Genomic DNA, 280225 nt, shown 5'->3' on the forward strand with positions numbered 1-280225 from the left:
AGTAAGCACACAAGTGCAGGTATCTTTTAGGTGGAATGATTCCTTCTCCTTTGGGTAGGTGCCCAGTGATGGGATTGTTGGAATGAATGGTAGTTATATAAGAAATCTCCAGGCCGGGCGCGGTGGCTCAAGCCTGTAATCCCAGCACTTTGGGAGGCCGAGGCGGGTGGATCATGAGGTTGAGAGATCGAGACCATCCTGGTCAACATGGTGAAACCCCGTCTCTACTAAAAATATAAAAAATTAGCTGGGCATGGTGGCACATGCCTGTAATCCCAGCTACTCGGGAGGCTGAGGCAGGAGAATTGCCTGAACCCAGGAGGCGGAGGTTGCGGTGAGCCGAGATCGCGCCATTGCACTCCAGCCTGGGTAACGAGCAAAACTCCGTCTCAAAAAAAAAAAAAAAAAAGAAATCTCCAAACTGCTTTCCACAGATGCCCAACTAATTTACATTCCCACCAATAGTGCATAAGCACTCCCTCTCACCTGCAACTTCACCAGCATCTGTTATTTTTTGACTTTTTAGTAACAGCCATTCTGACTGGTGTGAGATGGTAACTCATGGTGGTTTTTATTTGCATTTCTCTGATGATTAGTGATGTTGAGCATGTTTTCATATATTGTCCACTTGTATGTCTTTTGAGAAGTGTCTGTTCACGTCCTTGGGTCCAAGCACTTAGAAGGAGCATCTTCTGGGGATGGGGGAGTGTGTGGAGGGGCAAGACAGATAAAAGGAAGACATCACAGAAAACAAGACGTGTTGCTCTGACTTCCATCCTAGAGTCATCTGTGCTTTGCTCCCCAGCTCTCACCCTCTCCCAAAGCCATCCACCCAACTCCAACCAAAGACAAGCAGAGCCAGAAGCCTTTGCTTTCACATTTAATCCAAGGAAAAGAAAGAAAACCAGTCAGTAAGAAAACTCAAGAATTGGATGGCTGAGGGAGGGGACAGAGGAAGGGCATTGGGGCTGGGACTAAATGTGGACAGTGGGTGGTAGGGTCCTCACTCTCCCAACGTCCCTCAAATACAAGAGTCCACAATGAGGGGCAAGGGAGAACAGAGTCACAGAGCTGATGTGGTGGGTACACACACTTGTTCCAACCCAGCTCTGGCCCTGGCCCAGGTGAGCCAAGGACTGACAGCTTCTGCTCCCACCCAGTAGGTGCCTGGGAGGGGTATGGAGTGGAGCTCAGGCAGGGGAGATAGGAGGCTGTTCAGAGAGGAAGGACTGAGAAGAGACAGGAGGGAAGGGGCCCAGGCCTGTCCCTTGGGCATCACTAGCAGTGAAGGTGCCATGAGGGTAAGTACCCACCCCATCCCCATCCCCATCGCCATCCCCATCGCCATCCCCATCGCCATCGCCATCAGAGATAATAGTCATTTGGACCAAGGGGGCAGAGGCAGCTGCAACAGCAGACTCTCCCCTGCCCTTATCCTCAAGTCCCCCAGGGGAGGTAGGAAGTGTCAAGTGACCCCATGGCCTCAGGTCAGCAGGAAAACACCCCATTTCCTTCCCACTCCCTTAGGCTGAGGGTGATGCCAGGGACAGCTGAATCAGGATGAAAGGACACTAAGGGAGCAGAGGAGCAGGAGGATGAGTGCGTAGCGCACAAGGAGCCACACCAGCGAGATGGGGGCAGGCCTGGCCTTTCCACCCATGCGTATACCCTATGCAAATGCAAATGAGATTCCTAATATAAGAAATATATTCTAACATTTGTAATAAATATTCTGTTTATTCTCCCTCCCCTTCCCTAGGAAATGGGCACACAGTGGTTCAGGGGCCAGCTTTGGCTGACGCTGCAGCGAAGACTAAGTAGACACTCAGAGGAACTGGGAGGCACAGGGGTTTGGACTCGGGTGTCCCAGGTTGTCCCTTCTGAGGACAGGCTCACCCTGGGAAGGACTGCAGAGAACAATGAAGGATGAGATGCTCAGGTACGTCTAGGACAGCATTCTTCCTTAAAAGGGAGTCTCCAATTTTACAAAACTGCGTCCACAAGGACAGTAGGGAGGCATTTAGGGCAGGGGGACAATCGGACAGTGGAGGAGACATCAGGAGAGGACCGGATCAGGGTCTTGTAAGAAATGAGGGCTGATGGGGAAACCCCCCCAGAAGGGGGCCCCAAAGAGTGACCTCCAAAACAAAACAACCCTTTGCTTCCTCCCCAAACTAAACCTGACAGACAGACAGACAGACAGACAGACACACACACACACACACACAGACACAGACACACCAGTGCCAGAGGCACAGACAGGCGCCGAGCACACACGCAGAGCCACAGGCTGTGCAGACTACAGTGTGAATGGCGCCCCCTGGAGTCGTGTATGAGGAACCTGCCGGAGGGTAACTGTCCTTCAAAAGCCCAGGCTCCCAAGGTCCCCTCCGCACTCCTCAGCCCCTCCAACCCCGCAGCCCTGGCGCAAGTGGGCTACCTGGACCTGGCTAGAAAGAAAACCAAAATGGACCAAGGTCAAGGACACAGAGCCCAGACCTGTGCCTGCTGTGGGCCATGGAGAGCTTGGGGCTCTTCAGCCAGTAGCAGCAGGTTCCTTGTCACAGGGCTCGGCCGTCCATCCCACCCCTACCTGGGCTGAGCCCACTGGCTCCTGCCAGCCTGGCCCTGTGGGGAGCAGAGCTGATCTGTCAGGACACATCAGAGAAGTCTGGAGAAATTTCGGCAGTGAGAAGCTGTGGATGAGGGAGGGACCGAGCAGCGTCCGCCCCACCACCCTGCCCCTTTCCGAGGGAGCTGGGAGCTGCACTGCTCTGCAGCTGTGGCCACTGGCTCTCACTGTGACTCCTCCAGCCTTCAAGATGGCACCAGGCTGGCACCACCACCTCGGCCTGCCTGGCGGCCAGTGGACCACACATTCCCCTGGCCACATGGAAACAGACCAAGGCCTGCTCCTGCGACACAGGGGTGAGAGGTGGGAGGAGTCCAGGAATGGGGTAGGTGTGGCCAGTCCAGAGGAGAACTGGTGACTGGGGAGAGGTGGCGGGGGCGGTGTACCTACGAACCGTGTGGTCCCAAAGCAGCTTTTAGCTCCTCTGGACTAACCATTATGGAGATGACTCTGACACATTCCTGCGAATGGCTTGGCCCTCAGAGAGAGCTCTCTGGTGGCTAATGAGCATTGGGAGTGGGCAGCACCTGGGCAAAGGATACCCCATGAATGCCCACCTCCCTGGCAGTGCACATCTCTGTGCTGAAGCCACACTTAGGGGCTGCTGGGAGCTGTTACCCAAGGAGAATCAGATATGGGGGTTAAGGATTGTGGCAGGGCTCATAGGTCAGGAAGGGGATGGATTCAGGTTCTGGGTCTCAACCCAGAGAGGGCAGAGGACCAGGTGAACAGGCTCAGTACACCCAGCTGACAGGCACCCATTGGGGCTCTGTCCGTAGCTTCTCCATGGCCGCCTGGAGCTCACGGAAGGTCCTCTCCAGGTTGCTATTGACCAGGCAGAGGTCAAAGTAGTGACCGTAGCCCCTCTGGATGCGGCTGCTCTCCTCCACTGTCCGCCTCAGGTCTGCCTCCTGCCCGGGCACAAGGGGACTCCCTACAGTCAGTGCCCACAACTCACCCCCACTGTCAGAAGGAGCTACAGCTGTCCCCGCTCCCCCTCCCCAAAGGCCAACCCTGGAGTGGACTCCCTGGCTAGGGAGGCAGGGGCCCCTCTCTTCGTGCCTCAAAGTGGCTCACCATCAACCACAAACAGATGGTGGGTGAAAGGATAAGCTTTAGCAAGTGCCAATCACACCCCTAAATGCTTTGTAACCCACATAATCTTCACTGCAGCTCTGCAAAGTAGGATTAATTCTTCCCCATTTATAACAGAAAATTAAGGTACAAAAAGGTCACACAGCCAGTCACACAAAAAAGGCTGAACAGGGTCTGCCTGACTCCCAAGCCAGTGCTCTCTCCTGACCAGGCTGCCACACCTATGCAGCATGACAGGCTGGTACCAGGGCAATCCATAAGTGCCCAGGGCAACTCCTACCCTCGATCCTGTGGAAGGTGGCTGGGCAGGGGTGAGGAAGGGTACTTAACAACTGACTTAAGCTGAAGCCAGCCGCATCCCAGCAGCTCCAGTTGGCCACACCTGTTGCCAAGGAGGAGGTGCCCAGAGTAGGGATCAAGCAAGGGTCCATCAGCAGAAGGGTGCCAGCCTAGACAGCCTCTCCCGGGCCCCAGCCACACTTTGACCTGGGGCCTGAGTGCTGCAGCACCAGGCATGGCCAGCAGAGGGACCCCTGAGCTCAGAGCTCTGCAAACCCTCCACCTCCTGGGGAGGCACAGCAAGACCTAGGGAGGAAGGAGGCTGGAGTCCTGCAATGCGGGCTTGAGACCTCTCCTCCAGGCGCTGCCAGCTCCCTGATGCTGACCCACCCCTCCAGCCAGCCTTCCCGCCTCTGGCTTTCTCCTGCCCTTCCACTTTCCCCCAGCTGTAAGCAACCCAAGCTCCCCTGGCCCACCTCCTGCCCACCTCTTCCACTGGCCCTCTGAACCCCCTCTGGCCAGCACTCTGTCCCTGCAGAGTGGGCAGAGCATGGACTGGAGTCAGAAGCACATGTGCCCCAGGCTAGCTGTGTCCCTGGTTCACTCTGAGACTCTGGACTTCCTCTCTTAGACCTCCCCTTCCACATCTATGCAGGGGGGACCACATCCTGCCTCACTGATAACTGGAGCAGGCCCCTGTCCCTCCACAACACCGCCTCCTTTTCTCTGTCAGCTCAGGCCTGTCCCCCACCACCCTAGGCAGCCATCGGACCCCTCCCCTGCACCTCAGAGCCCTCACCGTGAGCTGCTTGGTGGACACCCCACTCTCCAGTGCAGCCCTGTTCATGGCCCGCAGGGTCTCGAAGTCTGGGGCCTCGATGAACACCACATAAGGGACAAACTCGGCGGTTCGTAGCACCTTCACTGCCTGCAGGAGGAGAAGGCAAGGAAGGGAGTATATCCCCATGTCTGTCCTGGGAATCAGAGGAAGGCTGTGAGGGTGACCGAGGTTGGGTGGGCACCTAGGAGTGGATGAGAAAGCGGTGCCTGGGAGTCTGGGACATGAGTACCGGGATGAATGACAGGCAGCTGGCAGGTGGCTGGGGTGACTGGAGGAGACTAGAGGAGTGGGGGGTCTGGGAGGCTGAGGAAGGTTCCAGGTGGGCTGGGTTCCTAGCAGTGGTTGAGGGCAGAGGGGGTGCATGGGTGTGCTCAGGTGACAGGTGCCTGGAACTATATGGGGGAGCACTGAGGCAGCAGAGAGGACATTGGGCAGGCTGGGAAGGAGCGGAATGGCCATACCTGGGGGTTGACATCCAGCACACACACTTTCCCAGCAGCGACCACGCCCCGGATGGAGTCGATGCGTGTGCCATACAGGTTGCCCTCGTATTCGCCATGTTCCAGGTAGCGCCCAGCACGGATGTCAGCCTCCATCTCCCCACGGGACACAAAGCTGTAACCCTGACCTTCCCGCTCTGAGTCTTTGGGCCGCCGGGAGGTGTCTAGGGGGATGGAGGTAGGTGGGGCTGAATGGGCACAGGCAGGTCACAGCGCCTCAGGCACATACACACACCTTTACCGGGGCTCCGGGTTCCCAGCCTTGGGGGTGCAGTCCGCTCCCCATCTTGCAAGCACTGTTGCCTTTGCACACTCCTGCCCCCACACTCCCCACTGGCACTCACAGAGACATGAGGTGGTATCCATGGTCCAACCCAGAGCCCACAGGTGAGAGGCTGAGGTCTAGAAAGGGCAATGTATAGCCCAGAGCCACATAGCAAGAGCCAAGCAGACCAAGGCAGCACTCTCAGTTCTGCCTCTGGCAGCCAAGAGCTTCCACCACCCACGCTGGCTCCGCCACTAAGAAGCCCTGTCTTCCACAAGGCTACACACGCGCAGCTCATAGCCGTTTCACCCGGATGCACAGCTGGGCACTCACTTTCTTCATGGCTTTCAGCAAGTGAAACAGAAAAGGAAAGGGGACACCAGGCCAGCCCACTAGGCCACCTGTTGGCAGGACACCTCCCTCACCTTTCCTGAGCCTGCAGTTCCTCTCCCTGCCCACAGAGGGCGTGCAGCCCAACCTGTGCACCCAAAGGTACCACCTGGCCTGGCGCCCATGAAGATGCCCATTCGGTGGACCCAGCCCTGGTCCCCAGGGGAGTCCCTGCTCCCTGTACCCCACTCAGCAGGACCCAGCCCCCACTCACAGGGCACCGTGGTGCCATAGCGATCTGGATCCCACATGATGAGCTTGTTCTTCAGGCTGCGCCGTCCCACGCCCTGAGCGCCAATCAGCACCAGGGTTTTCCGGCGGAATGGGGGCATGCGGGCCACCTCCTCATAAATGAGCAGTTCATGGCGGTCAAACTCTGGACACAGGGAGATGGCACTGCTCACCAGGCTACATGGTGAGGGAGGGGCGGAGTTCTCAGGGAGGCTGAGGGCAAGAGGGCTTGGAACAGGGGAGCAGGGAGGAGCCGGGCAGGGCCTAGGAACACGGCTGGCAGCATCTGAGCCAGGTGAAGGGTGAGCATCGTCACAGGTGAAGGGTGGGGACAGGGAGGGTCATGCCATGTTAGAGGAAAACAAGGGAGGGGATGCTCTGATACCCACCTGCATTCTTGGTGGTCAAATACATCATTCGCTTCTTTTTCTTTCCTGAAAGGCTGCCGCATAGAGTCCCTGGCCGTAGGGAGATGGGTGAGTAAGGCAGGCAGGGCCCTGTAGGATCCCAGATTGGGGATGTGGGGTTGAGGAGGGGGGGCTCCTACCTGAGTTTGGTGTCAGCTCCAGGTCCCTCTTGACAAATGCTTTCCGCTTCTCCTCCAGCAGCTGGCTGGGGATGAGGCCGGCACTACCCCCTTCCACATGACATGCCTGAAACAGACATGAGACCAAGATTGGCCTGAGCAAGAGGACCTCTCCTTGAGCCTCACCCTCCCATGCACCACACCTGGAGAGATGCAGGGGGGCCCACAGCTCACCTGCCACCAGTTGGCATCGTCCTGGTTTACGATCTGGAGCAAGTCCCCAGCACTGAAGCGCAGGCCTGCTTCCTTGCAGGGGATGAGGCTGTCTCGGGCCGGGTCATAGTCAAAGTGGCATTTCACAAATACCTGGGCCCGGGAATCGGCAAAAAGTCAGGGGAAGGTTCAGTGGAAGGCTGCAGGTGGAGGTCTACCCCATGTCCCCTCCCTTCACAAAGATGCAAGGGGCAACGGAGCCACCCCTGCAGGAGTGATGCCTCCAGGCCTGCCCCACATGCCTCCCTGGTGCCAGCCTCCCTTTGCATCTAGTACCACAGGATTCAGATCTCAGGACCAAGGAAGTGGGAACAGCAAGTGGGAACAGGACTCTGGCACCTAATCCTGGATCCCTCCCTCCACTCACCCTCTCCCCTTGGAGAAGGGTTCTTGGGGAGGGTGAGAAAGCCAATAGGAGAGGTAGACAAAGCAGCCAGACCCCCAGAATCCACCAACCAGGAGATAGCTGTCCAGGACATATGACAACCCCACCCTGCACATGCGCACAAACATGTGAAGAACGCTGACCATGATGCAGGTGCTCTCTCATACACTCTGGTACCCCAGGCTGTGGCTGTGTGCATAATTCGAACCAATGCGGAAGCACATGCAGGGGCAGCAGAGGCAGAGGCCCGTCCATGGCTGCGGTCAGCTGCCCCCTGGCTGCAGGTCCCGCCCCCTATCTCCCCTGGAGGAAACCAGTAGGAGAGGAGGTCCTCAGTGAGACCTGCAACCCTGACAGGCAGGAGGCTCAGTCATCCCTTGGGCCTTGTGCTGGGTGGGGGGCTGGTGGAGGGGCTCACCTGGCGGGGCAGATGGGGCTCCTGGTAGCTGGGCAGGATCTTGAGGATGACACTACCACTGGCATTGCGCAGGAGCTCCTGCAGCGCTCGGGGCTCACTGCCCACCAGCTGCCCGTTCACCTCCTTGATGATGTCACCCACGTGCAGCAGCCCTTGCTGAGCCACCATGCCCCCGTGCAGAATGCGAGCAATCACCAGCTCGCCGCCCTCCACTCGGAACGTTACACCCTGCAGGTCAGGGGAGTGTAAGATGAGGCCCCAATTGTTCCAAGTCAGAATCTTCAAACAGTCTCCTAATAGCTCCTCCATTCCTGTCCCCATCCACTCACCTCCGCCCTCACAAAGTCCGCTTCCGTCCTTCTGCCTAAAGTCTTCACTTATATCAGGCACTAACGGGGGCAAGTGGGCAGACTGCAGAGGCGTGGACACGTACGTATGCAGTGTCTATGGTCTCCCCGATCTGCATGGGCCCTTTCCTACACAAAGCTGGCCCCATCTTTATCTTCAGCCCTTGCTTGACTTTTCTTGGCCCCTCATTGGTTATTCTCAATTGTGACCCTCACCAGCCCCACCTCTGGCCCTGCCCAGCGTCCTCACCAGATGTTCTCCAGCTGTCTTGCGGATGCCCACCATGCGCACGGCGTCAGGAGGTACGGGCTGGTTGCTGAATGTTGGGTCCAGGCCAGGGCTGGGGGGTGGTGTCTCATAGGTCTTTGAGGCCACAGAGTCATGCGTCTCCAGGAGGGACTGGTGGGTGGTGGGAAGAGAAGGGCCAACGGGGCATTGCCCAGAGGTCTCTTCCCATCCCAGGTCCAACTTCCTGCCAGCCCCTCCAACAGCAGCACACCCCAGTCCACCCGCCTCCTGCTCCCTCACCCTAGCCCCAGCAGCCAGGAACCTGGAAATGGGGCTCCTGGAGGATGCGGGCCAGCTCTGCGGCCGTGCTGCTCTGCTCGGCGAGCTGGGCCAGGTCTCGCAGGATCTCCTGCACCAGCTCCAGGTTGTTGTCTCTCACGGCCTCCAGCTTCGTCTCCTCTAGTCTCTCGTGGGCCTGGGGGTGGAAGCAGAACAGGTGGGGCTAGGAGCTTCCCCAGGAGCCCTGGAACACCAAACAGGGTCCTCCCTCAGTCCTAGGCATTTTTCTCACGCCACCCCCAGCCCCCACCCTCAGCTCCTCACTCACTCATGCACAATCATACCCACACGTGTGTACACACACAATCATACCCACACATGTGTATGCATTCCTTGCTGTCTCCTTTCTTCCCCTAAATGACTAGAACCTAGTTTAGGGAAGGAAGAAACAAAAGGACAAACTTTCCTTTCCATCCCCTTGCCACAAAGGGTCATTAAAAGTTACCAAATTGTCCCCAGCTCCCAGGACCCTATATGCATTGGAGTTCAAGTGCAGCTTCTTCCATCGGACATCATGATTGGGTGGCGACTTGAAGACCCTGAAGCCCAGGATGAGGAAGTTAGGAAGGTGGAATAACATTCCCAGGGTCACTGGAACTTGAACTTGCGTATCCAGGCCCTCAACTCAGTGATCCCAGTGAATGAGGGGACAAGAAATCAGCAAATGGTACCAGGAGCAGGCCCTGTACCTGTCTGTTGCTCTGCTGGCTCCAGGTTCCAGCCCAGTTAGGAGTATTACGTTAAGTGGGTCAGGAAAAAAGGAATTCCATTTCTTTTTTTTTTTTTTCTTTTTTTTTGAGATGGCGTTTCATTCTTGCGCAGGCTGGAGTGCAATGTCATGATCTTAGCTCACCGCAACCTCCACTTCCTGGGTTCAAGCGATTCTCCTGCCTCAGCCTCCCGAGTAGCTGGGATTACAGGCATGCGCCACCATACCCGGCTAATTTTGTATTTTTAGTAGAGACAAGGTTTCTCCATGTTGGTCAGGATGGTCTCAAACTCCCAAACTCGGGTGGTCCACCCGCCATGGCCTCCCAAAGTGCTGGGAATACAGGCGTGAGCCACCGCACCCAACCCTCCAGGAATTCCATTTCAGGAATACAGATGAAGACCTTTTTTCCCCTCTGAATCTTTGAAAGATCACTGCAGACAACACAAGCCGCTTTATCCCAAAGTATTTCAGCATGTATTTCAGAGGAACAAAGCCATCCTGCTGTATAAACCACAATACCATTATCACCAGCAAGAAATTTAACATTGATACGTTAATATATTAAGTAAGACAGTCCATATTCAAATGTTCACTCTTGTCCCAAAAGTATCCTTTATCATTCCATTTTTTCAGGATCTAATTGATCATATGTTGTATTTGGTCGGCACATCTCTTTATTCTCCTCTAATCTAGCACAAATCCCAATAACTTTTAGACTTTCAGGACATTTGTTTTTTGTTTCTCTTTTTATTTTACAGGGACAGGGTCTCACTACATTGCCTAGGCTGGTCTCAAACTCTTGGTTTCAAGCAATCCTCTCACGTCAGGCTCCCAAAGCCTGGGATTACAGGCGTGAGCCACCGCACCCAACCTAGACATTTTTAGACTCCAGGCCAGTAGTTTTTAGGATGCTCCACCACTAGATTTATGTGATTGTTTCCTCATTATTAGACTTGAGTGAGTCCTTTTGACAAGAGTCCTATGTAGGTGATCTTGTGTCTTTGTCTTTCCCATATTTTGAGACTATGTGACCACTCTGTTGCCCCAAAATCCTTCACCAGTGGATTTAGCATCAATTTATGACCCTTGCCTAAATGAATTATTTTACTGGAGGTTGCAAAATAGTGACTACATAACTCCCATCATTCCCTCTACATTCACTGGCATTCTACCATAAGAATGAGCTTTTCAGCCAAGCGTGGAAGCTCATGCCCATAATCCCTGCACTTAGGGAAACCAAGACACCTGAGGTCAGGAGTTTAAGAAGCAGCCTGGATAACATGGTGAAACCCCGTCTCTACTAAAAATACAAAAAATTAGCTGGGTGTGGTGGTGAGCGCCTATAATCCCAGCTACTCTGGAGGCTGAGGCAGAAGAATTGCTTGAACCTGGGAGGCAGAGGTTGCACTCAGCCGAGATCGTGCCATTGCACTCCAGCTTGGGCAACAAGAGCGAAACTGTCATAAAGAAAAAAAGAATGAGCTTTTCTTTTCTCCCTCCCACCCCACTCCTCTTTCTCTTCTCTCATATCACTATGAACTTTTATTCCGTGTGTTTGAATCCATTACGATCGCTATCTTCATTAACCCCGTTGATCCCCAATGTGTCCAGTGGGGGCCCCTTTCACACCTCTGTCCTGTTCACATGTTCCCATCTTCTTCCCTTCCCGCACAGGCTCGTCTGATACTTTCCCTACCCCAGGTCTGAAATCAGCAATTTCTCAAAGGAACCCTGACTCCTTTTGGCAGGGAACAGTATTTAGAAATCAAGATGTAGGCACTCAGCACCCATTGTTTCTGGGGCATCATTTCTTTTGTAACATTAGTAGATAGTGATGGCTCCAAATAAAATCAAACTCTACAGGATTTTTCTCCTCTTCTCCCATTCCATATTTGTGTCTCCCTTCTCCTTCAGTGTGAACTTAGTTCCCAATAACATCAATATATTTACTTACTTGTTCTGTCCTTCAATATTCAAAGCAGTTTCAGAATTGCTGTACAACCGCTACTACCTATCACAAATCTATTAAGTAAAAATCAGGAGGGAAGGGCCGTAGGGGTGTAAGAGATGAAAGACTACACAGTATAGTGTATGCTGCTCAGGTGATGGGTGCATCAAAATTTCAGAAATCACTGCTAAAGGTCAGGTGCAGTGGCTCACATCTGTAATCCCAACACTTTGGGAGGCCAAGGCAGGTGGATCACCTGAGGTCAAGAGTTCAAGACCAGCCTGACCAACATGGTGAAACTCCATCTCTATTAAAAATACAAAATTAGCTGGGTGTGGTGGTGCACACCTGTAATCCCAGCTACTCAGGAGGCTGAGGCATGAGAATTGCTTTGACCCAGGAGGCAGAGGTTGCAGGGAACTGAGATCGTACCACTCCACTCCAGCCTGGGCAACAGACCAAGACTCTGTCTCAAAAAAATAAAATAAATTGCCTTTATTTTAATAAAATAAATAAATAAAAGCTTTTAATAAATAAAAGCTTTCTTTCTTACATAAAATTGTACACATTCTTTGATACCCTGGGGCTTTTGTTTAACTGGTTTGTTTTCTGGCTTTTTACTGAAAAATAGCCATGGAAATCAGCCCATGAAACTGCATGGAGATCTTCCTCTATTATTATTATTGTTGTTGTTTGTTTAAGACAGAGTCTTGCTCTGTCGCCAAGGATGGAGTGCAGTGGCACAATCTCCGCTCACTGTAACCTCTGCCTCCTGGGTTGGGATTACAGGCATGAGCCACCGAGCCTGTCCTATTATCTTAAATACTGCATTTGACTCTACTGCATGACTGGATTCCTGTAATTTATTCAACCAGTCTCCATGGGTATTTAGTTTGTTTCTAATACTTTGCTATTGCAAATAATGTTGCAGTAAACGACTCTGGCATAGTATTCTATATCTGTGGAGATCTTCCACGTAAATTCCTAGAAGTCTTGCTGGGTCAAGCAGTAAATGCATACATAATTTTCTTAGATATTGACAAATTCCCCTCTCTGGGACTGGGGCCAATTTGCCATCCTGCTAGCACTGTATGAGGGATTTTCTTGAAGCTCACCACCAGAGTGTTGATCAAATATTTGCATGTCTGCCCATCACATGGAGGAGAAATGATCTCTCAGTGGGGCTTGCTTTGCATTTTGCTTACTATGAATGAAGTCGAGCATCTCTTCACATGTCTAAGGGCCATGTGTATATCTTTTTCTGTGAACTGTCTACTCATGTCTTCCCCAGTTTTTCCGTCAGGTCTTGGGTTTTATTATTTTCCCCATTTTTAAAAGTGTTTTCTATTGGGAAAATTAGCCCTTTGTGATATCTCTTGGCAAATCATCTCCCCCAGTTTGCCACTTGTCTTTTCACTCTGCTTCCAGTGTTTTTGCATGCAAAAAAAATTTAGGTCAGGTGCAGTGGCTCACACCTGTAATCCCAGCACTTTGGGAGGTCAAGGAAGGAAGACTACTTGAGCCCAGGAATTTAAGACCAGCCTGGGCAACACAGCAAGCCCCTGTTGCTACAAAATATTTTTTAAATTACCAGAGCATGGTGGTATGCACTTGAGATCCCTGCTACTCTTACTTGGCGGGGCTGAGGTGGAAGGATCACTTGAACCCAGGAGGCTGAGGCTGCAATGAGCACTGTTTGCACCATTGCACTCCAGCCTGAGTGACAGAGCAAGACCCTGGCTCCAAAAAAAAAAAAAATTTAATGTGAGTGAATTTATTAATCTTTCGCACATCTGAATTTTGAAGGCTAGGTGTTTTTTTTTTTTTTTAAAGGGAGGGCTATTCCCATATACAGAGCCTTGTTTTCCTCTAGGACATGTATGATTTATATTTTCACAAAGAGATCTCTGATCCACTTGGAGTTTATTCTGATATATAATGTGAGGTCTGGATCCACTTTGATATCTTTCAGTATGACTATCCAGACATCCCAATATCATTTATTAAAAACTCACGACTGGGCACAATGGCTCACATCTGTAATCCCAGCACTTTCGGAGGCCAAGGCAGGAAGATCACTCAAGCCCAGGAGTTCGAGACAGCAAAACCCCATCTCCATTTTTATTTTTTTTTCTTCCTTTTTTTCTTTGTTTTTCCCCCCTCTGACTTTCTTTTAACAGCACCCCATCTCCATTAAAAAAAATTTTTTTAATTAAAAAAATTCACAAGATAACTATTGTTTGTTTTTTTTTTTTAGGAGATGTGAGAATAGTAGTGTAACTTTTTTTAAAGAATCCTTTTCGGTTGATAGACATAATCAAACACAGATACAATCTATTATGGCTGAGATCTATTCCAAACAATGAAGGAGAGAGGGAAGGGGGTGAAGGTATGGAGGAAACAAGATAACAAGACTTGTTAAATGCTGAAGTGGGGTGCTGGGTGATGGAGGTTTGGAATATATTTTTAAATTTTTTCATAATAGAAAGCTTGTTTAGCCATGAGATAGTAAAATTTGAGTAACACCTCATAGGACTGCTGTGAGGAATTGGTGAGATGGACACAATGCCTGGCACATAGCAGGTGCTCAATCAAGGTTAGATACTTTCTGCCTTTTCTTTTCCCAAACAGGCCAGGGAACAGCACCCCACATGGCCCCACCGCCTCCTAAAGCATCCTCTGCCAGGTGGGCAGCATTTTAGACTGACACCCACAGCCTACTGGGGAAACAGACAACTAATGGGGCAAAGGAACAGCACTAGGGACAGGAACAAGACCCAGAGGGTTGGTCTTCCACAGAGCCCTGTGTGATGTTCAGTCATTTAGCTCAGCCCAGCCCACGGAGCCCCAGAGTGAGGGAGGCGTCCTGGCTCTATTACCCCTGTGCCGGACAATGCTGGGAATCGAAGCCCCAACAACTGAGTTTCAAGAATAAACAAAGGCACTCAGACAGCAACAATCTCACCATGGCAACCCCTGCATGGCTCTTTTGGGTTAACAGGAACCAGCTCTGGCCCAGGTGTCCTGATGTGAGCATTAGAGGGGTCGCTCATTTTGACTTTAGCACCATCTGCTCCATGGATGGAGGACAAGTGTTTGATCAGGGGGAAGCCAGGGTGCCTCCTAAGCTGCTTACCTCCCATCTTTGACTCAGTGACATTCCCACCAGGGGCTAATCCATTCCTCCTCCTGTGGCCACCCTGGACGTTTTATACCCACAGATATGAAAACACAGCTCTCCAAGCTCAACCTCACAGCCCAGAGAAAACTTGAAACATTTAATCGTTCAAATACAAAACCATCACCTCAGTGGGCTGAACTAAACAGTTGGTTGACCAGCACCAAGAACACTCAGCATCTAGCACAATTTGCCACACACTTTTTCGGACTTTCAGAATTGGATGAATCACAATCCTTGGTTCATAAAATGTTCTCAACATTGGTTTGTGCATGGCCTGTGTTAGTTAGTATTAAAATAGTTTTTTTTTTTTTTTTTTTTTTGAAATGGAGTCTCACTCTGTAGCCCAAGCTGGAGTGCAATGGCACAATCTCGGCTCACTGAAACCCGCCTCCCAGGCTCAGGCAATTTTCATGTCTCAGCCTCACAAGTAGCTGGGACTACAGGCACGCGCCATCACGCCCAACCAATTTTTTGTATTTTAGTAGAGACAGGGTTTCACCATGTTGCCCAGGATGGTCACAAACTCCTGAGCTCAGGAGATCCACCTGCCTTGGCCTCCCAAAGGGCTGGGATCATAGGCGTGAGCCACCACACCCAGCCTAAATTAGATTTTTTAAAATTATATAATGAGGATCTAAGAGAACCCAGCATCCAAACTAAAAAACAAAGCTCTTGACAATATCCAACACCTAAGCACGTGCCCCACTTACCCTCCTGCCTGCAGAAAGCACCATCTTGATTTAGGGTGCTTGTCATTGCCTGGCTTCCCTGTTAAAGAGTTTTAATGTGTCTGTATATATTCCACATACTTCTGAAATGAATACAGTTATTTTTCCCTTTATAAAAAGGGAATCATATCTGTCCAAATGCATTTTCTATGACATTAAAAAAAGGGAATCACGATTTTATCCATCCCTAGGGCCAGACTTTTTTCACTTAATATTAAGTGAACAATTATTTCACTTAATTTTTTTTTATTCACTATTTTGCTAAGACTTAACCTTTTTTATGTTAAGTGACACATGGCCCAGAACTTGAAGAGTGATTTTAATTTCTGTGGTAGCCATTCATTTCATTCTGCTCTGAAAATCATCCTCAGGAAAGCAGGGCTAAAGCTCATCAGAAGCTTGGTGGGAGACACAGCTAGGCTCGTGGCGGAGCCAGCCTGCATCCTGCTGCCTGCCCCCAATCCAGAGCCATAGCAGACTGCAAATACAAACACCACCCAGTTATTTCATTGAAAAGTTTTCCTTCCGACCTCCACTTCAACCCCTCTGATCATCACAAAAGACAGGGAATTCCCATCTGAAGCCCTGGTTCATAATTAAATAGTAAAATTAAAAGCCGAAAGATGTTCCAGAGAGTAGTGTGTCAGAAAGTAAAGGAACTCTTTCATCCGAGTTTGACAGAAGTGACTTGCTTTAGACAATGGGCCATTAGCAAATGTGAGCAGAGGCTTAGAAAGTGCTTGTGACTGGGATCTTGACCTTCCTTGCTGGTGAGACCACCATGTGAAGGCGGCTGAGGAGGAGAGACCACATAGAAAGGGGTCGAAGTCATCCCAGACATTGCAGTTTTCCCAGCTAAGACACTGGCTATGTGAGTGAGGCCATCCTGGACCACCCAGCGCCAGCTAAGCAAGTCCAGGCCAGAAGAACCACCCAACCAACCCACAAAATCGGGGAAATTAAATCACAGTTGTTTTAAGCCACTACACAGCAGGATAGTTTGTTACACAGCAAAAGCTAACTGATGCACTGGCCTCCTCAGCACTACACCCTCCGTTTGTCATGTCCCCTTGTCAGAGCCCCTATCTTAGTTACCTCCCTTGACCTTTATTCTTCTAGGGCCCTGTCTTGCTTTCCCAGCTCTTCCACCCCAGCCTCCCCAGAGAATGAGAGTCCTCCCTGTGAACTCCAGTCTGAAGCTAAGATTATAACAACTCTTTCTGAGTCAAAAAGCACGTCCACTTCCATAACCTCCACCTAGCCCCACCAGGACTCTGAGGGATAGATATCATTCTCCCCACTTCTCAAAAGAAATAACTGGGTTGGGGATGGTGGCTCACGCCTGTAATCCTAGCACTTCAGGAAGCCAAGGTAGGAAGATCACTTGAGCTCAGGAGTCCAGCCTGGGCAACATAGTGAGACCTCATCTTTCTTTTAAAATATATAAATATTATTATTTTTTTAAATCCTCCATAGTGTACCACATAAAGAAAATTTTTTAAATTAAAAAAAAAGTAACTGAAGCTCAGAGAGGTTGACAGATACACAAAACTCACAAAGCCAGTAAGTGGAATCTTCTGATTCCAAACCCTGTGTTCTTTCTTCATTTCATGTGAATTAGTTCACACGCTGCCTTCACATGCCTCTCAGCTGGCAGATGTCCCCATTAGTAATAATTTTTCTGAATTTCTGAATGTCCCCTGACTTGGAGTCCTACCTTGGCCTTGCCTGTGGCTGGAACACCTGCTGCTGAACCTATGTCACCCCTCCCAGATGCCAGCCACCTGCCAGGGCCGCCACCTGCTGTCTGCAGCCAACCGCCTGGATTTATAATCTCTCTGCTAGACTTGAATTTCCTTAGGGCCTTTAACCCTCTGGTTTTGTCCCTTTTGGCCCTGCCCCTCCCAGGTCCCAGGTCTGCCAAGCCTGGCCCCTCCCACACTGCCTGCCACATCCCCAGAGAGAGTCAAACCCAGTTCCATGGGGTAAGGGATGGAGGCCAACAGCTACTACATGCCGCTTCAATCTGATTCCATTCCTGTGGGTTTGGGGGCCACTTTGCCAAGTCTTTGCAGCTGGATTTGATTAAAGTGCTTTGTCTATTAGGTTAGAAATTTGTCTGTGTACACATAATCATTAAAATCGGTGAGAAGGAAGCAGGTCCCATTGTCCAATGCAGGAAGCTCTGAGATGCTATCTTTAGTGAGTGGCAAATTTACATTGCAAAGAATCGCCCATACAGGGACAAGGAAGAAATGTATGGGGGTTTTTTTGTTTGTTTCAATGAGCTCAGGTAGGCTCCTTCAAGGAGATTCACTTCCTGTTTGTTTCATAACCAGAGAGAGAGAGAAGTCACTGGATTGCCTGAGCCCATTAGCCTCATATTGGGGGTCACAGAGGGGAAGAAACGTCCATACTCTCTTCTACTGTGCTCTATGAATCTGGAACCATACCAGGAATTTCTTGGGAAAATCCTGACCAGCTTCTCACCAAAAACGTTTCTAGAGAAGGGAGTTTACTTACAATGTGACACAGCACATTGATTCATTCTCAATTAGGCTTTACTCTGAGGTCCCAGGACTGGGGCATGGTGGGGCCCAGTGAAAGGAAGACAGACTTGGGCTTCATCAGGAAAACAAACTATCTGGCAGTCCACTGCCATAATCCTAGCACTGTACCTGGTATGTGATGAGTGTGAAATGGGTATTTGTTGAATAGATGGATGGATGGATAGATGGATGAACGAATGAGTGAATGACAGAGCCAGCCAGCAGACCCATCCTTAAGAGAGCTGACGAGTGGACTGTCAGGTGGACTGGACCAGAGAGGAATGCTATCAAGGGGGATTCTGCTTTGAGGGGCATTGGCGAGAGGGCCGTCTCACTCTGAGACTCTGCCATCCCAAAGCAGAGTCTCACTGTCTCATTGCGGAGACAACAGCTAACGTACCCAGAGGTGATGTGGTCTCCTAAACCCAACTCTAAAATCAACTTTGGAAAGTTGCAGATGTTGAGTTTCAAGACTGCACATATTCATCAATTTCATTACCAAGTGTCCATTCTAGAGAAACCCTCACATACGTGCAGGAGCAGATGGATATGAGGATATTCGCTGCAGCACTGTTTTTAAGAGCAATAGCAGTAGTAACATACAAATCTCTTAGGAGGGGAACCAAAAAACAAACAGCCCTATTCATATATTAGAACAGGGGTTCTCAACCCCTGGGCCATGAACCCGTACTGATCCCTGGCCTGTCAGGAACCAGGCAAACAGCAGGAGGTGAGCGAGCATTACTGCCTAAGCTCCACCTCCTGTCAGATCAGCAGCAGCATTAGATTCTCACAGGATTGTGAACTCTACTGAGAACCAAGCATGCTGGGGGATCTAGGCAGTGTGCTCCTTATGAGAGTCTAACGAATGCCTGACGATCTGAGTGGAACAGCTGCATCCCAAAACCACTCCTCCTCACCCTGATCCTTGGAAAAATGGTCATCCACAAAACTGGTTCCTGGCAAGCGACCCTAGAACGACATCTACACAAAATGCTTAAAGGTAGGACAAGCAAGATGAATTCTAGAGAGTCCCCAACATGTGCATGCTGGCCCCCACCGATCACACACTCTGCAAGCTGGCAGTCCCCAAACATCAGCTCATGCACTCCCCAGACAGGTGCGGGGGGCAGCTCTCTACGGCAGCCACTCAGGTTCTCACCTGGGCATGATTTTCTCCCACAACCCCCTTCAGGGGGGCCTCTTTGCCACATGCCCCATTCCCAGGGCCCTCTGTAGCTAACACCCCACCCACTACTGTGCCTCCCCAGGCACAGTGCCCTTGTGCCCACCTCCCTGGAGCACTGTACCTTGGCCAGGGATCTTACTATGGGACTTTCCATAATGCCTCGAAGGAAGATCAGGTCCAGCTCTGCAGCCCCCGTGGCATTGGGGAGGGATCCCAAGTTGTCCAGAACTTGCTGCATGGCTGGGGGAAGGTATGGGCAGTGAGACACACAGGTACCAGCTGGGCACAGAATACCAAAACACACCACAATACCTGCCACTCCCCCACCCCTATGTCCCACAGAAGACAGCCCCTCCCCAGCAACACTTCCCTCCCTTCCCAGCACAGGCACCCCAAGACCTTGAATGCCTGGGACAGGGGTCCTGGGGGAAGGGAACAGTTTCCTTGGCCTGTTCTCTCTACCCTAGGTATTGCCAGTCTGGGTAGCTGGGAGGCTCCAGGCAGCTGGAAGGGACTGTGAGGTGGAGGGAGGGGAGAAAGGGAAGTGGTGTCAGGTTCTAGGTCCTGCCCTGCTTCAGAAAACAACAAACTGCTGGGCGGATCAAGACCCTCCTCTCACAGCCAGGAGTTCAAGACCAGCCTGGGCAACATGGCAAAACCCTGTCTCTACTAAAAGTACAAAAATTAGCTAATTATGATGCTGTAGGTCTGTAATCCTAGCTTCTCAGGAGGCTGAGGCAGGAGAATTGCTTGAACCTGTGAGGTAGAGATTGCAGTGAGCTGAGATCATGCTACTGCACTCCAGCCTGGGCCACAGAGCAAGACTGCCTCAAAAAAAAAAAAAAAAAAAAAAAAAAAAAAAAACAGAAAGAAAGAAAACCACAAGCTCCTAACCCAACCTCTAGATGGGCTAAAGCCCAGGACTCAGCCACCTGCACCTGGCAGGCTCAAGGATGAGACAGACAGTACTTGGAGCAAGTCCCTGAGTACAGGCTCAGAGTCAAGCAGGCAGCCTCACCGGAGGCTGGGCCTGCACAGCATCCAGTGTAAGCACCACCAATTCCCTGTGACACTGCCCAAGTCCTTGTCCCTCACTGGCCTCAGTCTTTCCCGCCTGTAAAATGGATGGGTTGGGCTAGATGATGCCTACAGGCCCTTCAGCTGAGTGACAACGATCTATAATCACTGAGAAATTAACATGATGACAGGAAGCCAAAACTGAGGCCCGGAACACTGGTAGGAGCTAGGGAAACAGGCACTGGGGTCCTGGAACGGCTGTGGGCACCCAAAGGCCGAGGTCACACCAAGCCGTCACTGGGATAAGCAAACTCTCAGCCCAGTATGGGACAGAACCAATGACATGGTAACACCTGTAGCTAGGCCTCAACAACGGCCCCGAGATCTGAGGTGGGGGCTGCCTTCACTCACTGGCAGAAGTGGGAGTTCCAGGCTGTGGCAAGTCCCCGGGAAAGGAATCGAGAAGCAGAATGTGCCCAGCTGGGGGCAGAGATGGGCAAGGGGTATCATTACTCTGCCACCCTGCCACCCATGCCTACATCTGCGTAACAGCACCCAAGCCATGGAGGATGGGGGAAGACGCACCCCCTGCCACCTCTCAACGCTATTGTCAGTGTTCCCTTCCTCCAGGAAGAACAGGAGTGGGGAGGAGGGGGCACTGGAGCTGGCAGCAGAGATGGTTCAGGGACTCCTGGACTCCCATCTCCTTCTTCCTACTGTTCCCTGCCTTCTCTAGAAAAAAAAAAAAGTCCAAGCTTGCCCTCCAGACCCACCCCTCTTGCCCAGGCCAGGGCTTGGCATGGGTCAGAGGCCTGCAAGGCCCTCAGTGGGCTCTGAAAGAGGCCAGGGTAGGGACCCTTCCCTCCCTGCCAGGGTATGCCGGATTCCCTCGTCAATCATCCAGGGGAGGACTGAGCCAAGGAAGTCGGTGCCCTCTGCCCAGGACAGCTCTCCAGAAGGTGCCCTCAGATGATGGCTCCCAGGCCACCCTCCCCAGATGCCCCGACTCTGCTGGAGGAGGGTAGGCTAAGGGGCCAGCTGCCCCGCCCCCATCCGGCGCTCCCTTCCCTACCTTCCCTCTGGAGCTCCGCTTCCTCAGAAGAGCCCAGGGATATGCCCTCCAAGGAGGCCCCGCTGCCTGGGCTGCCTGCCATAGCGGCCCCCAGCCCCAGGGACTCCCGGAGTGGCCTCCACGCCGCCTTCTGCTGCCTCCCCAGCCAGAGGCTGGCCGCGCTGGAGAAGGCGGGACTCGGCGGGAGAGCCCTCTGAGGAACCAGCCAATGGCAAGGCTCAGCAGCCGTGACCACCTTGCTGATTGGCTGAAGCCCCGGCTGGCGCAGCAGGGTGCAGAGCAGGCGGTAACACCGGTGGGAGAAGGGTGGTGGGAGGAAGCCCTAGTCCCAACGATGGCCCGATCCCCAGCGTATCAGTGTCGGTGACGATGAGGAGGAGGTGGCTAACAGGAGGTTTGGGGGAGGGGGGGTAGGCATGGCATGCTGCCCCTTCAAGACTGGCGCGGCATCCCGAGACCCTCCCCTCACAGCTAGCTTCAGAAACCCGAGGAATAAAAGTCTTGACCTATCTTGTTCCTGCCCCCTCTTTTCTGGAAGTCCCTTCTCTAATACACCCCGGAGTATCAGAGGGCATGCCACCTCCTCCCCATGCCCTCTGACCTCTGCTCTGTCCCCTCCCCAGGCCCTGTTTCCTCTACAGAGATCGCTCAGTCGAAGAAGTCCCCAAGAAAGACTCAGCCTTCCACCGGGAGGCAGCCTCACTGGTGTGCCAGGCAAATACCTCAAGCCCCAAATGCCTCCCTGCACTCGCCCAAGGTCAGCCACTGGAAGGCAGGGTACGTGGGGGAGGTGGCATCGCTGTGGGTAGGGGCAGTGCCCCAGCCTTGCTGACCCCTCGCCTCACAGCAGCTTTTCCCCCTCCCCAATCTCCCATGAGCTTTTCCCCTTGACAAAGGGGGTGATGCCCAGGAAGCAAGTCAGGCATCTTGGAACTCAGTTCCCCAGAAAGGAAATGTGAGGGCACATTTGCACACAGGAAAATGTGTGGGCAGAAGGGAAGCACAGCTCCAGCCAGGTGCCCCCATTCCTCTGAGATCTTGTGCCCGTGAGGCCACCACCAGGGTACTGCAGCCTCCACTCAGCCATTCCCTGAGGAGTGGCACCAGTTTGCATTGCACCCCTGGTTGCCATGGCAGCAGGATTATACACCAGGACAGTAACCCAGGGATGGAGGAGAGATTTAAAGGGACAGCTCCATCTGAAAGCAGCCCCATAACCCAACCTTGATCCAAAGAAGAAAGGGAGTCTGTTGACAGGGGAAGAGGGAGCAAGGCTGCAGGTCAGGAGATGCCTGGGACAGGATCTCTAAGCTCTCAGCCCAGTGCCATTGCCCATTCATCTCGCAACCCTCAGGAAAAGGGCCCCTGACTTTACCCAAAGTAGATATGGGGTCTCCCTGCAAGAGGAATACACCCATACCCTTTCCCGCCCTTCAAACAGCCATATTGACCCATGAGGAAGGGCAGAAAAAGGGCCTTGCCCTTTGCAGAGTCCAAGGCAGGGGACTCCCGGGGAAGGAGGAGGGAAGGGAAGTCCGAACTCAGAGACAAGGACACAGCTGTCTTTCTGTCCTGTGAGAAATATAATGACTACCAGATAATAAGGGGCAGAACCCACCGTTAGATTTTTGAGGCTGGGAGCTACTATAGCTCAGGATAGGACATAGGCTGCCCAAAGGAAGAGAAACATGTTGTACTTCTTCCTTTGATTATGAGATGCCAGAAGCAGAACAGCATGAAGGGGAGGAGGAGCCCCAGGAGTCCTTTGAGGAAACAGACCCCACCGCCACACCCCAAGGCTCCACTCCCTGTCCCCGATTCTCCCCCACAACCCCTAAACCTCCACTGAGTGGCCTGCAACAAGGAAGCCAAATTGCTGGGCCTGCTCCTCCCTCTACAACCCAGCCAGGCACTATTAATGGGTTTACTGGGCAGCCCCGGATGGAGAGGCCATTAAGCACAGGCTCAGGGGTGGGTTTAATTAACTCCTAAGCAGCTTACAGTGGGGTGAGGCAGGCTGAAAGAGGGGGAGATCCCAGGGGGCCCAGCAGGCTGGACAGGAGATGGAGGACTGAGCCCTCCAACACTGCAGAAGCTGGGGACATTGGTACCATCCCTCCACTGCAAGGAGAAGAGGCCTTTCCTGGACAAGTGCAGCAGTTTAGGCTCCGGCTCACTCACTTCACTGTCTCAGAGTAGAGGGACAGGGGAGTCATTCTAACCAAAGTGGCAGCTCTGAAACCTCTTGCAGAGGCATTAGCAGGGCCTAGAGCAAGGGAAGGAGCTGCATGGGAGAGGGGCATCCAGGCAGGGGGAAGTTCAGACAACTCTGAGAAAAACCAAAGCAATTTCCAGCTGCCCAGGCCTCAGAGGACCTCTAGCACAGAGAACTTAACCTTGTGGGGTCCTGCGTACACTACCAGAGTCCATGAGCCCCTGGAGTGGAATGCAGCTTTTGTGAATGGACGCATATGTCTATGATGAGGGCTGACTGCTGTCAACAGATTCTCAGTGGCTCAGGACCAATAAAAGTAAAGAAAAGGCCGGGCATGGTGGCTGACGCCTGTCATCCCAGCCCTTTGGGAGGCCAAGTTAGGTGGATCACCTGAGGTCAGGAGTTCATGACAGCCTGGCCAACATGGCAAAACCCATCTCTACAAAAATACAAAAATTATCCAGGCATGATGGCAGGCATCTATAATCCCAACTACTCAGGAGGCTGTGGCAGGAGAATTGCTTGAACCTAGGAGGCGGAGGTTGCAGTGAGCGGAGATTGAGCCACTGCACTCCAGCCTGGGTGACAGGAGTAAGACTTCATCTAAAAAAAAAAAAAAAAAAAGTTCAGAACACTGACCTTGTTCCATCATCTCATCTTAGGGAAATCTCAGGTCCTCAAAGGGAGGTGACACAGGGTTAATGCCAAAATAACTCAGGCCAGGCACAGTGGCTCACACCTGTAATCCCAGTACTTTGGGAGGTCAAGGCAGGTGGACGGCTTGAGTTCAGGAGTTTGAGACCAGCCTAGACAACATTTTTGTCTTTACAAAAAGTACAAAAATTAGCTGGGTATGATGGTACACACCTGCAGTCCCAGCAACTTGGGAGGCTGAAATGGGAGAATGGCTCGAGGCCAGCAGGCAGAGGTTGCAGTGAGCCAAGCTTGCGCCACTGCACTCCAGCCTGAGCTAAAGAGCCAGGCCCTGTCTCAAAAACAACTCGGTGTCAGCAGCAGCAATGGTAGCATAATAATTAGGACTATTCTTTTTTCGCTCTTGTTACCCAGGCTGGAGTGCAATGGCGCGATCTCGGCTCACCACAACCTCCGCCTCCTGGGTTCAGGCAATTCTCCTGCCTCAGCCTCCTGAGTAGCTGGGATTACAGGCATGTGCCACCATGCCCAGCTAATTTTTTGTATTTTTAGTAGAGACGGGGTTTCACTATGTTGACCGGGATGGTCTCCATCTTTTGACCTCGTGATCCACCCGTTTCGGCCTCCCAAAGTGCTAGGATTACAGGCTTGAGCCACCGCGCCCGGCAATTATGACTATTCTTAAAAGTAACGTGCTCTCCCCTGTTATAGCCTTTGCATCTCACCAACAGGTTAAGCAGTTTGCTCCTGAGGCTTCGCTAGTTTGTCTGGGTGGCCCACTCCCTTGTCCTAATGCCTCCTACAGAGCCATGCCCAGGTATCCCGACCTGGTATTCTCATTCCTTCACTCACAGCTTCCTGAGCCCCAGCATCCCCTGTCCACCTCTGGCACATGCTGGTCTAGGGGGCAGCGACTAGGAATTTCTCAGCCCCAGGCTATGCTGCTGTAATCCCTCCACCTCCAAGACATTCACCAAGGCCCAGCTCCCAGGCCACCTCCTAAAGGCCTGGTCCCATGCCACTGCCCTCCAGCAAAAGTGCAGGTCATCTCTGGAGCATGCATCCCCTGCCCTCCAGGGAGGTGGGTTGTGCTGCATCTCCAGCCCTACACTGGAGCAGGTACGGGTCTTATTCCTCCTCTTCTCCGGTCCAGCACAGGAACCCACACAGAGGAGATGGCCACATCAGCTGCCAGAAGGAATGGCTGAGTGATAGGGTAGAACAGCGGTGGAGCTGGCTGGTTCTTACCTGGAGCTGTGCAAGCGCCCGGCTGCTGCTCCCCAACCCCTAAGTCCTCACCTTGCATCCTCTGAAGCTCCAAAATAAGCTAACATCCTCACCCCCTTCTTACCAGACTCAGAGTTGGTGGCGGCGACCGGCATGGTGAAGGAGGCGAGGGCTCTGAAACGTCTCTCCTGGAGAGGGGAGAGAGGAGGATGAGCGGGTACAAGGGCAAAGCAATGGGGAAGGGAATATGAAGGACCTCCCCTTCAGAACCAGTCAGCAAGGGAGGGGAGAGGGTGCTGCCCAGAAGGTGGGGATTGGAGAACAACAATGATTCCAACAGTCCTGGGAAGCAGGAAGAGCAGGTATTACATGCCTATTTCCCTGAGGAGGAGGAGACCAGGGAGGATCAGAGAGGTTAACTGATTTGCCCAAGGTCATGAAGCTAATAAGGAGAGCTAAAATGAAAATCCAGGTTTTATGACTCAAAAATAAGTATATAAATAAAGTGTTTCTGGCTGCTATCTTTTTTTTTTTTTTTAAGAGGGAATGAGAATTTCTAGAGGGTAAGAACAGAATTTGGCCGAGCAAGGTGGCTCACACCTATAATCCCAGTACTTTAGGAGGCTGAGGTAGAAAAATCACTTGAGCCCAGGAGTTTCAGACCCACCTGGGCAACAAGGCAAGACTCCCATCTCTACAAAAAAAGTTAAAAATTATCCGGGTGTGGTGGTGTGCACCTATGATCCCAGCTACTTGGGAGGCTGAGGCAGGGAATCTCTTGAACCCAGGAGGTCGAGGCTGTGGTGAGCAATGATGGCACCACTGCATTCCAGCCTGGGCAATAAAGCGAGAACGTGTCTCAAAAAAAAGTCATTTAAAAAATAATGAAAGAGTCTAGAATTTAAGCCAAAGTAGAAAAGATGAGTACTCCCAGGCTGCAGGTTTCATGACAGCCAGAACCATATTGATTTTATTTGCTTCTGGAACCCGAGCCTACCAAAGCATAGATGTTCCACAGACATGTATCTGGGGGCTGACAGAAGTGATACGTACCTCTCCATAGCCCCTCTGGCTTGCTCTCTCTCCCCTCTCCCCTTCTCGGCTCAGAGCTGGCACAAGGAGAGCAAGTGCTCTGGGCAGAGCCAGGAATGGTGTCTACGGCCCTAGTTTCCACTCCAGGGCCTCCCCAGGCTAGGAGTGGCTCCCTCATTTTCCCAGGAAAGAGCAGGGGGTTAACCCCCCACCCTTCTTCCCTTTGCTTTCCTGGGCATGTGCTGCTGGATAAAACCCTAATTCCCAGTTGCCATGACAACAGGAGGCAGTGGCTCACAGCAGGGGTGGGGAGTTGGGGGAAGCATCTGGCAGTGCCCACTTTAGGACTGAATGCCTGCTGAGTTCTGGGGGTGGGGGAACCACAGCAACTCCACCTCCCATCAAAAAAGATTCTTTCCAGAGGACTAGTACCTGGTTTCAATAAAACAGTCCCTTGCTTCCATTCCCCTCTCAGGCCTGAGCTGGTCACCTGAGCTCAGGTGACAGAAATTACAAAAGTGAAGGGGATGGCTCCCCTTCCTCCTAGCTCTGCCCCTGAGGACAAGGAAGAAAGGTTGTTAGGGAGAGGAAGGGCACCCCTATTCAAGCTACACCCAGCCTGGAAGAAATGCCCAGATCCACTGTGCTGGCCCATGGCCCCGGTGCCAATCCCTACTGTCCCTGTTCCTAGAGAGCAGGCCTCCATCTCCCAGGCCTCGAAGACCCGGTGCCTTCTTCTGGCTGGTGCAGCGCTCCTTCATAGGGTCAGAGAAGAGACTCCAGAGGTCCTTCTTCCCTAGAGTGTGGAGGGCGGGAAGCGGCAGGAAGAATCCTGTATGAAACCCCTGCCCTCAGAAGTCTTGCTCAGCCTGCCTGGGTTTTCTTCCTGGGGAGTCGGTTCCTAGGGCATCGGCTAGCTCTGCTCCCCTACGTCAGCCCAAGCCTCTGAGAGGGCGGGGCCTGGCTGTGCCCACAGGAGAACGGCAGTGCCAGGCAAGCTAGCTTGGCTCCGTGCCAAGGTCCTGCACCCAGGCAGGCATCTGGGAACCTGCACCTCAGCTTCCAACAGCCTGGGCCCAGATGACCGCTCAGCTCTGCCTCCGAGATACCCACATCGCCCAAAGTGTCGGTAGGCGGTGCGGGCCAGCAGTGAAAGGGAGAGGTTTCCTCCAACCTCCCACCCATCCCTCCATCCACACACATACAAAGAGGTGTGGAGGAGAAAGGTTGACAAAGGCGCTTTGGAGAGCGAGAGGTCGTGGGGAGGGCTGGACAGAACTGAGAGCCAGAAGATGGGGTCGAAAGGCCGGGCATACGTGCTCGCTGGGCAATCAGATCACCCCTGCCTCAACGGACCCAGTGCTAACACTCCGGGCGCTAGGACCTGGGGGAGGGGGGCGTGTTGTGAGCTATCAAAGAAGGCTCTCTGCCTGCGCGCCCGCGGGAGACCAGGGATGAGGTCACTAAATTACTGCCCCCCACCAGCCCCGCGTCCTCATCCCCCCCCCCCTTAATTGACCTAACTTTCTAACCCTGGCACCAGTCCCCTCCCAAGTCTCCAGATCCTAACCTTGCCTTCCGACCCGACCCGCTACAGCCTGGGAAGCGGGAGAAGCAGTGCACCCCCTTCTGCGGACCCCTCCCAGGGAAGATTGCGGTGCTGGCCGCCAAGGGGGACCGGGGAGCCACCGGAACCCAGCGCAACCTCTGTCTCGCTCCCCAACCCCCGGAAGCGCTAACAGCAAGGTTCTTACGTAATGCTGGGCTTCCAAGTCCCCCCAACCCGCACAGCCCCCGGGGAGGCCGCACGGATACCCGGGCCCCGCACAGCTCACCACCTCGGTGCCCGAAGCCACTTTGGCACCCCTACCGCAGGGGCGGGGGCCAGCGTCAATGGGCAGCGGGGCTTAGTTCTCCCAACCTGCACCCCAGAGAGAGGGCCCGGGGGCGGGGGCGGGTGGAGAGGGAAGGGAGGGGCTAGGTGAAAGGAGCCTATGGAGTTTAAACCCAAGAATAGGGTCCTAAGTGCCCCGCCAGGACGAAAAGGAGGTGGAGGTCTTGGGGTGGGTGCTGGCCCGCGGGCCGGGGGACGCCTACCTGCGCCCCAGGGAGCCCCTAGCTCCTGGCGGCTCGAGCGCAGCCGGGCGCTCCGCGTTTATTGCTTGTCAATCGCTAGCCCGGCTCTTAAAGCGGCGAAGCCTCTCCGCGAGGGGGCGGAGGCCCACAGGAGAGGAGAGGGAAGGGGAGGGGAGGAGGACGCGGAGGCTGGCACAACTCGGAGTTAGTAGTCTTTCCCAGCAGCTGGTAGGCGGGCAGTCAGGTTTGGGAAACACCGCACAGACCACGACCCCCTGCTGGCTTCCCACTCGGGGAGACAGGGCTGGTATTGGTACCCGCCGGTGTCCCTCGGCTCCCAAGGATCCCTTAAAAGGGCGATGGTGATACTGCCGAAGAAGACCGGCTTGATTACTCCGCCCACCCCTCTTGGCTCAGACCCGCGTTCTATTTCCAGGCGTGTCTCACCTTTCCTCGTTAGCCTGCTTCCATATTGAGAAAAGGAACAGGAGGACTTTAGAGAGACTCCCAGAAAGCAGGATACCAGCCCCAGAAGGCCTCGGAGTCAGGGGCAGCTTTTAAGGACTCGGAGGGTGGATATCTGGATTCCAGACTTTCTAGAAATTTTGCAAAAAAAGAGGAAATGTATTTGTGAAAGGATTCGGACCCTATTTTAGGCCTGGGTGAGGGAGGCCTGGTCCATTTCCCTGTCTAAGGAATAAAGAAGTAACTGGCTAGCCTTCCTCAGAGTCCCATCCCAAGAAGCAAATAAAGGGTTAAACCCACTGGCCCGCCTTCGCCCAGCCTCTGGCTCCACCCAAGACCTGCTAGTAAAAGATACTGAGCCTCCAAATACCGGAGGCTCTGGGCAGTGCGCCGAGCTTTTGGGGACAGCTACACTTCTTCCCCGACCTCGGCGTTCCGCCACCCCGTCCAGCTGCCCCCAACAAATTGCGGAGATCACTCCCTTCCTTACTAATTGGATTCCTAAGATCATAAATGAACTGCATCTTTGTCCCAGCGTGGTGGCTCACTTCTGTAATCCCAACACTTGGGGAATCCGAGGCGGGGGCATCGATTGAGCCTAGGAGTTCGAGACTAGTGTGAGCAACAAAAAATAAAATAAAATAAAATTAGCTGGGCGTGGTAGCGCGCCTGTAGTCCCAGCTCCTTGGGAAGCTAAGGTAGAAGGATCCCTTAAACCCAGGAGGTCGAGGCTGCAGTAAGCCAAGATTGCAACACTGCACTCCATCCTGGGCAAGAGAGTGAGACCGTGTCTCAAAAGAAACAAAAAGAGAATAAATGAATTACATCCTGGAAACTGGCTTGGATATCTCAGAAATGAGAATCTATCCCGGAAGCAGGGGACTGGTCCCTGATTCCAAAATTCAGCTCTCCCCTGAGCTCCGAAGGTATAAGCTTGGATATAGGGAAAAGCCACAGAGGCAGCCAAACTGCTGAAAACCACATTGTTTAGGTGCCGCGGGCTTTTACTGAGAGGAGAAAGTCAGCGACCCCAGATAGCTTTGACAGGAATTGCAAGCTTTGGTCTCTAACCAAAGAGGGTTCCTGCAGCTCTCTTCTCTGCCTGAAAGCTAGAAAATCCTCTAACTGAATTCAGGAAAAGAGTTCCCCTTTCCATTATAAAGGCTACCCTCCACTCTCACCTGTCTGCCTCTGGGCTGGGAATCACTCAGCTATTTGTATTTGGGAAGAGGAGGGATTTTGAATCTCTACAAAATATTACTTCTCAATCAGGCAATTATTAGCTCTATAGCGACCCACAGCAACCTTCCATTCCATTTAGGATCCTCAGGACAGGCTGGGATCTCAGATTCTAGCCCACCGGGGGAGGTGGAGCCCAACTCATTATTCTTAGCCGCTGCCCCGCTGCATTAGTCAGTCGACAAGTATCTCTCTGATAAAGGCCTTGCAGAACGCCAGCGTCTCACATCTGTTCAGAACCTTACAATTGACAAATTGTTTCATTTTCACAACAGCCCTGTGCAGTTACACAATGAGAAGAAACATTTCTTCATGTAGAATAGGATGCTCCCGTTCCGTGCCAGGCAAGGTACCACTTTCTGTGATACTGAGATAGATAAGGGCCCTGACTTCCTAGAGTTCACAGTCTGGGGCTGAAGTCAGGAAGGGGTGTGTTATATAGACACAAACAGCGCTTACCGGTATCACAGTTGCCATAATAAAGATGCAGTGTGTCCTAAGCTGTTTCCCCAAAAGAATGGGGGTGCTAATGGTTGGGAATGGAGCAGCTGGGAAGGGAAGCAGGTTTGAGGGTCTGCAATGCATCTCTTAGCAGTTAAGGGCTGCCCTCCCGCCCCAAGAGAGGAATACGTCCTTCTCTGGGGTCTGTAGTTAGCTCCGCCTTCCCTCCTGCCTCAGCCTCAGAGGTCATAAGGGTGCAGGTGGTATCTTTCCTTCCCTCTAAATCAAGATTTTCCTGTGGTAGTGTTCAGCCCAGAGCTTTGGGAGTCAAGGCGCAGAGAGAAATAAAAAGAGTGTTGTAAATGCCCAGCAGTTAACGGGTTTGCACTGAGTGATGTTGCACTTCCTATAATGACCAGCAGGGGCCACCAACAGCCAATCCCAGTCCATCTACACCCACCCTCTGGGGTGTTTCCCCTCCACACCTGCAACTCGTCAGAGCCTAGCTCTGGAAATCTTTTCTAGGGACTACTCAGTTTAAAAAAAAAAAAAAAAAAAGATGGCCCAGGTGCCATGGCTCACGCCTGCAATCCCAACACTTTGGGAGGCTGAGGCAGGCAGATCACTTGAGACCAGGAGTTCGAGACCAGCTTGGCCAACATGATGAAACCCCATCTCTATTAAAAATACAAAAATTAGCCGGGTGTAGTGGCACATGCCTGTAATCCCAGCTATTCGGGAGGCTGAGGCAGGAGAATCACTTGAACCCAGGAGTCAGAGGTTGCAGTAAGCCGAGATTGGGCCACTGCACTCTAACCTGGGCAACAGAGTGAGACTCTATCTCAAAAAAAAAAAAAAAAAAAAAAAGTAGAGCCCTCAATGGACTATACAAAATTATATAAACCTTTGCCTATAAACTATATTTGTGTTATTCAATTTATTAGTATGTGTATTAGAAATCACACATATATAGGGATTAATTTTTAAATTTATTTATAAATAAATATATTTTGAGACAGGGTCTTACTCTGTTGCCCAAGCTGGAGTACAATAGCGCAATCATGGCTCACTACAGCCTGGACCTCCCAGGCTCAAGGGATCCTCCTGCCTCAGCCTCCGGAGTAGCTGGGACCATAGGTGCATGCCACCACACCTGGCTAATTTTTATAAATTTTTTGGTAGGGATAGGGTCTTGCCATGGTACCCAAGCTGGTCTTGAGCTCTTGGGCTCAACTGATCCACTTGCCTCAGCCTCCCAAAGTGCTGGGATTACAGGTGTGAGCCATTGCACCAGGCCAGGATTGATTTTTTTTTTTTTTTTTTTAAAGATGGAGTCTCACTCTGTCACCAGGCTGGAGTGCAGTGGTATGATCTCGGCTCACTGCAACCTCCGCCTCCCCAGTTCAGGTGATTCTCCTGCCTCAGTCTACCGAGGAGCTGGAACTACAGGCGCATGCTACCATGCCCGACTAATTTTTTTGCATTTTTATTAGAGATGGGGTTTCACCATGTTAGCCAGGTCTTGATCTCCTGACTTCATGATCCACCCGCCTTAGCCTCCCAAAGTGCTGGGATTACAGGTGAGAGCCACTGTGCCCAGCCCAGGATTAATTTTTTTTTTCCTCAGCACTTATGTACAAGGTAATTTTTTAAACTATAAATAGAAATTCCAATTTTGTCTTCCTATACTCAAAAGAACCATCTTGCACACCCCTAGGTACACTCCCACTTTGGAAACCACTGTTCTAAGGGAAAGGCTGTGCTGCCTCCCTAGTCTGCACCTTAAGAGGGCATCCAGACAGGAATGGATCCAGACAGCTTTGCCTTCCCACCAGGACCAAACCAAGGCCTCTGTGCCTCTTGCTTGCCACACAACCTCCAGACAGAGATTGAAGCCCCCTCCGCCACTCCCACCACCACCAGCCAGCCACACACCAGCCTGGCCTGCACTCATGTCAGATTGCCTTTCTGGAGGGCAGAGACCCAAAACCTCTCTTGGGAGCACCATCTGTTCCACCGCCTGCCCTCACAATCGCACTTTGCCTTGCCTCCTGATTCTACTCTGCCCACCTCCCCATTGGGGTGGGAAATTCTGAGAACCATACAATTTTGTGTTGAAATCCTGGCTCAGCCACTCCATGTGTATGTCTTAGGCCAGTTAAATAACCTTGCCAAGCCCCAGTTGCCTTATCTGTACAACGGGGATAACAACTTTGGGAGAGGATGGAGGTAGAGTGACTGCCACTTGCCAGGCACATGGAAGGTGTTCCATAAACGCAGTTCCCTTCTGGGAGTAGGTCTAGGCAGGCTCTAGCTAGGTGCCAGCGGCTGTGGGTGGTTGGTCCTTATCTCTGGCTGTCTGATGTGTCCTGGCTGACCTCAGGTTCTGCTGGGGAAGGCAGGGTCCACCCCAGGGCTTCTGGAGCCACAGGTATCTGTTACAGCTAGCATGTCCTCTTCTCGCTGCCCACACACTCTTCACTGGCACCTTGCCCACATCCATCTGTGCCACCCACTTATCCTCCTCTCTCTCCACTGCCTCCACTGAAGTGCCAAGGGCTTTGATAGGGGCACCATGTAAGGGGCCAGGAACAAGTGGCCCATCGCCAAAGTGGGGAAGAGCTTGCAAAAGTCGGTGCATGGGGCTGTAGGGTGTGTGCCTGTAGTCCCAGCTACTCAGGAGACTGAGGCAGGAGGATCCCTTAAGCCCAGGAATTCAAGACCAGCTTGGGCAACATAGTGATATCCCAGTCTCTCACAACAGTAATAATAATAATTTTTTTTTTAAGACAGAGTTTTGCTCTTGTTGCCCAGGCTGGAGTGCAATGGCATGATCTTGGCTCACTGCAACCTCCACCTCCTAGTTTCAAGCAATTCTCCTGCCTCAGCCTCCCGAGTAGCTGGGATTACAGGCACATGCCACCATGCCTGGTTAATTTTGTATTTTTAGTGGAGACAGGGTTTCTCCATGTTGGTCAGACTGGGCCGGAACTCCTGTCCTCAGGTGATCCACCCGCCTCAGCCTCCCAGTGTTGGGATTACAGGCGTGAGCCACTGCACCTGGCCAACAATAATAATTTTTAAAAGCCAGTGCAGAGCCTGGGAGTAGGGGGAGTGCTGCTACCCACCCCAATAACCCAATGTCTGTTGCCCCGCAAGCCAACCGTAATATGAAGTGTCGCTATAGTCCCTGGACAGGGCAGAGATTGAAGGCGGGTAGGTGTGGGAGTACAGGAAGCCTCTGGACAGTAGGAGCGGGGAGGGAACCAAAGCAGGAAGCAGACCCAGTTAGATGCCCTGGGGACCACGTGAGGCACTGAGCTGCTCTTTGAAGACAGAAAGAAAGGTCAGAGGAGTGTCTCCACTTAAACTGGTGACCTGGAGGAGAGCTGCACATACACATACATATACCATGCATGCGTGCACACACTCACATATACAGACACACACACATACACACTCTCACACTCACATATACACACATATACACCTACACACATACACTCACATGCACACACATGCACCTGCACACACACACACTCACATATACACACATACACACGTACACCTACACACAGTCACATACACACAGATACACTCAGACACACACACTCAAATACACACACATATACTCACATTTACCCACTCATGTATACACACACTCAGATACACACTCACACTTACATGTATACACACATGCATACATGCATACACTCACATACTCACACATACACATAGACACACTGACACACATTCTTGGACACAAATACACAAACACAGACACACACTCGAATACACACACATACATTGTATACACACTCACACATACACTCATGTACACAACACACACTTATAGACATACACACTCACAGACACACATACACACATCCTATGCTGCTCCCCTCCCTGCTTGTCCTGGGCCAAGGCAGTGCTTACAGAGTAGACTGGGGCCAAGACAGAAGAGAGAGGGAGCCGGGCTGTGGAGAACACTGGGTGGCCTCAGGCAAGCCCCTTGTCCTGGGCTTTCCCTGCTGTCAAATGGGCAGGTTCATATCAAGCTCGCAGGCTCAGTGACAACTGCATGGCCTCATAGAAATGCCTTGTGAGCCACAATGGGGGAGCCCTGGGCACCCAGACCATGCCCTGGCCATACCCCTTCTCGGAAATGCAGGACAACCCCAGTCCCAGAGCTACTCGCTGCTCCTCCCCTGCCTTGACCACCCAGCGACTCTGCCCCCAGCCCTGCTTGGCACCAACTGCCCAGGTCCAGCCTCCCCATTCCTCACAGGGATCTTGTTGCTCTCCTCATTGGGGTTCAGCCACCCTGGGCTCACTCTGTGCACCACTCCTCTCTGAGGTGCCTGGGGACAGAGCTGGGGACCTCCTGCCCATTCCCTGCTGTCCCATAGGCACCTCCACTTCCAGCTCCCTGCCCTGAGGTATGGGTGTGGGGAGATGTGGAACCCTGGGAAAGGGAAAAGCCACCATCCACCCCTCCACCAAAATTGCCTTTTTCCAGGCCAGGGCCATTGGCAGGGGGCTGTCGCCACTCTCACCCGCCATCACCCAAGACAGACTGGGAATCTGCAGGTTCTTGGCAGCAGACCTCAGATAAAGAAACAGGAAGAGAGGTCCAGTGATTTGTCCGAAGCCATCACACGGGTCAGTGCGGAGCTGGGACTTGACCCCAGGCGATTGGCCTCAGACTCCGTCGCAGATGCTGCCCCTCGCTTTGCAGGTACTATCATTACCTTTGTTTTGTTTTGTTTTCGAGGCGGAGTTTCACTCTTGTTACCCAGGCTGGAGTGCAATGGCGCCATCTCGGCTCACCGCAACCTCCACCTCCTGGGTTCAGGCAATTCTCCTGCCTCAGCCTCCTGAGTAGCTGGGATTACAGGCATGCGCCACCATGCCCAGGTAATGTGTTGTATTTTTAGTAGAGACGAGGTTTCACCATGTTGACCAGGATGGTCTCGATCTCTTGACCTTGTGATCCACCCGCCTCGGCCTCCCAAAGTGCTGGGATTACAGGCTTGAGCCACCGCGCCCGGCCTGTTACCTTTATTTTATAGATGAAGAAGCTGAAGCTCAGAAGAGTTAAATGACTTGCCCAGGACCACACAGCAAGCGGGTGGTGGGGCCACGCTTAGCGGGTAAGCTTAGTAAAGAGATTGGCTTAGTTTTGCATCAATTGTTTTTCAATTTACAAAACTGTGATAACTTACAAAAACAGCTGAACATAAACAACGTTTTGACTTAAGACTGTACACATAATCATCAGTGTTTGAAGAAATAAATTCCCGGAAACAATTTGTAATCTTTCTTGCCAATCCTTAGCTGTTCATCATGGCTGAATCTAATCTCAAAGGCAACTAGACTTGATTAAGATACCTTTACTAAGGTACCCTAAATCTTTTATTACCTTGACATCAGACACAGGATTTGAGGACAGCTGAGCAGCTCTTGACAGCAGCTGGCAGGAATGCCATAATGTGAGAGTCTTCTGGCTTTCAGAGACCACTTTCCTCCTCCAGGGCAGAAAACTCAGCTGTTTGGCCGTGGTTTTCACACCTGTAAAATGGGAGGTTGGGGTTAAATTACTAAATTCCCTTCCAAATCCATCAATCTAAAGAGACAACTTCCCACTCTGCTCCTAAGGGAAATAAAAATCTTTCCAACAGGGATTTCCAAGAATTGGCCTCTCGGTAGACATTTCTTTAAATATTATTCCGCTCAATAAATACCTATTCCCACCTGACTGGAGTTCTTTGAAGACAAAGATTATATCTTAGTGACCTCCGTAACTCCAGCACCGAGTTCAGTGCTGGCCATCAAGTAGGTGCTCAGTATTTTTTAATTAATTAATTTTGAGATGGGGTCTCAGTAGGTTCCCTAGGCTCATCTCGAATTTTTGGGCTCAAGTGATCCCCCCACCTCAGCTTCCTGAGCAGCTGGGACTACAGGTGTGTCACCATACCTGCCTGTAGGTGCTCAGTTAATACAAGGTGCAGCATCTCTGGGGGGCAGGGTGACATAACAGTGGTTTGTAACATTCCCCAGGCGATTCCCATGTATAGCCAGGCCAGGCCTGCCAGGCAACTACACGCAGAGGATCCCTGAGGCTTCTTCCTCAGAAGGGAGCTGTGGTCGTGGAGAGCACTCAGGGTGGGAAAGCCTGCTCTTGAAAGAGCTGAGAAAACCCAGAGGAGAAGAGGAAGAGGAAGGGAAGAGGCGGCCGCCAAGGGACGGTCCCAACAGGGCTTCCCAGGGTCCACCCTGCAAAAGGGGCTTCTTTTTTTTTTGAGACAGAGTTTCACTCTTGTTACCCAGGCTGGAGTGCAATGGCGCGATCTCGGCTCACCGCAACCTCCGCCTCCCGGGTTCAGGCAATTCTCCTGCCTCAGCCTCCTGAGTAGCTGGGATTACAGACACGTGCCACCATGCCCAGCTAATGTTTTGTATTTTAGTAGAGACGAGGTCTCGCCATGTTGGCCAGGATGGTCTCGATCTCTTGACCTTGTGATCCACCAGCCTCGGCCTCCCAGAGTGCTGGGATTACAGGCTTGAGCCACCGCGCTTGGCCCAGGGGCTTCTTTTTGATACTAAGGACATAGATAACTGGACCCTGACCACACCCGGCCAGCAGTTCCAGGATCTCTGGTCCTCACAGTCCCTGGCATTGCATCTGAGAGTAGGAGCAGAGCTAATGCTATCCATAGGAGTCACTCTGTCCCCTAACTTAGGGGAAACTGTCCTGTCCTTACAAAGGAATATGTAAGAACAGCTGATCAACATCTGCATAAAGAAAGATGTTTCTTTATGCATTTCTGGCTCCACCCAGACTCATAACTCAACAAGTCCTGTGGCCTCCACCCAGAAATGGACTCAGCACTCAAGGACCATTTTCCATACCCCTATGACTGCATGCTCAACCAATCAGCAGCACCCATCCCCTAGACCCTGCCCACCAAACTGTTTTGAAAAACTCCTAATCTTCAAGCTTTGTGGAAGACTGATTTGAATAATAACTGTTTCCTTCGTGGCCGGCCTTGTGTCAATCACTCTTTCTTTACTGCAGTGCCATGGCCTCAGTGGATTGGTTTTGTCTGTGCAGCAGGCAGGAAGAATCCATCAGGTGATTACAGTACCTGACCCCCAACCTGCTTTGGGAAGAATCCAGCCAAAAAGCTTGAGGCCTGCAGCTTCGGGGTGAGAGTGAGACAAAGGGGGATGGAGGGAGATTGACTTGCTGTGTCCCAGCTCCAGAAGAGCCCCTCCAGGCTCCAAAGGGTTTAACACAAATCATTAAAGGATTTCCTTGAGGCAAAAGTTTTCAGTAGCTCTGAGATTCCAAGGATGTGAGGAGAGACCCAGGCTTATCTCTTTTGGGAGGGGACCCAAGCTTGGGAGAAGGAATACTGGATGCCAGCTGAAACCAAAAACTGAAATTCTAAGCTCTCCCAACCATCTGAATAGAATCTTCCTCTCCTCTCAGCAAAGGGCATTCCAAAGTTAACTAGTTCAGGCCATGATGAGAAGGGGAGCCCAGCCATGCCTCATTGTACTCTCCCTCCGTTTGGAATTACTGATAGAACAGACTTTTTAAGTCTGATGAGAAATATTTACAATCTATTCTCTGTGAAGCCTGCCACCTGGAGGCTTCATCTGCATAATAAAATCTTGGTCTCTGGCCAGACGTGGTGGCTCACACCTGTAATCCCAGCACTTTGGGAGGCCAAGGCAGGCTAATCACCTGAGGCTGGGAGTTCGAGACCAGCCTGACCAACATGGAAAAACCCGTCTCTCCTAAAAATACAAAATTAGCCGGGCATGGTGGCGCATGCCTGTAATCTCAGGTCCTCCAGAGGGTGAGGCAGGATAATCGCTTAAGCCCAGGAGCCGAGATCATGCCATCTCACTCCAGCCTGGGCAACAAGAGCAAAACTCTGGCTTGGAAAAAAAAATTTTTTTGGTCCCCACAATCCCTTATGTTAACCCAAACATTCCTTTCTGTTGATTTTAAGTCTTTAGACAATAACTTAATTTTTTCCACCTACTGCCAATCAGAAAATCTTTGGATCTACTTATGACCTGGAAGTCCCTGCTTCCTCAACCCAATTCCAGTTGTCCAGCCCTTCCAGACCAAACCACTGTACATCTCGCAAATATTGACTGATGTCTTAAGTCTCCCTGAAACGCATAAAACTAACCACCTTGGGCACATGTTCTCAGGCTCTCCTGAAGGCTGTCATGTGTCACTGGTCACACATATTTGGCTCAAATAAATCCCTTCAAATATTTTACAGAGTTTGACGCTGGGTGTGTGTGTCAGGAGTGGGAGTGTGCGGCCCGTGGGGAGACTCCCAGGCCCACGGGTTACTGCGGGGCCTCGGCCGAGGGGCCCGCTCCACCCTCGTGGCGGGCTGTCTAGAAGCCTCCTCCACACCCATCATGCCCGGCTCACTCTTGCCCGTTTCACTGATGAAGGTGGCATAGGCATCATCCTCAGCCTTGAGCACCCTGACCTTGGGCTGACCTTGGGTATCCAGCTCTTGCCCACCATGCGGCGGGCATTGGTGCACATGTCGGCCGCGACGACATTCATCTCACTCTTCTTGAAGTTGGGGGTGAAGCTCTGGCAGTAATACTTGACGGAGGCGTGCAGCTGGCGCTGTCCCGGGACTTCCGGCGGAAATCGTTGGGAGAAGAGCGGTGACTTGGTCCGCACCAGCCGTTGGTCCGCACCAGCCGTTGGCCCGCGTGTTCCGGTCAAAGAAGGAAGCCAAGCGGCGCTGCAGCAGGACATTGTGCCGCGTGCCCACGCTGACGTGGCAGATCATGAGCTGCGCCCTTGTGATGTACACGTTGATAATTTTCACCAATATCTGGGGCCTTGAAAATAATCCCATGCAGGTGGGACTTTCAGAAGCTCTCCATGTCCGTCCAGAAGGACCCCACAAAATAGCGGGGTCGTGTGGGGGGACTTTGTGTGTGGTCCAGCATGGAGCACGGGCAGGATGGTCGGTCCCACTCACCCCCTTGGCCAAGCGCCCTCGTGCAGCAAAAAACCGCACAACCATGCTAGGTAGAAGCATTTTACATCAGCCCCCTTCAGACTTAGTCTCATAGGCATCATTTGATGGGGGTCGGAGGATGAAGTGGTTCTTTTTTTTTTCTAGATGCTTTATTCTGTAAGTTGAATCACCTCAAGCAAATGCCTGAGTGCAACTAGCCAAGTTATCCGTCTCACAGATCTTCATACGGGGGGCTGTCACCGGTGAGTGAGCGAGCTCTGACATCAGCTTAAAGGACAACATATTCTTTTTGAATGTGAATAAAATAGAAAAAGCCAGAGTGCATTGTGCGGCCATGGGGCAAGACACTCTCCCTTTCTCTTTCTCGGGTTTCCTATCATAAAGGACAAAATACTGACTAAGATCTCTCCTAGTTAAAATTCTTGTTTTGTTTTGTTTGTTTTTAGACAGAGTTTCACTCTTGTTGCCCAGGCTGGAGTGCAATGGTGTGATCTTAGCTCACTGCAACCTGCCTCCTGGGTTCAAGCAATTCTCCTGCCTCAGCCTCCCAGGTAGCTGGGATTACAGGTGTACACCACCACACCCATCTAATAGAGATGAGGTTTCACCATGTTTGTCAGGCTGCTCTCGAACCCCAAACCTCAAGTGATCCACCCACCTCGGCCTCCCAAAGTTCTAGGATTACAGGCATGAGCCACCCCTCCTGGCTTCTTTCCTAGTTAAAATTTTTCTGTGAAGTTTGTATAGAAGGAATAGAATGGGGGCCCAAAAACCAGTAAGATGACAAAATAGTGATCCCCAATGCCTCGCTTCCAACTCACACACCCGCTCCCCTACATCAATCTCCCAGAAACCTGTTTCTACCAGAAAAAAAAAAAAAAAAAAAAAAAAAAATATATATATATATATATATATATATATATAAAGATTAGCTGGGCATGGGGGTGGGTGCCTGTAATCCCAGTGACTTAAGAGGCTGAGGCAGGAGAATCACTTGAATCCGGAAGGTAGAAGTTGCAGTGAGCTGAAAGCATGCCACTGCACTCCAGCCTGGGCGACAGAGTGAGACTGTCCAAAAAACAAAACAAACGTGTCCCAGAATTTCCTTGTGGACACTTTTTTTTCTTTTTCTTTCTTTTTTTTTTTTTTTTTTTTTTTTTACCCAGGCTAGAATGCAGTCTAAATATGGGTATGCCTATAATTGTGCTTAATAATGGAGACATGAAAAAAAATGAGGGAAGAAAATAACAAACAAGGACCAACATTTCATTTAAACTTATAAGTTGATATGATGTAGTACTGATAAGAGTGTATATTTTCTGTATTTAAAGTGGAGAGTTCCATAAATGTTAATTAAGTTTGCTTGTTCCAGATCTGAGTTCAAGTCCTGGATATCGTTGTTAATTTTCTATCTCATTGATCTGTCTAATATTAATGTTGAAGTCTCCCACTAGTATTATGTGGGAGTCCAAGTCTCTTTATAAGTCTTGTATATCTGGGTATTCCTGTATTGGGTGCGTATATATTTAGGATCTTTAGCCCTTCTTGTTGTTGCATTGATCCTTTTATCATGATATAATGTCCTTTTTTGCTTCTTTTGATCTTTGTTGCTTTAAAGACTATTTTATCAGAGGCAAAATTTGTAACTTCTGCTTTTTGTTTATTTATTTATTTTTGCTCTCTGTTTGGTTGGTAAATCTTTCTCCATCCCTTTGTTTCGAGTTTTTGTGTATCCTTGCATGTGAGATGGGTCTGGATGCAGCATACCGATGGGTTTTAGGCCCGTTAGTTGATGTAAATTCTTCATTATATTGATGCTCTTTACTTTTTGGTATTTTTTAGAAAGGCTGATACTATTTGTTCCTTTCTATGTGTATTGGTTCTTTCAGAAGCTCTTGTAAAGCAGGCCTGGTGGTGATGAAATCTGAGTGCTTGCTTGTTCACAAAAAAATTTTATTTTTCCTTCGCTTATGAAGCTTAGTTTGGCTGGATGTGAAATTCTGGGTTGAAAGTTCTTTTCTTTAAGGATGTTGAATATTGGCCCCCACTGTCTTCTGGCTTGTAGGGTTTCTGCTGAGAGATCTGCTGTAAGTCTGATAGGCTTCCCTTTGTGGGTAACCTGACCTTTCTCTCTGGCTGCCCTTAGTATTTTCTCCTTCATTTCAACCCTGGTGAATCTGATGATTATGTGCCTTGGGGTTGGTCTTCTTGAGGAATATCTTTGTGGTGTTCTCTGTATTACCTGGAGTTGAATATTGTCCTGCCTTGCTAGGTTGGGAAAGTTTTCCTGAATAATATCCTGAAGTGTATTTTCCAGCTTGGATTCATTCTCTTCGTCACATTCAGGTACACCTATCAAACGTAGATTAGGTCTTTTCACATAGTCCCATATTTCTTGGAGACTTTGCTCGTTCCTTTTTATCCTTTTTTCTCTAATCTTGTCTTCTTGTTTTATTTCATTGAGTTGGTCTTTGACCTCTGATATCCTTTCTTCTGCTTGATCAATTCGGCTGTTAAAACTTGTGCATACTTCATGAAGTTCTCGTATTGTGTTTTTCAGCTCCATCAATTCACTTATATTCCTCTCTAAATTGTGTATTATTGTTAACATTTCATCAAACCTTTTTTTCAAAATTCTTACTTATTTTCTTTGGATTGGGTTAGAACAAGTTCTTTTAATTCACAGAAGTTTCTTATTATCCACCTTTTGAAGCCTGCTTCTGTAACTGGAACACACTCATGCTCCATCAAGCCTTGTTCCTTGTTGCTGATGAGGAACTGTGATCCCCTGCTGAGGGAGAGGTGTTCTGATCTTGGGTATTCTCAGCCTTTTTTGACTGTTTTCTTCCCTTCATTGTAGATTTATCCATCTGTAGTCTTTTTGTTTGTTTTGTTTTTTTGTTTTTTTGAGACGGAGTTTCGCTCTTGTTACCCAGGCTGGAGTGCAATGGCGCGATCTCGGCTCACTGCAACCTCCACCTCCTGGGTTCAGGCAATTCTCCTGTCTCAGCCTCCTGAGTAGCTGGGATTACAGGCACGCACCACCGTGCCCAGCTAACTTTTTGTATTTTTAGTAGAGACGGGGTTTCACCATGTTGACCAGGATGGTCTCGATCTGTTGACCTCGTGATCCACCCGCCTCTGCCTCCCAAAGTGCTGGGATTACAGGCTTGAGCCACCGCGCCCGGCTCATCTGTAGTCTTTATAATTACCGTCTTTGTAATTGGGTTTCTGAGTGGACGTCCAACTTATTGATTCTCAGCGCCAAAATCTGAGCAACCCACTGCTCCGACTGAAACAGCGGCGTTAAGATTGATGGTGCTTTTCTGACTCTGCACCAAGAACCGACGCTCCAAGGCGCCGGCAAAACCGCCTCGCCGGTCACAAGAGTCGCGCTGGCAACCCGTGGGGCTCCTCCGCTGGGAATCTCCTGGTGCATGAGCAACAAGAATTCATCTGAAAGTGTGGCATCCTCTCATTCTCTGCGCTTTCACTGGGAGCTACAATCCCAAGCTGCTAGTGATTAGCCATCTTGGATCTCTCCCCAACACTTGTTTTTTCTGGCAGTCTTTTTCATTGAGGGCTATGTTTTCTCCAACAGTGTATGGCCTACAAACTGCTGTTTTCATTCCAGTGAGAACATTCCAGAACAAATTCTGGGTCAATCCCAGGTGTTTGTTCCACTCAAAGAAGGAAGATGACTGTGTGTCACTTGCTGCCCTCTAGAATGACACCTCTGCAGGCCTCTGTCTCCACCATGTGTCTCCGCCATAAACTCCCCACCTTCTTTTGCAAATCCTCAGACCCCCAAACACCTACCAAAAAGTGGGTAGGGTGTCAGGACACCTCCAAGTATAGGTGGGGCTGCCCCCCACACCTGGATGTGGAGCTGTGCTGCAGAGTGCTGGCTGCTCGTGACACTCATTTCACGCCTTTCTGTGCAGGTGCCGGAAGCTAAGGAACCACACATCAAGGCTTCCTTGCCAGCGGGGTGCTGCCAATCAAATGCAGTCATGTGAAATGTGGAATGTGGAAAGGAGGTAGAGTCATCCTTTCCTCCCCCAGTAGCAGCAGGTGTGCTGGCTCAGGTGACCAGCTGGACTCCATATCCCCCACCAGTCACCAGCCTGGGGACTATGGGGCTGCAAGGACCCCAGCAGCAGTGCCCCACGTTTCCTGACTTCTTCCAGCCTCTGGAAATCAGCTGAGTAAATTAGCCTGAAAGCCAGTGGTGCAACCCCCTCCTCCCCAACCTTCGCCACCTCTAGCCACTCCAATGAACTCCAATGATAAGCACTAATTGCCCGTACGAACCCCCTTTTTGTGAAATATCTAGAGTAATTTCTGTTTTCCTATCTGGGGTATGTGATATAAGAAGAAATAGATATTTGGTATCTGCTCCCAGTTCCTAACACAGAGCTCCTAAAACTCTTGGAGATTCCTGAATGATGGGGGCACTAGGAGCATTGTCTTCTTTTTTTTTAAGTTAACATTTTTCTTTTCTTCCAGGTGTTTTTTTCCTTTTTCTAAAAAAAAAAAAAAAAAAAAAAAAAAAAGCTTTTATTTTAGGTTAGGGGATACATGTGCACATTTGTTTTATAGGTAAACTTGTATCACAGGGGTTTGTTGTACAGATTATTTCATCATCCAGGTACTAAGCCTAGTACCCCGTAGTTTTTCCGGCTCCTCTCCCTCCTCCCACCCTCCAGCCTCGGGCAGGCTCCAGTGTCTGTTGTTCCCTTCTTTGTGTTCATGCTGGACATCAAGAGGACTTCGAGGGGAGCACCCCGGGCAGGCCACCAACCGGTGGGCTGAGGCAGAGTTTGGTTGGGGCAGTGGGAGGACAGCCCGGGTGACTCCAGGGGAAAATCTTCCCACTCCATCCCATCTGGCTTTCCCCATCTGCTGAGAGCGACCTTCACTTGGTAAAACCTACATCCATTTTCCAGCCCAGGTGTGATCTGATTTTTCCAGCACACCACGGCAAGAACCTGGGATACAGAAAGCCCTCTGTCCTTTCAACAAGGTAGAGGGTCTAACTGAGCTGGTTAACACAAGCTGCCTAAAAAGGCAAAACTAAAAGAGCACACGGTAGCACACACCCACTGGGGCTTCAGGAGCTGCAATTCACCCTTAGACACTGCTGTGGGGTCGGAGCCCCACAACCTGCCTGCCTGTCTACTCCCCTTGAGGTTTGAGCAGCAGGGCACTGAAGAAGCGAGTCACCCCCACTGTCCCATGCCCTGCAAGGGGGACAAGGGAACTTTTCCTGTTTCAATATGGTGTCCAAGAAACCATGACACATCTCACAGAGGGCCTAGGCTCTGGAGGGCTGGAGTATGAGACATTCCCCCTGTAAAGTTTATTCTAGGAAGGTTTATCGCCGAGTTAAAAAATGAGGAAACTGAGGCCAGCACAAGAAAATTAGATGCCAACTCTGATTTATTTTAGCTCCCAGGTGAGGCTCTGTGGTCCTGGGGAGAGGGGCCAGGTAAGTCGCGCTGCTTCCTCTCAGGAGAGGGGTTTTATAGGGAGTGAAGGTGTTTGATTGGATTTGGGGAGACAGGATGTGGACAGCGGGAGCTGCTATTGGTAGGGAGGTGGGACTTCCTGTGAGCAGGCTAAGTGCTGAGTGCAGAGCGGATTTCCAAGGCGGGCTAGGTGCAAAGGGGATTCCCAAGGCAGAGCTAGATGATTGGCATCCTAGTGCAGAGAGGATTTCCGAGGTAGGGCTAGATGATTGACATATTCCAATTTTCAATCGGGGAGGGAGATGGGCGTGTTTGAACTCCCAGTGAGGTAACCAGCCTTACATTCTGACCTTTTTGATGATATATAGGACGCCTCGTCTTTCTGGCTACTTCCTGCTGAATAGGGGTGAAGTGGGGGGAAGGAGTCAGTTAGCTGGTGCCTCGATTGGGAGTTGGATATAGGGGTGAAGCATCATCTGGTTAACGGCCACCCTGGAAATTTATCTTACACGGGCCTGTAAAAACTTGAGAAAAAAAGGGGCTAGTATTAGTAGAAGACACACAATAATAACGGGGGTAATAATGGGAGTTAGCCAGTTAGCATGGGGGATTGCCACCAGTTCAGAGACGAGGCTGGTGCGCTGTGCTTCCTGCAGAGGTTCTCTTGGAAGCGATAAGAGTGTTGACATTTTCTTCCACAAGGCCTGTTTCATTGATGTAGTAGCAGCACTGCTTCTGGAGAAACAGACAGGTACCTCCTTTTTCTGCCATTAATAAGTCTAGAGCCCGTCAGTTCTGGAGAGTTACCTGAGCCAGCGACGTGATTTGTCGCTGGAGGGAGGCTAGAGAGGCGGCTGATGCTTCAATAGCCATGTGGAGCTTGTCTTCCAGTTGGGTGGCTGAAGTGACACTGTAGCCCATGGCACCACTCCCTGTTCCAGCTGCTACTAGAGAGGATGCTAAAGAGAGGCCAACTACTATTGGGAGGAAGACAGCTCGTTTGCTTCGGTGATTAGGGGACAGTGTGATGAGGGATAGGAACTCAGCTTGTCCATACACTTCTAACTGAGGGACTAGTGTGACGGGCACACAAGGGAAAGGGAGGGATGGATCAGTAACTTTGGTTAGGGTTCCATTACACCAAAAGTATCCTCCTGGAGGCACGTAAAGGGAGGATTTTACTTCTACCGTGATGTTGCACCTGAGGCTGGGGCTGCTGGCTGACCCATAGCAGAGAGAGAGACTTTGAGAATGTACATTGAACAAGGGGATACCCGTCAAGGTGGTGTCAGGCCCCATGGGAGATTTTGCCAGGTTGAACCCGGTCTGGAGGGGAACTGCAGCTAAGGGGGGTTTGTTAAGGAAGGCACATAAAACGCAGTTGGTGAAATCTGTGGCCCCGGTTAAGTTTAATATGTAAGTCCCTTGCTGTACTAGAGTTAGCCAGGAGAAAGGCTGGGGAGCGTAGTTTGAGGGCCTAGGTTGAATTGAGAGCTTAAGTTGGTTAGTTAAAGTAGCCACATTTTGTAAGATGGAATTTCTTAACGAATTGAGTTGTTCTACTTCCAGAGGTACAATCCGTGTATAAGACCGGAATATTAGCCAGGTACCACTGGGGCAGCTCTTTGTAAACCTAGTGTATATTTTACCTGCAGTACCCTTTTTCCAGTGGGTGTCCCAAGGATCACGGATGATAAGGGACACTTTACCTTGGCTGAGGAAAAGCATTTTACTTACTGGGGAGGTGCCTGTTCTGAAGGCTCTGTGTATAACACAAGAAGCATATGGGTATCCACCATAGGTATCACTCCTCCAACGACAGAAGTTTTTGGTTTGGTCATACAGAAGGCAGAGGCCAAAGTTGTTCCAGGCGTTTTTGATAATATTGGACTTGGATTTAGAGAATTCAAATCTTACGGCTGATTGGCAGCCTGCGGGCTGGCAATCTGCTTGGGCAAGGTATTGGGTTTTAGTGGTTCAGCCTCGGGGATTGCCACTGCGCCTACTGGCATTTGATTGTTTGTGAGATGTACCTGATCAGCGTGAGCTTGGGCCGCTGTAAGAATGCAGTCAAGCTCATCAGGAGTAAGAGTGGAAGACAGGATCACATAGGTGTCATGCCAGGTTAGGTCGTACGCCTGGGTGAGGTAACGAAATTCTTTGGTGTATGTGGTAGGATTGGTTGAGAATGACCCTAGGTGTTTTTCAATGGCTGACAGATCAGAGAGAAAGGAACGTGCACTCGGACAATGCCTTCTGCTACCTCACGTAAAGGGCAGAGGAGTGGGGTGTTGTGAGAGCGGGTACGAGCACTGACAGGGGAAGTTATATTAGGGTTTTGGGGAGGAGGAGGAGAAGAGGGAGGAGGGAGTTGAGGCCTCGAATAAGGAGGGGGGTTGGTAAAGCCGGAGGGGCAGGACATATCTTCCAGGTCTTTGGAGAGTGCGGAGCCGGGCAGGGCTGAGGGCAAAGGCGGGGTTTTGGCTAACAGAACCTAGGAGATGGTACCAGAGGAGCAGAGGGCAGGCTGGGAGCGAAGGTACAAGAAAGCCTGCATATAGGGAACCTCTGACCATTTACTGTTCTTTTGGCAAAAGTTGTCTAGGTCTGTCAGGACCTTAAAGTTGAGCGTGCCCTCCGGAGGCCACTTAAACTGGTTGTCTAGGGGATATTGTGGCCAGGCCATGGTGGAGAGGAAAAGCAGCCTTTTCTTTTTAATGGAGAGGTCTAGCTTGGGTAGATTTTGGACTAGGCATCCTAATGGTGATTTAGGATCTGGGCGGGACTTCTGATTGCCCATGGTTCACTCTTGTGGGGTAGTTAGGGGTTAGAACCGAATATGGGAAGGTCTTATACTCAACACAGGCAGAAGTACTCCTTTCCTGGGGGGAGGGGTGGCTGAGAGAGCCTACAGGCTGTAACAATGTACCAATTGTAACAAAGAGAGAGAGAGAGACCTCAATAGAGGAAGAGGAGGAAAAAAAAGAAAACAGAGTTACTTAATTAAGGAGAGCTTATATGCCAAAAGGGACAATCTGAGAATTTGAGATCGATGTTTTAGTACCTTAAGCCGGAGATTGGGTCCTGCTGTTAGGCAGGGCTTGGGTTTATAAACAGGGCTTCTGAATACCCAAACCTCGGCCCTGCTGCAGAGATGTTTGGAAGGCATCCCGGACTGCCCTACTGAACACTGCAGAGGGTTCAGAAAGATGGGGACGTCTCCCTCAAATTCCTGACCCCCAGAATCCCCTCACAGGGAGAAGACAAGAGAGTAGAGACGTCTCCTCTATGCTCAGGTCCTGGAGACGAGACAGGGGCCCTGGGCCCACAGTGAGACGAGGAGTCCCTGATGCAGCCACGATAGCGAGCAGGGAGTCCGCGAGACAGACAGAGGGAGAGGTTGTGGGTAACAGAAGTCTTACCTTACGATGGAGCAGTTCCCTGTTACCTTGTGATGGAGAGGTTCCCTGGTCCGGCAGGTGGAGGAGTCAGTTTCCCCAAGAGGGGTCGTACAATTCCCTCCCGGGTTTTGGCACCACTTGTGAAGTTTATTCTCCAAAGGTTTATCACTGAATTAAAAAACGAGGACGCTGAGGCCAGCCCAAGAAAATTAGATGCCAATTCCGATTTATTTTAGCTCCCGACGTTCTGCGGTACTAGGGAGAGAGGCCGGGGAAGTCGCCCTGCTTCCTCTCAGGAGAGGGGTTTTATAGGAGTGACAGCATTTGATTGGATTTGGGGAGACAGGATGTGGACAGAGGGAGCTGCTATTGGTAGGGAGGTGGGACTTCCTGTGAGCGGGCTAAGTGCTGAGTGCAGAGCGGATTTCCAAGGGAGGGGGTTAGGTGCCGAGAGCAGAGGGGATTTCCAAGGTGGAGCTAGATGATTGGCATCCTAGTGCAGAGGGGATTTCCAAGGTGGGGCTAAACGATTGACATCTTCTAATTTTCAAGCGGGGAGGGAGATGGGCGTGTCTGAACTCCCAGTGAGGCAACCAGCCTTACACACCCTCCTCTGTGAACTTTAAAATGTGGCCAACAATTTTTTTAAAAGATGGCTACCCTGTAGTCCTTTAACTGGACCTATTTAGACAATGCCTTACACGCTGGAGAAGAAAGACGCTATGTGAGTCTAGTAAGTCTGAAGACGAGTCTTCTCTCTTCTGCCTTGTCCTTCCTCTCCAGCTCCGTGCGGGTGGACCTTATATGTCTCTCATCATTTCAGCAACAAGGAAACAAATTAGTGTTCCCAGAAGCCCCCAGTGTGCCCCTATCTAATCATAAATCTCTATCTAACCCTTGTAGGTAACCACTATCCTGTCTTTTGTAATAATTTTCTTGCTTTTAAAATGTAGTTCTGACCTGGTACCGTGGCTCATGCCTGTAATCCCAGCAATTTGGGTGGCTGAGGCAGGTGGATCACCTGAGGTCAGGAGTTCAAGACTAGCCTGGCCAACATGGTGAAACCCTGTCTCTACTAAAAATACGAAAATTAACCAGGTGGTAGTGGTGTGTGCCTATAATCCCAGATACAAGAGAGGCCAAGGCAGGAGAATCGGTTGAACCTGGGAGGCAGAGATTGCAGTGAGCCAAGATAGCACCAATGCACTCCAGCCTGGGCGACAGAGTGAGACTTCATCTCAAAAAAAAAAAAAAATGGCCGGGCACGGTGGCTAAAGCCTGTAATCCCAGCACTTTGGGAGGCCGAGGCGGGTGGATCACAAGGTCGAGAGATCGAGACCAACCTGGTCAACATGGTGAAACCCCGTCTCTACTAAAAATACAAAAAATTAGCTGGGCATGGTGGCACGTGCCTATAATCCCAGCTACTCAGGAGGCTGAGGCAGGAGTATTGCCTGAACCCAGGAGGCGGAGGTTGCGGTGAGCCGAGATTGCGCCATTGCACTCCAGCCTGGGTAACAAGAGCGAAACTCCATCTCAAAAAAAATAAAAAAAATAAAAAAATAAAAATAAAAAATTAATTAATTAAAATGATAAAATAAAAAATTATGTAAAATAAAATAAATAGTTCTGGCTGGGTGCTGTGGCTCACACCTATAACCAGCACTTTGGGAAGCCAAGGCAGGAGGATTGCTTGAGCCCAGGAGTTCAAGACCAGTCTGAGCAATACAGCAGGACCTTGTCTCTAGAAAATTTTAGAAATTAGCTAGGCATGTTGGCCTGCACCTGTAGTCCCAGCTACTGGAGAGGCTGAGATTGGAGGATCACTTGAGTATGGGAGGTCTAGGCTGCACTAAGCCATGTTTGCACACCACAGACACTTCCTCAAAAAAATAAAATAAAATAGGCTGGGCGCAGTGGCCTGTTATCACATTTTGGGAGGCTGAGGCAGGTGGATCACAAGGTCAGGAGTTCGAGACCAGCCTAGCTAACATAGTGAAACCCTGTCTCTACTAAAAACACAAAAGTTAGCCAGGCATGGTGGTGCACACCTGTAATCCCAGCTGCTCAGGAGGCTGAGGCAGGAGAATAACTTGAACCCAGGAAGCAGAGGTTGCAGTGAGCCAAGATCATGCCACGACACTCTAGCCTGGGCAACAGAGTAAGACTCTGTCTCAAAAAAAAAAAAAAAAATACAAAAATTAGCTGGGCATTGTGGCGGGTGCCTGTAATCCCAGCTACTTGGGAGGCTGAAGCAGAGACTTGCTTGAACCCAGGAGGCAGAGGTTGCAGTGAGCCAAGATCACGCCACTGCACTACAGCCTGGCGACAGAGTGAGACTCCGTCTCAAAATAAATAAATGAATAAAATAAAATATAGTTTTAACTATTATAGGTCATTCATAAACAACATAGTTTAGTTTTGCCTTCTTGAACATTATATAACATTATATAAATGAAATCATATTGCACATATTATTTTCTGTATCATTTCTCTTAATAATTTGTTTGTACATTTAATATGTATGTTGCTGAGCAATCACAAGCAAAAGACTGGAGAAGGGGCCTAACGTAAAGGAGAATGAGGAGAAGGAAGAGTGGACAAGCAAAGGTGAAAGCAGAAAGTCAGCTGTCAGTATGGCTTGGGGAGATAAAGAAGGCCCAGGAAGGCCTCCAGGAAAAGGCTGCCATGTCAGGCAGGACACAGGACAATGGAGGAAAGGTGATTCTTACAAGACAGTGAAGGTGCCGTTGTAGGTGTTTGGCTCTGGCACAGGCACATGACAGAGCCTCTGCTTTGGGCTGAGATCACGGCAGCGTCTCATCTCTGCAGGTACAGAGGTCACACATGTTGGTGCCTGCAGAGGCCTGTTCCTCTGATGTAGTTAAAGCCTTATTTTGGGTGTAACTTTCAGACTGCACCAGTGAATCCTGAGTAGGTTCTAGATCAGTAGGTGGACCTGCGACTTCAGTCAGGTTTTGACGCTGAGTCTGAACCTGATCTGGACGAGGAGCTGTAGTCTTCTCCAGGGCTGCAGAATGTCCAGTCTCTGTCGTGGATTCTAGAGTTATGGCAAGCCTCAGATCTGGAGGCTGAATTGAGGTCTCCTCTGTGGCTGGAGACGGTTTAACCTGTAGGTTCTGTAGTTATGGTAAACTCCAGGTCCAGAGACTGAACTATGACTTGAGTCAGGTTTGCATGCTGAGTCTGACCCTTGTCTGAAGGTGGAAGTGTCACCTCAGGGTGTTTTGGAGGAGGAGCAGTAGTCGTCAGGCCTGTGGAAGGTTCAACCTCTGTAATGGATTCAGGAGTGATGGTAAGCCCCGGATCCAAAGGTTGAACTGTGGCTTGAGTCAGGTTTGAATGCTGAGTCTGAACCTCGTCTGGATGTGGAAGTGTCACCTTAGGGTGCTTTGGAGTCACTACAGTCTTCTTCAGGGGTGTAGACTATTCAACCTCCGTAGTGGGTTCTGGAGGTATGGTAAGTCCCAGGTCCAAAGGTAGTACTGTAATGCTGGGTGACACTGGGTGCTGAGCTTGATCCTGACCTGGTGTTGGAACTGTTACCTCTTGATATACTGGAAGTTGGGGTACAACTTTCTTAGGAGACAGAGGTGGGATCTCCTGCATGGTTGGAGAAAGTCCAACCTCTGTCATGGATTCTGGAGTGACGGTAAGCCCCAGGTCCAAAGGTTGAACTGTGACACTAGGCAATGTTGAATGCTGACCTTGATCCTGACCTGGTGTTAGAATTGTCAACTCATAATGAGCTGGAGGTTGAGCTGCAACCTCCTTAGGGGGCTCTAGAGCCTGAACTATGGCATCCTGCTGGGTGGAGAAGGTTCTGCCTCCATAGGGGGCTCTGGAATCTGAGCTGGAACATCCTGCTGAGTTAGAGATGGTCCCACCTTCTGAGGGAACTCTGGAGGCAAAGATGGGGCCATCTGCTGAGTCAGAGAGGGTTCTATCACCATAGGGAGCTCTGAAGACTGAGCTTGCTGGACTGGAGAGGATCCTACCTCTTTAGGTGGCTCCAAAAGCTGAGTTGGGGCCTGCTGTAGGACAGGAGATGGTTCGACCTTCCCAGGTGGCTCTGATGGCTGAGCTGGTATCTCCTGCTGTGGAGAAGGACTGATCTCTTCCGTGGACTTCGGAGGATAACCTGAGGCTTCCTGCTGGGTTACAGATGGTTCAACCTCCTTAAGGGGCAATGGTGGCTCAGCTGGGAACTCTTGCCAGACTGGAGAAGGTTCTACCTCCTTAGGGGAATCTGGAGTCTGAGCTGTGGCCTCTTGCTGGACTGGAGATTCAGTCTTTTCAGAAGAATGCAGAGGTGGGGAACAGAGATCAGGCTGGACCAGAGAAAAGTGTGCCTGCTCAGTGGGAACAGGAAGGCTGTCCTGCTGGACTGGAATTGGTTTGACCTCTATATCTACAGTGACTGCTGTAGGTATGGTAAGCTCCAGATCCACATTTTTATCTGTGGTATTAGGCAAAGGTGAATTACTTCTGAATACTGGAGACAGATCTAGAGGTGAAAATGCCATCTCATTCTCAATGGACTGAGCTGAGTTGGAAGCTGAGTTGTGGGCTCTTGATGGACTGGAGGAAGTTCATCATTTTCAGGGGTATTTAGCTGCTGAATTATAACCTCTTGCTGATCTTTCAAATGTTGAAACTCCTCAGGGGACATTAAGGGCTGAGCTGGTGTCCCCTGTTGAGTTAAAATTTCAACCTGATTAGTGAGATCTGGAGTCACTGTAACCATGTGATGCACAGGTTTAACAGTGACATTGTACAATGTTGGAGGCTGAACTTGGTCATGACTTAGAGAAACTGGTACCTCGTGATGCTCAGGAAGTTGAGCTACAATTTCATTAGGGAGCTGTGGAGTCTGAGCTGGGGCCTCTTGCTGGATTAGAGGAGACTCAACCTCCTCAGGGGTCTGTGGATGCTCAGCTGCAGCCTCCTCCTGGGTTGGAAAGGGGTTCTCATCCTTAATAGATTCTGGAGACTGAACTGAGGTCTCCTGTTGAATTGGTAAAGGTCCAACCTCTTCCAATGACTCAGGAGGCAGAGGTGGGCCCCATGCTGGGTGGCAGAAGGTTCTACATCCCTAATGAGTCCTGAGAGCTGAGCTGTAGCCTCCTGGTGGATTACGAAAGTTCCCGTCTCTGCAGTAGGATCTGTTGCCATGGTGAGCTGCACCACTGGAGGCATTACAGTGACATATGGCAAATCAGAATGATGAGCTTGATGGTGACCTTGCAGTAAAACTATTACTTTACTTCTGGAGGCTGGGATGGGGGCTCCTGTTGGGCTGGAGAAGATTCAACCTTCCCAGAAGACTCAGAAGGCTTGGCTGGCTGCTCCTGCTCATTGGGGGAAAGTTCAGGCTCCACAGGTAGACCTGGATGTTCAGTTAGGGCCTCCTGTTGGGATGCAGAAGGTTCCACCTCCTCTAGAGGCTGAGTCGAGGCCTCCTGCTGGGCTTGGGAAGATTCTGTCTCCTTGGTAGGCTCTGAAGTTCTGGTAATCTCCACATCTGTAGGTTTAATTGTAATTTTGGGCAAGTTATAATGAGCTTCATCCTCATCTGGAGGTTGAACTCTCAGCTCATGATTCGGTGGAGCTCAAGCTACACTTTCCACAGAGGACCCTGGAGGCTGAGCTAGGGCCTCCTGCTGGGTCAGAGAAGATTCAGCCCCCGAAGGAAACTTGGAAGGCTGAGCTGGCTGCCCTGCTCACTGGGGGAAAGTTCAGGCTCCATAGGAGGACCTTGAGGCTCAGTTGGGGTCCCTCTTGAATCACAGAAGGTTCCATCTCTTTGGGAGACTGAGCTGGGGTCTCCTCCTGGGTCTGAGAAGGTTCAAGCTCCCCAGAAGATTTAGAAGGCTTAGCTAGTTGCTCCTGCTCACTGGGGGAAAGTTCAGGCTCCATAGGTAGACCTGGATGTTCAATTGGGGCCTCCTGATGAGATGCAGAAGGTTCCACCTACTCTAGATGCTGAGTCGGGGCCTCCTGCTGGGCTTGGGAAGATTCTATCTCCTTGGTAGGCTCTGAAGTTATGGCAATCTCCACATCTGTAGGTTTAATTGTAATGGGCAAGTTATAATGAGTTTGATCCTCATCTGGAGGTTAAACTGTCAGCTCATGATTCGGTGAAGATTGAGCTAGACTTCCATAGAGGACTCTGGAGGCTGAGCTGGGGCCTCCTGCTGGGTCAGAGAAGGTTCAGCCCCTGCAGGAAACTCAGAAGGCTGAGCTGGCTGCTCCTGCTCACTGGGGGAATCTTCAGCCTCCACTGGAGGACCTGGAGGCTGATTTGCAGTCTCCTCTTGGATTGCAGAGGGTTCCATCTCTTTGGGAGGCTGAGCTGGGGTCTTCTCCTGGGTCTGAGAAGGTTAAAGCTTCCCCAAATACTCAAAAGGCTGAGCTGGCTGCTCCTGCTCACTGGGGGAACGTTCAGCCTCCACAGAGGACCCAGAGGCTCAGCTGAGGTCTCTTGCTGGGATGGAGAAGGTTTCCTCTCCTCAGGGTGCTCTGGAGGCTGAGCTGTGGCCTGTTCCTGGCTTGATGTAAGTTCCTTACCTGACTCTGGAGTTCGTGTAAGCTCCACATCCACAGGTTTGACTGTGACATTGGGCAAGTGTGAGTGCTGAGCTTCCCATTAACTTTTTTTTTTTTTTTTTTGAGACGGAATTTTGCTCTTGTTACCCAGGCTGGAGTGCAATGGCGTGATCTCGGCTCACCACAACCTCCGCCTCCTGGGTTCAGGCAATTCTCCTGCCTCAGCCTCCTGAGTAACCGGGATTACAGGCACGCGCCACCATGCCCAGGTAATTTTTTGTATTTTTAGTAGAGACGGGGTTTCACCATGTTGACCAGGATGGTCTCGATCTCTTGACCTCGTGATCCACCCGCCTCGGCCTCCCAAAGTGCTGGGATTACAGGCGTGAGCCACTGCACCCAGCCTCCCATTAACTTTTAAAGGGAACATCTACCTCATGCTGTATCGATGGGTGAGCTACGATCGCTTCAGAGGCAGGTAACTGCTGCACAGGGGCCTCCTGCTCTGTTGAAGAAGAGTGGAGCCCCTCAAGGGACTGTGAGGGCAGAGCTGGAGCCTTCTGCTGGGTTGAAGAAGGTTCTACCTCCTCAGGGAGCTGTGAAAAATGCGCTGGGGCTTCTTGCTGTAGGGAAGAGGACTGGAGCTCTTCAAGGGTCTCTGGATTTTGAGTTTTAGTCTCTAGATGGAATTTAGAAAGTGGAATCGACGTGGAATTCCCACAACCTTAGCAAGCCTCCAGTGCTGAGCTAGATCTTTCTTCAGGTTCTTGGGAGAAAGTATAGAGTAGGTTGCTTTTGAATCCTTACTCTCTAGAGGTGGAACAAGTATTTCATCTGCCTGATGATCTGCAGCCTGATCTACATCTGTAGTCTGAATCCTCCTTTTGAGGCGAGGAGGCTGAACTAGGGTCTGGTTCTGATCCCAGTCCAGCATTGGACCCACCTCTGGGAACCTTTCTTGCGGAGTCAGCTTGTCATTCAGATCTGGGTGTGCAGACAAGAAGGGCTCTGGCCCTGGGGACAGCTCTCCAGCTGAATCCGTGTCCAGGAATGGAACCAAATTCTCAGTCGATTCCTGGGGCAGGGCTGACCTCTGGGAGGAAGCAGAGGACCCCAGCTAATCAAAGCCCCCGGGGCCTGCTGGGAAAGTAAGCATATGGGGAGATTCCCATGGGAGACTGGAGCGGGAAGACCAGGGCTCAGTCGGCCCCAGAGGGTCAGAGGTCAGCTAGAGTGGGTCCTTGACCCACTCCAGAGGCTGAGCCTCCTGGACTAGTAGCCACAATAGTTGCCACGTGAGGAGGGGCCATGGGGCCCAGAGACGCAGCTGGGACATGATAAGCACTGGCGCTGCGCATTGAGCGGGAGCCATTCTGGCAGTCCCTAGAGGCTGGCGTCCCTGACAAGCACACGCCCCGCCCCGTCCTTTATGACACTTTTATTTACGCTACCTTTATTAGGCTAAATAAATTATGTCACCATGGTGATCTTATGTCACAATCCCGCCCAAGCCCCCCTCCTCTCCCCTTAGCTAGGAAGGATTTGGGCCACAGACCCGGGTGGTCCCAGGACTCCAGCAGCCTGGTCGGGTGGGGTGGGGTGGAGTGGGGTGGGGGCGCGGCAGAGCTTCCAAAGGAAGTCATGGGACCTTGCCTCAGGATATTCAGAAGCCCTAGCCGAGTTCTGGCAGCCTGAACCTTTCCTCCTCCAAGGTGAAATCTGAGAAAACTCTTCCTTCCAGGGAGAGCAAACTGACCTGCAAAATGTGTGTCAGTTAGGGTGGCAGGCAGAACGCACATTACAGTCATTTATTCCAAAATGTTGCCATTTTCGCTAAACTTTCTATATCTTTTGTTGCATGTTTGATCATTGATTCACGACCCTATTGGGTAGGGGCCTCCAGGGAATAAGCGAGGACTCCAGATTTTCTGTAGGAGGGCTGTTGGGGTGGGGAATTCAGTCTGGGAGAGAAGGCTTCAATCTGAGTGAAGAGCCCTTTGCACTAGCCTGGGAGGAGGCTGAATGTCATCCTGCCTTGACTTACCACATTACCCTAGAAGTTACAGTGCCACCCTTCAGAGGTCTACCCTGTGTGCACACATGGAGAAGAGGCTTAGGTTGTTAAGTCAGCATGCTAAATAAGTTCCTGAAATGCGACTATAAACTAGAATCCAGCTGACTTCCCCCACAGCCATTCTTACCTATCTTATTACTGACTGACTGGCATAATTACCAGTGTGTAAACTCCCAAGAAGGTGCTTCATCTTATTCCAGTGCCTAGCATAGGCATATAGTGCATAGTGATGGTTTTAAAATGAAGGGATTACAAGATTCACCTCATTTAAGGATGGACCTATCATTATAATCAGATTTCTGAAATCAGTGGTAACTTCCTCTCAGATTTCATAGGAAGATAGACTTCTTAAGCTTGAGGTTTCTTTGGTGGTTTTTATTTAAATTGAATTAAAATATTTGTTTTACAGGGAAAAACTTCAAAACAAAACACTTTACAACTTTGGGGTGAAAGGTAAATAAAACACTCTAGCCCCAAATTAAGTTCCCACTGAAATGAGACTTTTGCTCCTTTAAAAAAAAAAATTCCATATATAGTAAATAATGACTATTTTAGAGATTAATTTAGAAACTTAATCCCTACTTAACAGCTTTCATGTACATTCATGGGTTGCTTGACATGTGAGGAGGAGCTTGAGAAATGTGTCATTAGGTTATTTCACCATTATGCTAACATCATAATGTGTACTTCCACAAACCTAGGTGATATAGCCAACAGCACACCTAGGCTATACGGTATGGCCTATGGCTCCTAGGCTACAAACCTGTAACACATGCTGTTAGAAGTAAAATTTTCAGTGCCACAAAGGAAGTAGCACTTGACTATGAATTTTCTCAGCAAGGCAATTTTACTTTCTGCAGAAAGGGTGCTTCTTGGAAGTATGATTGTCACAAGAACACATTAAACAAATAAAAGCAGAAGTTTTGGTCCCTGACGCACTGGGTCCTTACTGCTGTATCCTGTCTCCATTGGCTGGAGCTGGACTCTACCATCTAGACTGATCTCAATTGGCTAAAAACTTAAAACTTTCCTAAATAGGTAAATGCACGATGGAGAACAAAGAAAGGAAGGGGGTTATTTATGGGAAACTAGGAGAACAATAACATTTCCAAATAAGGAAGAGGCGTAGCTGTAAGCTGGGAGACACCCAGGCATGTTCGGACATGTCTGAGCAGCTATAGGCCAAAACAAATAACTTTGTTAAAGTACAAGGACATAGAATATATTTATTCCTTTACTATATTTAGTAGCTACACAGGGCATAACAAAGAGTTATAAGCAAAAAGCAAGGAAGCTTGAAGGAAGTTAGTTTTTAAAACCGCACAAGAGTGGTTTACTGAAAACTTCCCAGAAACTAAACCTCAAAAAGACGACCCAGGGACCACACCTTGGGTAAAAGAGACTTTAGAGTAAAGGTTAATCATAGAAGAAAACGCTAGCTTTTTTAAAAAGAGAGTTTGGAAACTCTTATTTTTTCTTCCCAAAAGAATCAGCAGCATGGGTGAACTGGGTCACAGTTTACCTCTTCCTGATTCAGAAATGTGTAATAAAGTATGGTTTGCAGCTTTTTAAAACTATTTTTTTTAAACTAGCAAATAGTGACTGAATCAATTTATGCAGTAAGTAGACTAAAGTTCACAGGGCACGGATGAGTTTATCAAACTTCATTATTTTATCTTGTCATTTACAACATCCATATAAAGCAACTAGCTAAGCAAAATTCATATAACTAATGACTTAAATGTACATCTGTTTTTGTCTTTATATATTCATGTAAGATGCACAACAAAAGAAACATCAAAAGTTTATAAAAATAAATCTGACTAGGCTGGGTGAGGTGGCTCATGCCTGTAATCCTAGCACTTTGGGAGGCTGAGGTGGGTGGATCACCTGAGGTCAGGAGTTCAAGACCAGCCTGGCCATCATGGTGAAACCCCATCCTATTAAAAATAAATAAATAAATAAATAAATCTGACTATATGCATCATTATCTGTGCCCTTTAAAACCTAGATTTAAAAAATGATGAGAAGGCCGGGTGCAGTGGCTCAAGCCTGTAATCCCAGCACTTTGGGAGGCCGAGGTGGGTGGATCACAAGGTCAAGAGATCGAGACCATCTTGGTCAACAAGGTGAAACCCCGTCTCTACTAAAAATACAAAAAAAAAAAAAAAAATCAGCTGGGCATGGTGGCACGTGCCTGTAATCCCAGCTACTCAGGAAGCTGAGACAGGAGAATTGCCTGAACCCAGGAGGCGGAGGTTGCAGTGAGCCGTGATCGTGCCATTGCACTCCAGCCTGGGTAACAAGAGCGAAACTCCGTCTCAAAAAAAAAAAAAAAAAAAAAAAAAGATGCGAAAACATGGGTAGTGGCACATACATTTTGTTACCCTTGAAATAGCCTAAGTAATATTATTGAAGAACTAATGAACAGGCAACATGTTGTAGAAAATTAATCTTTCATTGTTTTCTTCTGTGAAGAATCTGTTGATTTGTACTATATATTCAGTATTTATATTTGGTTTGTTTCATACTAATGAGATATTTAGATATGAACTGAATACATATTGAAATAGTGTGCTGGCATTTATAGTTTTGATAAATACCATTGCAGGCAATGGAGTTGTGCCAGAGAAATCTGATTTCTAGTACAAAAGGAATACTTAGCCAGGGCCTAAAGCTCAAGATATTTATTGAAAACATCCTCAGTTGCAATATAAACATTATAACATTTAAAAGAGTGATTTGTTGAACCAGTGATTTAAATACATTGATCTGCTTTGAACTTACAACCAGCCAGAAATTGCTAGTTAAAATTGGCAGAGTTATAACAAAGGAAAGCCTCAAAGATTAGACACTTGCAGTGCAGCTTTCTGGGTGCAGGTGTCACTGCTATGCCAGCTATCATTATTCTGTTCAGTTTTTCTCTCAGGTGTTTGCTGGGAAATTAACACTGGAACTGACCGTTTTCTGGCAGTGAATGTGAACTCTAGCCTCCCTATCTACTATAAAGAAATGTCTTCAAGATGTAGAAATAAGAACTATTCTGAAAAAAATTATACAGTAGTAAAGATAATTCAGAAAGGAAAAGCTACCTGTTAGAGTTTCCAGTCTTAATAGCACAAGGTAGTTAGGGAGAAAAGGGGACGGAGAAAGAGAAACTATGACAAAAAATGAGAGGTATGTCCCTTAAGCTGGGACAATCAGGCCCTAAACTCCAAATTTGGATAAAATATTTCTTTGATCCCAGCTACTCAGGAGGCTGAGGCAGGAGAATTGCCTGAACCCAGGAGGCAGAGGTTGCGGTGAGCCGAGATCGCGCCATTGCACTCCAGCCTGGGTAACAAGAGTGAAACTCGGTCTCAAAAAATATATATATATTTCTTTGAATTCCTCTTGGCCCCCTGCATAGTCTGACACATACATATGTACAATTAGGCTTGCAGGCTGCAGGCATGCCCTGCATTGTTTTCTTTTCATTAGAAATAAAAAGTATTAGTATAAATGTGGTTCTGGTGCTGGTGCCCTGTATATATGTAACAATATAGGACCCCCCCCCCCCAGATAGATTTTGCTTCTGGTGAATCTTATGCATTGGGTTAGTATATGACTGTGTAATATTTACCATTTGTGTTATTATATTGAGGAAAACTTTTTAAAATAATTTTCTATTGTTAAGAAAATGGAAAACTTAAGTATGGTGTTAAAAATTGAACTATATGTGATATTTGCATTATTAAACCCCTTGGCAAATCTAAAGTCTCAGGGTTCCACTATTAGTGGTTAAAGTACTGAATAATGTCTGGGTTTATTTCCATTTGTAAAATAAGAATAATAGTTATCTCACATGTCTGTCTCAAATAGCAAATGAGAAAATGTACATAAAAGCACTTTGTAAATTGTAAAAGTAGTACAGATGTGAGCTTCTATTTGTTTAGAAGAATAAATGTGAATTATGTACAGTTTGAATTATGCATAAATTTTTTGTGTCAAAAAAAGGGGGATTATTATTGAAGAGGGAGACCCAGGCATCTCAGATCAACTTCCCCTTTTCATTCCTAAGACTGTAAACTGGAACCTTTTCATATGTAATTCCTAAGACTGTAAACCGAAAGCCCTTTCAAACGTAATTCCTAAGACTGTAAACCAAGACCCTTTTCATATGTAATTCCCGAAACTGTAAGCTGAAACCCTTTTCATATATAATTCCTAAGACTGTAAACCAAAACCCCTTTCGTATGTAATTCCTAAGACTGTAAACCAAGACCCTTTTCATATGTAATTCTGAAGACTGTAAACTGAAACCCTTTTCATATATAATTCTGAAGACTGTAAACTGAAACCCTGTAATTCCTGAGACTGTAAACCGAAACTCTTTTCATATGTTAAGCTATAAACCTAAAATTATTCCACGTGTAACATCTAAAGTATAAGCCTATATAAAGACAGAACCTTCCTTTGTTAGGGGAGCTTGGCTGTTAGGCAACTATGCCACCTTGCTCCCAGCCGAATAAACCCTCCTTCCTCCTGTATTTGGTGTCTGAGAGATCCGTTTCCCATGGCCGATCCTGCTACGTTTTCGTACATTGGCCGGGTAGCGAGTCTCGGATATCAGACGATGGGAAAAAGTCTCAGGTGGTTTGCCTAGCCCTGTGGAGCATCCCTGCAGGGGGACTCCTGCTCACTGGGGTGATGCATCCTGAGAGCGCTCATGGGCAGGTATTTGCCTGGTGGAAAAGCCTCACCAGAGTGCAGCAGGGAGGCCCTGCAGTGCAGATCCACCCAGTGGCTGAACACTGAGGAAGAACGAGTATTTGGGGAAGTCCAGACCACTGAATTTGGTAAGATTGAACCTGGGAACGTAGCCCACCCCATTTTGGGTGGAAGCATGGCCTGATCACCCATGGGTGCCAGACCAGCACTTTTGAAGGTAGCTCTCTCTGTAACTAACCTTGGAAGCTTTTGCTTATGGTTTTGAATTGGAAGGAGAGCAATCGGGTGTGTGTGTGTGTGTGTGTGTAGATGTGTCCAACTGGACTCATCAGTCATAAAAGGCATCAGGCCCATTAGGAAGGGCCTCATGCTTCAAGCAATTTGTAAGAATTAGAGACAGCCACATAAGGCTGAGTGAAGAAGCCTCTGGGCATTGTGAAAGGATTGAAGTGAATGTAAATCGGAGAGTGCTCTGTGCTGCAGTTAGGCAGTTAGGCAGGAACTGCTGTGAGTGAACTAACACTCTCCTAACTGTGGGAATTGTTTCTTTGAAGTGTTAATATGGGTCACTCCCATAGCAAGCCCACCCCTTTAGAAACCATGCTGAAAAATTTCAAGAAGGGATTTAGTGGGAATTATAAAGCAACTGTGACACCAGAGAAATTAAGGGTTTTATGTAGGGAAGATTGGCCAGCATTTAGGATAGGTTGGCCCCCAGAGGGGACCCTAGATAGGCCCCTTGTCTCCAAAGTAAGGCATGAGGTTATATACAGCGAGCTAGAACACCTGGATCAATTTCCATACACAGACTCGTGGTTGCAGTTAGTGTTAAACCCTCTGAAGTGGCTAAGAGAGCAGGCAGTGACTGTTTTAGTAGCCAAGGGACAGACTGCTAGAAACCACCATTCCCCTCACCACTGAGAACCACCATTCCCCTCACCACCGAGAAACACGGACTCCCAAGTCCAGGCAAATTCAGTGGCAGAAACAGGCAGGATTTGCATGCATGAATACTTCAGTTATTGGAAGTAGCTAACCAGGCGTTTGTAAACCAAAAGGCAGTAAACCAGAGGTAAAGTCATAGGGAAAGGGAACATCAGGCTCAATGGAAGGCTGACTTGATAGCTGCTGCTATGAGAGGAATGCCCCCAAGAATGTGGAAAAAGGGGGATTCCTGGAAAGCCTCACAGTCTGCCTGCCCGTGCCTGCAATGCGATCAGTGTGCATTTTGTCAAGAAATAGGACATTTGAGGAAAAAAATGCCCACAGTTAATGGGAGAACAGGGTGATCCTAAGCACGAGGATCCAGATAAAAAGTGAAGGGGCTCTGTTCAATCTAATGCAAGGGCCACTGGACTAAAAGAGAGGGGGGCTGGACTCATATGCCCCCAAAGAGCCCACAGTCTGGACGACAGCCCTGTAACCTCCCCCCCCTGGAAAAAAAAACAGAACCAATATTATTACAGCTATTAAGGTGTTAAGAGAACAGACTTTCTTGTATTTAATGGACTACCCCTGCCCCGTTTCTCCGGCAAAGCAAAACCTGTTGTGCAAATCGAGGGCCACTATGGCATTCAACAAAAGAGACTCCCTGCAGCTAAAAATGCCTCAGGCAGGGGTCATCCAGGCTCTCATTGTCCCTTGGGAAGGGGAGGGTGGGGAGACTTCCTAGCCAGAAGCAGAAGACTGATATTATCACCCTGGCCCATGCAGGGCTTGCGTGGCTTTGCACCCAACTCATACACGCAGTTGGGATTATTGCCAGCAAAGGATAGTTGGTTCACTTAATTGGACTTAAAGAATTCCTCCTTAGCATTGGACTGGCCTCGGAGGGTCAAAAACTATTTGCATTTCAATGAGAGAAACCCAGAAGCAGATGTAACCACTCAATACACCTGGACCCAGCTTCCCAGAGGCTCAGAAACTCTCTCATCATTCTCTGGGAGGCATCAGCCCGTGACCGTCCCCTAGAAGTTTCTTGCTTGCATGCTGCCCCTGTAAACTGATAACCTTCTGTTGGGACACCCCACGGCAGTCGGATGTGCAAACAAATGCCTTACTTCAGCACCTGGAGGACTGTAGGTATAAAGTGTCTAAAAGGAAAGCCCAGATTTGCCAAAAAGCAAATGCAATATCTGAGGCTCACCATCCAGAAGGTGGAAACGCAGCCTAGAAGCAGAGAGGAAGCAAGCCACTTGCAAAGTGATAGAAGCTGAGACTAAAGGTCAGGTGAGAGAGCTCCTGGGAGCAGTGGGTTTTGTAAATTGTGGATTTCCAAACTTTGCAGTACTAGCCAAACCCTTCTATGATGTGACAAAGAGGGGAGACAAGGAGCCCTTTGAATGGGGATCCCAGCAGCATCAGGCCTGTCAGGAACTGGAAACAAAACTAATGTCAGCTCCAACTTTGGGGCTACCTGATTTAACAAAGCCCTTCACATTAGATGTGGCAGAAAGAGAAAAAGTGGCAGTTGGGGTCCTAGTCCAAACAGTAGGACCTTGGCCCAGGCCTGTAGCTTACCTCTCCAAGCAGCAGGATGGAGTTTCCAAAGGATGGCCCCCGTGCTTCAGGGCCCTGGCAGCAACCACCCTGCTAGCACAAGAAGCAGATAAGCTAACTCTGGGACAGAACCTAAATATCAAGGCACCTCACTCAGTAGTGACTCTAATGAATACCAGAGGGCACCTCTGATTATCAAATATTAGGCTGACCAAATACCAAGGCCTGCTATGTGAAAATCCCTGCATCACCATTGAAGTCTGCAACACCTTAAACCCCGCCAGTTTGCTCCCAATGTCAGAGGGTCCGGTTGAACACAACTGTGTTGAAGTCCTGGACACAGTCTATTCCAGCAGGCCTGATCTTTGGGATCAGCCATGGACAGTAGTAGACTGGAAGTTGTATGTGGATGGGAGCAGCTTTGTCAATCCACGAGGGGACAGATGTGCAGGCTACGCCGTGGTAACTCTGGACACTGTAATCGAGGCCAAATCCTTACCTCCGAGCACCTCAGCTCAGAAGGCTGAACTCATTGCTTTAACTCAAGCCTTAGAGCTGAGTAAAGATAAGGTTGCAAACATTTACACTGACTCTTTTTTTTTTTTTTTTTTTTTAAGACGGAGATTCGCTCTTGTTACCCAGGCTGGAGTGCAAAGGTGCGATCTCGGCTCACCGCAACCTCTGCCTCCTGGGTTCAGGCAATTCTCCTGCCTCAGCCTCCTGAGTAGCTGGGATTACAGGCACGTGCCACCATGCCCAGCTAATTTTTTGTATTTTTAGTAGAGACGGGGTTTCACCATGTTGACCAAGATGGTCTTGATCTCTTGACCTCGTGATCCACCCGCCTCGGCCTCCCAAAGTGCTGGGATTACAAGCTTGAACCACCGCGCCCGGCCTACACTGACTCTTGATATGCCCTCCTGACTCTCCAAGTACATGGAGCACTGTACAAAGAGAGAGGCCTGTTAACTTCAGGGGGAAAAGAAATAAAGTATCAGCATGAAATTTTGCAGCGCTAGAAGCAATCTGGATGCCCCAGAAGGTAGCTGTCATGCATTGCCGAGGACATCATCGGGCCCACACCTCCGTGGCCCTGGGAAATTCCCGAGCAGATTCAGCAGCTCGTAAGGCAGCATCTGCCCCCTACCAAATAGCAGTTACAGCCCTGCTGATTCCCCAGATCCGTGATCTACTACCTACTTACTCTAAGGAAGAAAGAGACTTTCTCCAGACAGAAGGGGGCAACTGATTAAAGAAAGATGGATCCAACTGCCAGATGGAAGAATAGCTGCACCCCAGCTGCTGGGGGCCGCAGTTGTACAAGCCGTACATGAGGCCACTCATTTACATCAAGAGTTGCTTGAAAAGATACTGGGCCTGTACTTTTACATCTCACACTTAGCGGCCTTGACCAAAACTGGCACAGCGATGCATTACATGTCGGCAACACAACGCGAGGCAGGGTCCAACTATTCCCCCTGGAATTCAAGCTTATGGAGCAGCTCCATTTGAAGATCTCCAGGTAGACTTTATTGAAATGTCCAAGTGTGGGGTCATAAGTATTTGTTGGTCCTGCTGTGCACATACTCTGGATGGGACTGAAAGAGCCCATGAAGTAACCCGTGTGCTGCTTCAAGATCTTGTCCCTAGGTTTGGACTGCCACTGCACATCGGATCAGACAACAGACCAGCAATTGTGGCAGATTTAGTCTGGAAAACAGCAATGGCCTTGGGTATCACCTGGAAACTGCACACTGCCTACTGATCTCAGAGTTCCAGAAAAGTGAAAAAAATGAACCAGACCATCAAAAACAGCTTAGGGAAAGTGTGTCAGGAAACAAGGTTAAAGTGGGTGCAGGAACTTCCCTTGGAAAGGGAACTCCCTTTAGGAAAACAGGATATTCCCCTATGAAGTCTTATACCATAGGCCCCCTCCCCTACTCTGGGCACTCTTAGGAACTCCTTGGGAGTGGGGAGAGATTGAGTTAGGATGCTAGTTACTAGCCCTAGGGAGAATCACTTAGGATACTTCAACCTAAGTAAATAACAAATGTCCTATAGGCTTATTCTCCCCAGTTCACCCTTTCTCACCAGTTCACCAGGTGACCGCATGTGAATAAAAGACTGGAGTGCAGCCCCTCTAAAACCATGGTGGAAAGGACCCCCAGATCGTGATCCTGACCACCACCACATGAAGGTAGAGGGAATCCCAGCCTGGACCCACCACAGCCGTGTGAAACCAGCAACAGCTGAGACTTAGACCAAGGCAAGGACTGCAGAATCACCTTAAAAAGGACAAAAAGCCTTGCTCCAGCCACATCTGGGAAACTGGCTGTTCCATGCATGGCTGAAGCATGAGGAGATGCATCGTGGGACTTGTTCTTCTTAATATTTGGACTTGCACAGTAGGAACATTAACTAATTTTGAAGAATGCCCTCAGTATGTACACCAGGTAGGACGTAAAAGTTACTGTCATTCTTCTGTCCTGCAGTTCTTATAAATGTACAGGGACACAGAAGGGAACCTGTTTATATAATGTTACTCAATATAAGGTGTGTAATCCATGAGGTGGACAGCGAGCTGTGTCATAGGCATCATTAAGCCCTCTTTCTTCCTATTATCTGTTAAGACAGGTGAGCTGTTAAGGTATCCAGTCTACTCTGCTAGGGAGGAGAGAGACCTAAAAATAGGGGATTGGACAGATGATAAGTGGCCACTGGAGACAATTATTGAGTATTATGGGCCAGCCACATGGGCTGAGAATGGCTCATGGGGAAACCGGACCCCTATTTACATGCTCAACCGGATCATCCGGTTGCAGGCTGTTTTGGAAATACTCACTAACAAAACAGGCAAAGCTCTGTCCATCTTGGCCCTACAAGAAACTCAGATGAGAAATGTGATTTATCAGAACCGACTCACACTAAATTATTTGCTAGCAGCCGAAGGGGGAGTCTGTGGAAAATTCAATCTAACCAACTGCTGTCTGCACATAGATGACCAGGAGCAAGCAGTGGAGGATATTGTGCGAGACATGACCAAACTGGCACACGTGCCTGTACAGGTGTGGCATGGATTTAACCCTGAGTCCTTATTTGGAGGTTAGTTCTCATCCTTGGGAGGATTCAAAACCCTCATCATAAGTGTTGTAATAACAGGTGTTTGTTTACTGCTCCCTTGTCTACTCTCCCTGTTCCTTCAGATGACTAGGGGATTCATCACTACTGTAGTTAGCCACAAAATGACATCACAAGTATATTATATAAAACATTATCAGTTGGTTTCTTCAGAAAATCTGGAAAGTGAGAATGAAAGTGGGACCTCCCACTAATATTCTAAAGTGGTGAGGGTCTCAAAGCGGGGAGTGAAGAAGGAGACCCAGGCATCTCAGATCAACTTCCCCTTTTCATTCCTAAGACTGTAAACTGGAACCTTTTCACATGTAATTCCTGAGACTGTAAACTGAGACCCTTTTCATATGTAATTCCTGAGACTGTAAACTGAGACCCTTTTCATATGTAATTCCTGAGACTGTAAACTGAAACCCTTTTCATATGTTAAGCTATAAACCTAAGATTCTTCCATGTGTAACATCTAAAGTATAAGCCTATATAAAGATGGAACCCTCCTTTGTTTGGGGAGCTTGGCTGTTAGGCAACTATGCCACCTTGCTCCCAGCCGAATAAACCCTCCTTCCTCCTGTATTCGGTGTCTGAGAGATCCGTTTCCCACGGCCAATCCTGCTACATTATTTCTAACACTTATTGTTTATTATTTAACAAAAAGGGAAACTTTGAAGAGGAACTTTTTACTTTTTACAGGAGGTAGAAAATTCGGTGTCCTAAGAAAGGGCCAACTGGCTATCCTGGTGCCAAGTGTAGCAGAGATGTTTAGTCCTGCTAACAGGAAAATGAAGTGTACAGCCTGCTTGGTGTGTGGTGGGGAGAAAGAAATAGGGATTCCTAAAGGAACCTGATCCTGAATGTTTGCTCGTTAAGCAAAATGTTAACGTTTGGAGATTGAAACACCAGGGTGCACATTCCTGACCAATTGGCTGGTAGGCAGAGATAAGAGTTTGCACCGCAAAGGAAGAAGATCACAGGTGCACACCACCACACTCAGCTAATTTTTATATTTTTTCATAGAGGCAAGATTCCCTAGGCCCCCACATGTAGCCTAGGGAATTCTGGCACTCTCCAGATGTCAGAGGTCATAATCAAGGATGACCCCTTTAGTTAGACAAACCAACTTTGAGCCTCCACTCCACACTATAGGGGAGTCCCAGACAAGAACACAGGTTGGGCTGGGCACAGTGGCTCTTGCCTGTAATCCTAACAGTCTGGGAGGCTGAGGTGGGCAGAACACCTGAGGTCAGGAGTTCAAGAACAGCCTGGCCAGTATGGTGAAACCCCTTCTCTACTAAAAATACAGAAATTAGCTGGATGTGGTGGCACGTACCTATAGTCCCAACTACTCAGAAGGCTGAGGCAGGAGAACTGCTTGAACCTGGGAGGTGGAGGTTACAGTGAGCAGAGATCGTGCCACTGCACTCCAGCCTGGACCACACAGTAAGAGTCTGTCTCAAAAAACAATAGTAGTAATAATGTGTTACATATCACATCATATAACATATAATGTAGCATATAACGATATAATAATAAAGGCTATTATTTTTTTTTTTTTTTTTTTGAGACGGAGTTTCGCTCGTTACCCAGGCTGGAGTGCAATGGCACGATCTCGGCTCACCGCAACCTCCGCCTCCTGGGCTCAGGCAATTCTCCTGCCTCAGCCTCCTAAGTAGCTGGGATTACAGGCACGCGCCACCACGCCCAGCTAGTTTTTTTGTATTTTTAGTAGAGACGGGGTTTCACATGTTGACCAGGATGGTCTCGATCTCTTGACCTCATGATCCACCCGCCTCGGCCTCCCAAAGTGCTGGGATTACAGGCTTGAGCCACCGCGCCCGGCCGGCTATTATTCTTAAAATGGCATTTGAAGCAGGTCTTGAAGGATATGCAGCCCCATTGGCCAAAATTGCCATCACTCTCTGCTTGTTCCCTCTGTCAATCAATCAGCTGCTACCAGGAAGGTACAGTTTCTAAAACACAGGAATTGTAAGCCCCCAGGGTGAGGAGGAGGACATTGGAGGGCAAGGTAGCGGCAGCCCCCAAGCCGCCCTCCACACTGGAAGCCAGTCAAGACATGGCCTCCTCAGCTGGAGCTGACATCCAGTCCTGCTCTGGACCTGCCAGGGGTCAAGCTCTGAGGGTTTCCTGCCAGGCTGCAGGGAGGGGGTTGGGTTAGACCTGATGGACTGGAAAATTACCCATTTGCCCTCAGATTAATGATTAACAGGTCCCTGCCCTCACCCTGTCTGGGTGAGGAGCCCAGGGCCAGGCTGGGCCAGGGGAAGCCTGATGGCATCTGTCTGTGCTCGGAGGTTTCAGAGATATGCTCCATGATGGGTTGACTGCACCTGATGGGTGTGGAATCCGAGGGTGATTTCTGAGGGCACCTGGGTGATTTCTGAGGGCTTGGCCAGGCCGCATACCCTCCGGCTTCTGGGCACACAGAGAGGGCGTGGCATCCAGCCAGACATCCTGGCTAAGGCAGGTGGCTCCAAACAGGAGAGCTGTGTCCTTGGCTCAGAGGAATGTGGGCCTCTCTGACCACTCCTGGCTTGACCACAGGCCTTGCCGTGGCCAGTGGCACATGAGCAACACCGCAAGTGCCACATCCAAGCAGGAGCTCTAGGAGCCACTCACTGCCTGCTTCCTCCTTTGCTTTTTTTTTTTTTTTTTTTTTTTTTTTTAAAGACCAGGTCTTGCTCTGTTGTCCAAGCTATAGTGCAGTGATGCAATCTCAGCTCACTGCAGCCTCCGCCTCCTGGGCTCAATTTATCCTCTCACCTCAGCCTCCCAAGTAGCTGGGACTACAGGCTTGTGCCACCACACCCAGCTAATTTTTCTATTTTTAATAGAGACAGGGTTTTGCTGTGTCACCCAGGCTGGTCTCAAACTCCAGGACTCAGGTGATCCACCTGCTTGGCCACCCAAATGCTGGGATTACAGATGTGAGCCACCAAACCTAGCCCACCTTTGCTCTTTTACCCTAGCTATGAGGCCAGAATGTCCCACAATGGGGTTACTTCTTTTGGGCTGGGTCCTGGAATGGTGTATGTTCCACCCACACTGGGGGCACCAGGGTACAGGACAGCAAACGTTTTGAAGCAGCAGAGCCATCTCACAGAGGGCTTCTGGGAAGAGGGAAGGAAGACGAGCTCTCACTCCAGTTCCCACCCTGCTGCTGGTCTGTTGTATGGCCGGGCCAGTCACTGGCTCATCATCAATCCTTCATTTCCTCCTCTGGACAAAGGGGAGACCCTGCTTAGTTGGAGAGTAAAGCGTCTTGCAAAACAAGAGAAGTTTGGAAAGCCCCAGCCAGCAGGAAGGCAGGCCTGCGTGTCCCAGGCACTGGGGTTAGTCCATTTCACATGATCCTCCCAGCGACCCTAGGAGGTAGAGAAGATCACTCTCCCCAGTTTCCAGAAGGGAAAAACCAAGGTGTCAAGGCTGCGCAGCTGGAAAGTCAGCCTTAGAATTTGGCAGCTGGGCTCCAGAATCAATGAACTTCGGATCTAGGAGAACGAGAAGTCTGGGATTGATGGCCTGATGGGAACTCAGCTCCTTCGCCTGCATCTAACCATCGAAGTCCTTCCTTCCTTTCCTTCCTTCCTTCCATCCCCTCCCCTCCCCAGGCATCTATCTGTACCAGGTACCAAGTGGTCAGATGGTTGAAGAGCTATCTGGGGTTTATGGAAACATGTCAGATCGGAACGGGGTTACTTGGGCAGCCGCATAGTGTAAGGGGGAGGGGGTTGTCAGGGGACCGTGGCTGGGTGTCCGCTCAATGTCCACATCCCCTCGCTGTCCCCTCTTAGGAATGTGGCTTTCCTGGCCAGGCAGCCACCAATACTCCATGTGTTATTTCCCTGAATTCCCAGATCACAAAAGCTGCCCAGGGAATGTGGTAAATATACAGATTCCCAGGCCCAATTCCAAACCAAGAGACTCAGAATTGCCCAGCATGGATCCTGGGAAAGCGTATTTTTAATAAGCACCCCAGATGATTTTTCTAACTGAGCAAGTTTGAGAAATAGGTGGATAAGAATAGCAGAGACCAGAATCTGGAAAACAGGTTTAAGATCCCGCAGCAACCCTGGTTACGTGAGCCTTAGTTTCCTCATCTGTAAAAGGGGGACGGGACCTCCAGGGGGTAATGAAGGGTAATGAAGCCCCCGAGGAGGCCCCTTCCCTTCGCCTGCCCCTCACCCCCATCCCCACCTGTCTGCCTCCTCTCGCCCTCTCCAGCCTGACTGGGCGGGAGGTCCTGACGCCCTTCCCAGGACTGGGCACTGCGGCGGCGCCGGCACAGGACGGGGCCCACCTGAAGCAGTGCGACCTGCTGAAGCTGTCCCGGCGGCAGAAGCAGCTGTGCCGGAGGGAGCCCGGCCTGGCTGAGACCCTGCGGGACGCTGCGCACCTCGGCCTGCTCGAGTGCCAGTTCCAGTTCCGGGACGAGCGCTGGAACTGCAGCCTGGAGGGCAGGACGGGCCTGCTCAAGAGAGGTGTGGGGGGCCGGGGTGGGAGGAGGGCTGGGGAAGAAGGCTTCGGGCAGGAGGAAGCTGGGAGAAGCTGCCCTTTCCTCTCCCCTGGCCCCCGTGCCCAAGCCACGCTGCCCTTCCTGCCCAAGCGTGGTCCCAAATACAGAGTCCCTGGCGTTAGTGAGGGCGGTTGAAGGCCAGGTGTGGCCCAGCCTCAGGTTTGGGGGAGCAGAGGAGCAGGGAAGATCCGAGAGAGGAGGAGACACAAGCCCGTTCCTGGAGGAGCCCACAGATGAGATAGGGTCCCCCATTACCACCCTCTACCTCTTCACACACACGAAACAAGGCTCATGAAGACGTGAGGACGGGTGGCCGCTGGTTCCAGGTCCGATGACATGAGCCAGGCCATGCATTTGTCCACGCCTTCATCTGTCCCTTTGTTCATCACATCCATCCATCCATCAGTCCCTCCCTCCCTTCCACTCCCATTCTACCTCCCTCCCATCTTCCCGCCTCCCTCCCGCCTCCACCCACCCCCTAAGCATCCATGGAGGCCCACGGTGAGGCAGGCACTGTGCTAGATGCTAAAGGGTCAGAGCTGAACAAGACCCCAGCTGCCCTCGGGAAGCATGCAGTCTAGAAGGGAGAACACAGGTCACCATGTGACTCCCTCGCCAAGGGGAAAGGGCTTTGATGGGACATTTGAAAAAAAAAAAAAAAAAAGCAGCGATGCTATACAGGGCATCCAGGCCCCTTCTAGGCCAGCTGCTCTCCACGGTCTGCCGCCAAGCTAAAGGCCTCACTCTGTGTCTCTCTCGGGATGCCACCAGCACCCCAGATGCACTGGAGGGCAGGTAGGAAGTAGTGAGCCTGCGGGAGGCCAGCTTTGGGCCACACCCAGCAGAGAGGAGTAGCGGTGGTCCCTGAGTGGGTGGGATGGTCAGTCTGGGGCAAGCCAGCCAGGAGACTCAAGGTCACTCTATAATTGGGTGTATTCCACAGTGGGTGGCAGAGAATGACATCTGAGAACCATCATGCATCATGAGAAGCCCATGGGGCTTATCTCAGCGGCCTCAGAAATGGGCTGGTCCGAATGGTCACACACCGACGTGGAGTCAAAATAGCAGGTTTAGCCACAGCTGTGCCTGCACCAGGTGTCTGAGTAGCTTCTCTTTGCATCTCAGTGTCTTCTCTGAGAGGCGGGGGCAGTAGACCATGGCCTTCTGCCCTCTGGGAACCTGGGCATGTGTTCCAGAGAGAATCTGGAAGTTCCATTTAAGTGGCAATTTGCAGTCAGAGTTTAAGGGGCAGTTGACAGGGAGACCCACCCAGAGCTGTGTCCTCAAGCCACATTCCCTCATCCTGCCCATCACAGGGCTGCCACCATCACCTCCTCCCCTCAGAGGGCGGCAGGCAGCCTCTGAGCTTCTTCCTTTCCTCTCGTCCCTCTTTCTTCCCTCCCCACACCCCTGGAATAAGTAAGGGAGTCCAGAAGGTGAGGGGCTGAGAGCCCTCAGTGCCTGCAGAAGAACCTGGGTTTGTAAGGGCCTCCAGGGCTGCAAAGGGACACATGGTTTGAGCTCTTGTGTGGGGCGGGGGTTGGGGGTATGTTCAGCACTGGACTGTGACCAATGAGGATAAGGAATAGCCTGTTTGCTGGTATTTAGGGTACACCAATCCCCAGATAGCTCCTCCCACCTGTACTACGGAAATTTATCACGGAATCTCATTTCTTTTTCTAGAGATTCCTGGCTCCATAGAAATGCTGTCCTGGTCTCACTTGGCTACTAAGCCAACCCATAAACGTCACTGGCATTGACATTGAACTTCTCACCCCCACTGAGAGCAGGGTTTGTTTGTTTGTTTGTTGTTGTTTTGAGACAGGGTCTTGCTCTGTCACCCAGGCTGGAGTACAGTGGGCGATCCTGGCTCATTTCAGCCTTGATTTCCCAGACTCAAGCAATCCTCCCACCTCAGTCTCCCCAGTACGTGGGACCACAGGCACATGCCATCACACCTGGCTTTTAAAAAATTTTTGGTAGAGACAAGGACTCAATATTTTGCCTAGGCCAGTCTCAAACTCCTGGGTTCAAGTGATCCTCCCACCTCAGCCTCCCAAGCTGCTGGGATTACAGGCATGAGCCACCATGCCTGGCCAAGAGCAGGTTTTAATAAGGAGAAGAGGCCAGAAGACGAGACACTTCAGGAGAAGTGGAGATGGGAAAAAGGGGTTTTTTTAGGGTCAGGCATGGTGGCTCACGCCTGTAATCCCAGGACTTCGAGAGGCTGAGGCAGGTGGATCACGAGGTCAGGAGTTCAAGACCAGCTTGACCAAGATGGTGAAACTCCATCTCTACTAAAAATACAAAAATTAGCCGGGCACAGTGGCAGGCACCTGTAATCCCAGCTACTCAGGAGGCTGAGGCAGGAGAATCACTTGAACACAGGCAGCAGATTACACCACTGCACTCCAGCCTGAGTGATAGAGTAAGACTCTGTCTCAAAAAAAAAAAAAAAAAGAAGGGGGTTTCTTCTGTGAGTGGAGGGGCTCATGCCTCGTAATCACCTAGCACGTGCCAGGAGCTGCCAGAGGCTGAGCTACATCACCCAATTCCATCTTCACAACAGTCCTATGCCAGGGTATAACCAGCTCCATTTCACAGATGAGGATGTGGAGGCTCAGGGGAGATAATGTCCCTTAATCAAGGTCACATAGCCAGGAGGTAGTGAAGTCAGGATTCCTACCCAGAAGCCCCTGCTCTTCCCACTGTGCCCCTTCTGGGGTTGGCTGGGCACAAAGAATTGCTGCACATTTCACAACCTTGCCCGAGAAAAGCACCAATATTGAGCAGATAGAGGGAACCTGACAGGCCACACAGCTGAGGCTCTGTTGCCAGAGGCAGCCAAGGCCTAAGCTCATCATCCAAGCAGCCAAGACCCACAGCCCTCCAGAAGGCTCAGCAGGTCAGGCCTCAGGGGCTCCAAAATGGCCAGCAGGCTGAGAAAATCTCCAGGCTGTGCAGTGGGGCCTGCCATTCTGAAACCAGAAACTGCAACTCCACCCCCTCCCCATGGCAGCGGGCCTAGGGGAGGGGAATAGGGGTGCTGGGACCCCACAGCAGCCCTGCAGGAAAAGGAGGCACCTTGGATCCAACCAGATGGGGAGGAGCATCTGGTCTCAGCATAACCCCCTTCCAAACCTTGACAGTAGCCCCTGGGAAAAGCACAGCCCCCTCTCAACCCCAGAGACAGTTTCGCCCTAGGATATGTGTACTCAGAGCAGAAAGTTACCCTACACCCCAGGCCTCCCTGCCTCTGCCACCCACACTTCTGGGCCCCCGGCGGGGACTGTGCCCTGGTCGGAACAGTTGGTAGCCCGTGTGCTTCCACCCCCACCTTCTCTCTGTTCTGGACTTTCAGGTCATGACACACGGGGAGAAAAACAAGGCTGTGGTGGGAGTGGAGCCTTAGCGGAAAAGGGGGCATGGAGCCTTAGGAATATAAAGGGCCTCAGAGGCCCTGGCCAGAGATGCTTTGCTGTGCTCCTGTGTATCTGCCCAGCACCATGGTAATGTCTGGTGTCCGAGTCTGGGCCCCCTGTCAGCTGCATTCTCTAGGAGCTTGGGGGTGGGGGCTGGCAGTAAGGGCCCCTCCTCAGGCCCACTAAGAGCATGAAGGAGTTAGGCCAGGGCAGCCTCGTCTGCCACTCTGATGGCCAGGACAGCTACTAGTGCTTCTTATCCCTGTGTCGGGTGGCGGAAATGAGGGGAGTTCCTGGTTAAAAGAGGGTTGAGGGGCTTAGGAGCTCTGGGGGGGGGGGGTGTGGTGCTTACAAGCATCATAGTCTGTGAATCATTGCATGTTGCAGGCACACAAAATTCTCTGTGCATTGGGTGTGTGAATCCTCAGGCTGGCTTTCCTCTGTGTGACTGTTAGTCATTCATTTCATATGTATTATTGAATATCTACTAAGTGTCAGGCCCTGTTCTAGGTGCTGGTGATACATCAATAGACAAAATCGGCGAAGAGCCCAGTTGTAATTAATGATACATTGAGGGAGGAGCTGCTGCTGGGAAGAGACTCAGACAACAAATATAATAAATCTAAAATATAGTAAGTTAGAAAGTACAGGCGGGGTGTGGCAGGTCATACCTGTAACCCCAGCACTTTGGGAGGCGAGGAGGGAGGATCACTTGAGGCCAGAAGTTGAGACTAGTCTGGGCCATGTAGCAAGACTCCATCTCTACAAAAAATTACAATTTAGTTGGGCATGGTTGTATGCACCTGTAGACCTGGCTATTTGGGAGGCTGAAGCAAGAGGAGGGCCTGAGCCCAGGAGTTTGAGGCTGTGGTGAGCTACGATCCCAACACCACACTACAGCCTGGGAATTAAAACAAGACCTGTCTTTAAAAGAAAGAAAGAAAGAAAGAAAAGAAAAGAAGTACAAAAATGGAGCCAAGAAAAAGATAGAGCAAGATGAGGGGTTGGGTTGAAATATTATTTTATTTATTTATTTTTTAAATTGTAGAGACAGGGCTCTGTCTATCTTTTGCCCAGGGCAAAAGATTCTTTTTCGAACTCATGGGCTCAAGCAGTCCTCCCACCTCAGCCTCCCAAAGCACTGGGATTACAGGTGTGATCCATCATGCCCTGCCAGGTTGCAATTTTAAATAGGGGTGTCACGGTAGGACCCATTTCAAAGGTGGGTTTTGAGCTAATGCTTACAGGGGGCAACAGAGCTGGCCATGAGGATGTCTGAAGGAAGAGTCTTCCAAGCAGAGAAAGCGAGAACAGCAGGGAGAAAGGAGGGGGATACGCAAGGAGTTTGTGGGAGAGAGGCTAGTGAGGTTAGGGAGCTTTATGCCATCCTCGTGCGACCACCTCAGGATGTGTCTCCCGTTCCCTTTTTTTTTTTTTTTTTTTTTTGAGACGGAATCTGGCTCTGTCCAGCAGGCTGGAGTACAGTGGCGCTATCTCGGCTCACTGCAACCTCCACCTCCCGGGTTCCAGCAATTCTCCTGCCTCAGCCTCCTGAATAGCTAGGATTACAGGCGCCTACTACCACGCCCAGCTAATGTTGATATTTTCCGTAGAGACGGGGGTTTCGCCATGTTGGTCCGGCTGGTCTTTTAACTCCTGACCTCAGGTGATCCTCCCACCTCGGCCTCTCAAAGTGCCTGGATTACAGGCGTGAGCCACCGCGCCCGGCCTCCACGTTCATTTTTACCTGGATGCTCTGCTTGCATCACTGCGCATGTCCAGGTGTGCACCATTCCCCCGGGCACCAGGATGTCCCTTACGGCGTCCGTGCACTGGTGTGTCTCAGAAACAGACGCGTCCCTCGGTCTGAGCGCCCCTGCACCCACCGCGCGGAACACCTGCAAGCTCCGGTCCCGGAGCCGCGTAACCCCAGCTCCGGCGTCACGTGACCTCTCGCGTCTCTGTCTGCCCCGCCCCCTCCAGACACCGTCTCTACGCTGCGCATGCGCTTTGTCCGTAGCGGGCCTCTTGTCGCTGCTCCTGCCGCCGGAGGGCGTCCTGGGCGAGGAGTTGCCAATGCCGCAGCCCAGGGCCGCCAGCTGGCTGAACTTAGACTCCATCAAGAAGTACGTGGGGAAGCTCTTCAACAACAGGTGGGCAGGCGGAGGGCGCGAGGGAGGAAAACGGGGGCTGCGGGGGGAGCACGGACCCCCCTCGCCGCCCTCACGCGTGTCGGGGCCGGAGCTGCGCTCGCGGGGCGGCCTCATGACCGCTGCAAAGACGTGTTCCCAGCCCGAAGAAATCTAAAAACCACAAGAAAACTGCGAACGCCACGAGCACCTCCCTACCAAAAGCGACTAAACCCCCTCCACGGATCGCCACGAACCCCCAGTGGCTGAACACCGCGGAACCCCGACCACCGACCTCCTCCCGGGGCCCCAGGTAGGACAGCCTGGACGCTTGGCACCGAGCCCGGGTCTCGGGGCAGCTTGGGTGGTAGCGAGAGGAAGCTCCCGGGGGCTCCTCCAGACGCCTCTTCGCCCACCAACCCCTTTCTATTGAGAGGGGCATCAACCCCTCCCCATCTCCTCAGTGAAAACAATAAAGACAAATTTCTGTTGCTTCAGTGACTTCTGTGGGCCGAGGGGCAGGGAGTGACCGGTCCATCAAGGGGGAAGGGGAACCCCGGAATTCCTGCTCTGAGAGAAAAAGACCTCACCTGCGGGGGGCTGGGAGGGGTGCTCCCCTGCCTCCCCCAGCAACCCACCCACCTTCCCCCACCTCATCCCACACACCACCACCGGCATGGGGAGTTCTAACCCAGAGGTAGACAAGAGGTGAGAGCAGCAGGACCCTCAAAGGAGGGGCTTCAGCTAGACACACTCCCACTCCCACCTGGCTCGAGTTTCTACCCAACGGCCCAGCTTGGGCCATCAGAATTGGCACAGGAACAAGAAGAAGGGCCTTTGCCCCTCAGCGTGCAGAGCCTAGGGGGCCGCCTTTGCCTCCTGGACTTCTAAGCCCTTCTAGGGTGAGCAAAGCAGGGGAAGGGGTGAAACCTGGCCAGGGCCTGTCCCTGAGAAGCTGGGCGTGAGGGTGGCTCTCTCTTCTGGGGGCTCCCATGGCCATCAGGGAGACCTGGTGGGGGCAGAGCCCTGTCCTGATCCTACTGTCACATCCAGGTTCATCTGTGTCTCCAGGGTGCCAACTCCTGGGGATAGGAAATATCTCAGATGGCTGCTGCACGCCGCTGCCTCTCCCTGCTGCTCCTGTCCAGGAGGACTTGAGGAGGGGTCCTCCCCATTTATAGCCCATCCCCTTAAACTGCCAGAGAAAATGCTGGAACTTCAGGCTCCTTTACCCAGACTCAAACCAGTCTCTTGCAAAACCCTCCCTCCTTCCAGACACCCTTGGATTTCAGAATCAACCTGAGGTCAGACATGGTGGCTCACACCTGTACTCCCAGAACTTTGGGAGGCCGAGGTGAACAGATCACTTGAGCCCAGGAGTTTGAGACCACACTGGGCAACATAGCAAGACACTGTCTCTACAAAATTTTTAAAAAATAGCTGGACGTGGTGGCATGTGCCCGTAGTTCCAGCTACTTGGGAGGCTGAGGCAGGAGGATTGCTTGAGCCCAGGAGGTCAAGGCTACAGTGAGCTGCGATCATGCTGCTGTACTCCAGCCTGGGTGTTGGAGCAAGATCCCTGTCTCCAAAAACAAACAAAAAATCAGCCTGAGCCAAGCAGCTGCATCCTCTAGAAGTTCTTTGCCTTTTAGGACCTAGGGCTGAGCTCCCTAGGAGGACAGGGCAGAAGACGGCAGTGCAGGGGGCAGGCCTCATGCCCTCAGGAGGCCTCAGGCTGGCCCTGGGCTCCTGTTCTCCCTCTTCCAGGTCATTTGCACACACCAGATGGAGTCAGGACTTGAGGGGAAACACAATTGTGGTGTCATTGCCATTTCTGTGCAAGGTACAGATCCCAGGAAAGTGGATCCCTCATCCTCCAAACCTATCACCTCGTCCCTTCAGGCCAAGCATGTGGGGGAGGCAGGAGAAGCCATTCTAGGACCCAGAAACATTCTAGTTCCCTCACTTCTCCCCATTACACAACCGCATGCACACACATGCACGTGGAAGTGTCCCCGCCTATTCAGGGTGCCTGAGAAGGGTCAGCAAGAGACAGGTGCTCTGGGACTCTGGGCAGTCCTCCCTGGGGCAGGAGCCAGATCCTCGCCCTCCCAGAGCTGGAGTGTGGAATCCACAGATTCAACTCATGGTGGTGGCTGGAACTCAGCTAATCTAGCCTCCTCCCCTTCCACAGCAGCTTGAATACCTCCTGTGCCCAGGACTTCACTACCTCTCCAGGCAACCCATTCTCTCCAAATTTCTGGACAGCAGCTCAGGCCCTGGAGGCAGCCATGACTGCTGTAGCACCAGAATCATTCCCCATCCATGCCAAGAATGCTTTAATATAAATTTGGGTGCTTCTGCTGCCTGGGCTGCAGGAAGGCACTGGTGAGGGGTGCACTTGGGGCAGGGTTGTCATCGGGCCATGTCGGGGAGGGGGCGGCTACAGCTGCTGAACTGGGAAGATTCAAACTCAAGACTGCTGCTTCACAGACTTGCTGAAAAACCATGGAGGATTCCCTGCCTTCCTCTGACCACAACTTGTCCCTGTGTGAAGTGGAGAGAATGAGCTGAGTGACTCTGATGACCCCCCCAACCTTCTGGATGATCCCCTCTGCCTCCACCCTGCCCTCCCCTTTCTCTCCCTTACAATTGGTACTTCCTGCTGCCCCCCACCAGGGATCCACAGAGACACAGGACAGGCTGTGGCTTTGACTTGCTTTATTGAGCCTGTGTGGGAGCAGGGAGCAAGCTTTGGCCAGAGCCAAGGGTGCGGAGGGGAGAGCTGGGCTGGCACTGCCCATGGAGTCATCAGAGGCAGGAGGTGGCATTACAAGTTCATCGGGCTGAGCTCCCTGGGAGGACAGGGCAGAAGACAGCAGTATAGGGGGCAGGCCTCGTGCCCTCAGGAGGCCTCAGGCTGGCCCTGGGCTCCTGTTCTCCCTCTTCTGCCCCCACCACACCTTTTCAAGCCCTGATTCAGTCCCACCACCCCTACTTCAGCCCCAGGGAGCTAGACAGACAGGACAGGGAGTCAAACTCACCAGGGACCAGCAGCATGGGGGGAGCCCCACTCTGAGAAGGCCAGCGTGTCCTCTTTCTGTCTTTTCCCATACCTGGGAGGGAAGAGGCAGCTGCAGTAAGCGCTGTGCCCAGGTGCCAGCCCCCCGTTTTATAACTGCCTGTAGGCACCATCTTGCCCAGGGCACACAGGCCCAGGTCTGTTCAGCACAGATGCCCTGTTTTCCCAAGGGCAGGCCTGGAAGGGGCTGGGACTGGGGATAGGGCATGGCCAGGAATGTTGGGTGGGCCCAGGGTCCCAGGGGCTAGGATCTCTCTCCCTGACCACAGCACACACCTAGGCCTGGTCAGCATGTTGATGTATCTACGGAGATCAGCTGCATACTGGGCCATCTGCTCTGGCGTGGCATTGTCCCCTGGGTACACAGGCTCCAGCGGAGCTCCCTGGGCACCCAGCAGTGGCTCCAGTAACAGAGCCACACAGGTGGACAGGAGCAGCAGGGAGAGGCAGCGGCGTGCAGCAGCCATCTGAGGAGCAAGCAGAGGTGGAGGCGGAAGAGCGCCGGGGCCCAGGAAACAGGGCCCATCTATCCAGCCCCTTGGCCCATCGTCCCTTTCTCTAAGCCCGGAGACAAGGAGGCAGAGCAAAGGGCCAGTCTGAGCTGACTACTCCACCTCCCAGACACTGCCCTAGAGGCATGGACAGCCTGTCCTGTGAGAGCCCCGCAGCTGGGACCTCGCAAGTTAGAAAAGTGTAGCAGAGAAAATGAGGAGATGAGTCCTGGAGAGACAGGACTCGTGACATCCAGGACCTCATGGCTCCGAGACCGCAGCAGCTAGTGGGAAATAAGGGCATGCCAGGTCACCCACAGGGTAGGGGACACAGAATGAACCCGGGAAGCAAAGGACAGAAATCCATGGCCTTGTGGGTCTGGCCCTCTTCCCCAAGGCAGAGGAACAGATATGGGTCCTGGAGAGGACACAGACCAGCGCAGGCACTCACACAGGGACCCCAGTCACTCACAAGGTCACAGTCACACATTCCAGTTCACAGCCACGCACATGAGTGTGCACACACACTTGCAGTCAGCAGACGGCTCTTCTAGCATGACAGGTCTGTCCAGATGCAGCGCAAGACCCAGGCAGGACCTTAGGCTTCCCGAAGCCCCTGGCCCTGCAAAGCACCAGCTTCTTCTCTCCATCCCAGGCCCAGCCTGGGGGAGGCCCCCAGAGCCCCAGGCAGGCTGAGCCCACTTACCCGGAGTCCGGAGTAGATGGGCACTGGACCAAGCAGGCACCTGCCTCAGGCCTGATGGGCCCCAGGACTCGGCTGGCCTCTTTATAGTCCTCAGCCCCCCAGAGTCCCCGCCTCCTGTCAGCTTCCCTTGCTCCGCAGCCCTCACCCCCTCCTCCCGCTCTCTCTCCGTACTGGCAACTCCGGTACTGAGGCCAGAGATAGGAGGGGGACCAGGCAGTGCTGTGGGTGCCAGACCAGCAGCGTCACAGGTAAAACTGGACCACAGGAGAAGTCTCCTGCAGGCCCCCATTGCTGACACCCCTTCTCTTTGGGCACCAGAGCTGGCTTGGTTCAAGAAAGACAGGGCTCTGGAACTTGAGGGTGACCGAAAGGTTTTGGTCACAGGCCTTAGAGCTGGCCCTCCCGCCTCCTAAGGATCAACCTAAATCATCCAACTGATTCCCTCGGGGCAGAAGATTGAGGCTGCAGCTGGAGCCTCCAAAATGAAGAATGGAAACTCAGGCCATCCTCTGCAGTTTGCAACTGATCAAGGTGTGAACAGGGAAGGGGCCTCAGGCCCTCAGGCAAGGTGGAAAGGAGGAGGGTACCAGGCTTGGAGAAACCCATTTGGTGGGTGCCTAGGATGCAGAAAGAGAATGAATGTGCCTGGGTTGAGGGGGCGCCAGTTTCCGGTCGCCATTTCCCCTCCCATCCCAGAGCCCCAACCTCAAGGGAGTGCTAAAAAAAAAACCAGCGTCATTTGGAAAGCCACACATTTGCCAAAGTGCTCCCAGCTCAGTCACCTCGCTAAATCCCCACCACAACCCACTTTACAGATTCAGGATCTGAAATCTGCTCAGAGATGTCAAATAACTGGCCCAGACCACATAGCTAGTCAGTGGGAGATCCAGGGTTTCAAATAAAATCTAACTCCAAAGTCTAACTCCAAACCTGGACTGTTTTTTCCCTAAGTGGGGCTGTCAAAGTGTTGGTATAATTTCCCACTTTTTGGCTAAGAAAGCTGAGGCTCACAGAGATAAAGATGCTTGCTCAAGATCTCATTGCTACCTAGGTCTTGAATTCTGGTGTAGACCCTCAGCCTCACTAATCCATCCCCACCAGAAGCCCCGAGTCTCCCTGTCCAGCGTCTCTTCCCAACCCCCAGTCTCCCTCCCCAGCTTAGGCCAAGGAGTAGTAACTGGCTGTGTCTGAATGACACAGTGTCACCAAGTAGGGAGCTAAGGACTTATCACTGGTGACGTTCTGCTGTCCCAGATCAGCACACCAAGAAGTTGGGAGGTGGGGGTGCTGCTGGGAAAGAGGAGACCGGAGGTGAAACTCCAGGATCTGGCAGGGTGGGTTTAGAGTCAGACAGACCTGGGTCCAGATTTTGGCTCTGCCATTGGCTGCCTGTGTGAGCCTGGGAAAGTAATTTCTTTAGCCTCTCTGAGCTTCACTTTTCGTCTCTGTAAAATGGGCTCATCACACCCATCTCAAGACAGAATATAGGAAGCCTCAGCAAACAGCAGTGTTCTGCCTTGATCCTTTCAATTTTGATTTCTAGTAACAAGAACAGCAATAATGCTTCACCAGACAGTTCACATTCCACAAGGCAGAGATGAAAGTCATTCTGTCTCAGCAAGCCCGGGCCTTTCTCTGGACTGAAGTTTTCCACTTGCAAAACAAGGGTGTGAACTGGTGGCTGGTCTCAGGCTGGCCTTGGGTTTGGTAGGTAGAGGTTGCAGCTCGCCACCAGGGGGCGCCAGGCTCCAGCCCTAGTTAAACGGTCCTGCGCTCCCACAGGACCCTGGCCTGGAGGGACCTGTTCTGGCTGTTACTCTTTTGAGGACCCAGCCCTACCCGACAGAGAGTGGATCTAAGGATTGACTCAGATGCCAGGGCGACTTACAGTTCTATCCTGTTGCAGAGGTAAACCTAACTGCCTAAGAAATAGGTACTCTGCAAATGCCAACCAAACTGTAGCTTTCATTTTTCTCCTTTGCAAACAACAGATTCGTCTTCCGTGTCCTCTCAGGGATGTGGTGACAATCCAGGAGGAAGTGGTAGTAGATGTGCTTTCGACGCTGCATGACCACGTGTATTAGCTCATTTTCATACTGCTATGAAAATAACTGCCCAAGGCCGGGCATGCTGGCTCACACCTGTAATCCCAGCACTTTGGGAGGCTGAGGCAGGTGGATCACCAAAGATCAGGAGTTCAACACCAGCCTGGCCAACATGGTGAAACCCCATCTCTACTAAAAATACAAAAATTAACCGGGCATGGTGGTGCACAACTGTAATCCCAGCTACTTGGGAGGCTGAGACAGAACTCGGGAGGCGGAGTTTGCAGTGAACCAAGATCGCACCCCTACACTCCACCTGGGCAACAGAGTGAGACTCCATCTCCAAAAACACACACACACACACAATAACAAAAAGACCTCCCCGAGATTGGGTAATTTATAAAGGAAAGAGGTTTAATTGACTCACAGTTTAGCATGGCTGTGGAGGCCTCAGGAAACTTATCATGGCATAAGGCATAGAGGAAGCAGGCACCTTTCTCACAAGGCAGCAGGAAGGAGAAGTGCAGACCAAAGCAGAGAAGAGCAACTTACAAAATCATCAGCTCTCGTGAGAACTCACTCACCATCACGAGAACAGCATGCAGAAGGCTGCCCGAATGATTCAATGACCTCCACCTGGTCTCTCCCTTGACACACAGGGACTATGGGGATTATAATTCAAGATGAGATTTGGGTTGAGACAAAAGCCTAATCACGTCCCCATGTCTAGAACACAGAGATGATTCTCACTCATCTTCATGTGTCCCTGTCAGAGGCGTTTGAACCAGAGTGACTCCATCTTGAACAGGAGCTGGATAAAATGAGGCTGTGACCTGCTGGGCTGCATTCCCAGGAGGTCAGTCATTTTTAGTCACAGGATGAGATAGGAGGCCAACACAAGCTACAGGTCACAAGATCCTGCTGATAAAACAGAATGAGGTAAAGAAGCCGATAAGAACATGGGAAAACCAAGCGGGCAATGAAAGTGACCGCTGATCATCCTCACTGATCTTTTCTTTTTTTTTCTTTTTCAGCAGAGACGGGGTTTCACCATGTTGGCCATGCTGGTCTCGAACTCCTAATCTCAAGTTATCTGCCACCTCAGCCTCCCAAAGTGCTGGGATTACAGGCGTGAGCCACCGTGCCTGGCCTTACTGATGGTTATACACTAATTATAATACATTAGCATGCTAAGAGATGCTTGCACCAGTGCCAATTTACAAATGCCATGGCGACATCTGGAAGTTACCTTCCGTGGTCTAAAATGAAGCAGAACCCTCACTTCTGGGAAATCCTCACCCCTTTCCTGGAAAACTCATGAATAATCCACCCCTTGTTTATTAGTATATGATCAAGACGCAACCATAAAAATAGCCCCACAGCAGCCCTGGGGGCTGCTCTGCCTGTGGAGTAGCTGTTCCTTTGTTTCTTTACTTCTCTTTTATTTATGTATTTTATAGAGATGGGGGCTCACTTTTTTGCCCAGGCTCAAATGATCCTCCTGCCTCGGCATCCCAAAGTGCAGGGATTACAGGTGTGAGCCATCGCACCTGGCCCTTATTTTCTTACTTCTCTAATAATCTTACTTTCACTCTACTCTGCGGACTCATTCTGAATTCTTTCTTGCCTGAGTTCCAAGAACCCTTTTTTGGGGTCTGGGTCAGAAACCTTTTTCAGTAACATTCCCATTGCCACAGAACTCTGCTTAAAGAAAGCACCAATTCCCGGCCTGCAGCTTCACTAAAAGATGATAGTGGTGCCTCTTCCCCTGCCCAACACCATGCCCTCTGGCATAAGGCGGATGGCCACTGGCAGTGATGGGATGGAGTAAGCACTCTGAGACTAGGAGAGGAACACCCCAGAAACACCTGAGGTCACAGAGCAAATGAAGGCAGCTAAAGGAGCCAAGGGAATGGGGGTCCCCACATACGTGACCCCAGGGCAACAGTTTGCCCCGCACCGTGTCCTCCATCACACCCTGACTCCTCCACCCCCCACTCCCTCCCCACCCCCCGCTCAGAAGCTCATGAGTTCTGGGCCTCATGGGGGCAGCGGGAGGAGATGAAGAAGCAGGGGTTCTGCAAGGAGGTCAAAGCTGCACGAGGAGCCAGGTGACGGCTTGCGGTTTTTTTTTGTTTTTGTTTGTTTATTTGTTTTTGAGACAAGCTCTCACTCTGTCACCCAGGCTGGAGTAAAGTGGCATGATCATGACTCACTAGAGCCTCTGTCTCCTGGGCCCAAGGGATCCTCCCATCTCAGCTTCCCAACTAGCTGGGACCACAAGTGCATGCCACCATGGCCAGCTGATTTTTTTTTTTTTTTTTTTTTTTTTTTTTTTGAGATGGAGTTTCACTCTTTGTTTCCCAAGCTGGAGTGCAGTGGCTCGATGCAAACTCCCCCTCCCAGATTCAAGCAATTCGCCTGTCTCAGCCTCCTGAGTAGCTGGGATTACAGCTGCCCGCCACCACGCCCAGCTAATTTTTGTATTTTTAGTAGAGACAAGGTTTCACCATGTTGGCCAGACTGGTCTTAAACTCCTGACCTCAGATGATTCACCCGCCTCTGCCTCCCAAAATGCTGGGATTACAGGCATGAGCCACTGAGCCAGGCCTAATTTTTTTTTAAATATTTTGTAGAGATGGGCTCAAGTGATCTACCCACCTCACTCAGCCTCCCAAAGTGCTGGGATTACAAGAGTGAGCCACTGCACATGCCCAAGATGTTTTCTGCATTTTTTTGGTTTTTGGTGTTGCTTTTGTGTGTGTGTGATGAAGTCTTGCTCTGTTGCCCAGGCTGGAGTGCAGTGGCAATGATCTCAGCTCACTGCAGCCTCCACCTCTTGAGTTCCAGCGATTCTCCTACCTCAGCCTTCTGAGTAGCTGGGGTAACAGGCGCACACGACCCCGCCCAGCTAATTTTTGTATTTTTAGTAGAGACGGGGTTTTGCTACGTTGGCCAGGCTGGTCTCAAACTCCTGACCTCAGGTTATCTGCCCACCTCAGCCTCCCAAAGTGCTGGGATTACAGCCACGAGCCATGGTACCTGGCCAGGATGGCTTTTTTGAAAGTCAGGACATGGAAGTTCAGAAAGGGGAAGAAGCTGGCTGTGGCCCTCCAGCAAGCTGGCAGCTGTCCCTTACCTGGCCCTGCACTTCAGAAGCTTCCTCTCAGGGCATCTTACAAGCACCTCTTTGCCTCCTTGTGAGGGAGGCAGGAATTACTCTTCACTCTTATCAGATGAGAAAACCCAGATCCAGCAAGGTAGCTGAGGCTGTCTAAGGTCACATGGGAGTCAGGAAGGGTCAAGACTAAACCCAGGGCCACATGGTTCCAGCCTGGCTTTATTCCTGTTTGCAGACCCCCTGACCCCCACCCACCACTGGCCAGAGCCTGGCCCAGCTCTTAGGCCAATGTCTTATTCCAAAACTGAGTGGCAGCAGCAGAGGTAGGTGGTACATTGGGGGAGGGGTAGCTGCCCCCAGATGCCAGGACCTATGCCCTGGAGAAACTCTTTGGCTAGGGATAGCTGTGACACACACACACATACCTTCAGCCCCTTGTCTCACCCACTATGAACCAACACAGGGCCCAGTGGGGGCTCACTCCACTAATTTGGAGCCTGGGTCCCGCCTCCACACTTCACTGCCAGCCACTGCAGCCCTGGGCGCTAGTAATACAGCTCCTGGGGAAGCGCCCCGGTGTGTTGCCCGACCCGCTCCCCAGCCGTCTTTGGCTTCAAGGGGTTGGGGAGGGACAGCCCTGTCCCGATCTATTCTCCTAGGCTGCCAGCAGGCTCCTATCCACGCTCCCCACCCCTTCTTCCCGAGCTCCATCCATCCCTGCCCCCACTCGACCAGAATTCCTTCCACAGCAGTCCCTGGTCTGGGCGCTGTCCAGCTCCAGGCTGGGTGATCGAGTCTTCCCTGGGTTCCGAGCAGAGGGAACCCCGCTGCCCGCCCCAGCCTTGTCCTGGAGCGCCTCTGTCCGGGTGGGTTTTCTCTTCCCGGATCCCCACCCCTCCACCCTCCACTTCCAGCGGACGCCACCTCCACTAAGGAGAAAGGAAAAGAAATACAAAGGCACGCATTCCGTTTCTGTGGAGTTTGCGCTTTATTTTTGGACCAGGGAAGGGCCACATACAGCCCTCCAGCCCAGGGGACGGGGGCAACGAGACGCAGGCGAAGGGCCGCACCCGAACCCCGTCCAGACGCCGCCGTCGGGAGGCGGAATCCGGGTTTCTGGGGTCCGGAGTGCGTATGCAAATAAGGTGGGCGTGGCTGGCAGAACTCCCAGGAGGCCTCGGGGGTCCTCACCACTGGTCTGCGCCCTCTGACCTGGGGGAGCAAAGGGAAAGGAATTGGATCGGGGGAGGCGAGCCTGGGAGACTTCGTAAACGAAGTTACCAGGGTAGGGCAGGGCCGCGCTCTCGGAAGCAGGATGTGTGGTGAAGGGGGCGCTTTTACCGCGGCCTGACGTGGCGGTCCTCGCCGTCGGGGAAGAACGTTTTGGCGAGGAGCGCTTCCGGGCTGTCTCGTTTCCCATACCTGGGGGCGGGTGCAGGAAGGGCGTGGTCAGACCTGGCCACGCCCCCAGGTGGAGCGGGCCGCAGGTGCGAATCCCAGGGGTCCCGCTGCGCCCGCCCCGCGCCTGCGCTCACCGCTGCCGGGTGACCAGGTTGAGGTAGTGGCGCAGGGAGGCGTAGTAGCGACTCAGCTCCTCCGGGGAGGCGTCTTCGCCGGGAGCCTCCGGTTTGATGGGGTAGGCATCGACCAGCGCCCCCAGGCAGACAAGCAGGGCCAGAAGCACTGTGACCAAGGCGAGCCACGGCCTGCGCACCAACACCATCTGGGAAGGCGACACTGGGGCGTGGGTCATTCCGAGCCTCGACGCTCCACAGCAAGTGGCTGCGGCTGCCGTCTGGGCAGCGCTCCAGCGCTCTCCCTGTGGCTGGTGCCTGACCAGCGCTCAGCCACCGGCTTGCTGTGTGTTCTCAGGCACTGCACCGTCTCCTGACTCAGTTTCCTCATCTGTCAGAGGGGCGTTAAGCTCTGCCTGCCTCCCCACCCCACCCCCGCTGCTGCCCAGAGAGGTAGATGGAAGAAGAGGGCTGTGCTAGCAAGGGGACTCCTGGGCTTCCTTCCCGTCTCCGATGGCCCCCTCCAATCCAGTTTCCCACCAGTCACCCCCGGCTGCCACCATTCCAGCCTCAGTTTCCCCACAAAACAGCCTGGGTTTCCCGGTACCAGACCATGCTTGAGCCCCCAGCCACTTACAGCGATAGCTCGTGAAGCAGATGAGCAAGAGATGGAAGGCGAGGGAAGTCCCAAGGGCTGCACTCCTGCAGGTCAAGCCGAGGTCTCCTCTGCTCGGCGCTTTCCTAGCGGGGCTTATATCCCCGCCTGGAAAGGGAGGGGGAGTACCAGGAGGAGGGGGAGCCAGCAGGGCGTGGGCCCTTCTTCCTCCCTCCTTCCATCCCCCGCCAGATCACTGAGCTTATACTCAGCTAGTACGTGAGCTTATACCCAGCCAGCACCCTGCAGGAGCTCTGGGGGCAGCTGCCATGCTCAGATTCGGGGTCCCATTGGATGGGTTACCCAACCTGAACCCCATGTTCACCCCACAGCTCCCCAGTGGCAGGTCTAGCCTCCCGAGGCAGTGAAGCGGTTGGAGCTAGACTCCTGGGCGGGCCCTAGGACCAAGATTGAGATTCTATCTTCCCTAGCCTGTCGGTGAGTAGAAGTAGGGAGTGGGAGAATTGACACATTTCCTCCAGCCTGTGGGTCCTATGTCCTCTCTTTCCAAACGACGACCTTTTCAGCATCCGCTCAATAATACCTTGAAGAAGGGCTGAGGACTGACAGGACCTCTGAGGGAAAGTCTTTCTCCTGGAGGCAGGGGTGGGAGCACATGACCTTGGCTCCTGACATGCAGTTTATGTGTCTTGGGGGAGCGGCCCTTCTGAACACTCCATTATGTCCTCTCTCTACTAAAGAGTTGGAAAAGAGGCAGGAGGAGGCAGAACAGAAGCCAGTCCCCCCCACCAGAGGCAGCTGAGTCGGCCACCTGTATATCCAGCCTGGCACACACAGACCCCGGTCCAGCCATGTGTGGCATACAGCCCCCTCCCAAGGCAGAGTCTCTTCACCCCTATGCAGGTGTCATTCAAGGCACAGGTGTCTTCTGGACCTGAGTGATGCCAAGGCTTCCCAGGCACATGCCACTGTCCCCAGCCCATGCCAGTCTCCACTGGGCTCTGAAGCCCAGATCCTTTGAAGGAAAGGACTCATGTTTATTAAGCACCTATCTGCACCGGGTGGTATATAATTTCAGGCATCACAAGACAGTGAGGTGAGTTTAGCTCCATTTTCCAGATGAGCAAACGGAAGCCTTGAGAAGTGATAGAGTAGCCAAGCTCGCCCACGATTCAAACAGGAAAAGGAGGGTGAGGCAGATCCCAGGAAGAGAACCTCTCAGTCATGAGGGCAGAAAGACTCAGCACCTGGAGTAGCCATGGGGCGCCAGAGGCAGGCCTGGGAGCAGGGACCCAAAGGCTGAGTCTGGGGCCTACCACCCACTCTGAGAGGCTGGGGCAGGGGAAGGGCCTCCAGACTGCCAACCACCTCAAATCCACCTGCCCAGGAGGAGAGAAGGCTGTGGGAAGGTCTCCCCATAAAGTCCATCCAGCTTCCTCTCCCTTGGCCTGGCCAGACCTCCAGTACTTCTAGATGTCCCATCAGCATCCCCTTGGTTCTGAGCCAGCTCCTCCAACCCCAGGACAGATGGCTGTGGGTGCTATTTTTAGAGCTCTCCTGAGATGGGAAGTTCAGGGCTCCCGCAGTCACCCTTTTATGAGTTCAATCACCTGCATTCTCCGGAAATGGCTCCTTATCAGCCAGTCAGGCCCCATGGGACTGTACATCCTAGGAAGCACCAGGGTGCCCTGCTGAGCATGGAGGTGGAAGAGGACACCAGGACAAGGGGACATAGATCCTGCCCTTGGAGGGAGGAGAAAAATCATTCTTCTTAGGGAGCGCTCATCCAAGAAGCAAGGCACAGCCCTGTCCTTCAAGAACCCCGGTCTCAAAGGAGAGATGTGGCCATGTCATAGGGAAGCCCCAGTCTGAGGGGTTCCCAGAACATAGATACAGAGAGACAAACAGAGATAGCCTTTGTCCTTTTGGGAAGGGAGACAGCAGAAATCCAAGAATTTCACTCCTGTGGGAAGACAAAAGACAGGTGCTCACCCTAGGATGGAGGGGACAGTGGGGGTTGGTTAGGACATCTGTGATCCCAGGGGTCAGGGCCCAGAGAAGGACCCTGAAGGCTAACAGGGCAAGGATACCAGAGAGTAGGGGGCTGTTTGCTCTTCCAACCCTGTGGCACTAACTATGGAGGTGATGGGTTTCGAGAGTGCTGATTTGGGGCAGAGAGATGGAGACTGTGAGATGTCCAGGGAATCTGACATCTGGAACCCATCACGTCCTGGAACCCCGTCATGTCCTGGAAACCCATCATGTCTTGGGGTATGTCGGGTCCAAGGACAGATGGGAAGAGAGGGGAGACATTGTAGAAGCTAGAGGGCGTGGAGTGGCCTGAATTCGGGCTACAACCTCTGAAAAAGTCACTTCCTCATTTATAGCCAAAGTAAATGGGCCCCTAGGTGGTCTCAGTGTGGACCAGGAGCCGGCCTCACACATCCCTGCAAACCCTCTCTATCCATCATACTCCCACCCTCTAATCCCAGTGTCCAATTACAGAGCAAGCTGATTGTTTCATTAATCACTGCCTCCTCATCGAAGAGCTTACTAACTTGTTGATTAGCGAGGAGGATGCCTCAGCCTTCGATCAGTGGGCTCAGCCACCCCCCTCATCCATACACCCACACCCATCATTGATGCATGACTCAGGGCTAGGAGACTTGTCTGGGGTGTGGGGGACTGACAACTATGGGTGGGGGGAAACTTCAGAAACAATTGTTTTTGTAGATGTGAGACCAGGACCTGCCTCCAATTTGTCCTTGAAGGATAGGGGACAGAATCAAAGGGCTCCCTTGGTCCCCATTCTCAGAGCACATTTCAAGGCCACCCGAAGTCAGGGAGACCATGGACTTGGACCCCAGCTGCCAAGCATTCCCCTTTTCCAGTGGGCTCAACGGCCACTCATCAAGACGGTGTGGCCTCTTCGACATCACCGCATCACCCACCCAGCTGTACCCACTCCCCACGAAAACGACCTCTCTTCGATTACCATGCACAGTGCAGCACTGGTCCACTGCCTTCCACCCTCAGGCATTTTCTCACACTAAGGTTCCTGTAGACAGCAGGTTGTTATACACCAAGAGTAATTCAATCCTCATTCAATAAGCACTTATTAAGTCTCTGCTGTGAGCCAGCCACTGATCTAGACACTGGGATAGAACAACAGACAAACAGGCAAAATCCCTGCCCACACCAATCTCACATTGTAGTGACAGGAAATAGAAAATAAATAAATAAATGTGGAGGCCAGGCGCGGTGGCTCCCAGCACTTTGGGAGGCAGAGGCAGGTAGATCATCTGAGGTCACGAGTTCGAGACCAGCCTGGTCAACATGGTGAAACCCCCTCTCTACTAAAAATACAAAAATTAGCCAGGCACAGTGGCACACACCTGTAATCCAGCTACTCGGGAAACTGAGGCAGTAGAATGGTGCCACTGAACTCCAGCCTGGGTCACAGAATGAGACTCTGTCTCGAATGAATGAATGAATGAATGAGCATGGAATATGTCTGATAAGCACTATAGAAAAAAAATCAGAGCCAGGTGTAGTGGCTCACCTCTGTAATCCCAGTGCACTGGGAGACCAAGGTAGGAGGATCACTTGAGCCCAGGAAGGAAGTGAGGAAGCAAACCATGAAGCTACATTGGGAAGGATGGGGGCAGGTGTATGAAACAGCGATGCCAAGAAGGAAATTATTTTCACGTTTTATGGTAGGAGTTCTCCTAGGAGCCCTCCCTCTTACCTGAAGCTTCTGCAAAACCCAGTAACAGACACTTGTGGCCTGGTGCACATGCCAAGGCTCAGGCTTCACTCTAGAACAGAGGTAGGTAAATTCTTTCTGTAAAGGACCCGAGAGTAGATATTTCGGCTTGTGGTCCCTACAATCTCTGTTGACACTGTTAGGCTCAGCCAATGTAGCTTGAAAGTAGCCACTGAATATATCAAAAAAAGAATGGGCATGTTGGTGCTTCAGTAAATCTTTAGCATCTTTACAGATGTTAGTTTGAATTTCATATAATTGTCATGTTGCAACATTTGGGGGGGTTTATTTCAACTGCTTACAAATTCAACCACTTTAAAATTATTATTATTATTATTATTATTATTATTTGAGACGGAGTTTCACTCTTGTTACCCAGGCTGGAGTGCAATGGCGCGATCTCGGCTCACCACAACCTCCACCTCCGGGGTTCAGGCAATTCTCCTGCCTCAGCCTCCTGAGTAGCTGGGATTACAGGCACGCGCCACCATGCCCAGCTAATTTTTTTATTTTTAGTAGAGATGGAGTTTTGCCATATTGACCAGGATGGTCTCGATCTCTTGACCTTGTGATCCACCCGCCTCAGCCTCCCAAAGTGCTGGGATTACTGGCTTGAGCCACCGCGCCCGGCTAAAATTACTTTTATTATTATTGAGCTCAAGGAATCCTCTGGCCTCAGTCACCCAAAATGCTGAGGTTATAGGCATGAGCCACTGTGCCTGGCCTAAAAGGCTTTTTTTTTTTTTTTGAGACAGAGTCTTGCTGTGTCACCCAGGCTGGAGTGCAGGCTGGAGTGCAGCAACGTGATCTCAGCTCATTACAACCTCTGCCTCCCGGGTTCAAAAGATTCTTCTGCCTCAACCTCCTGAGTAGCTGGGGTTACCGGCATGCACCACCACACCCAGCTAATTTTTGAATCTTTAGTAGAGAGGGGGTTTTACCATGTTAGCCAGGCTGGTCTCAAACTCCCGACCTCAAGTGATCCGCTTGCCTTGGCCTCCCAAAGTGCTGGGATTATGGGTGTGAGCTGCCACACCCAGTCCCTAAAAGGCATTTTAACCCACAGAATGTACAAAAGCAGGCCCACAAGGCCAGAGTTTGCTGACCTCTGGTCTAGAAAAGCAAGAACTCACCTACTTCTGGGTTGAGTTGTCTGTTTACCAAGAGTCTGTTGGATGTGTCCCTAGTTTGCTTATGCCAGGTGTATTTGTCATTGTAATCCCATAATTGAATTAAATATTATATAAATTGATGAAATATGAGTGCATAAAAAATTGTTTCCTTGCAAGCTACGTGAAATCCTTTGAAAGCAATACACAAAGAGATTTGCTGACATGTTGAATTAGATGTGAAAGATAAACTATTCAGGGAAAAACCCTAAAAATCTAGAAGTATGCTACATCACATTGCTTCACAGGGGTCTTTAAGTTTAAAGAAATTGGAAATAATAGGTGATGAATTATAGGATTGTGGATGTGATTTATGCAAGAAAGTCAAAGGGGGATTTGAGTCAAGATCCGCAAAGAAAAATTAGTGCCTGAAAGTGAATTTTTATGTTTGAAGTCAAAGCAAAGTGACTAAGACCTGCATGTGTCTGCTTTTATGACTGCCCACTTAAACTGACTTTTTCAAGACTGGTCAATAACTCAGACCTGCTTAGGGCTTCTCCAGTACTTTATATATTTCCAATATAGTTTGAATGTTTTACAGGATATTTCTATTTAATGGCTTAAATAACAACCAAAAAATCTTTAAAAACCAATAAAAATAGGCTGGGCGCGGTGGCTGATTCTTGTTATCCCCGTACTTTGGGAGACCAAGGCGGACGGATCACCTGAGGCCAGGAGTTCGAGACCAGCCTGGCCAACATGTTGAAACCCTGTCTCTACTAAAAATACAAAAATTAGTTGGGTGTGGTGGTGCATGTCTGTAATCCCAGCTGCTTGGGAGTCTGAGGCAGGAGAATCGCTTGAATCAGGGAAGCGGAGGTTGAAGTGAGCCAAGATCACACCACTGCACTCCAGTCTGGTTGACAGAGGGAGACTCCATCTCAAAAAATAAACGAATTTAAAAAATAAAATGGTAGTGTGTATTGTGAAGCCTGAAATTAGCTAGTGTGAGGGTCCCTGGGCTCCAGCCCCTGGAAGCTCTGTGCATATCCCCTCCACGTGAGTGCTCCTGTTCTCAGGATGAGCTCCTGTTTGAATCCAAAACTTTTTCAAGGGTCCAACAGTCTCAAAAGGCTACTGATGCAGAAACTCAAGTCCTGAAAGAAGTATGGATTCAGGGAGAAACACTTCTGACCTGGTTCGGACACAGTCAGCTCCGATTCACTAGGCCCTCATGGACTTGTATCTTTCTGGCTCCTGGTATCTGATGCAGTGATGGCACGTGGTCGGCTCCTAGGTTATTGAATCAATCATCAACAAAAGATCATGTTAGCTAAGATACTGGTGCACGTGCCTTCATAGAGACCAAATAGCAGTAGCTTACATACCATAGATGTTTATTTCTCTCTCATGTAAGGGTCCAAGCTGGCAGCCAGCAGGTGGGGTGCCTCTGATCTACAAGGAGCCCAAGCACCATCTATGTTCTTACTCCAAGAATGTGCACCCATCCACATGGTTTAAGAATGTTTAGGCCGGGTGCAGTGGCTCACGCCTATAATCCCAGCAGTTTGGGAGGCCGAGGCAGGTGGATCACGAGGTCAAGAGATCAAGACCATCCTGGTCAACATGTTGAAACCCCGTCTCTACTAAAAATACAAAAATTAGCTGGGCGCGGTGGCTCAAGCCTGTAATCCCAGCACGTTGGGAGGCTGAGGCGGGTGGATCACGAGGTCAAGCGATCGAGACCATCCTGGTCAACATGGTGAAACCTCGTCTCTACTAAAGATACAAAAAAATTAGCTGGGCATGGTGGCACGTGCCTGTAATCCCAGCTACTCAGGAGGCTGAGGCAGGAGAATTGCTTGAACCCAGGAGGCGGAGGTTGCGGTGAGCCGAGATCGTGCCATTGCACTCCAGCCTGGGTAACAAGAGCGAAACTCTGTCTCAAAAAAAAAAAAAAAATACAAAAATTAGCTGGGCATGGTGGCACGTGCCTGTAGTCCCAGCTACTCAGGAGGCTGAGGCAGGAGAATTGCCTGAACCCAGGACGCGGAGGTTGCGGTTAGCCAAGACCATTCCACTGCACTCCAGCCTGGGTAACAAGAGCAAAACTCCATCTCAAAAAAAAAAAAAACGAATGTTTGTTAGGCTGGGCGCAGTGGCTCATTCCTATAATCCCAGCACTTTGGGAGGCCAAGGCAGGTGGATTACCTGAGGTCAGGAGTTGGAGACCAGCCTGGCCAACATGGTGAAACCCTGTCTCTATTAAAAATACAAAAAAAATTAACCGGGTGTGGTGGCAGGTGCCTGTAATCCCAGCTACTCAGAAGCCTGAGGCAGGAAAATTGCTTGAACCTGGGAGGTGGAAGTTGCAGGGAGCTGATATCAGGCCACTGCACTCCAGTCTGTGCAACAGAGCAAGAATCTGTCTCAAAAAAAAAAAAGAGTGTTCATGATCCCACATTCACACTCCAGGCCACAGGGATGAGAAACAAGGAAGCAGAGGGCAAGCGTTTTGCCCTTTAGGAGTGTGGTGTGGTAGAGATCCAGCTCCGGCTCACACCTGTAATCCCAGCACTTTGGGAGGCTGAGGCAGGAGGACCACTTGAGCCCAGGAATTTGAGACCAGCCTGGGCAACACAGCAGAATCCTGTCTCAACCAAAACAATGAAAAATAAAATAGCCTGGTTTGGTGATAACATGCCTGTAGTCACAGCTACTTGGGAGGCTGAGGTGAGGGGATTGCTTGAGCCTGGGAAGTCAGGGCTGCAGTGAGTTGCAATTGTTCCACAGCCTGGGCGACAGAGCAAAACCCCTTCTCAAAACAAAAAAACAAACAAACCAAAAAAAAAAAAAAAAAAAAAGAAGTGAGGGAGGAGGGAGAGTATCAGGAAGAACAGCTAATGGATGCTGGGTTTAATACCCAGGTGCTGGGATGATCTGTGCCACAAACCACCATGGCTCATATTTACCTGTGTAACAAACCTGCACATCCAGTGCACGTACCCCTGAACTTCAAAGTTGGAAAGAAAGAAAAAGAGTATGATAAGCAAGCAGCATTGCTGCTTGTGCTCCTATCCCATTGGCCAGAACTTAGTCACGTGGCCATGCCTAAGCAGACGGCTTTTGCTCCATTTTCTTTTTCCTTTTTTGGGGGGTGGGGTGGGGTGGGGTGGGGTGGGGTGGGGTGGGGAGGGGGGCCGGCGCGGGTGGGAAGAGTCTCGCTCTGTTGCCCAGGCTGGAGTGCAGTGCCGCAATCTCAGCTCATTGCAACCTCTGCCTTTCGGGTTCAAGTGATTCTTGTGCCTTAGCCTTCCAAGTAGCTGGGATTACAGGCGCCCGCCACCATGCCTGACTTAAGTTTTGTATTTTTAGTAGAGACAGGGTTTCATCATGTTGGCCAGGCTGGTGTTGAACTCCTAACCTCGGGTGATCTGCCCACCTCAGCCTCCCAAAGTGCTGGGATTATAAGCGTGAGCCACCCCACCAGCCTGTTTTGCTCCATTTTCCCCAACCTTCATGTCAGCCCAGTTTCTGTCTTCTCTGCCTCCAAACTCACCTGTCTCTTACCACAATGAAAGTGGCTTTCACCACAGCATACAGCATCCTTCTCCCTCAACCCCCTGCCTGGAAGTGGGAGCCTTTCACCCTACCTCGCACGTCTTTTCCTTTCACTCTTTCCCATCGCTCTTAGTGAAAGAGGCTGTGAGTTGTTCCCCAGTATCTATTTCCCCCTTCTTCCCTTATAATAGAGTTTAGCTGAGCATGTGGCTTACCAGCTAAAAACTACATTTCCCAGTCTCCCTTGCAGCCAAGTGGCTTCTCGTGACTAAGTTCTGGCCAATGGATGTGAGCAATAGTGCATTAGAAGGAATGGGGGTATCCTCTCACTCCTCTGTTTTCCCACTTCCATGACCCTCAATGCAATGCCAAACGGAAATGTAAAAATGAGCCATTTTTCAGCTTTAGTGAGGTATCATTAACCCATAAAATTGTATATACTTAAAGTGTACAACGTGATGATTTGATATATGTATACATCGTCAAATGATTACTATAATCAAACTAACATGTCCATCACCTCACTTCGGTACTTTTTCTTATGTGAAAATGTTTAAGATCGACACTCTAAGCAGATTTCAAGTATACAATACGGTATTATTAACTATTAACTATAATCACCATGCTGTACAAAAAATGAGCCATTCTTGACCATGCAAATGAAGGAATCTTTTAGTCACAGGAGCACCCTCAGACTGCCAGGACCAATTTGTCTGCATCACATTGGAGGTGCCTGGGACTTCCCCATTCCCCAGCGACAGCTTTAACCAATGACTGATGAATGCAGGGGTATAAACACTTCAGTTTGCCTCTGATTTGTATGACTTGAGATGCAGCCAACAGATGTTCCCTGGAAAGTGTGATGGGCATTTTTTTGGGGGGGTGGCAGCACACAGTTGCTGAAACAGCCGTTGCAATAGCAGGTGAGGACAACGGCACCAGTGCCCTTGTTCAAGTCTAAAGGGCCTGGAGAAGTTCTTGTCCCCTGAGCTCTCAGCACTGAACTGCCAGGGCTCCCTTATGGTACTGAACCCACAGTGGGGATAAGCCACCAAGAAGAGCAGGATCAAAATTAAGCAGCACAGAGACAAGAAAAGGGGGAGAGAGAGAGATCCAGATAAAAAGGGGGAGAGAGGAACACAGCCAGAAAAAGCTCAGACCAAAGCCACTGTCATTTTCACACTGCATGAAAACAATAAAAGGAAGAGATCTGTGAAGTTAGAAAAATTCTGGCTGGGCATGGTGGCTCATGCCTGTAACCCCAGCAATTTGGGAGGCCAATACAGGTGGATCATGAGGTCAGGAGTTCAAGACCAGCCTGGCCAACATAGTGAAACTCCGTCTCTACTAAAAATACAGAACAAAATTAGCCGGGCATGGTGGCAGGTGTCTGTAATCCCAGCTACTCAGGAGGCTGAGGCAGGAGAATGGCTTGAACCTGGGAGGCGGAGGTTGCAGTGAGTGGAGATCTCGGCACCACTGCACTCCAGCCTGGGCAACAGTGCGAGACTCCATCTCAGAAAAGAGAAAAACTGTGGTGAAGTCTCCTTCTGAAAATTCGGGAAAATTAGTTTCACATAAAAATTAGCAATGGAAAAGTACTAAGATAAAATCCAATACAGACTATTATTAGAAAAATACAGGCTTGTTCCTGTAATCCAGGCACTTTGGGAGGCTGAGACAGGTGGATCACTTGAGGTCAGAAGTTCTAGGCTACTCTGGCCAACATAGTGAAATCCCGTCTCTACTAAAAATACAAAAATTAGCCAGCATGGAACCACGCACCTATAATCCCAGCTACTCGGGAGACTGAGGCAGAAGAATCGCTTGAACCCAGGAGGCAGAGGTTTCAGTAAGCCAAGATCTCACCACTACACTCCAGCCTGGGCGATAGAGTGAGACTCTGTCTCAAAAAAAAAAAATAATAATAATAATATTGATTTGATAAAGAAAAATCATTTGACAAAAATTCAAAGTCCACTCACAATTAAAGAAACAACACTCTTAGGCCAGGCTGAGTGGCTCACGCGTATAATTCCAGCACTTTGGGAGGCTAAGGCAAGAGGTATTGCCTGAAGCCAGGAGTTCAAGACCAGCCTGGGCAACATAGTAAGACCCTGTCTCCACAAAAAAAAAAAAAAAAAAAAAAAAAATATTTAATTATTGGGCGTGGTGGTGCCTGTAGTCTCTGCTACTTCGGAGGGTGAGGTGGGGAAATTGCTTAAGCCCAGAAGTGTGAGGCTACTGTGAGCCTTGATCACACCACTGTAGTCTGCTTGGATGACAAAGCGAGCCCCTGTCTCTAAAAAAAAAGCCCAGGCAAGGTGGCTCATGCCTGTAATACCAACACTTTGGGAGGCTGAAGCTGGAGGATCACTTGAGGCCAGGAGTTCAAGATCAGCCTGGGCAACATGGCAAAACCCCGTCTCTACTAAAAATACAAAAATTAGCTAGGCATGGTGGCGCATGCCTGTAATCTCAGCTACTCAAGAATTGCTTGAACCCTGGAGGCAGAGGTTGCAGTGAGCTGAGATGGCATCACTGTACTCCAGCCTGGGTGACAGAGGGAGACTTCTCTCAAAATAAATAAATAAATAAATAAATAAATAAATAAATAAAGACAATGAGTATGGTACAGTTGAAGTGACAGACAGCTAGGAGGTCAATGGAACAGAATAGAAAGTACAGAAATAGACCCATGCAAATATGAAAAATTGTTTTGTTTATTTGTTTGTTTGTTGAGGTGGAGTTTGCACCCACTATCATCACTATGGTTCTATGTTTTAGAGAATGTTGTACACCTGGAATAATACAGTATGTAACTTTTTGAGACAGGCTTTCTCCACCGCTTATGTCTTGGAGATTACTCATTTGTTCTGTGTATCAGTAGTCCATTCCTTTTTTTTTTTTTTTTTTTGAGACAGAGTTTCCCTCTTGTTACCCAGGCTGGAGTGCAATGGCACGATCTCAGCTCACCGCAACCTCCGCCTCCTGGGTTCAGGCAGTTCTCCTGCCTCAGCCTCCTGAGTAGCTGGGATTACAGGCACGCGCCACCATGCCCAGCTAATTTTTTGTATTTTTAGTAGAGACGGGGTTTCACCATGTTGACCAGGATGGTCTCGATCTCTTGACCTCGTGATCCACCCGCCTCGGCCTCCCAAAGTGCTGGGATTACAGGCTTGAGCCACCGCGCCCGGCTAGTCCATTCCTTTCTATTGCTGAGTAGTAAATATCCCAATATATTAATGTGGTTTGTTTATTCAGTTACCCATTGAAAGACATTAGAGCTGTTTCTAGTTTGAATCAACTATGAATAAAGCTGCTATAAACATTCATGTGGGCATATTCATCTCTCTAGGATAGACACCCTGGAGAGAGTTTTCTGAGTCATATGCAATTGTGTGCTTAACTTTAGAAAAAAGTGCCAAGGTGTTTTCTAAGACGGCTGTACCATTTTGATTCCCACCATCCGTGGACAAGAGTTCTGACTGCTCCGCACCCTCTCAGCACTTCAGATTGTCAATATTTTTTTATTACTCATTCTAATGTGTGGATAGTGGCACCTCATCACAGTTTTAATTTGCATTTTCCGATGGGAGAGGTGGCTCATGCCTGTAATCCTAACACTTTGGGAGGCCAAGACAGGTGATCACTTGATATGAGGAGTTCAAGACCAGCCTGGCCAACATGGTAAAACCCCGTCTCTACTAAAAGTACAAAAATTAGCCAGGCGTGGTGGTGCACGTCTGTAATCCCAGCTACTCAGGAGGCTGAGGCAAGAGAATCACTTGAACCCCAGAGGTGGAGGTTGCAATGAGCCATGGTCGGGGAAAAAAAAAGGCATTTTCTATTGTCTAATGATATTGAACATCTATTCATGTGCTTATTTGCCATCTTTATGTCCTCCTTGGTACAGTGTCTGTTCATGTTTTGTTGTTGTTGTTGCGTTTTGTTTTATTTTGTTTTTCTGAGACAGTTTTGCTCTTGTTGCCCAGGCTGGAGTGCAATGGCATGATCTCGGCTCACTGCAACCTTCGTCTCCTGGGTTCGAGCGATTCTCCTTCCTTAGCCTCCTGAATAGCTGGGACTACAGGTGTGTGCCACCATATCCAGCTAATTTTTTTTTTTTTTTTTTTTTTTTTGTAGAGATGGGATTTCACCATCCATGTTGGGCCAGGCTGGTCTCAAACTCCTGACCTCAGATGATCTGCCTGCCTCAGCTTCCCAAATCACTGGGATTACAGGTGTGAGTCACCGCACTCTGCCAACTTTATATTACTTTTAAAAAACCTTTTTTTTTTTTTTTTGAGATGGAATCTCAATCACCCAGGCTGGAATGCAGTGGCACAGTCATAGCTCACTGTAACCTTGAATTCCTGAGCTCAGACAATCACCCCACCACAGCCTTCCTAGTTGCTAGGAAAACAGGCATGCACCACTATACCTGGCTAATTTTTATTAGCATTTATTTTTGTTGAGACAGGATCTCACTATGTTGCCCAGGCTGGTCTCAAACTCCTGACTTCAAGTGATCCTCCTGCTTCAGCCTCCTAAAGTGCTGGGATTACAGGCATGGGCCACAGCACTCTGCCAAAAAAAAAGTCATTTTAAAAAAAAGTTATTTCTAAAGTGCTTAGAGCAGAACCTGAAAAATAGTTTTCAAAAAGTGTTTGTTACTTAAAGATAAATTCCTGGCTTCCTAGGCAAGCCACCCTCCTTCAGTAAAATAAGCACCCATGGGTGGCTGCTGACAGATCAGGAGTGTCTCTGGGGTTTGTGCCTAGTGTGGGATCACATCCTGGGTCGTTGTGGGAAAAGTTAAATATGAAATTTGAACTCAATTGAATGTGGACACAAACAACGGTCACCAAGTCTCAGAACGAGCTGTGTCAGCCCCTTGAGGCGATCATCCAACGCTGTTTCAGAGAAATCTCTATTTCAATCTATTCCTATACATTAGTTATTGAAAATCAATAGACAATTGCAGAAACAAGTTGACCTTTTTGTGTTCCTTGAGCCCATTCATGAAGGGCCCTCGTGACTGGGCTTCATGCTAAACAACTCATTACAAAAAGAGCCAGGGTCCCAGACTGAGTGCAGGCTTCATGAGCCCTCTCCTGCCTGTGCACGGACCAGCGGCCGACTCTGGAGCCCAGGCTGCTGCTTCCCGGTCTCGTGGAGAATCCTCCAGTTTGGTGAATGTAAATATCTTTTTCCTTCTCCCCTTCCCATTGCAATGTGTTTATTATATCAATCTGCTTATTATTATATCATTTGCTTATTATATCAGCATTGCCATTTACATGGGATAAAGGTTGTTTACCCTTAAAGGTAACGTGTGTGTGTCTTTTCATCTTCCCTCACACGTTTCCCGCACAGAACAGTCATGTCCCCAGATGCTACTGTGCAAGCAGAAGAGAAGCAACAGGGCGACTCGGACCGTCCTGCACGACAGCTCCCTTTACTCGTAGAGGGCAGGGTGGAAGGGAAGGATCCAGGTGAACGTACCAGCACCTTTGGAGGGAAGGGTCCCATAGTCGCGCAAAGCCCCACTCCAGAATCAGAAAAACCTGTTTCAAACCCTGCCTCAGTTGTTCACCCAGTCTGTAGCCTGAACAAATCATTTTATCTCTGAGCTTTGGTTTTGTCATCTGTGAAAAACAGGTCATAGAAGTGCCCGTAAAGGATTAGGAGAATTGAATGAACTGATAATGCCCATCAGAAGCTCAGGACTGTTGCCAACTCATTGTAAGCGCCCCATAACACGCTACCTTTTCTTGCTATTGTTTGCAATAAAGAGACTGGCGGGCTGCGCCCTCAGTGAGAACAATGGGTTCTCTTTTGTTGTGGGATTTCGGGTCCCAACATTGTATTCCAAAAATGTTCAAAGTTACAGCAAATTGAAAAACGCAGTTAGGCAAGTGGACTGGTGAGAATTAGGATGCGTTTTCCTTCTTTTGGCTTAGTTATCTTTTTTTTTTTTTTTTTTTTTTTTTTGGCAGACATGCATTACTTCGATAATTAGAAATAAATGGGAGAGGATAACGGGAAAAAAGTTCAACAGAGCAGGACCAAGGACAAAGCCCCATGGCGCAAAGCCTCCACACACACACACCCCCCCCCCACCCCCCGACCCCGCCGCTTTCAGCCACGGACTGCCTTTAGAAGCAGCCTCTCATCTAATTAGAAATTCTTCCAGCCGTTGAGCCATTTCGCCCACATATCATCACATGTCTGCAGGACGTCAGGAGAGATTTTGCTGTGTGCCTTGCTGAAGTCCAGACACGAGGAGCTTTCGACACCCCATTCCCGACTAAATAATTCCATCAACGGGGAAAATCAGATCAACCCAGAACGATCTATTCGCAGTTGTTTCTGATCATGTCTTTCCTTTCCAAGTACTTACAAACCTCAGGGTGGTGGAAAGGGTATGGATTCTAGGGTCAGAGGTTCCGGGTTTGAATCCAACTCTCATTTCTCAGCTGTGTGGCTTTGGGAGAGTTGCTTGGCCTCTCTGAGCCTCACTGTAAAAAGAGAATAGTAAAGCTTGTGTCACAGGCTTCTTCTGACAACGTAAACAGTGGGTAGGCTGGGAGCAGTGGCTCACACCTGTAATCCTAGCACTTTGGGAGACCAAGGTGGGCAGATTGCTTGAGCCCAGGAGTTTGAGATCAGCCTGGACAACGTATCGAAACCTTATCTTTACTAAAAAAAAGTTTTTTAATTAGCTGGGTGTTGTGGCATGTGCCTACCTGGGAGCAGCTACTTGGGAGGCTGAGATGGGAGGATCACCTGAGCCCAGAAAGTCGAGGCTGTAGCAAGCCGAGATCAAACCACTGCACTCCAGCCTGGGTGACGGGAGTAAGAACCTGTAAAAAAAAAAAAAAAAACGGCCGAGCATGGTGGCTCACATCTATAATCCCAGCACTTTGGCAAGCTGAGGCAGGAGAATCACCTGAGGTCAGGAGTTCAAGACCAGCCTGGTCAACATGGTGGAAGTCCATCTCCACTAAAAATACCAAAATTAGGTGGACCTGGTGGCGCATACCTGTAGTCCCAGCTACCCAGGAGGCTGAGGCAGGAGAATTGCTTGAACCTGGAAGGCGGAGGTTGCAGTGAGCCGAGACGGCGCCACTACACTTCATCCTGGGTAACAGAGCAAGACTCCATCTGAAACCAACCAGTGACTATATCTGCAGGCTTCTCTCTCCCCTACCAAACTGTGGTTTCCTCAGGGATAAGGCAGGGTGTGCACCAGTGCCAGGCACAAAAGGGGACCATCACCCCACCCCACCCCACCCCACCCGGTACATATCCCTTCTCCTCCTTGCTCACGTCTCTGCCACTGGCTTCTCCCCACATTTCTCCACAATTCTCACCAGCTCCCTCTCCACATACGCTTCTCCCCAGTGCTTACCTCCACCCTCCCGGGTCCCCCTACGCTGCCTTCCTGGCCTAGAGTGACGGGCCCCATCTTTCAATCCCCATTCTGTGTCTCTAGTGTCCAGGAGCTTCTGTGCTGCTGCTGGTGGCCTCCTCCATGGCCTTCAGCGGGGGAGAAGGAGGGAGGGGGAGAGTGAGGCAGAGACAGTAATTCATTCACCCAGGTACTTGTTAGCAACTTCATTAGTTCCAGGCTCCGTGAAAAGCCATTAGCTGCGACTCAGTCTGTGCTATCCATCAGAGAGAGGGGTGGAAGGTGACAGCAGAGAGAGAAGAAAACAAGAAAAGGACCACTCCCACCTTTCTGCCGCCTCCCAGGGAGAACGAGGCCCAAGCCAGTGACCTGGAGACTAGCGTTCCAGGGCCCTCTCCTGGAAGCCCCTCGAACAGGACCTCATGCAAGGATGCCACCCCAGCTGGGAACACGTTGCAGGTGTCCCAGTGCCTGCCTGCCTGACACGGGCGCTGCTGACATGCAGCTCCTTGGCATGTGCATTTCTGACCCCTCCTGCTGCATGCCCCTTTGTCCCTCTGTCCACTTTCTCCTCCTTACCTTCACCCTATCCTGTGTCTTCAGGCCAGCTCTGGGGTCCCTTGAAAGTGCAGCGCCATCTCAGCCACCTATGCCACTGCCACAGGGGTCTTCCCACTTAGAACCCTCACTTCGGAGTTGGTGCTATTCAGGAAAACCTCCTGAAATTGCTATCCCAGGGCCTGAGGCTCCTAAAACCACCGCTGAAATGGAGATTTCCTCTACAACAAGGATTTTTAAATGGGGTTCCCTAGTAAATCTCAGGGGTCTGTGAGCCTCTTGAGGTTGCATAGTAAAATGTGTACCAAAGTGAATCTTGGTCAGGCACAGTGGCTTACACCTGTAATCCCAGCATTCTGGGAGGCCAAGGTGGGTGGATTGCCTGAGCCCAGGAGTTCAAGATCAGCCTGGGAAACGGGGAGACCCCATCTCTACCAAAAAATAAATTAGCCACGCATGATGGCACACACCTGTAATCTGCACTACGTTGGAGGCAGAGGTGGGAGGATCGCTTGAGCCCAGGAGTTCAAGACTGCAGTGAGCCATGATTGTGCCACCATACATAAGGGTGACAGAGCAAGACCCTGTAAGAAAGAAAAAAAGGAGAGAAAGAGAGAGAGAGAGAGAGAGAGAAAGGAAGGAGGGAGGCAGGGAGGGAGGGAGGGAGGGAGGAAGGGCCCCACAATCTGAGTCTTGCCAAGCCCTCTAAGTGATTTCTGATGCACACTTAAATTTGAGAATCCCTGATTTCAGCCACTGGCACTTTGCAATTTCTCTTCACTCACAGCTGAACCTAATTTCAAACTGATAAAACATCAGGGAAAGCAGGGCTTCCAGACGACGGCTACACCCGCCTATAGAGCAGTTTGTGGGGAAAAAATTTAAAGGACTTCCATCCCTAACAAAAATACATGTTGATGAATGACATAGTGAGACCTCTTCTCTAATAAAGATTAAAAAAAAAAAAAAAAGGCCGGGCGCGGTGGCTCAAGCTTGTAATCCCAGCACTTTGGGAGGCCAAGGCGGGTGGATCACGAGGTCAAGAGATCAAGACCATCCTGGTCAACATGGTGAAACCCCGTCTCTACTAAAAATACAAAAAATTAGCTGGGCATGGTGGCACGTGCCTGTAATCCCAGCTACTCAGGAGGCTGAGGCAGGAGAATTGCCTGAACCCAGGAGGCGGAGGTTGCGGTGAGCCGAGATCGCGCCATTGCACTCCAGCCTGGGTAACAAGAGCGAAACTCCGTCTCGAAAAAAAAAAAAAAAAAAAAAAAAAAAAAAGCTGTAGTCCCAGCTACTCAGGAGACTCAGATGGGGGTATCACTTGATGCCGGGAGATGAAGGCTACGGTGAGCTATGATTGCACCGCTGCACTCCAGCTTGGGTGAGGGCGACACTCTGTCTAAAATGTATATATATATATATATATATATATATATATATATATATATATATATATATATATATATAATTGCATATCCTGTGCAATCAGAAGCAGACCAGCACGGTGTGTGGGGAGCTAGATGAGGCCAGGAATAGGAGAGGGGGAGGCATAGGGGAGGGAACATCAGGGCCAAGAGAGTTTAATCAGTGACACATGGCTTCAATTTACCCTAACGGTAGCTCCATAAATGTCAAAACACAGTTTCAACTTTTTATGGAAGACCAGCACACCTACAGTAAAGTGCACAGATTGTAAATGCTCAGTTCAATGGGTTTTCACAAATGAAATGCATCAGCACAACCAGCACCCAGCCTAAGAAACAGAACATTACAAACCCCCGGGAAGTCCTCCCAGTATCCCCGCCCTTCCCATCCCTTCCCTGCTGAGGAGAACCATTTTTCCTGATTTCTAACATATAAGTGGAATCACATAAGTATTCTTTTTTTTTGAGATAGAGTCTCACTCTGTCACCCGGGCTGGAGCGCAGTGGCACGATCTCAGCTCACTGCAGCCTCCTTTTCCCTTGGTTCAAGCAGTTTTCTGCCTCAGCCTACCAAATAGCTGGGATTATAGGCACCCACAACCACGCACCACTAATTTTTGTATTTTTAGTAGAGACAGAGTTTCACCATGTTGGCCAGGCTGTTCTTAAACTCCTGACCTCAGGTGATCCGCCCACCTCGGCCTCCCAAAGTGCTAGGATTATAGGCGTGAGCCACCACGCCTGGCCTAATTTTTTGTATTTTTAGTAGAGATGGGTTTTCACCATGTTGGCCAGGCTGGTCTTGAACTCCCGACTTCATGATCTGCCCACCTTGGCCTCCCAAAGTGCTGGGATTACAGATGTGAGCCTCCACATCTGGCCACATAATATTCTTTTAGGTTCCGTTTCTTCTCCTCAATATTATGTTTGTGATAATTCAAGGAGATGTGAAAAAAATATTGTGTTTGTGAAATAAATTCATCCATGTTATTTTGTGTACAGTTTGTTCATTCTTATCTCTATGTAATATTCTGTTGTGTGAACATAACACTATTTATTTGTTGTACTATTTACAGGCATTTGGATAGTTTCGGGTTTGGAAATATTATTACTGTGGTTATAAACATTTATTTTCAAGCATGCCCATCCGAGACAGCAGAACTTTTTTTTTTTTAGTAGAGATAAGGTCTTGCTATTGCTATGTTGCCCAGGCTGGTCTCAAACTCCTGGCCTCAAGCAATCCTCCTGCCTCGGCCTCCAAAAGTGCTGGGATTACAAGCATAAGCCACCGAACCTGGCCAAACGGAGCATTCTTGGAAGCGTCTTTTGATGAACATGTATACACACTTCTGTTGGGTATATACACCTAGGTGTTGAATTGCTGGGTTATAGGGTTGGGGGGTGTGCTGCATTTTAGCAGATATGGCCAGTTTCCTGAAGTGGTTGTACCAATGTACACTCCCATTGGCACAGTATGAGACTTCTGGTTGCACCACATTCTCACCAATACTTGGCATCATCTGTTTGCCTTTTCTTTTTTTTTTTTTTTTTTGAGATAGAGTCTCACTCTATTGCCAGGCTGCAGTGCAGTGGCAGGATCCCAGCTCACTGCAACTTGCGTTTTCCGGTTTCAAGCAATTCTCCTGCCTCAGCCTCCCGAGTAGCTGGGACTACAGGCACCAACCACCACGTCCAGCTAATTTTTTTGTATTTTTTAGTAGAGATGTGTTTCACCATGTGGGCCAGGATGGTCTCGATCTCTTGACTTTGTGATCAGCCCACCTCGGCCTCCCAAAACGCTGGGATTACAGACGTGAGCCACCGTGCCCGACCTGTCTTTTCATTTTAGTCATTCTGGTGGATGTGTAGTGGTAGCTCGCTGTGGCTTTAATTTGCATTTTCCTGATGATTGCTTAAAAGAACATCTTGCCGGGCGCGGTGGCTCAAGCCTGTAATCCCAGCACTTTGGGAGGCCGAGGCGGGTGGATCACGAGGTCGAGAGATCGAGACCATCCTGGTCAACATGGTGAAACCCCGTCTCTACTAAAAGTGCAAAAAATTAGCTGGGCATGGTGGCACGTGCCTGTAATCCCAGCTACTCAGGAGGCTGAGGCAGGAGAATTGCCTGAGCCCAGGAGGCGGAGGTTGCGGTGAGCCGAGATCGCGCCATTGCACTCCAGCCTGGGTAACAAGGGCGAAACTCCGTCTCAAAAAAAAAAAAAAAAAAAAAAAAAGAACATCTTTTCTTTCTTTCTTTTTTTTTTAGACAGAGTCTTGCTTTGTCACCCAGGCTGGGGCGTAATGGCACAATCTGAGCTCACTGCAATCTCTGCCTCCTGGATTCAAGCAATTCTGCCTCAGCCTCCTGAGTAGCTGGGATTACAGGCACAAGCCACCACACCCAGCTGATTTTTGCATTTTTAGTAGAGACAGGGTTTCACCGTGTTGGCCAGGCTGGTCTTGAACTCCTGACCTCATGACCTACCCACCTCAACCTCCCAAAGTTCTGGGATTACAGGTGGGAGCCACCGAACCTGGCCCTTTTCATATGTTTATTAGCCATTTGGTTATCCTCTGTTGTGAGTTGCCTGATCAAGACTTTGCCCATTTTTCTTTTGAATTGTCCATCTTTTCTTATTGATTCGTAAATGTTCTATATATTCTCTGGAAATGAGTCCCTCACAAGTATCTTCTCCCACTCTGTGGCTCGCCTTTCCATTCTCTTAATGGTATGATCAACATAGACCAATGTACCACTTTCCACATTTTCTATCAGCGGCCAGAACACCTGCATCCTCCTAGCAATTAGATCAAATTGCCTCTTCACAGACCACTTCTTAGCTCTGCCCAGCTCTGTCCAGGGGAGCTCCCTAGAGCCCTGCCAACTCTGAATGACAGGTCAGTGCCAGCTAGTAAGCACCGCCACTTCAGAGCGGATGGGTTGGGACTCCCATCGCAGAGAGTGTCAGGCCAGCAGGAGAATCCACCTCAGAAGTCTGGAGCGAGGCTAGGCTGGGGCAAGACCACACTTACACATGTGAGTCAGTGAGTATGTTTCCTCATGGCCCTGAATGCCTGTGTGCATTTTTGTAAGAGGAGTCTCCCCTACTGATTCAGGAAGGACAGTGCACACTCACGTACATCACTTACCTACAGTGTGAACCATGCCCCGAGGTGTGATACTCTTGTGCAGTGCACAACCTGAACGCTTGTACCTGGCAGGCTTGCTTTCAGGCAGAGTCAGGCAAAAGCCAGAGAAAGAGTTTAGTCAAGGTTGTGGTAGAAGCAGGGAGATTAGGCGGGAAATAAAAGTAGGTTTAGGCACGTGGCAGGAACAGGCATGACTGGACAGGACCCAACGGGACTGCACAAAGTCTTTCGAGCTCATGAAATGTCATCAAAGCTTGTGCCTGAAGATGGGCCAGGCTGGACTCTGGGCTCAATTGGGCGCCTGAGCCTCATGCCTGGGGTCAGTCCATGTTCAACAGGCTACTCTTGGCTGGAGGCAGCTGCTCATTTTGTCCTGGGTAAGAGGGTTTCTTCTTCAGATGACCTTTCGTAAGGAGTGTTCTAAGGAGAAGGAGGAGAGTGGTGGCCCCAAATCTGTAGCTTTCAGCAGCCAGTTGGGGTGCTAGAGGCAGCTGGATGCTGGGTGAAGTGGCTCACACCTGTAATCGCAACACTTCGGGAGGCTAAGGCAGAAGGATCATCTGAGGTTCGGAGTTCGAGACCTGCCTGGCCAATGTGGTGAAACCCTGTCTCTACTAAAAATACAAAAATTAGCTGGGTGTCGTGTTGCATGCCTGTAACCCCAGCTACTCGGGAGGCTGGGGCAGGACAATCCCTTGAACCCAGGAGGCGGAGGTTGCAGTGAGCGGAGATCACCTCATTGCACTCCAGCCTGGGTGACAGGGAGATTCTGTCTTAAAAAAAAAAAAAAAAAAAAAAAAACGCAGCTGGAGTAGGAGACAGGGGCCAAGGAGGGTTTTAGGGTTGATACCCCGAGATAAGAGAGGCAGTAAAGAGGTGCTGGGTGGCCCTCCAGTGGCTCTCCAACCCCGGCCCCTGCCTGACGGAGCCCCAGTCAGTGTCCCACAGACCCGGTCCTGCTGAGATGCTGAGAACCAGAAGCTTGAGCCTTTTCTGGGATCTGGGTGTCTGCCCACAAGGGGAGGAGAATGGGGACTGATGGGGAGCAGCCCGGCTACAGGGGACGCTGAAGGGATGAGGACCACCCCTGGGGGCTCTCTCAAGGGCCCCCAGGCACACGCATCATGGGAACAGCCCCTCAGATACCACTAGTTCACCCACCGCCCTCATTGCACAAGCTCAGGCACCAACGCTCCCCGCCGCCGGGCCTTAGGCGCACAGCGGCTCGCCAGTGCACGTCCACTCTCCCGCAGACTCGTGCCCGGGGCTGTCACAGCCCCAGGCCCCCACGTCGATCCCGCGCGGGTCTGGCGGGTGACGCCGCTGTCACACCCCACCGGCCTCCCGGGGTCCTCCCCCGGCGCGCGCAGAGGCCGCATGTCCGGTGCCGGCGCGGCTGATGTCCCAAGGCGAGTGGCTGCTGTTTGCGCAGCTAAGTGGTGACTGTGTACCCAGCGCGACGCAGCGGCCGCGCGCTTATCTCCCGCAAACACCATCCCCGGATCCGCCGGAACCGCCGCCGCGCCGCCCCATTTGCGCGTCCCGGCCACCGGAGGCCCTTATCGCCCGCGCTTATCCGGGCGTCGCTGATAAGGGCCAGAGGGAGCGGAGGGGCAGCCCCTCCCCCCGGATCGGAAGACCTATGGGGCCGGTGTTTAGGGGGTCGCCAGCTCCGGGGATGCCGGGAGCCTTCGCAGCCTCCGGGTCAGCCCTGCTCCCTTCCCCTCCGCGCGGCTCGGATGTGGCCTCAGCTGGCCGACCCGGTGCCTGGTCGGTCCTGGCCTCCTTCGCCTTGTGGCCGTCTACACAGCCAGAGCCCCACCTCTTGATCTGGATTCACAGCAGGTGGGAGCAGGAGGCTCGTTGGGAATTCCTAAACACAGCTACCATCAACACCACCAATAATACGCAATAACTATAACAATATCTAACTGAACTGGGGCACCGGCCTGCCTGAGAAGCATGACTGCCATCTGAGTTCATTTTCCCAACTATTCGCTGAGGGAGGCACTGTTACCCCCATTTTGCAGAGGCAAAAACTGCTTACTTAGAGAGGGTGGCAACCTTAGGGCTTGCAGCTGGCCACCGACCCGTCAGGGATTTGAACCAGGGTCTGCACCTGCCTCCTAAGACACCAGCGCGTTAGTCCAACCTCCTCCTTTACAGGTGAAGAAAGGGGCACAGCCTAGAAGGCCCACACCAGGCAGTCCTCTGCACTGCTACAACCACGCCCTGCCCACGGCACCGGGCCCAGTCAGCTCTGAGGTTATTGAAATTGATCATCTAAATCTACACCAGACCTTGACCGGCTGATTAAATCTCGATTTTGCTCTTAATTAAATCCTGGCTGGCTGCAGGAGATGATGGAACTGGGCATGACTTTGTTTGTCTATCTTCTGAAGTTGTAGAAAAGTTGCTATATGACTTATAATAAAAAAGGAAAGGCTCTTCCCAAAAATACAAATGAAGGCAATATAAAGGAAAAGTTTATAAATTTGACCACATTAAAATGCAATGCTTCTCTGTATAATAAAAAACTAAATTAAAAGGCAACTCTCAAAATTAATAAAACATTCACAACATATAAAACCAAAGAAGCACTAAGATCTGGAATATATGAAGAGTACCAACAAATAATAAGAAAACGACAGAGACCCCCATTTACTTTCATTTTTCTTTTATTATTTTTAAATAAGTGAAACACGGTCGTGCTCTGTCACCAAGCTGAAGTGCAGTGGCAGGATCACAGCTTATTGCAACCTCAATTTCCTAAGCTAAAGTGATCCTCCCACCTCAGCCTCCCAAGTAGCTGGGACTACAGGTTCGTACCACCACACCCAGCTATTTTTTAATTTTTGCTGATATGAGGTCTCACTATACTCATAGACCAAGCTGGTCTGGAGCTCCAGTCCTAAAGAGATCCTCTGCCTCAGCCTCCCAAAGTGCTAGGATTACAGCCACAAAGATGTTTTTAAATGACAATGCCCAGGCTGGAATGCAGTGGGGCAATCTTGGCTCACTGCAACCTCCGCGTAACAGGTTTCTTACCCATTAGGGTAAATGTACCTATCCTTCTATCCAGGGCATCTATGTTTGTGAATGTAACCAGTGAATATATCCAGAGATAGCACAAGGATATTCATCAATGTGGTTAGCAGTAGCACACACACAAAACAGGAAACAGAACAAATTTCCAAATGTCCATCAACAAATTATAGTATAAATGAGGTGTAATATTCCAATGGAATCATTAAAAATCATGTTTTAGAAAAATGTTAGATGATATGGAAATATTTATGACATGGTTTTATGGGAGAAAGCAGAATACAAAAAATACCTGTACACAATAATTCCAATTTTATAAAAAATATGTCTACATACAGGAATAAAAGTCCTGTAGGGGTATTCCATATAAGAAAAAGTTAGCCAGGCATGGTGGCTCATGCCTGTAATTCCAGCACTTTGAGAGGCTGAGGTGGGCAGATCACCTGAGGTCAGGAGTTCGAGACTAGCCTGACCAACATAGTGAAACCCCATCTCTACTAAAATTACAAATTTAGCTAGGCATAGTGGTGCATGCCTATAATCCCAGCTACTCGGGGCCTCAGGCAGGAGAATTACTTAATTCTGGGAGGCAGAGGTTGCAGTGAGCTGAGATCGCGCCATTGCACTCCAGCCTGGGCAACAAGAGCAAAACTCCGTCTCAAAAAAAGAGAAAGAAAGAAAGAAAGAAAACATTGAGTGGCTATCTCTCAGGGTGAGAGCCAGGTGATGTTTTCTTTATATCTTTCTGTAGCTTTTATGCAGTTTATAATGAACATTCATTACTTCTATAATCAAAAAACTTTTCATTGAGAAAAAGAAAATCAAACAGAAGAAATGAGAACTGGACTGGCTGTGGTGGCTCACACCTGTAATCCCAGCACTTTGGGAGATGAGGTGAGTGGATCGCTTGAGGTCAGGAGTTCAAGACCAGCCTGGCCAACACAGTGAAGCCCTTTCTCTACCCAAAAATACAAAAATTAGTCGGATGTGGTGGTGGGCGCCTGTAGTCCCAGCTACTTAGGAGGCTGAGGCATGAGAATCACTTGAACCTGGGAGGTGGAGGTTGCAGTGAGCTAAGATCACACCACTGCACTCCAGCCTGGGTGACAGAGTAAAACTGTCTAAAAAAAAAGAGTGTGAACATCTAGGTCTTTCTTTCCTGAAGACATGTGTCCATATGCATGTCCAAGACAGGTGGCATGCGGTGTGCCTGAGAGGTCAGTGCTCGTTGTTCTCCATGGTTCACCCCAAGACCGGGTCATGTGGCTTCCTGTGCACCCCAAGTTTCTGTAGCCTTGCAGCTTAAACGAAAGGATACTTTGAGTATTGTGGCGCTAGACAGGCCTAAACTGAAATTCTAGCTCTACAGCCCAGTGATTGTCAGCAAGCCACTTTGCCCGCCCCCCGAGCCCTGGTTTCCTCATCTGTAAATGGAAAGAACAGTAACAGCCTTGCAAGGTCGTGTAAGGACAACAGATATTGGAGGAAAAACACAGACTAGGGTTCATTATACCGTTCACGGGGCTGCTGTCTGCCTCAGGACTCAGAAACCAGGGCCCACCGCCAGGGCAGCTTCGTGTTCCTGCCCTCTGCCCACACACCTGCTGACACACGGATTCTCAGGCCCAGCTGTCACAAACTGTTTTTGGGATCTCAGCTCTATCATCCCAGGTTTGTTGCATGACAAACACACTGCTAAGCATTTTACATTTAATCCCACAGCAATCCTATGAGGTCCATGTTATTAGCCCCATGTTACTCACAGGGAAACTGAGGCTCAGAGACGTTATTTGACCTGCCCAAGTTCCTCCAGCAAGTCAATGGCAACACCAGGGCTCACCTCAGACCGGTCTGGCCCTGGCCTCATGAAGCCAGATGCTAACACATTCCTTGGGCCCCTGTGTCCACCCCTCCTCTAGTGCTCAGCACAGATGTGGCGACCGTGGCCCCGAAGCCATGTCTCTATACCAATATTCCCAAACTGGGCAGAGATCTCCCCTCCCTTGCCCTTATTAATTGCACCTGGAGCCTCCTGAGAAAATGAGGCCTCCCTCCCCTCCTCCCTCCCCGCTGCTGCTGTCTGACTTAATTACTTCTCCTCCTGTAATGAACGTCTCTGAGCCCCTGAGACTGAGCTTCATCAGGAGCAGCCGTCTCCAGGACTCCAGCCCTGTCTCCACAGCTCTATTTCCTCCGGGCCCAGCCCATAAGCCTCTGCCCCGGGACTTCAGCTACAAAAGGCATCTGGGCGAGAGAGACTCCCAGCCTCTCAGCCTCCCTGCCACTGATGGAATTCAGGCCAAAGACCAGACCTTGAGAGGTCGACCCAAGCTGGGGGTTCTGGATCCTCAGTCCCCCATCCAGCAATCCATCTGCAGCCCCTGGAGCAGGCAGCTCAGAATGACCAGTCTTCCCAGCTTCGCACATGCCACACCTCTGTGGGGCTGGTACGAAGAGGCCATTTCTTCCCTTTTTTCATCCAACCAACATTCACTGGTCCCCTCCTCTGTGCCAGTCCTTGCTCCAGACACTGAGAGGAGGCCAGTGCCCATTGCTCTGAGCAAAACAGACATGGCATGTGCCCTCCAAGAGCTTAAGGTCCATCAGGAAACACAGCCCAAAATAGATGGCTGGGCACAGTGGCTCATGTCTGTAATTCCAGCACTTTGGGAAGCCAAGGCGGCCAGATCACCTGAGGTTGGGAGTTCGAGACTAGCCTGAACAACATGGAGAAACTCTGTCTCTACTAAAAATACAAAATTAGCCAGGTGTGGTGGCGCATGCCTGTAATCCCAGCTAGTCAGGAGGCTGAGGCAGGAGAATCGCTTGAACCTGGAAGGCGGAGATTGCAGTGAGCCGAGATTGTACCACCGCACTCAAGCCTGGGCAACAAGAGCAAAACTACATCTAAAAAAAAAAACAAACTAAAATTATCAATAGGGAGGAAGGAAGAGGGCAAAGATGGAGAGGGAGCACGTGGGCAGCAGGGATGGACAGGTGAGGTGGGACACATGCCTCCATCCGTCCCGTCCAGTCTCTATGCCGGGAGTCCTCACAGCAGTCTGCTCTGATCCCTCCCACTTCAGACCAACGTGGTCTACTGGACCATCCCTTCCAGTCACCCAGGGCTGCAGCCACTCACCCTCCCACTCACCCATCATTGAAACAACCACAGGGAGGGGAGAAGGTGACTGGTGGGAGCCCTAGAGCCACCAAGTCAGGAAGAAGGGCAGCAAAATGAAGACATTTCCTCCTGTTTCTGCCTCTTCATCCTTCCACTATGGGCTCGTCCCACTGCCAATCATCAAAATAACTTCCAGGTAAATTAAAGAGTTAAATGTAAAAATAAATCAAACTGTGGAAAAACAGGAAGAAATGGACTCATCAGACCTCTTGCAGAAAGGGAGTTTTACGAGCTCAAAAGCTCTGGAAGAAATCATAAAGAGAAAGGTCAACAGCCTTTTGCCTGTCCAAGCGTTAAACGGGTGTGCACGTCATAAAAGTGTAACTAAAATCACAGATCGGACCACCTCACTTTGCCAGGCTAACTTTCATTTATCTTCCATTCAGCTCCCCGGGGAAGCATCCCTGACCACTTCACCTGCCCTGGGTTGACTGTCACCCCTGAGTACTCCAGGACACTCAATCCTCTCTTCCTCTCTCAGAGCAGAGTTGAAACCATGTTGTGAAGATTTCTTTATATTTCCATCGCCATGGACCATGGGCACCTTGACATTTTATTGTTTTAATCATCTCCATGGCCAGCAAGAGATATTTAACACAAAGTAGAACTCAATAACATTTTTTTTCTTTTTAGTGGATGTTATATTTTCTGGTTTTCTATCTTTTTTTTTTTTTTTTTTTTCACAGAGTCTCACTCAGGCTGGAGTGCAAAGGCACAATCTCGGCTCATCACAACCTCCACCTCCTGGGTTCAAGCAATTCTCCCACCTCAGCCTCCTGAGTAGCTGGGACTACAGGCACACACCACCACGCCAGGCTAACATTTGTATTTTTAGCAGAGATGGGGTTTCGCCATGTTGGCCAGGCTGGTCTTGAACTTCTGACCTCAAGTGTTCTGCCTACCTTAGCCTCCTAAAGTGCTGGGATTACAAGTGTGAGCCACTGCGCCCAGCCCTAGTATTTTTTTTAATTGTAAAAAAAACACATAACGTAAAATTTGCCATCTTAATTTTTGGAGGAACTGCTATACTGCTTCCATAGCGGCTACACCATGCCATATTCCCAGCCACAGTGCACTAGGATTCCAGTTTCTCCACATGCTCACCAACACTGGTTATTAGCTGTCCTGATGGGTGTGGGGCAGTGTTGATTTGCATTTCTCAATAACTGGTTTGTTTTTTTTGTTTGTTTTTTTTTTTTGTTTGTTTGTTTGTTTGTTTTTGAGACGGAGTTTCGCTCTTGTTACCCAGGCTGGAGTGCAATGGCGCGATCTCGGCTCACCGCAACCTCCGCCTCCTGGGTTCAGGCAATTCTCCTGCCTCAGCCTCCTGAGTAGCTGGGATTACAGACACGCGCCACCATGCCCAGCTAATTTTTTGTATTTTTTTAGTAGAGACGGGGTTTCACCATGTTGACCAGGTTGGTCTCGATCTCTCGACCTTGTGATCCACCCGCCTCGGCCTCCCAAAGTGCTGGGATTACAGGCTTGAGCCACCGCGCCCGGCCAATAACTGGTTTTTTTTTTAAATAAAGGAGTCAATAGACTAAGAAAGATTCAGATGGCAGATGTGACAAAGGGTTAATACAGGGCCAACACGGTAGCTCCAGACCTATAATCTCAGAACTTTGGGACGCTGAGGTGAGAGGATCCTTTGAGCTCAGGAGTTTGAGACTGCAGTGAGCTATGATCACAACACTGCACTCCAATCTGGGAGACAGACCAAGAGGCTTTCTCTTAAAAAAAAAAGAAAAAAAGAAAAAAGAAAAAAAAAAGAATATACAAATCTATAAGTAAGACATTAGGATCCCCCAAAGATAAATGGACATGAACAGATAGGTCCACTTGCAAGGAACCATAGCATCACTGGCAACCAAAAAAGGCAAAACAGGATGCCATGTTTGACTTGGTAAGATTTCCAAAATAAATACATCAAGCTCACAGCTGGCAAGAGTACGGGAAAATAGGCACACTGGCTGGCTCATGGCTGGTGAGAGTGTACACTGGTCCAACCCTTTGAAAAGCTCAAGAGGCAGAGGCAGGAGGATCACTTGAACCCGAGATGCGGAGCGGAGCTTGCAGTGAGCCAAGATCGTGCCTCTGCACTCCAGCCTGGGTGACAGAGTGAGACGCCACCTCAAACAAAACAAAACAAAAAAGCAACTTCTCGACCAGGCACGGTAGCTCACTCCTGTAATCCTAGAATTTTTGGAGGCCCAAGTGGGTGGATCACCTGAGGTCAGGAGTTCGAGGCCAGCCTGGCCAACATGGTGAAACCCAGCCTCTATTAAAAAATACCTCCTCTCCAGGAGCGGTGGCTCACACCTGTAATCCCAGCACTTTGGGAGGCCGAAATGGGTGGATCACGAGGTCAGGAGTTCAAGACCAGCCTGGCCAACATGGTGAAACCCCATCTCTATAAAAAATAAAAATTAAAAATTAAAAGCCGGGAGGCGTGGCTCACATCTGTAATCCTAGCACTTTGGGAGGCTGAGGTGGGTGGATCACCTGAGGTCAGGAGTTCAAGACCAGCCTGGCCAACATGGTGAAACCCCCATCTTTTAAAACAAAAACAAAAACAAAAAAAAAACCTCCTCTGAACGCCTTTGCCCCTGACTGCCCCGTTAGGCCGCACCCTCACTTCCACCCACGAGCTCCGTTCTCCCGGAAGAGAGCTGAGGTCCTGGGATGCGAGACAGCGCCCTGTCTGGGGCTGGCGAACGGGAAGGCGCTGTCTGGGGCCGGGGGTGGCCAGGGCCGCAGGAGAAAGGCTCAGCCTGAGCACCAGGGGTCCAGGAGTTGCCCCAGCCCCGACACCCTGGCCGGTTCCCACTAGACCCGCGGGAGGATCCCTTCACTCCGCGGGTCCCCGTACGGCCGGCGGACCCCACGCGGCCGGTCCGGGACTACCCGGGACTTCGCATCGCGTGGCCGGGCCGGCATCGCCCCTTGGTGGCAACTGTTTGTCATTACAACCTGGGGAGCAAAGTGGAATCCGTGTCCTCCATGCACTGAAGGAGCCCGGGGGTATTTTGGCAGCTAGACCTGCGCACCGTAAGTTCTGAGTCCAAGGGGCTTAATATTCATCCTTAGGAGATTTTCCTGAACCCCGATACCCCACAATCTCCTACCCACACGTTAACCTTACCTTGGGACATGCAAATATTAAGTAGAACCATATGAAATTTACATTAACTGTTTTGTTGTTTCGTTTGTTTTTTGTTTTGTTTTGTTTGAGATGGCGTCTCACTCTGTCACCCAGGCTGGAGTGCACAGGCACGATCTCGGTTCACTGCAAGCTCCACATCCCGGGTTCAGTTGATCCTCCTGCCTCAGCCTCCTGAGTAGCTGGGACTACAGGCGCACCCGGGTAATTTTTAAATATATTTTGTAGAGCCATGTTGGCCACGCTGGTCTCCAACTCCTGACCTCAAGTGATCCGCCCGCCTCCGCCTCCCAAAGCAATGGGATTACAGACGTGAGCCACTGAGGCTGGACTGTTTTATTTTTTGGGACAGGATCTTGCTTCCTAGCCCAGGCCTGGAGTGCAGTGGCCCCATCCCTGCTCACTGCAGCCTTCATTTCCTGGGCTCAGGCCATCCTCCCGCCTCAGCCTTCTGAGAAGCTCAAGCTACAGGCAAGCATCACCAAGCCCAGCTAATTTTTAACTTTTTTGTAGAGATGAGGTTTCGCTATGTTACCCAGTCTCAAACTCTTGGACTCAAGAGATCCTCCCCCCTCTGCCTCCCCAAATGCTGGGATTACAGGTGTAAGCCAACACACCCAGCCAAGTTGACCATTTTTAACACACACACAAAAAAATACCAAAGACACACATGAACCCTACCCCACACCTCACTCACACATGCACAGACACGAAACACCTCTACACACTCCTCTCTCCTCCAAGGAACACACAGGCAGAAAGCCCTCCAGGAGACTTCAGCCATGGGACATCGAAACAACCACCTGCCACTACACTACGCACATGACACCCCAGCCCCGAACAGCCCTAAGCATTCACACACAACACCCCACAATTTTTTTTTTTTTTTTTTTTTTGAGACGGAGTGTCGCTCTTGTTACCCAGGCTGGAGTGCAATGGCGCGATCTCGGCTCACCGCAACCTCCCCCTCCTGGGTTCAGGCAATTCTCCTGCCTCAGCCTCCTGAGTAGCTGGGATTACAGGCACGCGCCACCATGCCCGGCTAATTTTTTTGTATTTTTAGTAGAGACGGGGTTTCACCGTGTTGACCGGGATGGCCTCGATCTCTTGACCTCGTGATCCACCCGCCTCGGCCTCCCACAGTGCTGGGATTACAGGCGTGAGCCACCGCGCCTGGCCCTACACCCCACAATTTAACAGCTCCGCCCCAGAACCTCCAGTGCCCCTTTCCCCTGCTCCCTCTGCCTCCAGCTTGTCAGGTGAGCATTCCCATATGGAAAGCCCACCTCTCCCATCTCTAGAAACCAGCCCCTCTCTCTGTCCCACCACTTCTCAGACTGTAATGCATAAACCCTGGGGATCTCATTAAAATGTGGATTCTGACTCAGTAGGCTTAGCGTGGGCCCCAGAGCCTGCATTTCTAACCAGCTCCCGCATAATGTTATGGCCCACACTTTCCTTCTTCACCAGCCACAATTTCTCCAGGAGTTCCCTGCCATGGTCTCATCCAAGGCCCCTCCCCTCCCCCTGCCATCTGGTCCCCGCCACCCTCCCTCTACCACCCCACCCAGATGGAGAAGTCACTGATGAGTGAAGCAAGTCCAGCCGGCCTTCTCTGTCTCTGAGGCATTTACATGGGTGGGGGTGGGGGCTGCCCCGCCCTCTTGAACCACCTCCACTCATGGATTCTGAGTGTCTCCTGGTGGGACTCCCACCTCCTACTTCTACCTCTCTGGGCTCTTTTTTTTTTATTTTTTTTTTTTTTTAAGGCAGTGTCTCACTCCTATCACCCTGGCTGGAGTACAGTGGCGTGATCTCAGCCCACTGCAATCTCTGCCTCCCAGTCTCAAGAGATCTTCTCACCTCAGCCTTCCGAGTAGCTGGGACCACAGGTGTGCATCACCATGCCTGACTAATTTTTTTGCATTTTTGGTAGTGACAGGATTTCTCTGTGTTGGCTGGTCTAGAACGTCCCTCTTAAGCAGCTGAAAATCTCTTCCTTTTAACCAACCCCCAGGGAGCCCAGAGAGAAAGAGGCAAGCGAATAGAAAGCCCCCTGCTGGGCAAGAAGCTCATGGACTACTTGGAACTGAAATTCTTTTTTTTTTTGAAACAGGGTCTTGCTCTGTCCCCCAGGCTGGAGTTCAGTGGTGCAATCATGGCTCATTGCACCCCACAATCTCCTACCCACATATTAACCTTACCTTGGGACTTGCAAATACTAAGTAGAACCATATGAAATTTACATTACTTAATCGTTTTATTGTTTCATTTATTTTGTTTTGTTTTGCTTTGCTTTGCTTTGCTTTGTTTTGTTTGAGAAGGCGTCTCACTCTGTCACCCAGGCTGGATTGCAGTGGCACGATCTCAGCTTACTGCAACCTCCACATCCCAGGTTCAAGCGATTCTCTCACCTCAGCCTCCCAAGTAGCTAGGACTACAGGCGCACATCACTATGCCCACTTTTTTTTGTTTGTTTGTTTTTTTGGTAGAGATAGGGTCTCCCTTTGTTAACCAGGCTGGTCTCCAACTTCTGGGCTCAAGCTGTCCTCCTGCCTCAGCCTCCCAGTGCTGGAATTACAGGCATGAGCTACTGCACCCAGACTTCTGTTCTCTCTTTATTCATTCAATTTTTTGTTGTTGTTGTTTTGTTTTGTTTTTTTTGTTTTTTTGTGTTTTTTTTTGAGATGGAGTTTCACTCTTGTTGCCCAGGCTGGAGTGCAATGGCGGGATCTCAGCTCAACACAACCTCCACCTCCCAGGTTTAAGCAATTCTCCTGCCTCAGCCTCCCGAGTAGCTGGGATTACATGCGTGCGCCACCACGCCTGGCTAATTTTGTACTTTAATAGAGATGGGGTTTCTCCATGTTGGTCAGGCTGGTCTCAAACTCCTGACCTCAGGTGATCCGCCCGCCTCAGCCTCCCAAAGTGCCGGGACTACAGGCGTGAGCCACCGTGCCCAGCTGTACGTCTTTCTCTAGCCATCACGCATGTTCAGCTGTGTGGTACAGGCATAGAACAGACAGAAGGTGGATCCGATCAGGGTTTCTGTCACATGAGCATGACGGCCGCACGTCTACCTTTGGTTGGGCCTGGGTGTATCTGTGTGCTTTTGTAGATGGGGCAGATGGCACTGTCAGGAGGTCTGTGCTACTCTGGGTGTGTCGAAGTATCCTGTAGTTGTCAATGGCCACAGCTGGGTGTGTTTTTGTGTGTTCTAGGTGTCTTTCCACGTCTATGTCCATGTGTTCCTATGTGACATAGTCACTGAGAATGCCTCTGTAAGGGTGCACTTTTTTTTTTTTTTTTTTTTTTTGAGGCAGAGTCTCACTCTGTCACCGAGGCTGGAGTGCAGCGGCGCAATCTTGGCTCACCGAAACCTCCGCCTCCCATGTTCAGCCTTCCTAGTAGCTGAGAGGCACCAGCCACCACACCCAGCTGATTTTTGTATTTTTTTTTAAACAGAGACGGGGTTTCGCTATGTTGGCCAAGCTGGTGTCAAACTCCTGACCTCAAGTGATCCACCCACCTTGGCTTCCCAAAGGGCTGGGACTACAGGTGTGAGCCACAGCGCCCAGCCTGTGTGAATGCACAGTTCCATGGGCAAACGTGTTTGAGTGGATCTGTGTACCTCTGTACACCTGTATGTATACACATGGGCATCCCTCTATATGCAGATGTGTCTGTGCGACTATGGTAGTGTGGGTCTCCAAGCTTGTGTCTGTGTCTCTCTGTACACCCATGTGTCTACATATTGTGTATCTGTTTGCATTTGAAGGCTATGGGGCTCTATATTTGTGTACTGTGCATATGTGTGTGCCTCCCTTCAGGAGCTGTGACATGGTACTGTCAGTGTCAATCACAGCTCCTCATTCTGGCCGATTCTGGTCACATTCATGCCCTGCTGGGCTGAGTTGCAGCCAAGAAGGGCTGTATGGGAAGGAAAGCCTTGAGCTTAAACCTGGCTCCTTCGCTGACCCTTCTGGGTGGAAGCTGTGTCTCTGATCCCAGGATCTCCAAGACCCAAGCCTGGTGAGACAGGCAGGCTCTGCTCTAACAATCTATCAGCCAGTTTTGTTTTGTTTTGTTTTGTTTTGTTTTGTTTGTTTGTTTGTTTTTGAGACAGAGTTTCGCTCTTGTTACCCAGGCTGGAGTGCAATGGCACGATCTCGGCTCACCGCAACCTCCGCCTCCTGGGTTCAGGCAATTCTCCTGCCTCAGCCTGCTGAGTAGCTGGGATTACAGGCACGCACCACCATGCCCAGCTAATTTTCTGTATTTTTAGTAGAGACGGGGTTTCACCATGTTGACCAGGATGGTCTCGATCTCTTGACCTTGTGATCCACCCGCCTCGGCCTCCCAAAGTGCTGGGATTACAGGCGTGAGCCACCGTGCCCGGCTTCTATCAGCCAGTTTTAGAGGAAGAAAAAATGTGAGCGGGACCCACACAGCAACAATGATCCTGCAGGCCTTCAACTCAGAGGGGCGGGGCTGCGTAGGAGTGCTGACCCCAGACACCCACACTTCTCCTCTAGAAAGCAGGGCCAATTCCCCAACCAGAGGGGAGGTAGAGGGGACACAGTGGCCCCAGGGTCAATAGGCCTGGAGTTAATCATCTACTCTGCTATCCCTGGGCTCCATTGGCTGCCTGGGGACACGGCCCTCTGGGATGAGGCCCAAAGGAATCTGAAGCAGCTTCCCAGCCCGAGTCTGCCTCACAGGCTTAGGGCAATGGAGCTGATTCAGTCCACAGGGACCAAAGTGGGTGGGCTCCCAGGAAGCCCCCAGTCAGAGGGAGATACCAGCCTTGCCCTCAGGGAGCCCTAGTCTGAGTCAAAGAGGACAGAGGCAAGAAGGAGGAATTCTGAGTGGAGAGGGGTCAGCGGGGGTGGCCTGCAGCCTATGAAAGGGAAAGCACGTCTGGGTTGCGGGAGTTTGGAGAGGAAAACTATGACGCTTTTAGGGGCTAAGACCTCCTCCTCTGCTGGATCCTGAGAAGTGTGTGTGTGATGGGGCCTGAGAGTAAAGAGGGAAGAGAAAGAAGGGCCTGGAGCTGGCCCCACATGGTAGGGGGTGCAGCCCCTCCATGCCCTTCTTCACTCTTTGCCTTGGAACCCAAGATTTCTAAGTGGGAAAAGATACAAGTCAATCAGGAGGTCATATGTCAGCCCCTCCTTCCACTAGGGAGTCTTCCACCTGGGACAGTGTGTTGGAAGGGTGGGGGACTGTGGGGAAGATCCCAGAAATGGGTCAGCGCGCTCACTCAGCTTCCCATGGAGAATCCTCAGGAGGGAAGCAGCCCAAGCCCTGCTCCCCAATAAAGCAGAGCCCCAGGAGTCAGGACTCCGGCATGGGAGCACAAAACCACATGCAAGGAAGGGAGGAGCGGCGCTGGGAACTCAGGGTGCTTAGGGTCTGGCTGTGCCACGGACGACTGTGTGACCTTGGCCAGGTCACCTCCCCTCTACAGCAACAGAGGGTCAGTCCTCTTTCCCCCTCTATAACCACAGAGGGTCCCACTGGATCAGAGTGTCCCCAAGGGCAGGATGCGTGCAGCAGACAGTGCCCAGCACACGGACACAGTATGAAGTAACATTGAATCATATCCCGTAAATGTTTTCAAGCCTTTCAAGTTCTTTCCAAAACTTGCTTAAGAGTGTGGAGCTGGAGCAGAACTGCTATGCTTCCGAGACCAGCTCCATGGCTTGTGAGCTGAGTGACCTTGACCCTCACATATTTCTCTACTTTCATTTTCTCATCTGTAAAATGGGAATAATAATCTATCCTGACTCTATCCTGGAGTCACTGGATTAAATGAGTTACTATTTGTGAAGTGCTTGCATAGTGCCGGGCATTCCACATGTGTTAGCTATTTCTCTACCACAAAGAAGGCCTTGCTTGGTGCTAGAGTATCTTTAACACATGGCACCTGCTAACCTTCTATGTTACCAAGAAACGTAATAACATTGTTTTCTTCTCACTTGATTCTTTTTTTAACCCACCCGCCCGCCTTTTTTTTTTTTTTTTTTTTTTGAGACAGGGTCTCACACTGTCACCCAGACTGGAGTGCAGTGGCTCAATCTCAGTTCACTGCAACCTCCTCCTCCCAAGCTCAAGTGATTCTCTGGCCTCAGCCTCCTGAGTAGCTGGGATTACAAGCACGTGCCACTACTGCCTGGCTAATTTTTGTATTTTTAGTAGAGACGGGGTTTCACCGTGTTAGCCAGGCTGGTCATGAACTTCTGACCTCAAATGATCCACCCACCTCCTCACTTGATTCTTAAGGCCTTCTCCTATGGCAAATGAAACTGGCCTAGTTACAGACCTAATATGGATAAATTTTAAGCTTAAAAAGTTTAAAGAAGTCAAGTGAGGTAGTTCACACCTGTAATTCCAGCACCTTGGGAGACAGAAGTGGGAGGACTGCTTGAGCTCAGGAGTTTGAGAACAGCCTGAGCAACATGGTGAAAACCCATTTCTACAAAAAAAAAAAAATTTTTTTTTAATTAGCTGGGCATAGTGGTGTGCATTTGTGGTCCCAGCTGCTCAGGAGGCTGAGGCAAGAGGATCACTTGAACCTGGGAGGTGGAGGCTGCAGTGATCTATGATTGCACCACTGTACACCAGCCTGAGCAACAGAGTGACCCCCATCTCAAAAAATAAAATGAAAAACTCTATTTTATTTTAACCAGAGGTGATATTTGATAAAGAAAAACCTTAACACTAAAGTATTAGAAATTTTGGGGGGTGTTTTGAGGATATAACAGAATTTCTCAAGCTGGTACCCAGTGACTGGAGTTTCAAATTCTGGTAACCTCACGGTCATTCATTAGGATCCTCTTTGAGCTCAAGCAACAGGGCAGAGGCATCCATGCCCTCCAGTAAGCCGGCACACCACCCTCCCCCTTCTACTCTTTCCAGCTCCATCCATCCAACCCCCTGCCCAGCCCTGTGCTCAAAGCCACCTGCGTTCCCTTCTACCCTCGTCAGAATGCCAATCACCCAATCCCCTGCAGACTCCCAAAGCTGCCCCTGGAACCTACCTTGGCAGGAGATCAAAGACGACCCGCCACATTTAATATCGGCCCCTGACCCTCGATAGTGGATTCAGTTCCTCCAGGGGCGGGTAAGCCTGGTGGCCCCGCCCCCTGACTCATGGTCTGACCCTCCTCAAACGCAGCCAGAGGTGACTCCTGGTCCCTCGTCAGGACCCCGCCCCGGCCGGGTCCAGCCCCGCCCAACGGTAAGTTAAGAGCCCCCCCAGTGCCAGACGCTCCAGACAGACTGCCACTCTTGGGGGTCAAGAAGTGGTTGTCGTCATGGCTACGGCGCTGACGACCGCGGTTCTGCGGGCAGCTGCTGTGGCCCCGAGGCTGCGCAGCCCAGGAGGCACTGGGGGCGCCCGGAGGCTGAGCTGCGGCGCGCGGCGGCGGGCATCGAGGGGCACCAGCCCGGAGCGCCAGCTCAGCACCGCCTGGGCGCAGGCCCAGCCCCCGCCAGAGGAGTCCGCGGGCGCGGAAGACGTCTCCCAGACGCCGGCCGCCGAGGAGCCGTCGTGGGTGCCGACTCCCACGGCCCTGGTGCCCCACGAGCCCCCTGAAGCTCCCCGGGGCCGCTCGCTGGTGCAGCGAGACATCCAGGCCTTCCTCAACCAGTGCGGGGCCAGCCCGGGGGAAGCGCGCCACTGGCTCACGCAGTTCCAGACCTACCACCACTCCGCGGACAAGCCCTTCGCCGTCATCGAGGTGAGCGGAGCCCGGCGTGGGCCGTGACACAGCGAGGGGTTGGGGCTGTGTGGCCACCTGTCCTCAGGCATGGCAGGAAGAGGCTGCGGGCTCTGCGCAGCGGAAGCTGGAAGGAGCCCGGCAGAGCCCAGACCAGCGCTGCCGGGAATGGGCGAGCCCGTAAGCTCCTCCGGAAGCCTCACTCCAAACGGAGTGAGGAGCCTGGGGGCCCCACCTGCCAGATGTGATGCCCTGAAGAAGGCCCCCAACACTGGCGCCGTTAGGGGTTCAGAAGGGCCAGGACAGGAGCCGCCTGCTTTGCCCCTCCCCCAAAGGTGTCCTAGAGTCCAAGGTCGCAGGGAGCAGGGCGGGAGGTACCCCAGAGTGAGATAAGGGAGTGGCAAGGCCCAATGGGACAAAGGGCGGAGCAGGTGGGCACCGGTGGCCAGAAGTGGGTCCTGAGAGCTCCTCGAAGAGTAGGGTCACCGAGACGGCCCTGCACGGGAGCCAGCGGTTCAGGGCCGTGTCACGTTCCTTGAACGCCCACTCCTCCACAGGTGGACGAGGAGGTGCTCAAGTGCCGGCGGGCCGTATCCAGTCTGGCCTTCGCCCTGGCCTTCTTGCAGCGCATGGACATGAAGCCGCTGGTGGTCCTGGGGCTGCCCGCCCCCACAGCGCCCTCGGGCTGTCTTTCCTTCTGGGAGGCCAAGGCGCAGCTGGCCGAGAGCTGCAAGGTGCTGGTGGACGCGCTTCGGCACAACGCAGCCACTGCCGTGCCTTTTTTTGGCGGCGGGTCTGTGCTAGGCGCTGCGGAGCCGGCTCCCCATGCCAGGTTAGGACCCCCCTCCCGCCCCGCCCGCCCAGGCGTCCTCAGAGCGCGCTACTCTGCCCACCCTGCCCCGCCCGGCAGGCCTGGACGGGGCCCTCTCGAGCACTACGTCTGGCCCACAGCTACGGCGGCATCGTCTCGGTGGAGACGGACCTGCTGCAGTGGTGCCTGGAGTCGGGCAGCATCCCCATCCTGTGCCCCATTGGGGAGACGGCCGCGCGCCGCTCCGTGCTTCTCGACTCCCTGGAGGTGACCGCGTCGCTGGCCAAGGCGCTGCGGCCCACCAAGATCATCTTCCTCAATAACACAGGAGGCCTGCGCGACAGCAGTCACAAGGTGCGGCCCTTTCTTTCCCCGGCGATCCCGGCCTTCCCTTGCGCCCCTCGCACCTTTCCCCGATGGGCCGCAGATTGACTAGCAAGCCAGGTGGGTAGAAAAGCCTAAGGGAGTATAGGGGAGGGGGTCAGCCCCGGGTGCCCAGATCTGCGCCCTCCCCGGCCAAGGACTCCGGGCAGAAGAAAGGATAAAGGGGTCAGAAAGAAGAGAGGTCCGTGGGGCAGGGGCGCAGTCCGTGCCGGCCGTGGGCCGCGGGTTCAGCTGCGGGCTCCGGACACAGGTCCTGAGTAACGTGAACCTGCCCACCGACCTGGACCTGGTGAGCAACGCCGAGTGGGTGAGCACAAAAGAGCGGCAGCAGATGCGGCTCATCGTGGACGTGCTCAGCCGCCTGCCCCACCACTCCTCGGCCGTCATCACCGCCGCCAGCACGCTGCTCACCGAGCTCTTCAGCAACAAGGGTGAGGGCGGCGGGCTGGCGGGGGGCTGGGTCCCGGGAGTGAGCAATGGCCCGGCCTGCGTGTCTGAGGGCAGGAGGAGCGGCTTCTCCTCCTGTCCAGGAGCCGTAGAGGGCGATCACAGCAACGGCTCCAGCTGCTGCCGAAACCCGGGAAAGGTGAGAGAGGAGACTCCAGCAGACTGGAGGGAATTCAGAAGTTATTACAGGAATGGGCGGGACGAGAGGAAGAGGGAGGTGCCCGGTGGGCGGGGCCACGAGGGGCTCCACCACGAGAGATGGGTGGGGCTTAGGTTGCGGGGATGGGTCAGCGGCGGGAGGCCGACTTCCAGGGGACAGGCGGGACTAAAGGCTCCCGGCGGCCGGAGGAGCTAGGGGCACATGCTCTGCCTGGGAAATGCATCTCCTTGAATTAAAATCACATATATACAACAAAGCCACAGCTCATAGGAAGAAAAAAAAAAAGAAAAGAGAAAAAATAAAATCACAGATAAATCTATGCAGACCACTGAAATCATTTCACTGCGTAGGTCTCCCAAAGACGGAAATTGCTCCACCAGCCCCTGCCCTACCTGCAGCCCCCACCAGGCTGGCAGACGGCTCTCCTGCCCGACTAGCCCCTCCTCGTCCTCCTCCAGGGTCTGGGACCTTGTTCAAGAACGCCGAGCGGATGCTACGGGTGCGCAGCCTGGACAACCTGGACCAGGGCCGTCTAGTGAACCTGGTCAACGCCAGCTTCGGCAAGAAGCTCAGGGACGACTACCTGGCCTCGCTGCGCCCGCGGCTGCACTCCATCTACGTCTCCGAGGGGTGAGCCTGCGAACCCCAGAGGGCGGGGTCTCGGGGGGCAGCCGGCCAACTTCGGACCAGGGAGAGGTCCCAGCCTGCCGCTCTCCCGCTCGGTCAGGTACAACGCCGCCGCCATTCTGACTATGGAGCCCGTCCTCGGGGGCACCCCGTACCTGGACAAATTTGTGGTGAGCTCCAGCCGCCAGGGCCAAGGCTCCGGTCAGATGTTGTGGGAGTGCCTGCTGCGGGACCTGCAGACGCTTTTCTGGCGCTCCCGGGTCACCAATCCCATCAATCCCTGGTAGGTCCCACCACTCCCAGCTCCGGGCTGGGCTCCGACTTCCCTCTTCTCTCCAGCCCTTGCCAAGCGTGCCAAGGAGGCTGAGCTTCCTCTTCTTCCACTGGTCTCCCTTTCACTACCTCCCAGGGGCAGAACACACAGAAAGCCAAAGTTAGAGCACATATCACACTCCTTTCCTGGAAGCAAGTGACACCACCTAACCCCCACGGAGCCCACCTCTCCCAGGGCCCTGAGGAATCCTAACCCTCAGGCTCTATTGGAGGCCCGCGGCACCTCCAATGGAACACCCGTCCTCTCTCTGCTTCAGTAACTGCCCCCTCACCCCTATACCCTGCTCTGTGGGCACTAGGAAGTGAGCAAGAACCCTCCGCTTTGCTGCACAGCTGAGGCAGTGTGGAGAGCAAGGCACCGCTCCCTTCCTAACCGTGCACCTGGCAAGGTACCTAACTTCTCTCAGCCTTAGCTGCTTCCCCGTGAGCTGAGCATCACAGTGCCAGGCTCAGGCCTCTACTGCAAGGAGAAAATGAGATAACACACAGCAGGACCTAGCTGGGTGCCCAGCATGCAGTAGGTCCTCAATGTTCTCTGAATACAGAACCAGTGAGTCATGAGCACTGGCCTTGCCCTCAAAACGGTTTGCTGCATCACCTCCCCCCACCCAGGTACTTCAAACACAGTGATGGCAGCTTCTCCAACAAGCAGTGGATCTTCTTCTGGTTTGGCCTGGCTGATATCCGGGACTCCTATGAGTTGGTCAACCACGCCAAGGGGCTGCCAGACTCCTTTTGCAAGCCAGCTTCTGACCCCGGCAGCTGACCCTCACCATGAACTCTACAGGCCCTGGAACAGCCAGGGTGGACCAAAAGCCATGCCTGCTGGGGATGAGTGACCCCAGGCAGCCAGCCACAGGCTGGATGGGGCTTGATGGCTGAGTGATCTACACAGGAGAAAGTAGCCCCAGCTCCTCTGCCCAGAGGAGGCGCTGAAGTGGGACAAGCACAGGAAAGAGAAGGGCCAGTCTAGGATCCCAGCTCGACTCACTCCAAAGCCACAACCAAATTGCCTTTGATTTTCAACCTGGGGATTAGAGGAGGGGAGGGTGCCTTCCAGGGATCTACTCAGGACTAACCCTAAGGGTGAGCTAGTTTCTGTGCCTCTGTGCTGTTTTGAGGCGCCCTTACCCAAGATATTACCCCACCTGCCTGATATTCTACCATTCATTTAAATTCCTTTGGGTTTTGCAGTTTTTCAGGAGAACTTCATTAAAATCCAAATACTTCTCTGAGAGTCAGCTCACACTTGAAAGAAAATTAGAACTGACCCCGTGGGAGCAAGATTCTTTTTTTTAAAGACCTGGTCTCGCTGTGTTACCAAGGCTGGAGTAGTGGTGCCATCACAGCTCACTGCAGCCCCAACCTCAGGCTCAAGCAAACCTCCCACGTCAGCCTCCTTAGTAGCTGGTACCACAGGCACACACCACCACATCTGGCTTTTTTTTTTTTTTTTTTTGGTAGAGATGAGGTCTCACTATGTTACCAAGTCTGGTCTCAAACTCCTGGGCTCAAGCAGTCCTCCCTCTTCGGCCTCCCAAAGTACTAGGATCACATGCTGGGAGAAAGATCTTGAGGGCTGGAGAACCAGGGGACTCCTAGAAGGAGTAGAGGACTCCTAGGATGAACACTGCCACTGTCTCCCTCCCAGAGGTTAGGAAGCATCCTGCCTTCCACAGACCAGGCCACAGCAGCCCCAGCTCCCCTTCCCTGTGGGTGCGCCACCCACAGCTCCCAGTCTGGGCTGAGCCAGGCCCAGACATTAGTGGCACACCTTTTACCTACAAGAGCCCAGAGACGCTACAAGATGGCTTTTGCTTAAAAGCTCAAACTTGGACGTTTTCCCCTCAGCCCTACTAGAGGTTGTGTCCAGTCTCTACAGGACCAGCTAGACAGAAATCCAAAACCCAGGGGTTTCGTTGACATTTTTTGAAGCTCCGTGATGTGCCAGGCACCGTGCTGACTGCTGCTGGGGCGACTTTCTGGCAGACGCACATAGACTAGAAAGGAGGTCAACAGAGAGACCATCATGGCACAGGAGGGGCTGGGATAGAGCAGCCTCTGTCTCCCCTCAGGAGATGGGTCACATTGAGTACATATCTGGGCTTGGCCATTCAACAGACTCGACCTGAAATCCAGCTCTATGGGCTGGATTTGCTCTGTAGCTTGAGGCAAACTGCTTACCCTCTCTGAGCCTCCATTTCCTTCATGTGTAAAATGTAAAATATTCCAATTCACAGTGGATACAACAGTTTTCTCCCTCCGCCGGGTGCAGTGGCTCATGCCTGTAATCCCAGCACTTTGGGAGGCTGAGGCAGAGAGATCACCTGAGGTCAGGAGTTCGAGACCAGCCCGACCAACATGAAGAAACCCTATCTCTACTAAAAATACAAAATTAGCCAGGCATGGTGACGCATGCCTGTAATCCCAGCTGCTCAGGAGGGTGAGGCAGGAGAAATGCTTGAACCTGGGAGGCAGAGGTTGCGGTGAGCCAAGATCTTGCCATTGCACTCCAGCCTGGGTGACAAGAGCAAAACTCCGTCTCAAAAAAAAAAAAAGTTATTTCCCTCTAGCTGCTCTCACCAAGGATGTCTTCACAAGAACCAGATCCAAATGGGGAGAAAAAGACAAGCTACAACAAGAGGAATTGAGTTGAGAGATCAAAAGCACACAGTACAGTGAGGATTTTGAAGTTCTTGAAAAAGAGAGCCATTGGGCATGGTGGCTTATTCCTGTAGTCCCAGCACTTTGGGAGGCTGAGGCTGGAGAATCGCTTGAGCCAAGGAGTCTGAAACCAGCCTGGGCAACAAAGTGAGACCTCGTCTCTAAAAAATAAAGAAGTAAAAAATTAAAAAAAAAAAAAAGACCCAAAGAACTGTGGGAAATCTTAGAATAGGGGAAAGATCACAGGAGGGCCAAGGTGGGGCTTAACCAGATGTGGTCTTTTGAGAAACCCAAGATCAGTCCCAGCCAATGGCAAAGTGCCCTGTTGGGGAGCACAGAGAAGCAAAGCAAAACCAAATGTCTATATAAAATGTTTATTTTTGGAAGGCTGTGTGGTCTGGTGTTTGGGCGGGAACTCCAACCCCACCAGGCCAACCACGGAGCTGGAAACAGAGGCAACAGGAGGGCAAGGCTGGCGCTGCCTGCTCCACCCCTGCACAGCTCCGAGCAGACCAGGGTCTGCGCTGCTCTCGAGGTGAGCAATAGCTGGTACTGCTTCTGCCCCTGGCATACCCTGAGAACCCATGTGACTTCTGTAGTGCTCAGCCCCTTTGCCCCTCCTGGGCCTGAACCACTGTGTCGGCACACACTCACTCTCAGTCTCGGAACAGCACTGCAGAGCCCAGCTGCATCTGCCAGGTTCAAAGAGGAAGTGTTCACACTCGCTCACTTCTGATCTCCATCTTCCTTCTGTCTCCCACTTTCAGGACCCGCATCCCAGCCCTGCCATACTCCCTTCTCAGGGACAGGGTACCCAGGAGGCAGCTGGCCTCGGCTCTAACAAACAGGAAAAAAGCCTGTGAGGCAATGATGCCAGGGCTCCCACCCTCCCAAGCACTGAGCCCAGAAATGTGGATGAACCAGCTGCCTCTTAATGCAAAAAAGAAAAAAACAATTTTAAAAAGGCAAAAGATCAAACAGACCAAAAAGCATAAATAAACAGCAACTGGGCCAGCAAGGAAGAAGGCAGGGTCACCTCAGTGGCTCCCTGTGCCCATCTCAGCCTCTTGCCATAAAACTCAGCCATCAGTGGCCAGGATGACAGCAGTTCCGAAGATGCCCACGCTCTCTCCAAGGAGCTTCATCTGGTTCCAGAACTCAACTCGCCGCGTGTTGTGCCAGTAAGCAACATTGCCATCAATGAGCAGCATGACTGGGGGCAGCAGTACAGCCAGGATCTGGGCAGCGAGGGTCACGTAGTAGCCTGACAGGAAGGCCAGGGCCAGGACGCCATACAGCAGGAAGAACAGCTGGATCATGAGCTCCCCTCCTGGGAGATGGTTCAGATACGCCAGCCGGTCCTCTTTGCTGTGCTGCAGTGAGTAGGCCTGGAGACATATCATCCTCTGAGACTCTCCAACAGGCTCGGAAGCCTGTCTGGGGAGACCCACCTTGGAGACGGAACCTGCAGATGAGCCCCTGCAGAAGGGCTTCTGAATCCCTTCTCAGACTGGAGACCCTCTGAAAGTAGGGCCTTTGTCTCTCTCTCAGACCATGGGGTCCCAGAAGACTAGGGCCTGTGTCTCCCCTCACCCTGGGGACTATGAAGGAAGTATATTTCCACAGTCAGACTGGAGCTCCTGCCTCTGAATATGGGAGCCCACACAGAGAGCTATACTTGAGACATACCTGGTAACTAAGATGAGAGACCAAGTGGCCTGGGGCCTGTCCATGTCCCCATCCACACTGGCCTCCCCTAGCACCAGGGAGAATCGTAAGTGGTTACCCTAGAGCTACCATCAGGGAGAATCATTACATGGCTAACCTAGAGCTACCCTAGAGCTACCCAGTCCCAGCTGGGGCCTGACCCCACCAAATCTCCTTTATCCCCTTCCAGTCCTTTGGGGGCTGAAGCCATGAGAGTATCACCCCATCTTGTTCTCCTGGCTCTCAAGGTTGGGATTTAATGACAAATCTACCTGAGGGCAACACTGTTGGAAGAAGGGCCTCTCAACAGGCACTTGGAGGCCCCTGAGGCCCAGAAGCTGGCCAGGGCAATTCCCAGGAGCCAAGGCCACCAAGAACTGCACACAGGCCTCATTCTCTGTCCACCTTCCTGGGGTTCTGCCAGGCCCGGACTCACATTTCGCTCCCAGCCAGCATCTCCAACCAGCAGTCCCCCAACATACCACACAGATGAGATAGATGCCCAGGAACACCTGGCCGGTGGACTGCAGGGAGCGGCTGCGAGGTTTCCGGCGGTATAGCTCCCCAGCACCGCTGGCCAACACGAGAAAGCCACCGACGATGGCAACTGTGCGCGAGTACATACGGACCTAGGCCGGGGCAAGGGGATCCCAGTCAAGAACGCTGCAGCCGCCACATCTCTCCTAGCTTCCCAGAGTGTAAAACTGCCCATCTCTACACATCCCATTCCATCTGGTGAATCTTCTTACATTTCCGAGCTTGGTGGGCAGGTGTAACAGAGACAGATCACTCTTTTTCGTTTTCAATAGAAGTAGAAACTGAGGCCCAGAGGGTTAAGAAAACTGTCACATCTTGCTGGGCATGGTGGCTCATGGCTGTAATCCCAACACTTTGGAAGGCTGAGGTAGATAGATTACCCTGAGGTCAGGAGTTCAAGACCAGCCTGGCCAATATGAGGAAACCCTGTCCCTACTAAAAATACAAAAATTAGCCGGGTGTGGTGGCGCATGCCTGTAATCCCAGCTACTGGGGAGACTGAGGCAGGAGAATCGGTTGAACCCAGGAGGTGGAAGTTGCAGTGAGCCGAGATCATACCATTGCACTCCAGCCTGAGGGACAGAGAGAGACTCTGTCTCAAAAAAACAAAACAAAACAAGGCTCAAGCCTGTAATCCTAGCACTTTGGGAGACTGAGGCGGGTGGATCACGAGATCAAGAGATCGAGATCATCCTGGTCAACACGGTGAAACCCCGTCTCTACTAAAAATACAAAAAATTAGCTGGGCATGGTGGCGCACGCCTGTAATCCCAGCTACTCAGGAGGCTGAGGCAGGAGAATTGCTTGAACCCAGGAGGCGGAGGTTACAGTGAGCCGAGATCGCACCATTGCACTCCAGCCTGGGTAACAAGAGTGAAACTCCGTCTCGAAAAAAGCAACAACAACAACAACAAAAGAAAACTACCAGGTCCTACAGAAAGTAAGTGGCAGAACCCAGACGCAATGTGTTTCTCCCTTCCCCGCTCTCAGATCTGTAGACTCTAATCTTGGTGTCCTTTATTCTACACAGTATGGGATCTGTCCCACAAAAACAAAACCATTGATCTTGTTGTCCTGTAGCTGTTCACACATCTGCCTCTTCTAAGGGTCTGACAGTCTCTTCCTCGAGGACAGTGCCTTTGTCCAACCTTATCTCCAAGCCTACTGTGCCTGGCACAGGGTCTGGCTTAAATGCTACACCAAGACTAATTACATTGTCATAAAATGACTTTATGAAAACTAGGTACTCTCTCCAGGGTCCCTTTTACCCCTTGAGTCTGAAATTATTAAACTAACAGTTTAAAAGTTTCTGGGAACCAGGTGACTGGGGTTCTGGTCCCACCAGTATCCTAACTGTGGTTGGGAAAGTCTGTTTCCCATCTCTGGACCTCGGTTTCCACACTGTGAAAGGGAAGTCTGTGTAGTCTCTAAGATCCATTTCTGCGCTCTGTAATCTCCGTAAGCCTAGGGTTTCGAACCTCCCAGGCGTCGCACTGTGCACCTGGCCAGCACCATTTACCGCCCACCAACAGCCCTGTGCCCTGGCCTCTGATTCCCCATCACCCAGAGGGAAGCCGAGGAGCTCACCTTCAGCCAGTCCCCGTAGTGGACGTAGCCCCCGATGTAGGCGGCGTAGGTGCTAATGGCCAATTGGAGTGCGGCCCCCAGCGCGAACCAGCGCCGCTTCACGCCAAAGGACATGAAACTAGCGCACAGCACGGCCGCCCCCATGTCGAAATACAGGTAAGGCACTGGGATGTCGGGCTTCCTGCGAGCCAGGAGTAGGGAAGCAACGAGGACAGAATGAAAGGGTGGGGGAAGAACCTTGACACCCCCTGAGTTCCCGCAGGCTCCACTGCTCCCCCAAACCGGGGTCCCCTCTCATGGCCAGGACCGCCCTACCAGATTTGGCCCGACACCCGGACCAGAACCCCTCCCAAAGAGGTCCCAATTCCACCCAGTCCAAGGGTCCCGACTTCTAGCCCCCAATTTCTTGCCCACATCGCCGCCCCCCGCCGCGTTTAGCAGCTGCGTAGGCCTGCTCACCGGCGTGCCTCAGCCCTCTCAGCGTACAGCATGAGCTGGCTGAAGCAGCCCCAAAAGGGGCAGCGTGTGAGCAGCACCGAACCCAACTGCATAATCAGCTGCAACAGCCACCGTCTCGAACATATCTTTGACGCCATCTTGGGAAAGGGCAGTCCTCTGCGGCCTCACCCGTCAGGGAGGCCGGCGCGTGGGGGACACGCAACTTCCGGGTTAAGCGCTTTTTCTTCTTTTTCCTCCCAGAAACAATGGCGTCGCTCTCTGGTTCCGGACCTAAGGTGTTCTAGTTGCGAAGTCCAGCCTTCTTGTCTGCTCACGGAGACTTCAGGGCCCATCTTTGTCCCTGCAAAACTGAAAACTAGACTAGAAGAAGGAACCGTGGGCTCAGGATAGCAGAAGTCTTGGACCGTAGTGCAAACTGATCTTTGAATGCAGCCCGATCAGGGGCCTAATCCTAATTCCAACCCTGTGTGATTTTGGGCACATCACCCAAACTTTGTGAGATTCATCATGAAATGGGGATAATGACACCTGCCTCAGAGTTGTGAACTTTAAATGTGACAGGTTGGTCCTAGTACATAGTAGCGGTTCAATAAATGGTACATACACGCACCAGAGGAAATCCCTGTTTTTAAGTTCAACGCAAGGGGCCTCCTGGCTCAAGTCACCTCTTTGGGCTTTGCCTTTTGCCTGGCCCCTGAGAGAAAAGGGAGATCTGAACATCTGGGACATCTCAAGTCAGTCCATTTTCTCCGGCTGCCATGCTCCCACTGTAGCCCAGATTGTCATCTTTTGTCAGTTTAATTGCAGCAGACATCCAAGGGGTCTCCACATTCCCCTCCAGTGTGTTCTCAGCCCCTTCTCCCACCCCCACCCAGTTATATGTTCTCATAACATCAGCTAGCTACCTTCCTTTGAATCACTTAGCATGGTGGCAAGTATGTATTTGTGACTTTTTTCTAAGACAGGGTCTCACTCTGTCACCCAGGCTGGAGTACAGTAGTGCGATCTTGGCTCACTACAGCATCCACCTCCAGGGTTCAAGCAATTCTCCTGCTTCAGCCTCCCAAGTAGCTGGGATTACAGGCACCCACCACCACACCCCACCAATTTTTATTTTTAGTGGACATGGGGTTTCACCATGTTGGCCAGGCTGGTCTGGAACTCCTGACCTCAATTGATCCAGCTGCCTCAGCCTCCCCAAGTGCCAGGATTACAGGCATGAGTCACCACACCCAGCCAATGTATCTGTGATTCTTGTATTGACAGTCTCCCCCCACTAGATTGTGAGCTCCATGAGGACAAACATGGTGCCTGGGTTTCTGCTTGCTGTTTACAGATGTTCCTGTAATCCCAGCTACTCAGGAGGCTGAGGCAGGAGAAACACTTGAACCAGGGAGACGGAGGTTGTAGTGAGCCAAGATTGTGCCACTGCATTCCAGCCTGGGAGACAGAGTGAGACTCCCTCTCAAAAAAAAAAAAAAAAGTAATTTTGTCTACCTCTGCGCACTAGTGACAACCAAACAAAACAAATTTCCTTTACCACGATACAGGCACATAGTACAGAATCAACTTTCCAATTGATTTTCTTTTTCCAGTCTCTTCACCTCTCCGTTTCAAATGGCATGGTGTACAGACCTAAAGTGTTGAGGAAGACCAGAACCAGGACTGTGTACAACAGTCCATAAAATAGTCCTAGGAGTCTGCCCGGGCTGCCCCTACAGGCACAACGCCCCACCCTCCCATCATAACCTTAGCAAGCTGTTTCCAACCAGTCTTCAGCAGCAGAGGCCAGGGACTTGTGTGAAGAGAAGGAGGAAGATTAGGATTGCGGCAGCTTGCTTTGGTACCCACTGTGCCCAATTTCTCTGGGCTGAAGTCCCTCTCTATCTTTTCCTGCTCTTTCCTCTTTCCCAGAGGGATACTGAGAAGGGAAGAACTTCGGGCAAAATCCTCATTTCTAGGGTTGGGACAGATACTGGCATTCTATCAGGTCAGAAGAGGGAGATGGGTGGGTGGCCTGGGCCCTGAGACATGAACACAGCCCTTTGTCTCTGTGGCCCCCACCCCCACCCCCAGTTCCTCCCACCCCTGCCTGGTGTTCTGTGCAGAAGATGCATGAGGGGAGAAGAAAAGGCACACACACAATACCTTTAAGGGAAAATAAGCTTTATCCCACGTAAATGGCAATGCAGATATAATAAGCAAATGATATGATAAGCAAATTAATATAATAAACAAATTGCAATGGGAAGGGGAGAAGGAAAAAGATATTTACATTCACCAGACTGTGGAGGATTCACCACGAGACCGGGAAGCAGCAGCCTGGGCTCCAGAGTTGGCCACTCGTCCGCGCACAGGCAGGAGAGGGCTCATGAAGCCCAGCCATGAGGGCCCTTCGTGACCAAAAAGGTCAACTTGTTTCTGTGATTGTCTATTGTTTTTCAATAACTAATATATAGGAATAGATTGAAATAGATTTCTCCGAAACAGCACTGATGAACGCCTCAAGGGGCTCACACAGCCCGTTCCGGGACTTGGTGACCATTGTTTGTGTCCACATTCAGCTGAGTTCAAATTTCATATTTAATTTTTCCTCCATACCTGGGAGGACTGAGCTCCAACTGAGCTCCACAGACTTCTGAGGAACTTCCCTTTTCCTCTCTCACACCTGCCTCTGTTCTCCCTCCTCTAGCTGCCTTGACCTTGCTCTGCAGCACCCCTCACCTCTCCAGAGAGCTCCCCAGCTCCCCGGCTTCTTCCGGGCCCTGCCTGCGCTTGCGCTCTGCCATCAGCACAGCCACAGCCACAGTTAGCAGCACGCTGCCTGTGATGCCCAGCACAGAGGCAGTCTCCGCCAGGCAAAGCTGGGCCTCCACACCGCTCAGCATCGCCCCAGACAGCCTTTCGGGCCCAGCGCAAGTCAGGTTGCCCAAGTCTGCCACACGCAGGTGCTGCAGGTGACCCAGTTTTCCGAAGGCTCGATGCAGGTCACAGTCACATGTCCAGGGGTTGCTGGCCAACAGCAGCCACGTGCCTGCCGTCCGGATGCCTGCCACTGCCTTGAACTCCAGGGGCTGCAGTCGGTTGCCCACGAGAGAGAGAAGGCCCAGTGCCCCTAAGGTTGCAAGCGCCTTGGCCTCCAGCTCACTGATGTCATTCCCAGCCAGAGAGAGGACTTCCAAGCCTGGCATAGTGGCCAGTGCAGCCCCCTCTACCCGCTTCAGCTGGTTCCCAGCCAGCGAGAGCCAGCGTAGGCGGAAGAGGCCCCCAAAGACCCCTGCGGCCAGTTCAGCCAGCTGGTTGTAGCTCAGGTCAAGCTGCTCCAGGCTCCCCAGGCACCACAGGCTGTTGGGGTCCAGGGAAGTGAGCAGGTTGTGAGAGAGGTCCAGGCGGAGCAGAGAGCCCAGGGTAGCTGAGAAGTCTGGGGGTAGACGGGCCAGCTGGTTGTGGCTGAGGTCCAGCTGCTCCAGGAACCTCAGGCCCCCCAGGGCCCCACCAGACAGATCCCGCAGGACATTGTGAGAAAGCAGCAACACCCGCAGTCCCCAGAGGCCCTGGAAGGCGCCAACCGGCAGATGGCTGAGATGATTGTGGCTCAGCTCCAGAAGCCAGACTCCATCGGGCAGCCTGGAAGGGAGACGGAGCAGGTGGAGGCCCCCCACAGTCCACCACACTGCCTGAGGTCGGGCAGGTGCATGGTGCTGGGCACGCTGCCACCAGACTCCTGAGAAAGACCAATGCCACCACTATGACTATAAGCCATTGTGAGGGAGAAGTGGCCACACCCACCCTGTCCTTGCTCCATGAAGGGCTGGGGTCAGGATGGCATCAGGCCCTCATGGCTGCTTCAGGCCTCACTCCTCCTCCTGGGACCCTGGCAAGCACGGTGATGCTAGGGGAGAAAGACACAAGTAGACACCATTCAGGGGTCTCACCATGTGCTGGGTGCCCAAACATTGTCTCAAAGATACCCTGCCTGCATGCCCCATGATTTTAAGTATTACCTAAGCTTCTGGCAAGAGCCCTCTTTAACCGGAGATCCCAGCATTCGGCTCCCCCTCCCCTAACCACTTCTTGTTCCGTTCTTCCTGCTGGGATGAAGAACCATCAGGGAAGATGGCCTGTAATCCTCCACACCTCCTTACTCCCACCCACACAGCAGCTCACTGATTTCACCCCCACTCTCTGTTCTCTCCCTCTTACTTTCCCAAAGCAAGAGGAGCAAGATCACCAATGGCACACGGCAGCTGCAGCAAAGCCACACCAACAGCCAGTCACGCTCAGGAGACTGCGCCTCTTCATAGTTACCAGTGCTCTGCATGTGCAGAGATGCTTATCTTGTAACTACAGCAAGGATCCCTGAGAATACAGGCTTCTCACTGACTTTCTAGAGGGTCCCAGGAAAAACTCTGCCTTCGGCTGCCCCCAAACATGCACGCAACTGCTTTCATGCAGCCAACATTTGTGGAGCTCCAGAGATCACAGCAGCAGCTAGATCCCGGCCCAGTCTGGCCACTGAAGACAGGGCCTCAGGCCGCGAAAGTCCAATGCACTCACCTGTGTTCCTGGCAACACCTGCACCTGAGTGCAGTCCCAGCCCAGGAATGGCAGTGGAAAGAATCCAGGCTGTAGTTCTGGCCTGCCTGGCCTCCTGCCAGAGCTCCACCCTCGAGAGCAGCAAGACTAGCTCTCAGGGAAGCCACAGCCCCAAGGGTAAGCAAGTGCGACAGGCTTAGGAAAATCCTCAGCCTTATGGCCTTGCATCCAGGGGTGCAGAGCTGGCCCCATCCTCTTTCCTCACTTCCTTCTGGAAACCCACAACCTGCTCTCTACTGTCAGAATGGCAGCTTGAGGCCCCCTGGGGCCCTCCCTCAGTTTGGGAAGGAGTCAGGTGTCTTCTCCTTCATTCTATACTGCCTAAGAAATCTGCCATCATCTATAATTCACCCAGGTGTTGTATGGGCACAAAGGAAGGGAATGCTCTTTCTTTTCACTAGGCCAAAGGTCAAAACGCTTCATGCTGGCGTTTGCGGGAAGCTCGGCTTCTCCTCGAACACAGTATTTGTGCGTAGTACCTCTGCCTTGCCCTAGGAGCCAAGACCTTCTGTCTAGGATTCTCAGTGTGCTCACCAGCCCTGCCCAGTGAATGCTTAAGAGAATAGTAACGGCCACACGGAAGGGCCAGGCATCTCATTAAAAGCTTCATTTCATCCTCAACTGAGGAAAGGAACTATTTTTTTTGAGATAGGCTCTCACTCTGTCGCCTGCACTGAAATACAGTGGTGCGGTCACGGGCCACCGCAGCCTCAACTTCCCAGGCTCAGGTGATCCTCCCACCTCAGCCTCCTGAATAGCTGGGACTACAAGTATGTGCCACCAAGCCCAGCTAGTTTTTGTGTTTTTTTAGAGACGGCTTCACTGTGTTGCCCTGGCTGGTCTTGAACTCCTGGACTCATGCGATCCTCCTGCTTCAGCCTCCCAAAGCGCTGGGATTTACAGGCATGAACCACTGCACCCAGCCAAGCACTGTGATTTTACACACGAGGAAACCAATGCTTGACAAAGTTAAGTTTCCAAGTCATGCTGCTAGTTAGGGGCAGAGGTAAAATCTGATAGAACTCAGGCCTGACAGAAACCAGTCATGCTTGGCCAACCGTGGTGGCTCACACCTATAATCCCAGCACTCTGGGAGGCCAAGGTGGACAGATCACCTGAGGTCAGGAGTTCAAGACCAGCCTGGCCAACGTGATGAAACACTGTCTCTAAAAATACAAAAAAATAGCTGGCATTGTGGTGCATGCCTGTAGTCCCAGCTACTTGGGAGGCTGAGGAGGATTGTTTGAACCTGGGAAGTGGAGGTTGCAGTGAGCTGAGATGGTGTCACGACACTCCAGCCTGGGTGACAGAGCAAGATTCTGTCTCAAAACCGGTAATAGTAAATGTTTTGTAGAAATGAGGTCTCACTATGTCTCCCAGGCTGGTCTTGAACTTCTGAGCAACATGGTGAAACCTGCCCTCCACAAAAAATACCAAAAATTAGCTGGGCGTGGTGGCACATCCCTGTAGTCCCAGCTACTAGGGAAGCTGAGGCGGAAGGACTGCTTGAGCCCAGGAGGTTGAGGCTGTGGTAAGCTGTGATCACACCACAGCACTCCAGCCTGGGTGACAAAGGGAGACCTTGTCTTAAAAAAAAAAAAAGAAAGTTAAGGTCTACTAGACGAGAGCAAAGGGATGAATAACACAGATTATCCCCACAAGGGGAAGAGTAGCAGAACTATCACCAACCTAGGGCGGGAGTCTGAGCCTCTGGTTAATCTCAAGCCCCTCAGAATTAGTTCAAGTGAGCTGGTTCAAGCAAATTATACTGGAAAAAACTTGAGGAATCACTGTCAATAATCTTTAAGAAAACATTACCAACAGAAGGTTGCTAGAGCCTCAAGCTCAGCAAAATTTCAAATTTTCAAGTCACATAAGTACAACAGTTCACAAAACTCAAAATGGGCTTATTGAACATGTCATGTCTGAGCAATTTCCTAAAACATGGGGACCACTAGGTGCCCACGAGTTGACTAAAAATAAGATTTACTAGGGGCCGGGCGCGGTGGCTCAAGCCTGTAATCCCAGCACTTTGGGAGGCCGAAGTGGGTGGATCACGAGGTCAAGAGATCAAGACCATCCTGGTCAACATGGTGAAACCCCGTCTCTACTAAAAATACAAAAAATTAGCTGGGCATGGTGGCGCGTGCCTGTAATCCCAGCTACTCAGGAGGCTGAGGCAGGAGAATTGCCTGAACCCAGGAGGCGGAGGTTGCGGTGAGCCGAGATCGCGCCATTGCACTCCAGCCTGGGTAACAAGAGCGAAACTCCGTCTCAAAAAAAAAAAAAAAAAAAAAAAAAAGATTTACTCAAACAACTTTATTTTCTTGTTTTTTGAGAAGAAGTTTCGCTTCAAGAGCAAAACTCCGTCTCAAAAAAAAAAAAAAAAAAAAAAAAATTAAAAGTAACACAACATTGGGATGGACAGCTAGTATACTGGGTTATGGAATCAAGATTTTTTAAAGCTCTTAATAGGCTAAAATTGTTGGCTAAAAATAGTTAATAGCAGGTCAGGTGCAGTGGCTCACACCTGTAATCCTAGCACTTTGGGAGGCCAAGGAGGGCAGATTGCCTTAAGTCAGGGGTTCAAGACCAGCTTGGAAAACATGGCAAAACCCCATCTCTACTAAAAAATACAAAAATTAACGCCGGGTGCAGTGGCTCAAGCCTGTAATCCCAGCACTTTGGGAGGCCGAGGCGGGTGGATCACGAGGTCAAGAGATCAAGACCATCCTGGTCAACATGGTGAAACTCCGTCTCTACTAAAAATACAAAAAAAAATTAGCTGGGCATGGTGGCACATGCCTGTAACCCCAGCTACTCAGGAGGCTGAGGCAGGAGAATTGCCTGAGCCCAGGAGGCAGAGGTTGCGGTGAGCCGAGATCACGCCATTGCACTCCAGCCTGGGTAACAAGAGCGAAACTCCCATCTCAAAAAAAATAATAAAAAAATTAGCCAGGCATGGTGGTGCATGCCTATAATCTCAGCTACCTGGGAGGCTGAGGCAGGAGAATCACTTGAACTCAGGAGGTGGCAGTGAGCCAAGAAATAACACCACTGTGCTCCAGCCTGGGCGACAGAGTGAGACTCCATCTCAAAAAAAAAAAAATTTAATAGCAATAAATGTCAAATTCCGTATTTAGGAATTTAAAATCTACTTACATGAGCTAGAGAAGACTTGGCATAATGGCTACTTCTGTGAAGAAGTCTGGGCAGATTTTGCTGATCACATCAAACTGAGTCAACAGTGTGATGTACCTGCCAGAAGAAATGAGTCGCTGTACTGTCCGGCATCACAGTAAATTAAATGGCTGCAGGGAAGGTCCCAGTGTGCTACCAGACAATGTCCAGTGCTGAGGCCACACTTAAGAACTAGGAAAGCATCCTTCAAAAGCCATCTGAATGGAGAAGATAGCTCTCAGTCACATCTGCCGAGTTAGGGGCTGCCAGCAAAAACAAACAACAAACAAAGCCTGAAAGAGCAGGGACTACCCTGTTGGACACCTGAGCATTATTAGCCTTGGCTCTCATGGTGAGCCGCCACTGGAGGACAAGCAGGGCACAGACAGCTGCCACATGTTGCCTCCTTGAGTAACAAGCACCCCATCAATCAAAGTTCAAATAGAGACAATCTGCTGAGGACGCTCTAGAGCAGGCGTCCCCAAACTGCGGCCCCCTGAGGCCATTTATCTGGCCTCCCGCCTCACTTCAGGAAGGGGCACCTCTTTCATTGGTGGTCAGTGAGAGGAGCACAGTATGTGGCGGCCCTCCAATGGTCTGAGGGACAGTGAACTGGCCCCCTGTGTAAAAAGTTTGGGGACGCCTGCTCTAGAGGGAATATATAAAGTGGAGGCTTGACTATACGGGATGAACGCTAAGATCCCTGGCATTATCGAGTGTCAGGAAATCTGTTCTAAGCTTCCGATACCAGCCCCAGCACAGGAAGCATCCTGTTTGCACTGTCGACACACTGACCGCTGAGTTACATGGCTACATGTCCTGCCTGGAGCCACTACGTAAAGGCAACAGCAGGACACTTTCAGAAAAGGCTCATTTGAACAAAACTGAAGTGTATGTGATGACAGCACACATTTGCAGGAGTGAAGGGTCTCACTCTGTCACCCAGGCTGGAGTGCAGTGGCGCGATCTCGGCTCACTGCAATCTCTGCCTCCCGTGTTCAAGCAATTCTCCTGCCTCAGCCTCCTGAGTAGCCGGGACTACAGGCACCCACCACCCCTGCTAATTTCTGTGCATATATATATATATTTTTTATTTTTATTTATTTTTTTTTTTTTTGAGACAGAGTCTCATTCTGTCACCCAGGCTGGAGTACAGTGGCACGATCTTGGCTCACTGCAGCCTCCACTTTCCAGGTTCAAGCAATTCTCCTGCCTCAGCTTCCAGAGTAGCTGGGACTACAGGCACACACCACCACATCTGGCTTTTTGTATTTTTAGTAGAGACAGGGTTTCACCGTATTAGCCAGAATGGTCTCGATCTCCTGCCCTTGTGATCTACCCGCCTTGGCCTCCCAAAGTGCTTGGATTACAGGCGTAAGCCACTGCGCCCGGCCTAATTTTCGTATTTTTAGTAGAGACAGGGTTTCCCCACATTGGCCAGGATGATCTCGATCTCTTGGCCGCATTATCCACCCATCTCAGCCTCCCAAAGTGCTGAGATTACAGGCGTGACCCACTATGCCCAGCCAAATCATTATTATACTCCATCCCTTTCATAAATATCCTCAGCTCAACTCCCCTCTCCCTCCACAGTACAGACCTGACACATCTCTCACCCTTGCTGTACCCACTATTCACCTCCTCTGTGTCTGCACTAAGGTCACTCGACATGATTGGCAGAGGAACACAATGGGTACCTGGTTACCCCCAAAATTCATGAGCATGCATCTCTAAAGGGCAGTCAACAGTCTTACCTTATTCCCCTTTCAGGTTAACTGGGCCACCAGAAAGGAAGTCACTTACCCTCACCTCCCTGACAAATCTACAGACTCACCTCCAACTGTCATGTCAGGGAAGAAGAAGGGCCCCTCCTATCTGAAGCAAATCTACCCACTGTGGTCAGGGATCCCAACCTCTTGTCTTCTCAGAGTTCACAGATGACAGTCACTGAATGTCTAGCTCCATCCCATGCTTCTCTAAGCCCAGGCTTGTTATCCAGCTGCCCATTTGCCATCTGCTCTTCAGTGTTTCCTGGGCAACACAAAATGGCAATACAAAAATTCCAAATTCTTCCACAAACTTCTTCCTCCCCTACTGTTTGCCATCTATCTAGAAGGCATCCTTGGTTCCTCTCCGCCCCTCACATCCTTCCCCTCACATTCGGTGCATCAAGGCCTGTCGGCTCTCAAACAAATTCTCTGCCACCACTGTCTCCCACCTAGACTGCTGCACCGACCCCTAACCCAGCAGCCTCCTTGCTTCTGCTGCCACCATCTGAAACCAAACCAAGCCCCATGACTGCCCACGGTGCCAAAGAACCCAACCTCTAGGATAACTGTAGGGTCCTGTACTGCCTGGCCCCACCCACTTCTCTACAGTCCTGCTCAGCAGGCTCCAGCCTCCTGTCTTCTATCACTTCCTGAACATCCCAAGCTCTGGTCAACCTGACTTTACACTTGCTGTTCCATCTAAACATTCTTGGTTGGCACCTTGTTCTTCAGATTTCAGCTGAAACCACATCTCAGTGGCCATCTATAAATATTCTCTCTAGAGAGAGATACGCGCCTTTCCTCCAGTAAGCATAAGCAACAACTTTTTTTTTTTTTTTTTTTGAGACTGAGTTTCGCTATTGCCCAGGCTGGAGTGCAATGGCACGATCTCAACTCACCGCAACCTCCACTTCCTGGGTTAAAGCGATTCTCCTGCCTCAGCCTCCTGAGTAGCTGGGATTACAGGCATGCGCCACCACACCCAGCTAATTTTGTATTTTTAGCAGAGAAGGGGTTTCTAGATGTTGGTCAGGCTGGTCTTGAACTCCTGACCTCAGGTGATCCGCCCACCTTGGCCTCCCAAAGTGTTGGGATTATAGGCATGAGCCACCGCGCCTAGGCAGCAGCACCTTTAAGTTAGGAGACAGACCATAATAAAAGGGGCCACATTACAAAAAGAAGCCACCACTTGCTGGTCCCTTAATGAAGGACCTGTAAGAAATTCTTGTCTAATACTGCAGGAGTCCACACCAGAGGACCAAAGAAAAAGGAAAGGTGAGTTGGTAAGTCATTGAAAATATGCCTTAGCCTCACCTTACCCTGCCAATTAAGAAACTTAGTTCCGCCGGGCGCGGTGGCTCAAGCTTGTAATCCCAGCACTTTGGGAGGCCGAGGCGGGTGGATCACGAGGTCAAGAGATCGAGACCATCCTGGTCAACATGGTGAAACCCCGTCTCTACTAAAAATACAAAAAATTAGCTGGGCGTGGTGGCGCATGCCTGTAATCCCAGCTACTCAGGAGGCTGAGACAGGAGAATTGCCTGAACCCAGGAGGCGGAGGTTGCGGTGAGCTGAGATCGCGCCGTTGCACTCCAGCCTGGGTAACAAGAGCGAAACTCCGTCTCAAAAAAAAAAAAAAAAGAAACTTAGTTCCAATTTACACTTTTCAACAAAATTGGAAATTATAGGAAAATGGGAGACAGGCCAGATAGGAGGGTGACTGCAATCTGACCAGTCTTGGTCCCAGCTGCCAGAGTCTGCTCTAGAGAAACCTGAGGTAGATTGCTGCTGCTTCCCAGTCTAGAACCAGGTACATCCCTCTTTCTTCCCCTGTACCCCAGTATCCTTTACTGGTCCTTTGTCCTCTTTCCAAACTTGAACTCCAAGTTTTCCTCAAAACCTACTGCTGGATCACTTTTCTTTTTTGTTGTTGTTGAGACGGAGTGTCGTCCTACCCCCCAGGCTGGAGTGCAATGGCCCTATCTGGGCCCACTGCAATCTCTACCTCCCGGGTTCAGGTGATTCTCCTGCCTCAGACTCCTGAGTAGCTGGGATTATAGGCACATGCCACCATGCCCAGCTAATTTTTTTGTATTTTTAGTAGAGATGGGGTTTCACCATGTTGCCCAGGCTGGTCTCAAACTCCTGAACTCATGAACTGCCCACCTTGGCCTCCCAAAGTGCTGGGATTACAGGCGTGAGACACCATGCTTGGCTGTGTCAGGTTTTGATAACATAAAAGAACAAATTCATTTTGAATCTATTACAGTAGCACAGAGTATCACCAGTGGATGGCAGCCCAGATGCATCTTTTTCAGGTACTTCATACTGTTATCTGATAATGTTAAACTCCAAAAACTTAGACAATACATGCAGATGATTCCAAGTTTCTTAAAGGGGAATTCTCTGGCACTGATGGCCTCCAGCAGTGATAGGAAAGCAAACCTACCATGTAAATCTAACATCCTCCAACCAGACAACCAGCTCCCTCCCACACTCCCACTGTCCTCACCACTCACCCTGTACATTTCAGCTTCCAGCCCTATACATTCTCACCACAGTGGCCTCCAGGTTGTAGCCACCGTACCAAGCAGGACGGCAAACTCGATCTGTATATGACTGAAATGCCTCTATTTCCTTTACCAGTATGTCTCACAGGAGAACAGATTTTAAGACACATATTCTTAGCTTCAAGTAAGTCAAGGAGTCTTTACCCTCCTCAAGCAGTGGCTCATAAGCTAGAGCCACTCATATTGAAGTGCTTGAGCAATTTTCAGATTTTCAAAACATCAAACAGAAATCAGCAATGAGCTGCTCAGACTTCAATGGCATAATTCAATATCAACTCACTGTGGTAAGGCTGTTTATACCACAATAATTGGATGGTCTAAATAGCAGTAACTCCAGGCCAGGCACAGTGGCTCACACCTGTAATCCCAACACTTTCTCGGAGGCCGAGGTGGGCGGATCACGAGGTCAGCTCAAGACCATCCTAGCCGGCCAACATGGTGAAACCCCGCCTCTTAAAAAAAAAAAAAAAAAAAAAAGGCAGTAACTCCAAAGGCGTGTGCATGGTGGTGGTGAGATAATCAGGTGCTGGTGTAGAGGTCTATGTGTGTATATTTGGGGAGGAAGGAGAACACCCCAAAATAAAGCCAAGGAGACACTGCATCACAGATGTAAGCTCTCTGCACCACGCTCCTCCACAGTTCAATGTCCTTTCAATCTAAGTGGCAATTTCTGCCATTTTCACTAGTCTCCTGTGTGTCAGCCTAATTCTGACAAATGAAAGTGAGCGGTACACATGCCATCAGTTTGGGAAGTCCCACTGCATCAGGAGCCCGTGAGTGGACAAAGCCTAGGGCTGTGTTCCAGACAAGTCACCTGGCCTCAGTGGAACTCATTCTTTTTCTGAAAAATAAGTAGTTTTCTTTCTTTGAGTCTTGCTCTGTTGCCAGGCTGGAGTGCAGTGGCACGATCTCAGCACACTTCAACCTCTGCCTCCTGAGTTCCAGCGATCCTCCTGCCTCAGTCTCCCGAGTAGCTGGGACTACATGTGCATGCCACCACACCCAGCTAATTTTTCCATTTTTTTAGTAGAGACGGGGTTTCATCATATTGGCCAGGCTGATCTTGAACTCCTGACCTCATGATCCACCTGCCTTGGCCTCCCAAAAGTGCTAGGATTACAGGTGTGAGCCACGGCGCCTGACCTAAAATGAGTAGTTTTCAAAAGCATTCCTCGGGCACTCCAAGGAAGGGTAAGGGGTGAGATCTATGAGACGGAGGGCAGAGCTCTGAGACCCCTACCTGAGATCTGCCCAGGTGTTTTACATATTAACCTCCTTAAAATGCCGTCTAAACAAAGCTTTTTTTTTTTTTTTTTTTAAGGAGACTGAATCTTGCTGACACCAGGCTGGAGTGCAGTGGTTCAATCACAGCTCACTGCAGCCTCAACCTCCCTGGCTCAAGTGATACTCCCACCTCAGTATCACAAGTAATTGGGACTACAGGCATGTACCATCGCACCTGGCTAATTTTTCTATTTTCCATTTTTTGTAGAGACATGAGCCTCACATTATTGCCCAGAATGGTCTTGAACTCCTGCCTGGGCCTTGCAAAGTGCTGGGACTACGGGCGTGAGTCACTGCACCTGGCCTAAACAAAGGCTTCTAAAACAAACATTGAACTTCTGGAAATCATCTACTCCAATCTCACCTCCAGATTTAACCATCCAAGGATCAAGCTAAGATTTATACTAACATTTACAGAGCACTTTCAAAGTATTAGGCTTTTTTTTTTTTTTTTTTTGAGACAGTCTTGCTCTGTCACCCAGGCTGGAGTACAGTGGCACAATCGGCTCACTGCAACCTCTGCCTCTTGGGTTTAAGAAATTCTCTGCCTCAGCCTCCCAAGTAGCTGAGATTACAGGCACCTGTCACTTTGGCTGGCTAATTTTCTTTATTTCTAGTAGAGACAAAGTTTCACCATCTTGGCCAGATTGGTCTTGGAACTCCTGACCTTGTGATCCACTCGCCTTGGACTCCCAAAGTCCTGGGATTACAGGTATGAGCCACCGCACCCAGCCTAGTATTAGGCTTTTAAAATATCTTATTAACCCAAGTATCTTATTAACCCTTCAAATCAATCCTAGGAGAGGGATATTATTTCCACATTTACAGTTGGGAAATTTAAGGCTCAGAAAGGTGAAGTGACTTACCCGGTAACAACATGAGGAATTAAGGTATCAGTCTTTAGTTATTTCGCCTATACCTCACTGCCTGCCTTTCCAACCATACTAATTCCACCTGTTGACCTGCTTGAAGTTCCCCCACGTCATTTTAGCAACTATAAGGAGTCAAAAGTGTTTCCTGCCAAATGCAGTTGGTACTCACTTCCCCCCATTTACAGAATTCAGACTAATCTGTGGGACACATGACGAAGAGCTTCCTGCCAGGTTTGCTGTTCCCCACTAATTAATCACCTCCAAGCTTTTCATTGCACCTCTTAGGCTTTCTAGATCTTGCAAGGTCTTTTCTCTTCTCCCACTCACATCTTCTCTAAGTCTACATTCCCATGCAGGCTAAATCAAAGACTCAGTTCTTTAAATCAAGTTCTGACCAATGACAGGTGGATCTGAAGGTTTCTCAGCTCTCTGACCATCTGTACTTCCAAACAGCCCTATAACAAATGCTTCTATGTATGTGACTAAGCCTTCTCCCCATACTCCACCTACACACCACTCCAAACCCTGGACCCCCATCTTAAATTACACCCTACATTGTATTTTTGCACGAATCCTTGGAGGATGCAAAGAGAGGGTAAATAGTAGGAAGAAACTCTAAAGGAAAAGGTCAAACCAGACAGACATACCCTCTTCAGGTACCTTGGATCCTCTCCCCAGGGTCTCTAAAGGACGCACAAACCCGAGACAAGTGATGGTTAAAAAAATTTGGGTTTTATTGTTTTTGCTAAGTAATACTTTAAAAAAAAAAATTTCATTTTGAAGGCAGGGCTTGAATTATTTAATTTTGATCCATTTATTTAATTAAAAAAAAAAGGAAGGGGAAAGAGATCATGGCCAAAAAAATAGTAGTTAACCCCCACCCCACCCCCAAAGCTCTCGCCAGTCATGTGAGCATCACCCACATCCCACTCAGTGCCTGATATTCGGATGGTGGCATACTCTGCCCCATGAGACTGCCTGAAGGCACAGGGCAATGGATGCCAATTTTAGCTCTCAGCAGGTTAGTCAACCAGACAAACTGGTGGGCTAAAGTCCAGAAATTCTTTCCAGGTTTTCTGCTCATTGGCTGAGCACATACAAACTGTCATAAGCTTGTAAAATTTAAGGGGAGCTGGGGTGGGGCATAAGAGCAAGAGGACAGCAGGAGAAGAGAAACTACAGGTCACCCAAGCTTTTTCTTGGGCTAGTGGCTCTGGATACAGATTTAAAGAGAGGTCAGAGTAGATGGACTCCAGGTTTCTTATGAAAGAAAACTATCCCTCAAATAAGACGAGCTGAGATGTGCCATGCAAAGAGTTCTTCCTGCAGAGGCACAGGAGAAAGGGCAGCTGACTCTCTCATGTGGAGAGAGTGGCGAGGAAGTTCTAGTACCATGAAGTAAGACAGGCAGAGGGAGAATCCTGAGGTTTGGGCCAAATGTGAGACTGGTACACACACAGACTAAAAAGCCATCAGGAACCCTCAAAGCCAAATTCTGCTGCACACACTGGCTCTACAAAGTTCACAGCAAGAATCTCTTGCACCAAGTCAAGTTAGTGGCCTCGCTATGGATGGTGGGGAGGGCAATATATTTTTATTTTCAGAGGGATGAGGTGGGAAGAATAGCCATGATCTAGTAAAAAGAGACCTGCAAGAAGCAGAAAATATTTAGAGAACATTTTAATATATATTTTCATATATATATTTAAAGTTAAGAAAAATAAAACTAATTCAAGCCATGCCCTGTGCAAAAAAAAAAAAAAAAAAAAGAAAGAAAAAAAAAAGAAAAAGAAAAATTTAAAGTGAGACCTTTGCTGCTCTGGTCTCAACTTAAGAATCACAGTCAGCTTGTTATTTTTATTTTGGAAGATGTAAAAGTTTCTTTCAATCATTCAGAAGGCAAGAGTAGCCACTTATAAAAACAGAATGGCAGGAACAGACCAGGAAAGGAAAGTCAGAAGGGCAGAGTGGGAAAGGAATTTTCAAAAATAAAATTAACAAGGTGACTGTTCCAGAAGGGGGCTGTGAAAAGGACATGGCGGACCGAAGTCTGTTAGTCAAGTAATGATTCAACTTTTAAATTATTCTCTTGTTCTTTTTTGTTGGGTGTTTTGTTTGTTCAAGTCTAAGATTTGGAAATGCTGACCCTTTGTTAACAAGAGCCAACAGGACATACAGGATCCCTTCCCTCCCCCGGCCTGCCTCCACTGAAGCCACCACCAGCGCCTCCTTGGCTGGATGCTGGAAGAGTCCTCCATGTGTACGGACTCAGGATGACAGGGCAGCCTCCTTCTGTGGTTGCTGGGCTTGTGAACGTTGCAGTATCTTTTGGCTTTCCACGTCTCTAAAATGTTTTTCAACCTGAAAAACACCAGGCAACCAAGGTCAGTAAAGGAGATGAACAAGAAAGGTCCAAACAGGTCCCAAACAATCCAGTCGAGGTTTCAACAGCCCCGCCCTGGCTGTCCAGCCTATGCACTAGCCAGGCACCTCTGTCCTTGCTGTCTACTGACCTTTCCAGCCACAAGGTAGGCCAGGGTGTCCTGCTTCAGCCACACTTTTTGCAGTTTCCACTAAGATTGGCTAGAAGAGGGTGAATATACAAACTAAACGACAAAATGAGAGGAGATTATCATAACCTAAACTCCTCCTCTCTTCTACACACAAGTGCAGAATGAAAAGTTGGTGGGGGAATTACAGTCTTACCATACTTCCTACATCTACAATGTTGGTCTCTCAATGTTCCTCAGAGGAAAAAAAAAAAAGCAGGAGTGTTTTGGAAGTGTTTTGGAGTGTTTTGACAAATGGTATAACTCAATCTAAAGTCCAGTGATATATGTAGGGTCAGAGACACCAATGGCAACTGATTTATACGAACAAGATCTTTCTAGAAGGATGCCCACAGCTAACAAAACCCAATATGGACCAGGCACAGTGGGTCACACCTGCAATCCCAGCCCTTTGGGAGGCCAAGGTGGCGGATCATTTCAGGACAGGAGTTAGAGACCAGCCTGGTCAACATGGTGAAACCCCATCTCTACTAAAAATACAATAATTAGCTGGGTGTGGTGGTGCACGCCTGTAGTCCCAGGTACTCGGAAGGCTGAGGCAAGAGAATCGCCTGAACCCTGGAGGCGGAGGTTGCAGTGAGCTAAGATCGCACCACTGCACTCCGGCCTGGGTTAACAGAGCGACTCTGTCTCTAAAAAAGAAAAACTCCATATGGGAAGAGAGAAACTGCTCAGGCCCAATACCATGGAATGGCGTTGCTAATTCTAAAAAGCCAGCAAAGGACATTGGGTCAACCACTCACTTCATTCCACACCACCCCGTGGTTCCTTTCCCACAGGAATGTCCAAGCCACAGCTGCAGAGCCCCACAGTACAGGAAAGTCAGGGAGACCAGAACAGGGCTGCAAGGGGAGGCAGAGACTGTAGCACAGTGCTCTGCTCTGGTGCTGAAGACGGAAGGCACGAAGAACCATCCTCTCTCCCCTAAAGTTTAAAGGCTCCTTTACTTACTATTTTGCGTACATGGCTCAGTGCACTTCCCTCTTTGCCTTTACAGTTTTCCACTTGATATGGGGGTGTAATAACAACTTCTTCCATGACTACGATGTTTTTTTCTTGCCATTTACAGTCTTTAATGCTGGAAGGAGAAGACAGCAGGCCAAATGTAACCTCCTCTTGGGGGCATCCCACATCTCCTGTCTCATGAATAAATAACTCCAGAAGGCTGATCCCAAGTTCTCAGCTCACCATTAAGCCAACAACTAGACGCCAGCAGCCCACAGAGTAGCCAAGAAACATTCCTTGGGTGCCACTGGCTAGAAAACCAATGAAACTCATGCATATTTATTCTTCGGAGAGCCCAGAAATTGTTACTCTGAAGCATCAGAGACCTGAAAAGTCATAAAAATGTGATGGAAGCCTCAAGAAACCAAACTAAGATAGCAGCCTAGGGCAGAGGTTTGCAAACTTTTTCTCTCAACGGTCTCTTAGCAAATATTTCAGGCTTCGCCAGCCATATCGTCTTTGTTACAACTAGGACTGAACTCTGCCATAGTTGTGCAAAAGTAGCCATGGACAATAAGTAAACAGATGAGCAGATCTGCCTGCTGGTATAGTTTGCTAACAATTGGCCTAGGGAGAAATAACCACCTTTAGAAAGATAGGAAAACAGACTGGGTGCGGTGGCTCACACCTGTAATCCCAGCACTTTGGGAGGCCGGCAGGTAAACTGCTTGAGTCCAGCCTGGGCAACATGGCGAAAACCCGTCTCTACTAAAAATACATACAAAAAATTAGCCAGTAGCAGTGGCATGTGCCTGTACTCCCAGTTACTCCAGAGGCTAACGTGGGAGAATCACTGGAGCCCAGGGAGATCAAGGCTACATTAAGCTAAAATTGTGCCACTGCACTCCAACCTGGGCGATTAAAATGAGACCCTGTCTCAAAAAAAAAAAAAAAATAGAGGCCAGGCATGGTGGCTCAGGCCTGTAATCCCAGCACTCTGGGAGGCCAACAGGGGGCAGATCACACGGTCAAGAGATCAAGACAACCATCCTGGCCAACATAGTAAAACCCCATCTCTGCTAAAAATGCAAAAATTAGCTGGGTGTGGTGGTGCATGCCTGTAGTCCTAGGTACTTGGGAGACTTAGGCAGGAGAATCGCTTGAACCCAGAAGGCAGAGGCTGCAGTGAGCCGGTATCGCACCTCTGCACTCCAGCCTGGCGACAGAGCAAGAGGCCATCTCAAAAAGAAAAAAAAAAAAAGAAAACAAACTCCCCATCTTACTATTATCTATACTCTGACCCTTATCATCCACAATGGGAGAAGCTTCTCAGACTGGCTCCTCTCAATAATCAGACAGTTGGGCACTTGCCAGACTGGGAAAACCCATTCCAGTTCACACCTGGGGAGCCCCAGGGCAGCTGATGCGACTGAGAGTTCCTTCACATACCTGTAAATGTTCAGATTCTCACACTATGGCCTCAAACAGCTCTGATGCCAGCTGTCATCTGTGCACCAGACCCAGGGTGGTTAAATAGGGTAACAGAAGGCAGTTGGGGGGGATGGAGGGGGGTGTCAAATGTTCCAGTTTTTCAGCAGTTAGGGAAGCTAGTGGAGAGTCAAATGACTTCTGCTGTGACAAAATGTCTTTTAAGAGGTGATAAGAAGGTGGCCTACTCTAACTCCCTGTGTTCATCCCAATCTACGTTGGGAAAACTGATTAGATAACTTATCCTTAATAAAAACTGCATCAGCTTTTAGAGAAAGACACAAAACAACAAAATCAAAGAGAAAGAAATTCACTAGTTCTAAATTATGGACTACTAGGTCTAAAAGGGATTCTTAGGGATGATCTAATCCAAAATTAAGTTTCACAGACAAGAAATGGAAGACTAGAGAAGACAACTTGTCCATGATTACACTATTCTTCTGTGTGGAAAGCAGGCAACAGCACCTGCATCTCTGGATGCTGGCGTATTGCCAATACCCTACCCAGCTTCCCCAACAGACTTTTAGGAAGACAACCACCCAAAAGCCTGCCACCAGACAGCACAACCAGGTAGCATTACCCCACGACAAAGGACCTCTCCAATCCCCCAACTCACGTCTTGTGAATGGTCTGGAAGAGCTGCTGGCCCTCTAGAGAGACACCAGCACTGATTGCATAGGCCTGGCTCAGCTTCTCCTCCTTCTCCGTCCGTGCTTTGCTGGCAAGCTAGGGTGGAAGAGAGGAAAGAGACTCAGAATGGGATTCATCTTCATTCTTCCGAACAGTCAGGACCTAAGCTGAGGAAAGGAGGCCAGGAAAGACTGATCTGGACAGATTTTGTTTTCTCAGAAATGAAAAGTGAAACCAATTTTAAAAATCCACAACATACCTGAACAGTTACTGCTATTCCAAGAAAACGTTCCTTCCTTCCTTCTAATACATGCTGCATACCTACCATGTGCCAGATATTCACTGTGCTAGGCTAGATACAGCCTGAGTGGGTGGGGGAGACAGACTATAAACAACTGAAAACAAGGTAATTTCAGATGGTGATAAGCGCTAGGAAGAAAACAGAGCACTTTAACATACACCGTGTGGCTGGGGGACTATGTGACGGCAAATGACGGTCAGAGATGTAAAAACATATACATTTCCAGCTGGGCTCAGTGGCTCAGGCCTGTAATCCCAGCACTTTGGGAGGCTAAGGCGGGTGAATCACAAGGTCAGGAGTTTAAGACCACTCTGGCCAAGAGGGTGAAACCCTGTCTCTACCATAAATACAAAAAAAAAAAAAATTAGCTGGGCATGGTGGTGGGCGCCTTTAATCCCAGCTACTCAGGAGGCTAAAGCAGCAGAATCACTTGAACCCGGCAGGCAGACATTGCAATGAGCCAAGATCATGCTACTGTACTTTAGCCTAGGCAAAGAAGCCAGACTCTGTCTTGAAAAAAAAAAAAAAAATACACCCACACTCTCTTTCAGTTTCAAGGAGAAAATTAAGAATTTTTATCAGCTGCTGTGCTAGAGCCCCCAGTTTAAAAATTAATACATACCACACCTTCACAGACCACAATTTGAGGCTTGAAAGACTCTTTCCAGCACCATTATCTGTGCTCACAAGGGGAGCCAGGACTCAAGTACATCTAACCATAGACATTGTCCACCTTTACTTCAGCTAAAGGCAACCCTGTCATACTTTTGAGAAAAAGAAATGATCTGAATTCTATGTCATGTCTGTTCCTTCACTGCCCTCTGGTGGAACAATTCACAAACTGATCAAAAGAAAATCTAGTAAAATCTGGTAGTCTACTAGAATGTACTAAATTCTACCCTGTCAGTCCCTATCACCTCTCCAGCACATTTCTGATTCCTGTCCCACACTACTGGTTGCTAGAGACTCCAGAGGTACAAATTTGTTTGAGTGTAAGACAAAACAAATGTGCTAGACAAGGTTTGTTAAAACAAATTAAAGGCAGGCAGTGCATGTGAAAAAGTCCAACAAATAATCCAGAGACTTTTCAGACCCATGAACATAAACAGCTGAATGTAACAAAGCTGCAGCACATGCGCAAACACACACGAGAACACATTTTGTCCCCAAACACCAATTCCTTAAATAAAAGGAGGGACTGGCCGGGCGCGGTGGCTCACACCTTTAACCCCAGCACTTTGGGAAGCTGAGGTGGACAGATCACTTGAGGTCAGGAGTTCAACACCACCCTGGCCAACAAGGTGAAACCCTGTCTCTACTAAAAATACAAAAATTAGCTGGGTGTGGTGGCACACGCCTGTAATGCCAGCTACTCAGGAGGCTGAGACAGGAGAATGGCTTGAACCCAGGAGGTGGAGGTTGCAGTGAGCTGAGATCGCACTAACTGAGATTGCACTCCACCTAGGGCAACAGAGTGAGACTGTCTCAAAAAAAAGGAGGGGGGGAACTATACCTACAGCATGTTCCAAAAGTACCTTGATGCTTGGAATCTTAAAACATTTATATTCTGCTTTTACACTGATCCATCAAACCATAAATCAAGCATAGTTTTATAGCAGGAGAAGTAAACCAAGTGTCTAATTCTTTGTTGATAAAGGTAAGCACTTTGTTAAGGCTTAGGTTTGACTATGAAGAAAAGGAGGCCTTCAATTGCCATGTGGCACTGGGTATTCTTGTCCTTGCCTGCGTTTCAAAGACTGTCTCAGAAAGGAGGAGCGGGTGTGAGCACAGAAGGCCAGCTCATGCTGTCATTTCAGCCTCCCTGGGTAAGAGAGGGAAGAATGGCAAAACTCTGCAGTGATCTTAAGCCAGAGCTCCATTTCACAGGATCTCTAGGACATGGAAAGAGACAAATACAGCAGCAATATATAAATAATCTTTCAGGCCTGGCTGCCATTCTGGCCCCACCAGGCTATAACTGTACAGACAAATAAACGCACAGGCTGACAGCATTCCAAGCAGTGGCAATCCCAACTGTATCAAGAAAGGCTTGTAGCTTTTATGTAGTTTCTATGGTAAGAGAGCTGCTGCTGATGTATTTTAAGCAGCAACAAGCAACGCTTACTCAAGCACCAAAAAAACCATGGTAACAAGGAGGAGTTTCCTTTTTTTGAGACAGAGTCTCACTCTGAGGCCCAGGCTGCAGTGCAGTGGTGAGATCTCGGCTCACTGCAACCTAAGGAGGAGTTTCCTTGAATCTTGCTTTCCAAACAATACCTTAAGAAAATCTGGCCGGGCGCGGTGGCTCAAGCCTGTAATCCCAGCACTTTGGGAGGCCGAGGCGGGTGGATCACGGGGTCGAGAGATCGAGACCATCCTGGTCAACATAGTGAAACCCCGTCTCTACTAAAAATACAAAAAACTAGCTGGGCGTGGTGGCGCATGCCTGTAATCCCAGCTACTTAGGAGGCTGAGGCAGGAGAATTGCCTGAGCCCAGGAGGCGGAGGTTGCGGTGAGCCGAGATCGCGCTATTGCACTCCAGCCTGGGTAACAAGAGCGAAACTCCGTCTCAAAAAAAAAAAAAAAAAAGAAAAAGAAAATCTGAAGTGGGCCAGCACTGTGGCTCACGTCTGTAATCCCAGCATTTTGGGAGGCTGAAGTGGGAGGATCACTTGAGCCCAGGAGTTAGAGATGAGCCTGGGCAACACAGTGGGACTCTGTTTCTATTTAAAAAAAAAAAAAAATCTGAAGTCTTCAAGGGAAGAAGGAAAAACTGGAGGGTGGCAGAGCTCCTGGGAAGCATCTAGTGGTCAGGCATGCATTTACCTTATAAGCAGGCTGGAGGATCTCATTTTGAAACCTCAATCCCTTTTAAAAATGTTTATTCCTGAAAATCAAAATCATCTCCAAATGCTGGGTCAGAGAAAGCTGCTTCTATAAAGCTTGTGTTGACTAGATAGTCTGAACACTCAAAGAGTAAAATGTCTTTGTCACCTACATAGTAGCTTAAAAACATAATATCACCCCATTTAGTAAGAGAGAAGAGTTGGCTCAGGAAACCAGGCATCTATGCAGAATGTTTAAGAATGGAACTGACAAATTAAGCTAGAGGAGGGGAGGAAAAAAAAGCTGGAAGAAGAGCCACTTTTGAATTTTTGCCAGAGAGAAAATAAAATGGATATAAATCTCAGCCAGAAGTGATTCTTTACTGAGTAACAATGACACACTGGTTATAGAACAATGATTTCAAAATATACCAGTTCCCCTCCATCCCGGGCCAAAATACCAGTTATGCAAGTGTAATCTCCTCTAAAGGCTCCTAAAGGCTCCAAAAGCAAAGGAGATTGGACAATTCTCCATTTCAATTCTAAGGCAAACAGATCCCAAATGCTAAATGACGTAAGGGGACACTAAGAAAAGTCAGCAGAAATGACTGTAAGCTGACCATGTATTTCCAGTTCACTCCCAATATCCTCAACCTACAGTAATGCTTTAGGGATCTAGACTCAACTACAGGGATCTACTTTTACCAGGAAGCTGTACAAATGGGATAAAATCTCCTAGAGAGGACCCCATCAATTAGGGGTCCCTATCAATGGGGAAGATTGCTCACAATAAAAGAATCTAGAAGTGTTTCCTTTCCTCAGAATTGGGGATGGGGAGACAGGAAGATTACCTTGCCCTTTTTTTGGTCATAAAAATTCATGCAGAACATGGATATGCCTTATTTTGTAAAGCAAACGATTATCATTCTAACCTCAATTTAGCTGCTGTACAAATCTAAATTTTCCCACATATTTTTGCAAATGACTATATACCTATAAGTGGCCCAATTATTCCAAGTTAGTAAGTTTCTGGTTTTTGCCAAAGCACTAAAGAGAACCAATAAAATCTGCCCTCAGCAGAAAAAGTATAAAATGTGCCTTTTAGGCTTGGGAGGATCACCAAGATTACTTTTTTTTTTTTTTTTTTGAGACTGAGTTTCGCTCTTGTTACCCAGGCTGGAGTGCAATGGCGCAATCTCGGCTCACCGCAACCTCCGCCTCCTGGGTTCAGGCAATTCTCCTGCCTCAGCCTGCTGAGTAGCTGGGATTACAGGCACGCACCACCATGCCCAGTTGATTTTTTTGTATTTTTAGTAGAGACGGGGTTTCACCATGTTGACCAGGATGGTCTCGATCTCTTGACCTTGTGATCCACCCGCCTCGGCCTCCCAAAGTGCTAGGATTACAGGCTTGAGCCACCACACCCGGCCAAGATTACTTTTTAAAATTTTAAAATTTATAGTTTTTCCTTTACTAGAAATTTCATATCAATGGAACAATACAGTATGTTGACTTATGTCTCTGACTTTCACTTAGCATATTTTTTAGGTTTATCCATTTTGTTTTATGTATCAATAGATTTTTATTTTTTTTGAGATGGAGTTTCACTCTTGCTGCCCAGGCTAGAGTGCAATGGCACGGTATCAGCTCACCTCAACCTTTGCCTCCTGGGTTCAAGTGATTCGCCTGTCTCAGTCTCCTGAGTGGCTGGAATTATAGGCATCTGCCACCACGTCCGGCTAATTTTTGTATTTTTTACTAGAGACGGGGTTTCTCCATGTTGGCCAGGCTGGTCTCAGGTGATCCACCCACCTCGGCCTCCCAAAGTGCTGGGATTACAGGTATAAAGTTTTAAACTGCTAGGTAGCATTCCACTGTGGGGATATAGCTCTACCTTTTATACATTCATTCACCAGCTGATGGACAGTTGATCAAAATCTGAATTGTTTCCAGTTTTGTTTTTTGGGTTTTTTTTTTTTTTTTTTTTTTTTTTTGAGATGGAATTTCGCTCTTGTTACCCAGGCTGGAGTGCAATGGCGCGATCTCGGCTCACCGCAACCTCCGCCTCCTGGGTTCAGGCAATTCTCCTGCCTCAGCCTCCTGAGTAGCTGGGATTACAGGCACGCACCACCATGCCCAGCTAATTTTTTGTATTTTTTAGTAGAGACAAGGTTTCATCATGTTGACCAGGTTGGTCTCAATCTCTTGACCTCGTGATCCACCTGCCTCGGCCTCCCAAAGTGCTGGGATTACAAGCTTGAGCCACTGCGCCTGGCCTTGTTTTTTGGGTTTTTTTTGGAAACAGAGTGTCACTCTATCACGCAGACCGAAACACAATGGCACAATCTCAGCTTACTGCAACCTCCACCCTCTGGGCTCAAGTAATCCTCCCACCTCAGTTTTCCGAAGTAGCTGGGACCACAGACGCACACCATCATCCCCAAGCTGGTCTTGAACTCCTGAGCTCAAACAATCCACCCACTTCAGCTGCCTACAGCGCTGGCATTACAGGCGTGAGCCACTGCACCTGGCTGTTTCCAGTTTTTGGCAGCAGTCACACGCAAGTCATTGTGTGTATAAAAGTAAAAACATTTTACTTTTTTTTAAAATTTCATTTATTTATTTTTTAATAAAGACGGGGTTTCACCATGTTGGTCAGGCTGGTCATGAACTCCCGTCCTCAGGTGAGCCACCCGCCTTGGCCTCCAAAGTGCTTGAATTACAGGCGTGAGCCACCGCGCCCGGCCTCATTTTACTGCTTAAAAGTAAAAAATCTTTTTTTATGGACATGTTTTTACTTTTGTTGGGTAGACAACTAAGAACAGAATTTCTGGGTTATATTTTTGGTAAGTGTATGTTTAACTTTTAAAGTAACTGTCTTCCTGCTAGGGAAGTTTCCTTTAAAAAAAAAAAAAAAGGAAATGTCAAATTGTTTCCCAAAATGCTTGTAATAATCTACATTCTCACCAGTAATAGTTGTAATTCTGCCATATACTCACCAACACTGGGTACTGTTAGCCTTTCTGATCTTAGCCATTTTAGCAGAAGCGTAGTAGTTTCACACTGTGGTTTTCACTTGCACTTCCTTTATGTCAAATGGTATCAAGTATCTTATATGCTTATTGTAATTACTGTGTCTTCTCTGATACAGTATTCAAAGCTTCTGTTCATTTTTTAACTGGACTTTTTTTTTTTTTTTTTTTTTTGAGACAGAATCTCGCTCTATCACCCAGACTGGAGTGCAGTGGTGCAATCTCAGCTCACCGCAACCTCCTCCTCCCAGGTTCAAGCAATTCTCCTATCTCGACCTCCCAAGTAGCTGGGATTACAGGCCCCCCACCACCATGCACAGCTAATTTTTAGTAGAGTTGGGGTTTTACCACATGGCCAGGCTGGTCTCAATCTCCTGACCTCAGATGATCCACCTGCCTCGGCCTCCCAAAGTGCTGGGGTCTGGAATGTCTTATTATCATCATTTTCTTTTTTTAGATAGGTCTTGCTGTATTGCCCAGGCTGGAGTATACTGGTACAATCATGGCTCACTGCAGTCTTGACCTCCTTGGGTAAAGCAATCCTCCCACCTCAGCCTTCTGAGTAGCAGAGACCACAGGCAAGCACTATGCGTGGCCATTTTTTTTTTTTTTTTTTTTTTTTTTTTGATGAAGTCTCGCTCTGTTGCCCACCTCACTGCAAGCTCGGCCTCCTGGGTTCAAGCAATTCTCCTGCCTCTGCCTCCCGAATACCTGGGATTATGGGTATGCGCCACCACGGCCAGCTAATTTTTGTATTTTTTTTTTTTTAGTAAAGACACAGTTTCACCATATTGGCCAAGTTCGTCTCGAACTTTTGATCTTGTTATCTGCTCACCTTGGCCTCCGAAAGTGCTGGGATTACAGTCATAAGCCACCTTGCCCAGCTTTTTTTTTTTTTTTTTTTTTTTAATTTTATCTAGCAATGGAGTCTCCCTATGTGGCCCAGGCTGGCCTCAAACTCCTGATCTCAAGTGATCCTCCCACCTCGGCCTCCCAAAGTGCTGGAATTATAGGCGTAAACGACAGTGCCTGGCCTGCCTTATTGAGTTTTAAGAGTTCTTGGCTGGGCGTGGTCACTCACACCTGTAATCCTAGCATTTTGGGAGGCTGAGGAAGGCAGAACACTTGAGCCAGGGGTTTGAAACCAATGTGGACAACATAGTGAGATGGTATCTGTATTTTAAAAATACAGATTTTTTTACTCTGGTGTGTATACACACACACACAAACACACACAAATTTTAAAAGCTCTTTATATATTCTGGACACAAGTCCTCTATAACATGTATGTTTTGCAAATGATTTCTCCCAGTCTATGGCTCGTCTTTTCATTTTCTTTATGGAGCAAAACAACAAAATTTTTCCAAGCCAAGTGCAATGGCTCATGCCTGTAATTCCAGCACTTTGGGAGGCCAAGGCAGGCAGATCACTTGAGCCCAGGAGTTTGAGACCAGCCTAGGCAACACGGTGAAACCCCATCTCTACAAAAACTAGCTGGGCATGGTGACAGGCGCCTGTAGTCCCAACTACATGGGAGGCTAAGGCAGGGGAACTGCTTGAACCCGGGAGGCGGAGGTTTCAGTGAGCTGAGTTTGCACCACTGCACTCTAGCCTGGGCGACAGAGAGCGACTCCATCTCAAAAAAAAGTAACCATAACAATTCAACGACTATCTCTCAAACTACACCCATTTTCAATGCAAACATGCTAGCTGCTGGCCTCAGTACCAGTCAGTTAGAAGAACTAATTGGTTATCATCTTAAAGAATAAAAAGCACCATATTTAAGAACACACTGGGTTCAGGGAAACCAAGAGGCATAAACTTATAAATATTTGTTACTAACGTGCATATGGCTTACTTGAAATCACAGCACAAGACAACCTGTGCTTACCTGGCTCTCCTTTCATTCCACATGATTCCCAGTAAAAACAGTCAGTCCTTGTGTACTAACCAATGTTTCCTCCTGTGCCCATTTTATATGCAGCACCTTGATGTGGGCAAAGGAGAAAAGTACATGCATTCGATACCAAAGCACATCAATATTAAAAGGCTTCTAGGCTGGGTGTGGTGGCTCATGCCTGTAACCCCAGCACTTTGGGAGGCCAAGGCAGGAGGATCACTTGAGGCCAGTTCAGAAAAGCCTGGCCAACACTGTGAAACTCCTTCTCTACTAAAAATACAAAAATTAGCGAGGTATGGTGGTGCACACCCAGCTATTCAGGAGGCTGAGGCAGGAAAATCGCTTGAACCCGGGAGACGAAGGCTGCAGTGAGCTCAGCTCATGACACTGCACTCTAACCTGTGTGACAGAAACTCTGCCTTTAAAATTAAAAAAAGGTTTCTAATCGTGCCTGATGCTGGGTAATAATCCTTTTGATTGGTTTTTGTTTTAAGAGACAGGGTCTCACTCTTTTGCCAGGGCTGGAGTGCAGTGGCATGATCCTAACTCACTGCAACCTCAAACTCCTGGGCTCAAGCCATTTTTTCCACCTCAGTCTGAGTAGCTGAGACTAGAGGCATGCACCACCACACCCAGCTTATTTTTTTAATTTCTGTAGACACAGGGTCTTGCTATGTTGCCCAGGTTGGTCTTGAACTCCTGGCTTTCAGCAATCCTCCCTCTTCAGCCTTCCAAAGTGCTGGGATTACAGGCAGGAGCCACTGCGTCCAGCAAGTGAGTGATTTTATGAACACCAAGGGCACACATCACCTCTGCACGCAGTGACATGGAAGGAAGAGGGAGGAGCCAGAAGAACAAAATCTAAGCAATATGCACTTCATCTTGTTCCGCAGTCACCAGCTGGCCATCATTTCCACATGCCCAGACAAGGAAGGCACAGGTGCCATGGGGAATCCAGAGGGATTCCTACTACAAGTATTTAACAGGTTGAGACAGCTGATACAAAGGAAACAGAGAAGCCAGAGAGGAACCTGCTGGGTGTGACCTACTGACTCCAATGAGCCACTATCAGTTTGTCTTCTCTGTGTATTTGGGTCTTCCAACCAGCTGCCCTCACAGAGGGCTTAGGAAACACTGCAGCTGCTGCCCAGAATTGCTTGTGACGCCTGCAAGCCTGGTGAGGGTCAAGGGATGGCAGACCAGAGTGGCTAAGAGCAATTGTCACTGTAAGAGCCTTTGCATGTTTCATACGTTTCAAATCGGGGGTAGGCTCTTGGAAAGCCTTCATTCTTCGTTAGCAACCAACAGGCTCTCAAAAATCTATCTCCCGAATATCAGCACCCCCAGGTCAACTGTTCCCTAGCTGAATGCCTGTGAATGAACTTTTTTTTTCCTTTTTTTTTTTTCTGAGACGGAGGCTCAATCTGTTTCCCAGGCTGGAGTGCAGTGGTGTGATCTTGGTTCACTGTAACCTCCACCTCTTGGGTTCAAGTGATTCTCCCACCTCAGTCTTCGGAATAGCTGGGATCACAGGCACGCACCACCACACCCAGCTAGTTTTATATTCTGAGTAGAGACAGGGTTTCACCATGTTGGCCAAGCTGATGGTCTCTTAACTCCTGACCTCAAGTGATCCACCTGCCTCAGCCTCCCAAAGTGCTGGGATTATAGGCGTGAGCCACCACGCCTAGTGTGCCTGAACATAAATGTTCAGCCACTCTCAGTTTGTCTTCTCTGTGTATTTGTTATGCGGTCACCAGCTGGGCCATCTTATTTCCACATGCCCACTATGTTCAGGCACACTAGGCATAGTGGCTCATGCCTTTTCCTGGCCAGGTGCAGTGGCTCACACCTGTAATTCCAGCACTTTGAGAGACAGAGGCGGGTGGATACCTTCAGCTCAGAGGTCTGAGACCAGCCTGGGCTACATGGCGAAATCCTGTCTCTACAAAAATTTTTTTAAAAATTAGCTGAATGTGGTAGCACACTCCTGTGGTCCCAGCTACTCAGGAGGCTGAGGTGGGAGGGTAGCTTGTGCCTGGTAGGAAAAGGTGGCAGTGAGGTGAGATTGCACCACCATACTCCAACCTGGGTAACAGAGTAAGACCCTGTCTCAGGGGAAAGAAAAAAAAAAAAACCAAAAACACTGTTCCCTACAAATCAACAGTTAGAACTAAAAAAGTACAGTTACCCCACTTGAAGTTGTGTCTTAGAATAAATAATAAATAACAAACAATGAATCAAAATATTGAATCAGGTGAGGGGCAGTGGCTCACACCTATAATCCCAGCATTTTGGGAAACTGAGGCAGGTGGCTCACGAGGTCAGGAGTTCAAGACCAGCCTAGCCAAGATGGTGAAACTCTGCCTCTACTAATAAACTACAAAAATTAGCCAGGCATGGTGGCAGGTGCCTGTAATTCCCACTGCTTGGGAGGCTGAGGTAGAGAATTGCTTGAACCTGGGCGGCAGAGGTTACAGTGAGCCAAGAACACGCCACTGCACTCCAGCCTGGGCAACAGAGACTCTCTCAAAAAAATAAATAAAATATTGAATCAGGCCAGGATTGGTGGCTCATACCTGTAATCCTAACTCTTTAGGAGGACAAGGCAGGAGGATGGCTTGAGTCTGTGATAACCTGTTTTTTGTCAGCTAAAACTGACTCATTCTTTCTCAGATTGAGAGCTGTTCAGGCTTCATGTAAGCTTCTTGGGCAAGACAGACTCCATCTTAGCTTCTTCATTTTAGTTATTTTCCCACCATTAAGTATGTAACTGTGGTATGTAGCTGGGGCAGGATGACACTGCCAGGCACAGTGGCTCATGCTTATAACACCAGCACTTTGAGAGACAGGTGGATCACTTGAGGTCAGGAGTTCAAGACCAGCCTGGCCAACATGCTGAAACCCTATCTCTACTAAAAATACAAAAATTACCTAGGTGTGGTGGCAGTGCCTATAATTCCAGCTACTTGGGAGGCTGAGGCAGGAGAACTGTTTGAACTGGGGAGGCGGAGGCTGTGGTGAGCCCAGATTATGCCACTGCACTCCAGCCTGGTGACAGACCAAGACTCCGTCTCAAAAAAAAAAACAAAAACAAAAAAAAAAAAAACAAAAAAAAAAAAACAGCAGCAAAATCAGCCAGGTGTAGCAGCATACACCTGTAGTTTCAGCTACTTGAAAGGCTGAAGTGGGAGGACTGCCTGAGCCCAGTATGTCAAGGCTGCTGCAAGCTGTGTCTGAACCACTGCACACTAGCCTGGACAACAGTGAGACCTTGTCTTTAAAAAAACAAACAGAGCCGGGCGCGGTGGCTCAAGCCTGTAATCCCAGCACTTTGGGAGGCCGAGGCGGGTGGATCACGAGGTCGAGAGATCGAGACCATCCTGGTCAACATGGTGAAACCCCGTCTCTACTAAAAATACAAAAAAAAATTAGCTGGGCATGGTGGCGCGTGCCTGTAATCCCAGCTACTCAGGAGGCTGAGGCAGGAGAATTGCCTGAGCCCAGGAGGCGGAGGTTGCAGTGAGCCGAGATCGCGCCATTGCACTCCAGCCTGGGTAACAAGAGCTAAACTCCATCTCAAAAAAAACAAACAAACAAACAAACAGAAACACTGAATCGGACACTAAAATTCTTTTATTTTTTTTAGAGCAGAAGAACTTGACTTATTTGTTTTTCGTTTATTGAGACAGGGTCTCGCACTGCTGCCCAGGCTGGAATGCAGTGGTGCAAACATAGCTCACTGCAGCCTCAACCTCCCGGGCTTAAGCAATATTCCCAACCCAGCCCCCCAAGTGTTGGGATTACAAGCATAAGCCACCTTGCCTGGCTTTTTTTTTTTTGAGACGGAGTTTCGCTGTTGCTACCCAGGCTGGAGTGCAATGGCAGGATCTCGGCTCACCGCAACCTCCACCTCCCGGGTTCAGGCAATTCTCCTGCCTCAGCCTGCTGAGTAGCTGGGATTACAGGCACGCTCCACCATGCCCAGCTAATTTTTTGTATTTTTAGTAGAGACGGAGTTTCACCATGTTGACCAGGATGGTCTCGATCTCTTGACCTCGTGATCCACCTGCCTTGGCCTCCCAAAGTGCTGGGATTACAGGCTTGAGCCACCACGCCCAGCCTGCCTGGCTTTTTAACCAGTACATTTTGGCATTTCTACCAAACAATGCCCCCAGAACAGAACTTTCTTGTTGTTGTTGTTTGTTTGTTTTTTTCAGATGGAACCTTGCAGTGGCGCAATCTCCCCTCACTGCAACCTCTGCCTCCCAGGTTCAAGCAATTTTCCTGCCTCAGCCTTCCGAGTAGCTGGGATTACCAGTGTACATCACCATGCCGGGCTAATTTTTTTGTATTTTTAGTAGAGACGGGGTTTCACCATGTTGGCCAGTCTGGTCTTGAACTCCTGACCTCAAGTGATACACCCCCCTAGGCCTCGCAAAGTGCTGGGATTCTAGGCATGAGCCACTGTGCCTGGCCACAACTGTCTTTTGTGAAGTGCCTCTTTTCCAACAAGGGCTCCATTCTCACCCTACACCTCAAGAACATGCTTTTTTGTTAAAGGTAATTAACAGTGATGCTTCAAAGAGAATAGATCATGTGTGAGAAAGCACAACCAATAAGGATAACTATATTTACCTGGATCCATCATTTTCTGATGCTCCAAGACTAGATAAAGTAAATCAGGCAAGTCTGCACTTTAAACTTAAGGTATGCTAAGTGCTTAGTTATGAAGAACACCCTGCAAATTCAGGGGGCCACATGATCGCCTCAGTCTCCAGGTTTCTACAGGATCCTTGTAGAAACCATCGTAATCTTACCATATAATAGAGAATCACTGTCAATACACACTGTAAGTGAAGCTTTACTTTCAATCTAGTTTAAAATAAAAAACTGTCACCAATGTCGACAGTTTTTGTTATTTGTAATAATGTCACAAAACATTGAGAGCTACAACAGACAACTAAATCTCCTGGACACTAACAGAATAATTTTCTAGTCCTGAGACCGAAACGAAGTACTGTTGTGAAAACTACCACATGGTTCTGCCAAAGAGAAAACTGGCTGGAATGTAAGCTGAAATTTGACCATAACGGCCTATCTCTAAGATTGCACACTCAAATTAGTCTCAAATTAGCCATCTCACAGCATGGCTCTGAGGATTAGGAAAAACAAAAAAAGTACTAGGTGAGCTGTAAAGCACTGTACAAATGTTAGCTGTCATTATTGTTTTATTATTATTATTGGCACAGAGGTGGTGGTTTGTCAGTCATTTAAGAAAAATCCATATACAGTAATCCAACCTTCCTTTAGCCAATGGGCTCATATTTGTTCACTTTTTATTTTTTTGAGACGGAGTTCTGCTTTTGTTGCCCAGGCTGGGGTGCAATGGCACAATCTCAGCTCATTGCAACCTGCGTCTCCTGGGTTCAAGTGATTCTCCTACCTCAGCCTCCTGAGTAGTTAGATTACAGGTGTGCGCCACCATGCCCGGCTATTTTTGAGAAGGAGTCTTGCTCTGTCACCCAGGCTAGAGTGCCATGGCACCATCTCGGCTCACTGCAACCTCCGGCTCCCACGTTCAAGTGATTCTCCTGCCTCAGCCTCCAGAGTAGCTGGGATTACAGGCATGCACCCCTGTGCCTGGCTAATTTTTGTATTTTTTAGTAGAGATGGGGTTTTACCATGTTGGTCAGGATGATCTCAAACTCCTGATCTCAAGTGATCCACCCAGCCTTGGTCTCCCCTCCCAAAGTGCTGGGATTACAGGCATGAACCACCATGTCCAGCTCACTTTTTAAAGTGCTACACACTGTCTAAAAAATAAATACTGTTCTTTAATAGTCTCTTCCCTCCTTTTTGAGAACTAAAAACCTCCAGTTCAGCTCAGTAGAAAAGCATCAAGTTCTACATTGCAGAGATGGGCAAAACTGAGCACTCCCAAATCAGCTTGATTCCTTTTATCTTCCTTCCATTTCTCTGAATAATTGTCATTTATTTTTCAAGCCCCTCCTCCACTGTCACATCTGAAGTGTCTTCCCTAAAATGCTCACCACTCTATACCAAGGGTTGGCAAACTACATCCTGTGGCCCAAATTCAGCTAACCACTTGTCTTAGGTAAGTTTTACTTAACAGCTATGCCCATTTGTTTACACTGTGTCTATGGCTGCTTTGCTATAAAGGCAAGGCTGAGTAGTCGTGACCAAGACCATATGGCCAATACAGCATAAAAGATTTACTATTTGGCCCTTTACAGAAAAAGTTCAAAAAAAAAAAAAAAAAAAAAGTCCAGGCGCAGTGGCTCATGCCTGCAATCTCAGCACTTTCGGAGGCCGATGGGTGGATCACAAGGTCAGGTGTTCAAGACCAGCCTGGCCAAGATGGTGAAACTCCCATCTCTATTTAAAGAAAAAAAAAAAAAGTTTGTTTCTCCCTGCTCTCTGCTGTCACGCACCTTGCTCACAGGACCACTAGTGCAGAGCAGGGCTTGCCATATTGTTATCACTAAGTTAAATGCTGCTGTCCTTCACCACTCCAAACAAATGTGAGATTACGGAGGGTAAGAGCAGTGTCTTAATCATCCTGGCATTTCCCAGCACGTTGAAGGGAGAGAGTGCAAGAGGGAAGGCAGAAAAAAGGAGAAGAATTAATGACTATCAGAGACTCAGAGGACCAATCCTACAAGAGTTCCCAGAGGTTAAGGGACTACTGAGAGGTCACACATTCATTAACAGCACAGTTGGAAAAATACTGCTGTTTAGGCCAGATGCAGTGGCTCACGCCTATGATCCCAGCACTCTGGGAAGCCGAGGCAGTTGGATCATGAGGTCAGGAATTCAAGACTAGCCTGGCCAAGATGGTAAAACCTTGCCTCTACTAAAAATACAAAAATTAGCTGGGCATGGTGGTGGGCGCCAGTAATCCCAGCTACTTGGGAGGCTGAGGCAGAGAATTCTCAAACCCAGGAGGCAGAGATTGCAGTGAGCCCAGATTGCACCACTGCACTCCAGCCTGTGGGACAGTGAGACTCCGTTAAAAAAAATAATAATAACAAAAACCAAACTGCTGTTCTTCAAATTCCCTATATCTTACTCCACACTACTTTTAGCATAATGTGTGGACCCTTTAATTTTCCAGCTCAGCTAGAATTTGCTTCAATTGCTGGGTAGTTTCTGATATTTACCTGAGTTAGTCTTAAAAATTCCATTGCTAGAATTTGACTCTACCACTTGCTTGGTTCCCTTACCCTACTCCAAGCCTGGTCTCTGCGAGAAAAACTTTTACATAGAATACCCTTCTCTTAATACTGGAGGAAATACCACCACTGACCCACTCTAATGTGCTTATATTGAACTGTCTCCACATCAGGAGTTGGATACAGAGATGGTTGCAAAAACACACGTATGGCACAACTCTGCCAGACTCACTTAGGCTCAGCAATTTATCTTTTCAGGAGGATAACAGTTCTCCCCCTCCCCCCTCCATGTCCTATGAGGCCAAGAAGGTCCCCTTGGGAACTAAACTTTCGGCCTAATAAGAGCCCCACTGTGTCAGCATGATGCCATGCACTATAACCTGAACTGAGTCATGAGTTCTAGCCTGTAGCACTGCACCCCCATCATGATTCTGTCGGGTTGACCCCAAAGTTTGAATGCAATTGAATCCGACTTCAAAACACCAATGGGGCTTTTTTGTTTTTTGTTTTTAGAAAGGGTCTCACTCTGCTGGCCAGCCTGGAGTGTAGTGGTATGATCACAGCTCACTGCAGCCTTGATCTCCCCAGTTTCGGGTGATCCTCCCACCTCAGTCTCCAGAGTAGCTGGGACCATAGGCACATGCACCACGCCTGACTAATTTTGTATTTTTTGTAGAGACAGGGTCCATGTTGCCCAGGCTGGTCTTGACCTCTGACCTCAAGCCATCTACCCACCTCAGTCTGCCAAACTGCTGGGACTACAGGTGTCAGCCACCATACCCAGCAAGTCGGTGATTTTTTAAACGGCAATAAATTATTCCACCGTTCTGACCCATTTGACACCAGTCACTACTTATCATGCCCCTGGCACTGAGCAGTGATGGGCTCTTCCTCCCCATCAGCCAATTGTCTTCATGACACTTCTATGATGTAATAGCTGTCTGCTTAAAGCCAGGTGCAAGTCTTAGCAGTAGACTCTCACCAGGGACTGTGGCCTTGGCAACATTTTTTTTTTGAGACGGAGTCTCACTCTGTCACCCAGACTGGACAGTGCAGTGGCACTATCTCAGCTCACTGCAACCTCCATCTCCCAGGTTAAAGCGCTTCTCCTGCCTCAGCTTCCTGAACAGATGAGACTACAGGCGCCCACCACCACACCAGGCTAATTTTTGTATTTTTAGTAGAGATGGGGTTTCACCATACTGGCCCAGCTGGTCTCAAACTCCTGATCTTGTGATCCACCAGCATCAAAGTGCTGGGATTACAGGTCTGAGGCACCACACCCGGCCAGCAATGTTTTCTTTTTTTTTTTTTTGAGACGAAGTTTCGCTCTTGTTACCCAGGCTAGAGTGCAACGGCGCAATCTCGGCTCACCGCAACCTCCGCCTCCTGGATTCAGGCAATTCTCCTGCCTCAGCCTCCTGAGTAGCTGGGATTACAGGCACGTGCCACCATGCCCAGCTAATTTTTTTGTATTTTTAGTAGAGACAGGGTTTCACCATGTTGACCAAGATGGTCTCGATCTCTCGACCTTGTGATCCACCCGCCTCGGCCTCCCAAAGTGCTGGGATTACAGGATTAAGCCACCGCGCCCAGCCCAGCAACATTTTCTAAACAAGTTAATCAACAGGTTATATCTTTTAGAAGCCAGAAAAACTATCTCTAGCAAAAAAAATTCTTGCTTCTCCCAGACAAGTGGTTTTTCCTTCCTACTTTCACATATCTTCTACCTCCTACTAAAACATACACAGCTAAATATAGGCCGGCCAGGCCATCTCTGACTCTACAGCAAACCTCAACACATTAGGGTCAAGATTATGACCAAAGGCCAGGTGCGGCGGCTCATGCTGGTCATCCTAGCACTTTGGAAGGCCATGGAGGGTGGATCATCTGAGTTCAGGAGTTCGAGATTGGCTTGGGCAACATGGTGAAGTCCTGTCTCTACCAAACACACACAGACATATGCACACACACACATACTAGCCCGGCGTGTTAGTGCATGCCTGTAGTCCCAGCTACTTGAGAGGCTGAGGCACAAGAATTGCTTTAGCACAGGAGGTAGATGTTGCAGTGAGCAGAGATCATACCACTGCACTCTAGCATGGGTGACAGAGTGAGATCCTGTCTCAAAAATATATATAAATAAATAAAAAGATACAACCAAGAGCCCTGCTTTGACTAGGTTCATCAACATAGCCCACAATGCAATAATTATCCTATCAACCCCAGGATTTACTGATACTTGGGTTTAACCCTCAAATCACCAGAAAGCCATAGGATTATACTGAATTTTAGCTGTGAAACTGGTAGAATTCAAAATAAAAATGAATTCCTCCCTCAATGTGACATGGTACCTAAAGGTAAACACTGTTAGTTTCTTTTTAAAGTAAACCCTTAAAAAAAAAAAAAAAAAAAAAGTGAACCCTAGGCCGGTCGCAGTGGCTCACTCCTATAATCCCTGCACTTTGGGAGGCCAAGGTAGGTGGATCACCTGAAGTCAGGAGTTTGAGACCAGCCTGACCAACACGGGAGAAACCCTATCTATACTAAAAATACAAAATTAGCTGGGCGTGGTGGTACATGCCCGTAATCCCAGCTACTCCGGAGGCTGAGGCAGGAGAATCACTTGAACCTGGGAGGCAGAGGTTGCGGTGAGCCGACCTCCACACCACTGCACTGCAGTCTGGGTAACAGGAGTGAAACTCTGTCTCAAAAAAAAATTAGCTGGGCATGGTGGCACATGCCTGTAATCCCAGCTACTCGGGAGGCTGAGGCAGGAGAATCACCTGGACCCATGAAGTGGAGGTTGCAGTGAGCTGAGATCATGTCATTGCACTCTAGCCTGGGCAACAAGAGCAAAACTCCATCTCAAAAAAAAAAAGGGAACAGTAGCTCACTCCTATAATTCTAGCACATTGGAAGGCTGAGGTGTGAGGATCACTTGAGGCCAGGAGGTTGAGACCAGCATGGGCAATACAGTGAGACCATGTCTCAAGGAAAAAAAAAAAAAAAAAACTTTTTTTTTTTTAATTAGTTGGATGTGGTGGCACACACCTGTAGTCCCAGTTACTCAGAAGGATCAGGCAGAAGGATTGCTTGAGATTGGGTTGAGGCTGCAGTGAGCTATGATCATGTCATTGTACTCCAGCCTGAGCAACAGAGCAAGACCCTGTATCAAAACCAAATACAAAGTGAACCTTGTGACTTTTCCATCTTCTCAGCTTTACCAGGCCCCTCTACTCCCAGACCTATCTCCAGATAACCATTTTAATTCAATGGCAGCCAACTCATTTATTACTAGGAGCCAAGGATAAGCCCTCTGAATCTCTTCTTCCTGCTTCTATTTGATCACTTTCTGTTTGTTAATAATGAATAAATGGGGCCGGGCGCGGTGGCTCAAGCCTGTAATCCCAGCACTTTGGGAGGCCGAGGCAGGTGGATCACGAGGTCAAGAGATCGAGACCATCCCGGTCAACATGGTGAAACCCCGTCTCCACTAAAAATACAAAAAATTAGCTGGGCATGGTGGCACGTGCCTGTAATCCCAGCTACTCGGGAGTCTGAGGCAGGAGAATTGCCTGAACCCAGGAGGCGGAGGTTGTGGTGAGCCGAGATCGCGCCATTGCACTCCAGCCTGGGTAACAAGAGCGAAACTCCGTCTCAAAAAAAAAAAAAATGAATAAATGGGTAATAAATGGAGGAAAAAAGCTAATAACGCAGTCTGTGGTTTGGTAAGGGAGGTGAATGCCCAAACTCTGTATTACCTGTGTATTTCTATTTTCCATGCTTTGTCTCTTTTCCTGCTGACCACCTCTTTCCCCTAACATCTCCTCCAGAAAAGTATTCTCCAACTCATCAAAGTGTTAAGACATAGATATCGGCCGGGCGCGGTGGCTCAAGCCTGTAATCCCAGCACTTTGGGAGGCCGAGGCGGGTGGATCACGAGGTCAAGAGATCGAGACTATCCTGGTCAACATGGTGAAACCCTGTCTCTACTAAAAATACTAAAAATTAGCTGGGCATGGTGGCGTGTGCCTGTAATCCCAGCTACTCAGGAGGCTGAGGCAGGAGAACTGCCTGAACCCAGGGGGCGGAGGTTGCGGTGAGCCGAGATTGCGCCATTGCACTCCAGCCTGGGCAACAAGAGCGAAACTCCATCTCAAAAAAAAAAAAAAAAAAGACATAGATATCATTTTGATACGCTGCATGTATTCATCTAAACAAAGGATCACCTCCATTGGACTTGGATGTGTCAACAAATCCCTTCCTAAGTGACTCAGAGGTGGAAAGCACAGCTATTTCAGTTCTGTAACTGCTCATCCTAACCTCCAGGACTCAGAGAAGTGTTCAATTAACTATGCTACTTGATAACACCCCCTTGGAAATTAATGTTAATTCTGATCACCAGAGGTCTCTTAAAAACATCTTTTAATACTAAGATATTACATATTAATGGTATCCAGTATAATTCCGATTTTCCCCAGTCTTTGGGTGGCAAGTTCCAATCTCTGACTGAATGTCAGAGGCAATGCTAGGGAGCACTGACAAAATACTCTAGGTCAGGCATCCCCAAACTGCGGCCCCCTGAGGCCATTTACCCGGTCCCCCGCCGCACTTCAGGAAGGGGCAACTCTTTCATTGGTGGTCAGTGAGAGGAGCACAGTATGTGGTGGCCCTCCAACGGTCTGAGGGACAGTGAACTGGCCCCCTGTGTAAAAAGTTTGGGGATGCTTGCTCTAGGTCGTCAATGTCATTTCATTCAACATCATTTTGTTACCACACTGATGAGGGGAAAAAAAACTGGGGGGATGGGCACGGTGGCTCATGCTTGTAATCACAGCACTTTGGGAGGCCAAGGTGCGTGGATTACCTGAGGTCAGGAGTTCAAGACCAGCCTGTCCAATCTAGTGAAACCCCATCTCTATTAAAATAAAAAAATTAAAATTAGCTGGGTAGACCAGGCACAGTGACTCACGCCTGTAATCCCAGTACTTTGGGAGGCCAAGGCGGGCGGATCATGAGGTCAGGAGATTAAGACCATCCTGGCCATGGTGAAACCGTGGCCTACTCCACTATAATAGAAAAAAATAGCTGGGCATGGTGGTGTGCGCCTGTAGTCCCAGCTACTCAGGAGGCTGAGGCAGAGGAATCACTTGAATCCGGGAGATGGAGGTTGCACTGAGCTGAGATCGCTGAGATCGTGCCACTGCACTCCAGCCTGGTGAAAGAACAAGACTCTGTCTCAAAAAAAAAAAAAAAAAAAAATTAGCCGAGCATGGTAGCAGGTGCCTGTAATCACAACTACTCAGGAGGCTGAGGCAGGAGAATCGCCCGAACCCAGCGGGGTAGAGGTTGCAGTGAACCAAGATCACACCACTTCACTCTAGCCTGGGCAAGAGAGTAAAACCCTGTCTCAAAAAAAGAAAAATAACTCCCCCCTACCGCAACCCTACTGTCCTCTTCTAAGCTTCCTCTTACATGCTATTGCTAGAGATAGAAATAAGACTGCTTAACCTGAAGTGAACTATCATTCGAAAGCAAAACAGGACAATTTGCAAGAAGTTGCTAGTTTATACCTTCCCTAGCTGAGCTATTATCAAGCATTTCCTGTAAAAGCCCTTCTCTTCCATGCCCTGCTAAGTCAGAGTAAACAATTATCTGGCTTATAACAACAGGTTTAATTAAGCAGAGCACTTACTATGTCAGCAAGATAAGCCAACATGTGATGGTACCTAAGTTAGAGTATACAAGTAGTGCTTCTCCAGACTGCAAGCATCTGAAGCACTACATACTTCAACCGTTTTCTTCCAGACATCCCAGGATACGTTAGTTCCCTTCCACATGCTTAAACAATCCTCCATCTTAAGAAAAACTCGAGTCCATGCTCTTAAAAATGAGATGAACTTTTCAAGTCATTCATACATGTTCATAGCTGCCCAAATCAGCTGTTTTCAGCAACAGGCTCTCTTTAATTCTAAGTCAATCTCCAAAGAGGAATCACAAAGCATCCTAAAAGGTTGGTTTCAAAGGAAAGCCAATATAGCTTACTCATAAACATCTCTGCAAACGGAGGAATAAACGAAATCCAAAGATAACCCTCCAACCTAATTTTAGTTTTTAGTTTCTGACTCCTCTTCCCAGCAAACCTTTTTCAAGATTTGGCAAGCAGGCCAGACAGTAAGAAAAGTAAAGATATCTGGTGTTCCCCAAGCTATTACTTCCTGCTGCTTTCCTCAAAGAGTGGGTAATCGGCTAGTTTACAACAATGCTATTAAAATAGGAAAACTGACCAGCAGAAAGCAAAATCCTAAAGGCAAAGATAATCCACAAGCTAACCAAAAGCTATTTCTTTTTCTTTTCTTTTCTTTTCTTTTTTTTCCTGAGACAGTTTCACTCTTGTTTCTCAGGCTGGAGTGAAATGGCACAAACTCCGCCTCCCAGGTTCAAGTGATTCTCCTGACTCCGCCTCCTGAGTAGCTGGGATAATGGGCATGTGCCACCATGCCCAGCTAATTTTGTATTTTTAGTAGAGACGGGTTTTCACCACGTTGGCCAGGCTGGTCTCAAACTCCTGACCTCGTGATCAGCCTGCCTCGGCCTCCCAAAGTGCGGGGATTACAGGTGTGAGCCACCACACCTGGCCTACCAAAAACTATTTCTATTTGAGGTCAAATATAAGAAAAGAACTGCTTCTTTATAAATACACACACACACACACACACACACACACACGCACAATTTATTTATTTATTTTCTTTTATTTATTTATTTATTTTTTAGAAACAGCGTTTCACTATGTTGGTCAGGCTAGTCTCAAACTCCTGACCTCAGGCGATCCACTTGCCTTGGCCTTCCAAAGTGCTGGGATTACAGGCATGAACCACCTCACCCAGCCCAGATCTGCTTAACAGCTCCCACTTAACGGTCCCACCCACACAACCCCTGCCCCTCTAAATAGTGGCACTTGTTGGTCACAAGAGCCGACTTTCTAACTTCAGAAAATCATCTCTCTTTCAGATCTTTACTACTCACTAAAGGTCTATTGACACGACTTCTCATACCCTGTAAACACCCAAAAATAACTCAGAGCCTACAGAACATACTGTAAGTTTATGTTTTTAATATACTAGGAATAAATTATTTCACAAGTCTTTTAAATTTTCATAAGCAAATCAAAGACCACCCAAAGAGCTCTTCCTATACTGTATTAGGAGATACATTACTAAGCCAGGGTTTCAAAACCCTATAGGCTTCAAAGAATGGGACATCCCATATATGACAACACCCATATGAAACTCAATAGCCTTCCAAATCTGTCCCTGGTCGTCACTAAAAAATATGTGGCATTTCCCTGGAATCTGACAAGATAGGAGCTCCAGATCTGAGGTAACGACATTCACTAGCCTCAGTTACCCTCTATTATTTCAGTTGCCTAAGTGTTTCCTTGCTTTGCTGAACTGTAGAGAATACACCACATTCCCAAGAGAGGCAGAGTAATACACATTATTACAAGACTCCTCCAGAGGGAAAAACTTCCACCACACTAATTCAAGAGGCTTCATGAAAGGCACCTGCTACTAAAATCGGAGGTGTAACTTATTCATCCAACAAATATTTACTAAAAACTCGGTGTAAGCGTTACTAAAAGCTCTGTATATTCAATAGCAAACAAAACAGGAGTGGTTCCCATTCTTGCAGAATAAAGTTTAGTGAGACAGACACTAGACAAGTAAACAAATACATAATTACAAAAAAAGCTATGAACAGGGTAACCTTAGGTCCCAATTTGCCCAGGACACATTAATCTATACCTGTCATCCCAGTGTAAACTAAAAGCATTCACCTTTACTCTTAAAAATGTCCCAGGTTTAGCCAGGCGCGGTGGCTCAAGCCTGTAATCCCAGCACTTTGGGAGGCTGAGGTGGGTGGATCACGAGGTCAAGAGATTGAGACCATCCTGGTCAACATGGTGAAACCCTGTCTCTACTAAAAATACAAAAAATTAGCTGGGCATGGTGGCGCGTGCCTGTAATCCCAGCTACTCAGGAGGCTGAGGCAGGAGAATTGCCTGAACCCGGGAGGCGGAGGTTGCGGTGAGCCGAGATGGCGCCATTGCACTCCAGCCTGGGTAACAAGAGCGAAACTCCGGTCTCAAAAAAAAGAAAAGAAAAGAAAAATGTCCCAGGTTGGACTACAAATGATGGTCACCTTAACTGTGAAGGACAAGGTACTATGACAGAGAATAACATAACGCTGGCAAATTACTTTAACCTTATTACTTTAGGTGATCAGAGAAGACTTCTTGGAAGACATGCCATTTAACAAAGTCCTGATGGGTAAGGCTTTTTCCTTCCAGTCATTCTGGAAGGAAAAATGTTCCAAACAAACAAACAAAAAAATAAATAAAAAATAAAAACAAAAAAAAGACAAGAAAAATGTTCCAAGTACAAGGGACAGCACAGGCTGTGACAGGGCTTGGGTGTTATTACTGTTCAACGTCAATTTTGACCAAATAAACTGAATTGTCAAAAAAAATGAGTTGGGGCCTGGCATAATAGTTCACATCTGTAATACTAGCACTTTGAGAGGCCGAGATGGACAGATCACTTGAGGTCAGGAGTTCAAGACCAGCCTGGCCAGCATGGTGAAACCTGGTCTCTACTAATAATACAAAAATTGTGCCAGGCACAGTGTCTCACACCTATAATCCTAGCACTTTGAGAGGCCGAGGCAGGCAGACTGCCTGAGCTCAGGAGTTCAAGACCAGCCTGAGCAACAAAGCGAAACCCGGTCTCTACTAAAATGCAAAAAATTAACCAGGTGTGGTTGCATACGCCTGTAGTCCCAGCTACTTCAGAGGCTGAGGCAGGAGAATCACTTGAACCCGGGAGGCGGAGATTGCAGTGAGCCAAGACTGTGCCACTGCACTCCAGCCTGTACAACAACAGCAAAACTCCATCTCAAAAAAAAAATTGGCTGGGTGTGGTGGCGCACACTGGTAGTTCCAGCTACTCCAGAGGCTGAGGCATCAGAATCACTTGAACTCAGGAGGCGGAGGCTGCAGTGAGCTGAGATCCCACCACTGCACTCCGGCCTGGGCAACAGGGACAGATTCTGTCTCAAAAATAAATAAAGGCTGGGCACAGCGGCTCACGCCTGTAATCCCAGCACTTTAGGATGCTGAGGTGGGCGGATCACCTGAGGTAGGGAGTTCAAGACCAGTCTGACCAACATGGAGAAACCCCATCTCTACTAAAAATACAAAATTAGCCAGGCGTGGTGGCTCATGCCTGTAATCCCAGCTACTCAGAAGGCTGAGGCAGAATCGCTCGAATCCAGAAGACGGAGATTGCAGTGAGCTGAGACTGTGCCACTGCACTCCAGCCTGGGTAACAAGAGCAAGACTGTGTCTCCAAAAAAAAAAAAAAAAAAAAAAAACTTGGGCAGGCATAGTGGCGCATGCCTGTAATCCCAGCAAACCAAGGCCCTGTTCACACATACACAAAAGCGACTTGGGAATTCCCAGAGATCAATTTGTATGTGCAAGATTAAAACATGCTAAGCATGTAATTGTTAGAACTCAAAATTCAGGCCGGGCGCGGTGGCTCAAGCCTGTAATCCCAGCACTTTGGGAGGCCGAGGCGGGTGGATCACAAGGTCAAGAGATCGAGACCATCCTGGTCAACATGGTGAAACCCTGTCTCTACTAAAAGTACAAAAAAAAAATATTAGCTGGGCATGGTGGCACGTGCCTGTAATCCCAGCTACTCAGGAGGCTGAGGTGGGAGAATTGCCTGAACCCAGGAGGCAGAGGTTGCAGTGAGCCGAGATTGCGCCATTGCACTCCAGCCTGGGTAACAAGAGCGAAACTCCGTCTCAAAAAAAAAAAAAAGAACTCAAAATTCAAACATAAAGAGAAAAAAGAACCTTTAAAACAGTGGCCAGGCCGGGCGCGGTGGCTCAAGCCTGTAATCCCAGCACTTTGGGAGGCCGAGGTGGGTGGATCACGAGGTCAAGAGACAGAGACCATCCTGGTCAACACAGTGAAACCCCGTCTCTACTAAAAATACAAAAAATTAGCTGGGCATGGTGGCACGTGCCTGTAAGCCCAGCTACTCAGGAGGCTGAGGCAGGAGAATTGCCTGAACCCAGGAGGCGGAGGTTGCGGTGAGCCAAGATCGCACCATTGCACTCCAGCCTGGGTAACAAGAGCGAAACTCCGTCTCAAATAAAAAAATAATAATAAAATAAAACAGTGGCTTTCAAACTTTTATAGGTCACGAATCCCTCTGAGAATCGAAAAACATTTAGGATATTCATGCAGAAAACGCATATATTCATGTACGCACACATCCACATACACCCAATTTGAGGACGTTCATAGGCAATGCCACCACCCAAAGCCCACCATCACTAGAATTTCATCACGTACTCCAAGATTAAAACTTTTAAGTTAAAAAAAAAAAAGTCATCTTTCATAAAGGCAAAAACAAGTTCCAACTTCTTTGAGAGTTAAGCTTATTTCTTAAGATCTACTGACAACATCCAGGAATAAAGAGAAAAACTAAACACCTATTTTTTAAAAAGATATCAGAAGAAGCAATTTTAAGTCAATTAAAAAAATTAAAAATAGACAATGTATCACCAACAGTCAATGAGACTCATCTTTCCCATGATTTTAGAGAGCCAGATTTGCCCTCGAGTCCTTACCTTACTAACATTGAGTGAAGCTAGGGGAGGAGGGGTTTCTGTTCGATCATTAATTATTTCCACTTCTGAAACATACTGTAAGTTTATAAGCAAGATATCTGCATGGTTGGGCTTTCCACTGGAAGAGGGACATTCTGGTAAGAAAAAAAAGTTAAGGAAAAATAGGACAAGCAGAGGCACTGACACATCCCAAAAGAGACACAGAAAACACAATTCACACAAGGCTTTAAAAGGTATGCCAGGAGCAAGAGGGCCTTAGAAGAATCACAGCTCTCCTCAGGAAATCCCTGCCTGTCACCTTCCTCCTGCCCAAACCCTTGGAAGCCTCCTAAGGAATTCTGTCACCTTCTGTCTACTGGTTTTATGGAGCGGCATAATGCAGATTTAATGTGTTTGTCTTGAACCTATGAACCAGACAAAGGAGCTAGACATTTCTGTTCTTCGTATAATACTCTCTATATCTGCACAGTGTTTTTACTTTTTCAGATGTGAGCTTTCCCATTTTGCAGAGGAGAAATCTACAGCGCTGGAAAGGAAATTCACCTAAGGTGACCCAGCCAGTTAATCCATTCATTCATTCACACACTCATTCCCCAACCATTTAAGCGCCCACTGTATGTCAGTTAAAAATTGAGTAATTCCTAGTTCCAAGACCCTTCCAACTAAACTACTAATGTAAAAGGTCTTATTTGTTCCAGGTGCAACCTCCTATTTTTTAAAAAAAGCAACCATTCTTGCTGTAATTAGTTTCAAAAGACATCTTCCTAAGCTAGAAATCTACAAGTAAGTGGTTAAGTGAATTAAAATACTTGACACTCAAAGGTAGCAGACTCAGTAGGAAACTTCATTTTGAAAGACGCAATGACAAGGCGCAGTGGCTCACTGCTGTCATCCCAGCTACTCAGGAGGCTCAGGCAAGAGAATCGCTTGAACCCGGGAGGCAGAGGCTGCGGTGAGCAAAGATGGCGCCATTGCACTCCAGCCTGAGCAACAAGAGGAAAACTGTCCAGCCCGACCCCCCCGCCAACACACACACAAAAGGCCGGAAGCGGTGGCTCACACCTGTAATCCCAGCACTTTGGGAGGCCGAGGCAGGCGGATCACAAGGGCGGATCACGAGGTCAGGAGATAGAGACCATCCTGGCCAGCATGGTGAAACTCCGTCTCTACTGGAAAAAAAAAAAAAAAAAATTAGCTGGGCATGGTGGTTCGTGCCAGTAATCCCAGCTACTCAGGAGGCTGAGGCAGGAGAATCGCTTGAACCAGGGAGTCGGAGGTTGCAGTGAGCCGCGATGGCGCCACTGCACTCCAACCTGGCGACAGAGCAAGACTCTGTCTCAAAAAAAAAAAAAAAGAAAAAGAAAGAAAGAAAGAAAGAAAGAAAAAAGCCATAATGAATTACTCCTCAAAAAAAAAAAAAAAAAAATTGCAATAAACCCACCTGTAGCTCACATAAAAGGGGAAGCCGTGGCACATTTATTCCAACAAGGAAGTGTTTCGTTTCCAATACAGAGTTTCCTGGAATAATTCAGAAGTCATTTCCACCCCAAAGAAGCAGGCCACCTTTTCCAATCAGTTTAACATTGCTACTTTCAAAAGGGAGGCTACTACTACGTAAAAGTAAGGACTCCATGTGCTGGGCTGAGAAAGGGAGCATGAGAACTTCACTCTCTTGCCTGTAATTCACACATCCCCAACTCACATAAGCCACTGAAAAACGTGGCAAGCCCTCTCTGGACCAGGTTTCCAATGCAAACATCCCCTAAACAGCAATTTCCAAATGACCGAGAAGCCTAAAAATCAGCACAGTCCCCCCACCACACATACACATTCATCAGCGAAACAAACCAGGAGCCCCAGTTCAGATGCAAACTCTGCCCTGCGCTTACTCTCCCCCGAAACAGGCAGGACCATTTGGTCACCATCCCACTGCCTTTCTTGGACAAAATCCCATCAGTGGACATGCCCTCCTAAATTCCATACCTTTGCCCTACCAGCAGTTCCTTACCCTACACACCCCTCCCCATAACATTTTACCCGCCCCTCCTTTCCATCCGGGCTCCAATCCACCAGCCCCCTCCCACTACCACCCACTCTCCTAATCACGGTGTCCCCTCTAATAACGTTCCCCCCCGAAAAGCCATCCCCATGTCATGCTCTCCTCCACCCCCGGATCCTTGGTCTGGCTCCAGCTCCCGCAAGGGGTGACAGACAGGGTCCCCAAAACTGACCGAAGGGCCCGCGGGAGGGGGAGGGGAGCTCAATGCCATGCGCATGCGCCACGGGCACCGCCGTAGCCGGTCGCCCCTAGGCCCGGAGCGAGCCCCGGCTGCCGCCGTCGTCCCCCACCCCCCGACCACCGCACCTACAGGCCGGCCGGGCCTCGGGCTCCACGCAGAGAAGGATACTTAAAGCCAGCATTTTGGACTGGTAGTCGAAGGCTACCACCTCGCCCTGCAGCCGCTGCTCCTGGCACGTCCGGCACGACACCTGGCTCCCAACGCTGAAGTACTCGCCCGGAGGAGCCGCCATCTTGGGAGTGCAGCCGCGGCCGGCGGCGGCGGCGGCAGCAGCGGGCGAAAGCCGGGCCCCCAGTGAGCGCCGCGACGCGACGCGACGCGACGCACGGAGCGTGCTTCCGTCACACGCCGGGGCGTGGCCTGGTGCTGGGTGGGGCGGGAGCCTAGGTGGACTAGGAAAGAAGAGGAAAAAGGGGGAATCCGAAAAATCGTATTTGTATTGCTGCGTGCTCTCGGTTAAGTGCTTGTAGAGCCTATTTTAGAAGTTAAGGATAAATGACCTACGTGGAATGAAAAGGGGAAAGAAGAAGGAGCTGCAGTCTCCATTATATGCACACCTTGAACACAAGAGTTTAATGAATGAATTTTATTAAATAATTTATATTATGCCCATTTTGCATATGAGGAATCAGAGCCTCAGAGGACTTAACGAAACTTGGTCAAGATGATTATAACGGGCCAGGCGTGGTGGCTCACGCCTGTAATCCAAGCACTTTGAAGGCCAAGGCGGGTGGATCACCTGAGGTCGGGAGTTCAAGACCAGCCTGACCAACATGGTGAAACCCTGTCTTTAAAACTAAAAAAAAAAAAAAGATGATTATAACGGCCGAGCGCGGTGGCTCACGTCTGTAATCCCAGCACTTTGAGAGGGCAAGGGGAGTTGTATATCATCAGCGGTCAGGAGTTCAAGACCAGCCTGGCCAACATGGCAAAACCCCGTCTCTAGTAAAAATACAAAAATTACCTGGGCGTGGTGGCGTGTGCCTGTAATCCCAGCTAGGAGGGGTGCTGAGGCAGGCGGATTGCTTGAACCTGGGAGGTGGAGGTTGCAGTTAGCAAAGGTCGTTCCTCTGCCACTCCAGCCTGGGAAACAGAGCGAGTCTGTCTCAAAAAAAAAAAAAAAAAAAAAATGATTATAACTACAGAGTTATAGATAGTGGAAAGAACATTGGCTGTGGAGTTAGATAAGCCGGAATCAGAATTTCAGGTCAGCTTACTAAATTATGTGACCTTGAGCAAGCAAATTACCTGATCCTGTTTCTTCATAGGCATTTATATTGTCACTTCTTGAGCATCTGTGTAACAGCCCTTTGAGGTAGGAATCAATGTCCTCCTTTTACAGAAACTAAGTTTTAGACTAAACCTGTCCACACTTGCACAACTAGCAAAAACAGTCTGCCTATTTCCAAGGATGGTGCTATTTACTGCTATACTATGTTGGATAATAATACCTACCTCAAAGTTAGGAGGTTTAAATGTGATAACATGTATATGTGCATGGCATATACTAGCTGTTTAATAAATAGTAGTTCCCCCTTTGTCATCCATCATTCTTCTCCCTTTTTGCCCTCTGCCCCAGAAAGCCAGGCAAAAGGCAGGAATGAGGAGCAGGGAACAGTGACAAAAAGGGGCTCGGAGGAGGGGTTTTGCACCCCTGCCCTTTAATGTCCATCTGATACATAAAACAGCCATTTTCGGTCGGGCGTGGTGGCTCACGCCTGTAATCCAAGCACTTCGGAGGCCAAGGCAGGCGGATCACCTGAGGTCAGGAGTTCAAGACCAGCCTGACCAATATGGTGAAGCCCTGTCTTTAAAAAAAAAAAAAAAAAAAAAAGTCTTTTTTTTTTTTTTTTTTTTTTTTTTTTTGAGACGGAGTTTCACCCTTGTTACCCAGGCTGGAGTGCAATGGCGCGATCTCGGCTCACCGCAACCTCCGCCTCCTGGGCTCAGGCAATTCTCCTGCCTCAGCCTCCTGAGTAGCTGGGATTACAGGCACGTGCCACCATGCCCAGCTACTTTTTTGCACTTTTTAGTAGAGACGGGGTTTCACCATGTTGACCAGGATGGTCTCGATCTCTCGACCTCGTGATCCACCTGCCTCGGCCTCCCAAAGTGCTGGGATTACAGGAAAAAGTCATTTTCTTAATCTATGTAAAGCACTATGCTGCTGCATTTTCAAGCCCTGCTACCACCAATGCCATAAGTAATCGGTAACCTACCCACCCCTCACTGTAGAAATTTTGGAGCCTTGCGTCCTGTATGAGAAACAGGTTGATCTTTTTCTAGTCTAGAAGGAGGCAAAGGGCCAGTCTTGGCACAGCTTAACCTGAACAAAGTTCAAAAGTATTTCCTTGCCCTCCAAGAAACATAAACTTCCTGGTTTTGGAAGTATTGGTACAATCATTGTAATAGGAATAAAAATTCTACTCCTTTATATTGTGCTTTTTCAGATAACTTTTTTTTTTTTTTTTTGAGACGGTGTCTCACCCTGTTGCCCTGGCTGGACTGCAGTGGCACGATCTCGGCTCACTGCAACCTGTGCCTCCCAGGTTCAAGCGATTCTCCTGCCTCAGCCTCCTGAGTAGCTGAGATTACAGGCGCGAGTCACCATGCCTGGCTAATTTTTCTACTTTTAGTAGAGATGGGGTTTCACCCTGTTGGCCAGGTTGGTCTTGAACTCCTGGGCTCAAGCAATATTCCCCCTCGGCCAGCCTGTCAAGTGCTAGGAGTACAGGCATAAGCCATTGTGGCCGGCCTTGGAAGACTTCCATGCCTCTCATCCTTGTTCTGGCCTCCATAACAAATCATACATAATCACCATTCCAGTCGTCCACTTTTTATATGAAATCGTGACTATATATAGCACTAAAATCTCCTTTGACGTGATTAAAAGAAATTGTGATTACAGGTTTTCTTTTTCTTTTCTTTTTTTTTTTTTTGAGAGTTTCGCTCTTGTTACCCAGGCTGGAATGCAATGGCGCAATCTCGGCTCACCGCAACCTCCGCCTCCTGGGTTCAGGCAATTCTCCTGCCTCAGCCTCCTGAGTAGCTGGGATTACAGGCACGTGCCACCATGCCCAGCTAATTTTTTGTATTTTTAGTAGAGACGGGGTTTCACCATGTTGACCAGGATGGTCTCAATCTCTTGACCTCGTGATCCACCCGCCTTGGCCTCCCAAAGTGCTGGGATTACAGGCTTGAGCCACCGCGCCCGGCTTACAGGTTTTCATATATGATTTATAGGCATCACTAGGAAGTGAAAAATCTCTGCTGAAACCTGAAGAATTAGCAAGGAAAGAGGGTGGCCATGTTCCAGGCAGAGGGAACTGCATGGGTCAGGACCCCTAGGAGGAGAGAACTTGGCGATCTCAAGGAATGTATAGCTCAGAAATATTTTAAAGTGGAGTGTGGGAATAGGCTGGTGAAGGTTGAAGCTCGATTCAGGGCAAACTTTCGAAGATTCAGTAAGAAATGTAGACTTTCTCCTTGGGCAATTAATTAAAAAACATCTAGCAAGGCAGTGAACTAAGATTTATACCCGGCTTCCCTCCCCTACACCTTTTTTTTTTTTTTTGAGACGGAGTTTCGCTCTCGTTACCCAGGCTGGAGTGCAATGGCGCGATCTCGGCTCACCGCAACCTCCGCCTCCTGGGTTCAAGCAATTCTCCTGCTTCAGCCTCCTGAGTAGCTGGGATTACAGGCACGTGCCACCATGCCCAGCTAATTTTTGTATTTTTAGTAGAGACGGGGTTTCACCATGTTGACCAGATTGGTCTCGATCTCTCGACCTTGTGATCCACCCTCCTCGGCCTCCCAAAGTGCTGGGATTACAGGCTTGAGCCACCGTGCCCGGCCTTTTTTTTTTTAAATTGAGACGTAGTTTCACTCTTGTTGCCCAGGCTGGAGTGCAATGGTGAGATCTCGGCTCACAGCAACCTCCACCTCCCAGGTTCAAACAATTCTCCTACCTCAGCCTCCTGAGTAGCTGGGATTATAGGCATGTGCCACCACGTCTGGCTAATTTTGTATTTTTAGGGGAGAAAGGGTTTCTCTATGCTCCATGTTGGGTCAGAGTGATCTCGATCTCCTGACCTCTGGGAGGCCTGCCTTAGCCTCCCAAAGTGCTAGGATTACAGGTGTGAGCCGCTGCACCAGGCCTCCTCCACTTTTTTAATTAGTGATATTAATGTCTTTCAGAGAAGAACACAGATTTACATTCTCATTTTAATCTACCTATTAGAAAACTTTTCTTTTTTGTTTTTGAGACAGAGTTTCGCTCTTGTTACCCAGGCTGGAGTGCAATGGCGCGATCTCGGCTCACTGCAACCTCTGCCTCCTGGGTTCAGGCAATTCTCCTGCCTCAGCCTCCTGAGTAGCTGGGATTACAGGCACACACCACCATGCCCAGCTAATTTTGTGTATTTTTAGTAGAGACGGGGTTTCACCATGTTGACCAGGATGGTCTCGAGCTCTTGACCTCGTGATCCACCCGCATCAGCCTCCCAAAGTGCTGGGATTACAGGCTTGAGCCACCGTGCCCAGCCTTTTTTTTTTTTTTTTTTTTGAGACGGAGTTTCGCTCTTGTTACGCAGGCTGGAGTGCAATGGCGCAATCTCGGCTCACCGCAACCTCCGCCTCCTGGGTTCAGGCAATTCTCCTGCCTCAGGCTCCTAAGTAGCTGGGATTACAGGCACGCGCCACCACGCCCAGCTAGTTTTTTGTATTTTTAGTAGAGACGGGGTTTCACTATGTTGACCAGGATGGTCTCTATCTCTCGACCTCGTGATCCACCCGCCTCGGCCTCCCAAAGTGCTGGGATTACAGGCTTGAGCCACTGCGCCCGGCCTTTTTTTTTTTTTTTTTAAGATGGGGTTTCACCATGATGGCGAGGCTGGTCTTGAACTCCTGCCCTCAGGTGATCCACCCACCTCAGCCTTCCAAAGTGCTAGGATTACAGGGGTGAGCCACCGCGCCCGGCCTATAGAAAACTTTTTTTTTTTTTTTTTTTTGAGACGGAGTTTCACTCTTGTTACCCAGGCTGGAGTGCAATGGCACGATCTCGGCTCACCGCAACCTCCGCCTCCTGGGTTCAGGCAATTCTCCTGCCTCAGCCTCCTGAGTAGCTGGGATTACAGGCACACGCCACCATGCCCAGCTAATTTTTGTATTTTTAGTAGAGACTGGGTTTCACCATGTTGACCAGGATGGTCTCGATCTCTCGACCTCGTGATCCACCCGCCTCGGCCTCCCAAAGTGCTGGGATTACAGGCTTGAGCCACCACGCCCGGCCAGAAAACTTTTAAAAAGCTGGGCGTGGTGGCTCAAACCTGTAATCCCAGCACTTTGGGAGGCCAAGGCGGGCAGATCACCTGAGGTCAGGAGTTTGAGACCAGCCTGGCCATCTCTACTAAAAATACAAAAATTAGCTGGGCATGGTAGGGTGTGCCTGTAATCCCAGCTAATGGGGGGCTGAAGCAAGAGAATTGCTTGAATCTAGGAGGCAGAGGTTGCAGTGAGCTGAGATCATGTCACTGCACTCCAGCCTGGGCAGCAAAGTGAGACTCCATCTCAAAAAAAAAAAAAGAAAAAAAGAAAAAGAAATTTAGCTGTGGGTGGTAGCACAGGCCTGTAATCCCAGCTACTCGGGAGACTGAGGCAGGAGAATCCTTTGAACCCGGGAGTCAGAGGTTGCAGTGAGTGGAGATCACGCAATGCACTCCAGCCTGAGCTACAAGAGAGCAACTCCTTCTCAAAAAGAAAAAAGAAAAAAAAACTTTTCAAGAACAAAGTTGATAGAGGTAGGAAGAAACTAAGGAGACACTGTTCAACCGTCTTCTAGGCAGGACCTCGCCTAGAATAGCTGAGATTTCTATTTTCTGTGTGTTTTCCTTCAGATGACTGTTTCAAACTCTGTCTCGGGTGTGTGCCAATCCTCTTCCCATACCAACACTGTTACTATCTCTTGGTTTCATCTGCCTAAGCAGGGTTTTGGATGGCAGGAGGATGGGGGTGGGGGAAGCAAGGGAAGAACTGGGAGGAAGTGTGACTTTGCACTATATGTGAGACTTGGCCTTTGTAGGGAAGACCCCTCAAAATCAATAGCCTTATCTGTCAGCCTCCAAATTAATAGCGGGAGAATTAGAGAAGGAGCGTCTTGAGCTCGGGGTGGGGGTGAAGGGGTGAACTGATTATTGGTGTTTGCAAATTTAAGATCCCACTTCAGCTCCCAGGAGGAGGGGTGTCTGCAGCCTTTTCTCCAAAGGATCTGGTTTTTTGTTTTGTTTTTTTTGAGACAGTGTGGCTGCTCTGTCGCCAGGCACCAGGCTGGAGTGCAGTGGCGTGATCCCGGCTCACTGTAGCCTCCGCCTCCCGGGTTCAAGCAATTCTCCTGCCTCAGCTTCCCGAGTAGCTGGGACTACAGGCACGCGCCACCATATCCAGCTAATTTTTGTATTTTTAGTAGACACGGTGTTTCACCATGTTGGCTAGGATGGTCTCGATCTCTTGACCTCGTGATCCACCCGCCTCGGCCTCCCAAAGTGCTGGGATTACAGGCGTGAGCCAACATGCCCGACCCTTTTTTTTTTTTTTTTTTTTTTTTTTTGAGATGTAATTTTTGGCTCTTGCTGCCCAGGGTGGGCGACATCTCGGCTCACTGCAACCTCCGCCTCCCAAGTTCATGCGATTCTCCTGCCTTAGCCTTCCAGGTAGCTGCGATTACAGGCTCCTGCCACCACGCCCGGCTAATTTTTTGTATTTTTAGTAGAAACGGGGTTTCGCCATGTTGGTCAGGCTGGTCTTGAACCCCTGACCTCAGGTGATCCACCCGCCTCAGCCTCCCAAAGCTGGGTTTACAGGCGTGAGCCACCGCGCCCGGTCTTTGCTGTTGTTTTTTTGGTGGTTAGCCGTACTGGAGAAGAGAGGTCCGGTCGGGAAAGAATCCTGGCCCTGGAGATTACACATCCGCCTTCGCATCAGCAGAACAGGAACGCTGGGAGTGCGAGCCGCCCTCCCGTTAGTCTGTCCCCTGACCCGGAACCGCACCGCTGCCACCACTCACCGGCTGCCCACGTGCCGGCTACGGCGGCCACGTGGGGCCCTGAGGAAACGCCTTTTAAAAGGTTTGTCCCCTACGCTGCCCAGTACGAAGGAAAAACCAGAGGAGAGCGCAGGAGGAAACTGTGCTGGCTGGAGGCCGGACTTGCAGGAGCCCAGGACTGCCTGGGGCGGGGTCTGGGGCGGGGCTTGGTGGCGACCGCTAGCGGGGAGGGCGGGGCTTGGTTGGCGACAGCTCTCGGGGAGGGCGGGGCCTGGGTCTCAGACGGGTGGGCTTTGGAGAGCAGCTGGCCGACTCTACATCGTCGCTTGGACTCTTCGGCTTCCGCCCTGGAGCAAGCCCCGGAAACTGGGCCGCCATGGAGTCCACGCTGGGCGCGGGCATCGTGATAGCTGAGGCGCTACAGAACCAGCTAGCCTGGCTGGAGAACGTGTGGCTCTGGGTCACCTTTCTGGGCGATCCCAAGATCCTCTTTCTGTTCTACTTCCCCGCGGCCTACTACGCCTCTCGCCGCGTGGGCATCGCGGTGCTCTGGATCAGCCTCATCACCGAGTGGCTCAACCTCGTCTTCAAGTGGTGAGACAGAGAAGCCCTCCGGCATCCTGGTCCCCGCCCCCGAGGGCCCTGAGTCGTGTGTAAGCCCTGGTCTCTCTCAGCAGCTGTCTCAAGGGCCTTCCCACCCCTACTCTAGTCCCTAATTTTTTCCCTTTGAGCATCTTTGTGCAGCATGGACTCAAACCTCAGAGTCCACCCAGCCTACTCATTGGACCAGTGTTCCTCGAACTGGTCTGATCGAGAAATCACCTAAGGGGCGTGTCCAAAATGTAAATATCCCATCCTCATCTCACACTTACTGATTTAGAAACTCCAAGGGGGCCGGGCGCAGTGGCTCAAGCCTGTAATCCCAGCACTTTGGGAGGCTGAGGCGGGTAGATCACGAGGTCAAGATATCGAGACCATCCTGGTCAACATGGTGAAACCCCGTCTCTACTAAAAATACAAAAATTAGCTGGGGATGGTGGCGCACGCCTGTAGTCCCAGCTACTCGGGAAGCTGAGGCAGGAGAATTGCTTGAACCCAGGAGGCGGAAGTTGCGGTGAGCCGAGATCTCACCTTTGCACTCCAGCCTGGGTAACAAGAGCGAAACTCGGTCTCAAAGAAAAAAAAAGAAAGAAACTCCAAGGGGTTAGGAATTTATTTTTTATTTTTATTTTTATTTTTTGTTTTTTTGGGGAAAATATATATACATATTCCGAATATATTATATTCTCTCTCTCTAGGTATATATATGTATTTATTCTATATATATCTGTATATAGATATATGTAGAGAGAGAGAGAGAGAGAGAGAGGGAGTCTTGCTCTGTCACCCACGCTGGAGTGCGGTGGCACGATTTTGGCTCACTGAAACCTCCGTGTCCTGCGTTCAAGCCATTCTCCTGCCTCAGCCTTCCTTGTAGCTGGGATTACAGGTGCGCACCACCACACCCAGCTACTTTTTGTATTTTTAGCGGCGGGGTTTCACCATGTTGGCCAGGTTGGTCTCAAACTCTTGACCTCGTGATCTGCCAACCTCAGCCTCCCAAAATGCTGGGATTACTGGTGTGAGCCACTGCACCTGGCGGGAATTAATATTTTAACAAATATCTATGGTGATTTAAGTGGAGAGTTCTACCTCTCAACTCACTTTTTCATTCATCTATTCAAATTTGCTGTAATTTTTCAGAAGCATGCTTAGTGCTGGGCATCACAGTAAGCTGCTAAGGGCAGAGACACCTTGCAGATTAATGTGTGGTCCTTGGACCACGCCCAATGGCATAGGCAGCACTTGAAAACTAGCTAGAAATGCAGACTCTCAGGCCCAGGGCCGGAGCTACTGAATCAAAATCTGCATTTTTTCAGGGTCCGCAGTTGATTCCGTGTGTGTGTGCAGTAAAGTTTGGGCTAAAGCTCTGCTTTCCAGGGAACACTTTCCCTTCTTTCTCCTTCATTCACTAGTATATGACTCTTTATACTGAGACTTAGAAACCAGGAAGCCCAGGGACATGGGTAAAGGCCCTGTGGCCCTTGGAGCTGGGCATGCAGCCACAACTCCCTTCACCTCAGCCTCTATTGCCAGATCCCCAGCCTAGGGGAAGAAAGGGAAGCTCATATTAGTTATCTCAATGGGCTGCAATGACTTGCTGAAACGGCCTCATCCTTACCGTAAAGGGAATCCCAGTGGTCTCTTCAGTTCCTTCTTGCCTAATTGCCCTTTGCTTTGTGCTCTCTCCTCCCTCAAAGTCTATAAGCCTCCCTCTCTAGTCCTTGTCCCCCAAAGATCACAATCTCCCCCAGACATTATTATTTATTTATTTATTTATTTTGAGATGAAGTCTTGCTCTGTCACCAGGCTGGAGTGCAGTGGTGCAATCTCAGCTCACTGCAGCCTCCACCTCCTGGGTTCAAGCGATTCTTCTGCCTCAGCCTCCTGAGTAGCTGGGACCACAGGCATGCGCCACCATGCCCAGCTAATTTTTGTATTTTTAGCAGAGACAGGGTTTTGCCATGTTGGCCAGGATGGTCTCGATCTCTTGACGTCGTGATCCGCTCACCTTGGCCTCCCAAAGTGCTGGGATGACAGGCGTGAGCCACCGCACCTGGCCTCCCCCAGACATTATTAATGTCCCCCAAGTGGCAAAGCCCCTATTCATTTTTTCTTTCTTCCTTCTTTTTTTTTTTTTTTTTTTTTGACACGGAATTTCGCTCGTTACCCAGGCTGGAGTGCAATGGCACGATCTCGGCTCACCGCAACCTCCGCCTCCTGGGTTCAGGCAATTCTCCTGCCTCAGCCTCCCGAGTAGCTGGGATTACAGGCACGCGCCACCATGCCCAGCTAATTTTTTGTATTTTTAGTAGAGACGGGGTTTCACCATGTTGACCAGGATGGTCTCGATCTCTTGACCTTGTGATCCACCCGCCTCGGCCTCCCAAAGTGCTGGGATTACAGGCTTGAGCCACCACGCCCGGCCCTTTTTTTTTTTTTTTTTTTAAATGACGGAGTTTTGCTTTTGTCGCCCAGCCTGGAGTGCAATGGCGAGATCTTGGCTTACTGCAATCTCTGCCTCCCGGATTCAAGCGATTCTCCTGCTTCAGCCTCCCAAGTAGCTGGGATTACAGGTGCATGCAACCACACCCGGCTAATTTTTGTATTTTTAGTGGAGATGGAGTTTCTCCATGTTGTCCATGCTGGTCTCAAACTCCTGATCTCAGGTAATCCGCCCACCTCGGCCTCTCAAAGTGCTGGGATTATAGGTGTGAGCCACCATGCCTGGCATTCTTTTTTTTTTTTTTTTGAGATGGAGTCTCTCTCTGTTGCCCAGGTTAGAGTGCAATGGCACAATCTTGGTTCACTGCAACCTCTGTCTCCCAGGTTCAGGTGATTCTCCTGCCTCATCCTCCTGAGTAGCTGGGATTACAGGTACCCACCGCCTGCCTGGCTAATTTTTGTATTTTTAGTGGCAGGGTGGGGGGTTGCCCATGTTTGCCAGTCTGGTCTCAAACTCCTGACGTCAAGTGATCCGCCTGCTCAGCCTCCTAAAGTGCTGAGATTATAGGCGTGAGCCACCACGCCTGGCACCCCCATTCATTTTCTTTCTTTTTTTTTTTTTTTTGAGCCAGAGTTTCGCTCTTGTTACCCAGGCTGGAGTGCAATGGCGCGATCTCAGCTCACCGCAACCTCCGCCTCCTGGGTTCAGGCAATTCTCCTGCCTCAGCCTCCTGAGTAGCTGGGATTACAGGCACGTGCCACCACGCCCAGCTAGTTTTTTGTATTTTTAGTAGAGACGGGGTTTCACTATGTTGACCGGGAAGGTCTCGATCTCTCGACCTCGTGATCCACCCGCCTCGGCCTCCCAAAGTGCTGGGATTACAGGCTTGAGCCACCGCGCCCGGCTCCCCCATTCATTTTCTAAACAAGCACTTGATGTATACTAGGCTCAGTTTTCAGAGGCGAGAGGCAGGTGCGTTCTGTATCTTCCTTCCCAGCATGCCGTTTCCTGCCAGCATCTCATTTGCTATCCCATCTTTTCTCTTCCTGGCCACAGCAGCCTCTTCAGTGTGTGGTTTCCCAGGGCCCAGCCAAGCACTTGCTAGACCAGAGGATTTTGAAATTTTTTTGTCCTCCTTATTCTTTCTCAGCCTCCTGTGTCCATTTCTCCTTTTTTCAGACATGAGAGGCTCACATAAATAATTTAGATGTGGATAATTCAGGCTGTAACTGGGGGCATGGAGGCAGGGGTAGCAGGAGGGTTAGTGAGGGAGAGAGAGCTGGGTCCTGGGCTCTCTATGGATGGTAAGAGCTGGCTCTTCAGTGAAAGGGGATAGAGTGGGACGGCTGAGTATCGCAGAGCACACACACATGCTTGCCACAATCTCTTGCCTCTATGTCAGTTTTATTTTTTATTTTATTCACTTTTTTTTTGTTGTTTTCTGCTCCCTCACCAGGCTAGAGTACAATGGCACAATCACAGCTCACTGCAGCCTCAACCTCCTGGGCTCAAGTGATCCTTCCCACTTCAGCCTCTGAAGTAGCAGGGACTACAGTTACACCCCAAGACGCCTGGCTAATTTTTGTAGTTTTTGTAGAAATGGCGTTTTGTCATGTTGCCCAGGCTGATCTTGAACTCCTGGGCTCAAGCGATCTGCCTGCCCAGCCTCCCAAGTAGCTGAGACTAAAGGTGTGCACCACTACTTCCAGCTAATTATTTTTATTTTTGTTGAATCTGGGTCTTGCTATGTTGCCCAGGCTGGTCTTGAACTCCTGGCGTCAAATGATCCTCCAGCCAAGGCCTCCCAAAGTACTGGGATTACAGTCATGAGCCACTGTACCCGGCCCCAGGCTAGTTTTTAAAAATTTTTCCACAGGCTTTAAGGGTTAAGGGAAAAAAGAAAACAAATAGTGTGCTTTCTTCCTCCTGTTCTCAGGTAGAAAACCATGGCAAGATATCCATGGATACCTTGAGAGCAATGTACAGAATTGGAGCCCCTTTTTGACCTCACCCCTCAGGCCCTCCGGAGTACTCCGTGTCCTGCTCCCCTTGCATCTCCCTGGCTGTGTGTGCATGTGGAAAGTCATCTTGCATCTGTTCTCTTCCAGGTTTCTGTTTGGAGACAGGCCCTTTTGGTGGGTCCATGAGTCTGGGTACTACAGCCAGGCTCCAGTCCAGGTTCACCAGTTCCCCTCTTCTTGTGAGACTGGTCCAGGTGGGAAGCCTCAAACATCCTCCCTTTCCCAATGTGGTTAGGATTCAGGTGAACATTTCAGAGTACTTTTCAGCCTGGGTGGCCCAGCCATAGGTCTAGCCTCCCAATTACTGGCCCAGAGAACAAAGGAGCCCCAGAGAGACCAAGCTGAGTTACGGGAGGAGGGCACTCATGCTATGTACCAGCTGCCCACCTTGGATAGAGTACAGCCAAGAGACACAGGTCAGGATAGAAGCCTGAGTGCAGTGACCTCAGGTGGCAGTAAAAAGGCCTCAGAGCAGAGCGAGCTATGGATCAGTGCCGGGGAAAAGCTCTCTTCTCAGCCAAGAGAGGCAGCTGTATTATTGGGGCATCACCAGAGACCCTGGGTTCTGCCTCCATCTTCTCACCACGAGCTTCTGGATTCACTGGCAGGCAGCCCTTCTGGACACTGCATGATCACAGGAGCAGCACTCTGGCCCATAATGACAGCCCTCTCTTCACAGTTGGCCACTCGGACCCGCAGGTATACCCTTGGTATTGCCCACCATTGCGAACAGGGCTGATGGCACCATGTACCTAAAAGACCCAGCAGCATGGCAGCCTGGGAGCTGGAGTTCTGGGGTCCCTGGGGTGTGTGGTCAAGCCATGGGGTACCTGGGTGCTACAGGAGGCCGAGCTGTGTATGGACGCACTCTGAGCTCCTTGCCTCTCTTCTTTCTAGCCGCTGGGTAAGGGTGATGCCTAGCCTGGCTTATTGCACGTTCCTTTTGGCAGTTGGCCTATCGCGGGTCTTCATCTTAGCACACTTTCCTCACCAGGTGCTGGCTGGCCTAATAACTGGTGAGCAACTGGGGCAATGGGGTGGGCTGAGAGGATGCCTTTGGCAGTGGGAGGATCAGTCTAGGATCTTCCCAGCTTCTGTAGAGCCCACCCCAGAGGCCTCCCTTATGTCTTAGTTTGTCCTCTTGCCAAGCTGCACTGCAGCTGGGGGTGGGGGCGGGGAGGGTCATATCCCTCAACTCCTTGAAGCTGCTGTCACTCCACTCTCCTAGGCGCTGTCCTGGGCTGGCTGATGACTCCCCGGGTACCTGTGGAGCGGGAGCTGAGCTTCTATGGGTTGACCGCACTGGCCCTCATGCTAGGGACCAGCCTTATCTATTGGACCCTCTTTACACTGGGCCTGGATCTTTCTTGGTAAGTCTCACTTTGAAGCCTGGATGGGCTGGACCCTGTCCTATCTTGCCTGCACCTAGCCTGGTGGGTCTCTGGTTCATTATAGCTAAAAAGGACACATTACCTATTCACGTAGACCCTCACAGGCACAAAGCAGAACATAGGAGTGGGCCCCAGGGGCAGATGGCCAAGAGCCAGTGGCCTTCTACGTTCCAGTCTCTCCTGGCAAGGACTCTTCTTCCCCACAGGTCCATCAGCCTAGCCTTCAAGTGGTGTGAGCGGCCTGAGTGGATACACATGGATAGCCGGCCTTTTGCCTCCCTGAGCCGTGACTCAGGGGCTGCCCTGGGCCTGGGCATTGCCCTGCACTCTCCCTGCTATGCGCAGGTGCGTCGGGCACAGCTGGGAAATGGCCAGAAGATAGCCTGCCTTGTGCTGGCCGTAGGGCTGCTGGGCCCCCTGGACTGGCTGGGCCACCCCCCTCAGATCAGCCTCTTCTACATCTTCAATTTCCTCAAGTACACCCTCTGGCCATGCCTAGTCCTGGCCCTCGTGCCCTGGGTAGTGTACATGTTCAGTGCCCAGGAAGCAGTGCCCATCCACTCTTCCTGACTTCTTGTGTGCCTCCTTCTTTCCTTTTTCTCCCACAAAGCCAACGCTCTGTGAGCACCACACTCCAGGAGGCAGCCCCATGCCCTTCCAGCCCCCAAGCAGGCCCTCCTCTAAATCTGCTTTCCTACCACCTGGTCTTAGCCCCAAAGATGGGCCTTCTCTCTCCCAGAGAAGCTGGTCCTCCCTCTTCCTTTCCTCTCAAGCCCCCAAAGAGCAAAGGCAACAGCAGGACCAGCAGGTTCCTGCAACACTGTGAGGGGCAGCTGGGGCAGCCCCAATAAAGCCCTCGAATACTTTGAGTTTCCTTTCTTGCCTGTGTGCACTTCTCCATAGGCCTTGCCTGTGTGTGCACAAGCAGAACCCTTGCCAGGCTGCTCCAGCGGTCTCTGTGCCACCTCCAGCCTTGGTTCCAGGGGCAGAAAGGCAGGAAAAGAGAGGGCTGTAAACTCAGGTGAGACCTCTTGGCCCCCCGGATCCCCTGCCTCATCACTGCCTAGGCCACATGAGAGGTCCCACGAGATGCTCCGACTATATCCAGTGTAACCCTGACTTTCACCTACAGGACAGATCTTGCCTGCCAACCTCCGGTTTCCTAAATTGCCTTCTAGTCCAGGGGCTGGAGCAAAGAGGAGTGTTTTTGGATAGGAAGGAGGATGAACTACTACATTTGGGAGCCCAGAGAATAGAGACATTGGCCCCAGAAGGCACTGCCAGAAACAAGTTTATTTACACAAGGACACACAGTGTAACGGGTTACAAAATCCTTAACTGAAATCCATATCCAGGGAGACAAAGCAAGGAGTGGGTTTACATGAGAACCAGACCAGCCACAGGGAGAGGGTAGGCAAGGGGCCTGGAGCCTGGGGCTCAGCAGAGAGGCCTAGTTCACTGGGCCTAGCCCCGTCCCCATCCCCCAGGAGGATCTAAAACATACAACACATAGCGCACAATGAACCCATGAATTGATGGTGCTGGGGCTCCTGCCCCTCCCCTGGCTCCCTCAACCCTGCTCAGGCCCCCAATAGGATAATAAATATGTAAACAGATTGGTGGGGCCCTGGGGATGGGAGGGCAGAAAGTATATGTGCTACTGGGGAGGAGGAGGGAGGAAGAGTCAGCCCCCCCAGGAGCCACTTCCCATCTTTGGTTTCCTAACAGGCTGGACAGCATTCCCTGGAAGCCCTGTGGACCCACAGCCCCTGGCAGGGCTCCTGGGAAAGAGAAGGGGCAGCACCCAGCCCCCTCCTGGTCTTAGCTCCCTTGGGCTTGGGGCCAGCAAAGGGAGCCCAAGAGGTATGGAAGGTCCAGCGGAGGACGAACTCCTGGATCCCTGGGTTCTGGCCTTAACCCTTCTAGAATCCCCACTCTCACCATCCCTAGGCTCCAAAGCAAAAGGCCCCAGGAGGGAGTAAGCCCCTGCCCCTTCTCCCTGCAGCATGCTGGATGGCTAGGGAAAGCTAGTCCTGACAGCAGGGGGGCTCTCACCAGCCTGGACCCCCCCCCTGCAAGGACCACCTTCTCCCCCTGCCCAAGCTGTGCCAGCAGAGGGACAGGGAAGCCATCCAAGTAAGGTGGGGAGGAGGCCTGGTTCTGCAGCTCCTCCTGGCCCCTGAGAACTCAGGAAACCAGTCCTCTCCTTCCCCACACACTTTTCATCTTCTCGGCCCTGGGGAAGGGGAAGCAGACCCTGAAGAGTGTGAGGCAAGATAACCCTGCTCACAGACCGCAGCCATGGTTTGGGCACCAGCCTCCCATCAGAGCTGAGACCAAGGAGGAGGAGGAAAGGGGTCTGTGCAGAGATGGAGAGGACAAAAGAAGGGGAAAAGGTGGAGAATCGCAGGGTGGGTGCCCACCTCCCTTCCACTCTGCATCTTAGTAGTGGACCCTCCAGATCCCCGCCTTGAGGCTGGAGAAGGGAGGAGGGTGAAATTAAGGCATTTCCCCCCAAGTCAGCTGAAACCAAGGCACCGACTTCCTGTTCCCTCCTCACTCAGGGGGCTCCAGAACTGGAGGGTACTGTCTGGGTCCCGTGTCCACCTTGAGCTGGCCCAGGCTCCAAGGGGGAAAAGGACAGAATGCAGGAAAATGGGTGGAGGGACACCTGGGTCAGGGCTGGGAAGACATCCCCCACCCCCTGTGGAGGGAGCAGGGCTGGGGGCCTGAGGCAGCATGGAGGAGCAGGAGGGGCAAGGCTGAGAGACCCACACGGCACACCTTGTTGAATGTGTGACTTTTTGTTTTTAATAGAAAAAATAAACAAAATCACAATGGTGAAGCCCAGAGGGACGGGGGCCGGGGTGTCACAGGGCAGGCTCCTGCTCCATGGGCTCCTCTGCCGGCCTGTTGGGGACAAACACAGGGGAGGGTGTTGAGTTGGGCACACCAGCAGGGGCAAGGGCAAAGAGGTGGCAGGGGTGCTGCTTACCTGGGGCTGTGCTCCCGGGCTGCTGCAGCCTGGACCTGCTCAGCCCCCACCGACAGCAAGGCCATGGCGCTCACAGTCTCAGCCTCCTCGGTCTCACCTGTCTGGGCCTCCCGCAGGGAACGGCCCAGACCAGCGGCGAACTTCTGCACACAGCTCCAGTGTTTGCCTGTGGATGACAGATGGGCAAGGGGTGAGGGAGGGCAGACGACACCCACATGAATTGCTCCAGTCCTGGTGCTCCCACAAGCTCCATTCCCCTTGGCCGCCCGAGCCCCTCCATGAGTCCTCACGCACTCTGGATCTCGATGACTTTCTCTAGTGTGGCCACTGCATTGATGTTGGGCTTTTGCTGCAAGACTGCCTCGTCCAAGGGCTGCAGCTGGTAGGGGAAAGAAGAGAAGGCTTAGGGTGGGGAGTAGGGTTGTGATACATACCCCTCTAACTGCCCCACTCGGCCCCAGATATCCCTCATGACGGGCAAACATGTCTTTGGATAAACCCATACTCAGAAAGCCTTCCCTGGCCATTAGCTATTCCTTAGGACTAAGGAAAAGCTTCCTAACGGGCTCCCAGTGCTGGCTGGCCCCTCAGCCCCCTGGCCTGCCACCTCCCAGCCCCCACCCCTCACCTCTACACTGAGCAGAGCCGAGACACAAGCCTCAGAGGCATCACAGATGGCGGTCAAGTCGTGGCCTCCCTCCAGGGCCAGCACCACCCGGCCCTCTGCCAGGGTCATCAGCTGCCTGGTCAAGTGGCCAAAACCTTTGGGGATGGGTGAAGGGAGGAGGATGAAATGGTAAAAGGTATTCAATTCAAGAGTAAGAAAAGGAGAGAAAAAGAAACAGGAGCGGTGTGGTGGCTCACACCTGTAATCCCAGCACTTTGGGAGGCCAAGGTGGGTGAATCACTTGAGGTCAGGAGTTCAAGACCAGCCTGACCAATATGGTGAAATCCCGTTTCTACTAAAAAAATTTTTTTTAATTAGCCAGCTGTGGTGGCACACACCTGTAGTCTCAGCTATTCGGGAGGCTGAGGCAAAAGAATCGCTTGAACCCAGGAGGTGGAGCTTGCAGTGAGCCAAGATTGTGCCACTGCACTCCAGCCTGGGCAACAGAGCAAGACTCCATCTCAGACAAAAAGAAAAAGACAAGAGGTGGGACAAATAGCACAAAATGTGATGGCAGATATAAACTAATAGATCCATAATAAAATAACAATGGTGGCCAGGCACGGTGGCTCACACCTGTAATCCCAGCACTTTGGGAAGCCAAGGCAGGTGGATCACAGAAGATTGAGACCATCCTGGCCAACGTGGTGAAACCCTGTCTTTACTAAAATACAAAAAATTAGCCAGGTGTGGTGGTGTGTGCCTGTAGTCCCAGCTTCTCAGGAGGCTGAGGCAGGGGAATTGCTTGAACCCAGGAGGCAGAGACTGCAGTAAGCTGAGGTCACGCCACTGTACTCCAGACTGGGCAACAGAGCAAGATTCCATCTCAAAAAAAAATAATAAATAATAAAATAAAATACAATGTCAATGGGCTAAATGCCCTATCACAGTCAAAACATTAACAGACTGGCTAAAGACTCTAATGACCAGCTGCTTTCAAGGAGCATCACTGCAACACCAAGGGCCACAAGCTCCGTCGCTACAGCTCCCTCCGTACAAATGCTCTACTCTCTGCTACCCCACTTCCACCTGCCAGCCCCTCAAGGCCAAGGTTGGCAGAGGACGAGGTGGGGGAGTCATCAAGATGATCCCAAGTCTAGGCCCTGCCCCTGCTTTCCCCATCCCCTGCAGTATCAGTCTGTTCCTTGCCCCACGCCCCACTGGACTCTATCCTCACTATTCCACTTCCTCCCTCTATCCCCCAGCACACTTACATCTGGCGGTGACAGAGTAGCCACCCAGTGGAGACAGATGTCCTTCAACAGCATCAAACCCGGCAGAGACTAGGACCACGTCAGGTGAGAACTCGTGAGCAATGGGCATCACTACTGTCCTGCAAAGGGATGGCCCAAGCTAAGCCCGGCAAATGGCCAGGCCAGGCCTCGTCCCACTTATCATGCCAGAGACAGTCCCCTCTACCCACACCGAACTGAGTGCCTTCTGTCCCCTCCCAGCGCAGGGCCCAGGGGGGCTCCCTGTGACTCCCGTGGCCTTTTTCAGTCCCTACCTGAAGGCTGTAAGGTATTCCACGTCTCCAATGGGGGGGTCCACACCTCCTGTCCATGCCACATTCACATTGTACCCCACGCCTGGCCCTCCACCAACCTGGCACCAGAGTTGGGGAGAGGGCTATTCTCACTGCCTGGGGATCCCAAACATTGCCCCTGCCCTTGCCCCTGCCCTCACCCCTGCCTCCAGGTCTCACTCCACTGACCTCTGCTCTGCCTGGAGAAGCAGTCAGATCAGTGTGATCCTCCCTCTAGGAGCCCAGACTCCCCAGGTACCAGCACCACCGGCCTCTGTGGCTCCCCACCAGGTCCCACTGCGCCACCTCCCAGAGGGGCCAACAGAGTCTGCATTTACGCCCAGGAGCTATACCTCTTCAGGAGCCCCAGAGCCTGGAAAGAAGTTCCCGTTGTCATAGCGATGCAGAGAGATGTAGAGCACAGAGGGGTCGTTGTAGAACGCCTGCTGGGTGCCATTGCCATGGTGAATATCCTAAGAGGGGAGGTGGAAGCATCAGGAAAATGGCCCACAGTCTGACACAATGGTCACAATGCCACCTGTCAGCTGGGTGCTGTCACTCACGCCTGTGCTCCCAGCATTTTGGGAGGCTGAGGGCTGGGGGAATTGTTGAGCCTAGGAGTTCAAGACCCATCTGGACAACATAGCAAAATCCCAAGCCCCAAACCAAAAAAACTCCACCGGCCCCACCCCACCGCATGGTGGGCTTTGGGGGTATACCCACCCTAGCCACAGGGCATCCGTATTCTGTTCACAATGGCATTGACCACCCCATGCTTCTCTAACTAGGGTCTGAGCCTCTGTGGTGTGGCACTGTGTAGGGGATACCATGGGACAAATGTGGCAGATCTCCCTACAGAACCCATTCCACTTCACCGTTTGGGGGAAAACATTAAGGCTAGCAGGGAATTTAAAACAAGCAGATCACATTCTTTTTCTTTTTGTTTGAGGTGGAGTTTCACTCTTGTTGCCAGGCTGGAGTGCAGTGGCACAACTTGGTTCACTGCAGTCTCCACCTCTCCCATTCAAGCAATTCTCCTGCCTCAGCCTCCTGAGTAGCTGGGATTACAGGTATGCGCCATCACGCCCGGCTAATATTTTTTTTGTATTTTTAGTGGAGATGGGGTTTCACCATGTTGGCCAGGCTGGTCTCAAACTCCTGACCTTAGGTGATCCACCTGCCTTGGCCTCCCAAAGTGCTGGGATTACAGGCATGAGCCACTGTGCTGGGTCTTTTTTTTTTTTTTTTTCTCTTTTTTTTTGAGATAGAGTCTCAGTCTGTCATCGAGACTGGAGTACAGTAGCATCATCTTGGCTCACTGCAATCTCTGCCTCCGGGGTTCAAGTGATTCTCCTGCCTCAGCCTGCCGAGTAGCTACGATTATAGGCTCCTGACACCACACCTGGCTAATTTTTTGTATTTCCAGTGGAGACGGTGTTTCACCATGTTGACCAGGCTGGTCTCAAACTCCTGATCTCAAGTGATTCACCCACCTTGGCCTCCCAAAGTGCTGGGATTACAGGCTTTGAGCCACTGTGCCCAGCCACAAACACATAAGATTCTGAAGAAGGATCCAACATTTACATAAATTTTTAAGCCAGAATTGGGCTTCTAAGAGATTTCATCCTTCCCGAGGCTCGCTCCTGGCTACTTCCCCAGCTCACAGGGTGGCATGTGCCTCTGCCTCCACCATGTAGAACAGGGTCTGAGAAGCACCCATGGTAGCACGAGCAGAGTGCTGGGGCCAAAAGGCCTGGTCTGAAACCCAGTGCCAATATCCCCATCGGAGTGGCCTTGGGTGAGTCACACGACGACTAACACCTTCATTTGCAGAAATGGACATCCCTGTTCTTACTACTCGAGGTGGCCATAAAGTACTCATTGGGTTCCTGGTATATACAGTCTCCCCCGCCCCCCGTCGTAGGGAGTAGGAGAAAAAATCGGCTACTAGCAATGGCAGCAGCATCACTACTGTCCAAAGGTAGGAAATCCCGGGACTTCCTTGCTTGAAGCTGCAACGTGGGGGCCAAGATGGAACAGGAGCTAAATGTCTTTCGTAGAGAGGAGGGAGCCCTGCTGGAATGTGAGGTTAGTCATCCGGCAGGAGCCCTAGCACCCTTCCTTCTGCAGTGGGCACCCGAGGACGAGGATGACTGGGCTGCTTGGAGGTGGGTCTGGGGGAGGGGACTTCCTGAAGGCCGACCCTGGTCCCAGCTCTGCCCACCCCTGCCCAGCCCCACCAGCTCACTGCCTACCCAGTCCACGATGAGGACCTTGCCCACATTCAACTTCTGTTGTAGGAGTTTCGCTGTGATGGCTACGGAGTTGAAAAAGCAGAATCCCCTGAGGTGGGCGGGGGAGAAAAGGGCAGGAGGTCAGCTTCAGCATGATGTTTGCCAAGAGACAGGAAGGGGCCAGGACAGAGAATCTAGGGCACTCACATGGCTGTGGACTCCTCGGCGTGGTGTCCTGGGGGCCGGATGATGGCAAATCCATTCTGATGAGGTGCGGGCAGAGGTCAGGGACAAGATCCAGGCAAGAAGGCCGTGGAAGGGGTGGCACAAGACAGAAGCACAAGCCAGGCAGGGAAGTGAACACAAACCAGAAAAGCAGATCTATGTGTTCAATGCACAGTTTTGTTGGTTATTTTTATTGTTGTTGTTTATTTTGGAGACAGGGTCTTGCTCTATCACCCAAGCTGGAGTGCAGTGGCGCGATCATGGCTCACTACAACCTTGGCCTCCCAGGCTCAGGCGATCCTCCCAACTGAGTCTCCTGAGTAGCTTTGACTACAAGTACCAGCCACCATGCCTGGTTTATTTTTTGTAGAGACAGTGTTTTACCATGTTTCCCAGGCTGGTCTCCAACTCCTGGGCTCAAGCTATCCGCCCGCGTCAGCCTCCCAAAGTGTTGAGATTACAGGCATGAGCCACTGTGCCCAGCCTCAACGGACCATTTTGAATGCCAACCAAGAGGCTTGAGCAGGGAGATAGTACTTCTGCCTCAAGACACCCACAAACGCACTAGGCATCACTGTCTTTTTTTTTTTTATTTTTAGACGGAGTTTTGCTCTTGTTACCCACGCTGGAATGCAATGGCGCGATCTCGGCTCACTGCAACCTCCACCTCCTGGATTCAGGCAATTCTCCTGCCTCAGCGTGCTGAGTTGCTGGGATTACAGGCACGCGCCACCATGCCCAGCTAATTTTTTTTTTTTTTTTTTTTTTTTAATAGAGATGGGGTTTCACCATGTTGACCAGGATGGTCTCCATCTCTTGACCTCGTGATCCACCCACCTCGGCCTCCCAAAGTGCTGGGATTACAGGCTTGAGCCACCACGCCCAGCCTCTTTTTTTAAAATAAAATAGAGATAGGGTGTCACCATGTTGGCCAGGCTGGTCTAAAACTCCTGGCCTCAGGTGATTCACCCATCTCGGCCTCCCAAAGTGCTGGGATTACAGGCGTGAGCCACCGCGCCCGGCCAGCATTAGTGTCTTTTTTTGGTCCCTCATATAACTTAATCCCAGCTGACACCTCAGTCCCAGCTGACACCTCCTTCCCACCCTGGTATCCAAGAGTTGGGCTTGCAAAGGACAGTGCCTCACTGAAAGGAACCCAAGGCTGTCCCTGTCCTCAGCCTCCAGGAGCAGGACCATGCCAAGGGGCACCAAGGTCACAAGCACATGCTCACCTTGAGCTCTCCCGCAGCCACCTTGAAGGCCAGCTCCAGCAGGCAGCCCACCGCCATGCGCACAGCACTGGAGGAGTGCATCTCATTCCACACAGTGTCGCTGTCCACCTGCAGGGCAGGAGAGCAGGCTTCAGCATGCCCCCTGCAGGGGGAGGGCAAGAACAGGGAAGGCACCTGGACAGTGGGCCAGCGGCCGTGGGAGACAGGGAAGAGACAGCGCTGGGAGAGCCGCCCACCTACCGCCACTGCTGCACATCCTACTCACCCCGATGCCCCCACAAGGCAGCACGGCATACATCTTCTGGCTGATGGGGCCTGCAGGGAAGAGGGACAGAGCTACTCTACAAGTGGCCTCAGGTGGATCATTTGAGGTCAGGAGCTCAAGGCCATCCTGGCCGGCCAGGCGTAGTGGCTCACGCCTATAATCCAAGCACTTTGGAGGCCAAGGCGGGCGGATCACCTGAGGTTGGGAGTTCAAGACCAGCCTGACCAACATGGTGAAACCCCACCTCTACTAAAAATATAAAAATTAGCCAGGCATGGTGGCACACGCCTATAAACCCAGCTACTCGGGAGGCGGAGGCAGGAGAATAACCTGAGCCCGGGAAATGGAGGTTGCAGTGAGCCGAGATCGAGCCACTGCACTCCAGCCTGGGGAACAGAGCGAGACTATCTCAAAAAAAAAAAAAAAAAAAAGAAGAAGTGGCCTCAACTACCAGGGCTACAGGCTTAGCCATTAAAAATGAGGGGTCAGACCCAAGTATAAGGCCTCTGCAGCCCACACCAGTTGGGAGCTGTCAGTCCCGTTCTTGGGGATGTCCTACCTCTAGGGTTGGAAGGCAGGCAGAGAGGAGCATAAGCCTGGAGGGGAGCAAAGCAGTCCCCCCAGCCGAGCACCCCCGGATGGGGATCCTGCACCACACCCAACACATGCTCTATGTTAATGGCGCCCTCTGGAAGTGTATGATGTGATAACTGTGCCACCTCTGCAGCAGTCATGCCCTATGCCCAAGGAGACAACCCTCCTAGCCTGGCTCAGTGGTCCTCCTGACAGCCCCCATCTCACCCTGGCACTGGACATGCCCTGCCCACCCACCCACATGCCAGCTCACCGAGCAACTTCTTGCTGTCCAGCTTCTGCCGGTTGAGGGGGCTGGTCCCGTAGAGCAGGGTGTGGTATTCAGAGTGCACTGCCTGGATCTCGTCTAACGTGGCTTTGCGACCCCGGATTCGCTGTCAGGAGGATCAGTCAGAGGGGTCACAGAAAGGCGCAGCTCTCCCAGCCCCTCTCTGCCTGATAACCAGGGGCACACACAGCTGCTTGCTGGCCTCAGGAGCTCCAAATATTTTTGAGAAAGTAGACCCTGGCTCAGTCATGACCCTACTCCAGGATCCTCCCACAGTCAGCTGGGGACCATGCGAGACTATAGGCTGCAAGGGATGGAATGGAGGGGAGTGGGGGGGGGGGGCAGAGAACTGGCCCTGAAGTGTGGGGGTGAAGAGAGGATGAGGAAGAGGCATGAAGAGAGGCTTCTCTAACAGGGAAACAAAGGCTGGATTTCAGTTGAGGGCCAGGGGAAGGAGGGGCTCCCTTACCTCGCACTTGCTAAGCAGGCCTGTCTCCTGCAGCCGGGACCAGATGCTCTGGATCCGGCCAGCATGTTCAGGGTGCACATGTGTGTTTCCGCACATGCACTGGTGCTTTAGCATGAACGTGTCGTAGACCACACCTGGGCCACAGACCCATTGTCAGCCAGCACTGCTCTGGGCCCAGGGTCCCAGCCTGGCTACCTTGATCCTCAGCAGGGCTCAGGGAGCTCTTCCCAACCCCCAGGCCCAAACTCCTCCCCATGGCCACTGAAGCCACCCTCCCACACACCTGCCCCCTCTCCTCTCGTTTGTTTTTCTTTTTGAAACAGGGTCTCCCTCTGTCAGCCAGGCTGAAGTGCAGTGGCGCTATTGGGTCACTGCAGCCTCCACCGCAGCCCCCACCACCCTGTCCTCGAGCGATCCTCCGACCTTAGTGTTCTGAGTAGCTGGCACTACAGGCATGCACTACCACACCTAGCTTTTTTTTTTTTTTTTTTTTTTTTTTTTCAAAGAGACGGAGTCTCACTATGTCGCTCACACTGGTCTCAAACTCCTGGGCTCAAGTGATCCTCTCTCCTTGGCCTCCCAAAATGCTTGGATTACAGGTATGAGACACTGCACCTGACCTTTCCTCTCCAGCCTTTGCCCCCTCTCAACTCCAGAAATTCCTTTACTCCATTATTGCCTGTCGGAAGCTTCCGTGCTCCTCAACCCCAGCAAGGCTGCCCTAGACACCCCACAGGTCCGATCTCTGCCGGCTGCACCCCTCGGCTGCACCCTTCTCATAGCACCTCCTCCTTCCCCCTCCTGCCAAACCCGTGTCTTACTCCCCACTGGTGACATGGGGCCACCTCAGGGACGTGTGTGTCCTCCCAGAGCCCAGCCTGTGGCAGCTTCATGGGGAAGAAGACTCTGGTCTCATCCCAGACCTCACAGGGAGAAGGAAGGGAAGGTCGAAGGGCAGGACCCAATAGGGGCAGCAGGCTCTCTCTACCCAGCACTTCAGGCTATGAGGCAGTCCTTCCTTCCATGGGGTGGGAAAGATGCTGCCCAGTGGGCAGAGGTAGAGCTACCCACTCTCCCAGCTGAGGCAGAAGGCCCTGCCACTACCACAAACAGCTCTGGGGTACAGGGAGAGAATGAAGGCCTGTGTCCCCACCTTTCAGCAGCCTCTTCCCCCTGCCTACAGGCCAGACACCACACACAGGCCCCCTGCCTGGCGGAAGGACATAACTGGTGGTGGGGACTCACCTGTGGTGAAGAGGTGTTTCACGGGCTGGTCTGAAGGGCTCTTCATGCCCCCAGGGGCAGCAGGGGAGGACTGGGTACGGCCCAGGGCCTGGTGAGGCACAGTGGCCAGGCTGAGGGGCGCCTGGTACACCTGCAGTGGCTGCAGCTGCTGGGCATCTGAGAATAGCTGGCAGGGATGACAGTGGGAGGGGGCCTAGGTCAGACTCAGCCTGGACAGGGGTGAGGGCAGGGCCTCCAGGGGAGTTCCAATCCAGCACTTTTCTTCTAAGTCTCCTCCTTCCCCCACCTCCTCCCACTTGCTCCCTCCTGGGACAGCAGACACATCTCCTCTGAGACAGAGAGGGATGGGGGGATGTGATGAGTCACATCAAAGAGTAGCATTGAGGTAAGAGGCTGGGGGGGCGGGGCGGGGGGGGCGGGGGGGGGATGACTCAGGCCCAGAGGGCTCCGCTGTGTCCGCAATGAATGGAGTGCCAGCTAGGCGCGAGGCAGACTGTAGTAACAGCGGGGGCGTGTGTGTACACACGCGCACAGGCACGCACAGGGACCGACGCACAGCCGGCCCTACGCAGGCAGCAACGCAGATACACATAGGCCATGTGTGCACACGCACACACCCACGTACATGCACACACACACACACACAGACACAAGCAGAGAGGCAGGCCAGTATCCTAAATGCAGGGAGGGAACTGGCAGCCTAGGACAGACACAGCTCTAAGATCAACACAAACCGCTCCCCCTTCTCCCCACTGGCCTCCTTCCTACTCCCCTTTTGCTCTCTGCAGAATGCTGCTCCTGCTAGGCCTGGAAACTCCAGATGGGGGAAAGGGAGAGACAAGGGCAGAGGCAGCAGCAGGGAACAATAGAGCGGTGGTGACTAAGGGCTGGGACCACGGACCAGGGACGGGGCTCACCTTTTTGTAACCAGCACTGGGCTCCTCCGAGCTGGGCCCCTCCTCAGCACCACTCTCGCCCTCCTCATCCTTGACCTGGATGCAGTCCTCCTCCTCTCCGTCCTCCTCCTCCTCCTCCTCCTCCTCCAGGTCTTCCTGTGTGCTCTCACTCTCTGTGGAGCCCTCCCGGGGCATGGTCAGGGCTCCCTCCCCCAGCAAGGCCTCCTGCTGCTCTGTCAGCTCCTCCTCTGTTTCCTCAGGGTGGGTGGTGGGCTGCCTGGGCAGCTCCCCTGTTTTGGTGAGAATCTGGTAACAGAAACAGAGGCACATCAGCTGGGAGCAGCCTGTAACCCAGATGGGTCTATCCTTCCCTCCCTCCCTTCTTCCAGGCAGAGCTTCTATGTGACTTAGAAAAAGGCAAGGCGGCTCCTCTGAGAGGAGGGCTCTTTTTTTTTTTTTCTTGAGACAGAGTCTCCCTCAGTTGCCCAGACTGGAATGCAGTGGCTCGATCTCAGCTCACTGCAACCTCTGCCTCCCAGGTTCAAGAGATTCTCCTGCCTCAGCCTCCCCAGTGGCTGGGATTATAGGTGCATGCCACCATGTCCAGCTAATTTTTGCTTTTTTTTTTTTTTTTTTTTTTTTTTGAGGTGGACTTGCTCTTGTTCTTGTTGCCCAGGCTGGAGTGCAATGGCGTGATGGTTCACTGCAACCTCCGCCTCCCGGGTTCAAGTGATGCTCCTGCCTCAGCCTCCCAAGTGGCTGGGATTACAGGCACCTGCCACCAAGTCCAGTTAATTTTTGCGTTTTTAGTAGAGAACGAAGTTTCACCATGTTGGCCAGGCTGGTCTCAAACTCCTGACCTCAGGGGATGCGCCCACCTGAGCCTCCCAAACTTCTGGGATTACAGGTGTGAGCAACTGCACCTGGCCTGAGAGGAGGACTTTTCTGCCAGCCTGGTGCTCACCTTCGTCCTGCCCCCAGCACAGTCCCAGGCCATTCACCTCTCTAGGCTCACCTTGCCCAGCTGCAGCTGCTGCTGCTTCTGCTTCTCCAGGAACTGCTGGTGCTGCTGTTGCATGACCAGCTGCTGCAGGGCCTGGGGACTCTGCGGCAGCGGTGAGGACTGAGTGCGGCTCAGGGGCCGATGCCGTGGGAGCTTGCCCACTGTCCGCATGCTGGTGGCCACACGTTCACCCGTCACTAGTGGGGACTGCCCGTGGAGCGGCACTATGGAGTTAGGGGTGACGACTAAGCACCATTGTCAGGGCACCTGACTGCCCCCCAAGCCCAGATCTTGCCCCCATATCCCCTTTGGAATATCACCACCTAAATAGTCAGGAAACACTCTGGGGGACCTAGGGCACCCTCCACCCAAACCTGAGCCCCATTCTTCCTTTTCCCCACGACTGAAGAGTTTCACAGCTCTAAAGTACCACCTCCAGGAAGCCTTCCTGGATTCACCATCTTTTCCCTTTGATTTGCTTAACTGAATAAACTGAGTACACATGTAGTCTGGAGCCCTGTTTGAGTGAACAATGACTTGTTCTCCCCTAGTGCAACAAGGCCTCCTTGATCATGGACCCCCATGGATCCCACCAGGCCAGGATGCCCTGGGGGCCAGGATCATGTATCTTTCAAGCAGAACCTCTTCTGATGCCAACAGGTACTTAAGGGCTGTCTAAAGCTGTGCTGTCCGGTCCCATGGCTACTGGTTACACGTGACTACCGAGCCCTTCAACACAGCCTATCTAAAGTGAAATGTGACCTAAGTGTGAAGTATACACTAGATTTCAAAGACTTAGTACAGGCGTCCCCAAACTTTTTACACAGGGGGCCAGTTCACTGTCCCTCAGACCATTGGAGGGCCGCCACATACTGTGCTCCTCTCACTGACCACCAATGAATGAGGTGCCCCTTCCTGAAGTGCGGCGGGGGGCCGGATAAATGGCCTCAGGGGGCCGCATGCAGCCCGAGGGCCATAGTTTGGGGACGCCCGACTTAGTATGAAACAAAAAGCAAAACATCTCACTGGTAATTGCATGTTGGCCAGGCACAGTGCAGCTTACACCTGTAATCCCAGCACTTTGAGAGGCCAAGGCAGGAGGATGGCTTGAGTTCAAGACCAACCTGGGCAGCCAGGCACAATGGCTCACACCTGTAACTCCAGCACTCTGGGAGGCCAAGTCCAATAAACTACCTGAGGTCAGGAGTTCGAGACCAGCCTGGCCAACATGGTGAAACCCCAACTCTAATAAAAACACAAAAAATTAGCTGGGCGTGGTGATGCATGCCTGTAATCCCAGCTACCTGGGAGGCTGTGGCAGGAGAATCACTTGAACCTGAGAGGCAGAGGTTGCAGTCAGCTGAGATCATGCCACTGCATTCCAGCCTGGGCAAAAAGAGTAAAACTTTGTCTCAAAAAAAAAAAAAAAAAATTAGCTAGGTGTGGTGGTTGATGTCGGTAGTCCCAACTGCTTAGGAAGCTGAAGCAAAAGAATTGCTTGAACTCAGGAGGCGGGGGTTGCAGTGAGCCAAGATCCCGCCATTGCACTCCAGCCTGGTGACAGAAGGAGACTCTGTCTCAAAAAAAACAAAACAAAACAAAGACCAGCCTGGGCAACATAGCAAGATCCTGTCTCTACAAAAAAAAAAAAAAAAAAAAAAAAAAAAAAAAAACCTTAATTAAAAAATTAAAAAGCTGCTGGGTACGGTGGCCCATGCCTATAATCCCAGCACTTTGGGAGACCAAGGTGGGTGGATCACAAGGTCAGGAGTTCAAGACCAGCCTGAGCAATATAGTGCAACCCTGTTTCTACCAAAAATACAAAAAGTAGCCAGGCATGGTGGCGCACACCTGTAATTTCAGCTACTCAGGAGGCTGAGGCAGGAGAATCACTTGAACCCAGGAGGCAGAGGCTGCAGTGAACTGAGATCACACCACTGCACTCCATCCTGGGCAACAGAGCAAGACTCCGACTCAAAAATAAAAAAATAAAAACCTCATGGCTGGGCATGGTGGCTCACACCTGTAATCCCAGCACTTTGGGAGGCCAAGGTAGGCAGATCACCCAAGGTCAGGAGTTTGAGACCAGCCTGGCCAACATGGTGAAACCCGGTCTCGACTGAAAATACAAAAAATTAGCTGGTGTGGTGGCAGGCGCCTGTAATAATCCCAGCTATTCAGGAGGCTGAGGCAGGAGAATTACTTGAACCCAGAAGGCGGAGGTGGCAGTGAGCCAAGATAGTACTACTGTACTCCAGCCTGGGTGACTGAGTGAAACTCAGGAAAATAAATAAATAAATAAGAAGATATGCACATGTATTACAAAAATGATAATATTCTGGATATACTGAGTTAAATATTTGTGGTAAAATTAATTTCACTTGCTTTTTTTTTTTTTTTTGAGATGGAGTCTTGCTCTATCACCCAGGCTGGAGTGTAATGGCGTGATCTGGGCTCACTGCAACCTCCGCCTTCTGGGTTCAAGTGATTCTCCTGCCTCAGCCTCCTGAGTAGCTGGGATTACAGGAGCCCACCACGGCACCCAGCTAATTTTTTTAATTTTAGTAGAGATGGGGTTTTACTATGTTGGCCAGGCTGGTCTCAAGCTCCTGATCTCAAGTGATCTACCTGCCTTGGCCTCCCAAAGTGCTGGGATCACAGATGTGAGCCACCACATCCAGCTCCACTTGCTTCTTTTTACATTTTTCAATGTGGCTGCTAGAAATTACATATGCAGGTTGTGTTAGGTTTCTACTGAACAGCACTGCTCTGGGATGTGAACTCCAAGATGGCAGCAGACTTGTTAACAGTGCCTGGCATCCCATAAGGTAGCCCACGTTTCTAGATTGTGGAAGAAATCCCTGCTGCTGTTGATGCTGCTGAGGGGAGCTGTGACAGCAGGGCTGCAGACTATCCCTGGCTGTTGGTCCTGATCTGAGCCCTTCCCTTGCACAGCTGCCTGCCCACTCACCAGCAATGAGGGTGCTCTGCTGCCGGGCCTGCTCTAGCAGTAGCACGTGCTGCAGCAGGGAGGCATGTCCATGGGGGCTCCCGTCGCCCTCCAGTGCCACGCCCAGCAGGCAGCCAGGGATAGAGGATGTGCTCATGAACTTGCCGGTCAGCATGCCACCCTGCCGCAGGGACTGGAGGGCCTGCCTCTCGGCCTCCTGCTGCGTCGACAGCTTCGGGGAGGCCTGGGGGGTGGAGGGAGGGGCTTACACAGCCTCAGTCCTGCCAACTTTGGACCAGCAACCCCATCTACCCGATATCCACCCACCAGCTCTGGGTAGGGCCAAGCCATCTCCCTTACGGCTTTGGAAGAGCAAAAGCCCCATTGGGGGCATCCAGGACCTCTGACCTAAACACCAGAGGGAGGACGGGGTATGTGCCCTGTACTTACGGTGAGGTGCGAGTTGGTGACAGTGACCGTGGCCTGCAGCCCTAGGGAGATGTTAGGCAGAGAGGGAGATGTGTAGAGGCTGAACTGGTTGGGGGAGCTGTCCAGAGGGAGGGCTCGGTGCTGGGGGAGCATCTGGGAAGCAGTCAGAAGAGACAGGTATGAGAATGGGCAAAGGGGAGGCAACAAGGGAGGGCAACCTGGGGCCAAGGCCAAGGTCTCTGAATGGTGCCCAGTTCCCTCTACCCTGAGCTCCCACTGAGGAAGACTAAGCCATCAGAGCTCTTCACGGTCCTGTGGGACAAATCCCCCTTCAAGGCAATTAATCCCAAGCAAGGAATCTCCAGCCTATTCATGAGGGCAGAGAGGTCTCTGGTGGGCACTCAGCCAGACAGACTGGAAGAAGCTGTACTCTTGTCTTTCAAGGGAGGGAGAACAGCTCTGTCCCGCCCCAACCAGCCCTCAACCAGGCCTGTACCTCGGTAGGGATGTTGGGGACTGAGCCAGTAAAGCCATTCTCAGCGATGGTGCTGTGGGAGCTGTTGGGAGAGCTGGGGCCAGAGCCTGGTGCGCTGTTACACACGGACGACGCTATAAGAGAAGTGGCTGTCACCTGGGCCTGCTCTCAACTAGCCCCTGCCCCCCTGATTCCCAGACCCTCAGAACAGTAACAGGAGAGCAACCCTTACCCCCAGGCCCAGCACCTGTGATCTCAACAGCTCTCTTCTTAAAGGTGCTAATAACAGTCCCATCCTTGCGACGCAGGAGGGGACTGCTTCTCCGCTCTGCCACCTTCTGTTTTAGCCTTGAACGCACTTTCAAGTTGGGTTCAGAGGCTAGAGAGAAGGCAACCGACGTTCAGATACATGCACAGAGCACACACCTGCAGCCGAGTCCACTGTGGTCAGGGCTGACCCTGCCACAAAACCCACCCCTGCCTCCTAGGAGCCGTATTTTGGGAGGCCAGGTTGGGGACTCACTCACCTGTTTTGCGGAGGGGGAAGTCATCTCGACTGTCGTAGGGCCCAGGCAAAGGCAATTTGTAGGAGGGAGGCGTCCCAGGGGGGCCGCTCTGGGGAGGGGAACTCTGGTCCAAAGAAGCATGGTGGGCTCCCCTGGAGGTGGGGTTGGGGATGGAAGCAGATCGAGGTTACCACCCAGCCTGCTGGACCTGCCACCTGGCAATCTCCACTTATGAAAAATCCTTTGTATACAGGAAGAGAACATGGATCTTGGGGAAGGAATGAGGAAATAAACAGGGATGGGGGCTTTTTGTCTCCAAGGAGAGATTGCAGGGTAGAAGCCCCTCGCCATCCTGTAGCCAGGAAGCCCCTGAGCGGCTCACCTCTGCCCACCCATGCCTGCCCAGGGCCATTACCAGCATTTGGGGTGCTGTGGGAGGGAATGGTTGAGGCCGCCTGGTGTGGGCTCCTTTGACTTCGACAAGAGGAATTCCTGGAGCCTCAGCTTTACCTCGGTGCTGGCAATGGCACCTGCAGGACAGGGCACAACTGAGCTGGCTGCTTGGGGCCAGACTCCCCTACGGCAGGGGCAGGTGTCATGGGCGGGGCCTCAGGAGGTCCCAGGAGGCCACGCCTTACTCTCTTTGCTCTTCTCCTTGTTCCGCAGGATGAGCAGCTGCTGCTCCAGCCGCTGCTTCTCCAGCTCTTCCTGCCGCTGCTGCTCCCGCTGCCGCTGCTGCTCCAGCTCCTGCTGCCGCTTGGCTGCCAGCATCTCCTGCTGCTGTTTGGCTGCCAGCATCTCCTGCTGCTGCTGCAGGGGCATGGGGAGGGAGGCAGGAGTGAGCCAGGCCCGGGCGGGGGTCGGAGGTCAGGGCGGCCCCCCGCGCCCCCCTCGCTCACCTTGAGGTGCTTCTGCAGCTGGACCTCATGCTGCCTTGTAAGGTGGTCATGCTGTTTCTGGAACTCAGCGAACAGGAGCTGCTTCTGCAGCTGCTGCTGCTGCTTGAGTGCCAGGAGCTCCTGCTGCAGTTGCTGCTCCCGCAGTGTGGGGTCCACAGAGCCCACCAGAGCCCCCCGTAGCTCCACAGGGCTGGGGCTGCCTCCACCCCCACCCCCCATGGAGCTGGGCATGGCTCCTGGCAGCACCGGCTTCACTTCCACTGCGGGCAGAAGAGACAGCAAGGAGTTAGCGGACCCAGCCCCAGACCGCAGCCATGCCTGGGGCCCAAAGGCTACCAGGTAGGATTCTAGCAGACCCAAAGAGAACAGAGACAGAGGGGAAGTCAAATCCCTCTGCTCCATGGATGCAACATTTTGCCTTAATTAAATGAGGCTGAAGCCATGAAATTCAATAGGAAAATAGGGGCTGAGCGCGGTGGCTCACACCTGTAATTCCAGCACTTTGGGAGATGGAGGCAGGCGGATCACCTGAGGCCAGGAGTTTGAGACCAGCCTGGCCAACATGGTAAAACCCTCTTTCTACCAAAAATACAAAAATTAGCTGGGCGTGATGGTGCACGCCTGTAATCCCAGCTACCCAGGTCACTGAGGCAGGAGAATCTCTTATACACTGGGAGGCGGAGGCTGCGTTGAGCCAAGATCTGCAGCTGCACTCCAGCTAGGGCAACAGAGCAAGACTGTCTCAAACAAAAAGAAAATATGCGGCCAGGCATGGTGGCTCACGCCTATAATCCAAACACTTTTGAGGCCAAGGTGGGTGGATCACCTGAGGTCGGGAGTTCAAGACCAGCCTGACCAACATGGTGAAACCCCGTCTTCAAAAAAAAAAGAAAAAGAAAAGAAAATATGCATAAGCATGAAGCTGTACCTGACAGATTTTGAGTACTAAACACATTATAGATATGTGTGTAAGTGTGTGTGTGTGTATGTGCATGCGTGTGTGTGTGTGTGTGTGTGTGTGTGTGTGTGTGTGTGTATGTATGTATCTACCTACATATATATTAGAGACAAGGTCTTGCTGTGTCGCCCAGGCTGGAATGCAATGGCATGATCATGGCTCATGACAGCCTCGACCTCAAGCAACTCTCCCGCCTCAGCTTCCCAAGTAGCTGGGACTACAGGAGCACGCCAAATGCACCAGGCTAATTTTTTTTTTTGAGACAGAGTTTCGCTCTTGTTACCCAGGCTGGAGTGCAATGGTGCGATCTCGGTTCACTGCAACCTCCGCCTCCTGGGTTCAGGCAATTCTCCTGCCTCAGCCTCCTGAGTAGCTGGGATTACAGGCACGTGCCACCATGCCCAGCTAATTTTTAAATATTTAGTAGAGACAGGGTCTCACTCTGTTGCCCAGGCTGACCTTTAACCCCCAGGCTCAAGTGATCCTCCCACCTCAGCCTCCCAGAGTGCTAGGATTATAGATGTGAGCCACTGCCCAGCCTTCAACACATAATATTGTCATTGATCATCAACACATCTCTGGGCATTTTATAAGAATGACTCATTTAAATGTCATGGTTAGGTAGAACTTGGGTACTATTATCATACCATTTTCCTGATGAGGAAACTGAGGTTTAGAGAAGTTTAAGTAGCAACCAAACACAGCCAGGAAATCGAAGAACCAGAATGTGAGTGCAAATCCTAAGCTTTTAACCACTGTCCTGTGTCCCCTCCCATTTCTCAACACCATGCTCCATGCAAAGCCTCATACTAAAAGAGAAACCAAGGCACAGAGGTTGGTTCTGGAACTGATGGGGCCCTTGGTAACCCCAGGAGAGGCTGGTGGAGACCTTCTGGATATTCCTATTATCTGTCCCATTCTGGGGCCTCATCCCTATCCGGGGCAGGAGGGAGGGGCTGTGGGAATGGGGGTGGGGTGGGAACAGAAGGCCTTGGGGAAAGGGGGTGCAGGGCTGCACCAAGCCCGGGACAGGAGGGGGCTGGGAGTCAGACTCGCTTCCTTTGCTGGATTATCTCCTTTCAACAGTTTTATTGTAATTACCCTGAAAATGTCGCTATATATAGAGTGAGCCAAACAGCAGCTGTGCCTGGGGGGAGGGGGAATGAGAGGATGGGCGGGCAGCAGGGAGGAGGTGGGAGGAGGAGACAGGAAAGGAAAGGGAATCAGACAGGAAGAAGGGTAAGGGCAGGGGAAGGGCGGGAGCTTCAGCAAAGATCTCAAAACTCTCGTCCTAGGGAGAACCGTCTGGGGAGAAGGAGGCTGCGGGGAGGGGATGGCAGTGGAGGGAGGGCCTGCTGGGTTCCCAGACCTTGGGTCCAGGCCCCACGTGGACAATGGGCCGAGCGACTCATGGAGTGCATGAGGTTCCAATGGGCTTATGGGAAGGCTGGGTCTCCACCTCTTTATCCCTACACAAGGTCTTCTGGTCACTGCATGTCACTCCCCACCACTGCCCTGTGGTTGTCAAGACAACTGGGCAAACACCACACCAGCAGGGAGCCCCAAGCCCAGCCCACGGCCCACAAAGCCTCCAGCCAGGAAGGGGAAGGCAGGATACCTCACTGCCTGGGAAGGCGGAAGTGAGAGAGGCAGGGCCAACCCATTCCTGTTTCTCTTCTACTTCTTTCTCCAAAGAAAGCCCTCACTCTCCTCGCTACAGCCCAGGGAGGTCACGAGGGGCTGAGAAGGCCCTCCTGTGGCAAAGTGGCCCACTCCAGCCCAGGGCTGGACAGAAAGGACTCCAATATTCTTCTGGCTACCAGTGCTTCTGCCCTCATGAGCTGGCCTCTCTCCAGGCCACCCCCCAGCATGAAGAGGAGAGAGAGAAAAAAAAAAGTTGTTTTTTTTTTTCTGAGAGTCTTACTGCAACCTCCACCACCTGGGTTCAAGTGATTCTCCTGCCTCAGACTCCCAAGTGGCTCGGATTACACCACACCCAGCTAATTTTTGTATTTTTAGTAGAAATGGGGTTTCACCATGTTGGTCACGCCGGTCTTGAACTCCTGACCATAGGTGATCCACGTGCCTTGGCCTCCCAAAGTGCTGGGGTTATAGCTCATCACACTGGCCGAAAAATTTTCAGAGAAGAGAGGAAGGTGGGAGGTGGGAGGTGGCAAAGGGTGGGCTAAGAGAAGCCCCCACACCTGTGTAGATGGATCTGGATCTCTCTGGAGAACCTAGCACTGAATGAGTGTCACCAAGGCAGGAGCAAGACCTGCTGGAGGCCAAGGCCATGCCAGCGACATGCCTGGAGTATGGCCTCTGGAACCCCCTGCAGGCGGGGTTGGGTGGGAGACCGTAAAGGCTAAGCACGATGTCGATGTCGCAGTCCCCACCAGCCAGCCTCTTCTCTCCCAAGCATGATTGGGAACATTCCTCTGTGGTTTGCCCGCCAGCCGTACTGACGACTCTGTGGCCACAAGGCCAGAGCCACATGTGCAGAAGTGGCCAGATGTGGCCAGAGGGTGGGGTTACACATACTCACTCACCCTTCTTCCCAACCCATGTCCTGCCCCAGCACCAGGAGGAAGGGTCCTTGGAAACTGCAGAAGGCCTTCCTGGAGGTAGCCAGCCACAGTCCACGATGGTGGCAAGGAAATGGCAGCCAGCTGAGGACTCCGCAGCCTTTGAAGTGCTCAGCAAGGCCCTGAGCTGGCCGGACGGTTATCTGTTCTTAGGCAAGGCTGGCTTGGCCCGTGGAATTCTGATCACTGAGCCAAGCGGTGGACGGGCTTCAACCTGCTGCTCCCGGCAATGGCGGGGTTGCAGGAGCCGGATGCCAGCCAGCCTGCCTGCCCAGGGAAGGGCAGGGGTCCAAGCACTCCCGGCTCCCAGCAGATAAACCTGCCTCAGGCTGGAACTGCAGCCAGCAGTACTGGCTTCCCTTGCAGGAGCCCTGCAGAGAGCACATGGGCTCAGGAAAGGGAATCTCCCACCAGACTGTCACTGCCACTGCAGCCGCAGCGATGTCAGGCCCGGAGCTACAGTGGGAGCCACAGCCCTATTGGTATGCAGGTGGCAGGGTGGGCAGAGGGCTCTGCCATGCAGCCTCGTTCCTATGCGAACTGGAAGCACAGACGACTCCGGAATATTAATGTTCAGGGCCTGGGTGGCATGCAGCACCCCGGGGCTTTGCCAGGTGGCAACCTGTTCCACCCAAAGTGGAAGGGGCCATGGCTGCTTGGCCTAAGTCAGGGAAAAGAGGGGCATGGAGCCCCATGAGTAGATCTGCCAGGCACAGACCCTGGAGCCTGGCTAGGCTTGCACTCTCTCAACGATCTGTGTCCTCTACCAGCCTGGCATGAGCAGAGCAGGTGGCAGCAGCTGCCATCAGCACCAAGCACCTGGAAGGGGAACTGGGTGTGTCATGATAGGAAGAGGCTCTTGGCCACCTCCTGGTGGGCCAAAGGTGGCTGGGGACCCCCTGGGAAAAAAAAGATGGTAGATGGGCCCGGCGTGTTGGCTCAGGCCTGTAATCCCAGCACTTTGGGAGGCTGAGGCAGGAGGATCACCTGAGGTCAGGCGTTCAAGACCAACTTGGCCAAGAAGGCAAAACCCCATCTCTACCAAAAAATATAAAAATTGGCCCAGCATGATGGCTCAACGCCTGTAATCCCAGCACTTCGGGAGGCCAAGGCGGGTGGATTACTAGGTCAGGAGATCGAGACCAGCCTGGCCAACAGAGTGAAACTCCTTCTCTACTAAAAATAAAAAAAATTAGCTGGGCGTGGAGGCAGGAGACTCGTTTGAACCCGAGAAGCAGAGGTTGCAGTGATCTGAGATCAAGCCATTGCACTCTAGCCTAGTGACAGAGCGACACTCCAGCCTGGTGACAGAGCAAAACTCCATCTCAAAAAAAAAAAAAAAAAAAAAAAAAGTTGGGTGTGGTATCGAGTGCTTGTAATCACTAAAAAATACAAAAATTAGCTGGGCATGGCAGCAGTTGCTTGCAATCTCCGCTACTCAGGAGGCTGAGGCAGGTAGAATTGCTTGAACCTGGGAGGTGGAGGTTGCAGTAAGCCTAGATCATGCCACTGCACTCTAGCCTGGGTAACAGAGTGAGACTCCATCTCAAGAAAAAAGAAAAGGGCAGACGAAGGGACACTGTTTCCTAAGAGGATAGGTCAGGAGCTCTAGCTAGCAAAGAGCCCCACTGAAAGGCCAGGAAGGGCCGGGCACGGTGGCTCACATCTATAATCCCAGTACTTTGGGATGCCGAGGCTGGCGGATCACCTGAGGTTGGGAGTTCGAGACCAGCCTGACCAACATGGAGAAACCCCTCTCTAATAAAAATACAAAATTAACTAGGCATGGTGGTACATGCCTGTAATCCCAGCTACTTGGGAGGATGAGGCAGAACAATCACTTAAACCCAGGAGGCAGAGGCTGCACTGAGCCGAGACCGTACCATTGCACTCCAGCTTGGGCAACAAGAGTGAAACCCCGTCTCAAAAAAAAAAAAAAAAAAAAAAAAAAGGGGCCAGGGAAAGGTCACAGAGGAGGACAAGGCCCTGGGTTCTTCCCTCACCCCCCAGGGCCTCACTCTGATGGGAATCAAGAGGCCAGGTGCCTAACAGAGCCACCTCCTGCAGCCCCCACACCTGGCTCTATACTTTCCTCTTTCCTGGGACTAAGAGCCTTCCTCCTCCTGGGAGTAGTGGCCTCAGGAACAAGCAGCAGCACCATCCTGTCCTCTGGTTTTCTGCAGGGCTGATCACCCTGCCTCCATGGAAAGTCCTAGCCTGGGTGACTGAGTGGGCGGAGTTGTGTGTTTCTAACTATGCCAGAGCCGGGAAAGTAGCAAAGCTCTGGCTCAGGAGCTGCCCTGCCGAGCTCACAGGCACAAGTGGCCATGGGCAGCGCACCACCTGAGTGACACTTCCTTCCCATCCTGCTGGGCCTGCCTCCTCTTCAGGAACCCCATTAGTCCAGTGGGGGCTTCTGTGGCAGATTCTTCAGGCAGCTTGAGGGAGCGCCTACCCCTCCGGGGGAGATGATGTAGGTGCTCAAGGGGCAACCCAAGACTACTGCCAGCATAGCCTTGGTCTACAAAAAAGGGTGTCCAGGCAAAGAGACACTGCCTCCAAGCAGACAAGTGGCTCTGGGCCATAAGGGGCAGGTTTTAGCAGTGCCTTGGAAACAAGAGTTCACAATAAAAAACATCTAGCTTCCCAAGAGCAAGGCCGGGCCTCCCTCCTGCTCTGAACTCACCACGAACTGCGGCGTAGCTCCAAGCCCTCTCTCAGAGGCAACACCTCCAACTCAGAATCCCTGTGACAGGAACCCTGGCCAGCAGGGAAATGGGACCTTCAGTTCCCCCTAGAGAAGCCCTAGGGGGAGGGAACTGCTGGCAGTGTGGACCCACCCGGCAGACCCAAGAGGCTTAGCACCTGCCTCTAAAATAAATAAAAAATAATAATAAAATTAATTTTTAAAAAGACCCTGCTCCAGGGGCCACCAGCCCCATAAGGCTAGGAGAAGGGAACCCAGAGGGCATAGAGTACAAGGCACGGGGCAGCATTATTATTATTATTTTGAGATGGAGACTTACACTGTCACCAGGCTGGAGTGCAGTGGCACGATCTTGGCTCACTGCAATCTCTACATCCTGGGTTTAGGCGATTCTCCTGCCTCAGCCTCCTGGGTAGCTGGGACTACAGGCATGTGCCAACATGTCCAGGTGATTTTTGTATTTTTAGTAGAGACCAGGTTTCACCATGTTGGCCAGGCTGATCTCGAACGCCTGACCTTGTGATCCACCCGCCTCAGCCTCCCAAATTGCTGGGATTACAGGCATAAGCCACCGTGCCTGGCAGCACGGGGCATTATTATGCTCTTGGAATGTCTATACGGGACATAAATCAGGCCCATGCAGACACTCTCCGGATCTGAGGAGCTGCCTTCACAAGAGGAGAGAGAGTGAAAGGGACCTTGGAGATGATGTTTGATCACCCTCATGGCACAGGCGAGGAAACCAAGCCTCTTAAGCTGCTCTGCGAACAATCCTACCAGCTAAGCAGCAGCAAAACAGGGATCTGAACCCAAGTGTCCTGACTCCCAGGAGAAGGCAGGTTCCCGCTCAACACAAACACGTGCAGCCTGGCTCCCGTGTGGGGGTGTCCTATGTGCTCAGTGTATGCCAGCCCGGGGACAGCTGAGGGTCTCAAAAACAAGAAAGAGGGGATGAGACGGGGGAGGGGGTAGGGGAGGTTGTATAGGGGCTGGTGTTCAACTTTGCTCCTGAGTCCCCTTCTCTCCTTGGAGGATATTCCTCAGAGGAATATCACTGACCAAGTGGTCCCCAGTATTGACAGAAAACAAAGCCTCCTCTCAGAACCCCAGGAGGCCCATGAGGCCAGAATGGTTCCTGTGCTCTAGGAGAACAAACTGGACTCACTGACAGGCCCAGCACATAGGGCTGTGTAGGTTGCATCCTGCACATGGGCTGAAATCTCGCCCAAGCTCCAATTGCCGGGCCACGCACACTGGCATGAGGACGTATCCACCCAGAAGAAGGGCCATCTTTTGAAAATCTGCACAGCCGGGCGCGGTGGCTCAAGCCTGTAATCCCAGCACTTTGGGAGGCCGAGGCGGGCGGATCACAAGGTCGAGAGATCGAGACCAACCTGGTCAAGATGGTGAAACCCCGTCTCTACTAAAAATACAAAAAAATTAGCTGGGCATGGTGGCGCGTGCCTGTAATCCCAGCTACTCAGGAGGCTGAGGCAGGAGAATTGCCTGAACCCAGGAGGCGGAGGTTGCGGTGAGCCGATACCGCGCCATTGCATTCCAGCCTGGGTAACAAGAGCGAAACTCCGTCTCAAAAAAAAAAAAAAGAAAATCTGCACAAAAGAAGCTTTTATGTGGATTAGCAATGTTCCTACCCAGAGACCTGAGTTCAAACTCCAGTTCTCACTGTGCGACCTTGGGCAGGTTCCTTTTTTTTTTTTTTTTTTTTGAGACAAAGTCTCGCTTTGTTGCCCAGGCTGGAGTACAGTGGCTCACTGCAACCTGCGTCTCCTGGATTCAAGTGATTCTCCTGCCTCAAGCTCCTGAGTAGCTGAGACTACAGGTGTGCACCACTACACTTAGCTAATTTCTGTATTTTTAGTAGAGACAGAGTTTCACCATGTTGGCCAGGACGATTCCAATCTCTTGACCTTGTTATCTGCCCACCTTGGCCTCCCAAAGGGCTGGGATTGCAGGCATGAGCCACCGTGCCTGGCCAGGTTCCCTTTTTTTAAGAGACAGCCCTGGGTAACTGGCCCACCCTAGAGAGCAGAATCTGCCACCAGCACCCACTCCCTCAGGACCTCCCTCACCAGGCTGGGGAGTCAGCAGCTTCTAATTACCTTGTGCTATCTCTTGGAGACTGGGGAAAGGCTCTTGTTCCTGTCCTGGCCTGAGGGAGTTTGGAAGGAGGCGGAGAACAGCATTTCACACCCTGAGCCCATGACGCTGTGACACCGATGACCCCTCCCCAGCAAGGACGGTTTCCCATGATCTATTTCTGTGCTCTTGTGTGACTAGTGAGGCCAATTTAGGCTCAACAGGTTCTACCACAATTCAGATACTATTTCCACATAGGCAAGCTGGGTCTGACTCTCACCTAGCAATTTTCACAATTCCTTAAGTAACACAAGTGAACACACATCACATAGTGGTTAAAAGCAAGGGCTCTGGAGAGGATGCTAGGGTTCAAGTCAGGCACTTCCCCTTCATAGGGCAAGGTATGGGGCACCTCCCTGTGTTCCATGCAGGTATCTGTAAACTAGAAGGCAGAACAGCACCCACCTCCCAGGGTAGTTAGGCTCTCAAGAATGCATGCAGAGGAGCCTGGCACAGGGCCTGGGAAGATCAAGAGGTGCCAGGCAGGGCTATTATTAATGTCCTGACATTTTTTGTGTCCTGAACTCTGTGTGTGTGTGTGTGTGTGTGTGTGTGTCCTGAACTCTTTTGGCAACCTAGTCAAGCCTGTGGACCACTTCTCAGGATGTTTCCTTTTTCTTTCTTTTCTTTTCTTTTTTTTTTTTTTTTGAGACGGAGTTTCACTCTTGTTACCCAGGCTGGAGTGCAATGGTGCGATCTCGGCTCACCGCAACCTCCGCCTCCTGGGTTCAGGCAATTCTCCTGCCTCAGCCTCCTGAGTAGCTGGGATTACAGGCACGCGCCACCATGCCCAGCTAATTTTTTGTATTTTTAGTAGAGACGGGGTTTCACCATGTTGACCAGGATGGTCTCGATCTCTTGACCTCGTGATCCACCCGCCTCGGCCTCCCAAAGTGCTGGGAGTACAGGCTTGAGCCACTGCGCCCGGCTTTTTTTTCTTTTTGAGATGGAGTTTCACTCTTGTTGCCCAGGCTGGAGTGCAATGGTGCGATCTCGGCTCAATGCAACCTCCACCTCCCAAGTTCAAGGGATTCTCCTGCCTCAGCCTCCCAACTAGCTGGGATTACAGGTGTGCACCACCAAACCCAGCTAATTTTGTATTTTAGTAGAGACGGAGTTTCACCATGTTGACCAGGCAGGTTTTGAACCCCTGACCTCAGGTGATCCACCTGCCTTGGCCTCCCAAAGTGCTGGGATTATAGGTGTGAGCCACCCACCATGCCTGGCCATCTCAGGATGTTTCTAAAAGGCATAAAATCAGCCAGGCGCGGTGGCTCACACCTGTAATCCCTTGGGGGCCCGAGGCAAGCAGATCACTTGAGGTCAGGAGTTGCAGACCAGCCTGGCCAACATGGTGAAACCCCGTCTCCACTAAAAATACAAAAATTAGCCAGGTGTGGTGGCTCACATACTTGGGAGGCTGAGGCAGAATTGCTTAAACCCAGAGGCAGAGGTTGCAGTGAGCTGAGATTGTACCACTGCACTCCAGCCTGGGCAACCGAGCAAGATTCTGTCTCCAAAAAAAAAAAAAATTTAAAAAATTAAGTGCGTAAAATTAGAATACTTAGAATTCCCAAGTCTCTTAAGTGGGGCCAACTTCACAGACCACCTGGATTCTAAGGGTGCCAGCCTCAGACTCACACCAGAGGGATGTCTTAGCACTCATTTCAGACTGTCTGAAGGTCACTCTGTGGTCCTGTCACAAACAAAGCCTTCCTGTGGGTGGCACACAACACAAGCCAGTGCACCTAGGGGCTGGGTATCGGTACCAGAGAAGGAAACTCTGAGAGCAGCCTCCCTCCCACTCCCGCACTTTCAGGCCATCTCACCTGCCTCACTGCCTCCAGGAAGGGCCACTCTATGCTCTACAGCTCAGGCCACAGCTGTCAGATCCCTTTTGTCCCTCAAAAACATTGCTTAGCACAGATGAGCACCGGTGCTTGCTCTCAGAACCCCCCAGCTGCAAGCAGTCCAAAATTCTTCCCCAGTCTCTAATCTCACTAAGCCCCACTGCAGGAGAGAGAGCTCTCCAGTTCTATTCCACATCCTCCTGGGGTGAGGACATGGGAGACCCTAAGCCCCTCTTCCCACAAAGCAGACACAATGTGAAACTGACCTCAGAGACCCTTAGAGTGTCAGGGAAGGAAGGGCCTGAAGATCAGCAACTCAATTCCCCTAGTTTTCAGAGAAGGAAAGTGAGGCCAGAGAAGGAAGAGACTTGTCCAAGGTCACCCGGGAGAGATGGAAGACCCAGGGCTTAATCCCAGCTCTTCTGGCTCTCTCTCTGCTCCCCACTAAAAAACAGAAGGGGAAAAACTGATGCCCAATGTCAAACTAAATGAGGGATACAACAAGGAGCCAAACTCTGTATTAAGGATCCAGAGACCTAGACAAGGGCACCTGGTTGGCCCCAGAACATCAGAGCCCAGGCATGCAGAGAGAGTGAGGTCGAGTGTAGGGAACCCCCAGAAACTTTGAGGCAGACTGACTCAAGGACCTTAAGCTCAGGGGATCAGAGCCCTGGTGAAAGGCACAAAGCACCTCTCACTGGTGCAGATGGAGTTAGTGGTTGATGCTAGGATGCTCTCTGGAGGAGAAGCAGATTCACATTTCCCAGTCTAGCCATTTTCCAGCATACACCTGGGCACAAAGCTACCGGCAAGTAAAAGGTACACTAACCATTCAAAGTCTGCGACTGTTGCTAGAACTGTTTGCTCCACACCTGGGGTGGAATGCCAGGGGCTCCAGAGCAGATCTGCCTCCATCGCCAAGCACAGCATAGCCCTGGGTGTCCAGCAGGGTGCCCTGCCCACCTGGCTGTTTGCCATAATCCCCCATTCTGCTGGGGTTTAGACACCTGCTCCCTGGCAGCTGGAAACATCCTCTCTCCGGACTGACAGGCAGCTGGGAGTTGGGTTCACCTCTCTCTGGGGTCATGGCCTCCCTCCTCCTGCATAGGCCCATCTCCCAGGAGTCCCAAGACCCACCAAGGCCTTCCAGGGATGCTGATGACCCACTGGCCGACTGCTGGGCCCTGCGTACCCTGTCCACTCATCCCTCACTCAAAGCATGGTCTGAGTCTATTCGCATCAGAATCTTGTGAGACATGAGTTTAAATCATTGGTTCCTGGGCTGCCCTAGAGAATCCAAACCTTTGTGGTGAGGAGTGGGTGCCAAGGCCCAAGAATCTGCATTTTAACACCTTCCCTTGGTAATCTGATGCAACCAGAAGTTGGAGAACCATTGCCTCACAGTGTCCCCAGGCTGCCTGTACTCATTTCTGCTGCCAACCTGACAGCTGTTACAGCTGTGTGTGTGGACACAGTTAATCTGATTTCCTGTCTGGCAGCTGTGTGGCAGGGAAGGGAGAGCTGAGGGTCTCAAAAACAAAAAGAGGGGATGAGGCAGGGGAGGGGGACAGAGGAGGCTCTATGGGGGCTGGTATTCAACTTTGTTCCTGAGCCCTCTTCTGTCCTTGGGCTGAAGTCCCCTCAGGGAGGAAGATCACTAACCAAATGGTCCTTAGTATTTACAGAAAACAAAGCCTCCTCTCTACCTCACCAGGCCCCTGAAGCCAGAATGGTTCCTGTGCCCTAGGAGCACAAACTGTGGACACTGCACTGACAGGCCCAGCACATAGGGCTGTGTAGGTTGCATCCTGCACATTGGCTGGATGAGTTGGGGCTGAAATCTCGCCCAAGTTCCGATCGCCAGGCCACACACACTGGCATAAGGACGCATCTACCCAGAAGAAGGGCCACTTTAAAAAAATCTACAAAAAAGAAAAGAAGCTTTTATATGGATTAGCAATTTCCCTACCTGAGTAGGAACCAGAAACCTGAGTTCAAATTCCAGCTCTCACTTACTGTGTGACCTTGGGCATGTTCCCTTTTTTAAGTAAGAGGGTCTTGTTATAGCGCCCAGGCTGGAGGGCGGAGATCATGTCTCACTGCAGCCTCAAATTCCTGGGCTCAAGCAATCCTCCTGCCTCAGCCTCCTGAGTAGCTAGAACTACAGGTACATGCCACTATGCCTGGATAATTTTTTTTAACATTTTTTTGTAGAGACAGGGTTTGGCTATGTTACTCGGGCTGGTCTCAAACTCCTAGCCTAAAGTGATCCTCCTGCCTCAGCCAAAGGGCTGGGATTACAGGTATGAACCACCATGTGCAGCAAGTCCCTTAAGCAGGTCCCTTAACCTCTCTTGAGCCTTCTCAGTTGTAAACTACGGCTATGGCTCATGCCTGTACTCTCAGCACTTTGGGAGGCTGAGGCAGGCAGATCACGAGGTCAGGGGTTCGAGACCAGCCTGGCTAACACAATGAAACCCCGTTTCTACTAAAAATACAAAAATTAGCTGGGCATGGTGGCGCATGCCTGTAATTCCCAGCTACTTGGGAGGCTGAGGCAGGAAAATCACTTGAACCCAGAAGGTGGAGGTTATGGTGAGCTGAGATTGCACCACTGCACTCTAGCCTGGGCAACAGAGCAAGACTCCCTTTCAAAAAAAAAAAAAAGAGAGAGAGAGAGAGATGTTAAAGAAAGTACCTGATGGCCTTGTCACTTAGTGCATTATAATAGTTCCACTCTCACCCTGAGTCTTGCCCTTCCTACCTTCCTGGCATGCTTATACCTACATACCTACACACACAACCAAACCCAGAAAGTCTGAAGACCATAACAAGAATATTCACAGAAAGCCCCAAGGCCAAACCTGGACCCCATGGCACTTCCCAGTGTCCACAGCATTCCTTCCTGGCACAAACAGGATTCACACCCTCCCTCCACGGGAAAAGCTGACTCCTCCTCCATGCCTTCTTATAAAGTCCTGCACATTGTCTGGGCATCAGCTCCACCCAGTACAGGACAAAGGGGAATCCAGAGCCCACGTAAGGAAGGCAGAGAATTCCCCAGCTCTGTGTCCTTGAGACTCCTATACTAGAGTTCAAACTCCCAGGCTCCCCAGACCAGAACTAAGCTTGAATGCTGGTAATGCCCACTGTGTACTGGGGAGTTGTGGCATGGTGGCCAGGCAGAGACCTCACCCATCAAGGGAGACCTCTGATCACCAAGAGCAGATGCTGAGATCCGGCCCCATCTGCAAGAAGGAACAGCAAAGTGGCCCCATCCTTCAGCAGGTTAAGACTCTGTCTCGCCGGGCACAGTGGCTCACGCCTGTAATCCCAGCACTTTGGGAGGCCGAGGCAGGTAGATCACGAAGTCAAGATATCGAGACCATCCTGGTCAACATGGTGAAACCCCATCTCTACTAAAATACAAAAAATTAGCTGGGCATGGTGGCGCGTGCCTGTAATCCCAGTTACTCGGGAGGCTGAGGCAGGAGAATTGCCTGAACCCAGGAGGCGGAGGTTGTGGTGAGCCGAGGTCGCGCCATTGCACTCCAGCCTGGGTAACAAGAGCGAAACTCTGTCTCAAAAAAAAAAAAAAAAGAAAAGACTCTGTCTCACCCGCTGGGTGACTCACTAAAGCTATCTCTATTCACCTAGAGGTCTGAGCCCCAGAATAGAGCCCAGGAATCCTGCCAGCAATCCTGGACTCCAAGCCTCCCCATGCGACATTCATTCATCCATGTGCCAGGCACTGTGCTAGGTGCTGTGCAATGGCAGCAACCAAGACAGCCCAGAAAGCAAAGGCTGTCCCTATAATAGGGTTCCCAAGATGCTGCTGGAGGTGGCAGACAGGCATACCCTCAAAAGCCCCTTGCCCCAACCCCTTAGGCTTGGGAGGCCTGTGCAATTCACACTGTCCAAAGAAGCATCCCTGGACACCTGCTTTTTCAGCCACAGCCTCTTGCATCCTGTCTGGAGACCGATCAAAAGATGGGGAGAGGGAGTGGGGAGGGAAACACCAGGCTGCCCAGGCCCTTATGGCCGTGTTTATCCGGGGTGGATTTTTTTTAACCCAAAGGTTAAAGTGTTTCTATTTGAAACATCTATTTACATTCCAGAGTCCAAAAAAAAAAAAAAAAAAAAACAAGGCAGCCGAGCTCCAGGCCTATATCTGTCCCTAGCCGCGTCACAGACACAGCATCAGAGCTGCGCAGGGGGAACATTCTTAGCCCTCTCCCCGAGCCGCTGAGGTGACTCACGCCTCCCTCCTGCCAGCATGGACCAAGCCACCACTCGGAAAGCTTGGTCCACCCCCTACACCACCAGCCGGTGTTGGGGGTGGAGTGGGGAGACAGGCATCTGGAGAGAGGGGCTGCCCGGGGGTCCATGCAGGGGCAGCCAGGCTTAGGGAGGGGATGAGAGAGCAGGGTCCCAGCCTTCGAGGTTTCTGGGGTACAGTCTGAAAGGAGGTGAGTAAACAAGCCAAGGAGGAAACTTCGGGCCAACTGCTGGCTGCTGCTAGTAGCAAGGAACGGAGGGGACAGGGCAGGATGGGTGGACCTGATCAGCCACACAGAGTAGAGCTGCCTCAAGCAAATGCTCTGTGATTATTCTGCCTTCCAAGAGACCACCTTAAGTCCCAGAGGCCATGGACTAGGGGCAAGCAGGCAGGGTCTTTTGCTGGACCTGTGGACTCCAGACCAGGATAAGAGCCAGCCCTTGGGGTTTTATTCCTCATCCTAGGGGCCTATGTAGGTGGCTCCCAGGCATATGCCTCTACCTCAGAGGACTTCGTGGGTACCCTGTAGAGCTGGTCCTCAAGGTTACACCCCCATCCCAGCCCCAGCCTACAGGGCTGGCCCCAGGATAAGGCCCCTACCCCAGGGGCCTGCATGGATACCCTGCAGGGCTAGTCTCCAGGGCCATGCCCCTGCATGAGAACACTGCATGGGTATCCCTGCCCAGGCAGATGATAGGCCATGCTCCAAAGATCTTCTGAATCCTCCTGAAATATTCATTCTCTGACACATCCAAGTCACACTGCAACCTTATCCCTGGGAAGCTCTGAGCCAAATCACAGGGACCTACAGAGGCACACAGTTCCCACCTTCCAATTCGAAGCTTGGGATGCACACCCACATATCCATAGGCAAAGACTCCCCATTCACACGCACACACACAGACACCCACACTTGAGTGCCAAGCCACTACCAGGAGGGGCCGAGCAGGCATGGGTCCAGCAGGCCCCTCCCTGGAGGAAACATCTTGTGGTGCCGGCCTGGTGGGGAGGCTGTGCCAGAAAGGCTTAGATGCTGCCAACAGGTTCCCGCGAGTGAGGGAAGGAGTGGCCCAGCTCTGGGGGACCCCACCCCTAGCCAAGAGCCGAAAAAGGTTACTGCTGAGAGGGTGGCAAGATTAGGGGGTCCTAAGCCCATTTGAGCCAGAATAACACCTCTTCATCCTCATGACATGGGAACCAACCCAGACCTGGGGAGAGGAGCGCTGTCAGGAGCCAGCTAGGGGTAAAGGCAGCCAAGCCCCTCAATATCCGAGCTGCCAGCCTCTGCCTAACTCTATCGCAACTGCACCAAGCCTCCTCAAGTGTCTGATTCTCAGGAGACTCCTGGCTGGGGACTTGGTGGAAGTCACTGGACTAGATGCTCTAGCCCTAAGAACCAAGCCAGAAGAGCTGGGTAACCTTTCTTCCTGTGGACACCTAGCTACACCTTCTACCCCTGCCCAAACCTGGGGAGCAGGTAGCAAGGAGGCGGGTCACTGACCCACTTCCTCCCCTCTGACCACAGTGCCAACTAGGCCAGGATCCTCCAGTAACCCCCAGCCCCTAGCAGCAGATGCTGACCCTGCCAGAGACCAAAGTGACTAGAAGTGAAGCAGCAGAGTACAGCTGTGGGGCACAAGGGAGCAACAGGCTCTGGGCAGGGAGGGCAGGGGCCTTTCTGAGCAGGGATGCCCCAGCCCTGTGTATTCTCAATGAAACTCTCAAGACAGATCTACGCAGGACGCTATCTGTGCAAGGCTCGGAGCCAGATGCTCAGCCCAGGGACAAGGATACCCGATGACAGAGGGCAGGCAGGGACGCCAAGGCACTTACCTGTCACAGGGATGCGGTGCACAGAAGTCCGAGGCAGGATTTCCAAGGATGGTTCCCGGCCTGACATCCCATCTGCTGAGAAACAGGATTCTGTCTCATAGATGGTCTGCAGCATCTCCACAAGCCCCTGAGCCTTGGGCACCAGCAGCATGCCAGGGAGGGGGCCGCCAGAGGCGGGAAGCCAGCCCAAGGAAAGGTGGTCAGGTGGCCCACACTGCGCAGGGGTTCCCTCAGGCCACTGCCAATGGGACCCGCACTGTGGGGAAGTGCCTCATCCGGCCTGGGCACTCCTGGCAGCAGGAGGGGCAGGGAGGCCCAAGAGCTGCAGGCCCAGCTCTGCTCTAGAGGGGCATCTGACCACCAGCCTTTCCTTGGTTCCCGGGAGCTGGGGTATGGCTGAGCACTTGGGACAGGAAGGGGAGCTCAGCGGGCAGGCGGGCTCTCTGTGTTCCCTCCCAATCCTGGGTGACAGCTCTGGGCCCGGCTCCCTGCTCCTCCTTCCCGAATGAGCCGCCGCCGGCAGCTGGCAGGAGACTGAAATAGCAGTTGGGGGAGGGCCCTGTCTATAAATAGGTGGAGCATGCTCAGGGAGCTGCGGGCCGGCTGCCAGGAGGCCCCATGGGGAGGGGGGAGGCGGTTCTACCCCAGGAGGAAGCGCCAGGCGAGGGGGATGGGAACGGGGGAGGGCCTGCACTCAGGGCCAAGGCCACAGTGCTGGGTGGCCAGAGGCTGGGCTGGGGAAGGGCGCCGGCCAGGGTACCCATGCATCTGGGAGCGGCTCTGACTGCTACTTTTGGCAAGCAAGCCAGGGGACAGAGACCAAGAAGCCAGACTCAAGCCTCCGTCTGCCCTCTTGCCTTCCAGAGCAGGTAAAGGAATAGGAAGGGTCTGGGAGAGGCTGGCAGACAGGCACCTTCCCTGGAGTTCTAACAGCCCCATGGAGGTTTGCTTAACTTCTGCCCTCCCACAGAGCTGAGAAGGAGTGGAGTGTCTCCTCACTCCTTCAACCAGCAGAGAGACCCCCAAACACCTGCCAAATGGCAGCTCCCTCCTACTCATTCTGGAGTGTCGCCTCCAGAGGCTGCTCAGCCTCAGCTTCTTTCTAGGGGGTAGGGATATTCTTCCTGGGCAGACAGGGGTTCCCTTGTCCCCTTTCCTCACCCCAAGCCTGGGAAAGCAGACCAGGGAACACCTGCCCATTCTTGCAGCACAGGTAGCTCCTCCCTAGCCATGTGCCAGGTGTGGTGCTAAGAACATCACATACATCATCTCATTCTGCATGGTGACCTTGGGAGAGAGGTACAGATGGGAAAACTGAGGCACAGGGAGATGGTCACTCACCCTGGGTCATACAGCTGCTTAGATGGCAGGGCTGGGATGTCTGAGACTCAAGTCTGAGCTCGAACCACCATACTACACTGCCTCCCATTTCCCAGGGTTTCTATGAACAGGTACAATAAACTCTGTGCTCAAGTAGGCAGAGACTTGAGGTTGGCGCCTCGCTAGGGAGAGTCAGGAGTCTTTCGACATCCAGCCATTCCCCACCAGCCAGCCTCAGGCCTGGCAGCACAGACTCTGCTCCCTGGGTCCTGGTGCTGGTGTGCGGTGAGGACCGGTGCCACTCCCATGCTCTCCCCACCGCTGGCCTGCCCCTTCTCCTCAGGTTGTGCTCCCACTGGTACAGAGATCCCACTTGGCCCCTTGACCTCACTAGAGCCTTTTAATAGCCTGGTTATTCCTGTGTCTGTATCCCCCTCCCCCTTCCTGATGTCACAGTTGCTATTTTGGAGCCCCCTCCTTGCCCCCCACTCCAGGCATGGAGCCAGGGACACCTGTCCTCTCTCTGGACTGGATGACCTCACCCTCTTGTTGGGAGCCCAGGAGGAGCTGGCCAACCAAGGACACAGTGGCTGTGGCTCCTGGAGCCCAATTTCCCTGCCAGCTTCCACCAGTCAGGGATGGCAAAGGGGTCCCCTGCCCTCAGACTGGGAGTAGGAGGATTGGGGGGACCACACCTATAGGCAGAGGCAGGGTTTGCCAGGCCCTAGACTAGCAAGATGTATATGTTGCCAGGGGTTACCCAGAGGTGGACCAGGAAAGAAACAGGGGTCTGGAGCTGCAGCTTCTAAGCCAGGACAGATTCTAGAAAAAGACAATGGAGCAGTACTCCCTCAGAGGCCTAGCGCTGGTGGACACCTCACGGTATGTCTGGGGATCTCGTTTACCACCCCTTGTCCCAAGCTCATCCTGGCCAACAAGGCCCTCTCAAGAGGAAGGGAAGGGAAGGTCTCCATCAGCAGGATGATGGGGCAGCAGATTCAAGGGAGCCCAGAAAGCTGGGAGCAGCAACCCCTCCCAGCCTAGGGCTCCACCCACCCACGCTAGGAGCAACCAGAAGGGCTGGCTAGCCCTGTCCCAGCTCTCTCTGCCTGCCCCAGGCACAGGAGCGTGGCAGGAGAGCCCTGTTCTAAAGAAGAGGAAATCATCAGTTACCAGGACTCAAAAGCAGGGCCCCCAGAACCTGGAGCACCCAGACACCGAAGGAAAGAGGCCTTCCTGCTTCAGGAAGACAGAAGCACCCAGGACATGGACACCCAGAGGTGGCTAGAGCCGGGAGCTTGGAACAGCCTCGCAAAGTGTCAGACATGGCCAGAAAATCCTCAGTGCAATTCCCAGAATCTTCCAAGGGAATGAGAGAAGATGTCTGGGACGGGGACAAATGTCTTTTTTTCTTCTGAGATTCAGGTAGTACAAGGTCCCCTAATGTCTAACTTCAGTCCTTCATGCTTTAGCCCCTCTCCTTGCAGTGCATTTCTCTTTTCCATTGTCTCCCATCCAGTGCTCCCATGTATCATCCCATAAACCTTACAGAGCACCCACCAAGCATGGGGTACATGAGCTTCATCCAGACCCAGGACTGTCCTCCCCAGACTCACTCCACCCCTCCCTCAAAGCCTGCACTCTGACCTCCTAGCTCTCTGAATCTGAAGAAGGAAAGAGCCTAACGCTGGCTTCAGGTTCCATTTCCTGAGCCCAAAGGCTGCAGGGGTCAGGGGGACCCTGACCAAAGGGCAGAAAGCAGGGTCTGCTTAGTGCACAGTGAAAAAGCTCCTGGCCCAGGAGCATCCTGAATGGAGCGTGAGATGCCAGCTTCCCTAAGCCCCAGATACATCAGGCCTGCCCACTCTCCTGTTCTTTCCCGCCCTTCGAGCCCAGCTGTGCTGGAGCCTATCGGCAAGGCCTGGGAGCCGCCATGTGCCAGGTCCCAGGCTAGGTGTTGGCTGAACCCTCTCATTTGAAGCCAAGTCCAGGAAAAATGTGAACATCTACGTTGGCATATGCTACTTCCCCTCAGGGTTGACCCTGCCTCCTCTGGCCATTCCATTCTAAGCCTTCAATCCCTCTGGAATGACAGAGCAGGGAAAAGGAGGGGAGAAGCAGGCCTCAGTCGGCAGTGAGCACAGAGGTGTGCCAGGAGGCATCTCGGGAGAGAAGGGAGGCCGGGTGTCCACTCCCCAGACCCCTGCCCCATGCCTGGACTGACCCACTTTCTCACTACCTGCCTTCCCCAGGAGCACAGGGGCAGAGTCTGAGGCTGGGAGGCAGGACGCTGAGGTTCCTGGCTCCACCCCCCACCCATGCCCCAGTTTCTCTGGTCACCCAGAGACCAGGGCTGGCGGGGGGGAGCTGCCCTCCCTCCTGGGAAAAGGAAAGAGAGAAAGTGTGAGGGTTCTGGGAGGTGCTGGGCAGGCAGGTGTTGTTGTGAAGCTTATCTCCCTCCCACACTGGGGAGAAGGATCCTGGCCGCCTCCTCCATGGCCCCGCTGCCACCCAGACTGGCTTGCACAGTGGGCCTCACTCTTGCCTGCTCTTCTGGGCAATAGCACAGAGGAGAGGGTACAACTAGGGCTGGCCTGGGTCCCAGGCCCCTGGGCAGTTTCTCCAACCTGGTTGGGCAGAGCCTGAGCTGCAGGAAAATTCTGTCAGCCTTTCAGCCCCACTGAGAACATGCAGAAGCAATCAGTTCCAGAAAAAGAAAGAAAGCCTCAATCCTCAAGACCCCTTTCTCCTGAAGAAAAGGCAGAGATCGGGGAATGGTCTGGGGGAAGCGGGCAGTCCCATCAACAGCCTACACCTATGCTTCCAAGACTGCGAAAGAGGTAAATAAGGTCAAAGGCTGGCAGGCAGCCCAAGCCAGAGGGAAGTAATCAGCTCCCACCTCCCTGGGTGGTGGGCCCCAGAAGGAAATCACTGGCAGTCTCCACCTGCTGCCCCTCACCAGAAAGCCTCTCTTGCTAACATGTTCCCCGTGACGGGCAGAGACAGCTCATCTCATGTTTTCTTCTGCCTTCCACAGGCTGAGCCTGTTGGTGACACTCAGTGAGGACTTACCATATAGAAAAAGCTTTACGAGGAGAGGAACTGAGAGGAACTACAAGCTCTGCCCCTTACCCAGCCTGCTGCTCTGCACTCCGGGGAAAGAGGCAAGTGCTGAGGGAAGTGAGGAGAAGGTGGGAGGCACTCAGGGGCTGGAGCAGACCCTGGGGACCAACCACTTCCATCCTTCCCACCTCTGTCTCCTGCCCTGGGGCCCCATACCTTTCCTTCTTGGGGCCCTCTGCAGGGTATCTACAGGGAAGTAGACATCTGCGTGCTCGGGCTACAATTCGTGGTTTCATTTTACTTCTGCGGAGTTCCAAGGCATGTGGTTTCCAGACTTCTGCCAGGCACTGGGCACCCCAGCCCTAGCCCAGATGCCAGCCCAAGCTCTGGGAAGAGCAGACGCTAGGCCCCTCAGAAAGGAAGAGCTGGGGGGAGGCTGGCTATCTCCCTGTCCCAGGGCAGCTAGAACCCCGTAACTGGGAAAGCCAGTCCCAGAATCCCAGGAACACTCTGCAGAAAGGGCCTCAAGCAGACATCCCCAACCAGTGGTCCCAGTTCCAAAGCCCCTCAACAGTCCTAAAGTAAGATTCCCAATCCCTAGTCCCCTCCTTTTTTCCCTCCTTCCCCCACACAGAGAAGACAGCATCTCCCCCTGCTGGGGGGAGCTGGAAAAACCAGCCAGGAGGTGGGACCCATCCACAGGCCCACTCAGATGCCCCTCCTAGCCAGGGCCCAGCAGTGACTCTCAAGCCGCCGGCCTCCAGTGCTGGTGGACACGCCCTGCTCCTCCAACACTCCTGTCAGCTCCCGCAGAGGTGGCTGCAAGGGAAACAGACCGCGAGCGTCTGGAAAGGTAACCCAATAACTTCATCTATCCTGCGTTGATTATGAACACATTTCCCTGTGAGGGAAAGAAACCCCAAAGCTGGGAAATATCCTTTCCAAGCCACCAGCAAAAGTTAGACCCCAGCCCCACAGGAAGGAGGGACTGGAAATGACTCCCAGACACGTCGGCATCACAACTCAGAAGAAAGAAGCCACTGGCACAACTGCCCGACGCAGCTGACCTTGTTGGGGTGGTTCTCCAGCTGGGACATGCAAGGGACAGATGAGGACCCAGGCCTCTCCTTTCCCTTCACCACCCAGCCTCAGAGGAGGAAGCAAGAAGGCAGAGCTAGACAGCCCACCTGGCCCAGCACCTATGGGTTGAATGAGGGCAAGGGCAGAGGCAGGAATACCTGATGGGGAACCACAAACCCTGCAGGAAGGATGACAGGGAAGAAAATGTGGGGTGGCCTGCATTCCTCCCTGACGCTGCTTCTGTACAATCCTGCAAATGGGTATTCATCCTAGGCCCTAACTGCCCTTATCTCTAAAAGGAGAAACATCCAACCACCCCTGCATAAAAAGATGGGGAGTATGATGAGCCGTGGAGGGCTGAAGTTGAGCAAGATGGACCTTTAACACTGCAGACGGAGACAGCCAAGGAGACGGCAGCCATTACTCTGACCACACTGCCCCAGGACCCTCCCTGGAAACAGCTGAGGGTCCAGCTCAGGCCACCAGAACGCAGCCTCACAGGCACACATCCAGACCCAGCTGCACATAAAGCTGCCTGGAGTCCCCCCAATAGACTATTTCTGGTAGCACTGGACAGGGTCCTAGGAGCAGAGAGGAACAGGAAATCTCAGAGTAAAAGACCCCAGATTAGGAATCTACCACGTGCAGGGCCCAGGAGAGGCAGTCTACCTCTGAGGAGAGCCAAGACTCCTCTACACACATCACCTTGCTCCCACCCAACACCAAACACCCACACATGGAGGTTAAGGCCCAGTGCCCTTGGAAACCTCCACTAAGAAAAAAGTATGGAACACAAACATTCCACCAAGGAAAGAAGCCACTACCACAAAAAGGAAGCTGGGCATTCTGCTATAGTAAAGAAATTCCTCCAACATCATCCCGGACTGCCCAGAGAGATCCAGGGACACACATACCCCCTCGGGCCCACCTGTCTTGGCTAGCAGAGCAAGGTGGAGCGGGAACGGAGCACCCCTAAGTTGGGAGCGCAAGCATCAGGGGCAGAGTAGGACCCATGCCTTCCCAGGACCCGGCCAGACCGTCGACCCCTCGTTTCCCGGGTCTCCCTCATGGGCCTTTCTTGCAACACTTCTCCACTCCTGACCCCCTGATTCCCTTACAGTTCAGACAGAAAGGTCAGCTGGCCTGGACGGGAAACCCACACAGCCCATCACATCCAAAGCTACCCCAGGGTGCTCTTCTCCAACCTCCCAGCTCTTACCCGACTCGTTGGGAGAGTTCATGCCGGCTCTGGGCCCGCAGGAAGCTGGCGTTGGGGGCTGGGACGGGAGGGGGTGGAGCTGCGGTGATGTCAAGAGAGACAGACGATAACAGACAGACGGACGGGACGGGAGCCCGGGGCCGCCGTGCCTCTAATGCCCATCCGAGGCCATCCTTCGGGGCGAGGCAGTCAGGCACTCAGAACGGCATCCCTGGGGAGAGATGGAGCAGGGTTAGAGGCCCCTAACTCAGGAATCTGAGAGCTGAAGGAGACCATGGAGCTTGTCAATTTATACCTGGGGATGAGAGGGATGAGAGGGAGGAGAGGAAGGGATACCTGCCCACAGCCACAGTGGAAGTCGACGGAACTGGAGAGGACCTGGTTTCTTACTAACTGATGAGGCTCCCAGAGCCCAAGGGGTAGGAAATGGCTATGGTGGCCACACCCAACACACCCCTTTTCAGGTGAGTATCTACGGACAGGTGGGGAGACCCTATAGATTCCTAATGGTGCCTGCCATGGGACTAGGTATGCACCAGAGGAGAAAGTGCAGGGGGGCTTCTCGCCTCTAACCACAGCAGCGGGAGATGCAGGACTGATCTGGAGTCCCTGGCAGAAGTTAAGGGAGAGACTGGTATCCCAGCCTCTGGAGCCTAAGCCGGGACTCCTAGGGGAGTCTTCTCCCCACTTTCTGATCCTTGTGCCTCTCAACTGTGGAAATATGATAGGCTTCTGTTCTGGTGTCTCCCATTCAACAACAGACCAGGATAAGATCTCCTGTTTCCAGGAACTGAAAAAGTCAGAGGCCTCTCCATCCCAAATCGAGTACCCATGGCCCGGCAGGGGCAGGGCCCCAGCCCAGGGCTTTGTGTATCTTGTACAGGTAGTGCTCTGTGTAAGGAGGTCTGGTCCAGGGAGGTATGAAATCCGGCCTGTGCCCTGCCTGCCAAGCCATGGCCTGACATGCTGAGTCCACCCAAAACAAGGGACAGTTTTTCCTAGTTTGTACAAAAGGAACAAAAGGCCCAGCAGTAGCCCTGCTGAGGCCAATATAGTAAAGGAGAAGGTATTACAAGATCATGGCTTTGCCAACCCATGCCCACTCCTCCAGCCTTCCCCCGCCCCAGCTCCACAGTTAGTCCTCAAGCCTCAGACACTATGCACACAGCCACCTGGCCCATCCCTAAACAGCCCACGATCCACCCCAGACATGATCTCATTCATTTGCTTCCAAATGAAGGCAGGCCCTCCAACACCCAATGAAAGCAAGGTAGCAGGAAGCCATCAGAGGAGGCTGTGAGCTGCTAGATATTTAAGCTCTAACTCTGCTTCCCAAGCCTTGAACCAGCAATCAGCTCTGCCCCCTAGACAGCCCCACCTCCTGGCAGGATTAATTCTCAGTAAGCCTTGCATTCTCATCAGATTCCCAAGGGTGGGGTCCATTTGGAGCCCAGAAGCCAGCTATGGCAGAAACACAAGACACAAGAACACGAACAGACACACACACACACACACACACACACACACACACACGAGACCTCAAGGTCACACAAGAACACGAACAGACACACACACACACACACACACACACACACACACACACACGAGACCTCGAGGTCCCAGGCTTGCTGCTGTCTGCTCTTGCCCACAGGGCTTGGACACTATGGCTGGAGAAAAGTGCACTCAGTTTGGGGGCAGAGTTGAAGCGGCTAAATTGCTCCTGACAAACACAGGTGTGGATAAGGACAAAAAAGGCTGCGCAGGGCTGGGGCCAAGCTCAGGAATGTGGCAGGTAGGGCTGCTGGTGCCCTGGCAGGGCCCACATGGGCAGACAATTCAGCCTGTGCCCACACCAGGGCTGGCGCCCAGTCCCGCTCACACCCTTTCCCGTGGGCTGGGGAACACAGGTTCAGAAATTCCCACGATTCCCAGCAGCCTGAGTAGCCCAGCCCATCTCCACAGTGAGAGGCACCTCCACAGCAAGGTGCTAAGGGGCAGAGCCCCAGTGGTACAGAAGCCAGTTCAGCTCAGCCCGCAGCCCCCATCATCCTAACCCAACCACTCTTCCTCTGGATCTCAAAGGTACTGATCCTCACCCCTGAGGCAGAAGAGGAAGGGAGCGGCTCCTTGAACTCATGCTAGGCTTAGGACTCACCTCCATCTACTCCTCCCCATCCTATAAAATTCAGCAGGATCCCTGGGTCCCATCCACCTGTAAAGAGTCTGCCAACACCCCCATCAATCTCTCAAGAGAACCAGAGCCACAGGCTGGGCCTCCCTGAGAAACAAAGCAGTGTTTATGGCCTGATTGGGACAAGCACAGATTCTTGTCTAGGGTGGGGCATGAAGGGGAGAAGGGGTGCCTGAAGTTTAAAACCTGAGCTGTTTGTTCCCACATCTGCCAGAGAAATTCGCTGGGTCTCAGTGGGCAGCCAGGGACCAGGAGCTATGTCCCAGATGACCTAACACTTGGATGCCAAGCCAGGAAGCGGCCCAGCTTCCAAGACATCATAAGTAGGCAGATCCCCTGGCCACCCTGAGGGTCCTGCCCCACAAACTCACACCCACTCTTTCCTCCAGACAGACTCCTACCCTAGGGGTCCCAAACCATCTCCCACCTCCAGCCAAGACAGCAGGGCAAGGATGAATGAAGGAAGCGGGCTGCAGCTCACCCTACAAGCTCATGGCTGAACTGGGGGAGGTAGGGCAGAAACCCTAGGGAGACACCCCCCACCCCATTCGTAAGCAATAAAAACTCTGGCAGAGGGTGGGAAGAGGAAGGCAGACAAGTGAGGGACACATGGTACAATGCAATGCTACAAAGGCCACAGCTTCGCAATGCTGCCCCATAGAGATCTTGTCCCTCAAACAACTCCCTCGGAATTCCTGGAGAATCAGGTGTCCCTTGGAGAACCTCTCTGGAATCTAGACTCCAGTACCACCAAGAAACCCCCTCCCAAAACACCTGGCAGGGCCAAAGCATCCAGGCCAGGGTACCCCCTGGGTCATAGGTGATAGGGCCAAGCAGTGTGAACCAAGTCTTGGGAGTCTGAGACTGTTTCACTCTACCCCAACAACTTATCAAAAAGTTACAAGCTGGCCAGGCTCGGTGGCTCACGCCTATAATCCCAGCATCTTGGGATGCGGAGGCAGGCAGATCACCTGAGGTCAGGAGTTTGAGACCAGCCTGATCAACATAGAGAAACCCCATCTCTACTAAAAAATACATAAAAATTAGCCAGGCATGGCGGTGCATGCCTATAATCCCAGCTACTCAGGAGGCTGAGGCAGGAGAATCACTTGAACCTGGGAGGCAGAGGTTGCCGTGAGCCAAGATCGTGCCATTGCACACCAGCCTGGGCAACAAGAGCAAAACTCCATCTCAAAAAAAAAAAAAAGATGTTACAAGCCAAGACATCCCACTCAAAGCCACTAGGGACTTGTCATCTTGACCCTCCTGACCAGGCCACAGCTTACCCCTATCCTCGGCCTCCAAGAGCTTCTGTTGCCTGGTGCCTCCCCAAGGAAAGGCCAACAGAAGGCCCGAAGAATCGGAGCCATGAAGAGTGGCTGACTTGGATGTCCAGGCCCCAAACCAGGGAAAGGGGGAGGGTGACAGGGGAGGAAAAAAGGCACCAGCCTGACAAATTCATTTTTGCAATCGGCCCATTTCTGTTTGTCTGCTCAGACACAGCTCCAGGCATCTGCACAAGCCAGATGGAGGAGGCTGCTATTTCTAGAAAAAAAAAGGGGGGGGGGGGTGGTGAGAGGGGAAGAAGGGAGGAGGCGGAGGCAGAGGGCAGAAGACAGGGTCTGTTTGCCCTAAAACCTCAGGCAGACCGATAACCTCTTCCCAGCACTACCAGACAGGGTCCCCATTCAAGTAAGGGCTGGAGCTGGGCTTGGGGTGAGGTGGGATAGGAAAGAAGAAAGGCAGAGAAAGTTTAATTAGCTAAAGTCAGCTACAATAGGCCCCCTCACAGGCTGCATCAGGTTTTCATTCATAAGCAAGCTACAGTGCTCCAAAATGCCAAGAACCACCCCCCCTTGCTGTCTCCCCCTCCCCCCCCACCACCAACAGGAGTGAGTCCTCTAGCAGGCTGGCTGAGCCTGATGCCGTGTTCCAGACATCCCTCCTCAAAGGGATGTGAGTAGGAAGAATTAATTATTAAAGAGCAGCTGGTACTTCAGCACTGACTGCGCTACCCCCAGTTCCTATAGCTGACCCCCCCTCCCCCATTATGCGGGAACACAAATGACCCCCCCCCAGCCCACAACATTCCCAGGCCCCATTTCTAAACACACAGTTTAGATGCCACCCCTGGGGAAAGAAAAGCAAACCTTTGTCTCTGCAGCTACTTGGGGTGGGTGGGGCACGTGAAACTGCTGCCCCCCCCTCCAAATTACATGATCCAGCCAAAGTAGGAGGATATATTGGGGAAGAAGGGGAGGATGGCACAGAACATCTCCTCCATTCTTGCCCCCAAGTAACCCGCACCTGAGATCTGATTCTCTGGTCTCTGGCATGTGCACATTTCCAGGACAGAGTGGAGATGCTGGGGGCCCATTTCTCTTACTCAGAGAGACCCCTACTGCCTTGTCAAGAAAGCTCAGATCCAAGGTCAAGTGAAAAGAGTGCAAAGAGAGGAGTCAAGAAAAAAGGAAGGAGGAAAACCAAGATCTCCCCAAGCTCTGCGTTTAGGGAGGGAGAGGAAGGAGGAAAGACTGGAATGAAGAAGCAGGCAGCCCCCCAACATGGCTCACCTACCATCCAGCCCAGTAAAGCATCTCAACAGCCAGCACAGGCTCAGGGTGCCCAGGACTTGGCAGACTGAAGAGCATCACTGCCTGCCTGCATCCTTTGAAACTAAGAGGAGGCGGAAAGCAGGACCCAGAGCCAGGCTGCAATCTTGCAAGGCAACCTGGCCAGGGGTCCCTCTGACCAAGACTCCTGGGTTTTTGCCTTCCTCCCCCCACCTCCTTTTGTTCCCATAATATGGCTCTATCCTCCCCTCCCAGTTGGACGCTGAACCCAATCACCACCACTTCCCCAAGCTCCAAACCTAATTCCAGGTCCCAAAACCATGGTGGTCACTGAAAGAGTGATGGGTCCCTCTGTACTCTCCTAAAACCAACTGCAGCTGTTTCCTTTCCTTTTAGGGACACACCTCATCTCAGAAAGGGTATCAGTCAGGGGTATAAGGTGATCATCTCTCCCAAAGGAAGCACCCAACCTCCCCACTCCAACAGCCCCCCCAGTCTCCGAGATTACTTATCATCCAGCCAGTTCTCATCTTCCCCAGGGCCCCAAAGAAGGGTGGGGTGGAGAAGCTGACTCCCCCAAGTTACCAAGGCACGGGTAGTGCCCCCGCCTCCATGAGATACAGACCCGGGATGAAAAACCGGGGCATCCACCCCAGACAAGAAGGAGGGTGGGGGGAGCCATTTCATCTCCTAGTTCTCACATCCTGCTCCAGGGTGTCAGACAGTAGAAGAGGGTGGGAACAAACGCAGTAACGCCTCACAGGAGAGGGGGTGAGAATAATGGGAGCGAGGTAAGGTGGACTCTGCAGTCCCCCTCCTCACGCACGAAAGTCAAGGGCATAACATCAAGGATGCGTTCCTAGCTGTGGGGAGAAGCGCTGTGGGTGGGCAGCACCCTTCACCTCAGAGTACCAAGAAAAGGGTGTCCAGCGAAAAGGGGTCTGCACAGAATCCGGGTGCAGGGCTCAAACGGCTCAGCAAGCAACATGCACCGCCAGGATGGGGCAAATCAGACAACCCAGGTCGGTCTCTGAGGCATTTGGGGGCGCGGGGCGCGGGAAGGCGGGCCCCTCCCTTACCTGCAGGGAAGGCGCCCCATTCTGGGAGGGGCAGGGAGGGGCGCGCGCAGCAACCCTGATGCCCCGCTCCCGGGCTGGCGATGCTCCCGGGGGGCGCCGGCTGGCACCCGGGCCCGGGAGGAAGGATGGGGGCCGCGGAGCGCGGTGCGCGCGCGGGGAGCCCGGGGACAGGGACGACAGGAGGAGGGGACACCGCTTCGCGTTCCGGGGGCAGGGGGAGATGGGATCTGGGACGGGGCAGCGCGCTCACCCGCTGCGGCTCGAGCTCCGGCTTCGCGGGCGGCGGCGGCAGCAGCGGCGGCGGCAGCGGCGGCAGCGCCTCCTCGACGGCTCCTCCATCTTTGCGGCGGCTCCTCCGGCTCCGCTCGCCGCCGCCACCAACAACAACATTTGGAGACGTCACTCCCGTCACGTGACCCGACCCGGAGCTAAAAATAGACCCAGGCCCCCCCCCCGTTTCACCTCCCCGCAGCCACCACCAACCCCTCCCCTGCCTCTCGGCCCTCCCCGTCGCGGGCGGGGCCAGCGACGCCAGCGTGACAGCTCCTTAAAGGGCCAGTGCCCACCACAGGGTTGGGTGGAGACGGGGTAGAAGGGAAGGGATCGTAGCCCAGCGAGTAGACGTGGAAGGAGCGCTGCGGGGGCAGAGTATGAATGCTGGGGCTCAACCTTTGAGTTGTACAAGTTTCCTCCCTGTACTTCCCAGACTTCCTTTCCAAACCGTGGATGGTACAATCGTTGCCTGCCTAAGCTACTCCCCAAACACGCCCTCCCGCGGTCGGGGAGGGGAACTGGGGATGGATTCCCAGAGGCTAGGAGGACCACCGCAGCAGCTGCGGCGGGGCCTGGCTGGGGGTGGATGGTTCGGACCGGTCTCGAACTCGCCAGCTCTGACCGCACACGCTGCATCCGTGCCAGGGAAAGAAAAGCCTGGGAAAGGCCAGGGTATATGGCTGAACAGTATAGGGCCTTCAAAAGGGCAGGAGCCGGAAAGACTCCCCTGACTGACTTCAGTGCCATGCTCGCTAGACCTCTCCTTGGTACACGTTGTGAACATGTTTAATTAGACCTAGACAATTTGTCAGCGACCCAGCAATTCCACTCACAAAAATTTATTCCAAATAAATAAACGTTGTTATGCTAAAAAAATGAACGTGAAAGAGATTGTAATCATGTGAAAACTTGAAAACAACCTAAATATCCATCAATAGGGAATTGGCAAACAAAACAGGGAACATCCGTTCAGTAAAATATTATCCAGACATTAGAAGTTTTATAGGGGCCCGAGCATGGTGGCTCACGCCTGTAATCCCAGTACTTTGGGAGGCCGAGGCGGGCGGATCACCTGAAGTCAGGAGTTCAAGACCAGCCTGGCCAACATGGTAAAGGCCAACATGGTAAAACCCCATCTCTACTAAAATACAAAAATTAACCAGGCATGGTGGTGCCTCCCTGCTACTCGGGAGGTGGAGGCAGGAGAATCGCTTGAACCCGGGAGGCGGAGGTGGCAGTGAGCCAAGATCGCACCATTACACCCCAGCCTGGGCGACAGAATGAAACTCTGTCTGAAAAAAAAAAAAAAAGTTTTGGCCGAGCTCGGTGGCTCAAGCCTGTAATCCCAGCACTTTGGGAGGCCGAGGCGGGTGGATCACTATGTCAAGAGATCGAGACCATACTGGTCAACATAGTGAAATCCCGTCTCTACCAAAAACACAAAAAAATCAGCTGGGCATGGTGGCGTGTGCCTGTAATCCCAGCTACTCAGGAGGTTGAGGCAGGAAAATTGCCTGAACCCAGGAGGCGGAGGTTGCAGTGAGCCGAGATGGCGCCACTGCACTCCAGCCTGGGTAACAAGAGTGAAACTCCGTCTCAAAAAAAAAAATAATAATAAGTTTTATAGGGGCCAGGCGCATTGGCTCATGACTGTCATCAATCTGAGCACTTGGGAGGCCGAGGTGGGAGGATTGCTTGAGCTGAGGAGTTCAAGACCAGCATGGGCAACATGCTGAGACACTATCTCTATTTTAAAAAAGAAAAAAAATATTATAGGTCTATACCGACCTGAAAAGATGCCTGTGATATACTGTTTTCTTGAAAGTCAGGACTCAATTTATAATAATGGAACTGAATTTTTCCATTATTATAAACAACAACAAACTAGATTCATTATGCCTGAGTGTAGGTGTATATCAAAAAGCCTGGCCAGCAGGTACACTGGCTCATGCCTGTAATCCCAGCACTTTGGGAGGCCAAGGTGGGTGGATCACAAGGTCAGGAGCTCGAGATGAGCCTGGTCAATCTGGGGAAACTCCATCTCTCCTAAAAATACCAAAATTAGCCGAGTGTGGTATTGGGCACCTGTAGTTCCAGCAACTCAGGAGGCTGAGGCAGGAGAATCTCTCTTGAACCTGGGAGGCAGAGGTTGCAGTAAGCCAAGATCACGCCACTGCAATCGAGTCTGGGCAACAGAGCAAGACTCCAGCCCTGCCCCCCCCCACCCAAAAAAAAAAAAAAAAAAAAAGCCTGGCCAGAGCCCTGACCTGTGCTCACTCTGGGGACTGAGGTTGGAGGATAGCTTGAGCCAGAGAAGTGAGCTAAGAACACACCTCTGGGGCCAGGCGTAGTGGCTCAAGCCTGTAATCCAAGCACTTTGGAGGTCAAGGCGGGCAGATCACCTGAGGTCAGGAGTTCAAGACCAGCCTGACCAACATGGTGAAACCCCGTCTTTAAAAAAAAAAAAAAAAAACAAAAAAAAAAACACACACCTCTGCACTCCAGCCTGGGTGACAAAGTAAGATCCCGTCACACACACACAAAAAAATCCTGACCAGACCAGACATGGTGGCATGGGGTAGCACACGCCTGTAGCCATACCTACTTGGGATGCTGAAAAGGGAGGATCCATTGACCCCAGGAGTTCAAGGCCAGCCTGGGCAACATAGAAAGACCCCATCTCTAAAAAAAAAAGGAAACCAAAAAACCTTAGAAGAATAAATACCAGAATGTTTCTCTTTACTTTTTTGTCCTACTTATTTATTTATTTTTGAGACGGAGTCTCATTGTGTCTCCCAGGCTTTAGTGCAGTGGCATGGTCATAGTTCACTGTAACCTTGAACTCCTGGGCTCAACTGATCCTCCCACCTCAGCCTCCCAAGTAGGTAGCACTACAGGTGCACGCCACTACATCAAGCTAAATTTTATTATTATTATTATTTTTTTTTTTTAGGCAGGGTCTCGCCTGGTCACTCAGGCTGGAGTGCAGTGGCACCATCACCGCTCACTGCAGCCTCAATTTCCCAGGCTCCAGCGATCCTCCCACCTCAGCCTCCAAGTAGCTGGGACCGTAGGTCCAGGTGTATGCCACCACAACTGGCTAATTTTTGTATTTTTTGCAGAGATGCAGTTTCCCTGTGTTGCCCAGGCTAGTCTCATACTACTGGGCTCAAGTGACCCGCCCACCTCAGCCTTTCAAAATGCTGGGATTACAGGAGTGAGCCATTACACCTGACCACTCCAAGGGATTTTACTGCAACTGGTCCTTTCCTCATATTTGGGGGGGGGGGGAAAGAAACAGCCAAAGCTTCTACATGATCTGATCCCTGCTCATGTCACCTCTCTTTCCTTAGTTTTCTGTACTCCCGCCGTGTGACTTTCTCTCACATCCTTAAACAATGTGCTCTCTGCTCTTCAGGGCCTTTGCACAGGCTGTTTTTTTCTTATTAGAATTCCTCCCTCCCTTCTTGTCTTTGCCTGGCTAGCTCCAACTCATCCATCAGAGCTCATTTAAATATCACTGAAAGAAAAGGTCTTTCTTGGTCCCTTAATTAAAATAGATCCCCTTGTTACGTATGCTTTATATATATCTATTTATGGCATTATGGTTCATTGTCCATCTTGCCTCTAAACTACAAACTTTTCTTTCTTTTCTTTCTTTCTTTCTTCTTTTCTTTCTTTCTTTCTCTCTCTCTTTCTCTCTCTTTTTCTTTTTCTTTTTCTCTCTCTTTCCTTCCTTCCTTCCTTCTTTCTTGACAGTCTTGCTCTGTCACCCAAGCTGGAGTGCAGTGGTGCAATCTCGGCTCACTGCAACTTCCGCCTCCCAGGTTTAAGCAATACTTGTGATTCCACCACCTGAATAGCTGAGATTACAGGCATGTATCACCACGCCCAGCTAATTTCTGCATTTTTAGTAGAGACAGGGTTTCACCATGTTGGCCAGGCTGGTCTCAAACTCCTGACCTCAGGTGATCCACCCACCTCAGACTCCCAAAGTGCTGGAATCACAGGTGTGAGCCACCACGCCCTGCTTTAAACTATAGTGAAATTTTGCTCTTGTCATCCAGGCTGGAGTACAATGACACGATCTCGGTTCACTGCAAACCCTGCCTCCCAGGTTGAAGTGTTCTGCCTCAGCCTCCCGAGAAGCTGGAATTGCAGGCGCCTGCCACTATATCCAGCTAATTTTTGTATTTTTGACAGAGAGAGATGGGTTTTCACCATGTTGGCCAGGCTGGTCTTAAACTCCTGACCTCAAACAATCCACCTGCCTTAGCCTCCTAAAGTGCTGGGATTACAGGTGTAAACCCCGTGTTCAGCCAACTGGAAACTTCTGGAACACAGAAACTATACATCTAGCACAGTGCCTGGAACAAAAAAAGACTTAATGAGCATGTGTTGAATGAAATGAATGTGTGTTAAAAGATTAAATCATGTCGGGAGTGGTGGCTCAAGCCTGTAATCCTAGCACCTTGGGAGGCTGAGACGGGCAGATCACCTGAGGTCAGGAATTCAAGACCAGCCTGGCCAAAGTGGCAAAACCCCATCTCTACTAAAAATCCAAAAATTAGCTGGGCTTAGTGGCGGGTGCCTGTAATGCCAGCTACTCAGGAGGCTGAGGCAGGAGAATCACTTGAACCCAGGAGGCAGAGGTTGCAGTGAACCCAGATTGGGTCACTGCACTCCAGCCTGCGCAATGGGAGTGAGACTCCATCTCAAAAATAGGCCGGGCGCGGTGGCTCAAGCCTGTAATCCCAGCACTTTGGGAGGCCGAGGCGGGTGGATCACGAGGTCAAGAGATCGAGACCATCCTGGTCAACATAGTGAAACCCCGTCTCTACTAAAAATACAAAAAATTAGCTGGGCATGGTGGCGCGTGCCTGTAATCCCAGCTACTCAGGAGGCCGAGACAGGAGAATTGCCTGAGCCCAGGAGGCGGAGGTTGCGGTGAGCCGAGATCGCGCCATTGCACTCCAGCCTGGGTAACAAGAGCGAAACTCCGTCTCAAAAAAAAAAAATAAATAAATAAAATAAATAAAAAATTAAAAAAAAATAAAAAAAAATTTTTAATTAAAAAAAAAAAGATTAAATCAAGGTGAGTACCTTCCACCTAGACAATGGATTCTTCGAAGAAATGGCACCCCATGGAATCACCCCACGTCACTCCAAGATAGGAGTCCTCCTGCCTCCACCCTGTAATGATGGCATCGCCTATTTGTCGTTGGGCTTGCACAGCCTTTCACTACCTCCTGGCAGTTAGGATGGGCTGGGTTTTGGGATTTTGCTTCCTCGGGGCTTGTGCTTTATCTCCCTAAACAGATTATGAGCCAATTGAGGAAAGAGACAAAATTATATATCTTTTTGCCTTTCTAGCACCTACCACATCACCTTGCACATAGTAGGTGCTCAGTAAAGGTTTGGGGACACTGGAAGATTCTAGAATCTTCTCTCTTGGGATCTCAGAACATGGGAAAAGAAGGCCGGGCGCGGTGGCTCAAGCCTGTAATCCCAGCACTTTGGGAGGCCGAGGCGGGTGGATCACAAGGTCGAGAGATCGAGACCATCCTGGTCAACGTGGTGAAACCCCGTCTCTACTAAAAATACAAAAAATTAGCTGGGCATAGTGGCGCATGCCTGTAATCCCAGCTACTCAGGAGGCTGAGGCAGGAGAATTGCTTGAACCCAGGAGGCGGAGGTTGCGGTGAGCCGAGATCGTGCCATTGCACTCCAGCCTGGGTAACAAGAGCGAAACTCCGTCTCAAAAAAAAAAAAAAAAAAAAAAAAAAAAAAAAAAAAAAGAACATGGGAAAAGAATCTCCCCCTGTGATATGACAAATGATGGTCAATAACTGCCTCATGGAGCACCTTGGCTTGGCACTTCCCATTTTACGTATGAGGAAATGGAGATTCAGAGAAGCTTAACAATTGCCCAAAGTCTGGATCACCGAAGGTCAGGAGTTAGATACCAGCCTGGCCAACATGGCAAAAACTCCGTCTCTACTAAAAATACAAAAAAAAAAAAAAAAAAGCCGGGCGTAGTGGCATGTACCTGTAGTCCCAGCTATTCGAGAAGGCTGAGATTACACCACTGCATCCAGCCTGGGCACAGAGAGAGACTCCATCTCAATCAATCAATCAATACACATACACAAATAATTGTCCAAAGTTACAGAGTTCCTACAAGCAAGAATTGGAGTTCAAACCCAGGTTTCTCTGTTCCCCAGACACAAAGACCAGGGCTGAGGGAGCTGGACTTCCAACCCCAGAAATCTAGCCGCCTTCTCCAGAGGTCTCTGAGATAATTACATCCATATCCCAGTGGCCAAATGTCCCAGAAGTTACAAGCATGTACCATATGGTGCCCTGATAAGTCTTCAGATTTCCTCTTCTCAGGTAAGTGGGGGCTAAATAATTTAGCATGCATTCGACATGTTTCTTGAGTACCTGTAAGAGATGCTGAGGATATAGAGATGATTCTGCCTTTAGGGAGTCTCAAGTTCCTTACAGAAAATAGCACTGTCTTTTGTTGTGAGTCTCTAGGGTAGGCAGATATCCTTGCCAGGACCATTCACCATGGAAACAGGGATCATAGGACTGTCTCCTTCCCCATTTCCTCAGTTTCTCGATCTAGAGGAAGCCTGCAGATGGGATCTAGGAGCTGGCTGGAGAACTTCTGACCCTGAGAACCAGTGCTGAATTTGGCCTCTTGGTAGAAGGAAATGAATCTATAAATCTCAGAAAAGAGCCAGGTATTTAACCCATAGCCTGACAGATGGCAGCATGAGTGGACTTTGGAAGCCGGCAAGGAGAGGAATAGGTGTGTTGAGCAATGCTGTTAGGCAGTCTGGGAGTTGCCGCTCCTATCTGGAATCGTGAAAAAGTTCTAGGCCAAGTGCCGTGGCTCATGCCTGTAATCCCAGCACTTTGGGAGTGGATCATTTGAGGTCAGGAGTTTGAGACCAGCCTGGCCAACATAGTGAAACCCCATCACTAATAAAATTGCAAAAATTGGCTGAGCATTATGGCACATGCCTGTAATCTCAGCTACTCAGGAGGCTGAGGCAGGAGAATCACTTGAACCTGGGAGGCAGAGGTTGGCAGTAAACCAAGATTGAGCCATTGACTCCAGCCTGGGTGACAAGAGCAAAACTTGGTCTCAAAATAAAAAAGGTCGGGTGTAAGGTTTGTTCTCTGTAAGGTTTATTGCCGAGTTTAAAATGAGGAAACTGAGGCCTGCAAGAGAACAGAGGCCTGCAAGAGAACAATTAAGACACCAATTTATAGGGCTCCCGGGCGAGGTTCTACGGTCCAGGAAAAGGGGGCCAGAGAAGCCGCACCTGACTCCTCGCAGGTGTGGGGGTTATATAGGGAGGGAAGGCACTCTGATTGGCTGTGGAGAAACAGGATGTGGACGTGGCAAGCTGCTATAGGTAGGTAGGCGGGATTTCCCGTGAGCGGGCTGGATGGGGCAATGTGCTATTGGACAGGTTTTGGCGGGGTTTCTTTTAAATTTTGGCAGGATTTTCCAACGGCTGGCTAGGTGCCCAGTGCAGACTTTAGTGTCAAGTGCAGATCCTGGTGCTGAGTGCAGAGGGGATTTTCAACGGCAGGCTAGGTGCCGAGTGCAGAGTTTAGTGTTGAGCGCAGAGGTGGGCGTGGTAAAGTTAGATGCTGAGTGCAGATTCTGGTGACGTAATTTTCAGGCATGGAGAGGGATGGGCATGTCCAAACTCCTGGCGAGGCAACCGACCTTACATCGGGCACAGTGGTTCACGCCTGTAATCGCAACACTTTGGGAGGCCGAGGTAGGTGGATCACCTGAGGTCAAAAGTTCAAGACCAGCCTGGCCAACATGGCAAAAACCTGTCTCTACTAAACATATAAAAAAATTAGCTGAGCATGGTGATAGTTGCCTGTAATCCCGGCGACTCAGGAGGCTGAGGCAAGAGAATCGCTTGAACCCGGGAGTTGGAGGTTGCAGTGAGCCGAGATAGTGCCATTGCACTCCAGCCTGGGCTACAGTGTGGGACTCTGTCTCAAAAAAACGGACAAAAAAAAAAACAAAAAAAAAATTATGCTGGGCACAGTGGCTCATGCCTGTAATCCCAGCACTTTGAGAGTGCATAGCAGGTGGATCACTTGAGGTCAGGAGTTTGAGACCAGCCTGGCCAACATGGTAAAACCCTGTCTCTACTAAAAGTACATAAATTAGCCGGGCACTGTGGTGGGCAGCTGTAATCCCAGCTACTTAGGAGGCTGAGGCAGGAGAGTCGCTTGAACCTAGGAGGTGGAGGTTGCAATGAGCCAAGATCGTGTCACTGCACTGAAGCCTGGGCGACAGAGCAAGACTCTGTCTCAGAAAAAAAAAAAAAAAAAATCTGGGTCTGAGGTCTTAAGGTCTGAAAAATGGTCTTAGAGACAACTCCATGCTGGTGTGCTGTTGAGTAAGTCATTTGCCCATAGGGCCTTGGTCTTATTTGGAAAATAGGATTTGAATTTCTGTTCTCTGAGGTCCCTTTCAGTTCTAACACTTCATGAGTCCTAAATTAGATATGATAGCAGATATGACAATGTCCAGCATGGAGCTGGGTGGCAAAGTTTAAGATGGACCTTCATTCCTCCAGGATATTCAAGGTCCAGTCCTGCCCTTGGGCTGTTTACAATGAGCTCTGGAGACAGAAGAGAGTTCACTTCCTGGCAAACAATCCATATGCCCCAGGCACAAAGCAAAGGCAATGTCACTGAGGATGAGTTATGCAGAGTCCAATGAAAACTGAAAACTGGCCCTAGGATGCCTGGGTTTGGCCCAGGTCTCTCTGTGTGACTCTGGACAAGCCCCTTCTCCCTGACCTGTTTCTTTTTCCTTATCATTAGAGGGTTGGACTGAATTTCCTTCCTTCCAGCTGGAGACTTTTCTGGGTGGTTCAACAAGGTGAAGTTGAGAAAGAAGGGTGGAACAACAACTTCCTTCTTTCCCTCCTTCCCCTGACTACTCTGGGCTTCAGGGAGAAGAGAGCAGTTTCAGGCCGTCATCCACCATGCAGTCTTGCCTGATCATTTGAGATGTTTGGGGGAGAGCAACAGGCAGGGACCTTGGGCAAGTCACCACCCATCTGAGCCTCAATTTCCCTGTCTGTAAAAGGGCATGGTTGGATGGATGACATCTGAGGATTTGTCCAGCTCTGCCAGCTAACACTATTCTAGAGTTGGATCTCAAACAAACAAACAAACAAGGAGGACCTGGCTAGAGGCGAGAGCCTCAGCCAATCCTCACCTGAGAGCCCGACCTAACCCTTGACACCTTCTGTCCATTTTCAGGCCTCCTATCTCCTGCCTTCCTGGCCTCGAGATCGGGAGCAGGTCACTGTCTCTACCCTCAGCAATGGCCAAGCGTGGGGAAAGCCAGCAGCAACATGGCTCCTAAAACAAGCTGTGAATTTGTTTAAAAATAAAGACTATTCTGGGTGCAGCTGCCACCGTTTGTCATGGCGCTTAAAAAAATAAAAGATTTTTTATATATGTAGAAAGAGAGAGCAGAGCAAAGCTGTCAGTCTTCTGGTCTGCAGATCCCATATCCACCAAGAACCGCCATCAGCAGCCAGCAACCTGCTAGAGGACAGCAGATGACCAGAAGGCCTGGGACACAGTTGGGACTCCAGTACAGCAGGCTTCTCAGCCCAGCTCCCTCCAGGTTCCTGGAGCATCCCGCAACCCTTCTTACCCCTCCCAGCAGCAAAAATAGCAGAAGTCCGAGGGGATGGCTGAGAAGGAAGCGTACCCTCTCCCCGCCTCCCTGCTGGGACGTGGAGCTGAGTCCCAGGATTTCCTGGACTCTTTGGAGTTCCTGCCTGTTGTGCTCAAGAGTCAAGGCTACATGACCACAACAGTGCAAGTGACAGCAGTGGCCGATCATATCCTACGTGTCTGCAGGTCATTCCAGAGTGTCCTCGCTGGTCAGGGCATGCCCAGAGAATGTTGAGAGGGGACAGAGGGTGCCCACGTACCTGCCCTCGGGGAGCTTCCCATCCTGCGGAAGCAACATGGCCACATGAAGCAGGGTGGAGCAGAGTGAGAGAGAGGGCCTGGAGTTCAGGCAAATTGCTTGCCCTCTCTGAGCCTCAGTTTCTCTTCTGTGGTCAGAGAGGTGGGCCCTGTGATTCTAGAAGTCTTTCTGAGCCATAAGGTCATGAAACGATAGAGAACAATACACAGCGAACTTACAGGCCATGTGGAGAGGTATGGACTACCGGCACCCAAACTCCCCCAGATGCCTTCCCTCCAGCCTGCAATTTTGGGTCAACACACATTTTGCACACCTTTAATTGTAATCATTTATTGAATGACTTCCTTTCAAAAGACTCTGTCACATGTTATTATTGTCATAACAACTCTGCAAGGTAGATATTATGTGCTCCACCGTATGGATAAGGAGATGAAGCAGTCAGTACGTGATAGGGCCAGGGCAGGACCCAGACTCTCTAGGTACATAGACACACGGGGTCTCCCCCAAACAGGCAGAGACAGCCTGAGGACCCAGGACACCCTGACAGAAAGTCCTGAATTGATGGTGTATGGAAGACACAGTCCATGATCCTCCAGCAGCAGGATTTCTGGCCTATCCATGAGGATACACTTCCGCCCCGCAGACACAAGCAGATATATCCTCCCAAAAAGCCCTCATGGTGGACATTATTATTATTTGTTTTGTTGTTGTTGTTAAGACAGGGCCTCCTTCTGTTGCCCAGGCTGGAGGGCAGAGGCGTGATCACAGCTCACTGCAGCCTCAACCTCCTGGGATTAAGTGATCTTCCTGCTTCAGCCTCCTGAATACCTGGAACTATAGGTACATGCTTCCCCACCTGGCTAATTTTTATACTTGTTTTGTTTTTTGAGACAAAGTCTCACTCTGTTGCCCAGGATGGAGTGCAATGGTGTGATCTCAGCTCACTTCAACCTCTACCTCTCAGGTTCAGGCAATTCTGCTGCCTCAGCCTCCCAAGTAACTGGGATTACAGGCACCCGCCATCATGCCCAGTTAAATTTTTTTGTATTTTTGTAGAGACGGGATTTCACCATGTTGGCCAGGCTAGTCTTGAACTCCTGACCCCAATTAATCCTCCTGCCTCAGTCTCCCAAAGTGCTGGGATTACAGCCATGAACCACCGCACCCGGCCTCTTGTTATTGTTTTTTTTTTTTTTTTTTTTTTTTTTGAGACGGAATTTCGCTCTTGTTACCCAGACTGGAGTGCAATGGCGCGATCTCGGCTCACCAAAACCTCCGCCTCCTGGGTTCAGGCAATTCTCCTGCCTCAGCCTCCTGAGTAGCTCGGATTACAGGCACGCGCCACCATGCCCAGCTAATGTTTTGTATTTTTAATAAAGACGAGGTTTCACCGTATTGACCAGGATGGTCTTGATCTCTTGACCTCGTGATCCACCCGCCTCGGCCTCCCAAAGTGCTGGGATTACAGGCTTGAGCCACCGCACCCGGCTATTATTGTTATCTTGACAAAAAGATTTTGTCTCTCCAGCTTCAGAAAAAAGACTTCAGGAACTTGCCAGAACCCACAAACCCAGTAAGCGAAGATGCAGGGCCTGATGCCGGGTTATCAGAGCCCAGAGCCTGATTTTAACCACTGGTGTGACCACTGGACTTTGCTGCCTTTGTGGAAAGCATCCCAAAAAGAATGTGAAAAACTCAACTGACCAGGACTGGGATGCTGCTGCTTACCCGCTGTGTGAGCTTGGAAATGTACTTCATCTCTTGGATCTCACTTCTCTCCCCCGTGAAAGGGACACTGACAGTCCTCCTCACTGGGTTGTTGAGGGATGATATGGACTACCTGTGTGAACGGTTAGCTTGGGGCTTGGCAAACGATCAGCTCCACTTCCACCTCCATCCTTAGCATTGCCATTCCGGGGTTCTCCAGTTCTGGCCACGCCTACTCACTCAGCCAGTCACTTTTATTTTTTATTTCTATTTTATTTATTTATTTATTTAGAGACAGGGTCTCACTCTGTCACCCAGTCTGGAGTGCACTGACATGATCTCAGCTCACGGCAACCTCTGCCTCCTGGGTTCAAGCCATTCTCCTGTCTCAGCCTCCTGAGTAGCTGGGATTACAGGTGTACGCCACCACACCCAGCTCAGTTTTTTGTATTTTTAGTAGAGACAAGGTTTCACCATGTTGGCCAGGCTGGTCTTGAACTCCTAACCTCAAATGATCTGCCTTGACCTTCCAAAGTGCTGAGATTACAGACATGAGCCACTGTGCCTGGCCTATTTTATTTTTTTGATATGGGGTCTTGCTCTATTGCCCAGGCTGGAGTGCAGTAGTGTGATCACAGTTCACTGCAACCTCCACCTCCTGGATTTAAGCAATTCTCCTGACTCAGCCTCCCAAGTACCTAGGGCCACAGGCACACCACCAAGCCTGGCTAATTTTCTTTCGTCTTCTTTTTTTGAGACAGAGTCTTGCTCTGTCACCCAGGCTGGAGTGCAGTGGCAGGATCTCGACTCACTGCAACCTCTGCCTCCTGGGTTCAAGTGATTCTCCTGCCTCAGCCTTCCAAGTAGCTGGAATTACAGACGCCTACCACCACACCCGGCTAATTTTTGGTATTTTTAATAGAGATGGGGTTTCACCATGTTGGTCAGGCTGGTCTTGAACTCCTGACATCATGATCCGCCCACCTCGGCCTCCCAATGTGTTGGGATTACAGGCGTAAGCCACTGCACCCAGCCTATTTTTGTATTTTTCGTAGAGACTGGGGTTTCACCATGTTGGCCAGGTTGGACTTAAACTCCTGCCCTCAGGTGATCCAACTGCCTGGGTCTCTCAAAGTGCTGGGATTATAGGCGTGAGCCACTGTGCCCAGCCCAGGCATTCACATTAGGCCAGAAAAGGCTGCTGCCCCTATCCTCTGTCACTTGGCTGTTTCTATCACCTGGGCTCCCCATCCTACTCTCCGGCCATTGTGGAATTACTCTGGGGTGTGGGTGGAGATGCAAGGCCAGATATCCATCCCCACATCTATTTCCCTGCCCCAGGGATCCTACAGGAGTAAGGATTCCAGACTAGGGTTACCAGAGTTAGCAAATCATCTATCCAGCATCGCTACCCAGACACTGAGTTTATTTCAGGACTCCTAGAAGCATATCTGGTTGGAAGACTGACCTCAGTGGGAGCCAAGCAAATGACTTTTTGTTCTGTTTTGTCTTTTTGAGATGGAATCTTGCTCTGTTGCCCAGGTTGGAGTGCAGTGGTACGATCTCGGCTCACTGCAACCTCTGCCTCCTGGGTTCAAACAGTTCTCCTGCCTTAGCCTCCCTAGTAGCTGGGATTACAGGTGCCTGCCACCACGCCTGGCCAATTTTTATATTTTTAGTTGAGATGAAGTTTCATCATGTTGGCCAGGCTGATCTCGAACTCCTAACCTGAGGTGATTCACCTGCTTCAGCCTCCCAAAGTGCTGGGATTACAGGCGTGAGCCACCGTGCCCAACCCATGGCTTTTGTTTAAAAATGTTTAGCCGGGCATGACCAGCATGGCCAACATGGTGAAACCCTGTCTCTACTAAAAAAAAAAATTAGATGGGCGTAGTGCTGGGTGCATGTAATCCCAGCTACTTGGGAGGCCGAGGTAGGAAAATCAGTTGAATCCGGGGGGCAGAGGTTGCAGTGAGCCAAGATTGCGCCACTGCACTCTAGCCCTGGCAACAGAGTGATAATCCATCTCAAAAAAAAAAAAACAAAAGTTTTAAACAACATTATTTAAGTGCAATTTATACAACATAAAATTTCCCCATTTTTTATTTTTATTTTTTAAATTTTTTCTTTTCTTTTTATTTCTTTTAAAGATGGGGTTTCACCATATTGGTCAGGCTGGTCTTGAACTCCCGACCTCAGGTGATCCGCCTGCCTTGGCCTCCAAAGTGCTTGGATTACAGGCGTGAGCCACTGTGCCTGGCCTTTTTTTTTTTTTTTTTTTGAGACAGAGTTTTGCTCTTGTTACCCAGGCTGGAGTAGTGCAATGGCGCGATCTCGGCTCACTGCAACCTCTGCCTCCTGGGTTCAGGCAATTCTCCTGCCTCAGCCTCCTGAGTAGCTGGGATTACAGGCACGCACCACCATGCCCAACTAATTTTTTGTATTTTTAGTAGAGACGGGGTTTCACCATGTTGACCAGGATGGTCTGGATCTCTTGACTTCGTGATCCACCCGCCTCGGCCTCCCAAAGTGCTGGGATTACAGGCGTGAGCCACCGCACCCGGCCCCCCGCCTTCTTTTTTAAATTTTCATTTACTTTATTTTATTTTTTGAGATGGAGTCTCGCTCTGTTGCCAGGCTGGAGTGCAGTGGCAATATCTTCAACCTCTGCCTCCCTGCAACCTCTACCTCCTGGGTTGAAAGGATTCTCCTGCCTCAGTCTACAGAGTAGCTAGGACTACAGATGCTCGCTACCACATCCAGCTAATTTTGGGGGGGGGTATTTTTAGGAGAGTCGGGATTTACCATGTTGGCCAGGATGGTCTTGATCTCCTGACCTCGTGATCTGCCCATCTCAGCCTCCCAAAGTGCTGGGATCACAGGCGTGAGCCACTGCGCCCGGCCCATGTGATGCACGTTCTTACAGATAAATCTTGGCACAGGTCAATGACTGTATTATTTTCACAGGATAAATTATCAGAAGTGGAGATGCTTTGTCAAAGAGTCCACAACTTCAAGGCTTTTGCGGGTATTTTCTGACGCAGTGAAGAACACCACTTATGGGACTGAATTGTCCAAGTCAGAAGCATCAGGTAATGGTAAGTCAAGAGGAGAAGGCTGATTGATGAAAGAATGGGTTGGGGTGCATACCAGGGGACATGCAGAGAAGTTACCAGGCCCTGAAGATTGTCAGCCACTGGGGAGATACCATGAGGGTCTTTCCTGGAAACCAGAGGAATACTTTTGCCCCCTCCCAACGTGGTCCTCTCCAGCAGCCATAAGTGCTCCAGGTAGCCCCCTGGGCAACTCCTTTCCTGCTGCCCAAGCAAGCAAGATGCCAGTTCCCCAGGATCCAGCCAGCTGCAACGGACCCTGAGCCAACTCCTGCAGCCCTGAGTAGGTCAACTTTGTTTATGAAGCCGGATCCTGGCACTTCACCAGGGGGTCCAGCTTCCCTTTCCCCAGCCCCCAGCCTTGAGGGAGAAGCAACTGGGATAGGCTTGAGGAGGTGGGTGTCGGATCGGGGGTGTAACAGGATAGAGGAGCTGAATGTCTCTGTCCTTAGGGAGATCTTGCGATGACTCACATGCCACTGGAGGGGAGAGAGGAGCTGGGGGTGAATGGATTGCAAACCAGAGGGAGGGGCTGAGCTTCCGCGCCTTGATTCGCCCGCGTCAGTTGCTTCAACATCTGCAGTGCGTGGGGTTTAGCGATCCCACCGCGGGGCTGGGGCGGGAAGGGCTTCCAGGCTGGCTGACGTCTGCTTCCCTCCTGCTGGGCCAGCCTGGAGCAGTTCAGGAATGACTCACCTCATTGTCAGGCTGATTCACTGCTCCGCTGGGGACTTGGGTAGGGGGGCAGCCCCCTCGGTAAGGCTGACACCCGCATACATACGCGCACACACACATGCACGCACATGCCCGGGCGGGGCTCCATTGGGGTCGGACTCGAGGGATGGGGCTTCTGTAGTAAGAGGCAGCGGCATGCACAGCACCTAATGTGTGAGTAACGTTGAAGTTTCTGTCTGTGGTGTACCAGTGTTTATTCACATTTAAATTAATTGAAATTAAACACAATTAAAACTTCAGTTTCTTAGTTGAACTAGCCACATTTAAAGCGCTTGTTTGTTTTTGTTTTTGTTTTTGTTTTGAGACGGAGTTTCGCTCTTGTTACCCAGGCTGGAGTGCAATGGCGCGATCTCGGCTCACCGCAACCTCCGCCTCCTGGGTTCAGGCAATTCTCCTGCCTCAGCCTCCTGAGTAGCTCGGATTACAGGCACGCACCACCATGCCCAGCTACTTTTTTTCGTATTTTTAGTAGAGACGGGGTTTCACCATATTGACCAGGATGGTCTCGATCTTTTGACCTAGTGATCCACCCGCCTCGGCCTCCCAAAGTGCTGGGATTACAGGCTTGAGCCACCCTGCCCGGCCTTCAAGTGCTTAATAGACACACACAGCTAGTGGCTACTCTTTTGGGAAGTGTGAATAGAAAACATTTCCATCAACATAGAAAGTTTTATTGGACAGCTCTGGTTTACATAGCTGCCTACACATCAACTCAGAATCCACAACCTTCACACACAAACATTGTTTTGCATAATGACCAAAAAGAAAAAAAAAGACAAATTCACACAAACAGATCAGTCCTCCCCGCCCCCATAGGCAGCACACAACACACATTTCATTCCATACACGTGTTCAACAGGCAACACCCGATCACCACCACGACACAAAATTCTCAGTGTGTATACACACTTCCTATCCAAATATGCCACCGTCCATACCAAGGCAAATGTAAAGATAAACACATAAAAATCATATGTCATCATACTGACGTGAATATAACTGTTTGTTGGATAAAAATACAAATTAGGGGCCAGCTAGGTGGATCACGCCTGTAATCCCAGCACTTTGGGAGACCAAGGCAGGTGGATCACCTGAGGTTTGGAGTTCAAGCTCAGCCTGCTTAACATGGTGAAACCCCATCTCTACTAAATACACAAAATTAGCCGGGCATGGTGGTGCATGCCTGTAATCCCAGCTACTCGGTAGACTGAGGCAGGAGAATTGCTTGAACCCAGGAGGTGGAGGTTGCAGAGAGCTGGGATCCTGCCACTGCACTCTAGCCTCAGTGACAGAGTAAGACTCTGTCTCCAAAAAAAAAAAAAAAAAAATCAAATTAGGGTGAAATGCATTTGCAAGTATACTGAAATAGATACAAACCCAAGCCATGTGGTTCCCATAGCACTTCCCAGCACATGTTTGCAAACTCAAGTAAGGAGGAAGGGAACCCATATTAATGGGCCAGGAATGGAGCTAGCCATTTCTTTCTTTCTTTCTTTTTTTTTTTTTTTTTTGAGATGGAGTGTTACTCTGTCACTCTGTTGCCCAGGCCAGAGTGCAGTGGCGAGATCTCGGCTCACTGCAATCTCCACCTCCCAGGTTCAAGCTATTCTCCTGCCTCAGCCTCCTGAGTAGCTGGGATTACAGGCACACATCACCACGCCCAGATAATTTTTGTATTTTTAGTAGAGATGGAGTTTCCCCATATTGGCCAGGCTGGTCTCGAACTTCTTTTTTTTTGAGACAGAGTTTCGCTCTTGTTACCCAGGCTGGAGTGCAATGGCGCGCTCTCGGCTCACTGCAACCTCTGCCTCCTGGGTTCAGGCAATTCTCCTGCCTCAGCCTCCTGAGTAGCTGGGATTACAGGCACATGCACATGCTCAACTAATGTTTTGTATTTTTAGTAGAGATGGGGTTTCACCATGTTGACCAGGATGGAGTGTCACTCTGTCGCCCAGCCTGAGTGCAATGGTGTGATTTTGGCTCACTGCAGCCTCTGCCTCCTGTATTCAAATGATTCTTCTGTAGCTTAGACTACAGACACATGCCACCATGCCTGGCTAATTTTTTTTTTTTTTTTTTTTTTTTTTGTATTTTTAGCAGAGAAGGGTTTCACCACATTAGCCAGGCTGGTCTCAAACCCCTGATCTTGTGATCCACCTGCCTCAGCCTCCCAAAGTGGTGCTGGGATTACAGGCGTGAGTCACTGTGCCCGGCCTTTTTTTTTTTTTTTTTTTGAAATAGAGTGTCACTCTGTCACCCAGACTGGTGTGCAGTGGCACAATCTCAGCTTACTGCAACCTCCATTTCCCGGGTTCAAGAGATTCTCCTGCCTCAGTCTCGAGAGTAGTAGCTGGGACTATAGGCAACCGCCACAACGCCTGGCTAATTTTTTATATTTTGAATGGAGACAGGGTTTCACCATGTTGACCAGGCTGGTCTCGAACTCCTGAGCTCAGGTGATTTCCCCGCATCGGCCTCCCAAAGTGTTGGGATTACAGGCATGAGCCACTGTGCCAGGCCTTTGTCTGTGATGGTGAAATTCCGTCTCTACTAAAAATGCCAAAAATTAGCTGGGCATGGTGGCACACGCCTGTAATCCCAGCTGCTCAGGAGGCTGAGGCAGGAGAATTGCCTGAACCTGGGAGGCGGAGGTTGCAGTGAGCTGAGATCCTGCCACTGCACTCCAGCCTGGGCGACAGAGTGAGACTCCGTCTCAAAAAAAAAAAAAAAAAAAAAAAAAGCTGACCAGGGCGGTGGCTCAGAACTGTAATCCCAGCACTTTGGGAACCTGAGGCGGGTGGATCACCGGAGGTCAGGAGTTCGAGACCAGCCTGACCAATATGGCGAAACCCCGTCTCTACTAAAATTAAAAAAATTATCTGGGCATGGTGGTGGGCACCTGCGGTCCCAGCTGCTTGGGAGGCTGAGGCAGGAGAATTGCTCGAGCCTGGGAAGCGGAGGTTGCAGTGAGCCCAGATCGCGCCACTGCACTCCAGTCTGGGCGACAGGGAGAGACTGGGTTTCAAAAAAAAGGAAGAAAAAGAAAACAGAAAACGGAAAAGAAAGAAGCGGGGGCAGGACTGGGCGTCATGGGCCAAGATTCGCCTTGCTTCATCTTACCTGAACCTGTGCTGAACCAGCCGACTGGGCCCAAGGAACCGCTGGGGGACGACCGAGAGCTCATCCGTTTCCCCTTTAAGACCAGAGCGGAAGACTAGAGGGAGAAGGGTCTTTGTGTCGGCGGGAAAGAAACATACCTGCTCCTTTAAGAAGGCGGAGACGCCGGAGTGGCGGCAGCTTCGAACGCGCCCTGGAGCACCTGACCCCAGCCCCCCGGCGACTTTCCGACTATATCGCCGAGACGCCTCCCTCTGACGCCACCCTCGGCGCACTGCCCCTCGGAGGCCGAGCCTTTCACCTGGGTCGTTTCCGAGGCCCCGGCGACTCCCCGGACTCGGGGTGTCGGGTCGGGCCAACCTCCCCGCCGAGGCCCACCAGCCGTCGTCATGGTAATACCGCGCCCAGCCTGGGGGCTGCCAGGCCGCCGAGCCACCCCTGCCTCCGGAACTCCTCGTGGGGTTCGAGGCCCTCCGCGCAAGCTGCAGGAGCCGGCTCCGGGTGGGGGCTCGGCGGAGTCGGGAGACCTGGGCTCTAGTTAGGGCTTGTTGTAGATGACTGCAGCTTCTGCCTCCCGCGTTCAAACGGAGGCCCTGAGAAACCACTCACCTCCCCCAGGCCTCAGTTTCCCTCCCGTAGCCTTCCTACCCTCCTGGGAAAACCTCCCTTCCCAGTGCGCTCAGTTGTCTCTACCGCTTGGGTCCATCCCTTTCCCTTCCCCGCCCCCACGCTTTCCACTTCTTTTTTTTTTTTTTGGACGAAGTCTCATTCTGTTGTCCAGGCTGGAGGGCAGCTGTGGTGCGATCTCGGCTCAGTGCAGCCTCCGCCTCCCTTCCACCCCTTCCACTCTGACACTTGGAGTCTTGGGGACTGTATCGCAAGCTGTAGCTCCTGCTGCTGGGGGATCTGGGGTTAGGCATCACCCCTGCTCTAGGTTTGACACTCGTTTGCAGCTGGCTACAGTAGCCTGCTGGCTAAAAAGAAGGAGCCGTGGACTGGGGCATCCTACCCTCCTGGGACCCTAGTTTTGGGGCTTCAGATTAGGTAGAGAAACTACTGGCTTCATTTGCAGAAGCAATGCCACTATGCCAGCGTGTTTGGATTTATGGTAGTTTCTCTTATGTTTGACGTAAGGTTCCTAAAGCGAAACCTTTGGGATGTTGCAGAATCCTTAGGCTCAAGCCAGTCGCCGTGGCTGACACCTGCTTTTGTTTTTTTGCTTGTCTGTTTTTGAGACAGAGTCTCGCTCTGTGGACCAGGCTGGAGTGCAGTGGTCCTATCTGCGGTCACGGCAATCTCCACCTCCCAGGTTCAAGCAATTCTCCTGCCTGAGACTCACAAGTAGCTGGGATTACAGGCGGGTACCACCACCCCAGCTAATTTTTTTCTTTTTTTTTTTTCCTTCACCTGCCAACCCTCCAATTTTTTTCTATTTTTAGTAGCGATGGGGTTTCACTTTATTGGCCGGGCTGCTCCTGAATTCCTCAAGTGGTCCATCTGCCTTGGCCTCTCAAAGTGCTGGGATTACAGGAGTGAGCCACTGAGCCCGGCTGACATCTATAATCCCAGCACTTTGGGAGGCCACAGTGAGAGAATCACTTGAGCTTGGGAGTTCAAGATGAGCCTGGGCAACGTAGTGAGACCCTATCTCTACAAAAATTTAAAAATCGAGCTGGGCATGGTGGCTCACACCTGTAATCCTGGCACTTTGGGAGGCCAAGGCAGGCAGATCACAAGGTCAGTAGTTTGAGACCAGCCTGGCCAACATAGCAAAACCCCATCTCTACTAAAAATACAAAAAAATTAGTCGGGATTACAGCTGTGGTAGGCACCTGTAATCCCAGCTGCTGAGGAGGCTGAGGCAGGAAAATTACTTGAACCCAGGAGGCAAAGGTTGCAGTGAGCTAAGATTACGCCACTGCACCCCAGCCTGGGAGACAGAGCAAGACTCCATTTCCGGGGGGAGAAAAATTAGCTGAGCATGGTGGCGCACACCTGTAGTCCCAGCTACTCAGGAGTTTGAGGTGGGAGGATCACTTGAGCCTAGGAGGTTGAAGCTGCAGTGAGCTATGATCGTGCCACCACATTCCAACCTGGGCAACAGGGCAAGACCCTGTCTCAAAACAAAAGACAAAACCAAAATGTTTAGACCCATGTGCACAGTCCTGGAAGACTGCCCTTGCACCCCTAGGCGGCCTTCCCTTTGCCCTCTTTCCTCCCTTCCAGGGTTAGTGCAGATGGATCAGAGTGGATTACATTACAAGAAAGTGTTTTTGGCTGGGCACAGTGGGTCTCGTCCATAATCCCAGCACTTTGGGAGGCTGAGGTGGGCGGATCACGAGGTCAGGAGTTCCAGACCAGCCCGGCCAATGTAGTGAAACCCTGTCTCTACTAAAACTACAAAAATTAGCTGGATGTAGTGGCATGCGCCTGTAGTCCCAGCTACTCGGGAGGCTAAAGCGGGAGAATTGCTTGAACCCAGGAGGTAGAGATGGCAGTGAGTCAAGACTGTGCCACTGTACTCCAGCCTGGGTGACAAGAGCAAAACTCTGTCTCAAAAAATAAAGAGGCAGGTCTCACTATGTTGCCTGGGCTACCCTCAAACTCCTGGGCTTTGGGGATCAAACCACCTCAGTAGCTGGGATTGTAGGCGTGAGCCAGTACACTTAGCTAAAAAAGCATTTTAGAACACTTAAGTATTTTTATTATTTTGAGACAGAGTCTCACTCTGTCACCCAGATTGGAGTACAACCGCCGCCTCCCAGGTTCAGGCGATTTTCCTGCCTCAGTCTCCCGACTAGCTGGAATTATAAGCATGAGCCACCACACCCAGCTAATGCTTGCATTTTTAGTAGAGATGAGGTTTCTCCATGTTGGCCAGGTTAGTCTCCAACTCTTGACCTCACAACCACCTCAACTTCCCAAAGTGCTGGAAATACAGGCATGAGCTACCGCACCCAGCCCTAGATCACTTAAGTCTTTAACAAAATACCATTTCTTCTCATTTCTTATTCCTTTCCCAGCCCTAGCAAAAACAAACAAAAATAATATACCTGATGGTATTGGTAGTGCTAGGAAGAAGCAGAGTGTGGGCAGAATGTACTTGGAAACAGTATTTCTCCTCAGCCCCAATTGGTTTGTTTTCTTTTCAGGCATGCAGTTTACAGAAGCTGTTTGCTGTGGAAGAGGAGTTTGAAGATGAGGTAGGGAAGTGTTGGTGATCAGAGGTAGTCTTAAGATGTAAACACTCAGTAGCCTCCACCAGCCTCCTTTTAGTTGACAGGTATATGTTTTTGTCTGTGAGAGGCTGAGAAGTGGTGAGAAATGTAAACAACCTATTTAACTGTCTTAGAAACAAAAAACCAGACAGATGAGTTGCCTAATTGTCATACCTTGAAATTATAAGGGCTCTTTCGTGGCAGCTGTGTCATCTGGCTGATTTAATTCACCTCTGTGATAACATACTTGTGGTGGGAAAGGCAGTGTATGTAGAGCGAGAACCACGTAAGAGACAGCATAGTTCCTGAATGGCAGGAGGCCAGGGGTCAGCAATTGGCCGTGTGAATCAGGGCACGTCACTTTATTCTCTGGTCTTCCGTTTTCTCTTTTACAATATGAGGGACGTTCTTCGGCCTTAGATGCTCTTCCCTTCCCTCTGTCTAATCACAAGATGTGGGGTGAGACTAGATCCAAAGCTCGAACATTAGAATTACCCTTGTCTAGGCCCTACTACATGCCAATTAAATCAGAATTTCTGGGAATGGCTCAGCCAGGGATATTTTTTTTTTTTCTTCAACTTTTATTTGAAGTTCAGGGGTACATGTGCAGGTTTCTTACATAGGTAAACATGTGCCATGGTCATCTGCTGCACAGATCATCCCATCACCCAGGATATTAAGCTCAGCATACATTAGCTATTCTTCCTGATGCTCTCCATTGCCCGGCCCCTGACAGCCCCCAGTGTGTGAACTTCTTTGTTTTTTTGGAGACAGGGTCTCTGTCACCCAGGCTGGAGTGCAGTGGCAAAATCACAGCTCAACCTCCCAGGCGTAAGTCATCCTCCTACCTCAGCCTCCTCAGTAGCTTGGACCACAGGTGTGTGCTGCCATGCCCAGCTAATTTTTTCTTTTTCTTTTTTTTTTTTTCCTTTTTTTTTTTTTTTTTTTTTTTGAGAAGAAGTCTCACTCTGTCGCCCAGGTTGGAATGCAGTGGCACGATCTTGGCTCACTGCAACCTCCGCCTCCCAGCTTCAGGCAGTTCTACTGCCTTAGCCTCCTGAGTAGCTGGGATTACAGGCGTGTGCTACCATGTCCAACTATTTTTTTGTGTGTATTTTTAGTAGAGACGAGGTTTCACCATGTTGGTCAGTCTGGTCTTGAACTCCTGACCTTGTGATCCACCCGCCTCCGCCTCCCAAAGTGCTGAGATTACAGGTGTGAGCCACCACGCCTGGCCAATTTTTGTTCTGTAGAGACAGTGTCTTACTTAGTTGCCCAGGCTGGTCTCAAACACCTGGGCTCAAGTGATCCTTCTGCCTTGGCCTCCCAAAGTGCTGGGATTACAGGTGTGAGCCAGCGGGTCCATCCTGATTTTTTTTTTTTTTTTTTTTTGAGACGGAGTTTCGCTCTTGTTACCCAGGCTGGAGTGCAATGGCGTGATCTCAGCTCACCGCAACCTCCGCCTCCTGGGTTCAGGCAATTCTCCTGCCTCAGCTTCCTGAGTAGCTGGGATTACAGGCACGCGCCACCATGCCCAGCTACTTTTTTGTATTTTTAGTAGAGACGGGGTTTCAGCATGTTGACCAGGATGGTCTCAATCTCTTGACCTCGTGATCCACCCGCCTCGGCCTCCCAAAGTGCTGGGATTACAGGCTTGAGCTACCGCGCCTGGCTCTGATTTTTGATTTTACAAATAATTTACAACTGCCAGTTTTGTCAAGGAGTTGTTTCCTTGTCTTTCAGCGTTGGAGATGTGTGATTACAAGCTGAAAAAGTGACTGTTAAAATGACCCTCTTGGATCTTACCAGGTGATGGTGGGACTGCTAGGCAAGTAATAGAATTAGAGTAAAGGACTCTGACAGCTGAAGTTTCTGTTCCCTGAAAATGGCAGATCAGTCCTTTCCCCCTTCCTAAGGCAGATGACGTCATGTCTGAGAGTGAGCTCTTTGGGAGAAAAGATATCCATCAACCTCCAGAGTCGCCAGGATTTTATTACTGCTAGAGTTCTGGTCATTATTATTATTGTTGAGTCCAATGGTGGTCCTGCCTGAGTATGGGAGTCACTCAGTAATACACAAAGCAGGAAAACGCCTTTCTCTAGCCCAGACAATGCAGTACAGCAGCAGAGGGTGGGGATGGTGGGGACCCTCCTGTCAGTTAAATCAGCAGTTCTGACTTAAAACCACCCTCAGAACAGGTCTGTTGCACTTGAAGTTGTCAGTCTCACCTTGCTTCCCAACTGGAATTCATACTTAATTTAACTTGCTTGAAAAGCTATATTTAACTTCTGCCTTTTTTGCTGGCTCCAAGGCCTCTCTGGCTTACTGAAGGGTAGCTCTCTTTGTCGGTGTGGGTGTGTGTGTGTGTATGTGTGTGTGTGTGTGTGAGAGAGAGAGAGAGAGAGAGAAAGAAAGAGAGAGCACAGGAGTGTCTACTGGGGATGAGGAGTGAGCTAAGGACAGGCAGCATGACCAGCTAGATAGATCCCTGTTTAGATAACAGGCCAGAGACCAGAAAGTGTCCCCTTGAGATGGTTGTTTGTGTGACCTAGAGTGATTTGTTTGACTTCTTGGTGCTCTGGAACATTTGCTTCTCCTGCTGTCCTCTAACTGCCCCTCTCCTCACCCATGAAGGCTAAAAAAAGAGAAGCTACCTGAAGACTTAGCCCTAGATTTGAGTGTTTTTGATAGAGCCTTGTGGTAGGCCCGTGGATGAGGTCAGAGGTGGTAAGAGACAGAGACCTTTCATGCCTTTTTTTGAGACGGAGTTTTGCTCTTGTTGCCCAGGCTGGAGTGCAATGGCATAATCTCAGCTCACTGCAACCTCCACCTGCTGAGTTCAAGTGGTTCTCCTGCCTCAGCCTCCTGAGTAGCTGGGGCTACAGGCATGCACCACCACACCCAGCTAATTTTGTATTTTTAGTAGAGGTGGGGTTTCTCCATGTTGGTCAGGCTGGTTTTGAACTGGTGACCTGAGGTGATCTGCCTGCCTTGGCCTCCCTAAGTGCTGGGATTACAGTGTGAGCCACTGCACCTGGCCTTTTTTTTTTTCGAGACTGAGTCTTACTCTGTCACCCAGGCTGGAGTACAGTGGCATGATCTAGGCTCACTGCAACCTCTGCCTTTCAGGTTTAAGTGATTCTCCTGCCTCAGCCTCCCAAGTAGCTGGAATTATAGGCACGTGTCCCCACGCCTGGCTAATTTTGTATTTTTAGTAGAGACAAAGTTTCACCATGTCGGCCAAGCTGGTCTTGAACTGCTGACCTCAAGTGATCCTCCTACCTTGGCCTCCCAAAGTGCTGGGATTACAGGCATGAGCCACCATGCCTAGCCCTCATGCTTGGTTTCTTGTTTGCAAACATTTACCCACAAACATACACGCCATGTGCCTGAACATTCTTGATTTCCAGATGCCAAGACTTGCCATCTCTGCTTACTTGTAGGATTTCTTGTCTGCTGTGGAAGATGCAGAGAACCGGTTTGCTGGCTCGCTGCCTGTGAATACTGGGCACCTGAGACCTATCTCTTCTAGGCTACAGGAGACTGTGCAGGGACAGTCCTCCAGGCCACTGCCATTACACCCCACTGCTCCCTCAGAGGCTTTGGGCCTGCCAACCCCGGAACTCTGCCTCCCTCCCTCCAGCATGCCCAGTGCTGACAGCCATCCATCATGCGCAGGAACAGCTCACCTAAGGCCCGTCTCTACTTCCAGCAGCTGGATTGGCAATCAGAGAAGAGTGACAGAAGTGCCCAGAGAGCCAGCAAGACCCCAGTCCTCAGCCCCACACCCCCTACTCACCTTTGGGAGCCAACAGCAGCAAGTTGGTGGCTTTGAGGGGCCTGAACAAGACGAATTTGATAAGGTCCTGGCAAGCATGGAGTTGGAGGAGGCTGGCATGGAGCTGGAACGTGGAGTCAGCAGTGAGGCCACACCAATCCTGCCTGCCCAGCAGTGGGAAGGTTCAGTTTTGGCTAAAAAGGCCCGGATAGTTGATCTGAGTGGATCTTGCCAGAAGGGGCCAGGGCCTGCCACCCACAAAGCGGGTACCACGTCAGCTCAGGATGAGCCTCTAGATCCTGTCATCAACTGTAGGACTCCATGGCCCCCCTTGAGACCTGGTGCTGCAAGTCACCTTCCTGTACCAACTGCCTTAACAGTTCCCACTCGGCAACCCCACTGGGAAGTCTGTCCACGAGGCCCCCCTGTTCAAGCACTCCAGCCTCTCCAAGCTGCTAGAGGGACCATTCAGAGCAGCCCTCAAAATCGTTTCCCTCGTCAGTCATTTCAGTCTCCACGTTCCTGGTTAAGTGGCAAAGCTCATATACCCAGAGCTCGAACTCCCAACTCAAGCTGTTCTGCTCCCTCAGGGACTAGCTCTGGATTATTTCCTAGGGTATCCTTACAACCCCGAGCTCCAGTGTCTTCCATTGATTTTCCTGTTGGCACCCCAAAAGGTCCCCATTTCTCCCTGGGTCCACAGGGAGCTCTGCAGACACCCGTAGTTACCAATCACCTAGTGCAGCTGGTCACTGCTGCCAGCCGGACACCCCCGCAGCCCACTCACCTCTCTACCCGAGCCAAAACCCGCCGTTTCCCCGGCCCAGCTGGAATCCTGCCTCACCAGGTGAGTGAGCTGGCTTTCCAGGATTTGGGGTGGCGGGGGCAGGGAAGAGAAGCAGGGTTCCAGCACTGTCCAGCCCTAGAATATCTTCCCTCCTGCAGGGAGGGAAGGAAAGAAGGAATTGCAGAGAGGCTTTTCAGAGCTATAGAAGAAATAGAAGGGAAGAATTGAATGCCAGAAAATCCACTGTGGGCTGGGTGTGATGGCTTATGCCTTTGGGAGGCCGAGGCGAGCGGATCACCTGAAGTCAGGAGTTCGAGACCAGGCTGACCAACGTGGAGAAACCCCATCTCTACTAAAAACACAAAATTAGCTGGATGTGGTGGCACGAGCCTGTAATCCCAACAACTCAGGAGGCTGAGGCAGGAGAATTGCTTAAAGCCGGGAGGCTGAGGTTGTGGTGATTGTGCCACTGCACTCCAGCCTGGGTAACAAGAGCGAAACTCCATCTCAAAAAAAAAAAAAAAAAAAAAAAATCCACCGTGAAAGAAGTACTTAAGGCTCTGAGGACTTCATAACTTCCTTTTTCTTTTCCTTTTTTTTTTTTTTTTTTTTTTTTTTGAGACGGAGTTTCGCTCTTGTTACCCAGGCTGGAGTGCAATGGTGCGATCTCGGCTCACCGCAACCTCCACCTCCTGGGTTCAGGCAATTCTCCTGCCTCAGCCTCCTGAGTAGCTGGGATTACAGGCACGCGCCACCATGCCCAGCTAATTTTTTTGTATTTTTTTGAGTAGAGACAGGGTTTCACCACGTTGACCAGGATGGTCTCGATATCTTGACCTTGTGGCCTTCCAAAGTGCTGGGATTACAGGCTTGAGCCACCACACCTTTTTTTTTTTTTTTTTTTTTTTTTTTTCTTGGAGGTGGAATCTTGCTGTGACGCCCAGGCTAGAGTGCAGTGATGCAATCTCAGCTCACTGCAACCTCCGCTTCCTGGGTTCAAGCAATTATCCTGCCTCAGACTCCCAAGTAGCTGAGACTACAGGCCCCCGCCACCACACCTGGGTAATTTTGTATTTTTTTGTGGAGACAGAGTTTCACCATATTGGCCAGGCTGTTCTTGAACTCCTGACCTCAAGTGATCCACCCACAGCCTCCCAAAGTGCTGAGATTACAGGCGTGAGCCACTGCACCCCAACCCTCTTTTCCTTTTGTTTTGAGTGGTGTGATCTTGGCTCACTGCAACTTCTACCTCCCAGGTTCAAACAATCCTCTTGCCTCAGCCTCCCCAGTAGCTGGAAGTATAGGCATGCACTACCATTTTTTGTATTTTAAGTAGAGACAGGGTTTCACCATGTTGGCCAGGCTGGTCTCAAACTCCTGACCTTGTGATCTGCCTGCCTTGGTCTCCCAAAGTGCTGGGATTACAGGCGTGAGTCACTACGCCCAGCTCTTTTACTTTTTTTTTAAGAATTAAAGACTGGGCCGGGCACGGTGGCACAAGCCTGTAATCCCAGCACTTTGGGAGGCCGAGGCGGGTGGATCACGAGGTCAAGAGATCGAGACCATCCTGGTCAACATAGTGAAACCCCGTCTCTACTAAAAGTACAAAAAATTAGCTGGGCATCATGGTGCGTGCCTGTAATCCCAGCTACTCAGGAGGCTGAGACAGGAGAATTGCCTGAACCCAGGAGGCGGAGGTTGTGGTGAGCCGAGATTGCGCCGTGGCACTCCAGCCTGGGTAACAAGAGTGAAACTCCATCTCAAAAAAAAAAAGAATTAAAGACTGGCTATGTTGCTCAGGCTGGTCTTGAACTCCTGGGCTCAAGCAATTCTCCCGCCTCAGCCTCCCATATAGCTCCCTTACAGAGGTGTGCACCACCTCACCCAGCTAGGACTTCATACTTTTCGTGTATTGGTTGAGTGCCTACTGTTTGCTAACACTGCGGCAGGAAGTCATTCATACACATTTGCTAAGGACTTGTTATGTGTTGGACAATTTGCCTGGAACTGAGAATACAGAGATTAAAAGAGATGGTTCCTGTCCAAAGGAGCTTACCGTGAAATGGAGGAAACAGATGCAAACAAACATGCACAAAGCACAGAGTGTGAATGGGGGCCATTCCCTGGGTGCTGGGGAGACACTGGCTCTGCCTTAGGCTTGCTGAGTGGGCTTTGAATGGATGAGTAGGAGGTTAACAGGTGTGTGGCAGAGCGGGAGCCGTGCTCTGTGGATGTTCCTGCAGTGGGAAGGCAGGGAAGAACATGTGTAAAGGCACAGAGGCAGAAGAGCAAAGTGCTCTCAGATTCACAGAATGGTTCATTGTGGCAGGTGTGGGGAAGCTGGGGCTGAAAAGGAGACAGCCCTGCTGAGATTTGGATTACATTAGTCTTGGATCAGATCCCAGATCTTGGACTCTGAAGATCTGGACTGGTTGTAATAGGTGTGCCCTGTTCCTTCCATTTTAAGGGTGTTTGAAACAAATCCTGCCTATTACTTGACCTTCCCTAGCATGTTAGCCGACATGAAAGATGCTGTCTGTGTTCCTCCTGGGCTGGATCTCCATGGAGGGAAGGGTTAGGACTTAGGGAAAGTTGCCCCTTTGCTCATCACAGGCCTGTTTGGTTTTTTTTTTTTTTGAGCCAGTCTTGCTCTGTTGCCTAGGCTGGAGTGCAGTGGCACAATCTCAGCTTAACTGCAGCATCTGCCTCCCAGGTTCAAGTGATTCTCCTGCCTCAGCCTCCCGAGTACCTGGGATCACAGGCCCAATCCACCACATCTGGCTAATTTTTGTATTTTTGGTAGAGACAGGGTTTCTCCATATTGGCCAGGTTGGTCTCGAACTCCTGACCTAAGGTGATCACCTTCCTAAGCCTCCCAAAGTGCTGAGATTACAGGTGTGAGCCACTGCACCTGGCCAGGCCTCTCTGTGTCACTGCCTGATTCAGGGAGCCCTGGCTTTTGCACCTGGGCCAGCGCCAGCTTCCTCACATTTGCAAAACAATCCCCAAAGTATCTTTTTTGAGCTGCCAAAGAGGCTCCTGAGACTTTTGTTAGGAGAGATGTAAAATGTGTTAATTGTCCCTGATCGTTTCCTGAACTCATTATGTAATCCAGACAAGAAGCTATACTTGTAAATAACAGCTGCTGAGCTTGCTCTCACCTTCTCCTTCTCTTCTCTCTTAGCAGAGTGGGAGAAGTCTGGAGGACATCATGGTTTCCACGCCCCAGACTCCAACCCATGGTGCTCTGGCTAAATTCCAGACAGAGGTAACTTATTCTTTGCAAGTGTTAACTTTCTGGGCCTGATTTGAGAGTGAGGGACGTCCCTCCGTGTTTCAGGAGTTGAGAATCAAGAGTTGATACTGCTAGGCCTGTTTGCTGGTGTCACACACCAAAGGACATTTGAGGCAGGTAGTTGGGAGAGGCAGCAATTTTACTGGCATTAATCGAGGCCTGTCCTGGTGCCAGGCAGGTATTATCTGATGCGATGGGTCCAGCCTTCTTTCCCATCTAAGAAATAAAGGCCCAGCTAGCTCCATCTTCCCCCAGAGGAGGAGACTGTTGTAAGTATTATGAGATTGTGTCTCAGGAGCCCTTATTATCAGGTTTCTGAGACCTGAGCTGGGAAGGATCTGCCCTCTCTTGCCTCTGCTAGGTTCCCTTTGGTGGGTGAGACCCAGCCTCCCTCCTCCTTGGGGTTCTGGTTGACCTGCTCTGCCCTCAAACCCAGTTTTGCTTTTAATTCTCCCCAGTGTTTTTTCTCTTTGCTGTAGCTCCCCAGATCCGCCAGTCCATTTCAGATCCAAAGCAGCAAATACTCTGAATCCAAAGCATGTATTAATATAAGAAGGTTAATTGTTAAAGCTAGAAGCATCCCAAATAAAATATGACTGGTTTCCAAATGACTAAGACACTCTGGAAGCCTGTAAATTTATGTGGTGAATTCCTACCCCTGAGACTTTTTGAGTCTGTTATAAAAAAATAAGCATGGACAGCCTTTTGCTTCAATGCAGTTAAAGTTAGGAGCTAATTTTATCTTATTTATTTTTTTGAGATGGAGTCTTGCTCTGTCATCCAGGCTGGAGTGTAGTGGGTGATCCAAGCTCATTGCAACCTCTGCCTCCTGAGTTCAAGCAATTCTCCTGTCTCAGCCTCCCGAGTAGCTGGGATTACAGGCACACGACACCACACCCAGCTAATTTTTGTATTTTTAGTAGGAATGGGTTTTCGCCATGTTGGCCAGGCTGGTCTCAAACTCCTGAGCTCGGTGATCCACCCGCCTCGGCCTCCCAAAGTGCTGGGTTACAGGCATGAGCCACCGTGCCTGGCCGAGGAGCTGATTTTATTTAAAAAAATTTTTTCTACCTAGTCCTGCAGACAGGACCTGATTTTTTTTTTTTTTTTTTTTTTTTTTTTTTTTTTTTTTTAGACAGTTTCACTCTTGTTACCCAGGCTGGAGTACAATGGCACGATCGTGGCTCACCGCAACCTCCGCCTCCTGGGTTCAGGCAATTCTCCTGCCTCAGCCTCCTGAATAGCTGGGATTACAGGCACGCGCCACCATGCCCAGCTGATTTTTTGTATTTTTAGTAGAGATGGGGTTTCACCATGTTGACCAGGATGGTCTCGATCTCTTGACCTCGCGATCCACCTGCCTCGGCCTCCCAAAGTGCTGGGATTACAGGCTTGAGCCACTGTGCCCGGCCTGGACCTGATTTTAAAAAGAAAAATAGGACCGGGCGCGGTGGCTCAAGCCTGTAATCCCAGCACTTTGGGAGGCCGAGGCGGGTGGATCACGAGGTCAAGAGATCGAGACCATCCTGGTCAACATGGTGAAACCCCATCTCTACTAAAAATACAAAAAATCAGCTGGGCATGGTGGCGCGTGCCTGTAATCCCAGCTATTCAGGAGGCTGAGGCAGGAGAATTGCCTGAACCCAGGAGGCGGAGGTTGCGGTGAGCCACGATCGTGCCATTGCACTCCAGCCTGGGTAACAAGAGCGAAACTCTGTCTCAAAAAAAAAAAAAAAAAAAAGAAAAAATAGAGTACCTGCTGAATGAAAGCTGTGATATGCAACAAGATTTTCACATTTCAATTGCCAAAGGAATCAGAAAGAAAGAAAAAGAAAAAAATTTTTATGTTGCCATTTTCTGATCTAGGAGATAAATGAGAGGAGTGACTGTGGCCATTGTACTATAGTTTTTCCAAGGGCATTTGCCCTTCCTCTGTCACCCTTCTACCCAGTCTCAATCAAGAGTCTGTAGCAAGGTAGACGTATTCATACAAGCTCCCACTCTGCTCTGTGGTACCAGATTGTTGTAAGTTCCCAGGCATCTGTGGAGGAGGATTTTGGGCGAGGGCCCTGGCTGACCATGAAATCTGCGCTAGGCCTGGATGAGAGAGACCCTAGCTGCTTCCTCTGTACCTACAGCATCGTCATGGTGCTTCGGAAGGTAAGGATTCTGGGTTCTGAGACCCAAAGGGAAGACCATTGTTTTCCCTCTCTCTGACCCACTGCCCTATTCCACCTTAGGAAGGGGCTGTTTGCTCCCTCGTACCCCAGGCCTATATGAGCAGCAGCACGAAGCCCCTTTGATTATATCTTCCTGTCACCTACCTTTTCACTGTCATCCATAGGATTGGGCCTAGGTGGAAGGAGAGAGTGGGTGCCTCTGCACTTCCAGGCCCTGGATGGGGTGAGGTGAGCACACTGTGACCCTCAAAGCTCCCCAGTGGTCAAGGGTCGTGTGCAGAGACATGCCAGTACATGTGCCAACATATCCCTCCCTGTGGCTTGCTATGATGGAACACTGTGTGAACACATATAAACAAAAAGTGCTAGATGCAGTGGCTTACACCTGTAATCGCACTTTGGAAGGCTGAGGTGGAAGGATCATTCAAGGTCAGGAATTCAAGACCAGCCTGGACAACAAAGTGAGACCTGTCTCTACAAAAAAAAATATATAAATAACTGAATGTGGTGGCATATGCCTTGCATTCAGTTATTTACAGTCCCAGCTACTAGGGAAGCTGAGGCAGGAGGATCACTTGATCTTAGGTGGAGGCTACCGTGAACCATGATGGCACCACTGCACTCCAGCCTGGGCAATAGAACAAGACCTTGTCTCATTTTAAAAAAACCCAAACAGGCCAAGTGCAGTGGCTCCATGCCTGTAATCCCAGCATTTTGGGAGGCTGAGGCTTGAGAATTGCTTGAACCTGGGAGGTGGAGGTTTCAGTGAGCTGAGATCATGCCACTGTGCTCCAGACTTGGTGACAGAACGACACTCCGTCTCAAAAATAAAAACATAGGCTGGGCACAGTGGCTTATGCCTGTAATCCCAGCACTTTGGGAGGTTGAGGTGGGTGGATCATGAGGTCAGGAGTTTGAGACCAGCCTGGCCAACATGGTGAAACCCTGTCTCCACTAAAAATACAAAAATTAGTCGGGGATGGTGGTGGCTGCCTGTAATCCCAGCTACTCAGGAGACTGAGGTGGGAGAATCACTTGAAACCAGAAGGCGGAGGTTGCAGTGAGCTGAGATCGCACTATTGCACTCCAGCATGGGTAAAGAGCGGGACTCCATCTCAAAAATAAAATAAAAATAAGTAAAATAAATAAAAATTTAAAAACCCAAATAAAAAAGAAAGGAAGCAGGGGAGAGAAATGAAGGACCTGCCAACTCTAGGTCTGCCAGAGAGAGAGAGGATACCCTTTATCCTCCACAAGGAAGATCTTTACTCTAACTATATTCTGCCCCCTTCTACCTCCAGTTGCCCTGGCACACTTGGAGACCTGGGAAGTCACAGGTGGGCCATGGAAGGCTCAGCATATGCCTCTCCTTATAAGCAGGCAGCCCTGAAGCAGCTTCCTAGAAACAAGGTCCCCAACATGGCGGTGATGATCAAGTCCCTGACTCGGAGCACAATGGACGCCAGTGTGGTTTTCAAGGACCCCACGGGTAAGGAATTAGATCCTCGGGTGTCTAATGAGTTGGCTCCATTGAGGCCAGGAGATGAGGAGGAAGCATCCTCTCCATTTGCAGACAGGAAAACTGAGGCAGCAAGCAGCCCACTTCCCAGCCAGGCCCCAGTCTAGTCCCTGTGCTTCCCTTGACCCTGAGACTAATGGGCCTTGTGGTATTTGCAGGAGAGATGCAGGGGACAGTGCACAGGTTGCTGCTGGAG

The 280225-nt window shown here is 50.8% G+C and overlaps 10 protein-coding genes and 4 pseudogenes across 30 annotated transcripts in view; 4 read left to right on the top strand and 10 right to left on the bottom strand.

The window, feature by feature from the left end:
* Positions 1-867: 867 nt before the first annotated feature.
* On the bottom strand, positions 868-48593 carry MPP2 (MAGUK p55 scaffold protein 2). Of its 8 annotated transcripts, XM_039476919.2 has the most exons (14): positions 48424-48593; positions 35918-36066; positions 25367-25430; positions 19179-19297; positions 8734-8886; positions 8433-8582; positions 7836-8063; positions 6994-7125; positions 6781-6886; positions 6623-6691; positions 6217-6378; positions 5309-5511; positions 4806-4934; positions 868-3543 (listed from the first exon to the last, which is right to left on the bottom strand). In XM_039476919.2, exons 3-14 carry the CDS (start codon positions 25395-25397, stop codon positions 3367-3369), a joined length of 1659 nt encoding a protein of 552 aa, XP_039332853.1. In that variant the 5' UTR covers positions 25398-25430; positions 35918-36066; positions 48424-48593; the 3' UTR covers positions 868-3366. The 8 variants fall into 8 exon arrangements, with proteins under 8 accessions (XP_039332853.1, XP_010329808.1, XP_010329804.1 ...); XM_010331506.3 differs by lacking the exons at positions 35918-36066; positions 48424-48593 and adding an exon at positions 28798-29043; XM_010331502.3 differs by lacking the exons at positions 35918-36066; positions 48424-48593 and adding an exon at positions 28372-28673.
* Positions 48594-51130: 2537 nt separating this feature from the next.
* Positions 51131-52876, bottom strand: LOC104650192 (leucine-rich repeat-containing protein 37A3 pseudogene; annotated as a pseudogene).
* On the bottom strand, positions 52412-54342 carry LOC101049576 (uncharacterized; annotated as a pseudogene).
* Positions 54030-71156, bottom strand: LOC141581934 (leucine-rich repeat-containing protein 37B-like; annotated as a pseudogene).
* A 5993-nt stretch (positions 71157-77149) lies between these two features.
* LOC104650191 (uncharacterized) lies at positions 77150-77960 on the top strand. Its single transcript, XM_010331533.2, has 2 exons — positions 77150-77493; positions 77633-77960. The coding sequence occupies exons 1-2, from the start codon at positions 77150-77152 to the stop codon at positions 77784-77786; spliced, it is 498 nt and encodes a 165-aa protein (XP_010329835.1). The 3' UTR covers positions 77787-77960.
* Positions 77961-80175: 2215 nt separating this feature from the next.
* Positions 80176-81804, bottom strand: PPY (pancreatic polypeptide). Of its 2 annotated transcripts, none has more exons than XM_039476921.1 (4): positions 81515-81602; positions 80828-81018; positions 80514-80585; positions 80176-80324 (listed from the first exon to the last, which is right to left on the bottom strand). In XM_039476921.1, the coding sequence occupies exons 1-4, from the start codon at positions 81530-81532 to the stop codon at positions 80300-80302; spliced, it is 306 nt and encodes a 101-aa protein (XP_039332855.1). In that variant the 5' UTR covers positions 81533-81602; the 3' UTR covers positions 80176-80299. The 2 variants fall into 2 exon arrangements, with proteins under 2 accessions (XP_039332855.1, XP_010329803.1); XM_010331501.3 differs by lacking the exon at positions 81515-81602 and adding an exon at positions 81749-81804 and having other exon boundaries at positions 80184-80324.
* A 6079-nt stretch (positions 81805-87883) lies between these two features.
* Positions 87884-129818, bottom strand: PYY (peptide YY). Of its 5 annotated transcripts, none has more exons than XM_074389136.1 (9): positions 129736-129818; positions 104233-104349; positions 103891-104004; positions 101925-102067; positions 95115-95212; positions 89066-92862; positions 88450-88637; positions 88256-88336; positions 87884-88126 (listed from the first exon to the last, which is right to left on the bottom strand). In XM_074389136.1, exons 7-9 carry the CDS (start codon positions 88635-88637, stop codon positions 88102-88104), a joined length of 294 nt encoding a protein of 97 aa, XP_074245237.1. In that variant the 5' UTR covers positions 89066-92862; positions 95115-95212; positions 101925-102067; positions 103891-104004; positions 104233-104349; positions 129736-129818; the 3' UTR covers positions 87884-88101. The 5 variants fall into 5 exon arrangements, with proteins under 5 accessions (XP_074245237.1, XP_074245240.1, XP_074245238.1 ...); XM_074389139.1 differs by having other exon boundaries at positions 88450-88651; XM_074389137.1 differs by lacking the exon at positions 129736-129818 and adding an exon at positions 127137-127709.
* On the top strand, positions 126634-137476 carry NAGS (N-acetylglutamate synthase). Of its 4 annotated transcripts, none has more exons than XR_012514753.1 (9): positions 126634-127172; positions 127709-127983; positions 128103-128316; positions 128597-128777; positions 129412-129583; positions 129681-129863; positions 133345-135761; positions 136354-136564; positions 137108-137476. XR_012514753.1 is itself a non-coding variant. In XM_039476930.2 (7 exons), the coding sequence occupies exons 1-7, from the start codon at positions 126747-126749 to the stop codon at positions 130677-130679; spliced, it is 1605 nt and encodes a 534-aa protein (XP_039332864.2). In that variant the 5' UTR covers positions 126636-126746; the 3' UTR covers positions 130680-132777. The 4 variants fall into 4 exon arrangements, 1 of the variants encoding a protein (XP_039332864.2); XR_012514754.1 differs by having other exon boundaries at positions 136389-136564; XR_012514752.1 differs by having other exon boundaries at positions 133345-136564.
* Positions 132938-137064, bottom strand: TMEM101 (transmembrane protein 101). Its single transcript, XM_010331495.3, has 4 exons — positions 136868-137064; positions 136409-136589; positions 134767-134913; positions 132938-133965 (listed from the first exon to the last, which is right to left on the bottom strand). The coding sequence occupies exons 1-4, from the start codon at positions 137002-137004 to the stop codon at positions 133657-133659; spliced, it is 774 nt and encodes a 257-aa protein (XP_010329797.1). The 5' UTR covers positions 137005-137064; the 3' UTR covers positions 132938-133656.
* A 3568-nt stretch (positions 137477-141044) lies between the features above and the next one.
* Positions 141045-141242, bottom strand: LOC120367106 (small nucleolar RNA U3; annotated as a pseudogene).
* Positions 141243-151848: 10606 nt separating this feature from the next.
* On the bottom strand, positions 151849-185419 carry LSM12 (LSM12 homolog). Its single transcript, XM_003943637.3, has 5 exons — positions 185145-185419; positions 182737-182870; positions 156758-156867; positions 154660-154786; positions 151849-153499 (listed from the first exon to the last, which is right to left on the bottom strand). Exons 1-5 carry the CDS (start codon positions 185266-185268, stop codon positions 153407-153409), a joined length of 588 nt encoding a protein of 195 aa, XP_003943686.1. The 5' UTR covers positions 185269-185419; the 3' UTR covers positions 151849-153406.
* A 6888-nt stretch (positions 185420-192307) lies between these two features.
* On the top strand, positions 192308-199402 carry G6PC3 (glucose-6-phosphatase catalytic subunit 3). Of its 4 annotated transcripts, none has more exons than XM_003943636.3 (6): positions 192310-192669; positions 197230-197336; positions 197751-197841; positions 198040-198158; positions 198371-198512; positions 198740-199402. In XM_003943636.3, exons 1-6 carry the CDS (start codon positions 192452-192454, stop codon positions 199101-199103), a joined length of 1041 nt encoding a protein of 346 aa, XP_003943685.1. In that variant the 5' UTR covers positions 192310-192451; the 3' UTR covers positions 199104-199402. The 4 variants fall into 4 exon arrangements, with proteins under 4 accessions (XP_074245229.1, XP_039332874.1, XP_003943685.1 ...); XM_039476939.2 differs by having other exon boundaries at positions 192648-192728; XM_074389128.1 differs by lacking the exon at positions 198040-198158 and having other exon boundaries at positions 192308-192669; positions 198348-198512.
* On the bottom strand, positions 198739-246711 carry HDAC5 (histone deacetylase 5). 3 transcript variants are annotated; one of them, XM_039476938.2, is made up of 27 exons: positions 246555-246711; positions 240462-240672; positions 233780-233851; positions 217411-217670; positions 217150-217321; positions 216927-217041; positions 216533-216663; positions 216238-216384; positions 216027-216139; positions 215552-215683; positions 215123-215345; positions 212164-212375; positions 211170-211454; positions 210253-210418; positions 209008-209141; positions 208524-208644; positions 207677-207726; positions 207412-207519; positions 206162-206217; positions 205976-206063; positions 204074-204193; positions 203703-203800; positions 203410-203528; positions 202157-202290; positions 201823-201907; positions 201529-201694; positions 198739-201443 (listed from the first exon to the last, which is right to left on the bottom strand). In XM_039476938.2, the coding sequence occupies exons 2-27, from the start codon at positions 240481-240483 to the stop codon at positions 201404-201406; spliced, it is 3369 nt and encodes a 1122-aa protein (XP_039332872.1). In that variant the 5' UTR covers positions 240484-240672; positions 246555-246711; the 3' UTR covers positions 198739-201403. The 3 variants fall into 3 exon arrangements, with proteins under 3 accessions (XP_039332872.1, XP_039332869.2, XP_039332871.1); XM_039476935.2 differs by having other exon boundaries at positions 216253-216384; positions 233780-233854; XM_039476937.2 differs by having other exon boundaries at positions 233780-233854.
* Positions 246712-265422: 18711 nt separating this feature from the next.
* The window catches only part of HROB (homologous recombination factor with OB-fold), a 22492-nt gene continuing 7689 nt past the window's right edge, over positions 265423-280225 (top strand). The window contains 7 exon segments of the mRNA XM_074389140.1: positions 265423-265644; positions 268405-268455; positions 271914-273095; positions 276220-276303; positions 278350-278490; positions 279891-279999; positions 280188-280225. The exon segment at positions 280188-280225 is cut by the window's right edge and continues 48 nt beyond it. Of these exon segments, the coding sequence (XP_074245241.1) occupies positions 265642-265644; positions 268405-268455; positions 271914-273095; positions 276220-276303; positions 278350-278490; positions 279891-279999; positions 280188-280225 (1608 nt within the window). The 5' untranslated portion in view covers positions 265423-265641.

Source organism: Saimiri boliviensis, chromosome 17 (genome assembly GCF_048565385.1).
Source record: "Saimiri boliviensis isolate mSaiBol1 chromosome 17, mSaiBol1.pri, whole genome shotgun sequence".
NCBI lineage: Eukaryota > Metazoa > Chordata > Mammalia > Primates > Cebidae > Saimiri > Saimiri boliviensis.

Coding starts and splice junctions, on each gene's coding strand:
- LSM12 (XM_003943637.3), bottom strand. CDS start 185,268: ATGGCGGCTCCTCCGGGCGAGTACTTCAGCGTTGGGAGCCAGGTGTCG. Junction 156,868..182,736: donor CTTCACTCAATGTTAGTAAG/GTAAGGACTCGA, acceptor CTTCCACCCTAG/CTTGCCAGCAAAGCACGGAC. Junction 153,500..154,659: donor TGAGCCATGTACGCAAAATA/GTAAGTAAAGGA, acceptor GGTGTTTTTCAG/GTTGAAAAACATTTTAGAGA.
- NAGS (XM_039476930.2), top strand. CDS start 126,747: ATGGCTACGGCGCTGACGACCGCGGTTCTGCGGGCAGCTGCTGTGGCC. Junction 128,317..128,596: donor TGCGCGACAGCAGTCACAAG/GTGCGGCCCTTT, acceptor CTCCGGACACAG/GTCCTGAGTAACGTGAACCT. Junction 129,864..130,525: donor ACCAATCCCATCAATCCCTG/GTAGGTCCCACC, acceptor CCCCCCACCCAG/GTACTTCAAACACAGTGATG.
- PPY (XM_039476921.1), bottom strand. Junction 80,586..80,827: donor AACATGCTGACCAGGCCTAG/GTGTGTGCTGTG, acceptor CTTCCCTCCCAG/GTATGGGAAAAGACAGAAAG. Junction 80,325..80,513: donor CCCCATGCTGCTGGTCCCTG/GTGAGTTTGACT, acceptor CTGTCCTCCCAG/GGAGCTCAGCCCGATGAACT.
- LOC104650191 (XM_010331533.2), top strand. CDS start 77,150: ATGTCCCTTACGGCGTCCGTGCACTGGTGTGTCTCAGAAACAGACGCG. Junction 77,494..77,632: donor GGGAAGCTCTTCAACAACAG/GTGGGCAGGCGG, acceptor ACGTGTTCCCAG/CCCGAAGAAATCTAAAAACC.
- MPP2 (XM_074389114.1), bottom strand. CDS start 21,228: ATGGCAGGCAGCCCAGGCAGCGGGGCCTCCTTGGAGGGCATATCCCTG. Junction 6,692..6,780: donor GGAGCTGACACCAAACTCAG/GTAGGAGCCCCC, acceptor CCCTACGGCCAG/GGACTCTATGCGGCAGCCTT. Junction 6,379..6,622: donor TTTGACCACCAAGAATGCAG/GTGGGTATCAGA, acceptor CCCTGTGTCCAG/AGTTTGACCGCCATGAACTG.
- PYY (XM_010331499.3), bottom strand. CDS start 88,637: ATGGTGTTGGTGCGCAGGCCGTGGCTCGCCTTGGTCACAGTGCTTCTG. Junction 88,337..88,449: donor AACCTGGTCACCCGGCAGCG/GTGAGCGCAGGC, acceptor ACCCGCCCCCAG/GTATGGGAAACGAGACAGCC. Junction 88,127..88,255: donor GACCGCCACGTCAGGCCGCG/GTAAAAGCGCCC, acceptor TTGCTCCCCCAG/GTCAGAGGGCGCAGACCAGT.
- G6PC3 (XM_003943636.3), top strand. CDS start 192,452: ATGGAGTCCACGCTGGGCGCGGGCATCGTGATAGCTGAGGCGCTACAG. Junction 198,159..198,370: donor GCTGGCTGGCCTAATAACTG/GTGAGCAACTGG, acceptor CCACTCTCCTAG/GCGCTGTCCTGGGCTGGCTG. Junction 198,513..198,739: donor CTGGGCCTGGATCTTTCTTG/GTAAGTCTCACT, acceptor TCTTCCCCACAG/GTCCATCAGCCTAGCCTTCA.
- TMEM101 (XM_010331495.3), bottom strand. CDS start 137,004: ATGGCGTCAAAGATATGTTCGAGACGGTGGCTGTTGCAGCTGATTATG. Junction 136,590..136,867: donor GAGAGGGCTGAGGCACGCCG/GTGAGCAGGCCT, acceptor CCTGGCTCGCAG/GAAGCCCGACATCCCAGTGC. Junction 133,966..134,766: donor GCATCTATCTCATCTGTGTG/GTATGTTGGGGG, acceptor ATATGTCTCCAG/GCCTACTCACTGCAGCACAG.
- HDAC5 (XM_039476937.2), bottom strand. CDS start 240,483: ATGAACTCTCCCAACGAGTCGG. Junction 209,142..210,252: donor GAAACACCTCTTCACCACAG/GTGAGTCCCCAC, acceptor TCTGTGGCCCAG/GTGTGGTCTACGACACGTTC. Junction 202,291..203,409: donor CTACTCTGTCACCGCCAGAT/GTAAGTGTGCTG, acceptor CCATCCCCAAAG/GTTTTGGCCACTTGACCAGG.